The sequence below is a fragment of the Vanessa atalanta genome, chromosome 23, assembly GCF_905147765.1.
Source record: "Vanessa atalanta chromosome 23, ilVanAtal1.2, whole genome shotgun sequence".
Classification (NCBI taxonomy): Eukaryota; Metazoa; Arthropoda; class Insecta; order Lepidoptera; family Nymphalidae; genus Vanessa; species Vanessa atalanta.
This window is the reverse complement of record NC_061893.1, coordinates 8713418-8960698: the sequence shown is the minus strand read 5'-3', so window position 1 is coordinate 8960698 and position 247281 is coordinate 8713418. Positions and strand designations below refer to the sequence as shown.

Genomic DNA, 247281 nt, shown 5'->3' with positions numbered 1-247281 from the left:
ATGTTGTATATTCGTTAAGAACTCTTTGTAGTGTACAATATAGCTATTAGTAAATCTAACGGAAAATGTAACTATAAGGTTTGTTTATCTGTATTTCTTCAATTGGTTTTTAGTTTACTTTGCTAAAACGTGCCTCAGCGGGGCAAGGCCGCCTCTCCTGTTGAAAAGGTTTGGAAATTATTCCAATACATCAATCTTTAAACGCAATTAGAGTTATATTAATTGATACCATTTATTCGTAAAATGTAGGTTTTAAATTAAAAAAATAATAGTTATTTTGTTGGAAATTGGAATGTGGAAAATAGTAAAAAAAGTTTCTTTAAAAATGTTAATAAAAAAATAATAATAATAAAATAGAAGAAATATTGTATAATATCAAATGTGGATACACTATTATTTAATAAATAAAATTATTCATATAAGACAATTTATAAAAAGTATATTTTTTAAATTTCATTTTGAAAGATAAGAAAAGCATTTTTGATAAGGCGGAGTTATTTTTTTTCCTTGTCTAATTTTATATACAGGGGGATAATGTAGTAAGTCACATTTATAGTAGTAGCTACTACTTATGCTTACAGATCAAATGTCCTGTTCAAACGGGTCGTGCCATTAAGTTAAGTGCTATGTCATTTGCAAATTTATGGCATTAGCACTTTTCCACCGGATCATGAGAAAGGGTGAACAGTGCAGGTGCACTGTTGCGTTTGCGTACACACTGAAATATGACGTCTCCTGACCATTTAACAAAATTCCGCAGACGTTTTTAACTTATATTATGAAACTATATATTATGAAACGGCAAGTTTCATAGATTGAAGACATTTGTAATAAAAACATCCGTAAAGAAGGCATATTATTCGATACAAGATTATATAGATGATAAAAAAGCGTGGAGTTCTACTACTTCTAGGCAGGATGTATTATATATAACTGTATTTAACTAACATAACTGTATTTTTAGATGTTGAAAAAGAGTAACTTATAAACGTATTCTCGGTAGAATCTACATTCGGAACCGGTGGTATCTTTACTTTAAATAGTTAGTTAATAGTGTTAAAAGGTGATTCAAAAGTGCTTGTAAAAGCCTACTTGAATAAAATATATTATAATTTTGATTGACTTTGTCCTTTGAGAAAGATATACATCAATATGACAACAAGGTTGCCAACAGACAGGTATTATATGTACATTAAATAATATACATATACATATATATTGTTTGGTTTGCATTAATGAAGTATAAATAAAAGTATAAACGATCCTACGATTTCAATGATTTATTAACAAAAATTATCAATTCTATATTATTACAATAATATAATTTTCATTACACTAAATTACATTTTACTTACAAAAAAAAAGAAAAACCGAAAATTTATTTTTCCAATAAAAAAACGAATGGACGACAGTCGACAACATAATACTTACAATTCAAAAAAGGCAACATATGATTGAAATAGTACACAATAAACTTATTTTTAATCTGTTGAAGCATTCACACAAACATACAAGAGCACTTTTCATATTCGTTACAGCAATAAAAAAAAACTTAATTCCGAGACAGATTATAAATTCAAAAATCATATCATAGTGGTTAATTTACACACCTTTTAGTATTAAACGAATGTCACTCAGGATTTACATAAAAAAGCAAATGAAAAAAAAAAGGATATTTAACGGAATATAATCATAATTTATCTGTTGACCCTTTACAAATCGTCGTTGCGCCTGCAAAAGTCGCTATGTGTTTTTTTCTTATTTTTAGATTGCTATGCCGTTTTAATCGTTATTTCAGTGCGCACGTACTGTAAAAACAGTTTTGTGATAACTTCAATAGTTTAAAAGTTTTAAACTTTAGCTATGTGACGTTCATGCATCGAAAGATACATAAATTGAAATAACGATAAAACGTCATAGCGACTTTTGCAGGCGCACCGACGAAATGAAATCCTGTTATCCTACATAAATCATTTCTTAAAATGCTGTAGTACATCTTCAATAACATAAGCGACCCTTTAAACGGGAGATTTTCTTGTTTAGGGATCAACATAACTTTAAATTAATTTTGTAAGACTGAGTTATTCAAATAAAGATTTCTCATTCTTATTTATTAAAAAACGTATTCTGAACAATTGCTGACAATAACACAAGGATATCTATCATGGAGACATCATTGTGACGTCACACGCTCTAGTACTGTTAGATGAACAATTCAAATTTTTATTAAAAATTTATTTGACGAAACATTTTAAATATAACAAAAGAATATTTTATATGTAAACATTTTCAATATGATGATATTTCTATTATAAAATTATTTAGACCTACTTTCATTAGACTGACTAAATTACCTTGTTTCGTATGGATTTATTGATAACATTATTGACATTTTATTGCTTTTATAAAGGCGTGTCCAATTACACTGTGACGAAACTGATTGATTTGTATCAACATAATTTATTTTTATTACTCAATCTGAAGCGCTTGATAATTGAAAATAAATAAAATTTACAAGTGATTTATATTTGTATTAAATTATTAATGTGTAATATATACACAGATAAAATATGGTAATTATAATAAAAAAAATTATAATCATAGAATTTCTTTTTGCATCAATTGTTTGATGATAATTTTAAACTTATATAATACAAAGTATTTTGTTTAATGTATAAAATAAGAATTAAAGCAATGATCTATATATTTTTTTTAAATGTTGCCATTTGAAAAACCTATTCTATGGAAGCAGCAGGATTCTTAGGCAATTTTTTTTTTTTTGATACTTTTATAACTCATTACAATGTTGCCAGTAAACAAATAATCATCAAACGATGAATTATTAAGAAAATTTTATAATATGGCGCTTTCGGTGGTTTAAATCTATTGTCATGACAGTTTTAGTTTAAAAATCCTTTTAATTTAATAGATTTGTTACACAATAGTTTACTTAACGATAAAACTAGCGAAACTCCCTACGAATAAGTTTACAATTTGTGTCTACAATTATTTTCTATCGTTTAACAAGTCACCGACGTCTACATAACATTGTTACAATTTTTGTTGACAAATTACAGAAATTATTGTCACTAACGAGTATCGTTAACACAGGTGTTGCCAACATTTTAATTAAATCTTTTCAGTCGCTTTAAACGTAGGGGTCGCTTGTATATAAGAAGCTTAATTATTTTTGGTCGTTATATTGAGCTATTAAATAAAATATAAAATAAAAAACGCATTATACTTTTAGCTTTATATTTTGAAATGCAAGTTTATTTTACACTATTTCCGATTTATTGTAAACTATCTCGAATTCGTTTAAAATGCACAAGACCCGCATTTCATTACCAAAAATGTTATAAAATAAAACTTATAAACTAAACTATTTTATATATTTTAAAATCGAATCGAGACCTTGCAGTAACTTCGATTATCAATCGATTCGATTTTAAAATAATTACAATTAATGTGGGGACATGTTATTAATCGATTATTTTACGATTATTGTTTAATAGCCGTATAAGTTGTAACTTGATTGTTTAAAACAAAAAAAACCATGATATGAAATTCAAGATATTGTATTACCACACCAAAAAAAAAGAACCTTACCACGATTAAAGATTTAATACATTTAAACAATAAATTGGTCAATTAATAGCACGTCCAGAAATATATCTACAAGTCACATGATAAAACTTAGCTAAAACATTAGTCGGAGTCTAAAACGCCGTACCCATTCGCGGGTACATAACGAACTTACGTCGCTTATTTACCGATATATTAATATTCTGTGAACACATTTAAAACAAGCATTACTCGTTATATCGTATTCACACTAAACTTTTACTTCTTATACAAACGAATGAAAAATTTTATAGCAAATTTGTAGCAAATTCGAAACTAATGGAATTATAAAAAAAAAAATGCTATCTCCTTTTAATAAAACAGGTGTGAAAGAGATGGTAATATATATTTTTACTAAACAAATAAGTTCCGGGTAGAGATTGTGTTCAACAGAATAGTACCTACTATTATTGAAACTTTTTATTGTTCGTAGATAAGTTCTGAAAAGAATCTAACTCATTAAAAAAAAACATTGTTTTAAATTAATATCAAATTGAATTGAATAGTGTGGCTATAACGAGTAATACCGACATACATTTGAAATACTTCTGATCCGCTTTAAAAAACTTATGATAATTTATTGACCGCTTCGCATTTTAAATATACATAATATCGAATACATTTGAGACTGGGGAAAATGCGAGCACTTTATAATACAAATAACATTTTGCATATAACGTCTGAAACGATCCCCTCAAACGTTAGACACGTACGTTCGAACCAAATACCCACTATTCGCCAAGACTTTTTTTTCCAAGTTCAACATTAAATGGGAGGAAAATGGGAGGAATTTTACCCAAACAAAGTCGAGACGGGCAGTCACAGTAAACACCATATAAATATTTATTAGATACCATAATAATGTTATTTATATCAAAGTACGCGCATTTCAAAGGAATCTTCTCGAATAAATTTTGTCTTTTCTTTTTAATAATATCCACGATATAAAAATTCTTCTACGTAACAACTTTACTAAGATGTCGTTGTTCTATCGTGAAATTGAAACAATCTTCAAATGAAAATTAGTACATTATTATTTAAAGAGTTTTTCGAAGACAATTAATCCATATTTGTTGTATCGTATGTACAAAAAGAAGAACCAAAGTCACTTATCAATCACTTTGTACAAACAAGTAACATTACAGATATAGAGAAAAGTAAAATATTCTTTTCTTCGAATCATCCAATTTCACGTATCAACGACGTCACGTAACAAAAAACAAAAAAAAGTATTTCGAGACACGAATTTCTAAAGTACAATATTTGTACTACGAGAAGGCTTCACGATAATTCTAATGTTTAATAACAGTCCAACGACGATACTAATTGTACACAATGTAAACAAACTTATAAATTGATTTTGTAAATCCAAAATTATTTACACAAGAAACAGAAGAATATTTTTTTTTTAATTGCGTTCGAGAACAAAGAACTGTCACAGACCGACTATTCAAAAATCATGGGGACGAAGTATTCGATAAGATTTTCTTTAAAGATTTTAGTTGAATGAAGAAAATTAAATCGACTGAATTAAAAAAAAATAAAAACTCATCTTCGATAGAGTATAGAACTGTTCACTGGTGTAATATTTAGACCAGCAATTTCCAACTTTTTTTGGAAATTTTCTTGTAAACTATTTTTCTTTTTTAAATTACACTAGCCCTCGTAATTTTTTAAACATATTTTGATTTAAAAAAATGTCACTTTGGTTCGGAGAGCATCGAGTTCATTTGCTAAGCGCCGCCCAAAAGGGCCCGACTGGTTTGAGAGTTCAGCTCGAGGCGATAAAAAATAGTCCTCCTTAATCGTCTCTCTGTTTAAGTCAATTTACATTTGTCACAAACAGTATCGTATATACAATCACTTACATCACAATACATCTCTTCCCGTCCCTGTCGCTCGCGGGAGAGGGGAGGGGCGCGTCGGCGGGGAGGGGCGCGCCGGCGGGCTGCGGCTTGATGGCCTCCGGGTCGAAGGCGTCCGCCGACGCGACCGGCGCGCTCAGCGGGAGGTCCGTGTTGATGCCCACGATCTGGGGGCACAGCAGCATTAGCCAGATAAGTTCAGAACGCTTGCTCGCGGTTAGAGAAGCGGGTCGGGTGCGCACCTCGGCGGCGCGGCGCGCGGGCGGCGGCGCGGCGCGGAAGGGGCGCGCGAGGCGCTCCAGCAGGCGCGGGCGCTTGCCGCGGGCCGCCTCGGCCTCCGCCTCGGGCCGCCGCTTGCGCCCCACCACCGTGCCCGTGGGCCGGCTCGGCTGCTCCGCCGGGGGCGCGCCGCTACCGGCTGCGGATCGCATGAAAAGTACGAGTTATACTGTGTAATAAAGTAATCTCACAGTAGGTTGACGTTCCAACTGAAGTAATAATTTAATTTATGAAGTCGTCGGTCGACTCCGCGGCGCCGACCCCCGCATCGCCCGGGAGGAGCGCTCCGGGCACTGCGGGCGCACTCACCGAGCTCGTTGCGCGAGGGCCTGCAGGCGCTCCGCAGCGACACCTCCTGCAGCACGCGGTAGGAGCGCCGGGCGCGGATGGTCCGCAGGCCGCTCAGGTACGGGCTCTCGGGCGCGTCCAGCGACGACTCCGTGATGTCCATCTCCATCGTCGTGTTATTGCCTGGGGGCGGGAGTTACTTAGCCACACAGAAAGGTCCGACTTCCGTTTAGAAACGATGTAATATTGATGTCGCAGTCGAAATACAATTCTTCGAGCATCACATATTCTACCATGGACATCGTTGGTTCTTCCAGTTTAAAGGATTAGGTACTACCGGTGTGCGACTACGGGACGTAACATCTTAGCTCTCGACATCGGTAGTCTCACCGAGGACGTAGGGAATTAACTCAACAACTTCATAATCGTAATTTAATTCAGGAGTGTAACGGGACGATTCAAAAATGCCTTTATGGGGCTACTCGAATAAGGAATATTGTGCGTATGGTTCCGGCGACGGGCGCCGGTCGGTACAGGTGTGTGTGTGTGTGTAGGGGGGGGTGGGGTTACCGGTGTAGTTGGCCAGCAGCGACACGTCGGCGGGCTCGCGCGCGCGGCGGTAGGGCGACACCTTGACGCGCGACTTGGAGAAGTTGGTGTCGGCCTTCACGCGCCGCTCGTCTGCGCCGCCCTCCGCACGCTCGTCTGCGGGCGCACGTCACACTACACTTATCGTCACTCCGCTCTCGCGCACCCATTCGCAAACCCATTTTTTTTAATAAGTTACAGTGCTTTTTTATTATTGACTGAGTGTACAAGATGCAAAAATAAATGCGGGTTCGCCAAGCAGCATTACTCAGTATTGCCAAGTTCTGGTTATAAAAGGTCTGCAGGCCCAGGGAAGGTAACATCTCAGTTCCCAGGGTCGGTTAAGTATTGGTTATGTTATGTGTATGTAGAACTATTTCATAATAAAAATGTCATTCGGCACCAGTGTCTATGGGCAGCGGTGACCGCTTACCGTCGGGTGGCCCATTTGCCCTAGGTAAAGGGCAAGTTTATGGCAAAGGTAGGTAGGTTAGGTACCTTTGCCATAGACATATTTTTCTTCATCAATGAAACAACCCAGATATCTCATTAAGGTCATTATTCAGTTTACTAAGTCTGATGAGTGATGACCCTTGTGTATAATAATATTCACCTTCATTTTCAATTTCAACGACGACTTCGATTTCGACATCAGTTGCATTTTTATCCTTCTCATCTGGCTTGCTCGGCTCCTCCTGGACTGCTTTAAGAGAATCCTTCTTGGGAGATTCCGACTTCTTCCCTTCCTGAACCTTTTCAATTTTTTTATCCTGAGGTTTCGGCGAATCCGCTGAACGGAGCTTGCGGTCCGTTGATAGCGCGTCGTCCTTCAATTTCAGCAGCTTCGACTGGAATACATTGAAATTTAATAAACACCAAGTTTATTTTAATCCCACTTTCGCTATTTTTTATCTTACTTCTCTTTCCAACAATCAATATTCATCACTCTGTCACTCGCATATCGTTCATCCCATTTCATTACGTTACGTTCCTAATTAATATTTAATCCTTTGAAATACTTCATTGTTATTGGCTATTATCGTCAGACTATTAAGGTTAATCGAGACTTCAATTACCTCGAACTTTTCCACCTAGTACCCCCCCCCCTCCCTAAACAATAATTAATTTTCGTTCCTTCAAACGTCAAATCTCTAGCATTGATATTTTTCCAGCGGACAGAACTACAGAAAAATTCTTAAAATAGTATTTACAGGAAATAATGGATTAATACTAATATTAGTTGCCTTTTATCCCTACCCCGGAGACGGGAACTACAGAGAAATTACTAGGATTGTATAAATTTTTATTAGTTTTTTTAGCGGATTTAAGACCTTTAAAGGATCGTCGTGAAGTTCATATCGGATAGCACGACACAACACAGATATTATAAATATCTTCTAAAGTAAATACAAAAACTACACCCAAAAGTATTGTATTATCTTTCAAACAGACTATTAATTACAGATGGACAAATTGTAGAAGTCCGTTAATTTTTCACTCTGTTTTAAAACTATAAATCAATTTCATAGTCAATTTTAATGAGACATGTTGTATGAAAAAAAACTGACAACATTGCTTCCCCTCAAACTTCACATTACCTTAGGCCGTATTTAAAACTCAATGCAATTAGTATTTTTTTATAATATTTTGAGTTAATTAAACCTGTTAAGTTGTCCGTCATTATATTTTGTAAGATATTCGTGAAGTAATCCAGGTTATAACTTAATTTGATAGGCAAATATTTGTGTAAGCTATTAGAAATTTTTCACTTTGCCAACATACAGTAAGACATCCTTTTAGACTTTATAATATGATAAATGTATTAAGCTGACATAATCTTGTATTTCAAATGTTTGAAGAGAGTAACTACTGAGTTTCTTGCCGGTTTTTCTCAATAAAATCTACATTTCGAATCGGTGCATCGGTGATAGCTTTACGTTTAATACAGATGTGGAAAATGACGTTTCAAAAGAGCTTGTAAAAGCCTACTTGAATAGAGTATATTTTAATTTGATTTGACATGGATATGGTTTGCCTCGTTTAATATCCTCTGTCATCCTGTAGACAAGCCTGAAGTGGAGTTCAACTGCTATTTTATTAAGCAATCTATATCATTTTTGACGATTAAATATGAAGGCGTTGTATATTCTATAATAATAGATAGATAGATAGATACATAGATATCATTGAGTGATAGCGAAGATACACGAAGATCGTTTATTAATAATTATATCGAAAGTCTCGATTACCAAGGATCAAACTTTTTTTGTTTTCCCAAAATACTCTTTGTTTTGACAATTAAATTAATGTAGGGGCGACAAAGTAAAAGATAGAAAAGAAAGAAAAGATATTTATAATGCAACTACATACATGTGCAAACATGTATGTACACAAAACAGTTACACATTTATGTATTTTGAGATATTTTTTCCCTGTGTGTTTTTATCAATCTAAATTATCAATCAATTTTAAATTAATATGTTAGTATGTGTGAGTAAAACCAAACTTGACACTGAATTTAAAGCCAATTTCCATCCAATTAATCTGATATTTTGGTCACCCTTGTGATACTGATATAACTATGGTCTATTCCAATGGCAGTAACAGTAGAGATAAACAAATTTTCGATTTACATATTCCACGCAATTTGTTAATAGTGAAAATGCTACATACATTTTATAAACTTTAATTTTACATTCAAAACTCCGATAACAAATTCACCGATATTCGAAATGCCTTTATTTCAGGAATCTATAAGATATACTATATATTACTTTAGTGCTCGACCAATGATGTCAATTCAAGGTCAATTATGTTTATTTATATTTACTCGTCCTGCCATTGAAATAGACTTTAGTACACTAAGGTTTTATTTGTTAGTATAGAGATTAAATAGCAGCTACTCGAGTTTTGCCATAGGAACCTTTCGTCTCGAGCCGTAATCTAGTTAAGAGTTCTACGGCAACATAAGCAGTGAGCAGTGACAGAGAAGGCATGAGGGGGCGAGGGGGCGCGAGGGGGCGTGAGGGAGCGAGAGGGACTCACATCGTCGGGCACGTAGTCGCGGTCGCCGTTGCGGTCGGAGGCGGGGCGCGGCGTCTCCGGCGTGCGCGCCGCCTTCACCTGCCGCGCACGGACACCACACGGGTTAGTACACGCGCCGCCGCGTTAGGGGCCCCTAGCGGGGACTGCCGAACGTAGCGCTAACCGCGAATTGCTATTGTAGATATCGAATTCATTTCATTTTTAAACGACTTCAAAGAAACGACAGTTTTTTGTTTTCCGTATTTTTGTATGCGCGCATCAATCACAGAAACTACTACCACTAATTTTAGAAAGATTCTATTTTATAAAATGTGAAGGTTTAATTCCATGTACATATTAAAACGTATTATCGTACTAACAGTTACAATGATGAATTCATTCGCGATTGACGTTACGTTCGACAGTTAATGCAATATGCATTCGCTTCTGGGTAATGCAAACCAGGACATTCTTTCACCGGGGACAATTGATTTTATGATCACGACCATGTTTCCAAATACAATTTGCAAGTGTTAGTTTAATTCGGAATTTAAAATCCGAGTGCTTTAAAAGGGGATTAAGACGAACATTCATTATTTTTAAAAAACATAAGAAAAGAATACTCACAGAGGCATCGTTGAACCCATAAACCATCTCGTTACAAAAAAGGTCAGCACTAACAAAAAAAAAAAACAATACTAAAAACGGCTTACCTTAAAACAGCAACAGCGAAGACAAATCATATATTAAGTACTAACTAAACCATATCAACTCGTTTATATTTTAGTATCCATTTATTATTCAGAATGGTATACTCCATTCGTTTCCCTGTCCTATTTTTTTAATTTGCCATCACAACATTATTTTCAATGAGACAAAATGTTACACACATTTGTGAGCAATCGATTCGAGTGCCAGCGTTAGCCCCTCCCAGTTGGATAGCGGCTCGCGGCCTCGTGTCGGGCCGACTGACCTGCGAGCGGCGCGTGTAGCTGCGGCTGGGCAGCCCCTCGGGCGTGGGGGGCTCGAAGGTCTCCCCGTCCGAGTCCTCGTACGCCAGCTCCGGGAACATCTCGTCCCGCTCCACGTCCGACTCCTGGAGCTCGTCCTCCGAACTCACCGTGTCACCATTCTGTTCGCCGTTCGTTGCAGCGCCGTTTTCCTTCGCTTTCGTCTCCGGTTTCTTTGCCTTTTCCTCGGACAATTCCATCTGCAAATAGCATTTTACCTTGATTATTTTTTAATCGAATATTTTTATTGACCGTCTAAGCCAGTGACATTATGCTAAGCCAAGTGAGGGAGGATCCACATTTCTCCTTATCCTTGGTTGGCGACAGACACATTGCTAGGTAAGGAGTAGTTAATATTTCTTACGCGCCAATGCATATAGTCAGTAGTGACCACTAAACATCAGTAGGTCAATTTATCCGTCTACCGATTTTATAAAAAAAGTTCAATTCATAAATTTTAACATAATCAAAGATCAATTCGATCACGAAGGCGCGCCCCTAAACAAACTTACTTGTAAATTTCTACTCATATGTTAAACCGTCTCACACACACTAATGCGTATCGATGTTTAAGAGCGTCTTCGCGAGTGAACATCTATAATAGGAGTTCTACGTACCTTTCCATTCTTTTCTTTGCTATCGGTTGCCTTTTCTGTGGCGGCGTCCTTCTTATCTGATTGTTTTTCCTTTTTATCTGTAGTTTTATCTGATGATTTTTCCTTTTTTTCTGTTGTTTTATCTGATAGTTTTTCTTTTTTGTCTGTAGTTTTATCTATTGTAGTGTCTTTTTTATCAGAAGTACTTTCGTTTTTTTCAGCGCTCTTTTCTGCCTTATCTTTTTTATCTATACTCTTGTCTAAGCCTTTCTCAGATTTCTCCTTTCTCTCGCTAGGTTTCTCCGCTACCTTTTCCGTAGATTTCTCAGCCTTTTTGTCGCTTTGGACGGATTTCTCTGCATTCTTCTCCGCTGCCTGTTTCTCTTTTTCAGCGTTGGCTGCTATTTTCTTTTTCATTTCTTTAACTGGACTGTCTGTCTGTCTCTAAAGAAAATTTTACAATGTTTTAGTCGCATAGTTTTACTTTCGAATAGATGATAATATTTATAATTACTTAATTAAAATAATGTAATCATTTATACAGAGTTGGTCTGGATCATCGCGCCATTTTAATTGTTAATCTGCATAACGTAAGCCATAATTTAAAGGACTATTATATTTCTCTGCGTAAACGGTTAGTTTCACAAAAAACATGTATGACTGAATCTGTAATACAACAGAGCGAAGTGGAGACGTGAAGCTAGTATATCATATGTTATTGGTGCTGCTTCGACTCTAACTTAGTAACTGTTTGCGACTGACATGAACATTAAAATTTAATTTATTAGTATTGATTTGAAATTATTGTGACTAAAACCGCGGTTCATAACTTGTATGTAAATACCATATTATTACAGTATATAGGAGAATATATATCAAAAGGCGATTGCATTTAAGGATTGAACTTTGGCTCAGGAACAAAAAAGTAAAAATAACTTAATTGGCGTAATTCGAACCCACACACGGATACCACACGCCAGATGCTAAGCTCAGTAAACCAACTGCATCAAATTGCTTACTGAAGCAAAACCTTCCTTTTTTAATCTATTTTGTTGGACACCGTGACCGTGAGGCGACGTGACACATGGGACCGCAAAACAACCGGCACTGACATACCAGAAATGAGCTGTGTCTGAAATACAGACCGGACAGGCTATAATCACGTGTCCGACTAAATATTTTAAAAAAATATCAGTTGCAGATGCAGCACTTTTCACAATTGATAGGTATAACAAACTAGATTTTTTTCGCCTGCGTCTTCACACGCGTTTTAGGGCGGCTTTAGGTATAGGGAAGCCTGTCTTTCTATAGGGTTCAAGCCTGCTATAGACCTATAAATTTTATCTAATTTGGTTTCTTTCTTCGTGAAAGACTAACAGACAGAGACCGCCCAGAGAACCAGTTATCAGATATTCTTCCACCAAACAGCTATAGTTATTGTTACATAAGGGTCATAAGATCTTAGTTTGTATTAGCGATACAGATGCAGAACATAGGCAATTTAAGGAATGTTTATATTTTTTTACGACGTCAATGTCTATACGCGTTGGTGAACACTTACCATATGGCGGTCTATCAGTCAGTATGCTAAATAAGATATAAAAAAAAACAGGCAAAACACATTTTTACTACAATTCTTAAATATACCTTTTCTTTATCTTCCCCCTTCGGCCCCTTACGCGTTACTATCTGACTCATGATTTACCTGGAAACAAAAAAAAGCAAATTACAAAATTAATATAAAAATCATATAATTTTTAAAGGATCTTTATACAGTTAGCTCACACATAATAATTAATCATACAAAACATTCTTCAGGCGACGTGTATAATAAATACATAATACTACTCTATCCGTCCCGGCTTTACACAAATAAATATAAAGAACATAATATTGTTATTTTTTTTGACAAAGTTTAACAATGAATAGAAGATAAGCAGACAAATATATTTTGTTTATTATGGAAACCACATATCGTCGTTTGGCATTCAGAAGTGCGAATGTGAAAATATTGCATTTTTTTTGTTCTTGTATCGATAGTATTTATATAAATAATAAATAAGAAAAAAAAAAAACATTTTTTTCACATTCGCGCTTCTGAATGCCAAACGACGATATATAGTAATTTCAATTATGAAACGTCAATTAATAGGCAACGATTAATAAAACTTTAAATCAACGTCACAAACCCAACCGAACCAAGTCAGTATCGTTTTACAATTTGATAACAATTTTGAACGTGAGTGCGTTGGACAATTAAACGTGCATCGATCACTCGTCTTGCATGGATGCACAGACACGGCACAACGTACACAGATACGCTTTACGATGCTACGATGAACAAGCCTGAACATTATTATTTTTTACTTGGATTTATTTAACATTGATTTATCTATATCATAAAGTTTGTAAGTTTAAATAAACTTTTACCAATTTGGAATCAACCTTCGGGAATACTAATGAACTTGGGCTAAACATAAAACGGTTTTTCGTGGAGACCAATTTTGCAATGTTAGTTAGTTGCTTATTGAACGGTAAAAAATGTACGAGTGCTTTCTATAGAATATGTTGTAGAGCTTTAAAATACTTTTACTACTTTTTATACGTAAAACCTGACGTCCAACACCTACTTACATACATAACGGTTAATTTTACTATTTTTTTTATTTAATTTTACCCCTGTTTACAGGGTTTTACACCAATGACATAATTTGTACATTTAAGTCATTAGACATTAAGAAAACTGCTGATCTATGGGGTATTTCTGTAAAGGTGATTAATTCAATTATTGATCTAATTGCACCTTATCTTGCAATAATATTCAATGATTGTGTTCAACGTGGTGTATTTCCTGACCTGATGAAACATAGTAAAGTCATTCCAATATTTAAATCTGGTAGCTCTTCAGATCCTAACAACTATAGGCCAATCTCGATACTACCAACCCTCAGCAAAATATTTGAAAAAAATATTTTAAATCAATTATTAGCATATTTCAATAGATACAATCTGCTTCATAGAAAACAATTTGGATTTACGAGGGGTCGCTCGACTACCGAAGCAGGTATCGAACTAATAAGAAATATCTATGAAGCCTGGGAGAGGTCGCAGGATGCCTTAGGGATTTTCTGCGACTTATCCAAAGCCTTTGATTGTGTTCAACATGAAACTCTGTTCAGGAAACTATATCACTATGGAATTAGAGAATGTGCACTCGACCTTCTGACTTCTTATCTTAACAATAGAATTTAGAGGGTTGACGTTAAAGGGACAAGGTCTCCTGGGGTCTTAGTTGGTAAGGGGGTCCCACAAGGATCAATTCTTGGACCTTTTCTATTCCTCATATATATTAATGACTTGCCCTTTCTTGTTGGGAACAAACATTGATATAGTATTGTTTGCTGATGATACCTCTTTGGTTTTTAAAATTAATAGGAAACAGGTACAGTATGACGATGTAAAGAATGCTATGTCTGATATAGTACACTGGTTTAGCGTAAATAATCTTAGGCTGAATAATAAAAAAACTAAAATCGTAAAATTTAGCACACCAAACGTGCAAAATGTAAAACCCGATGTACTTATCAATGGGGAATCGATGGATCCAGTTGAAACAACTGAATTTCTTGGCCTTACTCTTGATACCAAATTACAGTGGCTCCCCCCTATAAACGGATTGGCGGGTAGACTAAGTTCTGCGGCATTTGCGGTCAAAAAAATTAGATTATTTACCGATGTTGATACGGCTCGCCTAGTTTATTTCAGTTACTTTCACAGTATAATGTCGTACGGTATTATGCTTTGGGGTAACGCAGCCGCTATCCATACTATATTTGTGCTGCAGAAGAGGGCTATTCGCGCAATCTACAACTTGGGAGCCAAGGAATCTTTGAGGTATAAATTTAAAGAAATTAAGATATTGACTGTTGCTTCTCAATATATATTCTGTAATGTTTTATATGTACGAAAAAATATTAATGTTTTTATGAGAAAATGTGATTCTCATAACGTTGGTACAAGGAACAAACACAATCTTGTTACTCCTGTTACTCGACTGCATAGAGTCAGTAACTCTTTTGTGGGGCAATGTATACGCTTCTACAACAGGATCCCAGAAAGCGTTCAAAATGCTTCTGTTGCGAAATTTAAAAAAATTGTTAAGGAACGCTTGTGTGCGAAAGGTTACTATACAATTAGTGAGTTTATGTTTGATAGCACACCTTGGGAATGAAACGATCGCCTCCTGGCTGTTTCTACTCATATATAATTATGTATATAATTAATTTGACGTAAAAAAAAAGTCCCGCTGAGTTTCTTTCGCCGGTTCTTCTCAGGTCAGGGTGTTTTCTTTTTTCCGAACCGGTGATAGTGTTTAACTTGACAATCAATAAGAAAGTGTAATACTTCTATATTGAATAAAGGAATTTGAGTTTGAGTTTGAATTCAGAACTGGAAAAGAGGGGGGGGGGGGGTAAGATATTACCCTATGTTCCTCACTGTACCCTGTCAACGAAAATAAATTTGTTCATGATAGGTTGAGTACCTAATGAAGACGTGTTATCGTCACAAGCAAGTAATTAAACTCCATTCGAATTTACAATATCAATCAAGAATCCCGACTATGTCTGCCGTATTTTGCTACATCAAAAATTCAAAAACAATACATTCAACTTTTGCATCACAACAACTAGTAAAAAACTGTGAACCAAATAAACAAACATGTTTATATTAACATAAAAAAATAAACTTTCGTTTGAACGAGTTACGGCATAGCGATAAAAATGAAATAAAAAATTATATTTACAATGAACATTGCACATTGTAGAACGTACACGGACAAAGTAAACGGAGACGTAGGCGTCGAATAGTTAATATTCATTAAACTAAGACCGGACTTCAGTAACTTAGGAAATAAAATACCTATTTTAATTCTGCAAAGTACTTATATCTTACTTTATAAGCAATCGTAAATGAGTCACTGTTAGACAGAGTCCTTTTAGGGTATGCTTCTACACTTCGGGTACGTGTTCATATTGGTAGAGCTTTGTGCAAACCCACCAGGTTAATTGCTACATTCTACCGCCGAACAGTAATACTACAGTATAGTTGTGTTCCGGTTTGAAGGGTGAGTGAACCAGTGTAACTAAAGGGACATAACTTCTTGGTTCCCAGGGTTGGTGGCGCAGCAGCAGCAGCAGCAGCTTACAGCGCCATTGTCTATGGGTGGCGGTGACCACTAACCATCAGGTCGCCCATATGCTCGTCCTCCAACACAAGCCTTAAAAAAACACTAAAGCTCATTAATAGATGAAAAAAAATAAACAAAAAAAATATTTGTGAAAAGAGTAGGAGAGGTACCAAACTGTTTTGCCTTCACGTACTTACAGACTAACTACTCGTCCCGGCATCAATCGTCTACAATAAAAGTATATTTACAACTTTTAGATTCTAGAACAAGCATAATTTTTTTTTCATCTAGCAAAGTTGGTATTGGTAAGAGTGGGTGGTATCTACCCAGAGGAACTTAAAAATATATTTTTAGTGTTGCCAATAAAAAAATATAATTAATGATTAAGGACTAATATAGACCGCTAGTTATTTCACCGTTTTTTTCGTGCTTATAAACGCATTCTATATAAAAACCGCTCACAGTCCTTCAAAACAATTAGCTTCGAAGACATTATTCCGTAATGGCCTTCGACGAAATAAAAAATAAATGTAATACATAAAATCCCTCACAACGATTAAACCCCACCAAGACACAAAGTTTGAAAAAACAATAACTTCCACAGACCTTATAAAATATAGACATCGCTACAAAAAAACTCAAAACACAAAAGTGTTTCGAGTTTTTTTTAACCAAACCAATGTTAAATTCATATTAATGTAAGATTAATTAATTTTATTGCATTTTTAATTATATAGAAAATAATAGAAGTAAAAAAATACTCAACTTTAACTGAAAACATTTCTTATCATTTGCATACTTGCAAATACAGAAAAATAAATTAAAAACAAGTGTCGAAAGAAAAGTTTCCCATTACAGAACGATTTAATTACCTATCTTAGCAAAAGCTGAAACTTAAAAAAATAATGAACCGTCTATTAATATCATAACTCTTTGTCATACACGAATAGACACGTAGGGTGAACAAACTCGCTTATACACACTAAAGGAAATTGCTTGTGGGCTAAGAAATATGATTACTTGTTTTATAAAATAACTTAATACTAGTATTTTTGGATACGTATTATATTACAATAGTAATAATTCAGTACAGAGTAATAGTTAAGATTTAAACGAATGCAAAAGGAGCTCTGTCTGTCACCTCTCGACCCTTGAACAGATGAACCGATCCCGAAATTTTGGACATAGGATACTTTTTTTAATTCAACCCTCGAGGTGATGATATTGGGGTTAACGGTTTGTGTGCTACAGGAAAAATTTTATGAATTTCGCGCGGGTAAAGTCGCAGATTCAGCTAGAAATTTATACGCCACAATGTCTAAACTATCCAAAATCAAGATTGTATACATATTTAATATTTTATTTCTTATTGTATTGTACCCATTCGTCGTATTAAAAAAATGTTTTAAAAAGTTGAAGTTAACGCAATTCAGGTATTAGCTAGGTTTTGACAAACAAATCTAATATAAACTCTTTAACTTATATCTTTAACCAAATATAACATTGCATAGACGATAAAAAAGGACATATAATGAATCTTTGAGGTATAAATTTCAAGAAATTAAGATATTGACTGTTGCTTCTCAATATATATTCTGTAATGTTTTGTATGTACGGAAAAATATTAATGTTTTTATGAGAAAATGTGATTCTCATAACGTTGGTACAAGGAACAAACACAATCTTGTTACTCCTGTTACTCGACTGCATAGAGTCAGTAACTCTTTTGTGGGGCAATGTATACGCTTCTACAACAGGATCCCAGAAAGCGTTCAAAATGCTTCTGTTGCGAAATTTAAAAAAATTGTTAAGGAACGCTTGTGTGCGAAAGGTTACTATACAATTAGTGAGTTTATGTTTGATAGCACACCTTGGGAATGAAACGATCGCCTCCTGGCTGTTTCTACTCATATACAATTATGTATATAATTAATTTGACGTAAAAAAAAAAAAGTCCCGCTGAGTTTCTTTCGCCGGTTCTTCTCAGGTCAGGGTGTTTTCTTTTTCCGAACCGGTGGTAGTGTTTAACTTGACAATCAATAAGAAAGTGTAATACTTCTATATTGAATAAAGGAATTTGAGTTTGAGTTTGATTAATAATGCAAAACGAAAAATAAATCATTTTTTTTTTGTAGAAAAGGTTGACTACGAACTGATTACTTCCGGTTCTTCTCGGTTGTATCAATATTCACAAACAGTTGTACTTAGTTTTAAATATAATCGTTTTATTTAAAGTACATGTAGGTAGTTGTAAGTACAATGAATATCAAAAATTACATCGTAATAATAAAAGGCATAATATTAGTAGCTTGCGAAATCAAAATACATATAAAGTTTGATTACGTATTGCAACATAATTTTTGCTTGATTTTAAAATATTTACAAAAGAATTTCGCTTACGATTTGATCGACGAGTAAATCGGACGTAGAGTTATGAGTTTTTAAAGTATTCGGTTTACAATTTACCTTCTTATTACTTACTCATTACTAATGTTCGCCCGCACCTTCGCCCCCATTTGGATTGGACTCAGGTTTTAAATCCTATTTTCAACTTTGTACTCCGTCAACGTTTATTAAAAATTTCACGATGATCGAAGGACGAAATATTGTGTATACATTGTTATAGGTTGTGTACCGTCAGGACCTAGACCTAGAACCCGCCATCTCGCACGAAAACCGTATTTATTTGATCGACATCGATTTGTTTTTTTTTTAATCGAATAAAAACTTGCTTAGTAATTAAATCATTCACCTATCACCGTCCCTTACACATTAGACCACACGACATACACTCACACACACAAACACGAGTACGAGTAGCAAGGGCCGTCATTAGCTTTATGAGCAGATGTGAGTGATCACTAACACAAGTGTAAATTTAGACACGATAGATTGAGTGGAGACTGTATAGTTTGAAGGCCAGAGTCATTGAAGTAGGTACCTCTAAGAATTTATAAGTTAATTGTAACATTTAATAAGCCAAAAAATATTAAAAAAAAAAATTGTTATTTTATTCTAAAGAATATATAACATACCCTTTCAAATGTACATCTCATGTATAGTAAATAATACGAAACGTTAAGTATGAATTTTTGTTACTTAAAGCTACCGACTGGTTAGATTCTTTACATTATTTTATTAGATGTTGAAAAAGAGTAACTAATAAGTTTCATGCCGGTTCTTCTCGGTAGAATCTATGTACATTCCAAACCGGGATAGCTTTACTTAATATAGTCTGTTAAATGACTTTTCAAAAGTGTTAACAACACAGTGCTTCTATTTTTTTTTAAATAAAAATCAAAGTTGTATAATTTAAGTAAGTAATATGTAGTACTTGGTATAAACTATTCCAATGTATCCGATTTTTTTATTATTATTTAGGGTTACCTATACTGGGGCCTCCATGTAAATAGATTAGCGACTAGTTTCAGCAGCCTTCGCGGTAAAAAATTTAGACGATTGACTGCTGATACGGCTCGCTTGATTTATATATAGTAAGTCTTTACGCAACAGTCTACCCCGAAAAAACCGTTATTTTTTTTTGTACATTTTAATCTAAGCAAACATTTAAGGCACATGTTTCAAACACTTGAAATGACAAACAACAGAACAATCATAACATTCTTAAACATGTGTATCTACCGGGGTATCCTTTGCACTTGTCTAACCAAACTTATTGTTAAGTGTTGAAATACATCTAGCAATGGTGTACCAGAACCGTCTAGACAGGTATCATCAGACGTAGAAAGTTTGCATAAAACTCTGATAATAATTTTGAAGACGGCGACAAATCTCATTTGAGTCTCCACTGAGACTAACCTTAGCATTAGCAGTCTGTAAATTTTTCCCACTGCTGGGCTAAAGGCCTCCTCTCCCTTTTGAGGAGAAGGTTTGGAGCATATTCCACCACGCTGCTCCAATGCCGGTTGGCGGAATACACATGTGGCAGAATTTCGTTGAAATTAGACACATGCAGGTTTCCTCACGATGTTTTCCTTCACCGCCGAGCACGAGATGAATTATAAACACAAATTAAGCACATGAAATTAACGTGGTGCCTGCCTGGGTTTGAACCCAAAATCATCGGTTAAGATGCACGCGTTCTAACCACTGGGCCACTAACCTTACATATACGTATTCCATGCGCTTTGCTAATAAGTCTGATAGATTACCTATAGACTACAAATAGTCTGTGACTATTCCACTTAACTACTTACGTCCACTTTTATTTTACTTCCAAAGTTCCGATACCAACTTAGTCGTCATTCAAAAAACCACAATGAAGCTCTCGACCAATGATACAGTGTCTATTCGATGTCAAATGTTATTTATTGGTTTTCACTCCTCTCGTGGAGTAGGCTAGGCTGCGCAGACATATTATAATTCACACAACGCATGTGCAGTTTAATCCGACACAACCGAAAACAATTCAAGCACAGGATTCGCGTCACGTGCTTTCCGAGACACGGGAGTGTCACAATACGAACCACAAAGAATTTCTCGAGCAGAAATTACTTTTGATGAGCCGTTTGGACCCAGGATTAATTTACTATATCGTGTCGTAAAGTTAAATTCCTTTACTACGGTCAATTGAATATGACATAATATGTATACACTCAAATGTGACACCTATTGCATTACCATAAAGAACAGATCCGTGTAACATTTATGATACTAGTAGCGTTATCTCTCCTTATCAGCGCCCCGTTCAACCTGAGGTGTGTACTTATCGTGTTTATCACTAACAAATAAACAAGTTAATATACACTACTTTTCGATTCTTGATTTTATAATTCATAACCTACAGCTGGGCTATGAACAAAAGGTTTTCCTAAATATGATATTTTGGAGATAATTCTATCACACTGCTCCAAAGTGGGTTGGTTACGCGCGTTATTCAATTCAATCTAAACACGTTCGTGTTTTCTCACGATTTTTTTCACGTGAAAACTCAGTGGTGACCAGTTCGAACCTGAAATATTAGATTAAGATTCAAGTGATTTACCATTAAGTATCCATTATGACTCCGTTTTTATATTATTACAACATAATAAACAGTTTTATTCTAAAGAGGTTTTTCACTAGTTAGGACGAGATGGATTATAAATGCAAACTAACCACATGAATTCAGTGGTGCTTGTCCAGGGTTCAATCTCGCAATCATTGGTTGAAATTCACATCTAACCACTGGGCCATCACGGCTCTTTATGAAATAATATTTTATTAAAAAATAGCATCCAAATACGGTTTCGGACGCGTATCCTCGTCTTTGGTATCATCTTTTCAGTAGCCATGAGAATGTTGATGTAAAACTTCATGATTATAGATTGAGTGTTAAGATTAAGATCACATATGTATATATTCGACGACAGTTCGACAGTTTTTGTCATGTCACGTTGGGTTCTTTGATTAAGAGCTTATGAGGGAAGTGTTTGACGTAACGCCGAGGACTGGGATGGAAGCCGTATTACAAAAAAACAAGGATATTAGACCGGTTCGACGTTATGTGCGTGGTTGTCACGTGTTCTGTCGAACGATATTAGTGTTTTTAACCTACTTCATTTGAATCTGTTGTTCTAAATTTGACCGTATTTAATATTTATTTATTGTTTTGTATGTTCGGGTATAACACCGTAATATGCGTATAGTATGATTCGCCTGTTTTTTGTTTGAAGGATGTTCATGGTATTATAATGCCTATTTAAATTTCGTAAAAATTTCGTTTCGAAGACAGACAGCAAAACTATTCTATAAATGACAACAAATCAACCGCAATTGCTGCTTTATGCTGTTAAAAAAATTTCATCGCGTTATAAAAAACTGATAATAATTCTTTATGCCTTGCGCAATACTTATTTCGAATGTGTGAGCATTGATTTCAACTTAAACACCTGTTGTTATTTAAATCGATAATTAATTTGCATTGCCCCCCCTCTTTAAATGATGCTATGATTTTCGCTAAATTATTCTCTGCGAACAGTTTACAGAGCGATCAGATGGCTTTATTGGAAATGGATCTCCGATGACTTTAGATAAAGTTCTTGTTACAAATTCGAAAATATATTTCAATTTAAATACAATCAATACATAACAGATCTGCCCAAGGGTGTTCAGCAAAAAAACAACTTCCCATATACATACTGACCGTGTGGGCACTACCCACACTAATACTCTACAATCATTTATACGACGGTCTTACTTATGAACATTTGTTGTTTATATCTTTCTTGGATAATTATTTTTCATTTCTTTGTGATAGGGCTTTGAGCAAACCCGTCTGGGTAGGTAGCAATTACTCATTACAAATTCTATCAACACAACATGTACAGCCTGTAAATTTTTCACTACTGAGCTAAGGCCTCCTCTCCCTTTCGAGGAGAAGGTTAGAGGCATATTCCACCACGCTGCTCGAATGCGGGTTGATGGATTCACATATGGCAGAATTTCGTTGAATAAGACACGTGCAGGGTCCTCACAATGTTTTCCTTCACCGCCGAGCACGAGATGAATTATAAACACAAATTAAGCACATTAAAATTCAACGCGGACCTCGGTTTGAATCCGCAATCATCGGTTAAGATGTACGCGTTTTAACCACTGGGCCAACTAAAGCTTTCGAATTTGGCCGTCCACCCGTGTATTATAAAATAATAATTAAAACAGCATTCTTAAACCAATCGCCTAAACAACACTTAAAGATAACGAAAGTCGATATCATTTATTTACTATTGCGACATACGAAAGCGTTTTGAAAATTTGAATTATCGAAACTAAAATCCAATACAAGACGCGTAATCTAAATTAAAGTCTAATAAAATCCAAAGAACGAATGTTACTAATGCCCCCGCCGGTTGTATCAACTAAGACCAGTCTGGTTCTGTAGCGACGACTTGTATTTAATTTGCATTTCGAAAGTGGAAAAGTTCTAAGGCACTTTTTATTTGAAGAAAACCTTTAAAAAATTTCACATAATGTTGAAGCCTGTGTTCTTAGCTCACTTAACTTTATTCTATCAACATACATGCCAGCTTATAATTAATTTTAATGGTGTAGTTCAGGGGTGTCCAGATATTTACCCTGGACAAGAAAAGGTACATTTGTTGATACGCTGCGGAAGTAACTATTTTTTCCCCCAAGAACATATGTATTGCACAGTCCTCGTGTAGTTTATGAGAAACTGTTGGTCTTTTGGTGTTACTCATAAAAAAATCTAAGCCCTTTCTGGGAGTTCAAGCTTGCTTCGTACTAAATTGCATCAAATTCAGTGGTTTGGCCGTGAAAGAGCGACAGATAGACAGACAGACAGAGTTACTTTCCCATAATATTAGTATAGACATATTAGATAGTCAACGTAATAAAGGAAAATGTTCGATTTCGTGCACTTTTTCGTTAATTATATCGCTGCTATAATGGTAAAATTTTGGACATTAAGGAGAATTCTCTGAGTTTGACTTTTAACTTATCTTTTAACAAACTTGGCCTTTTTCGTTCCAATCTATGGAATCCGGCTGACTGTAGTTGCAGTTGTGTTGTTGCGGTTGTTGCCGCTTTAGTAACCAATATGATGGGGTCATTTGTTTTATTGTATGTTATACATTATATGTGTGACAATATTACTTAACACATATAGGAATAAATATATGAATGATACTAACAATTTATTTTACCTTATTTTTTCATCTGTGATGATGATACACCACTTCGACCACAAGTTACTAAGCTAGATTTGCTTAGTAAATATTATATTTAAGAAAAAAAAAACACGCTTTAGTTAAGCATAATAATATAATTACTTTTTATTTTTATTTTAACAACAGTGTAAATATTAACATTATACAATTCATAGAACTCCACTAATACGTGTAACACGTCGAACAATAGATCATTATTGGATGTATGCCAGTCTCGGAAATGTGAGACAAAACGTTGAACTCGTTCTTGAATAAATATCTAAATTCTATATTTCTAGAATAAATTATAAATATAATTCAAATTAAGTTTCTAGCTTAAATAAATAAAAGTATTACTATAATGATTTAGTACAGTATAGCATTAGAACGATGAAATTACAAATGTAGGTATGTTAAGGAACTAATTTGACGGAGTTGGGATTTTGTGAGAAGTTGGACATTTCTATATGCAACGTTAAATATGAAACGTTTCTAGCTCAAAAAGAAATTTACACGTGTCATTTATTGAGTACATGTAAATTGTACAGTATGCAGTACAACGCGTCGTTTTTTTTATAATTATGTTTGATTTATTTAAGAGCCGAGATGACCCAGTGGTTAGAACGCGTGCATCTTAACCGATGATTTCGGGTTCAAACCCAGGCAGGCACCATTGAATTTTCATGTGCTTAATTTGTGTTTATAATTCATCTCGTGCTCGGCGGTGAAAGAAAACATCGTGAGGAAACCTGCATGTGTCTAATTTCAACGAAATTCTGCCACATGTGTATTCCGCCAACCCGCATTGGAGCAGCGTGGTGGAATATGCTCCAAGCCTTCTTCTCAAAGGGAGAGGAGGCCTTTAGCCCAGCAGTGGGAAAATTTAAAAACTGCTAATGCTAATGTTTGATTTAAACAATTGGATATTATAACAGGTTAGATATAAATAAGACAGTCTATTCGAATGACCTTTGCTTATAAAAGTTCAAGAATAAAGCTCTAATCGACAACCCAAATCATTTCAATTGTTACAACATTGCACCCAGCGTGTAAAACAATAGAGTCGAATTTAGAACAAAAGTATATTGGACTTAGAACAATTACAAAACTGCACAGGATATAACAAGACTAACTGCCAATGCACAACACATTTTGAATCACAATTAAACACGGACTAAAAAGACAAACTAATATCTGCTTTTATGATTTCCTCAGTTCTCATCGACAAGAAACTGTTTTTTCGGAACGAAGCCTTACGATCGTTTCAGACGACCTTTCCATCTCTTTGTATTTAATATAAAATTATGTAAACATTATATTTGTCTTGTAATTTAATTAGTCTTAAACGTTATTTATTAATTCCATGATGTCTGGTTTTTAGTACATAATATAACAGATTAAGCAAATTTGTTTTATATATGTATTAGGTATATAGAGATTGACTAAAGCCTACTTGATAAAAGACTTCTTGTTAAAAACATTTGATGCTTATTCCAACACGCCGGTCCAATGGTGGATACCCATGTAGCAGAAAGTACTTCTGACAGGTGTAGGTTTCCTCACGAAATGTATAAAATTAAAAAAAAAACATATCTGATTTCCTCTCAGTTTAAATATGTAAATATTTTATACCATGTTGCTATGTATTACCTTCTAAAGCTAATATTACTTGACCTGAATACCTACGATATGATTGATACGATATCAAATTAAAGGATAACACTGACACGTAACTTAAATCTCTTCAAGATATTCACAAAATTGCTTCTACTCAGTTCAACATAGTTTTATCTCTAAACATATAAACTTATATAGTTAACCAGCCCCGACTTCGTCCAGATTGAATAAATTATAGACTCGTTTAAATAAACTCAAAAAAGTCATAATTCATAACCGTTTAGGAGTTCAGATAGATACATACATACGGACAGAACATTGTTTTTGTTGTTCAAACGAATAATCGGAATGCCCTATTTCCAATATTCCTATTTAATATCGATCGGCGATAGCCCAAGGGATGACCTATTTATGCTTCATTTTAAGATTTAAATACATATATACAATTCTTAATTTTTAAAGTCGATATACGAAAATTTGTTCGTTCGTTCGCTAGTTAAACACCATCGAACTTATGAAAGGCTATAACAATAGGATACTGTTTTATTAGTATCTTATATTTAAAAACAAACAGCTCGTTTTTGCGCCACCCCGAATGGTTGGGGAGCATCTGTTTGGAGAAGAATTGAATGGAGAAGTTTATCATCCTATTTACGTAGTCTCTATTCGAGGACTTTCCCTCCCTAACGGGTCTAGTAAGTCCTACGAACGACCTGCCCTATACACTTCAGCATTCTACCTCGGCAAGTTGCGTCGACTATCATCTCTATCATCACGTTTAAAATAGTGAATCAGTCAACTACCGGATCCTATGTCAACATTAGCCAAACACAAGATTACTATTGAAACTTATTACAAAGGCAAACAACTTTGCTACGATAACATTTAAGTTAATCCAAAGGATAACATTATAACTGGATCATATCTATGAAAATATTGAAACTACTAGCAGAATAGGTCATTAATATTTAACAGAAACATAAGCATAATGATACGACAAACATACTATATTAAGTTTAAAACTCAGTTCACTTATGTTGTTAAGGAAAATAAGCTTGAATTACCTACTTCGACTTTTTTTATGATATAGGTACGCAGACGGGCAACGATCTGAAGGTGAGCCCATAGACATAAGTGCTGTAGGAAATATCAAACATACCTTACAACACCAATGCGCCACCAGCCTAAATAAATCATTAATATTAATAGCGAGAGCCGATTGTTGTCCCAGTGATTATGAGGGCGATAGCTGCATATAAAAATATCGGTTATAGACTAATTTTGAAGAGCTCTATTCGTAGATGTGCAGAAAATTGTTAAGAATCATCAAAGAATTTCTTTTGAAATAAGTTTCTGGCCGGTTAGAGAGCGGCGCTATGGATGTATAAAAAAAAAATTAAAAACGTAATCAAAATTAAAGTAGGTAAATTGTTTTCGACGAATTAACCTATTAACCTAGGCCTTATAAAAAAAGTTATATGTTTATATTAAATAGGCAGACGGACGGGCAAATGTGTCGCCTGATGGTGAGTGGTCACCATTCTTATATTGCCAATGCTCCAATCTTGTTCAACTAAGATGTTACATCGCTTGTAGATGTAGATACACGGGCTCACTCACCCCTAAAATCGGAACACAACACTAATTATTACTGTTTGGCGTAGAATATCTAATGAATGAGCGGTACTTACTTTAGCGGGCTTTAGTAAAACATTTGCATGTATGCGTGATACGTGAGTCACACACTCACACTAATGTCATAGAAATGGTTACTCGAATGAAAATCTAGACCAAATAGACTATTATGAAGTGAATCTTAAGGCACAAGGTATTGCTTTCATATGAAATTCGGCTAATACACACAAATTAAACACACGTGTTAAGGCAAGTCGTTCCAGATATGTATCGATTGTTTAGGGAGGTCAGATTGTACTACGAACTAGTGCGAAACTAATCCATACATGTATCACCTGTATCTATGTTAACAAGATAACATAAAGCATGTATTTAATCAAATTTCTTAAAAAGTTATCACTCAAAGCGAGATTTTAATACAATGCTTAAAATATTTAGCAAATTGTTTTGTAATCTTCTGCGGTCAAACTTGTTTAGTACTCACATGTTTAACAACGATTATAATGCAAATTTTAGTTACACCGACGTTAATTCCCGTGTACATAATATATACAGGGCCGTATTTTTTCTTTATTCGAGAAGGCTCATAAAAACACTTTTGAATCGTCACGTAACAGTATTAAATATAAAGTTTTTTTTTTTTAATAAAAACAGTATAGAAAATCTTAAAACAGCAGAAATATGAAACAAATACCACTATGATTTTTTTATCATGAGACAGCCATAAAGATAAATAATTACATAAACCTAACATTAATAGTAAATAGACGAGCTCAATAAAATAATTTTGTCTTAATGATGGAAGCTAAACAGCGAAGCGATTTATTTTAAAACCAGTTTTTAATGGCGGCTTCGACCGTATTTGAGGGATGGGTGTTCGCTGAGTGTTATAGACCCTGTATGTTTTTCAGTTTATATTATCTTCAAAAATATCTAGCACTTATATTAAAAGTACTACATACACTGTTTTGTTATACTTTGAAAAAAACCTAATTTTATACATACATAATTTGATTATCTGTTGAATACTTGTACTCATTAGATTCACTACATGTTTTAATGTAACAGTGGAAACTTTGTTTTCTTATGTAAGACTTATTTTGGTATCAAACGTTAGTAATATACAACGCTGTATCTTGAAAAAAAATAATTAAGCAATGTAGTACTTCTAAGTATTTAGTGGTAGATATTTTAACTCGAATGAACGTGCAGGAGTTGCACACGTTTTATTTATATTGATAACATTAAATTACATAAACTAATTACCTATTTATTATATAACACGTATTTGAATCAACGTGTGTGTCACGAGCATTATCTATTTCAAACTAGTGCTTACAAAACCTCATAATTCAACTAAACGGTTATTTTACAGTCAGACATCTCAATATTTGTCTTATAACACGTTTTACTTAACATACGAATGTTTCACAAGTATCGTATTTGCAAGGCAAATCTCGTTAAGATATCTCGCTTGACCCTTAGAAACCTAGGTTCAAGAAACACTGAATAGGACACATCGAACACCTAGTTACTATGCGAATATCTTTACAAATTGTTATTTGAAATTTGCAAGTTCTAATCTTTACTAATATTACAAATGCGAAAGTAACTCTGTCCGTTACCTCATCACGCTTAAAACGTTAAGCCGATTTAGTTGAAATTTGGTATGGAGGTAGTTTGAGTACCGGGACACAGGTTACTTTTTTTTATTTACACCTCGAGGGGTTAAGATGGAGGTTGACGGTTTGCGCGGTAAATCCGCAGGTTCGGCTAAACCTTACACGAAGTAGTAAAACGCGAAGTATTCGGGTTCAAGATCACGGAACACTTGTATATATGTCGGACCAGCGACCCGCCCCGGCTACGCATGGCAGCAATTAATTACATAAAAAAGTGATATCAATATAAATAATGCTCTATAGAATTTGATCATTAGTTCCGGGGAATACCCCCTACACATAAACAATCAAATTGATAATATTGTCTCCACTCATAGTAAGTCAATACTTACTATCCTTAGTCTTATTTTTATTTCTATTTCTATTTGTTTTAATTTTTAATTAATACGCATTTTCTCCTGTCCGTGTAAAATGTTTACGAATTTTGTAACTATTTCCCGAATAAATAAATTGAATCGCATACGACCAGTTTAGTGACATATAACCTCATATCAAGGATATTTAAAGAATGTGACTTGACTTGTTCTTTTTAGTAATTTAGTTGAATTTTTCAACGTCAAGAATAACAGAGGAGTTACGAAGCTACTACACAAATACTGTTGATTGTATTCCAATAAAACTAAAAAAGTACGTGTAACGCGCGTGAGAATTTCCGCTTCTTTATGATAAAATAATAATAATCCACTAATGGACTTGACACTTAATTGGCGATTTAGTCACCCCGTGCGCGCGTATCATAAAAATCATATATATTTTTTCATAGCGCGCCAAAAGAAGTATAACTGATAAAAAGGAAGATGTACAAGAATACTATGTCGCTAAGAGATTGTAGGGTTTCGTCCAGGTATGCTTAAGTCAGAGGAAAGAAAATATAATAATCAAGCACGTCAATAATTATACTGACCAAGATCAGTAACACTAACAGCGTGTTCCTTAATTCCAATCTACAATAAAAGGAAAATAATCAAGATTCAAACCACAAAGAAGGTAGACAGATTAAAGCACCACTTCCAAACATTTATAGATAAAATGTATTTAAATAATACATTTCATTCTAGCTAGCCACTGAGTTAACGACTTCAAAGAAATAAAAAAAAACAGGACCAACTAAATTATAAAACAAAAATTACGGAGCGTGAAGCCCTCGGTTGCCACAATGACTAGTCTATTGAGTGTACTCAAACTATGGACAAATCAAACTTAAGCTCATTTTAAATAAAAAAAAAAAAACACTGAATAAACATACAATAATAAATGAAGAAAATGACAGATAATTATTAAAATAGAAAATTAATAACCATATAGATTACTATTATTGACTATCAAAATAAAAAAAAAATAGTTTTACTCATATCGAAAAAAATAAATATATTATCCTCACAACACTCACATAAATAACATTTAATGAAAATCGTTTTCTAAACATAAAATTATTATGAAATTTTTTTAAGTTCATATTCATATATTTCGGTTATCAGTCGGACACACTTGAATGACTTCCACGCATCAGTTGTCATGTGTTAATAGCCGTGATTCCTTCAAAGCTATTGCTTCATTCGTATACTACTTGACAATTTATAATCTGTACTAATGTTATAAATGCGAAAACATCTCTGTCTGTCTATCTGATGCTCTTCCACAGAACCACTGAACCAAATTGAATGAAATTTGGTATGAAAAACACTTGCACTCGAAACCTACTTTTTATGCCTACATCAGTTGCAACCAACCCCTAAACTCCCTAAATCTGCTAGCAACTTGAGTGTAACTAGTTTCACATATATGCATAACAAAAAATGAAAATACCATATTAAAATTTTTGATATATAATTTTATAAAATAAAAAAAACCTCTTCAATATTATCTCTGCATTTACACTAACTAAAAAACTATAAGTATAAAATGTTGAACTAGGTAAATAATTGCTGATTCTGATATAAGTAACTCAATTAATTTCTTGATTTACTTTTTTACAAACTTTTTATTTACTTTATTTTCAGTATATTTTATACATTTTATACATTATAGAGATGAAGTTATAATTGCATGTAACTCGTACAAACGTCTCACTCCTGGAAAAATACTTGAATCCTATTTCATAAGGCATTATTGGATAAGGCTCCAATACTATTTATCAATTATACGAATATGAGATTAGGTCATTAACTAATTAATTATTTTAATTATAATAAAAACAACAAAAAACTTTTCTCCGAATATAATTTTCAATAAAAACTTTTAATAGTTTGATAATGTGTATAAATCTAATCATTAGAGTAATTTTTGGTATATTGACCTTTTGAAAATTAATTGTTTTATATATAAAATATTTATATTCATGCACAATTTAATTAAAGAACTTCTTTAGTCATATAGCTTTAGTTACTTGAGAAATAAATAAATATTTATCTCACTAATATATTTACTTGACTTACAATTTATTTAAATTGGAAAATAGAGTTTTGAATCAATGGAATACACAATCAATTGAAAGCTTAGTTTAGAAAATTTACTTTTTTATCATAAATTTTCATCAATTCCATTGAGTAATCATTTGATAAGTAATATTTTATCATTGTCGGAGAAGTGAAACTAATAAATAATAAATAATGTAGATTCTACAGAGAATAAACTCTATTCTCTGTAGAATCTACATTATGAACTAGGTCGCTTTAATTTTAATTTTATTATGTAAAATGACGAATCATATGTGCTCACAAAAGCCTATTCGAATAAAATTTATTTTGATTTAAATGGGTCACCAAGCTTAACTAATATATTAGGTCCCTTATAAGTACATTAGTTACATTGGCTCATTTATCATTTATACAGGAACATAACAGTCCTATTAATTGCTGTTTGGCAATAGCAAATGTGATGAGGTACCTACCTAGTAATATATACTTTCAAAATTTAAATAAAAGTGAGATTAATTAAAATATAATATTTCCGAGTGTAACAACTCTGTTATAACTTGCCAACTTAAGATAAATTAACCCTACCTATATTGATCATTTAGAATTAATTGGTTTAAGGTCTTTGAACTGCTTATGAATATTTAACTTCATTTTAATTGTTTTTTATTATTGATCAACTTAAATAAGGAAAATTAGATTAAAACGAATAGACTTCATTCGAACCACAATATACGGTGATTCTATTTCTGTCTTCCCTTAATTGCTATTATAGATCTTTAATTCATACTTAACTTTGGTTCATTTGTATGTAAAAATTTTCAGGGCATAATTGTTATTTAATAAAAACAAGTCATAAAATTTTTACCTTTGATTGTATTACAATTAAAATATTTTATAAATAAAACCTTATCAATAGTGTTCATAATTAAAACAATAACAGTGATGATAAAAATAGTAAAATACACAATAACGAATAACATTGATACTTGATAGATCTTATCTGGAGTGTTTGATCATATATTGTTTTGTAAATAAACTACGAAATTTAAAACTCAAAAATCTATTGCAAAATATAATTATATGGTAAAACTATCGCGTATGTGATAACGTTATACACGTATTTCGTATAATATTACTACTTGTCTAACTAAGGTCACGGTTATAAAACATAGTAGAACACTTCCTCGTTTTTTTTTTGTTGAAATTAGATTTCTCATAAACGAGTTTTAAGATTTTTAATACGAGAATAGCGTAATGTATATCACTTTTAATAGCTATTACTATAATAATAATTATAAATAAAATTAATTTTCATGTTAAAAAATATATTTCTTTTGATTCAAGCGCGTAATTATTTTTCTAACCTTAACTGTAATAACTGTTAAAATACTTATTTTGATTATGTTATTATAAACAATACAATTAGGATATGTTTAATACTAAATATAATATGTTATATTTGAACAAGAAAAGAGTTAATAAAGAAGGAATTAGACACAAAAAATAAATTGAAAGAATGGCGGGCGGCATAACATGGCGCGGTAGTAAAAATATTTTTAATATATTTAATAGGTATAACAATGTACTTACACGTAGCCCGTAAGCAATCCACACTAAATTATTTTTATCACTTAACTATCACTAAGTTATACGTGAAAATATCAAATAAAATAAATGATTAACTTGAAAGCGTCGTTACTATTCATCATATATCAGCGGCACAAACGAAATTGTGTTGTGTCAGTGTTGCCAGTTGCTACGTTAGTCGTTACTAGTGGTAAAGGTTATTGCAAAATATTTACTTACACTAAATTTATTTCAAATGCTTATGTAACATTAATTTATTTACATATTTCAAAATAATAAAATTATACTTTAGATAAATGTTAATGAGCTAATTAAAGTATTACAAAAAATACTTTAATATGACATGTATTGCTCATATTTAAATAAAATTAATACAAATTTTGTTTTTTATTTTTACTTTGCTATAAATAATGGCAATATGGACAAAATTGACGGAATTCAGATTAATAATCTCTGTTTTAAAAAAACGACTTGTCAATTTATGATCACATTGGTTTTAAGTCAAAAATACCATGTGGGTTTGTTATCAAGTTGACAAAAGGTATTTTCAAATATAGTTGAAATAATATGGATTACGTAGTAGGCAGTGTCGCTGCCTTGATTTCAGGTAATGTAACACCAAATCGCCCCAAGAAGTTAAAAAAAGCCGGTACACCTATGAAACATCAACCTTCGCCCAATGTGACACCAAAGAGTGAATTTGTGGAAGATAGGTCGATATTTCTATCACCGTCGATGCAAAAGAAAAAGGCTATAGTAAAAAAATCACCCAAAAGAATATTCCAGAATCCAGATTTGGATGTTACTAAAGAAGATGACGGTAACATAAGTTTGACAAGCCCTAAGGCTGATAAAGTGAAAAAACATCTTAAAGAAGAGTTAGAGGCTAATTGTACAGTAGATCAAGTTATGTTAAGCCCTAAATCACCGGATAGTGAGCAAGAAAATCTTCGATCACCTTCATTGAAGAAAAAAATGAAAGTGGATCAAACCGAAAGCAATGCCAATACAAATGAAATCACACCCAAAAAAAAGAAAAAACAGCGCAACTCAATGGTAGAATCTCAATGTTTGTTACCGATTGACGAAAACGTAATAAAAAATAATGATGAAGAAAATCTAACAAAAAATACAGAAGTCACTCAAAATGAGAGTCCTACTAAGAAAAAGAAAAAATCCAACTCTGTAGCAGAAGAAGAAATTGAGAAAGTACCTGATGCAAACACTCCCCAAGATGAAAAACAGAAAAGCAGAAAGAAGAAAAAGAATAAACTCCCTCTAGATCCAGCAGTAACTGAAGTGACAAATCCATTAGAATCAAAAAGCCCAAAAAAGAAAAATAGAAAAAATAAAAACAAAAAATCAAATGGCACCAATGTTGAATCTAAAAATATTAACTTAAATGCAGTTTCTGATAAAGATACTAATGCAGAAGCCATACAAGATAAACTAGAATCAAAAGATGTGACAAATGCATTAGAATCACAAAGCCCTAAGAAGAAAAATAAAAAAAATAAAAATAAGAAATCAGATGACACAAACATAGAATCTGAAAATGTAAATATTAACTCAAATGCAGTTACTAATAAAGATTCTGATTCAGAACACGAATCGGATAATGAAATAGAATCAGAGAATGAGGAAATCAATAAAAAAGCCCTTGAGACAGCTCCCGCGGAAGATAGTTCAGAGGATGAAGCAGAAAAGCCTGTAAAGCCTAAAAAGGTGGAAAATAAAAAAGAAGTAATCACAGAAGAAGAAATCAAGAGGACAATTTTTGTAGGCAATGTTCCCTTCAGTAGTAAATGTAAGAAGGAAATCAAGAAAATCTTCAGTCAGTATGGTCAGATAGAAACAGTCAGGTATATGTAATCATTATTCATATATAATTCTTATGTAATGAGAACTGGTAAATGGTTCACTTGATGTTAGCTAGTCTAAGCTCGAAAGACATGGATAAATATTTTATTCAAGATATAGTACATACAAACCTGCAATAATCCCGCCCCTGTCTAATCCAGGTAATTTTTATTATTATGAGGTACTCCTCAAAAGTTCCAGAATAAAAGGTGTCAGTAGCTGTATAGTAGTATAGCTCTATAGTTACCTTGGAATACATTTGTTGGATTGTCCCCTGTATAAAAATATCACACTAATACAAGTTGTCGAACCTTTCTACCTTTGGATGTGACATTTTTGATCTTTGATTTAAATGTTTAATTCTCTACCAATTCCCAGCAAATTGTATGCATTTCCAATTGCAACACTGCTTCTATAGTTGTATTTGTAAAGTGTGATGTTCCCACTTCTTTATTTACCTTTCTTATATATATAAATGAATTTCAGAATTCGCACGGTACCAGTTAAAGACGCAAGAGTGACACCCAAAATGGCTGTGATCAAAAACGAACTGCACCCTGACAGGAGTACAGTGAATGTATATGTGAAATATGCTGATACCGCTTCCGTTGACAAGGTAAGAATAGTTGTTTTCCAACATCTATACTTATAAAATTATATGTCTTTTATAATTATCAATGCACAGTCAAAACTATTGAGTCTAGAAATAAATCAACTAAGATTTGATTATCAGGGGTATGGGATAAAAACTTTGTATGAATTTTTCCCACATAAAGTCAGGATGGGCAGATATGTAGTTTTAAATACAAGCTTTGTTGTTAAAATTACTGTCTAAAAATGTTATTTTGGCTTTATAAATAAAATTAAATATAATTTGTAATGATTATATTATATCATTTAAAATTTGAAAGACCATAATTATCTCTGTTGTGTAATTAATGGTTTGTATTATAAGAAGCGAAGGAAGCTAAAGAAATGTATAGTCTATTCCAATAGAAGTAGGAAAAAAGATAAATGAACCTTAGATTTACATATTTTATTAATAATACAACACTATTACACTTAACTTACTTCGAGTTTAATTTGTCTTCCAAATTACTGTTGTTTTTTGTAGTGAATATCATAGATTAATTAAGCTCTATGACCAATAATGTCGCGTCAATTTGCTGTCAAATGTTATTATTAGCTTTTTTCCTGTTATGGTTGGGATAGAGTATATAATATAATCATGTAAAGTAATAATTAACTTAATTGATCAATAAAATACTAAATGTGTTTTTTTATAATTTTATACACAAATAATCAGATAAAATTATTATTTATTAATCCTCTTTAATTCTGAGACCTGATTACTAAATTTTTCTTCTATAATCATGACCCGGAAATATTGTTATATGCGAATTGTATCTGGATTTTATGTTTAAATTATTAATTTCAGGCACTAGCAGCTAATAATACCGTGCTCAATGAGCATCACCTTCGTGTGTCTCGTAGTGATACGACGGGGGCAGCTCATGATCCCAAATGTTCAGTGTTTGTTGGTAACATACCATTTGCATTGGAAGATGAAACACTTAGAGCAACATTTGAAAAGTGCGGTGAGATAGAATCAGTCAGGATCATTAGAGACAAGAAAACAAATGCTGGAAAAGGTAAACAAAATAATTATATCAGTACCACTAAGTGAGGCATAGAGCTAACTTAATGCTTTCAACTGCAAGTTAACTAAGAATCTTGCTAGATGTCATTGTAGCGAGCTTAGAGGTGTTTTTGATTATCAAAAAAATACTCTTCAATTAGATTATATTTTAAAGGAATACTTTAAAGACGCTGCCTGTAACAGGATGCTAGTAAAAGGTGTATAAATAAAAATGTTGTTCTTTTTTTATTACAGGTTTTGGTTACATAAATTTCTCATCGAAAGACGGCGTAGAATTAGCACTTGCGCTTACAGATGAGGATCTTACAATAAAAAATAGAATTATGAGAGTGAAGAGATGCACTCAAGCTGAACAGAGGAAGACAGGGAAACCTGACAGACGAATCCAAAGTCAACCTCCTGGAAATCAATTTGGGAGAGGCAGGTTCCCTGACAAACAAAGTGATGAAAAGAATGGCGGTGCATATAGACGAGTAATGAACAAAAGGAGACATCAGGTAAACAAAGTTTTAAGTCTTTTATTCAATGAGTTTTCTAGTATCTAATTAAGTAAAAAAAAAAGTATAAAAATATAATATTAAAACATTGTGACTTATTTAAGGCTTTTGATTGCTTGTTACAAAATTTTTGCATATAACACAGCGCAGTAAATTGAGTTTAATATTAAGAAAGTGCATAAATCTTTTAATTCATATAAGTAATCAGACATCAGTGTGGCAGTTGTATTTGAGCTTAAGTAAATTTAGGAGTCCCGCAAGGCTGCATTTGTAGACCGATGCTTTAATATACATGTAGTAGTGTGTACACCGGTTTTCATGGGTACGCTACTCTGAGGTCCAGGGTTCGATTCCCGGCCGAGTGGATGTAGAAAAAGTTCATTAATTTCTATGTTGTCTTGAGTCTGGGTGTTTGTGGTACCGTCGTTACTTCTGATTTTCCATAACATAAGTGCTTTAGCTACTTACATTGGGATCAGAGTAATGTATGTGATGTTGTCCATTATTTATTATTATAATTATAATTACACGATTACTTGTATGGTTGTTCATTATGTTACCTTATATATTACTGTTTGTGACACTAAAGATTTACATATATACAAAATAAAAAATATTTTTTTTTTTATTACTTACACAAATATTTTTTTAATTTTTAGGATGGTAACGATGGACCGCCGAATAAGCGCCAGAACATGAACCAGCCTTATAAAGAGAAGAAAACGAGGAAGGAGTTTGTTGGAATTACAGCAGAAAAGAAAAAGGTAAGAATTTCTGTAAAATTGTATGGTATTATACCACATTGCCAGGCAAAGGCTCCCTTAATATCACCTTATTCCACCATATAACTCCCCTCCAGAGCACATCGACCCACTTTGGTGAATATGTCCATCACATACATCCAAATTGTTCACTTCCCAACAAGTAAAAAGAAAATTCCGGTACTATTCCGATTTCAATTCACAATCTGTAAAATCTCTTATGTTATTTAATAATATTTGTTTAATTATTAAACGTCAATTCTTTCAGAAACAAAAATTCAACAAGGGATTGAAGAAGAAGAAAGCTTTGAGTGAAATATTAACAAAAAAGTAGTTTTATCTACATTTGTGTGATAATTGATACGTATTGTAAGTTATTTTTATGCTAATATTTTATCATAATAAACTTGTTAATTTGACTGTAATTCGTTTTTCTTTACATTATTTTATTTTATCTGATTTAGTTAATTTGCATATTTTAGAATTTAAATAAAGAGCTCTAACACTATTTTACCACATGACATATACCATTTATATGTGAAGTCTAATATATCAGCAAACGGCAGAGAAATATTGTATATTCGTGCAGTGGAGTGTACGTAAACAGTACTATCAAACCCCTCAGTCCCATACACGATGTAACGGTTGATATCAGGTCCAGGGCAGGTCCTAAAATACTACCTTGAGGTACACTTAATGTAGAACATTGCTATGATTTTATTTTTCATCTGTTAAAAGTTTGGCGCGTACTGTATTATCCTTTATTATCAGTTATATCGCTTCCACAATATAATTGTACGTCGAACTAAAAATTAAATCAGTTTTTATTGAACTGTGATCTAAACAGTCAAATGCTTTCGACATATCTAAAAAAATCGTATGTATATCCAGTAGTATGTTTTAAACAAAGTATGGATGTAAAAATAAAATACAATTAAAAAAAAAATATATAATAGATTTATTACCAAGAATATAATTAAATTAATTAATAATAAGATTTGATTTATAAACCGCATAATTGACAGCGATACAAAAAATTATCAGTTTGCAAATATCCCATTGCTGGCATAAATTCTACTGTTAAGGCGAAGCGGTTCGACTGCACCCGTGCACTCTTCCGACACCTGAATGTTTCATATATTCTGCCGCGAGTAATATGGAAGGATTGGACTTATTATAGACAATGCAGTTATTATACGTAGTGTGCAAAAGGGTCAAGGAAACAAATTAATAATTATTTGGTACAGTTTTATTGTATAATTGTCATTACAAAAATGTCAATGTTAGCAAAAATAATCACAGTCTGACACTTCTATTCTATACATAGTTCTATGTAGTGGAATTACAGTATTGCCCGCTTATACTACCTACGTACAAGAAATATTACAACTATAAAGAGAAAATAAATAGATGTTCTGTCAATTGTAAATTTTCATGCAAGCACCATTGTTAATAGAAAAAATAAATAAAAAATACAACAATAATCCAATCCAACGTCGGCCTGTCCTGTCGGGTTACAGAAAACGATAAACTTACACATACGACCTTACACGATACGAGACTTAAACTAGAGTACTCTAAGCTTACTGTACAAATGTATATCGTTCTAAATCAACCAATCGTAATAGAAAATTCCCACTAAAAATACGGATCCAGATCGAAGATGGCGCCCGAGAAGCGGTAACAGTAGATCTACACCGGTCCCGGGGGCTCACAGATCACCATCACGTGTATGGCACCGTCGTACGCTACGGCGACGCGGCGACCGGCCGGCGGCTAGCCGCGCTTGAAGCGCAGGATGGTGAGCGTGACGACGAGGAAGAGCGCGATCCAGGCCAGCGTGGCCACGAAGCCCAGGTACACGGCGGGCTCGGCCAGCGGCCAGCCGCGCGTCAGCACGGCGCGCAGCGCGGACGTGGCCAGCGTGAGCGGCAGGCACAGCGCCACGCCGCGCAGCAGCCACGGCATGCCCTCGATGGGCCAGATCACGCCGCTCAGCAGCAGCGTGGGGTAGAACGAGCCCAGCGCCAGCTGGATGGCGTTGCGCTCCAGCTCGCACGCCGCCGAGATCACGAACCCGAAGCACATGCCGCACAGCCCTGCGGACACACTGCGCTCAGCACACACCGCTCTCGACACACCGCTCTCATCTCGTATGTATCTCATCAGAGGGTTTGTCGGAAGAATAAACCAAGAGAGTGGTTTCGATTGTAAACGTCCACTCACCTTGAAGTAGCGTCAGCATGACGACGTAGGCGATGTTTCCGTTGCACTTCACCCCGAACACGAGAATCATGAATATGAGTACGAGAGCGGTCTGACCGCACATCACCACGAACTGGGTGATCACGTGGGAGAACAGGATCTCTCCGGGGGAGACTCCGGCGACCCAGGACCTGTCGAGCAGACCCTCCATCCTTTCGACGATCAACGCTGATGATGTCAGAGCGACGGCCAAGAAGAATACGATCCTGTAGAATTATCAAATGGTCATATGTATCCTTGTATTCACATTGTACGATAAAGAAAAACCACGCATCATTCGACGATTCAATAAAGAAGATTTCAAAGTTCTCACGTGAGAATGACGCCTGGCGCTACGAAGTCAGTGAAGGAAGGGTTGTTGTCTCCGTAAATGGGGTCCTTGAAGTCGATGGGGATATCGCCCACCTTGGGGTTATAGTGACAAGTTGATAGCAAGTCCTGAAAGAATGGTAACGAGATGATTAATTAATGGAGTTTTCGGTCTTTACAAAGAATTGTCATTTAAAATGCTAGAATAAGACCTCCGGAGGCATTCTTATTTTGCTAGAGAAAATTAGTAAATACGAAAACAGAATAAATAATACGTTGGAAAGCCAGTAAGAGCAATAAATATGAAAAGACCAATAATAGCTTACCTTAGCAAAGTCCCGGTATGAGAACTGTATGTCCCTGTTGAGCATCAGACCGATCTGCTGGTTGGACATGTCCAGCCACACTTGAACCTCGGATGACGATATCGTCTCGTTGTCTGCTGTGTCCGCTGCAGGTCAGGAATTGTTAGAAATTACGCTCTTATCACACTGTATTAACTGTAAATTGATATATCTATCGCGATGTCTTGTTAATTTCGAATTTGTCAAACATAAGTTCCCTCATTGTGCTTATTTTGGTCCCATTAACGAGTTTTTCAATTACGAGAGAGTAATTATCCTTAAATTTTCTTAACAGACAAATCTGATAACCTTAAGTAACTAGTAAGTACAGAATAGAATACAACTTACCCAAAGCTAATCTAGCAACCAAGGAATCAGTGTAATTCTCATTAAAGTATATCGCTCCCCAAGCATTGCCGACTTCCACAGCGTGGATCGCGGAGCTCAAGTCGGCGTAATACTCTTTGATGATGGACTGGTTCTTGAGGTTGGCGAGGTATCGACACGAGAGGTTCTTCATGGAGCAGGAAGCGTTGTAGGGACAGTTACCATCTATCACGTTCACATCATCGTTCACGACCGCCTGAATAAGCGAATTAGGACTTGATATAGAGGAATTATTAGAATACAAAAGAATTACCGTATAAAAAAAAATATAATAACAACAGAATTGTTCCTTATACGAAATTTATATAATATTATTTTGATATTGAAGCTGCGAGAACAATCTTAGAAGTATTTAAATGGATTATCGAATTGAATTAAAATCAGTAAAAGTAGTGTTAACAGATTGTGGGGAGATAATAAGTTAGAGGGTTGCTCCTTTTTGAACTAGTTAGAAGTTAAGTGGCAAAATGGTGGCAAAATAGATAGTGGTAAGATGATGAGTTAGATTGTTAGCACTCACCAGACGAAGACCACTTGGATCCCTTCCAATAGCGAGACAGAAGAGGATGACCTGCATAACAGGTAAAGCGAAGATGAACAACATAACTCCGATGTTACGCCACATACGTAAGAAGTTCTTCTGGATCAGCGCTTTGATCTTTCCTCTTGATGTAAACTGAAAATAAGAGAGACACTTATTTAAAACATAACCTTAACAAATTACATATAGCAATCAAGAAAGTTTTGTTTTCATAAAATTGTCTAGATGTCATTACTAAACTTTTAAATCGCCCTAACGCTTTGTACAAATGATTTACATATCAATACAAGTTCATGTCAATTGATGAGTTGTTCAGATGGAAGATTAATTAATACAGAGACTAGTGTGATCAGTATAATAATGCATTTGTAAGACAACATTTAAAACTAAAGTGTTTCAGATTCTATTTTAAAAAATATTAAATTTAGACACTACCAATTTAATCTTTAATTATATATCAGACGTATTATTATTTAGCAAGAACTTTGAATAATAATTACTCCTAATAAATTCAAATTAATTTGATTCAAAGTTCAATAACTTTATTATGAGAACATTTAATATACAACTTTGTAAATAAGAATAAGAGTCCCGCAAGGTAACATATTTGATCCGTTTTTATTCTATATATATACTAGTGACTTTATAAATTTAAACAATATTTTTTTCTATCTTATATATACATAAAACGATTATGTTTATATTACCTTAGCTTAATTAATTCATTAAGTTACTTAAGTTTTATTTTACTTTATTTAAAACTTACGTTGAAACAGTTACCGCAGTCTTCAATTTCAGATTTCACAGCTTCTGTCATTTTACCGGGCAGCTGAAAACAATTATAAGTATTATGTCATTAAATAAGTATTAACACACAATCATCCGACAAGAACAGAGATGGCCCAGTGGTTAACCGATGTTTGCGGATTCACACCCAGGCAAGCACCACTGAATTTTCACATGCTTAATTTTGGTTTATAATTCATCTCGTGCTGGAGATGGCTAAGGAAACCTGTATGTGTCTTATTTCAACGAAATTCTGCCACATGTGAATCCAGCAACCCAACATTGGAATAGTGTGGTGGAATATGCTCTTAATCTTCTCAAAGGGAGAGGAGACCTTAGCTCAGCAGTGGGAAATTTACAGGCTGTATATTTTGTATTTATTTGTATGTGTACTTACATCTCCGTTAGAGCCAGCAGCATGGTCCACGATCAACACCTCTTTACTCTGGTGGAAGTTCAATCCAACTACTTGGTTATCCTCCGCCGCGTAAGGTGCTTCTTCTCGTTTGGACATCTTGTTCAGTCCCAGGGCTCCTCCGGTTACGTTTAGTTCTACCACTTGGTTTGCTTGACCTGTTAGGAACAACGTAACAGATACAATTTTAAATAATATGTTGAGGTTTAATCACGTTGCTGACATCAAGTTATTTGAATTGCGCAAATAGTAAACTTCTTCAAAACTCTTTTAAAATCCAGTGCAACAATCGCGACTCATTTATTAATAATACAATATTTAACCACGATAAAAAAAAAACCTAAAATATATATGAAGAAATCAAAGAAAAGTGCCCGATGACTCCTGGGCAGGGAACTGATTAATTATTATCTATACTTTGATATAAATTCGAAAGTAACTCTGTCTGTCTATTCGTCTGCTGCTCTTTCACGGCAAAACTAGTGAACCGGATTTTTAAGAAATATTGTATAAATCAACCTTGAACTTCAAGGAAGTACATAAAATCTTTGGCTTATATGTCTAGCACCTACCGACTAACCCTTAAAATGCAGACGAAACCGTTAGTGACAACTAGTGTACAATATTTGAGAAGGGCCATAATACATTGTAAACTGTAAGTTAATATTTACTTATATTTACTTACTTAGTACAAATAGAATCACCATATCTTTACGTGTAATACCTAATGTTGAATATAAACACGCAACTACATAAATACGATTATTATAACTCTGATATGTTTATTCAAATCAGTAACGATTGAGCACTCAGCATAGACATCTTCAAAGATAAAACTTGAACGTTAGGAAAGTAAGGACGTAAAGGACTTTGAAAGATTTGGTGTTGTGTGATGTAAAAATTAGACTCATGAAACCATCAGAGCAGATGAGGCTTTGAGGTAGGAAGGACATAGCTGAGTATATAAGAGAATAAAGCAATTAAAAAAGAAATATACTACAAAGAGATGATATACTAGCATACTTCTGTGGAGGCGAGCTTACGAAAGCTTTACTAGAGCTTACGAAATTCGCACACACCACATTCCAAAAAGACAACTGTAAAAAAACTGCAACCATAAAAACCACAGAAGGCAATTAAAATTAGTCTGATGAAAAAAAACATCCTTTCCAAGCGAGATACTCCGCATTTAACTTAAGCAGTTATGGAATATTACAATACGAAATATGCCTTCCGTGACGTGACGTGTACGAGTTGTTTAAACTCTTAAACTATTACAGCGTGTAATGTAAATTCAACAGTAATAAAACAAGCAAATCGCACCAGTAACATCATTTGCGTGCAAACGTATTACGAAACAACGCAAGGTTGCTCCGAGCTCTGTAATGTATCACTCGTCCGAGCCTTGGGCTTGTTTCACTGACGAAATCAGATTCGAAAACTATTCGTTTAGATGGCATTTTTATAAGACAATATTTTTAATTATTGTCATTATTTATACGAACTACCTCCAGTTTTGAAACAGTGATCAAAAGCTATCAGTTTGGCTTTATCTGAATTGCCATTGGTCGGTGGCGGTTGATGACGCGACAGGCGACCAATGAGCGTTCAGATTCAAGCCAAAATAGTTAATCTGACTTTGACCATGGTTTTAAATATTGATTAATAATGCCTATAAGAGAAAAAGACGTACCTAAATAACCTATTAAAAATATAAATTCAACGAGTACCGCAAAAATTATATTGAGTTTTTTTTTTTTTAAAAAGGAATTTTAAATAAATATATATTTTTTACTCATTTTACCACAAATATATGGTTATGATTACAGTTAAGTTTATTGCTGTCGGCGGTAGGATACCTAATGAGTGTACACACACTTTCAAGAAGGATATATTATATTTAAATATAATTGTATTGAAATAATATAACTTCGTATTTTAAATGTTGAAAATGAGTTACTACTAAGTTTCTTGCTGGTTTTCTTTGGGTTTAGTCCACTTTCTGAACCGGTGGCTTTACTTAATATACTTCTGTAAAATAACGATTCAAAAATCCTTATAAAAGCCTACTTGAATAAAGTATATTCTGATTTTGATTTGTGATGACAAAGAGAACTTTACCACCGGTATATCTTAACCAAAGAGTAATATTATAAGTAGGCCTATTATTACGTCAAAATATTTACATAATTCATTACCTAACATTAAGAATCCATTCGCATATAATAAACTTATGTTAAATCGTAAGCAAAAATTATTTGAATAAGTTATTTGGTCTTAACGTACAATTTACAAGGTTGTTGATTGTCTTTTTATTAGCGTTTAATTTGTGATGGACATTATATTTAAAAAAACATGAGGAAGTTAAAATCTCATCTAGAAAGAACTGGTTTCAGGGCATCATAGTTCGTCGTGGTTCTATTTCGTAAAAGTGTATACAGTAAAGTAAACATATTATAAATATTATCAAAATATAAAGTCACGTATAAAATTGTCAACTTACCTTGTCTTCTTGAAAGTTTTAAGAAGACGTCTTCTAATGAGATGCAGCTGTACATGGTGAGAAGAGCCTGAGGTGATTCCTCCGCTAAGAGGCGGCCGCTGCGCATAAGGCCGATCTGAAATATTTTAATAAATACAATTACTTATCGACTTGATACTTTAAGTCAAAAAAACCACCCATGTTGTTAATATTCGATTTTTGTAAATATAATAACAATCGCATCATTATACTTTTATCGTTTTTAATTTGTAAATAAAGGATCACCAGCCAACTTTGCAGGACATTTGCGCAGACGCAAGTCCACTCGTATATTCTCGGCAACCATATTCGGAAATCAATAAGGTGCCAATAAAAATGCAAGGTTGCAGTTCTGAGCTTAGAAGACGAGAGAGAAAGCGGATACATGTTTACATTCACGTGTCTCGAAGAGTACCTAAAACAGCAGATACTGGTCTGAACTCTAATTCACCATCAAATTTCAAATTCAAGAGTGTAAATACCAAAACCGGAAGGATATCATGATCATATGAATATTATATAACTTACAATACCAAAGTATAAAAAAATATCTAGAACTGTTAAATTCAAAACGACCCCCAACGTATTAACTGAATATAGATAATATTCGTCTATCATTTTATTTTTCTTTAAGCGCAATCATTAGACGAAAACATAATCGTCTCGAAATTAATACAATAAATACATTTTCACATTTTTCGTAATTCACAACAGACCACACACTCAGAGCAGCATTTGTGACGTCATGACACAAAAATACCAGTATAATATTTCATACAAGACATAAGATTATGTAAACGATTTATATGAAAGAATAATACATAAATATTAAAAACAAGATTTTTATGACTTAAAGTCCGTGAAAACGCGTGTGTACGAACGTGACTTCTATGTGTTTTGGACTGTTTTCGTTGAATAGGATATGGAGTAGGGCTGTCAGAAATAATTCGCTAAAAATTGTATATAAAAAAAAACCGCAATATATTCGCAATGAGGCCGAATTTATTTTATATACCGCTACCCGTGTTATAAACGTTTACATCAGAAAGAATGATATAACCGACCACAGAGTATACTTGTAATTATTATTACATAGAATAAAATTAACAATTATACACGCAAAATTATTTCATAGCAAATTACATAATTAGCTACATAGCATAGGTATTCGCATAGGTAGGTATTCATATAACATACCGATAGCTATCCGTCCCGGCTTCGTAATGTATATGATAGATTTCCTTAATTCGGTGAAAACTGCATGAAAATCCGTTCGGTAGTTAATGAGTTAATCGCGTTCAAACATACGTGGATGTTGTTTTTTTTTACAAAATGAAACTACATTTACTATTTTTTTTAATATATACATTTGTTAATGAAATAATTAGACAGCCCTAAATATCAATTAAATATCTGTGTTGTTTAGAAATTAGAATTATAAACATCATAACTTGTATGTGTCCATGATTTCCATCGTATGAACTTTGAATAACCTTGAATCCCTTTTAAGTTTACTATGATTGTAAAGTTATCGCTAAAAATCAATCCAAAGCAAACAGTATATAAATAAAACTACAATTATGAGTCATACACACACAACTGCAGTTTTATACACACGCATAAACTCACGATATCAGGCGTGAGATTTTTAGTTAGTGGAGTATGGTAGTCTACTACTACTTAAGTATAGTCGGATTCACTTGGTATATAATTTTATACAATTAATAACTTGTATCAATTTATAGATAACGCTTTTAACTTACGCGACGATTCTGCCAGGTAAATCTATTATAAGCTGCGTAAAAGAATGTCTTTCCAATAAACGGTTAAGTTCCCATTTATCATATTACTAGTTATCACTTGCGGTTCCGCTCGCGTTTAATGTTTTTTTGTAAGATATTATTCACACAATATCTTTATAAATGATAACCTATGTTATTCTGATGTATAGGCTTAGTATATGTATGTAGAGTTTTATTTAATTCCATTATGTAGTTTAGCGTGAAAGAGTAACACACATACATACATACTTTCGCCTTTATTATAATAGTAATTTATTATATGTTCAACTATATCCACGGCCTCAAATCAAATCAAATCAAGTTTATTCGAGTAAACTTCACAACGAAGCGTTTTTGAATCGTCAATTTTAAAATACTACCATCGTTTCCGAAACCAGCCTCCAGCGAGAAGAAACGGCAAGCAACTCGCATAGTTGCTCTTTTCAAATAAACAGATTTGGTTTTTTTACTATAATTAGTGTCTTGTGATGGAAACCGAGCCTAAGTCCAGGCGTTTTTTTTCTAAAAAGTACTCTTTTAATGAATAATAAGACTTATTTATTAATTTAGTCTTAATAAACTTTTTAATTTTCGTAAATGGTAAATTAAGAGCCGAGATGGCCCAGTGGCTAGAACGCGTGCATCTTAACCGATGATTTCGGGTTCAAATCCAGGCAGGCACCACTGAAATTTCATGTGCTTAATTTGTGTTTATAATTCATCTCGTGCTCGGCGGTGAAGGAAAACATCGTGAGGAAACCTGCATGTGTCTAATTTCAACGAAATTCAGCCACATGTGTATTCCGCCAACCCGCATTGGAGCAGCGTGGTGGAATATGCTCCAAACCTTCTCCTCAAAGGGAGAGGAGGCCTTTATCCCAGCAGTGGGACATTTACGGGCTGCTTATGTTATGTTTTTATGTAAATGGTAAATTGGTTACATTTCCCGGTATCTTATTATATATGCGTATACCATTGCCCAAAAACGTTCTCTGTACCGTATGCAAACGGAAAGTAGGGGTTACAAGTTTATTCTTATTTCTTGTATTAATTGTATGTATATCGGCTTTTATGGAATACTTTTGTATAATCTTCTGTATAAACATTGTATTATCATAAATATATTGTGAAGCAGCCGTTAATACACCTATTTCTTTAAATTTTTCGCGTAATTATGTCCTAGAGATAATATTGTAAAGTTGTTTTTAGTTTCAGTTAAGTATGGCGGTTTACAAAATTTCTTATTTACTAAACATCAGTAGATCGTCGTTGGAGTTGGAGCTCGTCGTCCTTGTTAAAAGACGTGGCCCACGCTGACTGGTTTTTTTTATGTTATATCTTAATATAAATTATTATATTAACAGACATCGATTTTAATTTATTATATTAGATAGGATTACGAGTGAATCAAATAACTTACACAATGGGCCTGTCTGGCTTCTTCGATGTAATGTGTTGTGATGATGACAGTCTTGTCCCCGGAGCTTGTGATTCGAACGAGATGGGTCCAGATTGACTGTCTGAGGAGCGGGTCCACGCCCACGGTGGGTTCGTCAAGAATGAGCAGTTCCGGGTCGTGCATCAGCGCTACTGCGAATGACACTCGACGTTGTTGGCCGCCACTGTTCGAAATTTGAAAATGTTTAGACACGTTACAGAAATTCTATAATATAATACTAAAGTTTGCAACGAATTAAATACTAGCTTCCGCCCATATACATCGAGTTGTTTGTAGTGCATATTGATATCCTGACCGATTTCAGAAAGATTCCTGAAAATCTCAAGATACCAGCTAACGAGGGACATATGTGTGCGCAAACACTCACAGATACACTCTCTACTCGTACTCTCAGTATCCGATGGGAGAATCTCACATGACCGAAAAGAGTTCAATTTTTTTACGTGCGTTTTGCGGCACTGTTGTCTACAGATTTCTAGACTCCGGGCAATTTTTAGTGGCCCGATATGGGATTCGAAGCCAAGACCTCTTGATCTACGGCCTTATATCTAGCCACTAGACCAATGAGGCAGTCATGCCAGATAATGTATAATACCAGAGTCATAAGCTATAAGCTTATCACATGTTATATGTAAAGCGAAGGTTTTTATCCTTACTCCTTCGACTGGAATAGGCATTTTAATAGTGATAATTTTGATATTTGTTTAATATATACAGTCTTTTGGGGCACGGTAATTTCATATCATAGTTATTTTATTATTTTGGTTTCTATAATAAGATATCACTCTTATTATTAACTTTGTCAAAAATGAAGCATGTTCCTTAAAACAAGATTACATTAATGATAATCATTCATCAATCATTAGAGAATTGCAATCCGTAATCCAATAGTAGAAGTACTATTTGACGTTTATTTTTTTATTTATTAAAGCACCTGCCTCTTTTACATGCGCGTAATATACCGGAATGGCCTTACATCAGGTCGGCGAAATTCGATTGCAAAATTTATACGTCTCGTTAAAATTATACAATAAAATATCGACAGTTAACGCGTAACTAAGTACCTACTCTTTCGTATTTACCTACAGATTGAAATAGCGTTAAAAATCGTCTGTAAAATTTATTATATAAACTTTTATTAATATAAACTAGATTAATATAAATTATTCCGTCAAGTCCCAATCGTATCATCTACTGGCTAGTGTATAGGACTGCAGATCCCAAGGTCGAGGATTCAATTTAATTCTTATGCCTTATACGCAACCGAATCCGCAGGCGACAACTAATGTCAATTGTTAACGAAAGTTGACAATATTTCGCAGGAACTTAATACATGTGAATAAATTTAAATATCGAATATTAGATTAACTTTGTACGATTTCCGATCGTTTAGCCGCATTTAAGGCGGTGTGTTGATTTGTCAAAGGTTTAGTCACACTTGAGACGATTGTTAGCTGGTTACCAACAAAACGGTGACCACTGAAACCGTTACAATAGTCAAAGGAGTTAAAGTAAATAGTAGTTTCGTCACGGCTCGCACGGTAGAACATCGAATTTGTCACATCCATTGTGATCCAATAACAGTAATGAGCGTTCATTAGTATATTTGTACACGGTATAATTTCAGCTCGTTAGTTTTATTGTCCTCCTATTAGTTGACTATGAACAAAAGTTGCGTTTTGTTTTTTTAATAATCATTTATATGACTACACTACACGGGCCCGTTGGGTGCCTCTTCACGCCTCGTTCAAAGGAACCCAGTTTATAAGAGGAGAGAAACACGTGTGCTGGTAGAGAATGCCATTTTTTTGCGGTACGCCAAAGAAGACTTGAAATTTATTAATAATAAATAATCGTAAATCGACTATGGATTACTTAAACAAACATAAAATTATTTCTTCATATGTATAATTAAAAATTATTCAACAAGTCTAACTCTAGTTTCTTGTTTATTGCGGATAGAGAATGAATTTACTCGGTGCAAGCCCGTCTGGGTAGGTACTACCCACTCATCAGGTATTCTACCGCCAAAAAGCAGTATTGTGTGTTCAACAGTGTGTTCCGGTTTGAATGGTGAGTGAGCCAGTGTAACTACAGGCACAAGGAACGTAACATTTTAGTTCCCAAGGTTGATGGAGCATTGGTGATGTAAGGAATGGTTATTTATATTTCTAATGACGTCATTGTCTATGGGTGGTGGTGACCACTTACCATCAGGTGGCCCATTTGCTCGCCTGCCTACCGATATAATAAAAAAAAATTAAATTAATCTTCGATGGAATATATTTCATCTTATATACGAAAATTGATCTTGGAATTGTTCTCTACACGTCTAAGATAATAATCAAAGTATACTCAAGTAGGCTCATGTAATTATTTTATAACATTACAAATTAAATTTAAAGCGACTGGTCCGGAATGGAGGACCCACCTAATAGAAACGAGTCAATATATCACGTCGTAATTTGAATGTGTTCACGAAAACGAGTTTAATTAGAAAAAAATCTAAATTCCAAAGTAAATACATTCGTCTAACTTGATATAAGGGAAAAAATACCATAAATAATATTAAAACATTTAATTATTCGACTGGCATTGAACGAGCCGGTGTTAGTGAACCCGTTTATATACACGTAAAACCTCTCACTGTTTCAATCATTTCCTCATTTCAACTTTAAAACATGTAATTTTTACTTTATTTTGCGTTTAAGTTCTTCATGTATCAGTATAAACCGCCAAAATGGGAAGGGTTTCTTCTCACTGTATATGAATGCGCACTACGCAATAAATTTTTTTCATTTGTTAAATAAATTCGTCGTGAAAGGGAATTAATTACGTTTCTTATTCAAAACGATATCCGAAGCCGAAATAAAACATACAAACACTTTTTACTTTATATAATCATATAAATATGATATAACAATAGTGTTATTATTCGTATTGAGAATTCGAAGTTTCTTGCCGGTTCTTCTCGGTAGAATCTACATTCCGAACCGGTGGTAGCTTTACTTTAAATAGTTTGTTAAATAACGATTCAAAAGTGCTTGTAAAAGCCTGCTTGAATAAAGTATATTTTGATTTTGAATCTTAAGAAGAAATAACTCAATGTGTATATGAGATACGTTACTATTCGTAACTATATGCTTTCGTCGCCAACTTCGCCCGCGTGTTAAGTGATCGTAGGTGTAAGGTATGAGAAAACCTGTCATTCCTTAGGACTAAACTTTACTTTATAGGAAATTCATCAAATTCGGCTCAATGGTTTACCCGTAAAAGCATAATAGACAGACAGACAGAGTTATCTTCGCATTCGTAATATTAGTATGGATTGTGAATTATAATGTTTTAATAAATGTATTTAATAAGAAATACACACAGCTGTGTCTTGTGAATTTAATTCTCATCAACATTTTTGCTTAAAATTAAAATAAATTAAAGAAAAAATTTAAACAAGTTTAGGCCGTAAAACAAATATTTTTTGTCTAATCTAAATTAAATCTGTTTTAAATTAGATTCCAACGTTTCGATACGTAAGAATCATGTAACAGTCGTAAAAATAGACAACTCGGTGCCTTTACTTATAATCTAAGCTTTGAATGCTACCATAATCTTCTAAGCGATTCTAAAATGCTTATCAAAGCACTCTTTAATAAAGCATATTGTCATTCCTACAGTACCTACTTAGATCCCATCTAAGTAGGTACCACCGACTCATCAGATATTCTATCGCCAAACAGATTTACTCAGTACTATTGTGTTCCGGTTTGAAGGGTGAGTGAGCCAGTGTTACAGGCACAAGGGACATACCATCTTAGTTCCCAAGGTTGGTGGCGCATTGGGGATGTATGGAATTATTAATATTTATTTATTACCATTGTCATAAAAAAAATGAAATGTATTAAAAAAATAACTTTTCATATGCCAATATTAACTATTGAGTGATGAATTTAGGAATAAAAACAAATTTAGTTTATTGTTGTATCGATTAAAAATCGATAAACTCGACGTACTATCATTAGTTTTAAATTAAATGTTATAATATTCTAAGCATCTGGGGTATTTTAAAAATAAAATTTAATCACCTTAATACAAGATGATTTTAATTATATATATAAATATCCCATCTATAGTATATTACTGTTTAGAAAAATCGATTTTTGAATCAAGTAGCGAATAATAGCGAGTAATATTTATGTGTCTGTCAAAGCTCTGTACTTAATAAGCGTGAAGTTTAAATACTGCATTAAAAAATATTAAACGGCAATAAATATTATACAGCATTCATTCCATAAATCATTTTAAAAACAGGAAAATATCATCTTAAATGTTGTATGTCCATGAATACAAAGTTATGTATACTAGCTTAAGTAAATTGTCGACTATGTACTTCCTTACACGTTTATATATATTTATTTTTAAGTACAAATATTTTACGTAAAAATTAACAAGCGTTTTGTCAAATTTAAAGGAAGTGAGAGATTGGATTGAGGAAATGAAAATTTTAATATCCTTCGCATGAATGTTGTCTATACATTCTTAAATACGAAGCTATGTAGCTGAGAAATTCGTAGAATAAAACTCAGTTGTATTAAGTAACCAGCGACCCGCCGGGTTCACACTTGCAATTTGTTAAATTAACTCTAGTCTATCTTTTGCTCTAACCACTAAAGTGAGTTTCATTAAATTTGTTAAGAATCAAACTTCAACTCTAAGAGATGCTACCTTTTTTATGCCAACACCAACGACTAACCTCTAAAACGCGAGCTTAGCCGCAGTCGACAACTAGTATTTATTAGTATTAACAGCTTGTAAATATCTCCTCTTCCTTTGAGGAGAAAGCTTGGAGCATATTCCACCACGCTGCTCCAATGCGGTTTGGTCGAATGGACATGTGACAAAATTTCGTTGAAATTGGACAAATGCGAATTCCTCACGATGTTTTCGTCGTGAAGAATCTTAGTTAAAATTTTACTTACCTCAAATTTTTAACCATTCTGTTCTCGCTGGGTAAGTCCAAGAAGTCCAGTAGGAAGCGTAGTCTGTCCAAAATTTCCTTGGTCTCCATACCGAAGATCCATCCGAAGTACATCATGGTCTCCTTGATGGTAAACTCGCCGTACAGAGCAATCTCTTGAGGCATGTAGCCTACACGCTTACCGGGTACACCGGAACCTGTCAAGGAGTAATTAAAAACGTAACTTTAAATTGTAAATACTCCTTTGAATTCGTGCGTAAACGTCGTTGTTCTCCCTATTCTATATAGAAAGAGTTCAAATGAGTAGTCATGAATTTACGTGCCAAAATCTTAGACTTAGAGCTGCTACCTAAATGTTCGCAAGAAGAACACAATATCTTGTTATTGCGCCAACTCAGGAATTGAACCCAAGATCTCAGGACCTGTGGCCTCATAAGTATATTCAAATTGCGTGTCATAGTCCTATAATAAAACTTGTCGTATTATTATATAGCCCAAAAGATTTTTTAATGATGTCGTTCGACAGTCACAGATATAAAAAAAGATCATATTCCGACCACACGCACTAGTATTAATTTAATGAGTGAAACTGTTAGTTCGGGTTTGGTTTAGTGAGTCATAGACTTATAAATTCTTAGAGGCGATATGTTAAAATCTTCTCAAGGTTCCAACATCCGGCAGTAGGCCATCCGTTTGTAAATAACTTAGTTAACAATATAACAAGAATAACATTAAACAAACTCTTGGCTCTTAAACAATGTTGATACAAAGATTCATATAATGCACGGCATATTATTTAAATTATGACTATGATAAATCAATAATCTAATTGTCCCTTGATAATAAGACAAGTTGCTTTTACAAATCATTGAAACTTATAAAATATTAACTATTCCTTTCCTTATACTGTGAATATACCGCCAAACATTGAAGCATTTAGATTCAATAATAAATATAAATATTGGACAACATCTCATACATTACTCTGATCCCAATGTAAGTAGCTAAAGCACTTGTGTTATGGAAATCAGAACGACGGTACCACAAACACCCAGTCCCAAGAAAACATAGAAAACTAATGAACTTTTTCTACGTCGACTCGGCTGGGAATCGAATTCGGGACGGAGCGGCGTACCCATAAAAACCGGTACACACAGTACTCGACCACGGAGGTCGTCACACGTCAGATTATGTGGAACTTGTACTTAAACTTACTTACTCTTCTAACTGGTATCCTACAAGACATATTTATAAATTGATACATCTACCCAAACAAGCTTGGATATATACCACAAGTACAAGTGTCTCAGGTAACACAGAGCATATTAAACGTATTCAGACCGTAACAATTATATATATATGACATAATTAATTGAGCTCATATTTCTCCAGGAACATATAAAGGCTATGTGATATGTATACACGAGTATGTCACATAATATGGTTTACATTGAATTCAAGGAGTCAATTTGTGAAGCCGCTAATATAAAGATGTATATTTTTTAGGGTTTTTTACACTATATATAAGGTATCGGTTGTAAATTATAGTCATCACGTCATTGACAACTAACTTTATTCTTTTCTAACCAACCAAGTGTAACCTTAACTACAACATTATCTGAATGTAATTTTAGGTCCATAGTGGAAATATTAATCTCACTAGTGAACTTAAGGAGTTTATCTAGGCTAGGTGGAGAGACTTGCCTTAATGTTTCGTTTAGAAAATTGTAAATGACCGTTTAGTTTTACGGCTATCGAGGGTAGATATAAATCGAATACTTTTTGTAATTATATTTTCGTTTTTCTTTTATTTTTTTTAATGAATTGGTAAGCTGTTATTTGGGCGCCAACGTTCAGAAACATTGGTACTGTAAGAAAGATTAACCAACATTGGCTCTTAAAGCCTATATACTAATATTGGATACTAGCAACTTCGTGCGCGTTTGAATTTAACAGAAAAGTTATCGTTGTTGCCTAAGTTACTATTGATTAAATCAAGTATCTGCCTGGTAAGTAAGTAAATATTGATAAATGGTATAATTAGAGGTATCTTACCTTTGGTTCCAGGTTTGCCTCCCAGCACCCATATTTCACCTCCGTTGAGTTTCCGTCTCCCCACTATGCAAGATAATAGAGTAGTTTTACCACATCCTGATGCCCCGAGGAGACCATAACTGTAACAAAATAAATACATATTTTTTTACATTTGGGAGCACAATACACAATTTTTATTGGATTTTCCTTAAGCCCTTTCATGCTAACAAAATACTTTAATGTTTCTAAACATATGTGTGTAAGGTTATCAGATTTCTATAACTGAATAGCCGAACCTGTACGTTTATCCGAAAAACAGGACACACGTGGAGTAAAAAAACGACTCAGTGGCCACGAAGAAAGTAAGAACCGGTCAGAATCTACTGAGATTCTTGTCCGTACAACCTGAGATTATAATTCTTAAATCGCTTCTTACATCTCAATCAATCTAATACAATACCGACAAGAATCGGAATCTACTCTATAGAATTTACATTCCGAACCAATAGTAGACATTATGTACATATATACATACATTACATTTAATTTAAATTATCATTTGGCGTTGGGCAAGCGAATGATGACAAGACCAATAAAATGGAAAAGTAAATCTATCTTTTTATTACCTCATTGTAACTAGACTACTGAACTGATATTGAAATTTGACGTAAAATCAGCCTTGAAAACATTAATGCAATAAGTAAAAATATATGGTTAATGTTCCGGGAAATACCTAGTTGGTTATGACTATTTGCGTTATGATGACGTTACTGTAATATTTATTTCATTACAACCGTTTTGAATCATATTTGTAAGTGATACATACACGAGTCGTCAGAATATTACAAATGATGAATCACTTAACGTATTCAAGCTGTTTACATAACAGATCAAATAATGTTGTTTAATTAAGAAAATATTAATGAAAAATTACATAGAGAATCAGAATTAATTACCACCTCAATATTGATTTTGCTTTAAAGAATAAATTACCACGTATTAAACATACTGTGCATACTTGATATGTAAATTATAATCGTTTTAATTCCTAATCGCAGCACCACCTACTGGGTTCAATTTATCTCAAACACACACTTAAATTATTTTAAGACATAGACAGTTGCCAATATAAACGAGTAAAGACACATATTTACATTACATTAGCAGCCTGTAAATTTCCCACTGCTGTGCTAAGACCTCCTCTCGCTTTGAGAAGGTTTGGAGCATATTCCACCACGCTGCTCCAATGTGCGTTGGTGGAATACACATGTGGCAGAATTTCGTTGAAATTAGACACATGCAGGTTTCCTCACGATGTTTTCCTTCACCGCCGAGCACGAGATGAATTATAAAAATAAATTAAGCACATGAATATTCAGTGGTGCCTGCCTGGGTTTGAACTCGAAAGCATCGGTTAAGATGCACGCATTTAATAAATAAACTAAGAAAATACACGATTTATTTAACAGCAAAAGCTATTCAGCATTTATTGGGTAGAGTCACAATTACTTGGATTTTTTATCGACGTTTTTTGGTTAGTTGATATTATTCAAACGTCGTAGAGTCTCCATTGACAACTAACCTCGTTTGCTAGGAATTACTTCATGATTCTATCAATAAATTATTGTGCCTTATATTAATCACTCAAACTAAAAACAGCTTATTAAATACTTAGTACTTATAAATAAAGATATAACTATAAGTAACGGTTAATGGAAGGATTTGTTCTTGAAAGTAATTATATATTTTCTAAGTAATATTCTTGGAGTTACGACGTTTAAGATATTAGTCAAGTTCGATGACAAATCAAAACATTAAACGGGACGTTCCTACGAGCATTTTTCAATCGTCATTAAATAATAATTTAATTATTTAAATTTAAAGTTACCTACTTATTATAATATAGTATTGATTAATTATGTTATATATGTATTTTAATTTGTTAAAACTTTCGACTTCCGACCGATTGTTTCGACCTGGATTTGAACCCTTGAGTTCTGATGTAAGTCATTAAACTGTCGATGTTCATATTTCTAAACAATTGAACTCTAAAGAAAGTTTAAATTGAAGTAGAACAGCAGTATACAGCCGTCCAATAATCCTGTCTTACGTTGCCCCGCAACCAATAGTACGTAAGGGTACAAACTCGGGCAAACAACACGAAATTTTCATAATTTCGTGCTTAATTTGTTGTGCTCAGCAGCGAAGGGAAACGTCGTGAGGAAGCCTACACGTGTCAAATTAATGATATTCTGCCACATGTGTATTCCAAGCCGCATTGGAGCAGTAGTAGAATAACCTTCAAACCTCTAAAGGAGTAGCCTTACCCCAGTAGTGGGACTATTATCAACTGCTACTTTGCTTTTTAAATAAAACAAAACTTATTTTGCCATTCGTTTTTAATACACGAACAAAACTCCGGGACTTTGTATATGTGTTAATAAAGTATAAATGGTATAATTAAGTTATACACAGGTCAAAATAATTTAAATCATTTAATAAGTGAACGATATCTGTTATAAGTAAGTCATCGGGCGAGAAACGCCTCTTAATAATAAATACATGCAATTAAAAATGAGTGGTCCGTACAAGGCGATGCAACAGGAAAACTGATAGAGAAATTTTCGCAAGGCCGAACACCGTACACTTTATAAACAGTTGTAAATTATTACTAATCGCCTAAATACCTACTTTATAACATAGTAAAACTATATATAAAATATATATCATAACAATTTTATTGTAAACTTATTTCGGAGATATAAGCGTCGAGATTCTCGGAATCTATACTATACTTAATAATATTTGTTTCAACGTTTGTTTTTTTTACCGAAATGGTCCAGTGGTTACATCTTAACCGATAATTGCGGGTTCAAACCTTTGCAAGCTCCGCTGAATTTTCATGTGCTTTATTCATGTTTATAATTCTTCTCGTGCTCGGCGGTGAAGGAAAACATCGTGAGGAAACTTGCATGTATTTAATTTCAACGAAATTCTACCACATGTTAATCCCCCAACCAGTGTTGGAGCGCGTTGGTGGAATATGCTCCAAACATTCTTAAATGGGGGAAGGGGGGCCTTAGCAGCAGTGGGAAATTTACAGGCTGTACATGTACCGGGTGGAAGCTACGCCCTCACGCTACTTCCTTAATGTTAAAGGGTATTATATCAATATCATTTTCTTTAAAAATACATTGCACCTGTGTGAACCTGGAACGGGTGTTTAATATAAAGAGGTAGGATTTTGTCCGTTCGTATACCTGTCTCATTCTCATATTCTATATTTCTAAATAGAAATACTTATTTGTGTTCCGTTTTGATGAGTGAGTCAGTTTAACTACAGTCACAGAGGACTTATAATCTTAGTTCTTTTTTTTTTTTTCGCCAACAACCTCGAGAACTAAGATGTTATGTCCCTTGTGCCTGTGATTACACTGGCTCTCATCCTTCTAGCCGGAACACAACAATACAGAGTACTGTTATTTGGCGGTAGAGTATCTGGTGAGTGGGTGGTACCTACCCAGACGGGCTTGCGCAAAGCCCTACCAACAAGATGGAGGCGAATTGATAATAAAATGGATGGTTAATATTTCTTCCAGTATCCATATCTGGTCAGTGGTTACCACTTATTATCATAAGTATTTTATTTTAATTTTTTTTTTATCTTTAATGCCTCATTTATTAAATTGGCTTTTATTTGTCATACCAGGTCTTATTGTATTCTCTGGTAACAAGTGGGCTAGTTTTTTTCGCCCAGGTGATCAGAATTGCTATTTATTGTCATCATCGCGCATGGTCATTATTTGAGGTACATTCAAAATATGTAAGTAGTGTCAAATCAAATCAAAATATACTTTATTCAAGTAGACTTTTACAAGCGCTTTTGAATTGTCATTTAACAAACTATATTAAATAAAGCTACCACCGGTTGGGAATGTAGATTCTACCGAGAGGAACCGGAAAGAAACTCAGTAGTTACTCTTTTTCAAGCCATTTTTAGTTCTGATTTAGTGTATACACTAAAGTTATCAAGATAAAATAGTTATATAATACATTTTATAATTACATAACAATACGCCCATATAATCTTAAAATAACAAATTATGTAAATAGATCTCAAATATCAAAACGATTTGGACCGTGTACAATGTACTTCAACGTTGCATATCATTAAATCTTGAGACTTGACTTACAAGCAATGAAATTAAAACTATATACATATAAAGATAAGTTATATATACGGTCGCATATAGTATAGAATGTGAGTCGTTTCAACACCGGCCTCGTGCAACGAACAAACAGACCGTTGCGATCGCATTGCGCATTATAAGCATTTATAAATTTTAGTGTTTTTTTTTTATAAATATTTCCTTCTTTCAAAATTAATATTTTGATACTAAATGAACCGTACCGAAGTTTATTACATTATGGTTAAATTAAACTTATAATAATTGTGTGGCAAATTATATAAATATAATTATTTAAGTAGGTATATGAGTATTATTTATATTAAAGATTTCAATAACTAGTTTTATGAAATGTAGTACCGTTTTGCTCGTTTTATCGTAATTTATATTATCCGGGCGAAAATTAAACCTCATGTCACCATTGGTATATATACCTATATTATAATCCTATTAAGTACGTGTGTTTCAATAGCAATATTAAATCTATGACAATTATTTGTGTGTTAATAATAATTCCTCTCGCGCTCGGAAATGAACGAAATTATTACGATGAAACATGGGTCCAAATTCTACCAACAAATTCACAGTTTATCGCAATCAGATCGAATCGTTGCCGTAATCGTTTTCCTATTCTACTAACACAACGATCCAGTTGCGTTTCGATCGAAGTTGGATCGAAATATAATCGTGAGAACCTGCGGCTTTACCCTGAAATCACCTGCCAAATTTTAAGTTTGTAAGTGTTCAGTGAGTGATATATATATATATATATATATATATTTGAGGTATATCACAGTTACGATTAAGGTTTCATTTTAGAGGAATAGTCGAAGTTGGATCGTAATGGATTGGGAACTTATCATAAACATTATTATTAAAAAATATGCAAATGGACCAACAGATGGTAAGTGATCACCACCATCCATAGACAATAGCGCTGTTAGAAATATTAACTATTCCTTACATCGCCAATGCGCTACCAACCATGGGAACTAAGATGTTATATCCCTTGTGCCTGTAGTTACACTGGCTCACTCACCCTTTAAACCGGAACACAACAATACTCAATATTGCTGTTTAGCGATAGGATGTCTGACGAGAGGTGGTAGCTACCCAGACAGGCTTGCACAAAGCACTACCAAGAAAACGCATCAAAATTCTGCTTCATGTGAATCCAACGCAGCGTTAAATACAGCAGTGTGGTGTACACTTTTCCAGGAAATAAAGCCTATCTGCTATTTTATGACGTAGTAAGAATTGTAAGTTATTGCAAATGAGTGTTTTTCTTGTCTTAAATTAACTACAGATTATACGACGACCATCCTGTGAAGAAATAAAACTCATAATAAATGTCATTTATGATGTATTTTATGGTGATGTATGTATAAGTGATAATAGCACTGCAAACTTAATTATAATATTATTAACGTAAAACGTGAATAATATTAATTTATTTGACGTATTAAAAATTGGTAAACGATGAGAAAGCATTAAATTTCATCATATTCTGTGTGACATTACGTTCTTTTATTTTTAAACGTCCCAATCGTTGATATCTTCATTTTTTTCGCAAAAGTCAAAGTCGGAATCGCTGTTTACAGAAGCGTTTATACTTTCTTATCGAGTGTCAAAAACAATTTTGCATCGATTCGGAAATAAATACAGATAATCTCTGTTCCCATTAAGTGACTTCGAAAATGTGTAGTTTTCAAAATACTATGTTAAGTATACACAGATATTTACATCCTTCTTTAATTAATATTTAAATATATGTTATATTTTGTATCACATATGAATGTATTCATACTCGTATATATTACCTTGTTTGTGGCTTCATTAAAAACACTTTTACAAGATAACACACATGTTGCGGGAAAATTAAAGTCATTATTCTAATTGCACAATGTAATGATAGATTATAACGTGGAACTTAGTCTGTTTGTTTATTACGGAGTTTATTATTTATGGCAATCCATTATATTATATTCGAATCAGACTTCAGACTAATATTATGTGACTGTATGTATGATTGTTACCTCAAAACGACCAAACCTCTTAAAATATTGTTATTAATTTTCAAGAGATATATAGGTAGCCTGGGATCTGGATAAGGTAGATAAATTATATTTGATGTGTTTGGAGTCTCGTATCAAAGGTAATTTGTTAAAATTTTATATATATATATACTTATAAAATTGTTTGACTACGCATCAACCAACAGCTAAAACTATTCAGTCTAAAAAGCTGAAAATTGGTGCATAGGTTTATTTTATATATAAGTAAATACAATTACAGGGAGAAGTAGAAGGCGTAACTTAGTTTTTTTTATAAATAGTTAACTTGCCGTTTTAATAAATTTAAATCTCATGTCAAAAATATTATTAGATAAGGAATATTTTTCATTACAAGATTATAATAAGTATAAAATGTCGTTGATTTAGTATTTGTTGATTTCCAGGATTGACATAAACTCTATAATTAAAATGGTGGGAAAGAGTTACTACTGAGTTTTTCGTCGGTTCTTCCAGATAGAATATACTTTCCGAATCTATGGTAGTTTTACATTTACACACAGTTAGTTTTACAACACAAACATAACGACTGAAAAGTGCTTCTATGAACCCACTTAAATATTTTGATTTTGATACGAAGGATCTTATATAAACTTTAAATGAATTTTACAAGTATGGAGTCGGAACGAGTTGCTTGTTTATAAGCGTAGTCGGATCGTTTAAGGCTAGACTGTCCGCACTGGCCTCATATTCAAAGCGTGGCATAAGTTGCAACGTAATATTATATTTACGATGTTACGCAACACTGTATCGAGTGACTACTGACCGATGCTAATAAAGATGGAGTCGCATTATTAATGAGAATATGTAAATATATATCGGACAGTTATAGTTAGTAGTAACCGATATATCATTAAACACGAGCTTAGTTATTGAATTTATTTGACGTATTAAAAATTATTAAACGATGAGAAAGCATTCAATTTCAACAGATTCTGTGTGACATTACGTTCTTTTATTTTCAAACGTCTCAATCTATATCTTCATTTGTTTTGCAAAAGTCAAAGTCTAAATGGCTGTTTACAGAAGTGTTTATAATTGCTTATCGAGTGACAAAAACAATTTTGCATCGATTCTGAAATAAATACTAAAATGAATTTTTGTCGGAACGCGCTGCTTCTTATAGAATAAATTATGTTTTTTAGGTAGGTTATATAGATTAACTTTATATAGCTTAAACATTCTTACTATCGTACCTAGGAGATGAGGACCTAGTGGCCTGAATTATAAGATCAACCTATTTAGACACTAGTGGTCGCAGACCTATCACATAGAGTTTAATTAACGATACGGCTTTGTCCGAATCACTCAAAATGGGAAATAATTTTTCTACCGCCAAACATCAAAATCAAATTATTTGTTGTAGTAGGTAGACTCTTACCAGCACTTTTGAATCATAATTTTACAAGATTCAGTTAAAAGTTAGCACCATTTCTGTTGGATCTGTCGAGAAGAACATTTTAAAAAAAACAGTACTTAATAATTTCCGGCGAATAAACTACGTAAGCAGGTATGATGAACACATATACAATTTTATTATTATTAATCCTGCATTAAAATCAACGAATTATAACTCCTCCTTTTTTATATTAATAGCGTAAGCCGATTTTTATCCCAGTGATTATGGGACGGTAGCTGCACAAGAAATATCGGTTATCGTCTCATTTTGAAGAGCTCCAGCCGTAGATGTGTAGGATATTAAAGAGGATTCTTGATTGTAATTAAAAGTGACTGGCCGGTTAGAGAGCAGCAGTACGGCTGTATAAGAAAAAAAAAAGTAAAACGTAAACGAAATTAAAGTAAGTTGTTTTCGACAAATTCCAGTATTAACCGAATTCATGACATTAAAACTACTAGACTAGACAATTTGACATTAAAAAAATCATTTAAGTAAGGTTTCATAATTTTTAGTGACTTGCAGTTGGCGAGGAAATGAAATCAAAATAAAAGCTGTCATTGGTTTCGAAATTCCTAAAAATTTCTTTGAATAAAAGCGAAGTTTCGCGGAAGAGACGGTTCCAAAGGTGAGCGTAATAAAAGTTACAAGGAAGATAAAATATTAGTTACAAGGGTTAAGGTGGCGCATTATATTTCATGCACTGTTAAAGGTAAAAACTTCTTACCATCCGATGACAGTTACACTCGACCGATTGAACTTAAAAATGTTCACTAAAATTAAATTAATATAAATCTTTAAAAAAGCTTCTTTCATTAATCATTGTTTGGTACCACCTAGTCATCAAATATCTTACTGGCAAACAGCAGTACTTAGTATTAATATATTTCCGGTTTTAAAGGTGAGTAGGTTAATATAAGTACAGGCACAAGGGACTTAACATCTTAAATTACAAGGTCGGTGGTGCAGTGGCGATAGGAAGTGGTTAATATATACAGCGCTAATGTCTATGGTCAGTGGTGGTCATACGCCATCCGCCTACCCATTAAATATATATATATATCAATAGCTTGTATGTTGTAATAGAATCGCGTGTATATAAATGTTTCATTAAACGATACAAATATTTTTTTATCATATATAGTTTATATTTTCTGTTATCTTGAACCAGCCTTAATGATCTTTGCAATTATCAACGTATAATTAATAGGTACCACGTGACCTCTCCACACTTACGTTGATAGAGCACAAACCACAATGCTACTCTGCAACTCACTTCGTATTTCACTCGTGGAATATTGGAAACCATCTGTGATACGCTAATTTGATGATAATGTATTTTAAATTTACAATTATTAGTGTTTAAAAAAAAAGAAGAATATTAGCAATACCCCAAATATTGATTAAGGAATTACTAATTTTCTCTTTAAAGCTTTCCTTTTAAGCTTATCACTGGTGTTAGCAGTGGGGACGTCAATAGCCAAAGATGTCAGGATCGATTCTGCGATTTTTACATAATTTTTTTAACGATTGTGTAATGAGTTTCGAGTTTGATTTACGGAATAGCTCCACTAATCTCGAATCAAAGATGCATTACGACCGGGGATGTTATGAAGCTTCGCAACCTTTACTGAATACAATAAAAAAATGTTTTCTCTAATTTTGCTATACTCGTAGATAATTGTTTTTAAGGCTGTCTGTATTTTCCGTAATAATACCTAATACCAAATATAAGACTACAAATAAAACCAAATTGTTACTGTATAATTTTCTCCTTTACAAAGTCTATATATTCTACTATTCGTTAGTGAAACTAACCAAATCAATCGGATATTATGAAATAAATTCCTATCCGTAACCGTATTTGAAACCGGTAAAATATTACTATACACAGATATAAAATAAAATATCAACAACATCCCTGATTAATTAAGATACAGATTTAAAATGACATAAGAGCAAAAGAATTATGAGGTCAATACGACTATTATAAATTGAACTTGGGGTAAACAAAAACCGAGCACAAAGAACTGAAACCAAAATATATAATCCTTATATGCTAACATCCCTTTTTCGCTCGATGTTTGCACGTCACTATAATAGGGAACTAAATAATAGCCTCTATGTACATAGACATAAGGTCGTGCAGGTCACAATGGGTCTTAGAACAATGGTTGTCAAAGGTTAATGGTCTTTTGTTTAACGAGAAGGTCGAGTAGCTGGCGCTTTGCCACCCTTCCTAGTTGGCGATATTAGTCAGAACTCTAATGCTATGCATATAATAACTTATGTCGTTTCTAATTAATAAAGTTTTTAATTTTTGTGTATTTTTTTGTTTTGATGATCTGTATTTTCAAACCTAGTCTTAACCCAGGATGCAGAGAGCAAGTCTTGGACCAAGAGTATGGCGCCGCATAAAGGTTAGCAGCTGTTTAGTTAAAAACGGATTTCTCTCTTTCTGTCATTATTGATTTGACATTAGAAAGAATGAGACACAACTGTCATAGTTATCACTGCCGAAACAGCACTTAAAGATTTTAAGTACATTTATCTAATTATATTCTAAATGCCAAATTAACTCTGCCCTGTCTATCCGTTACGCTTTCACAGCTAAACAACATCAAATGTGATGAAATTTAATATAAATAAAGCTTCAGCCCCAAGGAAAGACAACCATATACGTGAAAAGTATTTTACAACCCACAACACGCCTGTGAATCCGCGGACGAGAACTGCTATTACATAACAATAGTAGGCAACTTACATGGTTCCCTTTGCGACGGACATGTTAAGGTTGCTAAGAACATGGTTGGGTCTCTTGTTCGACCCATAGTGTTTGAACGCGTGCCGCACGCACACCGCCTGCTGTCGCTTTTGCCACATCTGAAACAAATACATTAGGTATTAGTACATCTCGAAGCATCCGAGAAGCTATCTGAAAACCGGCTATCTTGGTATGGGCATGTTATGCGGAGGAATGAGGACCATGTTGTGAGAATGGATGTGGATGGATATAGAGGCAGGGGACGACCCAAGAAACGATGGATAGATTGTGTGAAAGACGATATGGTTAGAAAAAATGTTACTTGTGAGATGACGTCCTATAAAGAAGTATGGAAGAAGAAGACATGCTGCGCCGACCCCAAGTAAAATTGGGATAAGGGCAGGAGGATGATGATGAGTACATCTCGAAGCTTGTAGAAGTAAATACATTGGTAAGGCGTTATGCAAGCTCATCTGGGTATAACCACTCATCACATTTACGAACGATAAACAGCAATTCTATGTACTGTGGTGGTTCGATTTTAAGGATAAGTGAGTCAGTGCACCTACATCCACAAGGAATATATCAACTTATATACATTATAATTGTATTTAGCTGAAATAACTCTGTAACTCAAATGTTGGAAAAACTACTAAGTTTCTTGTCGGTTCTTCTCGGTAGTATTTGCATTCCGAACTGGCGGTATCTTTACATTTACTACAATTCTGTAAAATGCCTACTTGTACATTGTTTTTTGATCTGATTTGATTAACACCCAAGGTTGGCGAAGCATTGAAAGTTAAAGAGATGAATGATTATTTCTGAGTGCCTAAATAAGTCTATGGGCAAATGTGGCTACTGTACACGATATGGACCCTTTGCTAATCAACCCAAACTTTTATTGACACAAAAATAAAGACAAGGATTGACATCTTTAGAATATCTTTCCAGCTTAGAAAGTCGAAAGTGGAAACGCCGAAGGCAATTCCACGAAACGAGCTCCGAAAAGAAATTGTTTTTGTGCGTACATTAGACAATGAGCGTGACCTTCGTTAACCGAATAATTTCATAGGAACATATTACACGGCGGATTCGTCTTCGCTTATCTTTAGTCATGCGCGTCGACCAATCAGGTGCGACTATTTTGTTCCGTAGGTGTATCACTCGTGGAATGGACGTGTCACGTCGCCACCATTCCACGCGGTCAAGATTATAAAAGTCAAAATAGAGACTTACACCTGTGTTACGCAGTTGGCTTTGAGAAAGGTCGCCCTTACCGAAATCGGTCAGCAGGAAAAATCTTTAATAAACTATAAGCATCCAAAGAGCTATTGATTAAAACACCGTCTTCCTAGACGCCATTTAAGTTTTATCGACCATTGTAAGATACAGCTATAGAATAAGTATTAAATATTACATTCATATCCGTGTGTGATTACACTTTATGTGTTTACGTCTTATCCACGTCGAAGATGAACGCCGAATATTTTTTTTTATTTCCAGTACGGGCGATTTTTAATAGAGATTGGTAACCTTTTCATATAATTCTCCATTCATTCCTATCGGTAATTCTACTTGGTTTTATTATAGGTATTAATTTTACTTAGATAACACCTTAGTTACAAAAGAAAGAGATGGCCCAGTGGTTAGAACACGTGCATTATAACCGATGATTTCGGGTTCAAACCCAGGCAGGTAGGTACCACTGAATTTTCATGTGCTTAATTTGTGTTTATAATTCATCTCGTGCTCGGCGGTGAAGGAAAACATCGTGAGGAAACCTGCATGTGTCTAATTACAACGAAATTCTGCCACATGTGTATTCCACCAACCCGCATTGGAGTTGTGGTGGAATATGCTCCAAGCCTTCTCCTCAAAGGGAGAGGAGACATTAGGCTCCTAATGTAAAAAAATGTAAAATACAAAAGACACAAACCCTTAGTTAAATTGACATTGATACATCTTAAAATAATTTTGTCTAAGGATAGTGATGATAACTTACAACCAGTTACCCAATTTAAAATGCAATTAGACCGGAGACTGATCATGTTTTTAGTTCTTTTAGCTGAAATTTATGAAACTACAGATACTAATTAGTAGGTATATACCATTTAGTTATCAAAATATAAATGAGAAAATTGTTGTTATGCTTACACGTCTTAAATGAAACAGACCCCATAAATTTTCCATACAAAAAACCATATAGCGTACCTAACACTAAACTCTCCCACTTAACAAGCAGGCGAAGACTAAGGCGGAAAGTACAAGTTAAATTTTACTGTAATTTTTACTGTAATTTGTTGCTTTCGTTTTTAATTTAAATTCAACATTGTGTGCAAATTTTAACGGAAAACTTTGCGCCATCTTTGTAGCAAGTAACAGTCGATTCCGAGTAATTGTATTTTTGCAACTTTGTAAATTATTTAAGTAATAAAAACCAAAGTTTTCAAAATTAAAATGTCGTTATATAAATTTCTTATTTTGGAATATGTAATTTTAGACTAATTAACTCTAAGTGTGCAATATTAAATTAGTTTTCAACCGCGGCTTTACTTGCTGTGACTATCACTGCCCATGGACATCTGCAACACCAGGGGGCTAGCAGATGTCCATGGGCAGCTAAGTTAAAAATGAATGAATAAAGAATGGTCATACTTCTTGCAGCGGCAACAGTCAGCACGTGTCCACTTAACTATATAAAAAAAACTCACTGTGCTGTTTTGTTTCTCGAGGGGAGGCGAAAATTGTATCTGGTTCATCTTGGACTCCTTCTCGTCGCCGATGGGCGACGGAGGCGAGGTCTCTCTGTTAACAAAAGAAAACAACTATTATTTTAATGTCAAAAAGATGTATATGTACGTTATCCAGACATTCTGGAACTATATTAAACTATTTTAAATTATCTTTCCACATACGGAAGAAAATTCCGGAAATAAACCCAGTAGTTTCTCACTCATATCAATGATATAGCATTAGTATTATTATATAATAACATAACATTTATGTATCTTTGGTTTCTGTATAATAAAATACATATGTATAATTTTATATCCCTAATAATTATTATTTAATTGAGAATTTATAATTACACAATGCTCTATCTTTTTTCGCTTTTCAAATTTTTGATGCCAGACAGAGAAAAATCTAATTGTAATTTTATACTTATATTATATATATATATACCCTGATATAATATTCATCTATCAATGATAAATTCACAACGATAACTTGTGTAAAGTTATTAAAAATAAAAATATATTAATTTGAAGCGTGCGAGAAGAGGCGATTTTAATATATTTTTTTATCCCATCAGTTATCGCCATTGCAATGCAAAACTAGTTACATTTTCCTTTTTTTATGGCGTAGCCTGGCCGACGATCATTTTTTAGCATTAGCAGCCCGTAAATGTCCCACTGCTGGGATAAAGGCCTCCTCTCCCTTTGAGGAGAAGGTTTGGAGCATATTCCACCACGCTGCTCCAATGCGGGTTGGCGGAATACACATGTGGCAGAATTTCGTTGAAATTAGACAACAACACATGCAGGTTTCCTCACGATGTTTTCCTTCACCGCCGAGCACGAGATGAATTATAAACACAAATTAAGCATATGAAATTTCAGTGGTGCCTGCCTGGGTTTGAACCCGAAATCATCGGTTAAGATGCACGCGTTCTAACCACTGGGTCATCTCGGCTCTCAGCCGACGATCATATGGGCCAATTGATGGTAAGTGGTCACCACCGCCCATATAGAATGGCGCTGTGAGAAATATTAACCAATCCATACATCGCCAATGCGCCACCAACCTTGGGAACTAAGATGTTATGTCCCTTGTGCCTGTAGTTACACGGGCTCACTCACCCTTCAAACCGGAACACAACGATACTTAGTACTGTTGTTTGGCGGTAGAATATCTGATGACGACTAATTTAGACGGATTTTTGTCGAGAACAAAAAATAGGAATTACAAGGTACTTTTTGCTTCCCACCAAACATATTTAAACACTCATAATATCAGTCATGTGTATCATATTTTAGCGTTTTATACTTATTTTAAAAATATTATTTAATTTTAACAACTTTATTTTTGTGGCAGCCAATTTGAATTGACCTTTTACACGCGACGTAAACAATCGCCCCAGCATTCTTGTAACATTGTTGCTACTCAATCTATAAATAAGATTCAGATTGTAAATTAATATATCTTATGTTGTTTATGAATAATAAATAAACAAATCTATACTAATCTGTATGTCAGATACGGAACACTGAACCGATTGAATGAAATTTGAATTTACACTTGAAATAGGCTAATTTTTATACCAGACAATTAACCCCTAAATAGTAAGCGAAATCGCGGATGACAACTAGTATTTAATTAACACATACAATTAAATCAAATAGTCCGACTCATAAAAATAATTTTAAATCAATTTTCTAGAGTACTGAATTAAACGTTAAACAGTTCAAAGTGTAGATTCTATCGAGCATAACCGGCAAAAATATAGATTAAAAATACATACAAACGAATTGAGAATTCCCTCCTCTTTGAAGTCGGTTAAAGGCGAATGAAATTTAAAACGCGTAATTTAACTTATGGTAAACTCTACGTTTATATAATTGATGTTAGGTAAGTTTTAGTATTTAAATTGTACGCGTCCGGAGCGAGCTGGTTTTATAATAAACTAAATTAAGAAACATATTCTTCCAAATATAGCGTGTTTAACGTCACTATTTTCACAATCTAATAACCCGAACTTTATCTAAATCTTTCTATGTATAATTAATAATGTAAATGGGCTGTCTGTATGTCGAATACAAAGTATAACTTCACATATAAACCGTTGTTTGTGATTTTATTTTTATTTAAAATGAATAGTTTACAAAAACCATCCCGTATTGAAAAACAAATTGGAACAATAAATTGGAAAGACTTAGGACAGTGAGGACTTATCCCAGCAGTGGGAAATTTAATGCTGCAATTTTCTATTTAATATAAAAATATTACTTATATTATATTAACAGGCTTTTATATAACTGAAACTGTTAGTATGTGTAGGTCAAGTCGTGTATTTAAATTTTGTATAAGCTCTATCGACACATTGAGATGAAATATTGCACTCACTTTTAATTTTTTAACGACACAATTTATTATATTTAATTCGCTTTCGTAACTATTTAAATATATATATATATTGTATAATATAATTTAGAAATATATTAACTATTAATATTGCCCGACCTGAATAATGTATTAAAGAAATCTGGAACCTATTCCCGGGTCCCAATTCAACGCATCTAAAAAATTCAACACAATCGGTCAAGCTGTGTTTTAGTTCAATGACATACACGTACAGAAGAATTAAAATATATAAAGATCAACGAGGTCGAGAAACTCTTAGTTTAATAATATTCACTTATCACACGCAATCGGCTAAGGTCAAAAGGACTCATAGAATAATAAATCATTTGTTACGATTCTAATCTACGAATTGAGTTTAAACGCCATTGTTCTTACATTTTTTTTAATTCAAATGACATCGGCATCTTGTATGCAGCCAGCATAGACTCCTTGTTTTGACACATCACTCATGGTCACCGTGGCGAAACTGTTGCGATAAAATACGCGACGGACCGCTCAAAACTATACCCGACTCTCTTTAACCACGGCCTTGACAGGCTTAGTTACGTACTGTTGTTTCATTTCGTCAGAGCAATCAAATGTGACGTTATAAATTAGAGGTGATTATTGTTGATAAAATCTACGTCTTGTAAAGGCGTCATGTTCCATTGACGTACGTCAGAAATCTTACTTATATCGTACTAGAGATTAATCACTTAAGCTATTATTAAACGAACATGAGTTTATAGTAAAAGAGAGATGAGTGTTTGAATACCTATATATTATGTATTAAATAACAAAAATATTTGAATAAATAAATTTGTTATTAAAATCCCGTGCGAATTGAAACGATAAAAAAATATTTTATCGTTTGTTAGTTGTATTAAACCGTATATAATAGAAAGAGTAAGAAAGGGGAATATATTCCTTTCCCTCACTCTCTAAGGAAGGTAACGCTTTTTCTTTACATGAGGATTTCTGCCAGTTCACACTTCTGTTATACGCGCATATTTTTTTTTACTTTATGTCATAGTATTCATCCTACTCGTGAATATCAAATTACTTCAAATGTCAGTATGACACCAACAGTGGCTGCCTATAATTCTATGCTAATTAAATGATTAACAAAAAAATAAACCAAGCACATGAAAATCAGTTTTGCCTGAGTAAATATTTCTTGCATCGACAACTTCACATGTAAAATATCCAAACATGTTAACTAATTCTTTAATATTCATATGTTTGGAAAATGGACGTTACGTCACAAAGGTACAAAAATAAAATCGTCGAACATATACAACCTCAAACTTTTTTCAAATCAATTAAAAAGTAAAGTGCGTTAAGGGCTACAGCCGATGCGTCAGGCGACTTCCACATTTAAAAAAGCGATATAAATTACTCGAGTATATAGAGCATAATAACAAGGTAAAGTATTTGTGTATTTATAAAAAAAAAACTAGTATTTAACATTACACGTTTGTTCGGTATATTGGCTCATTTCTTCATGGCCTCAATGTCCGTTCAAGTTGTGACGTCAGCATATATTTTTTTAATCGCAACAAAGACTATCTTTACAATTTCGCGTGAGAATAATTCGAGGGCTATGATTAATACGTGATTTAAATTATTTTTAAATTTAGCTTCGTAACTTTCAATGACGATGTTGGTACGAGCACAATCTGCATTCAAAAGACATAATAAATATTTCAATTTTATTTTTAGTTGAATGATACTAGACTATAGTAATTAACCTCAAATCTCCTTTTAATTAATATTAAATAACATTTTATAAAAAAAGAAAAAAACATTCATAAATATAAATTATCTATACAAGGTAAATAAGTAGGATATATAACTACAGGCACAAGGGACATAACATCTTGGTTCCCAAGGTTGTTGGCGCATTGGTGATGTAAGGAACGGTTACTACGGTTAATAGCGTCGTGCTATTGTCTATGGGCTGTGTTTACCACTTACCATCAGGTGGCCCAATTGCTAGTCGGCCTACCGATACCAAAGAAAAAAAATACAATACACTCTTACGATATATTAATTATCCCTTAAATGTGCTGCCAAACCTTGAGAAATAAGATATAACGCTCCTCGTGCCAGGCGCTATACTTGGCCACCATTCAAATCAGAATAAAGCACAACACGAAATAATTGCTGTTTGGCGGTAGAATTTCACGAAACTTAAATCAACAATAGTTGTTAAATAGTAAATTAAAAAATGTTTAAAGCTGCATATAAGAAGGTTTATGTACGTAAGTTGTATTTATATAACGCACTCGGACGTCATGCACAAGGCCGACGACATTTGCTTCCTTTTCGTTGCTTGCGACAGTTTCCCGGCGCAGTAATATTGCTAGAACATAACATATAACTTAAACGAGACTAAAGGGCTTAAGTATATATTTATATACTAGGATGTTTGTTTGGTATCGTGACTTGTTTGATAAGCTGAGTTTTGATAAATAAGGAATTAAAGGGTTTTACTGACAAATCTACAAACTGAAGTTCATCAGTTGTCTTTGTAATGTCTCAAGTGGTCCAGCGTCTGAACTGGACTTATATCGGATTTATCCTCCCATTGAATTGTGAGAGTATTTATGCGCACTACTTTTATGAAATATGACTATGTAAGGATATCAATATACCTTCATTTGCCTTTATGATATTTATTTGACTGTCTTTATATACTGTTAAGCAGTTCATAGAGAAATATAAAGTAGGTTTCTTGTCCCTTGGGTACTATTATAGTTATGATTTATATATCGTCGATTTTCTTGAAGCACACAATTCTTAAAGTTTTAGTAGACGCATTTACCTAATATTAAATGTTCGTTTATTATTTAGTCGGTTTTTACGACAGCTGGTAAATAACTAAACGAATAAATAATTGTTGTTTAAGCAGGAAATCTCGGTGTTGTTGTTGAAACCCATTTCATAAAGTCATATTGACCTTTGCCATTAAGACGTTATGTATGTTGATGAAATCATAAAGTCTTCGCACGTCACGAGTTAAAAAAAATATACAAAGATCGTGCAAAAACTTGTGGAAAATCTCATAAGGTTTATTTGAAACAATAGCGTGTGACATTGACCCGCCACCTCGCGACACAGCTCCTTAAGATATTAGAATTTTCCTAGTATTCACGCATAGAAGTTTGTACATTACTTTGAACATTCAGATTTTTTTGAACATGAGTTTATTTATATGTTATATGTACTTATATACAAATACAAATAATATAGGCGATAGTAATTCTGTTACGCTATCACGGCCAAACCATTGAATCAAATTTGATGTAATTAGTATGAAGCAAGCTTGAACCCCAAGGACATAGGTTACTTTTATATATAAAACCTAATAACTACAAACCCCCACATCCCTCCTACTACGAAGGCGAAGCGACGTGTGCAAACTTGTGTAGGTTATGTAAAATTAAACCAAATATAAAACTATTATATCAGAAATTTTGATTGTAACAAGTACTGGGGAGTAACTGAGCTGTGTATCACTACACCGCGGTGGTATCGTTCATCCTACCATTTATAAATCGTCAATTTACTTTTAATTTACATGAAATATTTACCTCAAGATATATAAGAAGCAATATATACCATGAACGTTTCCTAACTTATAAAAGTTATGAAATTAATGATCCACTTCTGAACTGCATTAGTCATCTCTACATTGTATAAAACAAAGTCGTTTCGCCGTCTGTACGTTTAGATCTTTTAGACTATGCAACTGATTTGAATGCAGTTCTCATCAATAAACATGTTATTTCTAGTCGGGGAAGCAGAATTTTTTTTTTATGTTTGATCTTCAATTTAAAAAGTTTATATAGACCCGTGTGCAGCCAGTATAGGTAGCTAGTTACACCTTATTTATAAATCTATATAATAATCGGTCAAAAACGATTCGGGCTCGCGCTCTTACGGTTCCGTACATATAATAGAAACTTTTTTGTCTCCATTTTTAACGTTACTTCCATATTGCTTCTATATATTAATATTTGATCAGATAATTTTGTACTCCTTTTAAATATATTGCACGAATGGCTGTGTGACATTTGGTATACTTAAGGTTTAGAGAAGGAATACAGAAAGCTCAAATTATATAGTAATTGTAACAAATTCATTATAATAAATCAAATAAAACGTTCATAGTTTACGTTCACATCCTCAATGAAAACACGCGTCATGTCTAAGTTAAAAATCAATACAGCGTTTTTTGACAATAATTCAATTTACCGTAACAAGGACAATATTTTTTTCAATCTCTCTAAACAAAGTATCTTATATTTTTATTAGCAATAAATTACGATCGAGTTTCGACAAATTGAGTTAAATACTTTCTATAAACATTTCAACCACATATAAAGCTTCTATTCTACTTCAGACTTAGTAATAATGAATTCATTCATCGATTACAGACCCCTGAAACGTTAAATATTATTGCTATATTGAGTACTTAATGAGCGGATAACCACGTTTAATTATTATCATTAGAGCTCAAGACAGACTAGTTTTACTAAGTAACATCAGTTACTCAACTACTAAGGAACTATTTTTCTTTGTTGTAAATATGACAAGGTTTTATCTAATAAAGATTTTTTCTTGTGTTATTTTTATATTATATTTCAAATTGATAGGCGGACTCGCAAATGAAATAATAATGGTAAGTGGATCTCAATTATTCATCGGCATTAGCACCGTAATAAATGTTAAGAATTTTACATCGTCGACTCGCTGCCAAACTGGAGAGAGTCACGATGGCTCACTCAACATTTAAACCGGAATATAGCAGTATTGAGTGTTGATGTTTGGCGGTAGATTGTTAGATGAGCGGGTATCAATCCAGACTGGCTTGCATAATGTAAATATCAGCAAACTATGTCACAGTTCATTCAGTTTGTTTTAAGTATAATAATAAGATTTATCGTAAATGTAGTTTTGTTATTCGTAAAATATTAACGTCAGTATTGTAACCGAGATGAAATTGTGACTAAAACACGTGAATTTTAAACAAACATTGTACATTCAAAGCCGGACAAGCACTGCTAAATATGTATGTACATTATTCGTGTTTTTTATTCATTACTTGCATAGCAGCGACGGAAAATGTTAAATTTAATAGGGTATTTAAAAAATTGAGTCATAAATAAAAATAAGTATTTATTTATGATATAGAACCTTTTTAAACGTCTGTTGTAATCGTCTGAGTGTAGACGAACCCGCGTTAGATATACGTGACGAATATTGATTGAATGTGCATAATTTCTGCACATAATACTTGAGTCAGCGTACAGGCATGCCATGTCTTATTTTGTTCCATTGTCTGTTTGTAACGTCTGCGCTGTCATTAATATAACAATAAACGTATAGCGGAATACTTACGTTTTCTCTCTGTCTCTCATTGGTAAATTAACATTTGAAAGAGGAAGACGAATGTGTGAATATATACAACAAAGTTAATAAGTTGAATTTAAGTTTTTTTTTTATGATTTATAGTGTAATATGCTCCAAACCTTCTTCTCAAAGGGAGAGGAGGCCTTAGCCCAGCAGTGGGAAATTTACAGGCTGTTAATGTATACTGCAATAGTTGTAATAAGATGAGTTGTGTATCAATTACAAAATTGCACCCCGTAGGTAAGGTAAAACCTCGGATCGTTACCTAAACAACAGTGACGTTTGAGGTACTACCTGTGGTAGCCTAGGTGGTAGCTTTTATTTTCAAATGGTCAATTCATATCCGATATTTACCAATAACTGTTTTATATACACATCAACGAGCAATTACTCATAGCTTTACATAATATCATATAATTCACCGTCCATGTGTCAACTTTTACTCCGCTAATTTCTCACCTTTCATAATCACTTCGACGCATAACGATCGAAATTCCGTTCTTATCGTGTTTCAAAACGTGACAATTAATGAAACTGTGATCTTAATGAAGCGCTCGAGTCAGCAGTTGATTTAATAATGACTATGTTCCACGTTTAAAAACACGTTTATTTATATTAGAATATATAGTTCTGTTCTGTGTAGTTCTGAATATATAGTTCGTGCGTATGTCACTGAACTTTACCAAAAGGATTTGGATGATTTTTTTGTGTTGAATATCTTAAACACTTAATTTACTAATTTAATTAATTATTAGACGTCACGATATATGAGCAGGGATTACTCCAAAGACGCGTCTTATATAAAAATAAAAATCAAAATATATAATCATTAAAGTAGGCTTTTACAAGCACCTTTAATTGACATTTTATAAAATTGTATTAAACGTAATGTGTCTCACCGGTTTGGAAAATAGATACAAACGAGATGAACCGGCAATAAACTCAGTAGTTACTATTTACCACTATTTTAATTACAGAGTATGTTAGTAAAGAACAACTAAATTCCTCGCTTTTGTGTCCTATTTATTTATGTTTTTGACATGAGCTTTAAATTGTTTTAGACGCTGTGCTGTCACCCAAAGAGATGGATAACGCTGGTTTTATAGCAGGTATTCCGGTGCACTCAGCACCGTTGATTTTCAAATACACCCCACACCCACTTCATGTGGTGGGGGGAAAGCGGAACAGGTACAACTATACAATTACACATCTTGTTTCAATTTTTTTTGTATCGTTTTTGTATTTTATATAACGAAATAATATTATGGGATCGTATATCGTCCGAGCTTTTATTTAAACATACGAAATTGTAACCGGTATTTGGTAGTAGTGGCAAGACAGGCTTGTCTAGTGCGGGACCACTGGATGTTTTGTGATGTTAACTTTTCATGTCAATAAATTTATTTTTATTTATTTTATAAACGGATAGCACTCAAACTACAGTACAAAAAAAAAACAAAAAGTAACTATTCTTAGAAACACACAAAACTTCACATCCAAGAAATGTTGTGACATCTAAATTGCATAACCGAGTAACTAGCTAATTACGTAATTAAAAATTACCAACAAATTGTCAAATGCTCTACTCTTTAAAGTCGTAGTGAATAATTTATTAATTTATATATAAAATATCAAACATTAATTATATTTTCCGTTCAAATAGAAATTTATGATTAGCATTAGCAGCCCGTAAATGTCCCACTGCTGGGATAAAGGCCTCCTCTCCCTTTGAGGAGAAGGTTTGGAGCATATTCCACCACGCTGCTCCAATGCGGGTTGGCGGAATACACATGTGGCAGAATTTCGTTGAAATTAGACACGTGCAGGTTTCCTCACGATGTTTTCCTTCACCGCCGAGCACGAGATGAATTATAAACACAAATTAAGCACATAAAATTTCAGTGGTGCCTGCCTGGGTTTGAACCCGAAATCATCGGTTAAGATGCACGCGTTCTAGCCACTGGTTTATATATTAGTGGTCGTTCGATATCTCGTTAATAATGCAACTATTATATTTATATAATATAATTTTGTCGTCTCTAGAAGATTTGTCAAGATAAATCTTAAAGATAATTCATCGTTAAACAACTATATCCCAGTGTAAAGAATTTCAGACTATTTCGTGAAATTATTTTAACAGTTAAAATTTAGCTATATTTTATATGAAACGAAAAATCAATTGAGCAGATAAATATTTTAATAATGAAAAAATACGAAGTGTATTCAGTTTTAATAATATCGTTAATATTTAATGATTATTTAAATTATATTAAATTGAACTGTAGATAATTTCAATTGAATTGTTGCAATAAAAACATCTCTACGGAAGCAATTAATATAATAAAAGATTCATAGTACGTTCTAGTTACTTTGAATGGATTATTGATTAATTTCCAACGTATTATCGCAACAAAGATGTTTACATCTTCAATTATCTGTTTCGTTATTATCGTAACTTTTATAACATCCATTTAACTTGCTAACTGTTAGTTAGTATCTATAAGTGGGTTATAAACGAACCAATGGTTAGAGTAATTCTTAAACGAAGACTGCGCGTTCAAATTCAGTCTTTGAATTTGTGTTAAAGCTTGGTGGAGAAGGAAAACCTCTCAAGGTAATATTTTTTCCAGTTTCATGTGTCAGAATTTCATCCGACACATGAAGCTAGAAAGAAAACTTTTAGGAAATAAATTATTCAAGAATATATTATATATAAGTAGATAAAAACGTTAAATAATTAATCATTGATTTTCACGCAACTTACACAAAACGAAGTTGTAAATAATAAATTTATGAATTTAGAACCAGTGAGAATATGTACAGCTATATCGTAAGAACAAATTGTAAATTCATTGCTGACAAGAAACGTCAATTGTCAGCAGCCGATATGCGACTTTGATTAAAATATAAGTAATTTTAACATTACATGAATTTTGAGCGTTATAAGTTACATAATAGAAATGTAAGAACTTGGTCTTAAGTCAGAAATAAAATTATATTTATTAGGTTTAGTTACATAATTTTAAACAATGTTTTACTCGATGCGCAATGAAAAATATATCTTCTTGAGTCAATTTTCCCGCCATGACGAGTATCTGTCAATATTCATGTTGCCAGATTAAAAATAGAATATTTAAAATGATTAATAGACAAAGTGACAGATACTCGTTTGTAATATACAGATAATAATAATTAAAATAATATTGAATTGACAGATACTCGTTTGTAATATACAGATAATAATAATTAAAATAATATTGAATATTAAGAGTTACAATCCAATAGAGTCTTACAAAATGTAACTAAAGCCTTACAAACGAAGGAATAGATATAAATAAACTCTAGATTTGAGATTCGATTTTTAGTTATTATTAGTTAATATATCTTAATTTATAATACAACAACTAAATGACTTATATCCGCTTTAATTTTATATTTTTTTATTATAAAGTTCCTATTACAGTTTCGCTGACATTCAATACGCTATTTTCCACAAATCCATATAGAACATCTGTGTGACTCTGCCTGTCTGTTTGTTGCACTCTCAGGGCCAAAACTCTAAATTTAATTTAATGACATTTGGACATAGGCAATTTTTTTAACACTAACATTTGACGACCAACTCCAAAAACGCGAGCGAAACCACGTGCGATATGTAGTATATTATATACTTCCACAAACCCAGATCGGAGTAACCATCCTACTGCTCCAATAAGCTCCGAAAATTATTAGTGTTCTTAGTGTAGTGGACATACACAGGCAGGTTTATTTATTAAGATAAAATAAGAGCTAATTTTGACTTTTGCGTAACCGAAAAATAATCGATTCAAATATATACCGTATCGTTACATGACAAAGCATTTATTCCTTTGCATCTTCACTTTCCACTTATTACCTTTTAATTTATATCTTGTCATGTCTTTTGTTATTTCATTGCAATACATAACGTATGTAACAATACGATATTCTTCCTGCTTCCCATTGCACGACACACTTCTTACATGTCTATTTGTGTGTTACGAAATACATCGTAATCAATGCCCCTTTTCCTTAAGAGATAGTTGATGTTAACATACTGAGGTAGTATTAAAACTCGAATCATTATATTTTATGGATATTAATTTGTCACTACAAACAGAATATGATACTCGTAATGAATGGATTTCGTAAGTCAATTTTGTTGAGTCAAATGTATTATGTAATTTCATTTGAGATAAAGGAAAACCAGGTATTTAGTTCCTTCTTAATTATTCTCAGCAGAAACTTCGTTCGAAACCGGCGCTAGCTTTGCCCTTAATTAAACTTGAAATTATTATTAATTAACTTGTGTTAATATTTGGACGATACAAATAACTACCCGACAGCGATTAGCCGGTCGCCTTCCCGTTAGATGTTTGCAACGTCAGAAATGATTTCAAACCAAACATCGTCCAATTTATTAACCAAGCTATTGGGTCCAACATGTTATCTCTCACTCAAATTAAACTGGCTCACTTCTGCTGTCATCAAATCGGAATACTATGATATTTGGCGGTAAAATTACGATTGGATATTTTACATCCACAAACATGGATCAGATCAATAATAAAGGCAAATTATTGACAGGTAATTTTATAAGATTGTACAGATGTAATCACGTGACTACGCAAAGTCGAAAAGTCTAATAAACAAAAGAAACCGACATAAAATTAAACACTATTCGAAAACAAATTAATACGTACTAAAAAGTAAAAAATAATAATTGCGTAAGTATTCTTCTACAACTTTATAATCAACTTACTTTTTCTACTCAACAATATGAAATTAAAAATATTAGAATACTTAAAAATCGATTTACGATAATATAACGTAGTTACAATTATTGTTTATTTTGGAGTCGATTAAAAAATTGCGTAATCGATTCTAAGGTTTAGGTTACACGTGTGCGACAAAACAATTGTGAAATCTCTTTGTCTCGCTCGATGGCACAGATGAGATCGTTGCTTTAAAGATAAAACTCAATTATAAAGATTTAAATAAAGGCAACTAAGCGATGCGGAAGCGACTTCGACGCGGAAAGACACGCCTCTGGGTAACTTACGTGTGACCGAAACTCTACATATACAAACGAATACTTTTAATACTTCAATTAGTCCATTCGGAAAATGAAAAAAATAATTAATAATGTGAGTTTTATTGTTATGCTATACGTCATAACGTCTCAACCGATCATCATGATATTGACATGTTGTCAGGGAGGTTTTTAACTTAAAATTCTTCAATGAAATCTACTTATATTATATTTATTTTAAAATTAATTTAATTAATTAAAAATGAATAAATATAATTGGTATGGTTGGCCAAATGGGTTACTAGATGTTAACAGGAATGATTAATACATCGCCAATTCACCACCAACCTTGTGAACTGAGATGTTCCGTGTCCCTGTAGTTACACTGTCTTAAAGCGGCACACAAAAACGCTATTAATTTTTTTATTTGTGTCTGACCTGAGTCTGAAATATATCAATGTAATATTCATTCACTCTTAAGTTTTATTTTTGTCTAAATCTGATACGTTTGAGCAAACGTTATATCGTTTGACATATTATGACATCACGTGTAAAAAATTATATAAATAACAACGTAATCGCCATATTTTATGTAACGAATATTCATTGTATCAAGTAAAGCTTTTTAAAAAGCAACGGAAGCAAAATTATTAATGTCTATTTGCAACGTTTTTGTTCGTAACGTTGCGTAAAAAAATCGGTTGTATAACTTAGTTATATATACGTTTTGGGTTTGGATTATTCCTATATATGTATAATAAATTATCATATTCTTAAAAGGTAAAGTAAGGTGAGTTGTTGTATAGTCTCTTCCAACGACAAGAGGACAAAACACTAACTAATTGACACGATACATTTGGTCGAAACCTTCAACAATCTATGATTTTCAGTATGATATTTGCGAAAATATTACGTTTTGAACGTCATCAGAACTACGGAAAATTTAACAGGATTAAAGTAAATAAGGGGAATATTGTTGTATTATAAATAAAGATCTATTAATCAAGAACGGTTAGTACTACACAGTATAGCAGTTGTAAATGACGTGTTGTTTCAATATTCAAGGTAAGAAATCAAAATATTATCCTTATTGAATGTTACGATTACGTCACACGGTATTTATCGAGGAAGGCTCGGTTCCAGGAATAACTACTGGATAAATAATCGTCAGATCTTTTGTCTCGGTCGCACTTCACGAAATATATACTATAAAATCACCCGTTTCATTTATTTAATGTATCTACTTGACATTTGAAAAAATATTAATCGACACTAGTAACTGAAACAATATTACTGTAGAGATATTTTGTAAAAACAAAATCGAATCGAAACTCACTATAGAACACGATCGTAAAATGTCATAAGTGATAGTGACATAATAACAATTAAAACATTTAAAGTGTGCACCTAAATAGTGTTACAAAATTTCACAAGTGAGATACGAAGTGAGATTTACAGAATAGCGCTGTTGGTTTGAACTCTACATTAATGTCAAACGGTTACGATCTTCGCAAGCATCGCTTTCTTCACTGGATGTAACGTTACCTGAGACTATCAGAATAAACAGAGGATAAAAATATTTGTTCAATTATTTTTTTTGAGATAAATTTAGGCGGACTGGCAATTGGTCCATGTTAGATATTTTGACGACCTCCGTAGTCGAATAGTGGGTAATAATTCATGGGTACGCCATTCCGAGGTCCCTGGCACGATTCCCGACTGAGTCGATGTAAAAAAAATCATTAGTTGTCTATGTTGCCTTGGGTCTGGATGTTTGTGGTACCGTCGTTACTTCTGATGGCACAAGTGCTTTAGCTACTTACATTACTTACACTGCAAAGAATATTAACTATTCCTTATATCGCCGATGTGCCATTAAGCTTTAGAACTAAGATGTTAGGTCATATGCCTGTAGTACACTGGGTTACTCGCCCTTCCAATAACACTAACACTAGTATTGCTAGTATTCCTGTTTAATGGTAAAATATATGAATGGTTCATATGACCACAACGTAAAGTATAAAATACTAATTCACGCAAACGCCACAACTACCTTCATATAAATATATATATATATGTATTCAGATAATCTTAGAGTCATAAAAGAAATCAACACGCACCGTTTGTTACATCTGTTACAGCATCCGAGTAAACTGAACTGATTTTAATACTACTTTCTCTGTAATTGCGCTTAAATTACATTGTTAGAGTACATTAATAGCCTAAAATTATGATCGTATCAGGAAGTGTCAGATAAATTAACGTATTACGTTGACAAGTGAAACTTTGGACGCGACAGGAGATTTGAATTTAACTTGGGTGCAACGCTTTATGTGTAACGTGCCCGTGAAACGTTTCTGACGGAATTTACCGAATTTACGGAAATTGTATTTAAATACAGTAAGACTAATATATGTATATATGACTTAAGCAAATCCAATAAATATATTGACATACATTTTGACGTCACAATGTAAATTCAATACTTATAAAAGATGCACACGTACATATACATACACAGCAAACAGTCACGTAACTATTCGCATCAAGATCGAAAAAAAATCAATAATATGGAACGAAATGAATTAAAAACTCGCCCGAGTATTCACTTTCTAGTCAAACGGAAGACAAGTTAGAATACCAGTTGAGATCATGACCTACTATGGCTTGCGCAAGCGCCGAAATCAACGTAATATGGCATAATGATAGATGATTGCATCACACTCGATGGGCAATTAGCTACCTTATGTTTTTACTAAGAAGAAATACTTTCATTAAAAAGTATTTATTATGAAAATTAATTGGCGAAAAGCGACCTTCGAAATATTCTAATAGAGTTCCTTTTGGAATGTCAAGAGAGTCACGTAACTATGACTAAGGGTTATTACTTCATAAATGTATTAAATGAGTCACTTAAATTAATTGTAGCTTAAATAGCAAATTTGATAAGATGATAATATTTAATTGCTGCAGTTTGTTTTAGTTTACAATCACACACTTAGCACGTATTAGTCTCTATTTAAAGCATGTGAAACTGCGAAGCGCAACTCTTTATATAATCATATTAAATATTAAAAACTTATTTGAAACGCACTCCTTACTCTGGTATAAGTTGTATGGTATACATATTGGTTTAGTAGATTTTTAGAAAATACGTCTTCTTATATACATATTTGTCATATATTACCAGTCGGACAGTACAGTCAGACAGACAAGAATATAGAGTTCCTTTCGTATTTATAATAGTAGTAAAGATTGTATTGTATGAAACTCGTTGAATTGTTGTCAAATTTGTTCGTCTGTTCCGGTAAAGATCTGCATCATTTACTATCATTGGTCTATCATATAACTATATATGTACAGGATTAAAATAGACTTTCTATATTTGTTTCATACTAATTTCATGAGCTCTTTATTTAAATACTACTAAAACCGCGATATAATTAATATTTGTTATATGAAAATGTTTTGATAAAACGAATTCCTTCATTCTCGTTCGATTCATTTTCTTTGAATATCCTGTATTGCAATGGTTGTGATTTTTCCATCGCGTTCGCTTTTCAGTTATATGTAAAGTAAATCTTTTTGATAATAAAGAGGTTTAATGCTACTTGATGTAACAGCTATATGATGCAAATGTAAGTAGCATAGAGCTTAGATTAAAATTCGTATTTCGCGACGTAATCGCATGAAAAAACAAACGAAAGTAATGAACGGATACAAAAAGCCTCATTCATAATACATATAATTACATATTATGGACTAAATTAAAACCAGATATGCAATAAATACATTGGTGGCATGAGGAATGATTAATATTACTTACCAATGTGACCACTTACCATCATCATTACATGACATAACATTACAAAAAAAAATTTTTAATCACACCAAACTTGAACCGAGGCCGACGATGTATGTGGGTAAGTGTGTCCCTTACATAATGCAACGCTGGTCCAAACGTTTGTTAATAGCGCCAACTCAGCGGCCAGCACGTGCCAAAATTAACATCCGCTCTACATATAGCGTCCTTGATTATAATTTTATAATCGATTGTAGTTACTCATCATCTGAGAAATCACATATAATAAATAACAATATATTTGAAATATATGACAAATATTTCAAAATATAATAGCATTAGAAATATTGTCATTATTCTTGAGAAAGTGAAATTATAGCGTTTTAAATTGTCCAACAATGTTCGAAGAGATGAAATCTTATCCTCATAGGAAAACATTTTTAGCATACTTTACTTTAATTTATATCTTAAACATTTATTTAAGTATATTTTTATTGTAAATCGTGTGGCTCTTGTAAAGTAGAGCAGAACCATTTTCAAAAGATATGTGTTATAAGAGTCAAAATTTAGAGTTTTACTTCATGGTAGAGCAGTGTGCAAGCTCGTCTTGGTAGGTCCTACCCGCTCATCATATTTTCTACCACCAAACAGCAATGTAGTAGTAGTAAAATTAGTAGTCTTAGTATCGATGTGTTTTGAAATATGAGTGAGCCAGTGTAACTACAGGCACAGGAGCATAACATCTCCGTTCTGAAAGTTGGCCCGAGATTTCCAGTTCTATATCCAAGATCAACAATAACCATTCCACACAAATGTACTTTAAGCATATGTCTTAAGCTCCTCGCTGAATCAAAGCTCGTTGTTCGTAAAATTTCTACGAATGCTTGACGTAATTATGCCATTGCAAAATATATTTACACTCCATCTTCCGATACGAGCGGGTCGCGCGACGGATTTTCACTAGCCTTGAGGATTGCGATAGACAACATTCGTGTGCTTACTGTACGCAGCATTGCGTTATAGATGGCACGTGTAATTATTTTTTATTAAGTAACTACCCGGCCCAGCTTTGCACGTTTAGAATAAGGGTCTAGGTCTTCGCAGGCAGACGAAGAAAACAAAAGTATGTCACATAGTTTTAAGGATTTGTTATTTTAAATTTGTAATTTAATAGGCGTTTGGAAGTTCGTTACAATAACGTTATTAACTATTTATCCAAATGGGCTATTGTCATTAATAGCTAACACTTCTTAATAGTTATATTATTTTATGTGTTAGGCAAAGTACTAACGATATTTTGAGAAATTCAGCAAAAACTTGTTACTCCTATTATTGGACTATATTGAGATTTTGTATGAGGAAATGTAAAAACTTGTACAATTGTAAAATACCCAAAACTGCCTGTGTTGATAACTGTAACAAATCGTAAAAAAACGGTTGTGTGGAAATGTTTATTATAAAATTAGTAAGTTCATATTAAGAAAATTGGCACATATAAACAAATTGCAAAAGAGCTATTTATTTATTTGTAATATTAAAATTTACACAATTAAAAAAATTACAAAAGCGATCGCCGAATCCAAACCCAATAATCGTCGATTATATGGTCTGGATTTTCTTTATAAGCTAGTTGTATTTTTTTACAATAAATATTTAAAATGTTGAATAAAGAACATTGAATTAGAAATAAAAGCAAAAAATTCTCACTTTACAAAAGAAGTATTAGATACGACTGAATGAATAAAATGGAAAATATACTTTATTTGAGTAGGCTCTTAGAATAATTAAAAGTTTAATATAAAAGTGTGTAATATAGATTCAACCTACATGAATCGTAAATAAACCCAGTTCTTCATGAATAATATATTTAGAATAATTATTTAAATTTAATTTTTTCATCCTCCATTAACATCAACGAACACATAATCATATACAGAAAAATAGCCTTATTTATGAATACTTTTTATCATGAATTAGGAACTTAAATAATTATTCCAAGATGGAAAAGTTATGTGACTTAAGAACAACGTCAAGATAAGATAAAATTAATAATGTATACATTAATATTCGATGTGTGTACACGGACGGAGACTCTTATGCAAATATTAGCACACGTTGGACCTTGCGGGATTTGGCCTCTTACGTTTACGGCACAAGGCCCGTGTCGATTTTGGTAAAACTAAAATTCTATTTACACTGTCATTTCGAACCTTCGACTCAAGGAATCAATAAAAAATGTTTTATTCGTGAAACATGGTAACGCCAATAATGACTGATATTAGCGTTTATAATTCTTAAAGCAGTTAAGACACGTCGCGAGGAAACCTGTTTTAAGACAGAAGATATTGGCATATATCCTTTATTATAAAAAGAGATAAAGGATAAAAGATAAGGATCGGCTTAACACTATGCCTTGGTCCAACAGTAGGACAGCAAATGGCTGTTATATAAATTGTAAACGTGTACAAATATCATACCAAAACAACCTAAAGTTCATTTGATGCTGGACTCTGTTATTTCCTTATAATATAATATTTATAAGTTCAAAATTCTTGGATTCATTTGCCTCTACAAACGTGTGTGTCTATGTCGTAGCGCGTTATATGACCTTTGATCTGACACGTATCTCGTCACTAAGACAGATAAAATACATGAATTAATTAAATATCTTGTGTTAAAGATATAAATCAAACATTTGCAATTTCGTTGAGTCATAATTAATACCAATATTATAAATTCGAAAGTTACTTCATCACGTTTAAGCCACTGAACCGATTTAGATGAAATGTGGTATGGTAATAATTTGAGCCCCAAGGAGGGCTTGGCTAGTATTCATAGACTACATTTTTTTTAATTAAGCCCTAGAGGGGTAAAAGGTAGAGATACGTAAAGTTTTAATGATTTCGCGCAGGTAAAGCCGTAGTTTTGAACTAGTAGATATTTACAAAAAACAGGAATTTGCTCGTTATTATGTCGGATATCGAGGGAGGCCCCCTTTTCGTTTCTTTAATCCTATATTTCACCACCCTGCAACATTGCCGGTTGGTAGATATGTAGCATATAAAATTTCAGTGATTCTTGCCCGTATGCAACCTGTAATATGTGGATTTGCGTAATATTTTATTTTATTCGACGACGACCTCCGTGGTCGAGTAGTGTGTACATCGGTTTTCATGGGTACGCCAGTCCGAGGTCGCGGGTTCGATTCCCGGCCGAGTCGATGTAGAAAAAGTTTATTAATTTTCTATGTTGCCTTGGGTCCGGGTGTTTGTGGTACCGTCGTTACTTCTGATTTTCCATACCACAAGTGGTTTAGCTACTACATTGGGATCAGAGTAATGTATGTGATGTTGTCCAATATTTATTTATTTATTATTGTTATTAAAAAGGATCGATTGATTTATTTCCCGTTTTCACATTTTCATATTTTATCTACTGGGTCACAAAAACATACATATAGATAAATTTATATGTCCTAAGCGTTTCGAATGCCACGTGGTCAAAAGATTAACCACAGATAATAATTAACTTGCTCATTATTACATAAATAATAATTGAACTTTCACTAGGTATTTCCCCGTGGCGAATATACTCATTGGATCAGGATACATTACGGTGAATGTATTTTATCTAAAAAATATTTACTGATATTTGAAAATAGAACTTATAGTCTGGGTAATAAAGAATTTTATCGAACGCCCGTCGTCAAAAATAACCAATAACCTATCAAAAGATTATATGACGTATTTACATGTGTTAAAGTTCTTTTTGCTCTGGTATGTGGATTGGTTCAGCGATTGTGGATTGTATGTCAGACTTTTTGCAAGTATAAGATTATTTCTCAAAGGGGATTTACTTTTGAAGAAATTTTTGACGTAGCGAATCTCGGGTCATTGTTCGTTTGTACTTTGGAGACTTCGACTAATCTCAAAGCATTTAGAAATATCTCTACTAATGCTAAAATGCGAAAGTATGTTAGTTGCTTTATAGGCTACAGAGTGACATATGCTCCTTTTGATCCCGGACGTTTGCACGAACCGCTTGTAAGAGTTATTAACCTACATTAATGTTTATATTGTATTTATATATCCGAGTTGAATACATATATATACATATATCTCTATAACAGTTAATATTTTAAACATTTTACACATATTTTTAATATGTGAAAGAAGAACTGAAATTTACTTTTTAATCGTAAAAAAGTTGTTGGGGCAAATAAAACGCGTTGATGTCTTTAATATGAGCGTATCAAAAGGAGTGACGATATTTTAATGGTACGAAAAATTTCTTCTCAATTCTGTATATTTGTAAATACTTCCTAGAAATCATTAATAATACCACTTTTAATTTACCCTTCGACTATTGAAGTGATGATTTTGACCATCTCGTTACCGTTACTTAATTTATTTTCAGTTTATTCGTTTCTGAATTCAGAACTCATTTAGACGGGAACAGTATGTTTGTAAGGGATTGTGTCCTTTGAATCAAATTCTTTAGTAAGTATATCAAACATTAGCAAGATTGAGTAATAGTATATAGCACCTTCTTAACAAATTCGTATACATTTTTTGTGCGACGTGCGTCGCCTCTAGCTCCAACTGTAAAACGTCACAACTCATATAATACTTTTTATCTGCGAAATTAAATTTCACATCCGTATAAGGTCACGTTCGCAACGGTATTTTTTAGCGTCATATTATTTTAAGGTATGTACACAATGTACTTAAAAATAACAACACTTGATATTCCAATTAAGTATTTAGAAAATAAAAAGTCGTTAATAATGAAAATTATAAAATTGGAGCTATATAATTTAAATTTCAATTTTATCAGCAAAAGATTTACTAATCAGAGCGCGGAGGTTTCGTTGCGAGAGCGCATTCACTCTTATATAACGCGGCTGTATCAGCGAGTGAGATTCGAGGTTTATATTTGCCCCATTTAATGTATTGTTTAACAAATATCAATAACAGACACCAAAACGATACCACATTTGAATTAAAATCTACAATGTTTATATTTATAAACGTGAACAGTAAATGCTTATACATACAAATATATGAAACTTTTAGCAAAAATATAGTATTGTTTCGCTTTGTAGATTTAATAATAGTTCCAAAGATGTGATGTTCATATTTGTTATTTCCACTAAATAGATGACCAGTGGCTTAAAATGATGATTAAAAGAAAACCTATTGTCTATCTGTCCGTCCTTTCATTGTACCACACGTTTAACAATAACAATATCAGTTATTGAAAATCTGCTTGATCATTTATTATACGAGGCGTTATTGGAGATCTCGTCAAAATCAAAGTCCTCGTCACGATATAAAAGTTAACTTTCATAGAATAACAGTTGTTACGAGTTTCACTTCGAGTGCCGCAGGCTTTGGACAAATTAAGGCCTCATAAGCCTTACATATTTTCACCATAAGTTTTTCTATATCTGTGTTTGAGTTATTCGATTTTTGCATCCCAAAATATCGTTGAGTATAATATTTATTTTTTCAAACGCTATTAAATTAATTAATATATGATACTCCTTGTAAATTATAATAATAGCATATGGACCACCAGATGGTAAGTGATCACTACCGCCCATAGACAATGAATAATGGCTATTCCTTACATCGCCAATGTGCCACCAAACTTGGGAACTAATATATTATGTGTCTTTTGCCTGTAGTTACACTGGCTCACTCACCCTTCAAACCGGAACAAATTAATATTGGGTACTGCTATTTGGCGGTAGTAAATCTAATGAGTGGGTGGTACCTACCCAGATGGGCGGACACAAAGCCCTACCGCCAACTATACCTTCTCCATGTCAAAATGTGTTTTTTTTTATATTTTTATAATGAAATTAAGTCGGAAAATACTATTTATTTCAATTTAAACGAAGCCTTGATGTTTTCTTCCGAGTTTTTTCCACGTATAAGGCGTTTCTGGTGGGCAAACCTATTACGTTTTATGTAAATAGTTCTACTCGAATAAGGTTACATATTTACTTCGTCAATTATATACATTTATAAGAAATCTGTAATGAGGAAAGGAAATTAAAATTGAGATCGACGGAAATGACGGTAAGGAATAACGGAATGGCGAATTCTTGTGTCAAAATTTATTGATTTTTCACTTATTTTTTTTTTTTCATTTATTGTTTCCACATCTTTCCTTTTCTAATAATATATTGAAACATATTTTTTTATTATTTTCACATTCAAAATAAAGATTTTAAAAATGGAATTGATACAAACATCATCACAAATTTCCTTCATAGACGGATACAGCTCAGTACTATTTTTGGATGTAATTAATTAGCAAAAGTATTTAATCCTTGAACCTACGTTTTGAGTAAAGCCAAGGTGATACTATATGTCGACCTCGTAATTCAGGTTTTAAGTTAAAGGACAAGACATTAACTGACATTATGTTAAAAGAGTTTTTACGCGGTCGCAATTTTTAAGAACATTAAACTTCATTGAGTATTTTATCTGTGATGCAACATTTAATATGATTTATTTAATACCTGTCAGTGTGTGCAATCTTGCATTTGAGTTAAAAACTAGTTTCAACCAACGATGTGATTTGCACAAACTAGTGTAGCGACAATACAAACGGGTCTACTTACTTCTATTCGTAAAACGAACATTGTTCGAAATCTAAGTAGTCTACTGTATTTGCAATACGTTTTTTTATTGTATATTATTGAAAATTATATCCGTTTAATGAAATTCAAAGTTAAACCTTTATAATTACAAAAGTTCCAATTTGGTGACTATGCCTTTCTACTTTACGACGATATTTGTGTATTTTTAATTGACAAAATAAATACATAGGTAGCGGTGTCAAATCAAATCAAAATATACTTTATTCAAGTAGGCTTTTACAAGCACTTTTGAATCGTCATTTTAAATAAAGCTACCACCGGTTCGAAATGTAGATTATACCGAGGAGAACCGGCAAGAAACTCAGTAGTTACTCTTTTTCAACATCTAAAAATACAGTCATGTTAGTTAAATACAATTACATATGTATGTTATGTCTCCTGCCTGGAAGTCAACCATCATTAACTACACGCTTTTTTATCATCAATATAATCTTGTATCGAATAATATGCCTTCTTTACCAATGTATTTTTTACAAATGACTTGAATCTATGAAACGGCAAAGTTAAAAATGTCTGCGGAATTTTATTATAGAAGCGGATACCTTGCCCCAAGAATGATTTATTGACTTTGCGGAGTCGGAAACTTGGCGTTCTAAGCTTATCCTTATCAAATTATATGTTACTGGTGGCTTTTATAATATTTATATAAACAAATATTAGTTCGTCATAGTCGTCGACGCAATCTCGTTTCTTAGATACAAGTTTACATAAACAACTTTTTATATGAATTGTTTTGTATCGATTAAATTAAGATTTCAAATATATCTTACAGAATGATGACCTAGTAAATATATGTGTTTTATTTTTCTACCTTATTAATCTTTTAAAAATGTTAAGATACTCTGAAAGATTTAATATGATGTTCAATTTGATTAGTAAACAAGATAGAGTCGACACGTTCCTGTAGCCAATCTGGGCAACCTATATCGTTTGAATTAAGGGGTAGTATTACCTTTTTTTTTTAATCTAAGTATTTACATACCTTTCATTAAATTGATACGTTCACAGTTTTTAAAACTACGAGATATTTGGTACTTGTTTTTTTTTCATAATTCGCGATTGTACCAACGTTTAATTCCTAGAAGATGATGTACGATATATCCTACTATAGTCTGATTGTAGATTAATAAATATAATTCAAATAAAAATAACCAATCTGAATAGATGTGAACTTTGATTAAAAAACCTGTCGAGTCCAATGTCGTTAACTTTTAATTTCCAACGTATTTACATAAACGCGCTTATTAAAAATGACTACGATATCCATACATTTGAATTTAAACCTTAATCCATACGTCGTAACGGAAAAAATCAATTAATCTTTTGGAATTTATAAGATTTATTATATATCAATATAAAAACGAAGCCACGTTTAACTTGAAACAGTATTTACATGTATAATAATCAAAGTTTAAAATACTTAGGTATTTCTAAAAATAATACTGTATATTGTAAGTGAGTTTGAATATTTGTTATCTTATTTCGCTAAATCTGTAATCTGTTCATATTTGTCGTAAATCGATTATATTTTAATCGATTAATATTATATGTATTTTTCAATGTTGTTCAAAGAGCTGGTTTAGAGGTTATTGGTGCCTTCGTGATACAAGTGGTATAATCATCAAATAAACGTCAGATGCGTCACCACACACACACACCATTCTCACTTTCTTTACCGCCAATCGGCATCCAATACATGTAAGCTAAGATATAACTATATAAGAGTACAGATATAAATTATAATTACAAGTTAAACATACGAAAACTTGGTCTAACTTTCCCGATATATGCGTCTAGTATTACGATGTATATCCCCTGGGTTATTTGAATTTTAAAATGAAAAATACGGGAAAATGAGCCACCTGAGGACAAGTGATCGCCACTGCGCTTGAAATTTAAACTATTGCTTACATTGCCAATGAACGATGAACTTTGGAAACTGAGATATAAAGTCCCTTGTACTAAGCATTACTGTTTGAAGGTAGATTTTACATGAGGGGTGGTACCTAACCAGACTCCCTTGTACAAAGCCCTACCACAAAGTAAAACAAAGAAGCTATTATTTTTTTAATAATTCATAAATCAGACCTTTAAATAATAAACTTTAATTGTCACCAAGCGAGGTTGTAGAACATAGTTATTAATAGCAATTTGTTTAATATACATACACACTTAAGGAAAATAAGTTGTGAACTTAAGCTATGAAACAATTTAATTGGTTATAGTTAGAGCAATTGAAGTGTAATTAAGGGATAGATGATAATTACATATTTACAAACGAATACCAGAAATGTCTGTTTGAAAATTACTATTTTTCCTATCCATTACGAAAAGCTTTTTGTATCGAAACGAAGTCAAGATTTTCATTATAAAGCTACACTGATTAGATGGTTATATTATTTTATTATTAATATTAGTCGCAAAACTACAGCTGCAGTTGGTAGGGTATACGTAATTCATAGTTTTAAAGTTCCCATTTGAAAATCATTGTCAATTTTATAATACTAGAGCAATGTCCGAGCCTGTGAACCCCTTTCAATAAGGACTCTACCAAATATTAATTCTGCACATAGCGAGACCGGTTGCCTACAAGTTCACGTAGTAATTATTGGTTAATATTACTTGGATTTTCGATAGTTTTAGGCGAAATTTATCAGTAAGAACGAATCTACATTTTGAAGTATACATAATTACTTAAATTCAACTTGACTTCGAATTAATAAGTTACCAACTGGTATTCCAAAATGCTTTCTTGTGTTTACATTTTTCTACACATGCTTTTCTAAAATATATATATTTAGCGCGAGTTGTGTTAGATATTATTTACAAATAAATTCAACATACTTTACAACGAATGTAAGATGTGAACCAGTACGACGTATATCTAAATCAACATCATTGATTTTATGAATGGAAAAATCTAGATATTTTTTATTAAATCTCATTTAAAAAAATAAGACTAAAATAAGACTAATAAGAGTATAATATAGATGATAAAAAGCGTGTAGTTAATATTATTTGAGTTATATGTAGGATTAATAATTGTTTAATTGATTTTAATTATCATACTTATGTAATTTGCTTTGTGGAACGAAGTAACAACTCAGTTTCTAAGCGGTTCGTCTCGGTATTTCGGTGACTATAGAATAGATGTTAACTTTAAATATAATTCAATCTCGAAATGATTTTATATTGCTTCTTAGAGATCATGAATAAAAATTACTTTGATTAATACATTGATACATTTACAGAGACAACAAATACAAGAAATAATAAACGAAACATGTTTTAACAACTGGTTTTCATCGTAAAATGGAATATTCCTATTTGCGGAATATTCACACACGTTTAAACTGTGTAGTAATAGTTAATCTATCAATATATCGATAGAGAGTCGAGGTGATCCAGGAGTTAGATCAAGTGATTGCTAATTGATTGCGGGTTCAAACCCAGGAACTTATATCTGAATTTTCATGTCTTAATTTGGGATTATTATTCATCTCGTGCTCGGAAACATTGTGAGGAAACCTGCCTGTATCGTTTGTAATTCTCCACCCGCATTGGAACAGCGTGCCGAAACGCTACAAACCTTTTCCTCAAAATGAGAAGTTTAGCCCTTTAGGACTGGCTGGTACTTCACTCTACTATGCAAATAATAGAGCTATTCAGAATCGAGCGCTGAATTATGTATACTATTTAAGCTAAATAAAATATACGTATTCATGTTATGCAATAAATTTATCGTTAATATAATGTAAAATTAAATTGTATATTAATATTCCAGCGTGGTGGAATATGCTCCAAACCCTATCTTCAAAGGGATAGGAGGCCTTTAGCCCAGCAGTAGGAAAATTTACAGGCTGCTAATGCTAATGCTAAAATTAATTACACAAATTAGTAAATTAGTAACGAGTACCGTTCTCGCTTTCGTCACCTTAAATTTTGACATAAAGCTCGATTACTACACTAATTCAAATTTATGAGAATAATTTGATAATTCTTGATGAAGATTAAGGATACCTTATGCTCCTCGTGCCTGTAGTGAGACTAGCTCGCTCACTCTTTAAGCCGGAACACAATACAATACATACAACAATGTTGGTATGTAGCGAAACAATATGTATTTATATATAAAATTTATATAAAATTGAAAATTAATTGCTCAACACCCAAGTATAAATAGGTATTGTATTAAAACGAGACGACGCGACGAGGCATTAAGTTCCAGTGATTTCTTCGATATCACAGCGACTCACTATTGGCGAACGTCATTATGCAATTCTTTAGCCAACTCAAAGTCAAAGTCTACACCTTTTTAATTACAATTCTAATCACGGTTTAATTAACTTACGTTATAAGCATCTTAGCGGCCTTCCCCGTGTCATACACTCACTTAAACACTCACAAAAATCACTCGTTTCGAATATATTTTTCGAACACACGCGCACTGCAAATAATATAATTTATATTATCTTTTGTAACTTTCTAATCGTTGGCGCGTATTTTTATTATTTTTGACAGCAGCCGCGACCACTCGGCGTGTAGATCGGTGCGCGGTCGACTTCGTACTGGCTGCGTTCCGTTTTCGCTGAGCCTAGTTTATTTTTACTGGTCAGTGCGTTCAGCCAGCGACTGTCTTGGGCGGCTCGTAATGTAATGACGCAAGTTGTTTCGGCAACTCAAAACTCGGACTCGTTGGGGTTTTTTTGTTGCCACAGACGCTCGGTACACTCTTTCATTCTAATTGTAAATGTAAAGAAGTCTTACAAGGAATCGTGATAGCATAGAACAGCGAGCAGCACGAAAATTGCACGTGTGACATGAGAGTAAAACATCCCCCATATGTCTTCTAATTTTAGCTTAAACTTGAGTGATCATACAAAAATATTACGTTAAAACGTCCCAAACTCGTTTGGGAAATAAGTTTGGTGCTTAAAAAACATTCTTTCGTGTGACGAATTTCCAGCAATCACGTCCTGAATGATGTTTCGCCACGTATTTCATAATTCACAAGATGAATTCATAAACTGATACAAGGAATTTGAACTCGGAATCTTCTTTAAAGAAGTATAACCAAATCGTAACTCGTTTACTGCTTCAGTTCAACGTCCATCTCACTCCACTCTAGAATCCTAGAATCATCACCATGGGTACTTCGGCATACGTGACCAGTCTACTTCCCTTCAGTCTTTTAATTTTGCAAGCTATGACGGTCTCTCTCCGTTTAGATTAAATTTTACCCTTCATGGGTACTCAGAGCATAGCTAAATCCATAGTACCGCAGTAAGTACACATCTTTCAGATAGGAATTTACATATTACTAAAAATGTATATTACACTCAACATGGTGTGTTTACGAGTTACATGGTCTAGATACACGGTAACCGACTTGACTTCCTTACAGCGTAAGGGCGTCCTTTTTCCACTTATTGAACTAAAAAATTGCTAGAATGAAACGTAAAACATAGTTGTTCAAATACGCTTTAAAAAAACGAAATTCTGACAATTTTCAAGGAAGTAAAATATTCTAAAATAATACTTCTAATAAGAATATAAGAGAAAGGTTTAAATGAAGTATTACTGACCAATGTGTTTGATGGCACTTCTGTTACATAATTTGTTCTAGGGCTATGACAAAAGTGATGCGATTAATAGGACGTCTTTTTTTATTTATCATATGTTTAATGGAGTTTCCACTATATGTGACATGAAGCGAATTACGCGTAAAAATTCCACGACAAACATAACAGATCTATAACGAATTTATTTTTAATTTATAAATATTAAACAAAAAAAATATTTATTTATTTGTTAAAGTAAAGAAAATTTTATAATTCGTATTTATACCGAATGTAAGCATCGAAATCTTATTTAAGCTAAAATTTTAACGTAGTAAATTCTTGGAAAAGCCTGTTTAAATAAAATGATATTGATTTTATTAATCGTTTAGATTTAAAGAAATTTAGTTAGACACAGATGTGTCTGTGTGTGTGTGTCTGTGATTTCGTTGGCGTGAAATTTTGAGAATGTATTTTCACATTAAGCATAAAAAATAACGAATTTACTCTTTAAAAACTCAGCCTCTTACAAATATATTGAATTCAATTCGAATTACTTATTCTGATATCAAACTCAAAATATTCTTTATCAAAGTAGACTCATAAAAGTACTTTTGAATTTTCGTCTTACAGCGTTGAATTAAATAATAAGCTACCGGTTCGAAAAGTAGATTCTACCGAGAAGACCCGGCAAGAAACATAGTTATACCATTCCACCATTTTATACGAGCTTACAAGAGGACTTACAATTAAAAATTGCGTTCTGTTTTATTATACATATTTGCTCTTTTTAATAATAGAATTTATTACAAATCCTGATCATAAAATAATCTTCTTTTAAACAATGATACATCAGTTTATGTACCTATATAAATAGTCAACCTGCTCTACTACTGTAGCTACTAACTACAGCGTATGATTCGCGTCAAAAACATTGTAGAGCATTCCTAGACAGTCTAAGCAAGTTTTCTAAATGTATATATCATAGATAGATTTAATCAAATTTGAATTATATTTGTGATTTGTTAAACGAAACAAACAAAACATTGATATATTAGTTTACAAACAAGATAAATAAACACTGAAATTAAATTAAGATTATCCTATAACGCTATCTATGTAACATTGTCTAAAGGGAAGGAAAATACAAGGTGTTGTGCATGGTTTGACGTGCAATCAACTAACGCGGCTTATAATGACTTATAATAAAGGAGGTCAAATGACAACATCAAAACTATAACACGGCTGTATCTCTACGTATAACGCAACGACGGAGTCAAGTCTGTGCAGGAAGTAATAAGAAGCCGTTAATAGATGCAACATTTTTTTTTACAAAATTATATATGATTAAAAGCGTGGGTTGAGTAATTATTTTAAACAAGGCATACATTTTTTTTGAACATTATATACCAAGGACGTATGAAAAGGAAAATATGAACATTATACTTATAAGATACTAGTTGTGGCTCGCCGCTTCGCTCGCGTTTTAGGGGTTGTTTGTCAGGAATAAAAATGTAGCCTGACTTTTCGGTTCAGTAGTTGAATAGACAGACAAACTTTCGCATTTAAAATATTAGTATGCACGCACCTGGTACAAACAAAAGTAGACAAATATCTTTAAGATTTCTTTCGTGTGTACGTGACTGAATGAATCATCTGCTCGCTGTCACGTAGCCAACAACCTTACCCCTCTAAACGTAAACAACGGGACCTTGGAAACAAATTTAATGAAATGAATAATATTTACCACAAGTTGAAATCTTAACATCGTCGGTAAGGTCAATGCATTTAAAAGTTTTGATACACTGGGATCATTGCCCTCCTCTCACTTAAGTTTAACAATCGCTAAAAACATAACATTACTAAGGTTTTGACAACTTTTAATACCTTAATTATTATACGTCATATTAAATTAACCATAGTAACAGACTCTTTTTTATTCTTAAAAATTGTGTATTGTGTTTCGGTTTAAGGGTGAGTGATCCAGTGTAACTACAGGCACGAGGGATATAACTTATTTCCCAAGGTAGCGCATTGAAGATATAAGGTTAAAATTTCTTGCGGCCCCAATGTATATAGGCGATGACCACTTACCATCAGTTAACCATCATTTGCTCGTCCAATATGAACCATAAACTATTTAAAACGTTATTTTATGACTAAAACATTGCACTCGGAAAATCTTCGGCTCCGTTTTTAAGCTTGGTAGAAACATGAATCAAGGTTTTTGGATCGCTTCATAGAAGTATTTTAAAATGTTATTTTTGTATATCGAATTTTGACAGCTCTATTCTCGAAACACAAATCTAAATTCGAATTCGTTTGATGAACGAATACATTTTTAACATAGTTAGACATCATTAATTAACAATAGTTTTCCTATCCCATCCATGATTTGATGACCTCCGTGGTCGAGTACTGTGTACGCTGGTTTTCATGGATACGCCACTACGAGGTCCCGGGTTCAATAGCCGGCCAAGTTGATGTATAAAAATTTCATTAGTTTTCTAAGGTGCCTTGGGTTGGGGTGTGTGTGATATGTCGTTACTTCTGATTTTCTATAACACAAGTGCTTTAGCAGCTACTTACATTGGGATCAGAGTAATGTATGTGATGTTGTCCAATATTTATTATATTTAATATTTATTTATTATGGTACTGTGAGCCGCTGCAAGGGAGACACTGAATATCAGTTATGAGGTCTTCTGACTTTGATATCAAGTTCAGTGCTTATACCTATTAGGGATTGCACTGCTGTGTTTCCAAATTGTTATTTTTTTGCCGCTGATAATTTATTTTCGTCTTTTTCAATTTGTAAGCAACTAGTGCGTATGTTATTTTAATACAATATGAGAACAGAAGTACTGAGTCTCATATTCTAAAATAATTAGGCAAATTACCCAAAGCATATCATATTAAAGATTAGCGCGTGGAGTTAGTGTATTATATAATAATATAGTTATATTTTTTTACATACCGATATAAATAAATGGAATAAAATAACTACAAAGTACGTAGGCTGTTCTTTGGAATTTCTATTTAACGATTCGATGGATAATTCTAAAATGAAAAACGAAAACGAAGCTAAATCAGTTTTAAATCATCAAAATATTTAATTATAATTTTACTGTCGAACGATATGCATAAAAACCAGCTACATAAAAAAATATTTCCAACGATTTACCTTGAAGTATTATAACACGAAGGTTGGTAGCATTTCTCTTTGGATAGCGATACGAAATATTAAAAAAAAGAAGTGCTAATCCAACTCCACGGCGCACTTTAAGATTGCTCTTAAAATTATCCGCTTACATTGAGATCTCTGACAGTTATTTTCCATAAATACAAAAATAAATAAGCTCTGTTTACGTATCCGCCATATTTTAAAAATGGCTGCCGTTCTGAATTGTTCATTATTTGTGAGTGGATTTATTTTTCTCCCTTCTAAATTGAATACAGTAAAGTGAATATATATTTGATAAGTCAAAATGATCCGTTACTAAATATGAAAGCACATCATAATTGTAAATCAGGACACAATACATATAAAAATATATCAAAATCATGCGGACAGTTACAGCTAGCTAGTAAAGTATTTTTGGGTTAAAGTCCAAACGTTGACTGGTCGAGACAAGGACGGTAAACCAGTTTTATGCCGACCACGTTATTTAAAGCCTCACTCAAACTCACTAAGAAATTACGAAACAAAATATTTATAACTATATATAAAATCATGCATTTATTTACAGTATTTATCAATGTCTTATATTATAAGCCAAAGATCAGTCCGGTCAGAATCTTGATCATAGGTACTGGCACTGTAAGAAACATATCTAGTTCTTACACCGTCAATACCCGAGATCAGGATACAATTCTTTATGGCTGTCACTGGCTCAGTCGAAACCAATATTGCTGTTTGAAGGATAACATTACAGATACAAAATATCATAGCAAAAATAAACCCTGGTCTTCGATGTTACTATACATTAAATTATATTTTGTCTTTCACAACAGCAAGGCCTATGTGTCCTTAGCTATTAAGAAGAACATTCAAGTCTGGTAGCGAATTTCCTCGTAATGTTTCCTGTTGCAAACATGAGATGAATATTATATGGAATCATTTGACGATAAATTTACTTGTTATAATTAATTTGTATCAATATATTTTACATTTGTAAACTTCTATCAATAAAATATTATATCAAAGGGTTAATGTAGAAATAATAATCATCTTATAGGATCATATAAGCACTTTTAAAACGATAAAGGATATCTACCAATTTTGTGAACGGAAGATATAACAGAACTAGAGCTAATGGAACGGTGATGCTTTAAAAAAGGCTAGGCTTTTAATTGAATGGCTTATTCTAGCTTATTAAGCCATTCAATTGCCTGCAATATATATGTGTAATGCGCCATGGCTATATACATATATAGCCGTGGCGAGTCACAATAAAGTGGATCATATAAAACATCCTCCATAAAAACGTATATATGTGTATATTCGAGTCTGGTAAATATATATAAAATTTTCCATAAATACAATGTTATAATGAGTGAAGTAAATCCTAAGGTCGGATCTAGAGTCGGGTGAGAATCTATGATGAGCACTAGCCGAAAGTTTGCCAAATCGGTTGACGTTTAACGTGATTCGCGGAGATGTAAGTAATTGTATATATGATTATTTTTTAAATTGGCAAAATGACAAATGGATTATATGAGGTTAAGTGGTTAACATCGCCCATAACATTGGTACTGGTAAGAAATTTTAACCATGCTCCATATCGCCAATGCATCACTAAACTTGAGAACCAAGATGTTGTGTCCTGTGCTTAGTTCACTCCTATTCAAACCGGAACACAACAAAGCGTGACGTTTGACTCTATATGATACATGCTCGTATCATCAAGTACAGGAATATAATTAGAGTTTATATAGACGAATAAATTGCTTATAAATTCAAATCATGAGTACATTTGGTTAAATATAATCATAATAGTTTAAATAATTTAGAAGTTCTGCAACGAATATAAAACTTAAATAGATACTTCAAATGATTAAACTTGCCGTCCGTAACGTCTATTTATTTTAATGATGACAAAATAACACAACGCATGTGTCAAGATTATTTTTCCTTCATTTGACCACTTTGTCAACACACGTTCAATTAGTTACGGCATTTTACGTTGGCAATAACACGTCTCCAGTATGCAATTCTTTGTTTTAATCTATTGGAACTATGAATAAGTTACAATTATTTTCTTGTTTTTATTTATTATTTGTTTCCTTGTTAAAATAGTTTACAGGTTAAATGTCCTCATACTGGGTAAAAGCCTTCGCTCCTTTTTTAAAGAGTTGCGGATTTGCGATTGATTTTTGTTTTATTGTTTTGAAGATAATTTTTATAAACAAGACTTTTCTTTTATATCTTTTGATTATAGTTAATGTTCATGAGCCGAGATGGCCCAGTGGTTAGAACGCGTGTGTGTGTGTGTGGAAAAGAGTAACTACTGAGTTTCTTGCCGGTTCTTCTCGGTAGAATCTACATTCCGAACCGGTGGTAGCTTTACTTAAAATAGTTTGATAATTACGATTACTACAGCTATTATAATGGCTAAATAAATATTTGTGTTTCATATATAATCTTTTATTGTCTTATAATCTTAAAATATATTAAATTAAGAAAGAAATAGAAATTATTCTTAAAATATCCTGACATAATGTATTAAGTCTCTCTCTATATAAAAAAAAAATCTAACACGTGCATCTTAACCGATGATTTCGGTTTCAAACCCAGGCAGGCACCACGGAATTTTCATGTGCTTAATTTGTGTTTATAATACATCTCGTGCTTGGCGGTGAAGGAAAACATCGTGAGGAAACCTGCATGTGTCTAATTTCAACGAAATTCTGCCACATGTGTATTCCACCAACCCGCATTGGAGTAGCGTGGTGGAATATGCTCCAAACCTTCTCCTCAAAGGGAGAGGAGGCCTTTAGCCCAGCGGTGGGAAAATTTATAAGCTGCTAATGCAAATATTCAAGGTGAAGTTTAAATGCAACGTTTTTGTGCGTAACTTTTCTAATGTAACCGATTTTCTCATTTTGAATTTGAACTTTATTGAGTATATATTTATTATTTCAAAGAAGACAAGAACTTTTTTTTTTAACACACGACTAAGGCTAATTCTATTGTCATATCAATACTATATTAGCGTCGTAGTTGAGTGATTTGCGCAATTTATATCCCGGGCCCTGTATACTCATTAAGAAATATATTTAAATAAATTAAAATATTTCCTTTGCTCTAAACATTAATTGGAAAATGTGACATTTTTTAACAAAAGTTTAAATTCTAAGAATAATGACATTATCTGCTATTTATACCGGGAACAAGCAAAAGCTAGTTCATGTCACCAGTCTTTGAGTCGTAGGTATTTACTTCCCAGTCGGCGGTAGATTTTTTACAATCAACAAAAAAATGTAACACTAATGTAATGAATAAAGATTTAGTCTTTGATTTTGACCGAAAAAAATTCCATACGATAAAATGTCAATAAAACCATTACTTAAAAATAACTTAAAAAATGGTATCGAAACCGATGTGATGTTAATATTGACTACAACGATACGCAGACGATTAAAAAAAAATGCGTGTAAAAAGGTTCTAGTGACGCAAATACCACTGTATAGGTTGACGATGAAAAAAAAAAAACAAGATAAACCTCTTTGACTAAAACGTTTTATACGAAACTTTTTTTTTTACTCCATTTTTCTATTGAACGAGTATTCCTTTGTATATTCCTAGCTATAAAGTAGCTTATCGATGTTAATTATCTTTAGGAATGTCTAATTAGTTCAAAAAAAGTAAGTAATTCCATGCGATCTTCTTAATATTTTTTTATAATTCCAGTATACGCCAGAAGTACATATAGTATACTAGCGATGCCCTGGCTTTGCACATGTGTACTAATTATTATAGATTAAGACATATACGGCTAATTCTGATAATAACACGTATCTCTATTGTATTAATTATAAAAATAACGTCAATATATCCATCATAAAATTATTGGAGAACTATTATTTTTTTTTTAATCTATTCTTTTTTGGGACTTTTTAGTGACAAAGCTAAATGTCAGTCCCATCCTTCCCTTAGTAACAATTCCACCACTAACAACAATAAGAATAAACAGAACTATTCTTATAAAACTAAATATTATGAAAATTTTCCGTTCTTGAGTCTAAATTAATTCCTAATAACGGAGATAAGATGTTTTCTCTTAAGAATCGTCAGGTATTTTGACCCGAGTTTGACGCAAACCATTTGACGTCACACATATGACTCAACGATTTTGCAAATCAAGTCGATAGGACCGCTTCGGTATTATTGCATTTAAATCTCAGAACAAGTTTAAGGTTCATACATTTATGAGTTTGAAATTAATTTATATTCTAATCGTTAATTCTTTTCTTAAGAGATTAATTTTCAAAAACACTTTATTAATATTTTTACTAATAAGCCTAAGAATAATGAATAATTTCCGTATTTAATATATTGAGAAACTAAAATAAACTTCAGCCCTCATTTAAAACACTCAACAAAAAAATCCTGTACAAAACTTCTATACTATTAGACCTGCGTAGCGGTTTAGATAGTTTATAATTTCGATCATTTATATTAAACAGACGTGTATAATTCTTATTAAACGCGGTTGAAATTGTTGTATCAAGTGTTATACAATAATGAATATCCTGAGATATATTTTTTATCTTTTGTAATTAGTTAAATCCGTATTTTTCTTTATGTTGAGGAATAAAAGGAAATAAAGGAAATTTCTTGTATTTTTAGTTAAATAATTATTCAAAATTCACTATGTAATGTTAAAGGCACTTAGGTGAAACATATAATGAAAATAAAAAAAACTCTATAATATTGACAGCATAAACAAGAAAGTTACAATAATAGTAGGGTATGGGTAAATAGGGTAAGATTTATGCATAGCGTACCACATTTTACCAATTAAACTTAACTAAAACTTAGTATTGTTGTGTTCTGGTTTGAAGGATGAGTAAGTCAATTATGGAAACAAGGGATAGAATTTCTTAGTACCCAATTTTGTGGCGCTTTTCGGAAAACACTGTTAATATTTCTTACAGTGCCAATGTTTATAGACGGTGTTGGCTTATATAAGGTACTCCATATCCCACCCATTTTTGTTCATATTTAAAATAGGTATTTACCTATTTTAAATATGAACAAAAATAACCAAAAAAAAATTTCATCTTATACCTGTTATTATGTTAGTGACAGACATGATTACATTTAGCTGATGATAATTATGTTAGTATTGGTGTGTTAATATTGCAATTGAATATTAAGCCAATTCCACACAATCTCTTTAACTGATATTTTGCATATATTCGTCGTTGTCGAATACGTTTTAATACAAGGAACAAATAAAAGCTAGTTCAAATCATTTACTCGTCTATTTCTAGTTGAGAATAAACGAATAACATAAATGATATTTATTAATATTCATATGTAAATATTTCATGAAATGTGTTTTGACATTACAACCTTCTAGTCTCACCCTCTTCAAAGGATACATTGATTACCACAACGTGAATATTTTAAGAAAAAGTAATACCTTGAGTATTTTGTAATTTCCAAGGCTTGCTATAAAAACTTAATAAGCTTCCTACTGGTTGTTATTCAAACAATTATATGTAAAATATTTAAATATTTTTTTATTTAAATACACACTCATTTAGTAATACTCTGGCTATAGTACGTGGAAAACATAGGATCTTTTTAAGGCATCAGTAGGCGGACAAGGGGCCACTTATAGACATTAGCACCGTATGAAAATTTAATCATTTCTTATATTTCCAATACGCCACTAACCTTGGTAGCTAAGGTCCTTTGTAGTTACAATGGCTCACAGACCCTTCAAACAAGCTCCAATCTGTCACCTATATCCACCCTGTCCAGTCCATTATTTTTGACAGTTGCCTTAGAACGTAAAAGCTTCGGATTTTAAAATTTAACTTATATGTGAAAAAAACATTGTAGTGCTTTATCTTATTTATGACTATCGCGGTGAATAACTGTTTGGATAGGGTATAAAAGGAGATAATGCTTTAGTCCAGACGCATGAATTGAGCATCACTTTTATTTAACTTTTTCGATGTATTAATATAATAGAAGACACAATTTAAACTTCCGTAGAATAATCTATCTGAGGCAATCTGTTAAAAAATGAGGTAACACTTTTTGTTTCCGCTTTCTAATTACATTCTAAAATTCCTAAATGTAAATGGTAATTTATTTTATATCATGAACATATGTTAGTGTTATGTAAATATATGATTAATTTTCTTGTTTTCTAGGCTTTCGGGCTGTGAAGGCGATTAGGCTATAAGGCTATTATGTGGATCATAACAATATAAAATAAACCGTTTTATTCGTTGTATAAAAAATATTTTGCTATTATAAAATCAAAAGATAGATAACTAAATTAGTTAGAATCTTTGCCAATGCACCAGAAGGCTATTTGAAAAAGGACTATCCTGATCAACTCTGTCATATTAAAGAATAAAAAAGACTTATAACTTGATAGTGACAACAATGCAATTATTTACATATACTATAATTGTAAAGATGATTATTTACATATATATATAATAATAAGGATGAATATATAATAGATAAGTTATTGGATTTAAGAAAACCCAACGTAGCCCGTCCAGCCAGGTTAACTGTTGACTAAGAGGATAAATCTGAATGCGGAAGACGGAAAGTCGGGAGCTTTGGTGTACTTCTGAAGACGTATGTCCAGCAGTTAACTACGATTTGCTGATGAAGATGATGACGATGATAGATGAATCATTAATGTGACGCTATTTTTATATGGATTTCGATTTAAACTTTTCACTTATTAATTTATAATGGTTTTATTTTTTGTGTTATAATGATTTAGATTGCGCCTTCTTTACGTTAAGGCATTTATTTATTTCAAATGCCGTAGGAAATGTATACGATACTGTTATTGGCTGTTTCTATTCATATACAATTATGTATATAATTAATTTTGACGAAAAAAAAAAGACCCGCTGAGTTTCTTTCGGTTCTTCTCAGGTCAGGGCGTTCCTTTTTCCGAACCGGTGGTAGTGTTTAATTTTACCATCAATAAGAAAGTGTAATGCTTCTATATTGAATTAAGGAAATTGAGTTTGAGTTTGAATTGTCATTAAGTTTGTAACGAAATTTTATTTATATAAAAAATATTTATAAAGCTTTGACAAAGTTACACTACTGGTTAAACTAAAAATGTAAATTTATACAAATATAATATATAAGATTACTGAAATACTATATATATTACCGACATACAAAAATAATCCACTAAGTCAGCCTATCGACGCCATCTAGCAATCGATCATGACAACAGAATATGATTGTCACCGCTTTACGATCGTTCTTTTTATATACAACAGATGGCGTTGCCATATCATGCCAATAGATGGCATTACTATAAAATACATTTATTTGACAGTCAGCAAAATAATTACTTATTCCAGACATTACTATCGTGATTGAATGTAATACTTACTTACATGAATACTCTCTGTAGTCTCGCTTTGGAATAGCAGTTCTGGTTTCCAACTCTGGAATGCTCAGGAATGCTGAGGTGTGCCAGTTGTCAAACTGATTTACACAAAACGTTTATATCGACGTAGCATTAAGACAATCCTTCTTGGCGAACTGTTTTATTGTAAACTAGTATTTATGGGTGACGTTTATTTTAGGCATAATGTTGAATAAGAGGTCTACGTCCTTGAGGTTCAAGATTGCTTCATACAAAATTTCATCAAATTTGATTTAATGGATTACTCTTGAAAACGTAACAGACAGACAGAGTTACTTTAGTATTTATAATGGTATTAACACAGGGCCTGACCGTAAGTTTAGGGGGCCCTGGGCTAACAGACTTGAATTAATTTAATTAAATGGGTTTGATTAATAGCATTAATAGCATAGATTATCGTCTATTTTTTACTTTAACAAAACTTCGCTGGGGCCGCCTTGAATCCACGGGGCCCTGGGCTGAAGTCCAACAAGCCATATTGTAGATTCGGCCCTATATTTACACATACAACAAAGTTACGATACATTTTATACATTAAAATTAAAACATGCAAATCATAATTTCTTTCTTGCCATAATTCTAAATTAAAACGTGTTAATGTGTTAAATTTTAGTTAAACATTGCTGTCTTTTTCTTTAGAATGTTAAATCAATTGCAAAAGAAAGAGATAGCACTTATCAAAACATCTTTAATACACAACGTAAAGATACGATGTTTATGTGTATATAAATCGTTTTCTCAAACATACTTTGATTATATAACTGCTAGTCTGTTCCAGTGACTGCGACGACTAATGAAAGTTTTATAGGTTTTCCTTGCAGTAGGTACCAAGCAGCTCGGAGATAGGAAGTTAAAATTAGTAGACTTCCGTTTCTCGGATAGTACTTAAAAGTCCGTCTATTCTACAGTAGTGTTTCTTATGCTGTCCATTAAAACACTAAAGGTGAGTAAAGGAATCCAAAACGTACTTAACTGCGACTACTGTTACTAGAAGTTTTTGACTTTTAGTCACCGTTCAAAATGGTCGTCGTGACCAAAAACGAAAAAAGACGATAGAATTATTATTTAGGAAAATAAAACTTAAGAACAGACAAAAATTATACAATATTTATAACATTCTCAAAAGAGCCGTAAAAATTTCTACATAGTATAAAACAAAGTCACTTCCCGCTGTCTGTATACTTGGATCTTTTAAATTGCTCAACGGATTTTAATGCGGCTTTCAACAATAAATAGAGTGATTCAAGAGAAAGGTTTATAAGTAAAAACATGCATATTATATTAGAAAAAGGCCGAGAAATTCAACTTTCATAGCCAGACATAGATTTTATGTTTGATCTTCAATCTAAAATTTTAAAGTAATCCTCATTGTACCCTTATAAAACCGAAACGGGTAGTTAGTTTAAATATAATATAAGGTTGATAATCCCCTGGCAAAATGCATCATCTAGGTTAACGGGACCCGTTCGTCAACATCTCAGCCGCACGCGAAAGCAGCCCTTACGTCATCAGCTTCTCGTAACGTTTGCATCATAATGTCTGTTTATCAATGACCATCTATTTGCAGTGTATGTTCTCAGTTTGATTACCTCAATTATGTATGCTTCAAGAGAATACGTCTTCCGCATAGGATTATTGAGATAAATACTCTTGTGTTCTACAATTTAATAGATGATATTTATAAAGATTTTTTCATAAATTATGGACATTGTTTTCCAATATGTAAGAATTAATTCTAACTAGTTAAAGAGTACTCATTTATGGGTTTATTTTTGTGCAGTCTTATCTGCAAAGTAATTAGGTACACATTTAAGGAGCCGAGACGGCCCAGTGTTTAGAACGCGTGCATCTTAACCGATGATTTCGGATTCAAACCCAAACAAGCACCGCTGAATTTTCATGTGCTTAATTTGTTTTTATAATTCATCTCGTGCTCGGCGGTGAAGGAAAACATCGATATGGAAAGCTACATATGTCTAAAGTCAACGGTAAAAAATTCTGCTACATGTGTATTCCAACAACCAGCATTGAAGCAACGTGGTGGAATATGCTCCAAACCTTCTCCTCAAAGGGAGAGTAGGCCAGCAGCTTAGCTCAGTAGTGGGAAATTTACAGGCTGTTAATGTAAGTAACATATTTAAGTAGACGTAACTCATGTGTTAGATATAGTATGTTATCTTATGTACAATTATTTTTGATGCAAATAAATAAATGAACATAGGAGTATATATAGTCTATTCCAAAATAATAAAAAATAAAGATATGAAGGATAAAAATTCATAGTGTATATCATAGATTACTCAATTCAAGTTTCTACCAATGATATAATGTCAATTCGGTATGATAAGAATAAATTAATAAATAACTAGGTTTCTGTAAACAATTAATAGTAGGGTATTTATCTGTCTATATTAATTCAATAAAAACAAATGCTTAATGTAAAACAAGGCAATACAATTTAGATTTAATCTGAATCTAATGAAATACACTCACGCTGTTGTCCAACTGAACATTTGCTTGACCCTCTCCGTCCTGAAGTCCTTCGTCGCCATTTTAACTGTAAACAAAACAAGGACATTAGTAACTAATATATACGAATAAAAAAATACAACTGCCATATTTCCGCCATATTGAATTCATACCATAAATCGAATGAAATCAAAATATACTTTATTCAATAAGACTTTTATATTGTACCTTTGAATCGTCATATTACATGACTGTATTAAACGTAAAGCTACTACCGGTTCGGAATGTAGATTCTACCAAGAAGAACCGACAAGAGACACAGTACAGTAGTAACTCTTATAAACATTAACATTATTACACAATAAACATTAATACAATTAACATTATTACATTCTGCCTGAAAATCAAAAATCATCATAAAAAAATATATAGTTAGTTCCACTCATCTAAATATGTTAAAGCATTTGGAAGTCATGGTGGAATAAAGAAACACATATACATAATTATATATGAACTCTGAAATAATTACACTTATTTTTTTAGCAGTCGTTTATATATATAATTTTAACTCACGATGTCAATGTTTGATTTTTGGGACAAGGTCGGCCTTCGTTCTTACGTTAAGAAACATATGCACTATGTCATAAGATCTATAAAAATTCCATTGATGATGATGTTGTCGAAAGACTTATACAGTGAAGTTTTTTAATCTGGTTGGTTTAGTTGATTGTTAGTTTAAATGAGTTTATAATTTATAATGGGAATCATATCGAAGACAAGCAATTCAAGCCTACCTTTACCCACCTATATTCAACGTCTGACTCATAGGATATTTTATTACATGTATTGATATTTAAGAAAGTATTATTCAAATCATTTTGCAGTCGAACCTTAAGGTTGTTAGATGATAAAAGTTAAATATTGACGGTATGCTTACATTCCGTTTATGATAGATTAATCAGAGATGTTTTTGTAACAATATTAATAAAGATATATTATAAATGTATCAGTGAATATATTATGTAAAAATTGAATAAAATAGCTTAAAAATTTTTCTGCCTTTTATTTTATTTTTTGCTCTACAAAATATTGTTTTTTTTTTAATACTAATTACGATTAATTTGTAAGAGTCACAATTTAAAATAAAACCTTTTTGAAAATATATTTTAAACTTCGCAAACAAATAGGCCATCTGGAGGTTAGGGAGTCAACTTATAGATAAGAGACACTGACACTGTTAATGCCTGTTGGGACATTAATCACACTGAATCTCCTACCTACTACTGAACCTACCTGCCTACCTACATTCCTACCTACCTACCTATTGCTATCACTTTTTTATTAATTAATTAAATAAGTCGCTGTTACCAAACCCAGATGCATCAGCCATACCATTGCTAAATGCACACGATAAACATAGATATCTCAAGACATTAATATTTATGTCGAGACGTAATGCAGTATCTAAGTATTATAAACAAAAATTTTCACAACACGCTGTATATAAAAAAAGATCGTTCGCATGCAATACAAATAATACGATAATTTGTATTGTGTGAGCGTCGTCTTTACTACAACAATCCCATCAGATATCTGAAGGTTAAGTATGTATGTTGTTGTTTTCATTACAAATACATATGCATACTGATTTGAATGAAACCAAATATTTTAAAATAATTACATAATATATCCGTCCTGTTTACACCTATCAGTCTATCGAAGTTTAAAGCGTAACGGCGACTTTGCGGGATAAATGATTCTCCTAAATAACATTACTCCAACATGTACACTGAATCGAGCGATTATCATATCGTCGTTTAATTGATAATTCAATTGATATATTCATCTTAATAAATGCTCAACGCTTCTTCTAAAGTTTGAACTTTTTCAAATAGACTATATTATAACTTGTAGTTTCGCTACTCGTTCAAATTTATGAATTGAGAAACTAACCTAACTAAAACAAACGCTTAAAATGACATATCCTCTTATTTCAACATTTTTTTTTGTTGTTTCCTGTTGTCTGTTTTATCGTTGGTCTAGTGAATAGATCACAGATACCAAGGTTCCGATTTCAAACTCCAGGTCGGGGCGATAATAAGCTATTGGATTTTTTTGTCGAAAAAACTGAGTCTGGATGTTGGACATTATCTCGTAACTCGGAAAGCATGTCTTAGCGGCCGCGTCGGATTTCCCGTTGAGAGTAATGGAATATAGAGTGTATCTGTATTTATGCAAACACTAGAGTACCACAATGTGTCCTGCGTAATTGGTTGGCCTCTCTTGAGAGTATTTCCTGTATACCTTTAAAATCAGTTACTATGACTTATATGAATATGTTACAGTAGATAAATCTGTCTAGTCAAAACTAATTAGGACTAAAAACATAGACTATGTTAGTTTAATGCTTAGAAGCCTTCATGCTGACTATATTATGTATTGTATCTCAGTAATAGTACCAAACAGACACACACCATATATGCATACAGTAATAAAACTAAACTCATGTACGATGTTTGTCAAAAATAATTTTAACTACGTAAAAATCTAACTACATATCATCATCATCATTGCAGCCGTAGGGCTTCCACTGCTGGATATAGACCTCCCCCAAAGATCGGCACAACGACCGATCTTGTGCAGCCCGCAACTAGCGGCTTCCCGCGACCTTCACCAGGACGTCGGACCTTGTGGGGGCCTACCTACGCTACGTCTTCTGGTCCGTGGCCTACATATACTAATATACAATAACGTAAGAGGCTGTAAATGTCCCATTACTGGTTTGAGGCCTCCTCTCCCCTTCAGGAGATGGTTTCGAGCTACTGCTTCCATGCTGCTCTAATACGGGTTGGGGGAATATATAAACAAATTTTTTGTTACATATAAGGTCCTTTTTTCATTTATATGTTGGTCATAATATTTAAATATTTTGAAGTAAAATATATATGTAGACAAAAATCCTTCTAAATTAGCAGATAATTAAATATCTCTTTTCAAATGAAGTAGCCAAAGCTGGGTGTAGAAATTAGTTAATTAATAATAAATCCTAACTTCATAAAAAATTACACAAACGATCCACTCATTGTTAAGTCGATCGATTTTATCGTAACATGCAATTAACGTAATTATGAGGAAAATAACGAGCTGCGCCTGCGCAAGACGAGTAATAAAATAAAGGCTAGGTACATGGAAAATAGTTAAGTTACAGATAGACATATTTGTGTAATACAAAACAATTGAATCTGAATAATTAGTAAACAGGCATAATGACAGGCGACTCAATATAAACAGTAAATAGTTGATTTATGTACTTGTCAGACAAACGGTGGGAACACAGTTATGACACAAAGTTATGTGTACGATTGTCTTGTACGTATTCAACTTGGGTTTAACTACGTCTCAACTTAGTACATAATATCTTTCAATGTATTCAAAGTCCAAGACGTTTTTTTATCGAAAGAGATTATAAAATATCGGTAATAGAGAAATGCAATGAATGGTAGACCAGTGTTAGGTATTATTATGTGTTTATGTATTATATCTATTTATATAGTTATGTGTTCTATAAGGTTATTAAAACACATAAAGGTTTGTATTTATAACGCACGGCGTGGTTACTTTATCGAAGTTTCTTAATGTAATAATTTATTTACAAACTATAAACATGCTTTTACATAACTTAAGCAAAACATGAATAAAAATTTGTTTGCTTGGAACTTTGCTTGTAATAAAATCAAGTATGATGTATGAAATTCATAAAATGTTTACAATAAAAAAATTACGAACCATAATAGCCGCATTTTGGACGAAAAAAAATGTAACTCACAATAAATCCGATCAATATACGTTTATAACATTACATTTTCCGCTTTACTTCGTATCTAAATATTCTACATTTAAATACGAGGATATAACCGAAATAATACAAAATTTTATTTCAGCAAGTAATCTCGAGAAATTAAAATTATATTGTCAATCCATCTGACAGTCGCTATCAGATGACACAACCATGAACATGACGAATAACCATTAAACTTAAAATTGAACAAGGCAAATAATTCGTTCGCTAAAATTTTATTTCAAAAACACTATCATCTATAATTAATCAATTGCGAGACATCTTTGAGATGAATAAACAGCTATGATCTTGAATCGTTATGACTTTGGTCGAGATATGAATACCCCGTGGTATTCAACGTGGATTCGTGGAAAAAGGCGTTTCGAATGTCAGCGAATATGTTTCCAGAGCTTTGGAAGTGGAATAATTTCTTATGAATAAAGTTGTATTCATTTAGGTATGTTTATAATACATGAGAATCGAGGTGGCACAGTGGTTAGTACGCGTACATCTTTACCGATGATTGCGAGTTCAAACCCAGATAATTTTCATATGCTTAATTTGTGTTTATAATTCATTTCGTGCTCGGCGGTGAAGGAAAACATCGTGAGGAAACCTGCATGTGTCTAATTTCAACGAAAGTCTGCCACATGTGAATGCTCCTAACCTTCTCCTCAAAGTGGGTAATTTATAGGCTGTACATGTTGTTGTTGTTTATAGCAGAGCTATTAGAAAATCTCATAGAATATATAATTGATGAAATAATTCGTTCTCTACAAATTTATTTAAAGAATGCTCTCGTTTATAAAAAATATAATAAACGGTTCCAATTCCAATCTTATTTGATAGGAGTACATATCGGTACGCGCCTTAAACCGGTTTCTAACGGAACAAATAAATTTATCCTTCGAGGCATGCATTTGACCCCCTTTAAACTTGAGTCGGATTAGAAACGCATGTTAAAATAAAAATGAACAACTGTTTGAAATATAAAATTACGCTTCGTATGTAAGCATTGTTTTGCGTAATTGCTAGTTCGATAAATAAGGTATTGTTAGACTTATACGTACAAAGTAGCGTCACATAATTTCATTTGAAATAGAATCTAAATTATAGAGCATTTTACAGACCTTTTACAGATTTACAATTAAGGGGGTTTTAAAGTAACATTTTTGCTGTGCCGCATAATCGCATTGATGTGGCCGTAGCTTTACAGGTGATTCTGCGTCAAGGACGTTTCCGCTTCGCTTCGTCGTCAGAAACATGTTTGTGGTTTGATCCCACCAAATTTTAAGTGCTTAAATAGTTAGCAGCCTTGAGCGCGTTGATGTCTATAAATACTGACATTATACATACATATTTGACATATTTGGATGAGTTTTATTATTTTCAAAATTAAATTTTGTTATATATAGCTATATATTTATATTTATATATTTTGTTATAGATAGCTTTAAAACAAATGTTTAATTAAACTCTACATTATTAGAGTTTATTAATTAATGTGAGTTTATAATATAATTGGTTAAAAGACATTTTTAACTTTGCCGTTTAATAAATTCAAATTATTTAAAAAAATACATTGGTAAAGAAGGCATATTATTCGATACAAGATTATATAGATGATAAAAAAGCGTGGAGTTAATGCTTGTTGACTTCCAGGCAGGAGACATAACATACATATATAACTGTATTTAACTAACATGACTGTATTTTTAGATGTTGAAAAAGAGTAACTATTGAGTTTCTTGCTGGTTCTTCTCGGTAGAATCTACATTTACACTTAAGATAGTTTGTTAAATGACGATTCAAAAGTGCTTGTAAAGGCCTACTTGAATAAAGTATATTTTGATTTTGGTATTATTTGGGTAGTTAGTATTATCTGGAGAAAGATCGTATTAAATTCTACGGAACTTAAATGCGTTCGCTTAATCCATTATGCAGTTGAATATTAGCCGAATCATTCCAGACTTATTGTATGAGTCTCTCGATAATACCTAACATATTTTATTAAAGTATAAATAAATATCTTACATCACATACATTACTCTGATCCCAATGTAAGTAGCTGCTAAAGCACTTGTGTTATGGAAAATCGGAAGTAACGATGGTACCACTACATCCCAGACCCAAGACAACATAGAAAACTAATGAACTTTTTCTGCATCGACTCTGCCGGGAATCGAACCCGGGACCTCGGAGTGGCGTACCCATGAAAACCGGTGTACACACTACTCGACCACGGACGTCGTCAAAATATTATAATATAATAAAAGTATGTATTTGTAATTTTAATACGTTTGTAAAATCTATAAATATTGTCATTTTATTTATAAATAACTCATCAACATACGTAAGTGTTACGAGCAAATGACTTTTACTTTCGATAAGTATCCGATGTTTCACGGGATATCGCGTTAACAAAGCAACATCCTATTAGAAACGTACGGACGGACAAATTGCGTTATACGCTGGTTGCTGTATCATTAAACAAATGTGCAATTTGTACATATTTGAAATGTTACCAGTTAATGTTTCATTCGAACATTATCGATAATAATAATCGATCAAAATGAACATTGACACAAAATGAGTAACTAGTGAGTTTCTTAAACATAAAATTGTATCCGTCAACAGAAGGCGAAGTTTTGAAGTTTATATATGTATATATATATATATATATATATATATATATACATTTTTTTTTTAAATTTTTGTTTCAGCCCGCTTCCCAGTACGAATGAATTTACAGCTGCAAGAATACATGCAATTCATCCGATTATTTTCGTTACGATGTTTCCCTTTACATGAGTACGAGATGAATCATGAACACAAATGAAGAGTTTTTATTAATCATTTTATTATCTCGACCAATTAAGCAAATAACTTCTAGACTAAACTTTTCTTAAATAATTATGTGCCCGAGACCTTCTTTAATCTAAACCCAAGTCTTCGCGCCAAGAAAGAGTCTAGCTGATGAAGAAACTGTACGCGGGCTATTATGTATATGGCACTGGCATATAATAAAATAGTTTAAACTGTATTGGCAGATGTATAGAAAGTATCAGTTTTTAAAAGTTATGAAAATCATTCCAATTTTAAATCGTAAAAATGATTGTGAAAAATTTAATAAAAAAAAATACGTTATGGATGCTATTGTATCACATCTCAATTACCCAAATATATGTCCGCATAATAACGATATGTACACACATATACATATATATGCAAAACAATACTTTCAATGGAAAGTACTCGCGTACAACCAAACAAAACATACATCGATAAATAATAGAGTTATGGAACGCCTTTGTCTCTCGGTTATCTAACACTGAAAGCGGTGTTTCTCATATTTTTTATGAATATTGCGTAATCGTGAACATCAGTGTGTTAGAAATTTATTTAATTGAATATAGTCTCTCGCCAATGAATCGAACCAATATATTCTTCGAGCAGGCTTTTATACATTTAATCGTCACTTTAAAAGATCAAAATAAGTGTAACATTCGACTAATGTATATTATACAACCTCTTTTCTCAAATAACTTTAAATTGTGTTAAATTGAGGTGCAGGTACAACTCTATCTTTTTTTTATTATATATTTACGGTTTATATGATTAGTATTAATTAAGAATATTAATATTTTAAATTAAATTTATGTGTCAAAAATGTCTGATACTTAAGTAGCATTCGCATTGGAAATTAAAAATTTATTAGTCCAAATATTTTTTGTATAAATTCAATCCTATGTAACTCATTTACTTACCTTTATATACCATTAATGAAACAAAATAAATAAGAAACGATGATACGATATATATTGCAACACCAGATTTAGGGGAGGGCAAATGCCCTGGGGCCTCCGCAAGAGAGGGGCCTCTTCAACAGAGATGCCGATGAGTTAACAATTTTAATGTAATATATGTTTAGATATCTGGATATAGTAAAATTATACTATTATTATTAAGTACTGTTTTGAAAGAGTGGCCATATTATTGACAATTCAGATGGAACGTAATGAAAATTATCAAATCAATTTATCAAATAACAATTAAGACCTCCTTAGGGCCTCGACTCCTTTGTCCCCAGACCTTTCAATTTGGCTCTGTTTTAGTAAGTATCTAGTTAATCTATTCATTAGTTATTTTTTTGCATATGTTTTGAATACATTTCGTTTCATTTTATTTAAATAAGTAGACCTACATGATATATGAAACCTATAAAGTAATAATACAAGATGTACGAGAAGAGGTCAAAATAATTAAAGTAATTGGTGTTCTTACGAAATAAAGGAAAACTTGTAATGAACGACCATAACGGGTACAAAGGTGCGGCACTCGGTTACTTAATGATGACTTACGACGTATAAGAACTGTACCAAAAGGAGGCTTACTCGAACAGGGAGGCGGGAAATCGAATATCGAAGCACCCGAGTAACGGTGCAACAACCATAAAGAAAAATATAGTTATTACTTGCAATGAGATACGTTTAATGTTACTTGTTTTACATGAACAAGTTGCTTGCAAACTGTGGGATATAATTATAAATAAAAATTAGTGAAATTATCTAGGTCTAAATCTCATACGCCAGAAGGCTTTGTTAGAGTGGTGTCTATGCAGATATAAAGTGGACGCATGAAGAAGGCAGCCACGACGGTTTTGTGCTGCCGTACGCTCTAGCAAGGAGTGCGGGGCCGGGGATCGCCTTTACTTTAAATGCCCCTCGATGTCATGTGCAAATAAAATATTACAATAATTATTAAATAAAGTTAAAATATAATAATTCTTATATGGTATTCCTTGAACCGTAATTACTTTTATTATAGACTTCCATATTTGTCTTTCGATATAAATGCACGCTTAAATTACAGTTCAAAATGTCATGTAAATAATTACCGAATCACCTTCTTTCAATGATTTCCGGCTATGAAGATATTTTAAGAAATTCGGACAGGCAATCTGATGAATAATGGCTCTCTATGTATATAAATATCTATATTAATATTATAAATGCGAATGTAACTCTGTCTGTCTGTCTTTCTGTATGTTGTTCATTTACAGCCAAAACTAAATTTTAAGAAATTTGCTATGAAGCAAGCGTGAACTCCAGGGAAGCTAAGCTCAACATTTAACCCCTAAAACACGGCGTAGCCACGGGCGACAACAAGTATTAACTATATTATTTAAAATTAATAGATTCATTAAATAAGTAACAAAGGTATTGATGTTTACTACATTTTATAGTCATAATGACCAAGGCCTTGTTTATAAGTATTAAATAGACGAAGAGGTCGATCGTAAAAACTCAGAAAATCATATGCGACTGACTATAATGACTATAATATTAAAGGCATTAAAATTCGGTCAAAAGGTTGAGGACAATTTTATTCTTCTAGAATATTCGTTGATTCACTGAGTTATTAAGCTTACTATTTTAAACTTAACTAAGATTATAATGAGTCTGAAGAATTATTAACATTAAGTCCCTAACTTTATATACTTAACAAGCTCGTCTCCACTGATGACAGGAGGCTAGTTCGATTTTTTGGCCCGAAGATCGGAATTGCGATTTAACGGGGAAATGCTAGCATTCTTGCCACCATTCCACGCGGGCATGAATTATATTGTAACTTTTTTAATTCATAATTATTGAATTATAACTTACTATTGTTATCATTCCATGTGTAAGAATTTTTATGAATTGTTTTATTTAATAAAAAAAGGTAAAAAATTTACATTCAACACGTATCGGTTCATCACATCTGCATCATATTTTTATAAACCGCAGAGGTCAATTATGTAATAGATACAGGTTTGATACATTTAAAATCAGTGTCACTTATTCCTGAAATAATAATTCTCATCTTAAGGTTAAGATTTACATGTACTACTACTGGCCTTCAGCTATCTCGACATATATTCTTAACAACAATAAAATCAATATTATAAATACTTTTTAGTGTAACCTCATTACCTGATGAGAACTTCCTGAGACATGAATTTAATTTAAAAAAAAAAGCTGTCAAACAGCGAGTTATGAACAGAAAAGGATCCGCAGTGAAAGGAGCGGTTAATGTGTTACATAACAAAACCAGTCTCTGACCGGACTCGAACTGGGACAAGTGGAATTCCGCTGGTTTATTTACCAAAAAATTGAGAAATACGCGTCTAATGTGTTAGTTGTTGAGTGTTGCCATTTTGTTTTGTTAAGTAATGGAAAATATTAGTAATACTTATTTATTTTTAAAATTACTAAATCACTTTTGTAATATTATATTTTATTGTTAAATGTAATGAGACCATGTATAAAAAATATTTTTTCCTAACAAATCGGTTAGGAATATTTCACCAGACAAACATGAACAACGATAAAAAGTACATATATGATGACATAATATCAGATGAACGAGTTTAAACACCCAAACATGCACATAGATATATATCTTAAGAAAAAACAAGTATAAAAAAAAGTGTTATTAAAAATTATATTTTTTTTTCTTATTACTTACTTTAACCTTCTTACTATAAGTTACGAAATATACAGATAAATAAAAAAATACATTTAAATAAATAATATAAAAAAATCACGAATATATATTTTTTCCTTTTTTAACATTTATACGTAAGTATAATAACGTGTCTGATTATATCGCGTCTACCTCATAAAATAAGCTCATAGAAGTACTTTTGATGGTTATGTTAGTGTTGAATTAAATGTAAAGCTACTACCGTTTTGGAAAGTAGATTCTACCGAAAGGAACCGGCAAGAAATTCAGTTGTTACATATATAAACAATGGCTATGATAGTTACAAGTATGGCTATTGAAACAGTACCCTTATTAGAAGGCACACCTAAACTTTCTATCGCAACATTCGGTTAATGTAAGAAGCCTTTTAAGGCATTCGATGTAACTTTATTAAAGTAACTTCTATGTGTAACGAAATAAGATTCGTTATTACTTTAAAAAAAGAAACGAATAAATCATTACGATCCGTTTACACGCAATTAATTTGAATATACATAACAAAGTCGCACTTTCTCTCTCAAACAAAACGAAAATTTCTAAATGTTAAGATGATATGGTTTCTTTGGAAATTTCGTTTTTATTTATTGTCGTTTATTTTTAATTAAAACGTTAACAGACTACATTTTAATTGACAGACAACGCAGATTATTTTATGGACGTCTCGAGTATGTACCAATTAAAGTAATTTCTTTGTTGATAATAGTTTTTACTATAATATATAACGTGATAAAAAGTCCATTAAACACTAACTGGACTGAAGCGCAGGTGATGTAAATAATATCGTTCAGGATTTATTGTATCATTTGACATTTCAACAAACTATAATGTATTTTTTTAATGAACAGATTTTTTTTATTCAGATTCATGCTTTATTTAATTTGTTATTTTATTCATCTTGGTGAAGGAACACATCGCGACTAATTTCAATGAAATTCTGCCACGTGAGTACCACCTACCCGCATCGAGTGCAGAAATAAGCTCCAAAACTTCTAGTAAAAGGAAGAGCAAGCCGCTACCTTTTTAAGTACATTATAATTTTCTATTTTCTATAAATAAATATCCAGGTGGCTCAGTAATAAAATTCACGTGTTCTTAACTAAAAAACGGGTTCAAAAAGTGAATTTTGTGTTTATATCTATACTAATTCAGTGAGATGGAACCAACTTCAAACCTTTACCGCAAAAGGAGAGAAGTGTGACATTATTTGCAGGATATCTACGTATTGTTAATATTTAACCGAGGAGGTTCTCAGTTCAGTTATATTTTTTTAATGTTTATTATATCAGAACTCCAGCAGCTTTAAACTGATTTAGAAAAAGCAATGATTTTTGTTTGGGAGTGTAAACTTGCCATTTTAATTTAAGAAAAAATATTACCATATAAGGGAGAAAAAATACAAATATCAAATTTTTTTTTTGGGCTGTTTACCATACCGTGTTTTCATCAGCGTATCTACAAATGTTCGATGTTACGCGTGTTTATTCGTTACGAGAGTGTAACGGTGTTATTGCAATGCTCACGATCCGTTCACACTTGTCACGAAACGGATGTGTTAATCGGATGTCGCTATTACGGATGATAACAGTATTCTCTAGTATAACATACCGTAAGAACAACGTCCTAATTCGCCGCGAGTGATAAGTGATTAACTTAGACCTTACTGCCTCTACCTATTAAACCTTAATGGCTAAAAATTAAGTCATAATTAAAAATCGATTAAATATTAATGAATCAATTAAATTGTCTGGAATAATGTCCAAGCGATCGATTTTGTTAGTTTAGTGTGTATACAGCATTATTTATCTAATATTATAAATGCGAAAGTAACTCTGTCTGTTACCTCTTCAGGCTTAAGCCGCTTAAACTGATTTGAAGAAGAAGAAAATGATATTTGCTATGGAAATAGTTTATGTCCTAGGAAATACATAGGCTGTTTTAAATGTACACCTCGAAATTTATAAAATTTTAAAGTGCTCTTTAAAATTTTATAAATTTCACGTAGAAAAAGAAGCAGTAGCAGATTTAAAGACGATAAAAGTGTAGTGGATGTTGATGATTGAAACTCGTGCAGACGACGTTAGATCGTGACGTCATGTACTCAAAACTCATAAGCGGTATAATCGCGTTAATAAAACCCAATATTTTTTTGTAATTTAAATCTAAATTACGTACAATGTAAATTATTTGTACAATTTTTTCACGAGCTTTTGAAGGTTGAATTAATATTCTTACTTCAAGATTGCTGTCGTTTAACATCGAGTGAACTTTGTATGCAAACATTTTACGAAGCGATTTGACGGATAAAATGTTAAACGAAACAATGATCTCAGAAAGTAATTAAAAAAAGTCAAGGATTTAATCGTGAGAAGAAAAAAGTCTACTTTTACATTCACAATACTAAACCCCAAGGTAATGTAAACAATAAGATAACATTTCATCAATATAGTTATACAATTACATCCATTAACATTATTACGAAATCTATTCTGAAGATGAAATTTTTTTTTTTTAAGAAAATTAAATAACAAGGCAAAGAAAAATTCATTCGTTACATTTTAAAAAATAAGTAAACAAACGGAATAATGAATTATTTATCAGCATTTTTTTAATATAATAAAATATATTTTTAATATATTAAAGTCTTGTGTTAAATAATTAAATAAATACACTATTAAAATTGTTTTTATTAAACATTTTTTTCTGTACTTGTATATATTTTACTTTACATGGTGGTAGAACTTAATGCCAACCCGTCTCGGAAGAAACCACTCATTCATCAGATATTCTACTTTGAGCAGTAATACTGTTGTATTCCAGTTTGGACCTTCTACCGGCAGAAGGGATAGCTTCTTAGTTCTCAAGGTTGACGGCGCATTGGTGACATTAGGAATGATTAATATTTATCGAATTACCAAAATTTATGGGCAGTTACCATCAGGTGGCCCTTTGCCAGACAGCCTACCTACATGAAATAAAATAAAAAAATAGTATATACAAAAACTTGCTACAATTATATCCTACATATTTTTTAATCTACATTTCGCGCTAATTCATAAAAAGAATATATAAAATTTCCGCTTATTACAATAGGCAGAACGATTTCATCATAATTATTGATGACTCAGGATTAAATTCCATCAGTTAAGTCAGTAGTCATCGCGGCGTCTCTTTCTCGCAAATGGTCAATGGCATATTCATAATGAAGTTTTCTGCATTGTTTTATATTGCACGCCAATTTATACTTTAAATATATATATATATATATATAATGTATATTAATAATAAATATTGGACAACATCGCATACATTACTCTGATCCCAATGTAAGAAGCTAAGGCACTTGTGTTATGGAAATCAAAAGTAACGACAGTACTACAATCATCCAGACTCAAGACAACATAGAAAACCAATGAACTTTTTCCACATCGACTCTGCCGGGAATCGAACCCGGGACCTCGGAGTGGCGTACCCATGAAAACCGGTGTACACACACCTCGACCACGGTGGTCGTCAAAATGTTAATACTATAATGTTATTGTGTATTCTTAAGTCATAAGTAAACTTCTTCGAGATATGTTCCTTAATCCCAGCTCCCAACACAGGGGTCGCCTTACCGCCGATAATCTATAGGTATTCCACATTCCGTTATGACTATAGTTTAAAGTTTCGAAGCAAAAAGTCGCAGGATCGATCCTGACCCACTGCTAACACAAATGATAAGCCTAAAATGAGTGTTAAATAGGAATATTAGTAATTCCTTATTAATTTGGAGCATCGCCACTAATTTAAAATAGTGTTGCCCGTTGTTGGACAAAAATAAAATATAAACACTTTTAAAAAAAAAAATAAAGTCCCGTTTGTTCTATCCTACAAATAGTGATATATTTTGAGGCAATAATATAATGACACTTATGTACATAATAATACATATATCAGGTAAATTTCCATTAATAGTAATTACACAATCATTCAAATTTAACATAAACTCAACATATGTATATAAAATAGATAAAAACATTATATAATCATATGTGATCAATATAGGTAAAGTAAAAGTTATATAATACAATTAATAATAAAGTTAATATTTATGTTTATAAAGAAAAAGTAGGCAACATTGACAAATTTAGTTATTCCGTAGGTTCAATCAAAACTCACCGCCGAAAACAATCGTATTCAAACGTCAGAATGTGATATAGAACAATGGCTATAATCATTATAGTATTTAAATGATATACAGATCAAAATAGCGTATCACTTTAAGTTGGTTTTTGAAATTGTCACGGGCGTGATGTGAAGTTTCTTACAAATTAGCACTACTGTCGTTCGAGAGTTGACATACTATTATTAGACAGAGATAAGTTTTGTTTGATTTTATCGCATTTACGAAAGTACTAACCTGATTGTTATGAAAGTTATTGAAGTTTTTTTTTTTAATTACAGCCAAGATTAATATATAAATCCAACTCATTTTAGAACGATAACATGACATGAGACATATTTTATATAACTTTGGCGGTCGGATTGTAAATTAGAGAACACTTCTTGTAAAAATATTTCAATTTAATCATGTAAATAGCTCATTGGTCGATAATCACAGAAAAAAAAATATCGTTCATTTTATTTTTGTAATAAATTCTCTTTGTTACAAAAAATATAGAAATTAAGCGCTGTACAGTGCATTAAAAACACTCGATATCGTACATACACTGTTAAACTCATAGCCCTCCTTTATGTGTCCGCGTTATCGGTTAAAAAGGAAATATCTTCAAAATGGTTTGCTTAGACATTTTTAAACGTCGTTTGAGTAGTGTTCTATACGAGTGTCAATTCTAACACTTTCTCTTTTTTATAATTTCCACGACTTCATTCACGTGAATACAATAGGCTATCTTCGTTTTGGGCATCGAACGTGACAACCACGTGACGCCAGAACACGCCATCTCTTTTTTAAATACAAATATTGGTAGGCGGACAAATGGGCTACTTGACGGTAAGTCACCACCACTCATAGACATTGACGCGTAAGAAAAATAAACCATTCCTTACACTGTCTGTGCCATCAACCATATCTTGCCTTTATTTGGGTGTTACGTCCTTTGTAGCAATAGTTACACTCACCCTTCAAACTGGAACACAAGAACACCTAAGTCCTAAATAAAATACGGGCTTGCAAAAAGTACCGGCAAGTAAACTCGTTCCCAATATATAATTCAAATTGACAATGAAATAACGTACATTGGTTTTCATATAAATAGTTTAGTCGATGATTAGTTCAACTATGTTTCGTTTTCTTCTTATTAATATAAAATCTTTGAAGACAGAAAGAGAGAAAACATTTCAAATTAAAAGATTTCAAGAAAGACTTGACTATTAGTCATTGGATGTATTACATGAGGGAAGATGTATTTAATTAACCTAATTTAGCATTTCAAGTGTTGTAAAATTGTAATAACTGAGTTCATAACTATACGATGGTTGATTCCTTGGTTCCAAATATTGGACTATTCCATCCCCCAGTGTATAAGAAATTGTTTGTCTAAGAGAATTTATATTACTTTACAAATATAAAAATGCTTTGTCAACTAATACAGAAAGTAAAATGGATAACTAACAGACTACTCGCAATAATATTAAGAATTGTTTTTGCTGTTTATATACAGTGTGTGCGTGAAACGAAATTAGTAGGATAGCGTACCAAATTCGTTTGTTTTTAAATAACCTTTCACGCATACACTGTATATACATTGCTTCCTACATAGGAAGCAGCCCAGCCGAGCTGCCTGCACGTCCGTGTGTTTAATCACGTTCTCGTCTATTTCAACGCACGTAAGTTTTTTGCAATGATTAAAGGTAACGCTTGTTAGGTTCGAGAATTGATACAAATCTATAAGCTTTACACGAGGGTGTAAAGAATGTTAAAGGGGTGAAAGATAGCAATTGTGTAGTCAGTAATGTATTCAAGGAGGAAGCGACTCCATGATGAGTAAGCTTATTAAGTACGAGTAGCACGTAATTTGGATTTTGCCAATAATTTGAGTGCTATTGCTCGGTAACATTGTATTATTTCAGTAAAAAAAATACACTTTTTTTCTATCTTAACTACCTGACAAGTGACGTTTTCGGGTTCACTTTTTGTTTTATATCATAAACTTTGGACCAAGGTTTCAAATATATATTTTTAACACGTATTAGCGATACACCATTACTTTTATTATTTTGTAAATTGACCAATTAAAAAAAAATTAAAGGTAAAATTGGATTTCATCAAAATGACTGTTCATGGTCACATTTGCAATGGTTCAAGAGTTTCCGAATAAATTGTATCACAAAAACCATACAATTTAGTCCGCGTCCTTGGTACAGATAAGTTTTGGTTTTGTGGTTTTGTTAATAACATTCATAAATTTTTATATTGCTTAGGTAGGAGAACTGACAAATGCCACCTGGTTACTTGCTATCTGGTTGCTCACCATTACCCTTAGATATTGGTAATGCTTCTTTGACCATTAACGTGTAATTATCACCAAAGCTAACCTCGGGAAATGTTATCCCCATTGAGTCAAGTTATACTGGTCAGTCATACTTAAACTAAGCATTGCAACTTGGTGGTAGAATATATGAAGTTAATCAACTAACTACTCCAACAGGCTTGCACAAAGCCCTACCACCATTTAATTTATAGCAAATATTCCCGTTGTTACTATTAAAAAAACACCGTAGAAAGTACGGCTGTATGATAAATTACGCCTTAATTAAAATGTACGCCGATCACGGCTGATGGGACGGAATTTTGATAACTAAACAACACGCGAGTGCTGGGAATGAGCACATCTATAACTAAAGGTCAGGATCATACTTCCGACTTTCACATTATACAGATGAGGCGTCAATTTATTCATCCATTTAAAAATTGAGTTGGTCTAAACGTAGCTTTAGCTCCTACCCCGATGAAAAAATTAAGTAATCAGTTTAAGTGAAACTTTTGTCTGAAACATTTTTGGATATGAACAATAATTTGAGTGCTATTGTTTTGTAACACTTTATAAGCCTCATACAGTGTATTATTTTATAATAATTCAACGCTTTGCAATTATTTTTATTTTTTACAAAATAAGTAGGCAGAATGGTAGTGCTCTCCACCATAGACAAAAGCGCGGTAAAATCTTAACTATTCCTTATAGGTATCTTTATGATGTTTTCTTTTTTCACCAAGCACATAAAAACTTGCCAGAATTTGAAACCTTAATCATCAGTTAAATTTTTCGTGTCTGGAAATACACTTTTTTCTATTTTAACAACCTGACAAGTGACGTTTTCTTGTTCACTTTTTATTTTATTTTATACCATAAACTTTGGATCAAGGTTTCAAATATATTTTTTTCATTATAAACTTGTTAAATAATTGTTGTCTGTACAAGAATATATTGACCATAAACGTATATACGTACCGTTATTGCTCCCGCATGACATTAAAATTCAATGACATTTAAAAGCTTAAAATAGATACAAAAGTTATTACAGATACTCGGAATAATCTACATTCCGGACCAGTAGAGTCTTACATGACAGGTTTGTAACGTGACGTCTCAAAAATACTTACTTTTTTTAAAATCGATATTATTTTAAATGGCGCTAAACTATATAACTTATAGCCTATCATTATCAGAAAGTTCATTTTAATTTGACAGTTTCATGGAACTGAGTCAAAACTGTTGAATTTCAGAAATTATCTTTCGCCCAAAATAACCAAATAAGTACGTAGTGGCCAACGATATCGGACCAGGCCTCGGTGGAGATGGCAAGATGATTTAAGTTACTTCCAAAAGAATTAGTTTTATGTCGCAGCAAAAGACAAACGTGGAAAGAGAGTTAAGAAGCCTTTTCCAGTAGTGGGATGCTTCAGGTGATAACAATGATAAGTTTACTTCTGTGTGAGTCTCGTTTATTCTGTGTGATGCTTACATCGTGCCCTCGGTTAGACCAACTCGTATGCTTCGACGACAAACGGCATAATGCTCTCTAATGGCGTGAATAATATATGATATATTTTCATTGCTACATTAATAATTAGAACAGTATGTTTATGATTTTAACGAAACTATTTTGTTTCTCATACATTTACATCCATGCCTATATCTTTAAACGTATTTCAAATCATTAAAAGTAGTAGAATTGTCTATAACTAAATCACATTGTCTTTGATTAATTACTTTAGAAATTAGACAAACAAACATAAGGTCTGTATTCGTGAAAAGTGGCTGACTCAGCGTGGAAAATTACAGCGCAGGCAGCAGAGCCCTAATAGAGTGTACGACATATTAAATAGTAATTTGTAATGTAATAATAAACTAAGGAGACTATTTATTACATATGTTTGTATTATACTTTAGTATGTTTTGTGTACTATATCGTAATATTAACGAATAACACTTATTTCACAACTTCCAAAGAGATATATAGAGTTATAAACTAGTATATCTTCGAGATTAAAACGCCGTTTCTTGTCCCGGTCATTTACGAAACCCTATATTTACATTCCAGCAGTGGTATTCTGTAAGAACTCACTTCGAAATTCACACGAGAAATGTAAAAAAAACTGATTTAAAATGATATGCTATTCTTTAATATTCAATGTCGCATATCATATAGTCAATTTCACGATCGTGTTTCGTGAGTTACGAGTTCGTCTTATAGAATACTTCTTAACACCGATATCGTGGACGCATTAAGTATTGTTATTGCAGATGTAATAAAAAAAAATGTATTCTTTTTTTTTTCTTTATACTGCAAAAGATATATGTTTTTGGGTTAAGTCTAAATGTACATTATTTATAAAGTTAATTATTCATATATATAATTTGCGTAACTCTTTTAAAAGCTTAAACTTAAAATTATACATATCGATTGCATCATAAACCTATTTCGTTTCGAAATTTATGAAAAAACAAAATTTTATTTACATAATCTCTTAATTATATATGCTATTACAAAACGCGACATAGTCAACGTTTGATAATAATATTACATAAACATTATCATTAAAATATGTATACCTTATTTTTCTATTTGAATAATTATAGCTAAGACAGAAAGAAAAACAGATTATATCAGATATATAAATATCATCATCTCATTGTTTTGGCTTTACGAAAAAACTATAAATACATAAATACCTACGTAAACATTAATTACTGGTTTAACATAGACAATAAAATAATTTTAAAGCAGTACTTGTAACTATGACGTAAGTATGATATTTTTCGTTTGAAATTGGAATGCTAAGTAAGATTATTTATCAATAACAGTTAGACCTACTAACGTATTCCTCTTTCTCATTACAATAAATATTGTAATACAGTACACCGTTACGTTTAAAATATACTTTTGAAAAATAGACTTAAATATTTTTTTGTATAAGAATGATGGCAGTATACTTATAGACAACGAAAGACGAATGTTTAAAGTAGTATTTAATTAAAGTAGTGTAGCACGTCATCTCCGAGGCACGCGTTCCCTCATTCATGCACCTGGGCCACTTTCTCCTACCAACCTTGATTTCTTACGGCTGCGCCTGCGCACCAAACGCGACATTACCTCAAAACGATGGCATTTTCGTCACAACACAACGAAAACTTTTACTTTTCCCGTCAGTACGGCGAAACTTTCAAAACCGAACGTTCCCATATTTCACGATGACAGATTATATAAAATTTATTATACGAACACGGAAACTTGCGTAATAAAATCAGTGCCCATTTAATTCGCATTTACCGTAAGCGCTTCCTTATTCGGATATCCGTTTTGATAATTAGAAAAGTACTCACCGCAAATTTTAATATGATCCGATTTAAAGAAAAGTCACAAATATAACTGTTATCACACACACTCAAAAAACGTCACTGCCACTTAAAATGGCGCGAATTTTCGCGCGTAAACACCGAAACTTTTTTAAATTAACGTCAATAAGCAATAAAAAAATGAAATAAAATTTCAAATAAGGAATGCGGTTCGCCACGTACGGATCGGACTGTGGCTGTGCCGGCTGTGAGGCGTTGCGTCTCAGTCGATTTCTTGTTTACAAGCATTTGCTAGTCAGGCCAAGCCGATCGGAGGAAAACACGACGAGCCGGGTTGCATTTCCGCAGTAAGACGTTCGTTTCAAAACGGCGGCGTAATAGCCGTATTAACAAACATCACTCAGAATGGACATGTCGTAATATTTCTGGATGCTGATTTTCGCAACGTAAGTAAATAAACTTGTTGGTACTTAATGCATACGTATCACTTAATGACTCGGTAATTTTAACATCATTATTGTAGCTCGGATTACGTAAAATATTATCTAACTACATAAATAACTTTAAACTAGACGATTTATTTATTTAAAAGTCCAACTACAACAATAGGTAACAATTTTTATACAAGCTTAAATGCTGGTTCAATACAGAAAAAGCCGCAAAACAAATTAAAAAAAATTAAAATTAAGCAAGATTAATATTAAAACGCTAGCATAAGCGTATTTAAATATAACATGAACTACATTTTAATAATCGTAAAAGTGTACAAATAGATATTTTTTTAAGCATTTACATCAATTTGACAACTAATTGTAGGATATTACAATTCTCTTGAGACATACATTGTCAGCTTGATTGATCTTGGATATTTTTAAATATCGTGTTTTTTATTTAAATATTTTTTATTGAATACTTATATAACACAAGAGAGTAAGCCACCGGGTAGTAGGTATACGCTCCTAAAAATTAACGTAGGTATATATAATTTCTGTTCCGACTTAAAGGATGATTGAACAAAAGTAAGTTTAGGCAAAAAGGACTTAAAATTTTGTTGCCTATGTAGATCATCAGTGTTTGATAGATAGATTACATAATATATATTAATTTTATGTTAATGTGACCCTAAAATGTAGGGATCATAATGTTTATAATGTTCTTAATAAAAACTAATAAAAGAAAAGGTAAATATAAAATTACCTGGCCTCAAATTGGAGTACTAATTCGTATAACACATATCATAAAGGAAGACTACAAGCAACGCACTGAAGATATTAAAACTACAAGTATTACGATTGATTGAAATATAAATAGGTACTTAACAATAATAGCTACATGGTTATAATTTCATTAATAAAATACGAAATTATATATTCCTACCTAAAAATTGGTTTGTTTTTATAAATTGTATATTTTCGTTTGCAAATTAAATTTAAGATTATTTATAAATATATAATTCAGTTTCTCCAGGCAGTTCTAATTATAGTCCTAGTCACAATTAGTTTAAAAAACAGAAGTGAAAATAATCTAGTTTCAAATATTTAATTATAAATAAAATGTATTGTGTAAAAATTATAGGATAAGTTAAATATGGTTTCTTAGTTTTTTTTTAAATGTAATTTCATTTAATTTGCTGTTCTTCATATTTAATGCTTTTTCTCCTATTATAAAATATATACTAAATTCAACCAAAGGATGATTGCTATTTTTTATTGTTAATAATAAAACATACATGAACAAAATGTAGAGGTAAAATATGTTTTTGTGAAAAAAAATATATTAGACTTTCAAATACTCACAGTAAAATCTTAGAAGCATTTTAATTGAACTAATCATAGGACAGACTTTCTCTTGCTCTACCCATAATGTAATTTTGTGCCTAGGCAATTTATTTTTGCTATGATCTCATATGACTTCACCCTGAAAAGTAAAGGCTCCATATATGTATATATTTTTATGGCATATGTGACAAACGAGCAGGAGGCTCGTCTAATGGGAAGTGACTAACGCCGCTCATGCACATCTGTAACACCAGGGGCTAACAGTTACGTTGCCAATCTTTCAGAAATAAGTAGCCTTTTTTATTGATGGTTCCCAAGTCGTATCGGTTCGGAAAAACAGCGACATTTGGTGCCACAGAGTATTTGTACGAGGCAGAAAATACCATAGAAATCGTACAACGGATTAATGAATATTGAGATGAAAAATTACCAAAATAGTGCTACACTAGCTTAAGGTAGAAACGACAATGAATGCCTTAATTTGTTAGAATTTTTAATTTGATTAACAGAATAAATCTTTCAGTTTGTCTTCCAGTACCTATTACTTTAAATTTCATATTTTAACACCAGCACCACCATATATGTTGAGGAATACAGAGTAAAATAAAAATAATAAAGTACAAACGAGTAAGTTTGACGTTACTTGTCAATTTTCAAGATTCAAAAATGACATTTAGTTTTGATTAGTGATTACTAGGTTTTAGGTTATGTTGATCTTCTCTCATTATTGAATAAAAGTAATTTAAAAAATACAAAATAATGGCACTTCTTAAAAGTTTCATATTACGTAATGTCTGTAAGTTCAAATTCCTTTTCCCTATTGTCCCAAACACATTCTAAAACGACGTGGATATAAAATTATATTTTTGTTTTAGTCTTAACAACTCATCGAGCAATAGTATCAACGATACGACCATCGTCGAATGCACCACTGGTTGAAGATGACGATGCACCAGTCGACATCGAAAATCCGTTTAAAAAAGAACAAGTTCAATGCATTCTTTGCAAATTGAATATAGTTCCAGATTATAAAAATTATCGCCTTTTATCTCAATTTCAAAGTCCCTACACAGGAAGAATTTACGGTAGACACATAACTGGCTTATGCAAAACAAAACAGACATTAGTTGAAGCGGAAATCAGGAAAGCACAGAATTGTGGTTACATGCCCTATTATTATAAAGATAAAACTTTCCTCAAAGATCCAAAGTTATTCGACCCAGAAAATCCAATTCGCTCACACAGATTCTAAATTAATCATAGATTTAAGTAGTTTAGGTTACTTTCATGTATAACATTGTAAAATATAAAATGAAAACATGAAGATGTATTTTTTATTGTATTATAATTTCCTTTAATAATACATTTTTTTTATTTAACTCAGATTATATTGCATAGGATTGCCTTCATAATGCCAAAGTACATCCTCTTTCCTCCTCCATTTGGAATATTTAGTTCAAAATTTATTAAAACACAATAAAAATATATCTTTTAATATTGTTAAAGCACAAAATATAGAAAAACAGGAATTGTGTATCCTTATGTTGAAATAGAAACTAATTAGATTATTAAATAAAGATAAATTATTTAAGACTAAATCCAGATAGAACAATGTTGGCATCATCAGGAGTGTTAAAGATATCGTTTTCAGAATCATAACCAACTAAGTCTGGTGGAATTTTTAATAACTGTAAAATCTCCGAGGTGTCCATATTTTGACGATCAGGCATCTTCGTTTTCATTAATTCCAGAAGCTCTGTTAAAGCATTCTGACATCCCTTTTGCCATTTTTTAATTAAACTTCTTAATTCATCCGTTTCATTAGTCATTGCTTTTGCTAAGAGTAAATTTTTCTTCATTTCTATTCTCCCTTTTAATTCATCAATATCTTTTTGTGTGATTGATCCTGTAGACTTTGATTTAGAAGGTTTTGTGATCTTATCATATGATTTTTTAATCAGTATCGTTCTCTTATCACTTACAAAATCATCGTCATCAAAATCATTTGACTGTTGTGATGACTGTACAAGATATTCTACCTCCTTCGGCTTATTTTTATTTTTAGTTGTTTTAGATTTTGATTTGACTTTACTATTAGTTTTTAATTCAGTTGTTGATGTTGTTTTGTGTTGCAATTTTTTAACTGTTTTTTTATTTTCTTGAAATTCATCGTCATCATCATTTGTCAGTATTGATGTTTGATTTTGTTCCTTATTTAAATTAATCAAAGGTGTGTCGTCCGAATCAGAATCAAATAAAACTTGTGTTCTAGAGTTATTTTCAACTGGTTTCAATTTATCACAAGTATCTATCTTGTCAATAGACGATTTAAATAGTTTCTTTTGAATAACAACAATACACTCTTTAGCTAAATTATCTGGACTTTTCTGCTTATATTCCACTTTGGTATTTTGACTATTATTTATTTCTACTGCAGCCTCTGTGTTATTAGATTTACAATTAAGTACCTTTAATTTATTTTTAGAAATTGTCCTAGATAGTTTTGATACCTTTATATTTTTGGGAGAATCTGGCTCAACTTCGAGTTTTACAGAATCAACTCTTTCATCGTTTGTTATATCTGATATTTGAGGAACATTTTCATTTTCCTCTTCACATTCCTTTGCTAGTAATAAAGTTTTAGATTTTTTTCTTGGTAAAAAATTACGACTTCTATTAATAACATTGTTGCGTGGTGTATTACAGGACGTATGAGCGTCTATACATTCCACATTAGGATCCTCTTGCAACGATTCCTCCTCTGCGGGAAACTTTCTCTTTTTTGTGCTTTGTTCTTGTTTTGGTTCAACATTACTTTCACTACCTGATAAAGGAGAAATAAAAGGCGAAGGACCACTTTTTCTCCAATTACGAGAAAGTCCGACCCTTCGACAAGGGGTTAATAAAGATTTACTAATACCACCAGGAGTCTTAGGTGATTCGCTTTTGTTATTTTTTTGTATTGATGATACATTTATCATTTCTAACCAGTACTTTAAAATACTATTCAATTTCAATATTATTTTGTAAACAATAGTTTTTTGACGCAGCTGTCAAGCTAAAATATAAATATTCCCGCCAATTTTCGTTCGAAAAAAAATTCCAAATAACTTTTCAAATCATAGTTACACTCATAAGTCGTTCAAATAAAAAAAAAAAAGTGTTTTATTAATTATTTTTCAATTTCACTGTAAAATGTAAAGATCAAAAATGTAATAATTAAAAAATAAGAACTATACAAACAATAATCAAGCAATATGTATTTCTAATTCCTATAGACCTGTATAGATTATTATCATAAATTATCTGATTTCAGTTTAATAATTTTTGCTCATGTCAATAATTGTTTTATATATGAAATTTAAAAACCCTAGATGTCATTACCATTGTCTATGTCACATGGACATTGATAATCGAACCAATCAAAAAACAAATTATTTCGAGAAAAAAAAACGCGCTTTCGATTTCGACACGCTCCACGACTAGATCTAAAACTTAATTTAGACTCTAAGTGTAATTAATCTATCGCACTAACTACTCGTTAACAAAGAATAGAAGATTTTTATTGTGATAATATAAATAAAAACATTACATAATGCCACTATTGCGATTAACTGCTGGTACTTTTGGGCAGTTGCGTACCTTCGCAACGTCATCGGCCCTAGGAAAAAGAGTGAAGACCTTTGCAATATATCGTTGGAATCCAGACGAGCCTGACAAGAAGCCGCACACCCAAAACTTTGAAGTCGATCTAGACGATTGCGCGCCCATGGTGCTTGATGCTCTATTGAAAATAAAAAATGAAATGGACCCAACCCTTACTTTCAGACGATCTTGTCGCGAAGGTGTCTGCGGCTCGTGCGCGATGAACATCGACGGTATCAATACACTCGCTTGCATCAGCCATATCGATCAGAACCTCTCAAAGCCTTCAAAGATATACCCTTTGCCACACATGTACGTAGTAAAAGATCTCGTGCCTGATCTTACTAACTTTTATCGCCAATATCAATCCATAGAGCCTTGGCTGCAGCGTGACAAGGAAGCAGTTAAAGGTGCGGAGACACAGTTACTTCAGGATGTAGAAGATAGAGCTAAACTTGACGGTTTGTATGAATGTGTACTTTGTGCGTGCTGCTCGACGAGTTGCCCGTCTTACTGGTGGAACGGTGACAAGTATTTGGGTCCTGCAGTACTGATGCAGGCTTATAGATGGATCATTGATTCTCGTGACGAGGCTACAGCTAAACGGTTATCGAAATTGAAAGATACCTATTCAGTTTACCGTTGCCATACCATCATGAACTGCACTAGAACATGTCCAAAAGGTCTTAACCCTGGCCGAGCCATAGCCCAAATTAAAACATTACTGTCAGGAATTGTCAAGAAGCAAGACCCCATCATGGACCCGGCAGGTTTAGAGAAGCAAACGGCACAAAACTAATAATTATGGCTGTAGTTAAAATTCTATTAAGTTTTTGCCAATATGTTAATTTATTAGTTGACAATAATTTGACTTTAAGAAAAGTACAATTTGATAGTTAAAGAATACAATAATTAAGAAGCTACTTTGATATGAAATTAATTTAATAAAATCATTTAAAGAAAGAAACAAATGAAATCATAATCTCTTTGAAACTAAAGTTAAAATATTTCACAATATTTGACTCGGTACTTAAGTACATAGAACTTTACAATGATACTATCCCTTTATTGTAGAAGAAAAATGATTGGAAATCTTTAAACAAAACTGACCTGTTACTTGACCTTAATTTATATAAATAAACATTATAACAAGTTTTAGATAATTGTGTATATTAGTGAAATTATCGAAAGTATTATATCAATCTGTAAAGTAATCATGTAACATACATTTTATACACATTTTAATTTGAAAATGAGGTTGATTAATGTATGAAGTTATCGAACGTCCTTGTGAGGTCATTTATTTAACATCTTTCAAGCGTAAATTATTGTCATTATTTATTGTTCATCTCATTAGGTGTATAAATGTAAGAAGTTACATTGTATTATTTTGAATTTTGTTAAATAAACATTTATTTTTTCTGCAGGAGTTTTTTTTTTTTTTAAATAACCTATCGCGTCAAAATTAGGTCCTAAATTTAGGGTTTATTAGAAAAATAATGAGTATTTTTTTAATAATTGTACTGAGCACTGTATAGTCTGTGCTTACACTGGGTATATATCAGTAATTGTATAATGACCTTCACTTCAAGTCTCTTACGAAACTCGTTTTCAAGAAATGGCCTGCTAATGTAATAAATAAAAATATCTAAATGAATGCAAATTAGGAAACCAACAATTAAGTCAGACTAATTTAGAGACAAAATACAAGGAGTTTTTGTTTTAGTCTAATATTAATTTACTCTGTAATCAAATTGTAGGTGGAATTAAATTGTTTTTTAAAATGTATATCGGATAAAATTACCTATAATAGCCATTTTAATGACATAATAAACACATACATAAGTGGGACGGAAAGTTTTTAATTAACACATATTACATAAAATTGTGAAATAACAACTGCTAGAAGAAACGTTTTATCTTATTTCAAATCAAACAAAAAAAAAATTCGTCGATTAGATTTCCTACATTATTATACTTTTTTTTTTATTTTCCACATCACAGAAACATGTTATTTTGACGACGATTATATCTTTCACTTACAAGTATGGATGATAATACTTAATCTTGTGCTTGTGACTAAGGTCATAAAAATATAGCCTAAATTAGGACAAACGTATCTACTTTAATTTAATTAAATAATCGATAACTATTCAATAAGTTTGAAATTTTTGCCTTTTTTCATTAAGATATAGGTGTCGATACCCTATAAAAAACCGTAAATTATTTACCTGTGGCATACCTATGGCAAAAAAAAATTAAGTATCCAAATACGACACGAAAATATAATTCCTACGCGTATTCGAATTTGTAACTTAGGGCGAGCAAATGGCAATCCGAAACGACCCGAGATTTATGGTTACTTAACTTACATGAACAAGTTTTAAACCCAACTCCGGTTCAAATCCAGGTCGTCATAATGCGCAGTCAGTCTAGCCATTACATCGACGCTGTATATTTTTCCATTATTTTTGTTTATTATTAAACTACTTATTATTCATATCGGCACTTATATAAATTAATTGTAAATAAAATTACGAAGCAAAACTAAATCTTTAAACACTGCGGGCGTAAATGCTAGAATAACATGATATAATTTATAAAAAAATTAAAAACAATCTTAAAAACTGTTTACTTAGACAATTAAATCCAGCTGTTATGAGTTAATTAAATAAATCATTGTCTGCTTTGAGCAAATAAGTGTACGTACATTTTGGTCATTTTTAGATATCCAATGTTGTTATAAATTTAATTATTTACAATATTAAGGGAAATACGAAATATTTTTTGTGCATATGACGAAACTAACATTGCACTTGCGTAGGAGCGTTTTTCAAGCGCGAAAAAAACACAAAGGCTAGGAATTTAGTTCCCAAGATTGTTTTTAATTTTTAATGGCATAGGCGGAAAACTGGGGCAAAGTTACTACCACTGACCATTGCCAGTGTTTAGTGATGAACGCAAAATTGCCTTCCGCAGAATTCGGAAGGCAGCCTGAGTATGGATGCTCAAAGTGGGGTTTTCCATCGCAATTGCTGCTATTTCTTACATTGCTAATATATGTGATGACCCACCACCCAGTGATTAGAACACGTACATCTTAACCGATGTTTGCGGGTTTGAACCCAGGCATAGCACCAATAAATTTTCGTGTGCTTAATTAGTGTTTATAATTAATCTCGTGCTCAACGATGAAGGAAAACATCTTGAGGAAGTAACGCGTGTATACAAGTGGCATTGCAGCAGCGTGGAATAAGCTGCAAACCTTATCCTCAAAAAAGAAGACGCTTTAGCCCAGCAGTGGGATATTTATAGGCTGTAACGTTTATATATATGTTTTGTCTGTTACATTTTCAACCACTTAACTAATCTTCATGAAATTTTGTTCACGCTAACGCGTTTAACACAAAAGGATACCCTCCCCCTTTACAGAAACTGGTAAATAAGAACAACGTTTCAAGAATTTCAATAATATTTATTTAAATCGATAAACATTTAACAGGTGCTATATATTTTATTTTATAATTCCTTGACGATAATACAAAGCGGTAAATCATGTTATTACGACAATTTTTATTCAATTCACTTAATATGTATATATTATTATTTTAACTTATACTTATAATAGAGATGTTATGTAGAATTAAGTAAATTAAAAAAATATATTACCAAAGGACGGAATTCGTCGAATTTCTCGTACAAGAGTTAAATCTTGAGGTTATTCCGTTAATATTTGAAAAATATAAATAAAATTGTTTACTTAACCAGAATCCATACAAACAAATCTTCAAGCACTTTTAAGAAATCGTTAATTCATTCAAGGTTCAATTTTTTATTATTTAATTAGGATAAGCACAAATAAACAGGTTACGATGTCGTGTCGTGACGTGGCACGTTGCGAAGTCGTGAGGTAAAAAACAATGTTGCCCATTGTAAAAAGCACGTCACGACATCGTAACGTGCCACGTTGCACGGCACGACGTTGTGACGTAAAAACTGACGATTAAGAATTAAACTTAGGATAATATTTAGTTATTTATTTATGACTCGGTATGAATGATGTTCATACCTTTCCATAAAACGAATTTATTGCTGACAGTCCTTACGCTTGACCACAATTAATTATGAAATGTACTGATTGAGTTTATCAATTTGTTAATGCCGTGAAGATATCCAAAATTTTGTCTGTGCTCGTATAAGTTAAGCAAAACGTTAATTGAAAGGAACAAATCATTCAGCCATCTTGATTTAAAACCTATACAAATGAAATGGTGACAAATGAATATTATTTTATTTAAAATACAACGTAAAAGTAATGTTTCAATATTTGAACTATTTAAATAATAATGTTTTAATGAAGTGAATATAAATGTATTTATGTCATGGCAGTGTATTTATTAGTAATCTATATTTCAGCTATAATAAAGGGCTTCAGATAATAATATATTAATTTATATTATATTTTATATAAGATACAAAAAATTACTTCTCGGTGCTATTAAATAAATTACAAAATAATATATTACTTAAACATTTACAACGAATAACAAAATAAATGATTAATTAAATATGTGTCATAAATATATATTAATAATTTTATTCCGATTTTAAGGAAACAAACATCGCTTTATTTACATATTAACTATCATAAAGATAACTATGCTAGTTTTAAAATTTATTTATATTATAACATACCGTCATAAACATACTTTCAATTCAAGGTATTTTTTCACCGCATCTGATAGTCAATGCGAATTAAAAAAAAAAACAAACTATATATTTATTTTTCTACGTGGCGACATTGAAAGTGACGTCACATTATGCCGCGTATTTCATAGTTGTAAAACCGTTAATTTTAAAATCTTAACGACTCTTCTAATTTCAAAAACATTTACTTCACGTCTATTTAGAGTGTGATGGGCCAAATCACAAGCAAATTTTGTACATAAAGTTTAAGTAATATGGTTTCTTCGTGAAAGAAAATGGAGTTTCGGTTTATAAAGGTCCGAAGTATCGTATCTTTGAACTTTGTTACGTTTTATTTTTCCATTCGGCGTCTGTGGTGTAGTTTGCGAGTTCTGTTCATAGTTTTCAACAGATTTGTCGCTTGAAGGACTATTTGGCAAAGCTGAAAACAAATTGATATTTATTTAATTGAGTTTAGATGTAATAAAAGACAATAATTTTGCGGAACATATATTTTAAAATTTAAAATGATTAATTGTATAAATCTGCACAGATATATCTTAATAATTAATTTGGTCTTCCGTTTATAAGGGGAGGTCGTCCAGCTCGTGAAATAGACCGTAAGAGTACATGGGGGTGGGGTCCAGGATCCACTTTCTGAACCCCAAAAGGGCGATACATAATTACTGTAACTTTATTGGTGATTTTACTGGCTGCGTGGCGCTACAGAGACCACCCACCGCAGAGATAAATGGACTCACAAAAGAGAACCATTTCTATACTGTACTGAGTTAGTTGGTCATTTCAGATAAAAACTGTAATAATGAGAAAATTTAACAACATGCTGTGATAAAGTCTTGACCGGGTTAGAAAAATCCGCCAAAACCATACTAAATAAGATGTAGCTGTTCATAGAACTAACTATTCTGGATAAAACAAGATTTACAAGTTATTTGATCACTCTGGACGGCCGACTGAGTCCACAACGTTAGACATCGAAGAAAAATTTCTAAGCACTCGTATTAGAAGGTAGACGTTTGAATAAGAAATAACTACTTGCATTATTTGGATACTACCATTTTGAAGATGATATATGATAATCATGACAAAAGTCAGTGCAAGAGTGCTTGCGTTGCATAACATCAAGCTGCTTCAAAAAGCAACAGAAAATTGACGTGTAGTAAAGTTGTATGTCGTGAACAGATTTTGTTGGTCTTAAGTTTTTAGGAGAGCCGAGATGGCCCAGTGGTTAGAACGCGTGCATCTTAACCGATGATTTCGGGTTCAAACCCAAGCAGGCACCACTGAAATTTCATGTGCTTAATTTGTGTTTATATTTCATCTCGTGCTCGGCGGTGAAGGAAAACATCGTGAGGAAACCTGCATGTGACTAATTTCAACGAAATTCTGCCACATGTGTATTCCGCCAACCCGCATTGGAGCAGCGTGGTGGAATATGCTCCAAACCTTCTCCTCAAAGGGAGAGGAGGCCTTTAGCCCAGCAGTAAGAAAATTTACAGGCTGCTAATGCTAAAAGTTTTTAGGGCGACAGTGACGTTGAGGATACAATTTCGACGCACTTTGATTTTGATACCTGAGTCCATCTCGCGAATTTTCAGTCCTCCCCCTCGTAACATACATAATATTTAACTATCAAATTACTCCCTTGTTATAAAAGGTGTTGCTTTTATTTACATTGGCAATAATCTTTAAATTGAGTTTTAAAATGATGTTACCGATTTTACCCGAAAATTGTTCACATATTAATAGCGATTTCACTAAAATGTCAGGGCTTTGATCAAGCCCGTTTGGTACAACTCAGTTTTCATATATTCTACAGCCAAGCAGCGATACTTGTATTGTTGAGATCTGGTTTGAAGGATGATTGAGTCAGTGTTTCTACAGGCACAAGATAAAAATTGATAATCAATAGTTTCAAAGGTTGGAGGCGCATTGGTTATCTAAGGAATGGTAAAAATTTCTTACGGCGACAATGTTTATGGGCAGTGGTGACCACTTACCATGTGGCACATTTTTCCTTTTCGGTCAACTATATCTTAAAAAAAAAGAGAATATTTTCCATGCAGTTTACTATATTTGTATCTTAAACCATTATCAAGAAATTTAACAAAAAAACAACATTTTTTTTAAACTGACTTTATCTCAAAAGTATTATTAACTTAAATAAATATCTTTTATATTTAATGAACGTATTTAATGTTAATAAGATTTTCGCAAAATCGCTTTTTTCAAAATGGCGACTAACGCTTGAACCAAGGACGAAAACTTGATTCAAAACCCAATAACAATTCCAATTTCCAATAACTTTCGATTACATTTTTACTGGGTTACGCTAAAATTAAAATATTTCTATAGGTGTGATATTTGCTTAGAAGTCACATCAAAATAAGTACACATTTATATAAACGAACATCTTGTAAGATTGACATTGAAAAAAAAATCCGTAAAATGAAAGTTAACTTACTAGGTCTTTTAAGTCGAGGAAGGCCAACCCTTCTCGCTTTGCCCAAATATTTAGAACGAGTATTAGTTACGATTTTGTTAGAAATTTCTTCGTTCTCTGTAAAAATAAATATCACATCATTTATATCGTTTGATTTTTATTATTTAATTACAAGTTCTTCTCTTTTTTTTTCATTTTAAACAGAAAAGAAATAGAAAGAAGGCTATATTTATGAAAGTTATAAACTTGAAAATTAAGGCTGAAATTTTGAAAACAGTGTTGAATTTGAAGATCTGGTAAATTTTGTATTAATTGCATTTATATCAGGCTAACAGACAAAACGAAATTGAACTTCTTTTTAAATGATAATGATGTACTCCTAACCGACTTCGGCCTATTTTATTAACGGAGACTAGCCATCTGTGCAGAAGATCTTATAAAGGACAAGAGTGTGTGCAAATATACGCCCAGTCTCATATTCCGAAAAGGCGACAACGACCAGTTATGCGCAAACTAAGGCTTCACGTGCTCTCGAAGGCGCGAGAATATAACTTAACCAAGCCCGGGCTTCCAGAAATTGTTTTACTCATACTTTTATTGGGATTTGAACTTGGGATTTGAACCCAAGAGTACGTATTATGAGTCCTTAACTCTCAACACCTGGCTTGAGTCTGGGCCTCAGTACTCGGCATCAGACTTGGTAACGCTGTTTAAGCAAATAATAAAAAGCAAAAACATTTCGAAAGATGAAAAGTCACTCACCCTGTGTAGTCGATGATATTTGATCCGTACTCATTTTTCTTATTTTATTAGGCGTAAGAACCTGTCTATTATTGTTAACTGTTGTTTCAACATCACTCATTTTACGTTTCAAATTATTTTCGCATTCACTATCAATGTTCGAATCTGTTAAATAATCTATTCTTGGCATTTTACTCGGCGAAGCGTCGACAACATTGCCAAGTATGATTTCCATTATTTCTTGCCGAGACGTTTTGTTCACCATCTCTTCTAATTTAGCATCATAATCGCTAGACAATTCAAACGAACATTCCGATTTGTCTGGACTAAACACATGGGACTTGAAACTCTCATAATCATTAGCTGCTTCGTAGTCAGCATCTATCGGTAGAGATATTTCGCTGGATATATTCACGTTTTTAATAACATTCCTAGTTTTCGATAATTTCAAATGGCCATTCCTGTGATAGTTCACTATTTCGTATTCGCCAAAGTTTGCCGACATTTCGCGAAGTATGTTTTCCTCATAGCTATCGCAATTGATCAAGTATATTTTATTACTGATCGACGATTTAACATTGTAAGCCTTCAAAAACTTTTCAAATCTCGCTCTTTCTATTTCGGCGTTGTATTTTTCGTGTTCAGCAAAATAATGAAACTTATTTTCGTCACCAATATTTGGCTCTGCTTGTTTTTCATTATTTTTATTTCCTAGTATAACTTTTTCGTATTCGATATTTTCAACTGCGTCTTTAGTATTTGTTTCCTCGACATCCTCTTGTTCTGAAAGTTCTTCAGCTATAACTGTAATTTCGAAACGTTCTGCTCGGTTGTTGTCAACGGGCAGCTTACTTTCTTTATTTGATGTTAAATCTTTTGTTTTTGTTAAACCTTTAGGTTCAGGTTTAGCGGCCTCGTTTGACCTGTTATGTCCTAAATCGGTGTTCATTGCGTTACTTATTTCATCAATGTTATCTGATGACACCAGTGTACCATTATCTACATCTACGTTCGCACTTTTCACTTTATTAATAGAATTTTTTTCAACCTCAACACTGGCGTCGTTTAATACATTCAACAGTTGCTTGCTTGTGTAGTGTGATTCAGAAACATTTTCATGCATCGAAACATTATTAATGTTTTCATTACTCTGAACAAGCAATTCTTGCTTATGCGCCGTTGCCGTGACACAAGCAAATTCTAATTCCGGACCAGGAATACTCGAGTAAACCTGGCTCAAACTCGGCCGCACATTCGCTTGGAATTCTAAAAGCAGCGCAGCTTCTTGATTCATACGCTTTTGTTCCTCGTCTAAAAACTTGCGCATTTTCATTAAACGTTTCGCTTCCTCTAAGTTAGCTGCAAATTTAGGTTTTTTTATAGTTACATCAGGTACAAATGGTAGCCTCGGTGGCGATACAACGGGCTGCTCTAAATGACTATCTATCCTAACGACCGGTTTTTGTTGAAGAGATTCTTTAATTTTAGTTCCGTGCTCGTAACCAACATTCTCTTTGTCACTTGGGCTTGTCGATTCACCGCTTGCAGTAGAAGTACTCTCAGATTTCGAACTACTTTTGCTTTCCTTTTTAGTTTCTGTTGTTTTAGAACCCGAAGGATGGCTCGAACCTTTCGAGGAAGAGCTACCGTCATTGGAATCCCTGTCTGTTGAACGCCGGTTCGGGTTACCTCTGCCAGATAGACTGTAATGATCATCTGTATCCTTTTTGCTCTTTTTATTTTTGTCTTTATCGTCATTTTTATTTTTGCTACTACTTTTCTCGCTCTTGCTGCTACCGCTACTACTTTTTCTGTCTTTGTCAGATCGATGTGAGCTCGATTTTGATTCTCTAGGTTTATCCATAGAATTTTTATCAGAACTTTTATCTTTATCTTTTTGATTTGACGATGACGAGGAGGATGTCTTTTTTTCATCAGAATGCTTGCTAGAATGTCTATGACTTGAACTGGAACTTCGATGAGATTTTGAATCTCTATGGCTTGATTTATGGGAGCTTCTATGCCTCGAAGATTCTCTACTATCTTTTTTATCACTTCTATCACGAGATCTCTCTTTATCACTGGATTTAGACTTACTTTCTTCTTTCGAAGATTTACTTTTGTCATGTTTGCTACTATCTCTAGAACTTGATTGTTTAGAGTCCGACTTTTTATCTCTACTACTTGAATGTTTGTAATAATCCCTCGAACGATGAGAACTTTTGTGGCTACTCTTCTTTTCGTCTGATTTTCGATCCTTTCTGGAATCCTCTGAATTCTGATCATTTTCTAATGCTTTATTTTCTTGATTAATTTTACTGTTAGCGTCGCTTTCATAATCGATATGTAAGATGTTACTATTTGAACTATCTTCATATAGAGGTGTATTGAAATGGTTTATGTTAACTTGATTATTAAACTGGTAGGCCAAATTTGTTTCAGTATCTTTCTTTTCAGGTTTGACAGCATCGCAACTGTTTTCAGGAGACTTGGCGTCTATTGTAAATTTGAATGAATTTGGTTCTTTATTATCGTCATCTTTATTTTCAACTAAATCATTTTCGAATGCTTGTTGAGCATCACACGAATTTTCATTATTAAAGTTCCTGATAGGTGTTAACGGTGACATGTTTCTACGGAGTGAAGAATCAGAACTCGAATCGTCATCATCACTGTTTATAGGTTTGAAGAATTGTTCTTTTTCTTCCTTAGTTATATCATCTGGTAACGGAATGTCCGTCGATAATATGGGCTCTTTAGGCAGTTCTATTTTCTCCAATTCAACTTTAGGTGGGCTGTTTTCAGGCGGCGGTATATTTTCGGGCTTAATTTCCTCAGAAGGTAAGGGTATATTACTCTTATCTTCATCTGTATTCGGCTCGTTGCTTGGTAACTGAATGTCCTCTGCTTTTTCTTCTTGAATTGAATCAGGAGCAATATTATTTTCTTTGATGTCAGTAGGTGGCTTTTCTTCATCGACATCCATTTTAGTTTCGTTAGGTATATCATCCAATTCCATTGAATCATTTTTGTCATCATTACTTTTAACGGAACCTGGGCTAACTGCTTCTAGGTCAGTGGGCAGGAGGTCATCAATCTTGCCATTAGAAGTTTCAGCAGTAACGGATTTCTTTCTAGCAATCCCTAAATAATTGTAAACCAAGTCTTCAACCTTTGGAATGAAGACTGATGCTACTTTGGGATTGACTACTTGATCCACTATCCTTTCCACTCCTTGTTCTAAGTAGTTGCCACTGAAAATTAATGAAATAAAAATATTTTAAAATCAAAAACAATAGTTATAATGATTTATTTAGGTAAAAGAAATGAGATTTTTATTTAATTATAAATTTGATCGGGGCGCATTGGCACGAAATGTGATTTTATCAAAGAACTACAGCATTTGGAACTAAATAGGTTTTAAAAAATCAAATTAATATCTCTAACGACTAGTACATGTGAACATTTGTTACATCCTCCAAATAGGAATTTTAAAAAGTAAAAAGTAAGTAAAAAAGTAGTACTAAGTAAGTAAAAATCTTATACAAAATTATCTTGAATAAAGAAAACTCACTCCAATATATGCTTCCTGAGTTTTTCTCTCAACTGATTCTTATTTAGATCTGGCTGCCAGGTCTGTCTAGACAGGAATGTCGACACAGAGTTCTCAACCCTTTGCCGCAAGTTCTGGTATGCAGGTCTTGTGTCTACGTCTGCGATGCAGTCCTTGCGAAACTGTAGACATTGTTTTTATTAAAGTAAACTAATGGTGCCAACTTAACGAAAAGTTTTGGAATTTATTTCACCACACTGGTTCAATGTGGGTTGGGAGAATATCATTTTATACATCAAGTTTGCAACAATTTCTTTATATTACCGCAGAGAAAACCAAAATCATAAAAAAAAGAATGAATATATATATATAGGAGTGCTTTCCCGAGTTTAAAACTATAGTCTTTGATTATCATATGTCATCTCTCATTTTATAAATTTTTGATTTAAAACAATGTTGGTCTGATTTGGTATTTGAACCTAATAGGTAAGCTCAGCCACTAGGCTCAAGCCAGTCACGTCTCTTAAATGTCATGCTATGCTAAATTCCTCGAGTACTTTTATTACAATGATATTTTATCACAATTGATAATAAATAAATATATTTAATAACAAAGTTACATATTTGTTTTTATAAGTAGTGTCTGTCATAGTCAATATCATCACAGCAGGTTATGGACACTCACAAATTATAATTCAAAGTATTCATACAAAGTCTCATCTGCAACCTTCAATACAACATGTATATATCGACAATGTATTTTTTAATTAATATTTTTTTTAGGTTAGTTTAGTTAGTTATTTAAGTTTGGCCTTCAGATGCAATTGTAAAATTCCTTATAAACCATGATATTATTATGATTTATCAAATAAAAAATCTATCAAAAATATAAATAAATATAATTAACTAAGATTTCATTAAAATAACAATTAGCCTCGTGTTTTCAAAAATGTATTTATTTCCCGCATCAAGTGATTATAAAATGAATTAGCATAAAGCAAGACATTATTTTCTTGTTTAGCTACTATCAACAAGAAAAATACATTAAAAATTTAACCAACTTTTTAAATTTATTAATTTATATTGTTAAATTATTTGAAATGTAAGTTTAAATCAAATGATTTATTATTGATCAATGTTTTTCTAATAAATACAGTTTAACACTTTCTTATAGATAGTCAAACTTACTTGAGAAGAACTGGCAAAGAAACTCACTGGGTTATACTTGCATTTTTCAACGTAACAGAGAATTATTCAAAATAAATGAATAATCATCATAATATTAACGGAAGATTATTTATTAAATATGTCTTCGTATACAGACTTTTGAGTTTGGTTAATTTACTAATGTTTTGTTGGAATTTGAGTGATCGAAGTATTCTCTTGTTAAATACATACAAAGCAGAACCATAACATGAAAACAACATTTATATTATTTATTATTCTTTTGAAAATAATTTTAATGTTTAAATGTATCAATGTACATTTAAAATCACAAAAATAATTTGGAATTATTATTGATTATGTAAAGATTCTTTAAAAATATATTTTAATATACAATAAAGGAGATTTAGGATAAAACAATAATTAGATGTGTGTCAGTGTTCATATAGATATATAAGCTATTAGATTTATATTAGTATTTGAAAAGCAAAATGGCCATCTTGGATAAAAAAACTATTGGAATTATAAATAAATGATATTTAATTTGTTTATGACAAAATAGTTTAAAAGACAACTATCATATATAAAATCACCATAAAAAATAATGAATTTTAGGCTGAATTTGTATTAAAAAATAATATCATGTTTAAAGATTGATATAGAACGAAAAATTAACATTCAATTTCGTTACTAGATCTCAATACTCAAGTCTAGTAGAGTAAATGTATACATTCGATAGGCATCAATATATAACATATGTCGAAATTTTAAATACGTTGCATGTCTTTAAATATTATTCTAATAGTTTAACCATGTTTTGTGTATTAATATTTCTTACCTGATCAAAAATTCCTTTAGATTTTAATTCATACACTAATTGATCGACTAATCGAGGGTCACCGGGCATATATTGCAAATGAGCCATTTTTATTTTACTAAACAAAACATAAGGTGCCCTTCTTTTATATTGTTAAATATAGTGTCTGTCAATATTAATTCCGAACCTTTTAATCCGATTAAAATACTTCTCTACACGAAAAAATCAAAATACTTTTTGACAATCAATTCCACACTTTGTACCATTATCTTCTTCGTTGTTGTAGCTCTGACTTTGAGTATGCATCCTAATATTTGTTTGTTTTTAAATTATATCAAATAATTTATCTTTATACGCTCATTCAATCAAAATCAGCAAATTAAGGTTTAATTTATATGTTTTTAACGATTTTTTATGTTATTAAAATCACAGTTTTTAATAACATTTTTGAACGTTTTTTTAATGTATTGCCATATTGTAAATTGAAATGACGAAACTTTCTTTAAATGTAATTTTTAGATTGTGAATTATAATTATTAACTCGTAAATCATATAAAGAGTTAAATATAATTCTAAGTTTGTATAGTATTATTTGAATTAAATGTTTAATTTCATGGTTAATCATAATATTATTTACTGAGTTGGTGTATGGCAATCCAATGTATAACACTATATGTCAACATTAGATAATTTAAATTTTAAACTTCGTTAACGAAATTAATTGTTTTATATTCATTTCGTCTTGTAAAGTGTAATCATGAAAGTTAATTGTAGTGAAAACGAAACTCATTATAAATTATATGAAGCTTTAACTAAGAGAGAAAATCTAGAACAAAAAGCTTTAGGTAAGTAACGTATTTATCGTATAAACCGTACAATTTTAGGAGGTTTAACTAATTTGACATTTGCGTGTTGTTGTTGCTGTACATAATATAGTTGGGTAACCAATAGCCAACATAAATAAAAAATATAACATAACCTGAAGAAACAATTATTTTAAGGCAATAAACATTTTTATTATAAAATGAATAAATTAACATCCTATAGTATAAAAGAAATTCATAAGTCGTTTCGTGAAAAACTTTTAACACCAACAAGTTTTATTGATTTGTGTATTCAACGTGCGAAACAAACGAAAGAATTAAATGCTTTTATTATTTTAACGGACGAAATAGCTGAAAACCATGCAATTGAAAGTGAAAAACGGATATATATTGAAAAGAAAAGCCTACCATTGGACGGCATTACAATCGCTATAAAAGATAACTTTTGTACTAAAAATGTAAACACAACCTGCGCTTCGAATATGTTAAAAAATTTCGTACCCACATATAACGCAACTGTTTATTCTCGACTTCTAAGTTCTGGCGCCTGTCTTATTGGAAAATCGAATTTAGATGAATTTGCTATGGGTTCGGGCACTGTAGATTCAATTTTCGGTCCGACTCGCAATCCATGGTGTAGCAGTGAAGATTGGAGAATATCAGGAGGTAGTTCAGGAGGAAGCGCGGTAGCTGTGGCGACTGGCGCTTGTGTAGCTGGCATAGGCTCCGACACGGGCGGATCAACAAGAAATCCTGCAGCTTTATGTGGTGTTGTCGGTCTTAAACCTACCTATGGCTTAGTTTCTAGATATGGATTAATACCTTTAGTCAATTCTATGGACGTGCCGGGCATTTTAGCTCGAAATATCGACGATTTAACTATGATATTAAATTGTGTAGCTGGACCTGATATTTTGGACTCGACAACCTTAAAGCAAAAATTTAAACCTGTTAAAATTGAAGATAATATTGATTTGTCTGAAATTAAAATTGGTATACCGAGTGAGTATTATTCTGAAGGTATGAGTGAAGAGGTGTTAGATGTATGGAGATGTGTTACAGATTTGTTAGAGAAAGAAAATTGTCAAGTCAGAAGTGTTTCATTACCCCATACATCTGTGTCCATCGCTGTATATTCAATATTAAACCAATGTGAGGTGGCAAGTAATATGGCAAGATATGATGGATTAGAATATGGATTAAGGGCGGCAGAAGATTATTCAACAGAAGAATTGTACGCTTCAACACGATCAGAAGGCTTTAATAATGTTGTACGATCTAGGATATTTGCTGGAAATTACTTTTTACTGGCTAGAAATTATGAGAAATACTTTCTAAAAGCCTTAAAGTTGCGCAGATTAATAGCAAATGATTTTAATCAAGTTTTTAATGGTGAAAATTCAGTGGACTTGCTATTGACGCCAACAACATTATCGGAGGCTCCGTTATATAAAGACTTTACCTCGACACATAATAGAGATCAATGTGCGTTACAAGATTATTGCACACAACCTGCCAATATGGCAGGGATACCAGCCATTTCAATACCTATCAGATTGTCAAAGAATAATATGCCTTTATCTATACAGCTGATGGGGCCGTTTTTATCTGAACAACTTTTGTTGAACATAGCCAAGAAAATTGAAAGTTTAGTTGACTTTCCAAGTCTGAAAATGTAATTAATGATTGTAATGAGTATTAGTATTATTATATATTGTGTTATGTGTTATAAGTAAATTGTTTTGAAAAAAAAGTGGCTTTTTATTTGAATACATAATCTAAATGGTGTAATAACACAATTTAAGAATATGGATCAGAATAATACTAAATTTCCTTAATTATAATTAAACTTACAACCTTTACTTTTTTTTAAATGTGTTTTTTTTTATTAAAAAAAAAATATATATGTTTAATGCATACACAAATTAATAAAAAAAATACTCAAGACTGAATATAAAATAAAATACAAGGGGGTTATTATTGCGGTCGTGATCTTTAGACATCCTACTTAATTTTTATTTATTATTCATCTTATGCTCGGCAGTGAACATATATGTGTCTAATTTCAATGTAATTCTACCATACATATATGTATCCCCACCCCACAAATGCAACAAGGTCAAATAAGCTCTAACCCTTCTCAATTGGAGAGGAGACCGTAGCTCAGCAGTGTGTTTTGATTCACTCTTTTTTTTTTTGCATGTACCAACACTCAAAGAAATCTAATTGATTATTTGATATCATACCTATAATTATAATCTACAAAATAAAAAACCATTTATTATATACCAAAAATGTACATACTTATGTCTAACTAATGACCTATATCGTTGCAACTTTTAACAATTATTTCATATTTGTAAACAAGTGAATTCTTTGATTTACTAGAATTTTGTCAAGCTTTACGACTTTTCTAAACTGGAAATAAAAACTATCTAGTATAATCTAATAATTATACCTACCTATTTTTATCTTTTGAGCATACAATTTGAAAAATCAACAATTTTAATTCAATGTCTCGTTTAAATTATAAATACTATATTTCATAGTAAACAATTTAGATTTATTAGGACTCACTAGACAGCTACATCTCTCACTAAGGCACTTATTGTGACTACTGAATTTCTTGTCGGTTCTTCTCAGTATAATCTACTTCTCGAATATTTCATTTAATCCTGACACATGATTATTGGTGCTCATACGAACGTGCTGCATTAAAAACATATTTAATTATGAAATTGTAATATTATATTTATTTTTTAGCCTCACTGACTTCAGATATATTGAAAAATCTAAACATATCCATCGAAAAATTACCTCAGAAATGTCAAAATATACTCCGTCAAGTGGCTGAAAGCCAATCGCTCTTGGATATAGAAAATTTAGATTCGGTGACAATTTCCTTGCATCGTTCAAGAGAGATATCAGAGAAATTAGCGGATGAATATGAAATACTGAAGCTTAAACAGAAAAATGCTGAACTTCAAGCAAAAATCAATCGTAACAATAGTTCAATAGAAGAACTACGCAAAGAATTGGAGTCTTCTAAAATCTCCTTGTCCAGTCAGAATCCGAATCCTGAGAATATTCATGATCATATTAAACAAATGAAACAAAAATTGGTGTCATACGAAGAGAACTATGAAAAGGCGAAGGTAAAATAATCGTTTATATGTGTCAAATGCTTTGTGGAAGTCCAAAACTTATTGCAATTCTAAATATTTATCTAATGTTAGGAGTATTGCAGGATTGTAAGACTAATAGTTATTGGGTATTTGATTATATCCATGTTAAATTATTGTCGGCGTGATTGATAATATTGTTTTAAATTTTTATGTAATGCAGTATTTTAAATTCCAGAGTAAATACGCGGTTCTATCTGTACCAGAAGCAATTTTGCCAAAATCTCTTACGTCCCAAGTGACGTCACTACTCGCCCTTCAAGAAGAAGCCTCGGCTTTAAAGCAGAGAGCTGATGACTTCTTACTAATGAAAGAGGCAAGAGAAACTTTCAGTAGATTGCGGCGATGAGAGAAAAAACAAGCTGCAGTTTATTTACTAAATACAAGACAATACTATTAAGTTAACTGGATAATGCAATTACGTCTTTAGTAAATTTAACATTTTTTGTTTAATAAAACAGTCACTTATTTTTTTATAAATGAGTATTATTTTTGAATTTGTTATTTTGGCGCCCAGAGAGGGACCACTTCCTTCGATGTACAGAATCCGGTTTGATTACGTTTAATTATTGTATTCGCCAAAGTTACATGTTTGGGTTTGATAGTGGGTGAGCTAGTGTAACGATCCATTTGTCAGCCTGCTTTCATTAAATTAATATTAATAACAATACAAATAGAAATTACTTCATAAACAAAGGTTTTATTACTTTAAATTATTTTGAAAAAGAAAACAACAATGTATTAAATAAACATTATTTGAGCAAATTATTGTACATAAATCTTAAAATTAAATAAATTCACAATGTATAAAAGTTTTTTATTCTTCTGAAGTCACGCACGGCCAACTGCATATTTCTACAACTCGAGCTGTTGATACATTACACATTATGTTTTAAAAAGCTTGAATAAGAATATCTAATAAAAGTTTAAAACATCGATATAACACTTAGTGGTAGGGCATTTTACAAGTTTCTTTGGGCATGGATCTGATATTTATGAACACATCAGATATTCTACAGTCAAACAGCAGTATTGTTGTGTTTCGGTTTAAGGTGCGTTAGTGTAACTACAAGCACAAGGGACATAACATCTTAGTTCCCAAGGCGCATTGGTGAAGTAAGGAATGGTTAATATTTACTGCGCCAATGTCTATAAATGGTGGCTACCCATTTGCCCGCCTGCCTAACTAAATATAATAAGAAATCTAACCTTAATCTTACATTTAAATTATGGACAGAACTTGAACAGAAATAGAAGTTAGTAAATTATTTTAATTAGTAATGTATAAAACCTTTTTCCTTTTCCGAACTAGTAATTTTATTCAACTTCATAGGGTGTTGCCCGTAACCAATTTGTCCTCTGAGACCCCATATGAACACGTCACGGGGATTCGTATTAACACCAGAATCTTTCTTAGTCTGCAGACATTTATCGCGTGGTTCAACCGTTTGACAATGTATTTCTGATCTGAGATGGCTGTAGTCCGTTTGGGTTGAATGCGTTCGATAGTTGACTATTGTGGCCTAAAATTAGAAATAGTTAAAAAAAAAAAACAATTATCAGATTAAAATGTTTTTAAATCATATGAAAAAATATAGCAATTAGTAGTACTACCTACTCACTTATTGCTTGCAGATTTTAATTATTTAGACCAATAGTTCCCAAACTTTTGAGAGAAACACAAAAATATGAACTAAATTTAAATTTGTTTAATATTGGCGCTTAAAATTCTATTATTAGTAACCCTACGAGTATTTCAGCAATTAAAATCTACGAATTTGTTAGTGATTCTCTCAATCTGATGAAAAAAAAACAAAAGTGATCAAGTTCATGTCTGAACAAGCATTAAGCACTGTCAGGCGGATAGCGTTTTGCAAGTCTGTACACGAAATTGTACGTAATATCAAATTCGCAAGTTTGGACAAGTAACAGTCGCTTGCCTTATTAAAATATTATTAGGTACTTAAAACAATGTAGGTAGGTCCTTATAAAAACGATGCTTACTTTTTTGCTCTTTACTATGAAAAGCAGATAAATTTACGTGGACCCCCATTAACATCTTATGGACCCCCATTTTTTATTCACGCCTACGTAGACTCCGAGCAAGTCTCTCGTGGACCCCTGGGGGTCCACCTGGACCACTTTGGGAATTTAGACGGCTTTATTAGTTCTAAGGCGGCAAACCATGGGTTCAAAACGTGAGCTTAATAAAAGTAATAGGCTCATTCTGTCAATATTTTCTTTTAGTTACGAACTTTGTATTGCTTTTCTGTGCCTCGAAAAGCACGTAAATTATTGTTATTATGTCTTTAATGTTGTATCCTATTACAACATAAAATAGATCAGACAGTCTATGAGTGTTGGGGAATAGTAAAGTCTGCACCTGTGATTGCCACGACAACTCCGTCTGTTTAGAACGGCCTTTCATAAATCCATCTAAACGGACATAATAAATAGATATGTTTGAGCACACTAATCTTTTGGTGTCAGGTTCTTTTGACAGATTAATATTTAAAATTTATTTTGGGCTATCCTCAGGCTATAAACATCAAAATTGTATTCTCCCCCCCAGATTTGTCTGGAAAGGTCTCCCGCAAGGTTCAGTCCTCAGCCCTCTGCTTTACAGCATTTATACCCATGATCTCGAATTGTCTGTTAACAACTTTTGTAATATGCCGATGACATTGTTTTATATCTTAAATCTTCTTCTATTCAAAATTTAACTTTGCGATTAAACTCTGCTTTGCATTATCTTGACCTATGGCTCTCTGACCATGGCTTATCTTTATCAATAGATAAGACCCAGGCAGTTGTTTTTACTCGGAAAAGACTAATTCCTGTCTTTGACTTGGTCTGTGGGGATCAACGAATCAACTTTGTCAACAAGACGAAATTTCTAGGCATAATACTCGACAACAAACTGAACGGAATTTATCACTCTGAGCATATTATTAAAAAATGTGAAAAGGGCATTAACGTCCTTAGAGCAGTCTCAGGAGTCTGGTGGGGAGCTCACCCCTATTCTCTTAAACTACTGTACAATGCAATAGTTCGTAGTCATTTAGACTATGGACTGTTTGTCTTAGAACCCCTAAATAAAGCCGTTTCTGATAAGATTAATAAAATTCAATACAAATGCCTTAGGATAATTATAGGAGCTATGAAAACTTCTCCCACTAACGCTCTGCAAGTTGAATGTGTTGATCCTCCACTCCAACTGAGAAGACAATTTTTATACGACCGTTTTGTAGTAAAATCATTACAGTTATCCTCTCATCCTCTCTGGTCCCGTTTAAGCGAATTGTCCCAACTCTGCGTTGGGGCGAACCCCAAAAGTCCATCCTTACTATTAGACAGTTTTTTAAAATTTACGAAACTCCCACATCCTATCTTAAGGTTCCAGTCAAATCCTCTTTTTTCCACTTCATTTAGAGCTCTAGTCTATAATCCATCTATTATCACAGATCTTGGTCTTATTAAAGGGGCCCCTGATTCAAATTCTAAATTTCAAAGATTTTTTAATCAAAATTGGTCAAATCATTTACTTATATTTACTGATGCCTCAAAACTATCCCCTGATAGCTGCGTCGGCTCAGCCTGTTGGATCCCTAAATTCAAAATTGTCCTTCAATTTAAATCCCCTCCTGAAACATCCATCTTTTCTGGTGAAGCGATTGCGATTTTGGAAGCCATCCTTTTTGCCCACTCCCATGACCTCAGAAATACGGTAATTCTGACAGATTCTTTGAGTTGTCTGTTGGCAATTAAGGAAAATCCGTTTCGTAGTAGGCGAAAATTTTTTATCATCTTTAAGATCAGGGAGGCATTGTTTTCCTGTCATCAAAAGGGGCTGGAAATATCGCTTGCCTGGATACCAAGCCACTCTGGTATATCCGATAATGATGCAGCAGACTCGTTCGCTAGAGCTGCTATAACAACTGGCTCTCTTCAACATTTTAAAAATTCATCTCAGGACTTGTGTGCTCTAGCGAAAACTTATCTGGATAAATCCTGGAACTCTATTTGGAAAGTTTCATCAAAATCTAAAGGTAGATTTTACGCATCTCTACAACCAGATATTCCAAGGCGACCTTGGTTTTCTCTTCACAGGCAAGCTAATCGTTGGGTCACCACAACTATCTGCCGACTACGCCTTGGACATGCATGTACCCCCATACATCTTTGTAAAATTAGAGTCAGAGATCACTCTTTGTGTGAATGTGGCCTAGACGAAGGTTCCTTATCCCATATACTGTTTTCTTGCCCCAAACTCCTCCATCCCTTATATAACGTTCTCCCTCCTAAAGCTCCTCGCCCTATTAATGTTCAATGTTTGTTAATGTTTGTGTTCAGTCCATTTTGTAATTTTTTATGTAAATATATTGAGCGTAATAACATTAAGTTGTAAATATTTTTGTGTTTGTTCATATATGTTATCTTAATAATAATTTATGTTTATCTAATTATTTATTATTGTGTTGTTTTAGGTTATGGGCTAACAGAGAGTCAACTTCTATTATGCCTTCAAATTAAATTAAGCCTGTAATCTCGACCGCACCGATCAATCTCCATCGTGTCTTCTCCATCGCACGTGACATTGGCGAAATAATCTGTGCCCTCTTGGCATAAATAAAAGCCAAAATTAAAAAAAAAAAAAAAAATCCTCAGGCTAAGGCCCACTGTTATACCGTGCTGAGCAGTTATACTAGTATGATACTACATTGACTACAAAAACCCCGAATATTTGGGTTTCTTAATGCAAGCTGTAATTGTCATAATGTGAACACAAACCAGTGTGTGTGTTTGAATACAAACCCATTGACAGGCACGTCGTTTCCACTCCCACATGTCCCACGAATAGTTCTTCTCAATATGCCCATCAATCGGATGAATATCCGTTTGTACGTCCTTATCTGATATCTTAGCTGTTGGTAAGGAAAAATATAATTATTAAGGTAATATGGGAAAATTAACTCAAGTATATAAATTAATAATATACTCGTGATTGCTATCTTTAACAGTTTTTCGTTTTTATTAACATTAACTTGGAAGTCTTATAATATAAGTTTTGCTCCAAAGTTGGGTAACGTGAGTTCCAATTTCGGGCAGGAAAATATTATTTGGTTTTTCTGACAATTTACATTAATAAATGTTCAATGTTACACTCTCATGTATCTATGTGTATGTATGTATGTATGTATGTAGGCTCGTAGTTTTTGTTACTGAACCATTTCTTCGCATGTGTCCCATTGGATTATGAGAGTAAGATTGCCTTTGCACAATAACACCGCAATTATATTTTCGCAGCTAGATAGTTTTTGAATGAATATAATATAATGTATATTGATCGTGAGACATTGAAAAAATTATACATACTCTTTGGTAAGACGCGAGTGACGAGATTGTCTATAGTCTTCACATTCTTGACATCTTCCAATATATACAATAAATTGATAACATGGGGATTGTTTCGGGCGAACTCTAAAACCTCGTTGACGTACCTTCAAAACAGTGAAATAAAATTATTGGATAGTGGACCGTAAGTCTTCTTTGCACTAAAAAGAGCTGTTTGCCACTTTATATGACCAATCTACATCGCAAACTTCCGCATTGTCACCAGCAAAGTGAGTTTCATGATGAGTATTTCTGTAATAAAGCTCATATTCACACTTGATTATTTACGATTGGATTAACTTCACATTTTTAAATTAAATTAACAATACCTTTCAGAATCTTTACTAAAACGAGTCGCCATCTTCACGCTGCAGAACCCGTAGCGGTACCCTTTGGATTGGATCAATCCAACCTTCATATTACTAGGTATAAGGGCTCCCACGCTGAGACATAACGCACAAAAGCCTAGAAACTAAAATATATTCAAACATTAGGTAGATATTTTTGTATTTTTAATCGTTCTTTTTGGTCTAGTGTTTTGCTTATAAATCTACAGATTCCGTGGTTCTGGGTCTGGTCTGACTTTACAGGTCTTGGGTTCTGGCCCCTTTCGGGCTAATAGAAAGTAATACACTACCATTTACAAGTTAAGAAGGTTGGCATAATTCTCAGAAAGTACGTCAAGTGTTGGTCATCGCATTTTGATGTCGGATTAGAGCGTGTCTCTCTGTGCACCAACGTGTGTACTATAACCTCCTGCGCAGTTAGTTGACTTGTCTTGAGAATAACTCCGAGGTCGAGTAAAATAGACAAAGATCCGTGCCAGGCAAGTGGTTAAAACATGTAAACTGTGTTTACATGTTATCTCTCGTGGGGAAACCTTTATGATATAAATCTGATACATGTAACCAACAGTGTATCATCGTGATGGAATAAGCTATCAGCTTCTTCTTTTTAAACATTAAGAGAGGCAGTCGTTATTGCTTTTAGAGGTGCAAATTAATTTATGAATACTCTGAGTACTAACCTGTATGTTTTTGTCATTGATAACAGTAAAACTGCCGTTGTAAGCTACATAGTTCTTCAGCGAACCCAAAGTTATCCTGTCAGTTATACTAACTCGGTCACTCATTCGATCCTGATCAGTTACCACGCTCTTACCTTCCAGCATTTTGTCTATAAGATGGTAGGGTATTTTCATTTGATCTGAGATGTTACCAAGAACCGACATAAGTCGGTTGACAGTTGACATTAAGTACATTATATTTTGCATTGAACGCCATACTCTCCAGAGTTTTGTGAATAGAGGCTAAAAGTATATAATTTCAAATTGAAATGATACTTAAAAGTATCATTTAAAGTAGTTCGCCAAGAGCGTGTAATGAGAATGACTACAACAAATTTACTCGGTGGTTTGGTGTTATATAAGTCATCAGCCACAGACTTATCGTGTATTCTACCGGTTGTGTTCTGGTTTGAAGGATGATTGAGCCAGTGTAACATCTTAGTTTTCAAAGTTGGTAACGGCGCATTGGCAATGTAAAGGATGTGTAATATTTTTTTAGTGCCAATGTCTGCCTGTCTGTCTATAAGCAGTGGTAACCACTATGCATCATTGGTTTTTTATTGAAATATTCATTGGTTAGCATAATTCACATAATCAGGATAAATTGGCATTTACCAGCACTTTTAAATCACCACTTTTAAATCTCACTGCTTGCACAATGATTAAATTATTTTCAAATAAACTGTCCTTATTTCAAACATATATTTAAAGCCCCGCTCTATTTCTGTACTTGTAGAGCAGATCCCGATGCAGAGAGCCGAGATGGCCCAGTGGTTAGAACCCGTGCATCTTAACCGATGATTTCGGGTTTCAATCCAGGCAAGCACCACTGAATTTTCATGTTCTTAATTTGTGTTTAAAATTTTATCTAGTGCTCGGCGGTGAAGGAAAACATCGTGAGGAAACCTGCATGTGTCTAATTTCAACGAAATTCTGCCACATGTGAATTCCACCAACCCGCATTGGAGCAGCGTGGTGGAATATGCTCCAAACCTTCTCCTCAAAGGGAGAGGAGGCCTTAGCCCAGCAGTGGGAAATTTACAGGCTGTTAATGTAAAATGTAAATGAGCAATGATCCCAATAACTTAAACATATAGATATATATGATATTCACTATAACTTACGAAAACTGTAACAACCGGCACAGCAGCCTTATATTTTACAGTTGCGTGTAGTTCTTCCAGAACAAGTTTTACTTTTTCAACGTAGTGGGTGCCATTTTTTACCATCGTTTCAACGTCAGATAACAATTTCCGGATATACAATTCGTATTGACGATTGAAGGCGAGTAATTCGAATATCTGTCTGTAGTCATTCCTGTAAAGTTTTTGAAATAAGTGTACATATTTATCAAAAATAAAAAAAACTGTATTCTTTTGAATTTTTGTAATCTACTCTAGGATAGACAAAAACAATTGCCTAATTTTGACTCGACTTGAAAGGCTTGACTTTACATACTCTATTTATTAGTAGGGCTGTGTTCTAGCGCTTGTGGGTAATTACCACATAGATAATATGTATATTCCGCTAAATACTTAGTGCAAGATACCAAAAAGTTTCTTATCATCTGATAAAGAAGAGAATATTCATTACCATCTCACTAATAAAGGAATAAATAATAGTTGACAATAGTATATTTTATTATGGTTTTAAACATGAGGTGAAGCCATTATCCAAGCTTTAAGGATTTACTTAAGATTTTCCCCAAAGCGAAACATGAAATAGGTTTTGCAGCTTAATGTAATTGGACAATCTTACTCGAGTTAATACTAACTCAGTCAATTCCGAGTTTGCTGGTATATCAATCATAACATTTCCTGTTTCATCTTGAATGGTTATTGTGTCTGCTATTGCTGTTGTCAAGGAATTAACTCTTTGCATTACTGTTATCAAGGAATTTGATAATGAAGCCAAACACGCCTTCCCTGCGTCCACCAGATTAAATGGTACTGAGGAAAAAGAATACTCTGAACCCAGTGAGCACAAGACCAACGAAGCAGTTTTATGCATATTACAAACAACGAACAATAGTTTTAAATAAGTTCAACTGCCAAAATTGTACTTACAATCGGGTATCCCTTCGCCCCCTTTTTTACAGTCTCTATTAAACAACCTGACACCAGATGCAATTTGCACTAAATCTATCAACTGAGCCATTTTCTCTGATCTCGGCAAAGCTATGAATATTTTGAGATCTTCTAGTGAAAAAACGCTTTCTAAAGCTGCCACGCCTTCTTTCAGGGTCTAAGAGTACAAAAGACATTTTCTGATAATGTTAAATCTAATTTGTACAAAGTTCTTCCAAACTTATCAACGCTTAATTTCGAAAGCCAAGCGAATAATCTACATTTTGATATCATCGATATGCTGACATCAATAGTTGATAGTAAATTCTATTTCAACTATTTCGAATCTAATACTTTTGAATTAAATAATATAGGTATTCGATAATATAAGAAAAGCGTCAAGCTACATAAATTATCTTAAAAAATACTATTCTATTAATATATTGAAATAAACATACTATAATAGATCCCGGATTACCAAGTCCACTAGACAGAATAATGTATATCGATATCTTTCTAAATAATTTCTTTAAAGCCGCATCATCTTCAACAACAGGGTCCTCTTCGAGTATTTCATTAATAAGTGGTCGAAGGCATTGGTCTATAGAGTCCAAATGTTTGTCGATAAGATTTTGTAATTTGTCGTAATTCATTTGCATTATGAATTGCATTTTTAACGTGTTTATTGAAGTTTCGCTGCCTATAAATTGGTATAAACAGTTTATGTTAGTGAGTTAATATACTAACACCGACAAACTGACGACCAACTTCTAAAACGCCAGCGACGAGTAGCTTAAAATAAATATCAAGCTACGAAATAAGATCGGACCAGCCCAATGTGGCCAAATCAAATTCGGGCATTATTTATTGTTATGAAAAACTGGTAGGTAACTATTTGCAGAACTTTTTAACGAACTTCGCAAACTTAAAATTGATTTTACCCCCGGACATAATAATCGATACATTTAGTATTGTGTGGGGTTTAAAAGCACAATATCTTAGATTCGATGGATGATGTTGGCGGTGCATCAATGGTGCAAATAATAATCACATTTGGGTGTCTTACTAAATTAAATTAAAAAAGGTGTCTTACTTGTAAGCATATTAACGCAGTCATCCACGAAAGCTTCTAAATTATTTCTACTTATTGTTTTAGAGAACATCCGTCCGTACTTTGGATTGAGTAAAAGTAAATCTATTAAGTAAATGACAAAGTCCGTATCGATTACGACGTTTTGTGATTGGCAGTTTCGTGTTATTTCGTTTGCCATGTTTTTTATAACATTCTCATCGCAAGCCATTTTAGTGAATTTTATGCAAAATATATTTTTTTATAAAATGTTACAGAAACTGTAATATACTTAGCCAGAAAAATGAAAATTAGATTTATCAATGTTGTTATGGTAACGATTGATAAGATATGTCAGTCATTAAGTGAAAAATAGTTTGTATAAGTACCAATTTTTTTTTAAATCTGTGGTTATTTTTTTAAATATTTGGTGTTTTAAAAAGCAAAGCTACGATAATATTCGACATGCATTCTAAGTTGATTTGTCAGATATTAGTCATATGTTACTGCGCAGATACATTAAAGGAAAAAAAGAAACCGTTATAAAATAACTTAGTTGTCCATCAAAACCCTTTTTTTCAGGATCATGTTAAAGTATAAAGTTTAAATTAATATAAAATATTCTGTCTGCAATCATTTAGAGCTCTATCCTCAAATCTCTTAGTCTACGCAAAACAAGGACATCGCTGTTCGCGTTTACCATACATTCGCAAATTGAATAAAACCAATCAAGGAATAATATCTAGTAGTACAAGTGTAGGAAAAAAGTAATAGGAAACCGTAAATTTTTTGTTCCATCAGTGTCTGTTTGTCTATCTGTTTGATGGTACGGAACCCTCAGTGCGCGAGTTCGACTTACACTTGGCTGGTTTTGTTTTTAGATTAATAGAGTAAAGAGTAATTTTACCAGAAGGATTATTGTCACTATAGGACCTTGCTAGTAAACTGTCCATTAGGAATATTCTTGCTACTAGGGCTAATAGGTCCACTAGCCGCTGAACGAGGCATTATAATAATAATAATAGAGCCTTTTATTTCCGAAACTTACACTTTACAAAAGTTTACAAAGGAATTACGTTAAAAGTAAATATTTCTACTAAATAATGTCTCTTAATTCGGTATGCCTTACGGCAAAGGCCAATTCTTTCCACTGCTGCCTGTCTGCTGCTGCTCTGGTCCAAAAGGTTCTTATGGTCAATTTTAGTTCATCTTCCCATCTTCTAACTTTGCGACCTCTACTTCTAACTCCATCTCTTGGGTACCACACTGTCACTCGTTTGCTCCATTTTTCTATTTTACAGCGAAGCATATGTCCAGTCCATCTCCATTTAAGTTGATCAATTCGTAAGAGTATGTCCGTTAGTTTCGTTTTACGCCTTATATTTGCACTTGCTTCTTTATCTTTCAATTTTATACCTAGCATGCTCCTTTCCATGCTTTTTTGACATTTCTCCAGTTTGTCTCTATGTTGTTTCGTCAGGGTCCAGGTTTCACAGCCATATGTGATGCAAGGCAGAATACAGACATCGAAAGCTTTTTTCTTGATCTTTAAGCTCAGTTCCTTGCTTTTCATAATTTCTTTCAAAGCCCAATATTTTTTCCACCCAATCGCAATTCTTTTGTCTAATTCCTTTGACATTTGATCACTTGGAGATATTATCTGTCCAAGATAGACGTATTCTTCTACATATTAAATTTTTTGTCCATTGATGGTTATATCTGTAGGTACTGAGTTTGTCATCATTTTGGTTTTACTTGTGTTAATATCAAGACCTACCATCTTACTTAAGCCTACTAGGGTTTGTACCATGGTCTCCAGTACCTTAGGGTCATCTTCCAATATAACAAGGTCATCTGCAAATCTTAGATGACTCAATCGTACTCCGTTTATGTTCAGACCTAGATGTTCCCACTCCAGTTGTCTGAACATTTGTTCAAGTACTGCTGTAAACAGCTTTGGTGACAGCGGGTCACCCTGTCTGACTCCCTTTTCAATTCTAAAGACATTTCCTATAGATTCTAGTCGGATACGAGCTTTACTTTGTCTATAAATGTTTTTAATTATGTTTACATAGGCTTCATGTATCCCCTGTTCTTGTAGACTTTTCCAAACGTATTCGTGCTTGAGGCTGTCGAAAGCTTTGGAATAATCAATAAAAGCTAAGTATATAGGTTTCTTATATTCATTGTATTTTTGTATAAGTTGTTTGAACGAGGCATTACGACGGTATTATTAAAAACTGAATCTAAGATTATTAATACTAACCAAGAATTTTTTGTACCAAAAGAACGTAAATGCATGATAAAAAATAGTCAATTTTATTTGTAATGTTTATTTTGTTACAACAACATTCATTGAATACCTATAAAAATTTAATGTTTTTTCGAACTTTCGCCTAAAGCGAAAACTTGTGTATGGCATATTATACAGGCTGATTGGTACCTAATTTGTTTTGCAGTTGTTCACGCATGGCACGTTGTTCTATGATAATCAGCTTTTCTTTCGATATATTGACTTTGAGGCTTTATAAAAACTATTGTTTTTTTAAATAATTTCACGCCATTCAAAAAATGCCTTACTGCCTATGTTAAATTAAACATCGAAACTATAAAAAAATAATATATGTTGCATATTTTTTACAACAGATTCTACCTGATTAACTAGATGGTAGAGTTATGTAAAAACCCGTCCGATAGAATAGAATAGATACCTAGGTACCCACTCATCAGATATTCTACCGCTAAACAGCTGTATTCAGTATTGTTGTATTCCGGTTTGAAGGTTAAGTGACTCAGTGTAACTGCAGGCACAAGGGACGTTATGTCTTAGTTCCCAAGGTTAGTGGCGCATTGGTGATGTAAGAAATTGTTAATATTTCTTAAAGCACCATTGTCTATGGGCGGTGGTGACATACCTTCAGGTAGCCCATTTGTTCGTCCGCCAAAATCTTATATATTAATAGTGTGAGCCGTTTTTTGTCCTAGTGATTGTGGGTTGATATCTGCACATAAATATAACGAGGATTCTTCATAGCAATTTTGTTAGAATTAATTTTAGAAAAATATACTGGCCGGTTAGAGCGATACTACGACTATATAAGGAAAAAAACTACAAACGTAAACAAAATTAAAGTAAATTGTTATCGACAAATTCCAATTATAATTAAACTAATGTATAACATTGAAAATTACATTTAAATATTGGTTTCATCATTTCGGCGCCGAATGTAGATGAGAACTTGCAGTTTACCTTGATAAGACATCAGAACAAAACTTGCCATGTCACGAAATTCCGAAAAATCTTCTAAATAAACGCTAAATTTCACGGGCTAGTGTATCATAGAAAAGAAAAAATTATCAGAACATATGCGATTTTCCTTCATAAGCAGGCACCTAATAAGGGTCACGGTAGTATGCGAAAGCGATCCCGTGGCGCCTACCGATGAGACGGAGAGGGTACCGCTGGTTTTTTAGTGGGTATTCCGGTGTGCCGCTAACATCTTGGGCACCGGCGAGTCCCACATACCCCCCCACTTCCACGTGGGGGAAACGCGTAACGCGTTTTTCCAGTGAAAAAAAAAAGGCACCTAATAAGGGGTAGCAAAATAAATGAAACAAAGTTAATTGCAAGTCTTTTATTTCCTAGAAATCCCTCTGGGATATATGCATACAACCTACCAATCTAGCGAACTAGATTTCCACAAATCCTTATGTTCATGTTAGGTAAACATTCTATACATTATTTATTTAATAATTAACACCTTTTTCTTTATGACTCAACAAATGCCCAATTAAAGTTCAACTTGGAATGTGTTCAATGTATTTAAAATAATACATCATTCATAATATTCAATCAATTATTTCAGATAACATTTTCCCACTTTTTTTGTAAATTAATAATGGCCGCGACTTTACGCTACCTATCAGTGTTTTCCTTCGAAGGAAAGTGAATTAAATTCTTAATTTTTATTAATTTGTTAATAGCAGAAATGTTTTTAAAGAAAAAAGTGTTAAATAGAAGGTATCTCAAAAGAAAGTTACATTTTCGATCGGTTGATTCAATGTGTTCAGTCAGCTAAACAATTGCATACTTTCTTTTGAGACACCCTGTATATTAGTATCGAGTCTACGAAACATTCATCCATACATCGCTGCTAAGTTTCACAAACACCTAACAAAATATAACCACTCATTTATAAGCAACCTTAATTAAATCTTCTCATATCATCTTAGTAGACGACTGAAAAACCGTTTGTTTATTTATCTTTATAATCTTATGTCAAATTATAATTAGGATAATTTTAATTTATTACGAGAAATGCATTATAGAATGCACGAATATGTAATTTAGATTAAATCTAAAAAAATATAAATTGTACACATGTAAATGTACAAACTTTGACGATACATATTAATATATTACTCGAGTTTTATTTATACTATAACCAAGCTAGGTTTATGTCGTAGAGCTTGTATAAGCAAATAAGGTTCGATGAGTTTATTTGAAAAGTTCCACATACATTCTCAATCTATCATCATTGATATGTTATACTATTTTGACGACCTCCGTGGTCGAGTAGCGTGTACACCGGTTTTTCATGGGTACGCCACTCCGAGGTCCCGGGTTCGATTCCCGGCCGAGTCGATGTAGAAAAAAGTTCATTAGTTTTCTATGTTGTCTTGGGTCTGGGTGTTTGTGTCTGATTTCCATAACACAAGTGCTTTAGCTACTTACATTGGGATCAGAGTAATGTATGTGATGTTGTCCAATAATTTTAATTAATTAATTTAATTTTTAATATGACAACTGCAAGTACGATAAAATTGACTTACTGTATTTGTTACGCACTGATTTTGATAGTTAAATACATGTAAAGTCAATATTATATGTTTAAAAAGGAAATATAAAACTAGAGTAATATATGATTATGTGTAATGTATAGAAGTTATAGGAGGACACTTCCGCACTCTGATTAATTGATGCCAAAGCTGCCACTTTCGTCCCTTAAAATATCACAATAAAGTATATTATGAATTTAAAATTATAAATCATCATTCATCATGATATATCAGAGATCTATAGAAATATAATTCAATTGTAGTCATTAAGAATACTTACGTCTAAATTTGCATTAAACATTCATCGGCAAAAACTATTCAGACAATATTGATAATAGTGCAATCGTTCAAACAATATAAAAAATACATACTCAAATGTATGTCTATATTGATAGAATATATAATGTAATGATAGTTTCGGCGCGGTTTTGCAAAACGCTACAAACGTCAATGTTTGTTAAGAATTTTTTATACATTTTATCATCTCTTTTCCATTCCATTGCAATAGATTCTATTTGTATATTTTACTAACAGTCAGCATAATTTTAAAACATTCCACGTTTTCGTAGGTTCAGGTAGGCTTTATAAGACAAATTTTTTATCAATGTCTCAAAGGTCGTAAGTGAGATGAAGGGTTTTACAAAACTGCGTCACAAATATAACTTACAATAAATACTAGTTTATTCATCAAGGAAATGCGTCTTTAGGTATTTCATCATACCGAAAGTGCGAAATCTCTTCGTTCCGATAACTTTGTACAGGGCGTCATCGCAGATGGCGAACTGTTTGTTGTTGGGGTCATAGAGATTCTTCTCTTTGATGATTGTCCAGACCCTCTTGACGACTTCGTGTCGTGGCATCTCGTCTTGACCCATGAGTTCAGCCAGTGCTGGGGAAAGTTTGTAGGCGCGCGTGTAACCGCCTCCTTTGCCGCGGCTGCCAGCCTATAAAAATATTTCGTATTTATTAGCAAACTATAGTTCTATTATTTAGAAAGATGAGCAAATCACCTAATAGGCCATGATGATAGATGACCACCTAATAGGACATAGTCAAAGTCATTTTAGCTCTGACTACACTGCAAGTAGTATACAGCCTGCCAGTAGAATGACTGATACAGGAGTAAAACCGACTCAGACATTTCTATTCTAGAATTTACTTATTTTTTATTATCACTTGTTTTTCATGAACACTAGATTGAATGTACTAAATAATATATGTAATAACGTAAATTTGAGATGCTGGTCTTGACACAATTGTTTTATTCCGATAGGTACTATACCAGAATTCTGGCACAGGAGCGTTCCTTAAATAAAAGTTATTTCTTTTGTAGTAGTTACAATATCTACCTTTTTAGGTTTAGCAGCTTTCTCCTTCTTCTTTCCCCAATCGCTATCGGAATCTTCTGAGCCCTTCTTCTTCTTGCCCTTCTTCGGTGCTGGCTTCTTTTTCTCCTCCTATGATTTACATATCTCCATTTATTTCAATTTTAGATATTTTAATATCAGTAAGTCTAAATTAAAAAGAGAAATCCTGAGTATAAAATATTCACAATTATAATATATATACCTCAGATTCACTGTCATTTGTGCCATCTTCTTCCTCCTCCTCAGAACTTTCCTTTCTAGCTTTTTTTGAAGATGCCTTAGCAGCTGGTGCCGCACGTTTTGCTGGCTTTTTCTCTTCCTCCTAAAAGTTAGTAAAAAAAGAAATTCAATTACAGTTTCCACATTTCGAACAACTGTATGCAGGTATTAGGTATGCTAATATTTCTTTGTGTATGTATCCCTTACATTGTGGATGTGATGTTTCATAATTAGTTTAATAGTTAAGATATGAGCATTTTATAGCAGTATTGTGTATTTATAGAACTTGATTAGATAATTAGTGCATATAAGTTATAAGCATCTAAATATAAGATATTAAAATCAGTTAGATTTGTAGAATTTTCATTAGAATTATTTACCTCCTCTTCTTCATCTTCCTCTTCCTCTTCTTCGTCAGAACCCTTACTGTTCACAAAGTCCATGACAAGTTGATCAATCACCTTCTTCTTTTCGCTTAGATCAGTATCAAATACCTTCTCTAATTTCTGGATAACCTTCTTAGTTGAGGTCTTTGCTAGGTTCGCATTCTTAAGGATCTCTGTAGGCAACAAAATTGAATTTGAATCACTAAGATTGATATAATTTGTCATATAGTCTTATATTAAAATTCTTTATTTCTTTCAAAAAATTTTGTCGAGATTATGATGAGTGCCAGACTCAACAACTAGAAGTCTGTAAATTTGTGTATGAACAGTTTCTTATATTTCAATTTATCAATAAGCAAACCATTGAGTATTTATATGTATGTACACATAATATTATTAAATATCAAGATATACTGATATAAAGTATATCTTGACATACATATACAGTAAGATATAGAACTTATAGTGTATAAATTATTATTTATATAGTTATTAATAATAAAATGTAAATGAAACAACTGATTTGAAATTTTATTATAAATTTATTAAAATAAAATCACGTGTAAAAATTACACTATACATATGTAAATACTTTTAAATATAATTATTATTTAGATAGAAATAAAAAAATTTGCTTCAAATATGATATTTTACACAATAAAAAAAATCATGTTTTTAACAAGAAATTTTTTATTGTCATTGCAATCTGCAAACCCAATTTTTGTTTTATTTTTAATTATATATAACATATAATACATAATATAACGAAATAATATTAAAGTAGTTTACATTCACAATAGTTATTTTATAATATATTGTAATAACATTGTTGAGAAAAGTTGAAGAAAATAAGTATAATTAATATCTCGGCTGTTTGAGGACTGCCTTTCCCGCCATTTGCTATTTAATCGATAACAAAGCATCAGGATGAAAAAATGCGCAAGTATAACTACAATTGACATAAATTATTAATAAAGTTACGAATTAAACGTTTATTTGAGCCAATAAATTAATATCAAAGTCATTTAATGTGCAATTAAGTTGGACGGAGTAAGTTCTGCGTCTAATGTTCGTATTTTTGTATGGAGTTTCTGAACGAGGCCGCGCAACATGGCGTCCTATAATAAATTGATAAAACAACCAGAAAATATCAAAAATGTTTGTTACTAAGGAATTATAAGCAAAATGCTTCGAATAAAAACTGTTCTGATAGTAGATGCGCGTCTTAATTGATATAAATCCATTTATAAAAGCCAGCCATTTTAGCGTTCCATACGTGGAGCATCGATGTTGGAAGTTACGCGTTGCATAAAAATAAACCACCAGTGGGCAGACCTAAATAGGAGGTTTAAAATAATGGCGTATATACCAGTAGATCCGCACTATGTACTGAAACAACTTTCACTTGAAACATTTTCGTATGGATGCCCTACTATCAGAGATATTTCAATTAAAGGACACAAAAAATCAAAGTTCCTTTGAACATTTATAGGAAGCCATTACGTGAAACCCGGGCAGATATGCTTCATAGAGATATTATAATTATTTTGCGTCTAAAAATCAATTGGACAACTAAATAGTTGAAAAAAATGTTATGAGTGTAATAATTAACTTACTCGCGATTTCCTTTTCAAGATCTTCTTTACTAACATCTGCCATTTTCTTGGAACAAGTAGATTCCGCCAGCAACACAAGGAGGCACAGCCACACAATAATATACCTACGCGCTAGATGCTACACGGCGTCCCAACGAAAATAGCCGAACAATGTTTCGGATGTTGTCGGTTTATTTTCTTGCGCCAATAGAATCTAAGGAACAAATTCATAAAATATGCGTTCATCGTTAAAATAGAAGTTTTGAATTTCTTTTTTATTTAATTTGTTATTAGATAATTATAATATGTAATAAAATTATTCGGATTGTACGGTATTACGTTTTGTATAAAAACAAAATATCGTAGACTAAAATTATTATAAATACATTGTTTTTCAATGTTACAATTTATATATTATTTTTTTAAGTACTGAGCATAAAATAACAATATTAACTGTTGTAACATACTGATATGAAATATTAATAAAGAATATTATTACTTGAAAAAAAAAAGGTAATTGCGAATTTTTTAATAAAATTTATTGATAGTCAATGAACGCAACTTAGCGAACGATATTGATCTTATAAAGAATTACTGTCATTGTCAAGCTTGATTCTTGTCAAAGCCATGTGTATTTTATTTGTTGACGAATGTTTAACCTAAAAAAATATAAATTTTATTCTTTTTTATACGAAATTTAAAAGAAAATGGCTAAAGTAAAGAATAAGAGAAATGCAGGATTAGCAGATAGAGTTCATAACAAGAAAAAAGCCGAAGCAAATAAGAAAAAATTGAATCCATTCGAAGTTCATATAAATAAGGAGAAACTAAAAGTTTTAGGAAAGAAATCTAAACATGATAGGGGATTACCCGGTGTTGCGCGGGCAAAGGCCATACAAAAGGTAATAACTGTTCTTTTTCTTTACATTTATAAGTCGAAAGAAAAAATAAACTATATCGTATATAAACTTACAACAAATACACAAAATGTCACTCTTAACTATTAAAAAACAACATACATAATCCTTTGTTTTAGAGGAAAGAAACTTTGGGTACAGAAATGAAATTAATAAACAAAACGAACACATTTATCGATCGACGTATTGGAGAAAAGAATAACCAGATATCTGCAGAGGACCGAATGATAGCAAGGTTTGCAGCTGAGCGGGTTAAGCAGCATAGTAAGAAGAGTATTTACAATCTCGCTGATGATGAGATATTGACACACAGGTATTAAGAAAATGCTTTTATATAAGATAGTGGGATATATCTTGGTGGTAGGACTTGTTGCAAGCCCATCTGTTTAGTACCACCCACTTATCTTACTGCCAAAGAGCAATATTTAATATTGTAGTGTTCCAATTTGAAGGATGAGTGACCCTGGTTAACTATAGGCACAAGTGACATAACATCTTAGCTCCCAAGGTCGATGGCACATGAATGTTACAAGAATTTATTAATATTTGTTACAGTGTTAATGTCCACTGAGGTGACCACTAAGTATACAATCAGGTGGCCTATTGTGGCACAAAAAAAAGAAAAACAAAGCTATACAGCTGTTTTAAATAAAATTTTGTGGTACGTTGGTGTCCACAGGATTAAGAAAATAGTCTAAATAATCGCCTTCAGCTATAGCCAATTATTTAAATTATTTTCTTCAATTCAGATGAAAAGCATTATTATATTTCCATGAACATTGTTTATTAAAAGATTATTATCATAAATATTTTACAGTTCTGTCTGAATTTCAACTTTATTCTTTTCTTTGTCTACTTAGAGGTCAGACGTTAGAGCAAATAGAAAAGTTTGATGATCCAAGATCATCAGATGATGAAGATGAAGATAAGCAGTTTGGAGGCTTAGATAGTGAGTTTGAGTATTTTATTAATATTAGCAAATATTAAAATTATATATAGGTACACTTAAAGGCTACATTACAGACACATGTCTGGAATAGGTAAATCTTTAGATTATATCATGTTATAAACACATATATGGCTTCAAGATTCAAACCATCTCATTAGGCAAGAGGAGACTTGGGTCCTCTGGGTTGGAACGTGGGTCACACACACACAAGCAAACATTTAATATGACTTCCACCTATTTAATGTTTATTAATACATTGGCCACTTATAGATTTAATAATAAACATTAAGAATATATCTTGTGTTTTCCGGACATTAAGGATATTGTACATATAAATCTTACTCTTGCAGAGATTAGTCTAATAATATATTAATAATGAACAAATATTTTTAGATGATTTCGTATCAGAAGGCCATTTCGGTGGAGGAGTCTTATCAAAAGCAGAGTCAAAAGATGGGGCCAAATCACATAAAGACTTAATTGAACAGCTCATTGCGGAATCAAAGAAGAGAAAAGCGGAGAAGCAGAAGGAGAAAGAGCAAACTCTTGATCTAACAGAGAAGTTAGATAGTGAATGGAAAGATTTACAGCCAGTTGTTTTTAAGAAGCAAAAGGTCCAAGAGGAATCGTTGATTGATAAATTGTTAAGTAAAGCAGAAAAAGGGCAGGATTATGATAAGATGATGAGAGAGTTGAGGTTTGAGAAGCGAGGCACAGTAAGTTTGTTTATTTATTTTTTTACTTTTTCTGTTTAATGTTATTTTTTTAACATTCAATAACTCATCAGTTAAAATAGTTTAGAGATTTATTCTCTCGATTACTCAACTGTTGCCCTTTACCGGGAGTCGTAAATTGGTTATCTAATGGTAAGTATTCTCTACAGCCCATAGACATTGTTGCTTTAAGTTAACGGATTCTGATATTGCCATTGCGCCACTACCCATGAGAGCTGAGACGTTATGTCTCTTGTGACTGGACTGCACTTTTTCATGTAAATTTGATGGTTTAGTCTGCTTAACTTTAAATTTACTAAAGCAAATAATTATCTAATTTTGCTTATCCTATGATACAATTCTTTACTAGCTTTCTCTGAAATAAGAGGGTTTAATGCTTGAAAAAATCCGTGTTCTATTTCCAAGGGAACTCCAGAAAAGTATTTTCAAAATTAGTGGTATCATTAAGATAGTAATATATTTTAAAACATTGTTGTTAAGAAAGTCGAGATGAACCAGTGGTTCTAACCACTGTGCATCTTAACCGTTGATTGTAGGTTCAAATAATTGCAGTAGGCACCACTGTATGTTCATGTAGCTAATTTATGTCTATAATTCAGTATGTGTCTTATGTTTGAAAATTATCCATTAGAGCAGCATTAGTGGAATAAACTCCTAACCTCAAAGGGACATAGTTAATTTACCTTTATAATATTGTTTTTTAGCCTTCTGACGGTCTCAAGAGTAAAGAGAAGCAAGATGAAGAAGAAAGAAAGAAAATAGAGGAATTAGAGCGACAAAGAGAATTGAGAATGATTTCCGAGGAAGACGTGACCGCACCCAAGAATGTTAAAACCCCAAAACACAGGTGAATATATCCATTGTTTGAAAATGAAGCTAAACTTTGATTAAGTTAATTATTTACTTGTTTTGGAACGAAGTTCTTTTACGCGATTTGCAGTAGAGTGAACTGGCCGAAATTGTCGCGTGGGGAATAACCGTTATGTCCCGTCCAGGTGACGTTTCCGTCTCATTCTCTTTCGCCCTGTCTCTTTCTATTATAAACGGAATAATATAACATTATTTTTAACTTATAACAATTTTATTTCTTGTCATTTTATTGTTCACGAATTTTGTTTATTTATTTTATTGTGTTATTGAATATAAAGCAATTTCCTTCCAATTTTTTTACAATTAATTAGTTAATTTATTTTAACGCTTAGGTATAAACTCTAGGTACGTTTTTAATTACTCCATCGCTGATCGAGTGCCTAAATGTAAGGTCACAGATCCCGAGTATCTAAAAGTTTGATAGGTTTTTCTATAGTAATATCAGTCAATCGCACCCAGGAGTGTAGAAGTGTGTACACTCCTGTGCGCTAAGAAAGTAAAGCCGATGGAAAACTCTTCAGTCGTAACGTATTTCCCGTCTCATTCTTAGAGTGAGTGAGGAATAGTCCACGTGTGTTTGTGCATATATGTATGTGTGCTTTATAATATATATCGCGTAGTTGGCTAGCCTCCCTTGAGATTCATGTCACCGAAATCAGTTAGGTCATAATAATCATCAGCATGGTATATCCATGCGATCTAAATTAGATGCAACGTTTTGTTACTGAGACACACGGTCCGGCCGCTCAAGGTTACTGCAAGGATAAGTTGTAACTTGTTTATTGTATTATTTAAGAGATTCATGATTATTAATCTTGATTAAATTAATATTGAGTTGGAAAGAAAGAATAAAATGTTAAATCAATCACTTGATATTATTTTTGCAATATAATACATATATATACAAAACACCCTGGAATACAATTTTTTTTTAATACATAAGCTGTAATTCTTTGTCATCTCGCAATTTACGTTAATTAGAAATTAAATTAACTTTTACTTGGTGATAGGCATTTACAAGCCCGTCTGGGTAGATACCACCCACTCATCATGTGTTCTACCGCCAAGCAGCAATACTTTTATCGTTGTTATCTGTTTTATAGGGTGAGTCAATGTGATTACAAGCACAAGATTGGTGGTTCTTTGTATATGTATGAATGTTTAAATTTCTTATTCAATATGTATGAGTGATGGTGACTCCTTACCATCAGTTGGCTCATTTGACCAAACCCCTTTAGTCTTTAATGTGTTTTATATATTATAATCATCGTTTCTGTTGAATATTCAAAACAAATTTGGTTTTGTCATAGTCGGATATTTATCATTTGAATTTTTTTTGTTAACGCTACTTGGTTCTAGAAATTTGGATTGACTTTGACTTTGTCAAAGTCAATCCAAATTCATCCCGTTTTGATAGCGATCGGATTATACTTAGATGTAGTTATTGTGTGTCAATTATAACTATGTAAATAATCAACGGCTTAAGTAATGAATGGAAGGTTCATTTTTGGTAAATTTTTTAGATCTGCCGACGATTTAGATGATAATTTCGAACTAGAGGATGAAAAGGAATTTATGTTAGCATATGATAAAGATGGGAAACCGCTGGTACCAGAACACGTTCTGAAGGACTATTCAGGTATATATAATCCTATCTATCATATAATATATAGATTTAAGAATAAAAAATCGCCTAAAGAATTAGTCCATATTTACTTTTTCACAGTCAGAGTTTTCACGTCTGCTTCTAATTTAATTCATGGGGTACGGGAACTGCGTTGAATAGAAACAAAAGGTAGCTCTAACATGAGAAGGATCTCTCCAGTAATGAGCAAATGTGTAAATTCTGATTGTATATTGTGTTTGTACATATTTTCAAAAATCATTCAACACCACAAACCAATAATCAAAAATGTATTTATAGTTCCCAACTCGAAAAAAATATTTGAGGATGGTGTATCTGATACGTCTGAAGAAGAAGGTAGTGATGAAGAAAGCGACGAAGACGATAATGAAGCAGAGAAGGATGAAAATACTGATGAAAAAAATGAAGTTACTAAAAGTGAGGACTCCGATGAAGAGACGTCTGATGAAAGTGAATCAGAACAAGAAACAGAGAAGCGAAATGAAAAAGATACAACTAAGAAAAGTATTAAAAATCTCAATGAAAGTACAGGCTTAAAGAGAAAGCATAGTTCTAATTCTGATGAAGATGTTGCATCTCATATAGATAGTAATAAAATAAATACAGTGAAATCGAATATAGAAAAAGAATCATTACAAACTTCTGAAAGTAAAATTATTAAATCAAATAGTTCAAATGATGATAAAAATATGTCGGACGATGATGATGATGAAGATGAAGAATCATCAAATGATTCTGAAGACGGTTCTGATGATGATAATAATTTAAATAACCTAAACGATTTAAAAGGAACCGACGAATCGGACGAAGACGATGATATTGAAGATAGTGATGAAAAAATTGGTTCTTTCTTCGAATTAAAATCTGTTGAAGGAGATAATTTAAAGGTATGTCCAAATCTAATTTAGTTTGTTGTAAATGTTCGATTCAAAAATCAAAATATTCTTCAATGGTAGGCTCCCAAAAGCACTTTTTAATCGATAAGTTAGTGTTTTTATCTTCTATACATAAAATAAATTTGGAGTGTCTGTTTGTAGTAGTAAAATAACCCATTTTTACTAAATGCATATGTATGTATACGCGGTACATATACCAAAATAACATTTTTTACAATTTTTGTCTGTCTGTCTGTTTGTTCCGGCTAATCTCTGGAACGGCTGAACCGATTTCGACGGAACTTTCACTGGCAGATAGCGGGTGTAATAAGGAGTAACTGCCTAAGTTTATTTTAGAATTATATATAGAATAAAAATAAAATCACGCTACAATATCCAAATAATCATGACATTATCTTTAAATTTTTAAATAAGTTAAAAATAACCGTAGAATCTTATTGTGAATATGAGTTTTGACCCGTCTGTAAGTATCCTCTATACTCTATTCATACCATAACAGGAAAAAAGTCAAATAAACTATATTTGACAGAAATTGACGCGATATCATTGGTAGCTTGATTAATCTATGATATTCACTATGGATTTGCGAAAAACAAGCGTTTTGAACGTCGAAGAAACTGTTATCGGAATTTTGGAAGTAAAATTAAAGTCGATATAAGTAGTGTATTATAAATTAAGGTATATTAATCATAAACTCTTAGTAGTGCACAATATAGCGGAGTTATTAGAAAATCGCATGAAATACGTAAATCTAAGGTTTGTTTATCTTATTTCCTACTTCCAATTGGAATAGATTATAGGTAGTTTAGCGTATATAATAAAATTCACGCACTTCACATATAATCTTTGCGCTATTATTTTGCTGTCTTAAAATATTAATTTTCAAAAACGTTAATAAAACTATGGATAAGACTTTTATTTAAAAGTTGAATCAAATTTTAAACCGTGTCTAGATTTATGTAGGTATATGAAAACTGAGTATTAATATGCATTTATTATTATTTAAATGATTATTAAAAGTATTTTAAATTTTCAGGAGTTATTAACAGGGAAAACGCCATCCCAACACACGATCGCTTTACAGAAACTAATAAAAAGTTACGATCCAGGTTTATCAGTGAATAACAAAGAATTGTTGAGCAGACTATTTGCACACTTATTGCAATATACGCACGACGTATTTTCGAATATCTCAGAAGAAGGGGAAATAATAAAATCGTTTCTTATCTTCGATAGATTAGTGCCGTTTTTCTACGACCTTATTCACATCAACAAAGTCTCGACGAAAAAGTTTTTAGTCGAATTATTAAAGGAAAAATATGATGCTTACAAGCGCAATCCTAAAAAAGTTCCGGATTTAAATACGCTTATATTTTTTAAATTAGTGTCTTCGTTATATCCCACGTCAGACTTCCGGCATCCTGTCGTGACGCCATCTTTGATTTTCATGTCGGATATATTGACATTGGCTAGGTTTACTGACGCTTACTCAGTTTCTAGAGGGTTTTTTATAGTGTCCCTTATATTAGAATATACAGTTCTGTCAAAAAGGTATGTTCCAGCTGCAGTAAATTTTCTGAGGGGTGTTATATTTTTGTGTGCGAATACTTGTGTTTTGAACCCAGTACAAGTCGTCCCGCCATTCCGTTTGCACAAGAGCGCGAAAATTTTGATTTTGGAACGCGATTGTTCACAAATGACAGCCGAACGCAAAATGGCGGCTAAGGATTTGGTAGCGACTGAAATTAATGACAGCTTAAAAATACGCTGCTTATTAACAGCCATGTTAATGTTAAAGGAATTTTTCGATAATTACATAGAAATTGAAGCATTAGAAGCGATTTTTGAACCACATATACAGTTATTAGGGCGTGTAGATTTGGATTTGTATCCGAAAAAAGTATCGAAGAAGATTTCAGAAGTACTAACGTATATGAAACAGACGTTGGAAGTTAAGACATACACGCAGATGTCTAGAGAAAAAGTAAAACCGAAGGCGTTAAGGCTTTACGAACCTGATATTCAAGATGTGTAAGTATTCATACATTTTTTACACACTGAAAGTCTAAGTTAATAAGTCTTTGAGTGCGAATGAGAGCAACAGAGAGAGAGAGACAGACAGACAAATACTCCATTATGGGATTCGCTCGTCTACATTCCGAACTGACGCTAGTTTTAAGTTTAAGTTATGGTGTAAAATCATAATTCAAATGTTCAATTTTTTTTATTTGATCTGTTTGCTCTTTTTTCGGTTTGGTGGTAATCGGCCAAGACCTAAAACTCAAAAAAAAATTTCTTTTATTCTGTGGTAAATTAACGCATCATATAGTTTTTATAGGATTTTAAGAGATGTTTTTTGAGCCGAGATGGCCCAGTGGTTAGAACGCGTGCATCTCAACCGATGATTTCGGGTTCAAACCCAGGCAGGCACCACTGAAATTTCATGTGCTTAATTTGTGTTTATAATTCATCTCGTGCTCGGCGGTGAAGGAAAACATCGTGAGGAAACCTGCATGTGTCTAATTTCAACGAAATTCTGCCACATGTGTATTCCGCCAACCCGCATTGGAGCAGCGTGGTGGAATATGCTCCAAACCTTCTCGTCAAAGGAGAGGAGGCCTTTATCCCAGCAGTGGGACATTTACGGGCTGCTAATGCTAATGCTAATGCTTTTTCCGAAATGGGTAAACTTAACTTTCCTTTACAGATTTACTGGCAGTAAGAGTTCTAAACTTTCCAAAGAGAACGCCGATAGGGCGAGATTACAGGGCAAGTACAAGAAAGAAATGAAGGGAGCTCTCAGAGAGATACGACGAGATAAGGCGTACATCGCATCTGTCAAGATACGACAGAAGATTCAGAGGTCAGTGACGTTACCTTTATTTCCTAAATGTTATAAATGCGAAATCGAGTTTGTTTGTTACGTTTTGACATCACATAATCATCATAAAATTTTACTACCAAATTGTCAAAGGTACAAATAAATAGGGCATCTAACATCTGCCCAAACTAAAAAATATTTTAAAAAAAAAACTTTCGTTACCAATGTTGCAAAATTTGAGGTCTAAGGCTAATTTATTTAAAAAAAAAAAATGTTTTCGTCAGTACAATTCAAACGGATTGAAATTCCAACTTTAAATTTTACTTTCATCTATCACTATTTTAAAAATAAATAAATATATTCATTTAATATAATAGAAAAGATGTTCATTTTTTTTTTAATTTCAGTGACAACGTACGTAAGGACAAGGTCAAACAGATATACAAAGACGCGTCCATTCAGCAAGGGGAGCTGAACAAACTGAAACGAATGAAATGAAACTGTTACTTTATGTGTAAATAATAAATTTACAGAAAAAAAACCACATTTTATTTATACCAATGATTTCAAAAAATGTTCGAATAAAAAAAAATCAGAACACAATGGATGTGCTAATTATGAAGGAAAAAAACTTGAGACAATTTTTATGTACATACCTATCGTGTAACAATACTTTTATAGTTATTACAAGAGAGAAAATCTTTGTTTCGTATTTTAAATGCGAACCAAGAAAGAGGTAAAAAGAGGTCATGAAATTTTAATTTTAGGATGCTCTGCATGCATTCAATCTTCATCTTTAGTAAATAAACCAAAATCAAAATATACTTTATTCAAGAAGATTTTTACAAGAACTTTTGAATCGTCATTTAACAAACTATATTAAGGGAAGCTACCACCGGTTCGGAATGCAGATTCTACCGAGAAGAACCGACAAGAAACTCAGTAGTTACTTTTTATAGTTCATTTAACACACCACAAACAAATAAGATAATGTTGTCGGGCTGAATACGAAGAATATTTATTTTAACTTCCTGCGGACGTTTATAATTGTATTCAATTTTTATAACAACGTATTTAAGTGGGTCGGAAATCCTATGAAAATTATTAATCGATAAGCTTTAATTATTTATAATTGCACAATATTTCATGCCACTGCTTGTATTTTTTTGTAATCTGTATTTTGTTACGTCGATAAATCTGCACTCCATAGTAAATTTAAAATAGCAAAGATTAAAAAAAATAGGGCTTTTATAAATTACATTGAAACATGTTTTTTAAATTATTTATTTATATAAATCAATACAAAAACGTAGCAACATCGATATACTCGTAAACAGTGAATGGTAGACTCTTATAAAAATAACAAACCTACACATTTTGTGATAACAATACTATAAGAAATATTTTTATACTTAATCTATTGAACCCCTTTCAAGTTCAAAGTTCATATCAATATTTTATTAACAATCACCATAATATTATTTAACTTTGTACGGAAACTATTGAAGTTTATTTATAATTGTATAGAAAGTCCCGATTTTCCAAATTCCACCCATTAGTTATCATGTAAAGAATATATTCAACATCTATTTGTTTCTGCTGTCGTCTTTGTTAAGTTGCCAGATGGAATAATTAAGGCAGGTGGCAAATGTAAGCCAACACAAATAGGGGGCCATGAAAAATAGTGTTTTCTTGTTAATCCTGAAGAAGCTCAGTGTACAAGCAGTTGCAGCGGCATCCAATACGAACATGTGAATTAAAGCCTGAAACAAAAAAGTTAGAGACATGCTTATAAAATTCAATTGAGATAATATATAGGTTCATAAACTTGTATATATTTCTTTAAAGTTAAGATCGACCACGATTTTGTTGTTTACCAAAAGCTTACATAAAAAAATAAAATAAAATAACGAGTTTAAAATGTATGTAAACATTTTTTATGACAATTTTTCATAGGTTAAAACTTAGTTAGCCTATTTAGTAAAATGCCACTGTGGCTAACAAAAGTAGTTTTATTAAACCTATATAGATAATAAAAGTCATACTTACCAAACCAATCTGATGAAACTTGAAGAAGACTGGTGTCCATGTCCAATTTATTAACAAATGACCACCATACAATGCCAAGGGTATTAATGCATCATCTGTTATTAAAAAAAGTAGATTCAAATAATTCAAACAAATAAAAAAAGTTTGTCTATTTTTGCAAGAGTCATCATGCTACAATCAGGAACAGTAATGTATATTGCTGGTTTTTTTTTTAGCATTAACAGCCCGTAAATGTCCCACTGCTGGGATAAAGGCCTCCTCTCCCTTTTGAGGAGAAGGTTTGGAGCATATTCCACCACACTGTGCCAATGCGGGTTGGCGGATTACACCTGTGGCAGAATTTCGTTGAAATTAGACACATGCAGGTTTCCTCACGATGTTTTCCTTCACCGCCGAGCACGAGATGAATTATAAACACAAATTAAGCACATGAAGTTTCATTGGTGCCTGCCTGGATTTGAACCCGAAATCATCGGTTAAGATGCACGCGTTCGAACCACTGAGCCATCTCGGCTCATTGCTGGTTTATCCAGTCATAAATGAGGAGAATCAAACTGTGAGGGATATACCACAATTACAGTTTATAATTTTGAATAAATATAGAGTTAATTTTTAATTATAAATTAAATTTATTATTATAAAGAAAAGCAAACCTGTAAATCCTCCACAGTCCTCGTAAACCATATAGGAGGCATATCCCATTCCAGTATACAGAGCTGTCCAGGCAGGGCCAAACACCCAGTTTGGTGGATTCCAGCTGGGCTTGTTAATTGATTCGTACCAGGCTGTTCCATTGGCTGAACGAACTTCACCGGTCATGGTTATAGCTCCAGCCCACCCACCAATATTAGGCAGGATCATGGCACCAATTGCATTCCAGTTTATCATCTTGATTTAACTGAAAAGAGAAACTTTGAATTTGTAAAAAAAAAACAGTCTAAGAAAACCTCATTTTGAGCAATTTTCATAAATAATTTGAATACATCATCATCAACTTTAATATACAGCAAAAATCCAAAGCATTAAATAAATTATTTTTCTAAAATTTATGATCTTGTTATTTTGGTATATTCATTTTTACTGAAATGCAAATTTCCTCATAAGTAAGTTTTTGTGGCTGAATCCATTATTTATAACTATGTTCATTTGTTCTTAATATAAAGACTACTACTTTCATCACCATTATAACGTCAGAATAAATCAATTAGAATAAAAATTTATATATGTATATAAAAGCAAACCATCCTGCCACTGACTCATAGTCTGATTGATTTTAAATTTGGCAGCATAGTTTGGCGAAGTAGATTTTAGTCAGTTAGTACTTTTGGAAAATTCCACTCCAAGGGGGAAGTGGGAGGGGTCGCTTTGGACGAATTTTACCCTTACCCCAGGGGCCTATTACTATTATTGCATGTCACCTCATAATTTTGGTATCAAAAAAGTATATTTTTATTTATGTAATTGTAAAGCTATGAAGCCATCTAAAACGAATAAACTACTAATTAGCAATAATTTGTGTTTCTTTAGTCAATACACACAGATTTTATTTATTTGAATGGTCAGCTACTGTAACTAGAAAACTACCTTCAACTTCAACTATCTTTAACAAGCACTAACTTGATGCCAGTTAACAAAAATTACTATTAATTACATTTAAAGTTAAAAAAGATTTGAATTAACCCCAATTGGGATATTAGATTACAGAAGAAGACCCGCCATTTAATGTTTACAGGTTTTACTAGACGTTAAACCGATATCAGTTTAACGTCTAGTAAAACCTCTAAAATAATAATTCCTAAAGAATTTGGTGTAAAGTAACATTGAAAAAAGAGTAACTGTACTTATGTACTCGTTAGATAAAAATAAATAAAAACTTACCTTATCGAAATATAATAAAAGTTTAGGTTAAGTTACGACGTGGTTCTTAAAGATTAGATCAAACAATACTAATGACCAAATATCAAATAATGATATCACTTTTGTAAATAAAAGCAGGTTATCAACTGCCGATAGCCGATACAAAAATTCATGTTTGTTTTGTTTGTTAGTAAATATTAAATAGCAAGTTGACTTTGAACAATAAAATGACAGTTCTACGTGTTGCTGTTATACAAAATGTTTCGAATATTCCCAGCTATTCACTTTAGTCTAAAATGATCAAATATTATTTTTTATTCATTGATTTCAAGACATTTTACGCAGTTTCGTCTAACAAAAATATATTATAAGAATTATGGTTTATAAAAATAAAATCAAACATTAAAAGAAAAAGAATAATATGTATACATATACATACATATACATATACACATACACATACACAGACACACACACACACAGACACACACACACACACACACACACACACACATACATATACATAAGTTCGCAATATAATTGAAGACGTTACTCGAAGGGACGATAGAAATAAAATATTTATTTATAAATATTACAAACCTTTTAAGCAATCATTCAAATATCTAAACTTGATGTAGGTAGTTTATTTTATTTTTTTCTTTTATTCTCATGAAATCAATTCAAATTGGATTATGGAACATTAATATTTAAATAACATTGAAAACATAAAAAATCCTTCAATATTGTGTAATTTTAATCGTGTTCACAAGGTTCTGATGTATTTTAAAGAAACTGTTTAAGGAATTGATAAGATCACGTAATTTAAAATTTATTTCTGCGTTATTCGGAATGTTTAAGTCACGATGTCCCAAATATAATACAGATAAGTAGAGGAGTCAATGTTAAAGACGATATTGTCTAGAACTCCCTACTTTTTAATTTAATACAGTTATATTCACACCGGTGATTTCACCGTAAGTTTTCCTATTTTCACAAGATTTTTTTACAGTCATAGTCTTCATTCTGTTTTCTGTTCGTGGGATATTTAGTAAAAAGTTACATGTAAGTACATAAAAGATTTCTCGTTTATTCTCAAGCAACTTAGCTTCATTGCTGGGTTAATACTAGGTAATAATATATTTTACAATTCAACGAATAGGTGATTATTATTCTACTCGACAAATACTGTTTTGTATTATAATTTTATAAGTGTAGATAGAATTACATCATCAATGTTAATTTGTTAAGTGTCCTTTACGTTATAATTTTTGGTAAGTAGTTATCTAAAATTGTTTAAAACACATTTGCTCATTATTACCATCGGAAATAAGGAATTTGAATTTAATTATCTACTGACTATTTAGATAAGATTAATTGGGCGAATAAGAAATTAGTATGTGTCGAGTTTTATTCACCTTAAGACAAAATGGAAAGTGTGCAGGAATACTTTAAATTCACAAGGTAGTATTTTCGAAATATTCAAATAGTTATAAAATTAAGCGAAGCAATTGCTTTTGAAGTATTTTTTATAGATTTCTTATATTTATTTGTAAACTTTTAAAATGATTATCTTTTATGTTGTTTTTCTCACCTTGATGAGCAAAACTACAAAAAAGAGGTTGATATATATTAATGTATATAAGAGCCGGATTAGATGTATAAATAGCTAATTTAAAATTATATTTTCCAACCCATGAAATTTATAAAAACAAATATCAGCACAATTCAAATGATAAATAAAAAAAAAAAATTTTCACCAGTAACACAACTATTTCTGTAATATGTTTAAAAAAAAAAACATTTTTGAAAGTTAAAATTTATACATAAATTAATAATTCCAAATTCAATTTTATTCTAGAGATATCAACAGCTATCGGACATGTAATTGATCATATTATTATGATAACCTGTGATAAGCCATTTTATTATTATGTAACATGGAAATTTAAGATTGATAAATATAGCCAATACTTTATAGTTATGTCTAGAATATCATCTAGCATTTTATATGGAACTGGTATGAATAGGATATGTTGATAAGTTACTTGGGTAGTCTGGAAAATAGTATAAAATTCTCCTATAAACTGTCATTTAAATCTTATATTCAATAAACATCAATAAATTAGGTATATTTCTCGGTACAAGATTATATAGATGTTAGTATCTTTGGATTTTCAAGCACTGTATATAAACTTACTTGTATTAATTTACATACCTTTGTATATTAATTTGTGAAAAAGAGCTGAAAACTACTGAGTTTCTGGTTGGTCCTTTTTGGTGTAATCAGGTAAATCAGAATGTCTGATTGGTGGCTGTTACATTTAAAATAATCTTGTAAACACCTCTAAGATAAAATACAAATTTTACATAAATTTTTCTACAAATTTTGTTTGATTTAATATTTATAAAAGTAAAGTAAAGTAATAATTTCTAAATGTCCCACTGCTAGGCTGAGACTTCATGTCCCTTTGGGGAGTAGGACACTTCATCTCCCTTAAATGCAACCTGCAGGTGGCTACATGTGGCAGAATTTCACTTAAATTAGACATGCAGTTTTCCTCACAAAATTTTTCCAGTAATTAATTTTTTATTATAAACAGTAATTAAGCATATGAAAATTCAGTGGTGTATGCTGAGCTCGAAATTTTATTCATTGGTTATGATATAGTATTTACTTATAACATAGTGAGTAATTGCAATGTTTTAAACTTCAATATGTATTACCAAGTGTAATTAACTCAACTGCATAGATAACACTTGATAAATGTAATTGTATTTAGTTGATTACGATTTAATTGGAGATAAACAGAAATTATAGAGTTACTTGCCGATTCTTTCTCGGTAGAACATATGTTCTTGAATGCTATTAGCTTTACAATTAATTTAATTCTACGATATCACTGTTCAGACCATCTGATATTAAAATGCTTTTAAGAGTTTATATTAATTTTTTTTTTTTAAATTATTATAGATTTTTGACAAACTGCAACTATGTGTATGAGAGTTTGTTGGGAATGGAACCATGGGAATGAAACAATTGCTTTAGGTTTTAATCTCCAAATAATTGTATACTAACATTAAATTTGACAAAAACAAAATTCTTTTCATTGGATCTGGTTGTACTTATGGAAATTTAGAATTATTTTCTACAAATATTTATACTTCATGTTATTTTCGTGTACTATTTTATTCAATTATGTTTACTAAAAATTGTCTTTAAAGCGTCAATATGTTTATGGATTGTATATGAGTATAGATTGAATGAGTTTGTGAGAAATGTTTGTGTGATGGCAGTGGCCTAATCACAATATATAGAAAAGGACAATAACGATATACATATCAGTTTATTTATAAAAGGATTTGATTTAATATTATATACATATAATATTTTATTTTACAGTGACATCACAATGGCTAATTGGGCGGCTCTCGGTTCCATCATCCTCCCCAATGCAGGTGGCTGGGCCAATGGTATTTACTTTGCGGGTCAGATTCGTAAGGAAAGCGAAAAGGCTTGGTATGACACATTGAAAAAACCATCATGGAACCCACCAAAATGGGTATTTGGACCAGCTTGGACGGTGCTTTACAGTGGAATGGGTTATGCTTCATACTTGGTTTATGAGGAATGTGGAGGATTTAAAGGTAGGATTTTTTTAAGTAAAATAAGCTGTTTATCCTTGAGGCAGTTGAAAAAGAAGTCTTAAAACCATACAAGTAGTCTGGAATTTTGTTACTCTAAATGCCAGATTTTTAAATGCTGATCAAACTCAAAGAAATTCTTCAATTAGAATTGGTCAGTGGCACCTGATGATGTTATCCATAACCAATGATTTAGTCGGATTAGTTATAACTTTGTTCATAAACTGGTGGTAGGTCCAGTTTTTTTTCTGTTGTAGTGGTTATGTCTTTTTCTTTAAATCGGCTGTTGTTATTGTTGATTTATTTATAACAATAAATTATTTTCTTTATTAATTTACATTTTTTCACAGATGACGCAGTTTTACCCTTGTCCTTGTATGGAGGACAACTTCTCCTTAATTGGGGATGGACCCCTATCTTCTTTGGTCTTAAAGATTTTAAATTGGTAAGATTTTTCACTATTATAATGTTTGGTCTTTAAGTGCATTATAATTTATGTGTAAGAGATTAATTGAACCATTTTATGCAGAAATGTTCCAACTTACAGAAACACTTAAGACATAAATAATATGCATAACAATTTAGGGCCCTCATCACATTTGCAAACACCAAACACCAGATGTCTTCTGGTTTGAAGGGTGAGACAGTCATTGTTACTACAGGCACAAGGGACATAACATCTTAGTTCCCAAGATTGGGGTCACATTAGTGTTTTAAGGGACGATTAATCGTTTTTACAGTGTTGACACTGTAAAAATTCTATGGGTGATGTTGACCAATAACCATCATGTGGTTTATTTATCAGTCTGCCTACCTATAAAAAAAAGGATAAAAATGGAAAAACATAGTTATTAACTTATAAGCGTGTCTGTAGATTCATTTGTCCATAAACAAAATACAGTTAGTTTTCTGTTGCTAGGTTAGTAGTTTGTTTTTTTATATTGCAGAATTTGATTGGACGAGTAGATCTGTAAACAAAAATTCAGCACATGGAAACTAAGCGGTCTTGTTAAGTTTATCTTTTTTTTTTACATCACCAATGCGCCATCAACCTTTGCGAACTAAGATGTTACGTCTCTTGTGCCTGTAGTTACACTGGCTCACTCACCCTTCAAACCGGAACACAACAATACTGAGTACTGCTGTGTGTTTTTTGTATCTTGTTCTATTATTTTGTATTTGTTGTTATAACAGGCGTTCATCGAGATATCCGTGTTGAGTGGTGCGGCCGTCGCTACAGCAGCAAGCTTCGCTCGCGTCAACAAAACCGCTGGATTGCTCATGCTACCTTACCTCGCGTGGCTTGCATATGCAAGCTCCATCACTTACTACATCTGGAAGAACAATCCCAAGGAGATCAAAGACGAGAAGAAGGAATAGATGTGAGTTGAGTTCATTAATGTTTGAATGAATTCTAGTCTAAGATTTGAGAGTGATCACGTGGTTTGTGAGAGGGGGGGGTGTCTTCTAAGGTGATAGTTACTATTGAAGAGAACAATTCTGACATAATATTGTTTTAATTTCAGATGCTGCATAAAACAGCGCACAAGTAATAATCTTGCATATTAATAATCTTAATGACACAAAATCAAATCAAACGTTAATGTAGGTCTATTATAAGATTTAATGATTGTATAAAAACTTAATAAGTATTAACTTATGAGGACTTGTTTAAAATTTATATTTTTGTTTTATTTTTAAAACACTTTATTATTAATCGAAGTGCAATGCTATTTAACTTTTCGCAATATTATCTGTGACCAAAATGTATCATTTAGGCGGGAAAAATATTCATAGAATATGACTTAGTTGATTAAGTATTACTTAGAATAGAGAGTTAATAAGAAATGGTATCTAGCATTATCGCTTTGTAATTTAATACATAGAATATCCTCGGCTTTTACCATCTTTAATTTTAAATAAATACTTATTATTGACAATAATAAATATATTGGTATGGAATGTTTTAAAAAACTTAAAATGGATACGTTATGTGGATGGTGATGATGGTGGTATTGAAGTTGATGATGGTGTTGGTGGTTATGGTGATGATGATGAAGAGGAAGAAGAAGAAGAAGAAGATCATAAGTTTTTTAATGTGGAAAATGAAATATGCGAGGAAAGTAACTATCTTTTATATATTGTATCATTGTATACCATTTTCACAGGATTCTCTGTTCTGAGCGAAAGTGTCCTTCGGTTGCATCAAATGGACATTCCTTGACTGTTGCATTTATAATAGTATTTTTGTATGTATCTTAATCTGAACGCTTTCCGAATGTTATTTCATCTTTTTGAATACATTTATTGTTTATGTTAGATATTAAATTATCAAAAACAAAAATGGGTTTTATTTATACTTGATTAAAAATGGCTTGGACCTAGGTCGGACTAAAGTCATGTAATGAGGTAAAATGTTAAAATATATTATAATTAATGTTTTGTAGCTTGCGGGAGTCGAAATATGCTTTAGGATTATTTGGTGTCTTATCTAAAGCCTTCGATTATGTGTTACAGTAAACACCGATCACAAAATTACTCTATTACAGCATCAAAAAAGTATTTCTTTCAATATACTGATATATCTGTGAAAACAAATTGAGAGGATTGATGTAAATGGCAATAGATCGCTTGAGGTTCAATTAAATGTAGGGCTACCTCAGGGATCTATTCTAGGTCCACTTACTTTGTTAATGACTTGCATCATTTATGGTTATTCACAAGAGATTGTAGTCTTTGTTGATGACTTATTTAATTAATAAATACGACATATGACAGTGTGAACAGTTTTCTCTCTCTCTGACAAAGTACATGTGCTTAGTACCAATGGCTTACTTTTGAAAACGGAGTAATATATCCAATACACTACTTTAAATGGAAGACGTGTAAAAACAATTTTATTATTTAGACATTGACACGACAAAGAACCTTAGTATAACTTTAGATTATAAATACTTTGGAGGGCTCGTATTGTTAAATACGTGAGTGATCGGCTTTCAATTACGGTAAGAAAAAGATGAGGACACGGCTCACCTGGTGTAAAATAGCTAGTTATTGCCCTAATATAATGTCTTACGGCATTTTTAATTGGTGTAATGCAGCCGTTATAGATAAGTTAATATTATTTATAACATTTCAATTTTTCTACCAATGATGGCCCATCACGAACCGTCTTGCACGAAGATTCGACGAATTCCAACCCCCGGAACAGGCCGGATTTCGGAGCGGATACGGCACCATAGACCACATCCATACAGTGCGGCAGATTATACAGAAGTCCCATGAGTATAATCGGCCCCTGTGTCTTGCATTCGTGGACTATGAGAAGGCCTTTGACTCGGTTGAAATCTGGGCTGTTCTGGAGTCCCTGCAGCGTTGCCAAGTTGATTGGCGATACATCCAAGTGATGAGATGTCTCTACAAGGCCGCCACCATGTCCGTCCAAGTACAGAGTCGGCAAACGAATCCTATACCATTGCATCGAGGAGTGAGACAAGGGGACGTTATTTCCCCCAAATTGTTCACTAATGCAATGGAGGACATGTTCAAGACGCTGAACTGGAAAGGGCGTGGCATCAACATCAATGGCGAGTACATCTCTCACTTGAGATTCGCAGACGACATCGTAATCATGGCAGAAACGCTGCAGGACCTACAACAGATGCTGAATGAGCTGGCTGATTCTTCTATGCGCATCGGCCTACGGATGAACTTGGATAAAACCAAGGTCATGTTCAATGAACATGTTCTACCGGAACCGATTGCGATACACGGTACCGTCCTCGAAGTTGTTCAAAAATATGTCTACCTCGGGCAGACATTGCGATTAGGTAGAAACAACTTTGAGGATGAGTTGAATAGAAGAATTCAGCTAGGTTGGGCAGCGTTTGGGAAGTTACGACGAATCTTCACATCGTCGATCCCACAGTGCCTTAAGACGAAAGTCTTCAACCAGTGCGTCCTACCCGTCATGACATACGGAGCCGAAACGTGGACACTCACGACAAAGCTGGTCCACCGGGTTAAAGTCGCTCAGCGTGCTATGGAAAGGGCTATGCTTGGAGTATCTCTGAGGGATCGCATCAGAAATGAGGTGATCCGTCAGAGAACCAAGGTCATCGACATAGCCCACCGGATTAGTAAGCTGAAGTGGCAGTGGGCTGGCCATATTTGTCGTAGAACCGATAACCGTTGGGGAAAACGTGTTCTAGAGTGGAGACCGCGTCTCGGCAAACGTAGTGTAGGACGTCCTCAGGCACGGTGGAGTGACGATTTGCGCAAGACGGCTGGCAGGAGCTGGATGCGAGTTGCCGAAGAAAGACCACAGTGGCGTGCATTTGGGGAGGCCTATGTCCAGCAGTGGACGAATGCGGGCTGATGTGTGTGTGTGTGTATGTGTGATGGCCCATCATTGGTAGAAAAATTATATAAATATATTTACAATATTTTGTAACGTGATGTACGTCAGACCATCCTAGAGCACAGCCTCAAGATATCTATACATAAACGCGACATCAGAGTCGCCGAGGCTGTACTCTCTCTGATCGGGCACGGAGCAGGGCTCGCTGGATTGCAGTAATTAGCATTAAAAAAAAAAAAAACTACCATATAAAGTATTTTTATATACTGTATATTTATTATGGATTATTTATATATTAATTTTAAATTGAAAAAAAAAAAAACATGTCAGTGTGGGCCACGTCTTCCAAGAAGACGACAAGCTCGAAGTCCAGCGAAGATCTGCTGATGTTCAGCAAAAATATAAAATAACGCCATAATTAATAAAAAAAAAATGTGAAAAAAGGCACGGGCAACTGTGAGAAAAAAAACGTGATGTACCTACGTAAAAAATATAAATGATTTTTTATTTTTGATGTTATACTATTAGCAAAAAAGATTTAGTTTACTGTTTATTTCCGTTATTTAAATACAGGTTTAGTATTTCTTTGGTAGGAAATGTATACGTTGTAACAACAGGGTTCCAGAAAACGTTCATCAAATTTTCATTCAGTGTATGTTCAACTGTTCAATAACATTTCTGTGCAGTGGCGTAGCTAGGTGGACAAGGGCCCCGGTGCATAGAAAAAGAAATGGGCCCTCACCCTCTCTTTAACTTATATTGCACTTCAAAATTATAGATAGGAATAAAAATAGGATACAGGATACATTGAGATGAACATTAGTAGGCTAAATCCATATGTCATCTCTATTCAAAGCTTAGGTAAGAGGGCCCCCTGAGCTCCGGGGCCCTCTAACTGCACTGCACCACCTGGCCCTACGATACCTACGCCACTGTTTCTGTACTAAAGTTTATATAAAATATCTCAATATCAACTTCATAGATGATAGCATCTCTTGGGACTAATCGCTATATATTAGTTATTATGTCTGATGTTGCTGGCTCTGAGGGAAGGGATGGTAACAGTGATGTAGCTAGGAAGGAGCATATGGCGCCGGTGCGGTTAAGAAAATCGGGCACCCAACTGCTATTTGTTAACATACTATTTATATAAATATCCGTTTCTATTATAAAATTTCGCAGACATTTTTAACTTTGCCGTTTCATAGATTCAAGTCATTTGTAAAAAATGCATAAAGGTAAAGAAGGCATATTATTCGATACAAGATTATATATATGATAAAAAAGCGTGAAGTTAATGCTTGTTGACTTCCAGGCAGGAGGCAACATACGGTGGTAGATTTTTGACTATCAATAAGCAAGTGTAAACATTTCTATATTTAATAAAGATTTTTGAATTTGAATTTGGTGATAGCTTTACTTTAAATAGTTTGTTAAATGACGATTCAAAGGTGCTTCTTAAAACCTACTGGAATAGAGTTTATTTTGGTTTGATTTGATTTGATATTATATATAAATGTAAGTTTTAGAACAGTAGCTCATTAAAAATATCGCATACTAATAACTAGGTCGTCATCATACGTCATCGTCATCATTTAAACTTGTCCCCGGAGCTCAGGAGGCCCTCAAACCTAAGCTTTGAAAAGAGTGGGTCAGCCAACTCGTCACTCACAAGTTTTTTTTTTCAATATAATGCGATATATGTTAAAGAGGGATAGAAAGAAGGGAAGAGGGCCCGATTCTTTTTCTATGGACCCTCCTAGCTACGCCACTACTAATACTATTAAGATTAAAGAGCTTGAAGCTGATTTCACCAGACTGCTCCCGTTATTTGTTTCAAAAGTGATACAAAATCAGTTTCGTCTCGGTTTTTTTCTTTATTTATCAATAATTAATACCACAACTGAATAAAAACCCACTTAAACTCACTAATTTAATTTCGGACCAGCGATCCTCGGTAAAATTACGTTTAAAACCTAAATTGGTAATAAATAAGGTTATTTTTATTTCTACGCCAACTGATGGAAATAATAAGCATTGAAGTTTACAAAAGGAAGATCCCTTAATTCTTAAACTTTGTAAATGTTGTATTCTAAAAGATGAAGGAATATTCGTTTCATTGAATACGTCCCTAAAGAGGTAAAAAGGGTTCTCGAAGTTTGAGGATATTATTTACGATTTCATTGATTTTATAAGAAACGAAAGGGCGTAAAACGTACTTTAACAAAGATTTTTTCTATAAAATTACAAATATTTAAAAAAATAAGTAGGTACGTTTTTCTTCTATCGGGTTTACGAACAACTTATAACATCTATGACAGTTTCAAGCTTATAAACTACTGAACGATAAGCTAATTATAGGTAAACGCCGTATACAATAATGATTTAAATAACTTAGGTATAATGCTATAAGAAATACAAAACGTAAAAAAAGATAGATTTTAATTTCATGGGAGTATGGGCCAGCTTGGGAACTTTCAATGAAAGTGCACCACAAGGGACGTAATTTCTTTTTTTCCCAGGTTGTCGGCCCAGTAGCAATGTATGCATGGTTAATATTCCTTACAGTATCATGAGCGGTGACGATCACTTACAATTAGGCATATTTTATCAAATTAATAAAATGAGCCGAGATGGCCTAGAGGTTAGAACGCGTGCATCTTAACCGATGATTTCGGGTTCAAATCCAGGCAAGCACCACTGAATTTCATGTGCTTAATTTGTGTTTATAATTCGTCTCGTGCTCGGCGGTGAAGTAAAACATCGTGAGGAAAGCTGCATGTGTATTTCGACGAAATTCTACCATATGTGTATTTCACCAAACCGCCTTAGAACAGCGTGTTGCAATGTGCTCCAAACCTTCTCCTCAAAGGGAGAGGAGGCCTTAACCCAGCAGTGGGAAATTTACAGGCTGCTAATGTAATAAAACAATAAAAGTTAAGGTTACATAATACAGTTTTGTGACCGAACCACCCCTAGTAATATTCGATTATGAAACATAAACGAAAACATCAAAACATAATTCGGTTAAAATAAAACCGCGTACCAGTAATTAGGAGCCCGAACGAACCGTCGGTTAGCGTCAGAGAACCAAGGTCATCGACATAGCCCACCGGATTAGTAAGCTGAAGTGGCAGTGGGCTGGCCATATTTGTCGTAGAACCGATAACCGTTGGGGAAAACGTGTTCTAGAGTGGAGACCGCGTCTCGGCAAACGTAGTGTAGGACGTCCTCAGGCACGGTGGAGTGACGATTTGCGCAAGACGGCTGGCAGGAGCTGGATGCGAGTTGCCGAAGAAAGACCACAGTGGCGTGCATTTGGGGAGGCCTATGTCCAGCAGTGGACGAATGCGGGCTGATGTGTGTGTGTGTGTATGTGTGATGGCCCATCATTGGTAGAAAAATTATATAAATATATTTACAATATTTTGTAACGTGATGTACGTCAGACCATCCTAGAGCACAGCCTCAAGATATCTATACATAAACGCGACATCAGAGTCGCCGAGGCTGTACTCTCTCTGATCGGGCACGGAGCAGGGCTCGCTGGATTGCAGTAATTAGCATTAAAAAAAAAAAAAACTACCATATACAGTATTTTTATATACTGTATATTTATTATGGATTATTTATATATTAATTTTAAATTGAAAAAAAAAAAAACATGTCAGTGTGGGCCACGTCTTCCAAGAAGACGACAAGCTCGAAGTCCAGCGAAGATCTGCTGATGTTCAGCAAAAATATAAAATAACGCCATAATTAATAAAAAAAAAATGTGAAAAAAGGCACGGGCAACTGTGAGAAAAAAAACGTGATGTACCTACGTAAAAAATATAAATGATTTTTTATTTTTGATGTTATACTATTAGCAAAAAAGATTTAGTTTACTGTTTATTTCCGTTATTTAAATACAGGTTTAGTATTTCTTTGGTAGGAAATGTATACGTTGTAACAACAGGGTTCCAGAAAACGTTCATCAAATTTTCATTCAGTGTATGTTCAACTGTTCAATAACATTTCTGTGCAGTGGCGTAGCTAGGTGGACAAGGGCCCCGGTGCATAGAAAAAGAAATGGGCCCTCACCCTCTCTTTAACTTATATTGCACTTCAAAATTATAGATAGGAATAAAAATAGGATACAGGATACATTGAGATGAACATTAGTAGGCTAAATCCATATGTCATCTCTATTCAAAGCTTAGGTAAGAGGGCCCCCTGAGCTCCGGGGCCCTCTAACTGCACTGCACCACCTGGCCCTACGATACCTACGCCACTGTTTCTGTACTAAAGTTTATATAAAATATCTCAATATCAACTTCATAGATGATAGCATCTCTTGGGACTAATCGCTATATATTAGTTATTATGTCTGATGTTGCTGGCTCTGAGGGAAGGGATGGTAACAGTGATGTAGCTAGGAAGGAGCATATGGCGCCGGTGCGGTTAAGAAAATCGGGCACCCAACTGCTATTTGTTAACATACTATTTATATAAATATCCGTTTCTATTATAAAATTTCGCAGACATTTTTAACTTTGCCGTTTCATAGATTCAAGTCATTTGTAAAAAATGCATAAAGGTAAAGAAGGCATATTATTCGATACAAGATTATATATATGATAAAAAAGCGTGAAGTTAATGCTTGTTGACTTCCAGGCAGGAGGCAACATACGGTGGTAGATTTTTGACTATCAATAAGCAAGTGTAAACATTTCTATATTTAATAAAGATTTTTGAATTTGAATTTGGTGATAGCTTTACTTTAAATAGTTTGTTAAATGACGATTCAAAGGTGCTTCTTAAAACCTACTGGAATAGAGTTTATTTTGGTTTGATTTGATTTGATATTATATATAAATGTAAGTTTTAGAACAGTAGCTCATTAAAAATATCGCATACTAATAACTAGGTCGTCATCATACGTCATCGTCATCATTTAAACTTGTCCCCGGAGCTCAGGAGGCCCTCAAACCTAAGCTTTGAAAAGAGTGGGTCAGCCAACTCGTCACTCACAAGTTTTTTTTTTCAATATAATGCGATATATGTTAAAGAGGGATAGAAAGAAGGGAAGAGGGCCCGATTCTTTTTCTATGGACCCTCCTAGCTACGCCACTACTAATACTATTAAGATTAAAGAGCTTGAAGCTGATTTCACCAGACTGCTCCCGTTATTTGTTTCAAAAGTGATACAAAATCAGTTTCGTCTCGGTTTTTTTCTTTATTTATCAATAATTAATACCACAACTGAATAAAAACCCACTTAAACTCACTAATTTAATTTCGGACCAGCGATCCTCGGTAAAATTACGTTTAAAACCTAAATTGGTAATAAATAAGGTTATTTTTATTTCTACGCCAACTGATGGAAATAATAGGCATTGAAGTTTACAAAAGGAAGATCCCTTAATTCTTAAACTTTGTAAATGTTGTATTCTAAAAGATGAAGGAATATTCGTTTCATTGAATACGTCCCTAAAGAGGTAAAAAGGGTTCTCGAAGTTTGAGGATATTATTTACGATTTCATTGATTTTATAAGAAACGAAAGGGCGTAAAACGTACTTTAACAAAGATTTTTTCTATAAAATTACAAATATTTAAAAAAATAAGTAGGTACGTTTTTCTTCTATCGGGCTTACGAACAACTTATAACATCTATGACAGTTTCAAGCTTATAAACTACTGAACGATAAGCTAATTATAGGTAAACGCCGTATACAATAATGATTTAAATAACTTAGGTATAATGCTATAAGAAATACAAAACGTAAAAAAAAGATAGATTTTAATTTCATGGGAGTATGGGCCAGCTTGGGAACTTTCAATGAAAGTGCACCACAAGGGACGTAATTTCTTTTTTTCCCAGGTTGTCGGCCCAGTAGCAATGTATGCATGGTTAATATTCCTTACAGTATCATGAGCGGTGACGATCACTTATAATTAGGCATATTTTATAAAATTAATAAAACAATGAGCCGAGATGGCCCAGAGGTTAGAACGCGTGTGATAGATAGTTGTATAAAATTATCGATATAATTAATTATTGTGACTTAATATTATTAAAATTATATTATTTTTCAGTATAGTATTTATTTAAGATAAAAAGTTTTTAATAACATAATTAAAAAACGTAATATGACAACTTTGACACTTAATTTTTGTATAAATAACCCTTGTAAGTATTTTACCGGTCTCTTTTGGTGGCGATCTGAAGTGTCAACATCTACGAGATACGTAATGTATTTTTATTTTTGCTAGTGTTAGTAAATTATTATTTTAAAATATTTGTGTATAAAAATGATACTAATATTTCCCTATAGTTGTTATTGCTTGTTAAATTATGGATGAATATATGAATTGTGTCTTTTGCAATTATCAATATACAAAGTTAGTATTATATATACAAAGTTGGTATAATTGTATTTAACTAACATGATTGTATTTTTGGACATTGAAAAAGAGTAACTACTGAGTTTCTTGCCGGTTCTTCTCGGTAGAATCTACATTCCGAACCGGTGGTAGTTTTACTTTAAAATAGTTGGTTAAATGACGATAAAAGCCTACTTGAATAAATATATTTTAATTAAGGTAATTGTTTGGTTTTATTGTAATTATTAATTATAAATTGAATAAAAAAATCTAACATCAGAAGTGGGATATGCAATTCACATAAGTACCTACTAATTTTTATTTTTTGTGTTTCAATGGTCTCGTCAACGCGATTCGAGGAGCTGTATCTGGCCGTCACCGTAATGATGACGACGCAGCACTCCGTCTACGATCGAGCAACCAGTGACAACAGTGCGGAAGGCTGGTGTCAGAAGGTTAAGAAACCGTCAAAAGAATTTCGATGGAGCAGCATGGCTGTTCCTAAGGCTGGTAAGACCCTAAGGGGTTCCGTTTAAAATGTTTCGAGTCTGGCGCCTTCTGGAGGTCGAACTTTGGAAAACATAGTTGTCGAAAATAGCCTTAGATGATAATAATTACATATAACTAATTGTTAACAGATATGATATATTTGCCTATTTATATTTCTATATATGATTAGGAAGGAAATTTTGAAGTATACAAAAGTTGTGATTGTTAATAAATAAAAAAAAAGATATAAAATCGCTGGGCGATCGTTTACTTGGTGCTTGTCCGACGCACTGGCAGCGAGTGATTGGGTCAAGCATGTCGAGGTAATCGATATAAAAAAAAAATCTGTTTCCGCTGGTCGGTCTTTTGCTTGATGCGAGTCTATCCCACTAGCAGCGGGTGGAGGGACTTGACATGTCTAGGCAATAGGCAAAACAGAAAAATAAAAAGATTTTGTACTATTTGTCGAAAACCCGGACATACAGATAATATTTGTCGGTACGGTAATAAAAAAGATGATAATAAGGAAGTCAATTTTTTAGGAGAACCCAGCCTCAGTCAAAATTAACAGTAGTATCTATTAATAATGTTTGAGATTATAACAGATTCATTAGGTTCTCGTTTAGTACGGAAGTATCCACCTAAAATTAATTCATTAGAAAAATTAGAATTTTCAGACGACTTTAATAAGAAATTGTAACACCTAGATAATAGTATACAGATAAGGATTAAGGATATTTTTCAAAAATATCCATCTGTTTTGAAACCCATTGGAAATGTTAAAGACTGGTAAACTAGAAAACAAATTTAAAAAAAAATGAAGTTGTGTATTATAGGCCGTATAGATTAGCTCCAATTGAGAGAGAGAAGGTTAAAGAAATAGTTAATGACTTATTAGATAAACAGATAATTAAAGAAAGTAATTCAGCTTTCGCTAGTCCTATGATTTTGGTTAAAAAAAAGTGACGGAACTGACAGAATGTGTATCGATTACAGAGCTTTAAATAGAATAATAGAAAAAGATAGATACCCCCTCCCTCTCATTGATGACCAAATTGATAGATTAGGTCAGAGCGAGTTATTCATATCTTTGGATATGAAAAATGGGTTTTACCAAATACCCATAAGTGACGATTCGACTAAGTACACGGCTTTCGTAACATCGGATGGCCATTGCGAATTTCTCAAAATGCCATTTGGAATTTGTGGTGGACCTTCGGTGTTCCAGAGAGCTATTTCTAAAGCTTTACGACATTTAAAATTTGTATTAGTATATATAGATGACATTTTAATACCATTTAACAATATTGAAGAGAGGGACTTGATTATTTAGAACAAACAATTTTGGCTTTGGATTCTAATGGTTTTACAGTAAATATTAAAAAATGTAAATCCTTTGTTGACAATATTGAATACCTAGGTAGGCACATATCGTGAAGGTGTTAGGCCAAGTGAATCTAAAGGTAGTGCTTTAGTAAATTCTTGTATACCCAATAATGTCAAGCAAGTATATTTTTAATTTACCAATTTATGGGCTTGGCCAGTTATTTTCGAAAATTTATCCCCGATTTTGCTTCACGGACGGCTTGTATTAATAAATTAACAAAAACAAATCAAAAATGGGAATGGGGACCCGAACAGGATGCGGCTAGAAATTATATAATAGATCATCTTGTTTCTCTGTCCCTCTTAGTTATTTTTGATCCGATGTATCCTACTGAACTGCATACCGATGCCAGTTCCATAGGATACGGAGCAATACTCTTACAGAAAATTAATAATCAAAATAAAGTTCTAGCTTATTACAGTAAACGAACAACTCCTCCAGAATCTAAATATTGCTCCTATGATTTAGAGACGTTAGCAATCTATAATGCCCTAAAGCACTTTAGAGTCTATTTGTTAGGTATTGAATTTACAATTGTTACAGACTGTAATGCGATAAAATCCACCATGACAAAAAAAGATTTGTCACCGAGGGTCGCCCGTTGGTGGACCCTAATGCAAGATTTTAAATTTGAAATTAAATATAAAAAGGGAAAATTTATAAGTCATGTCGATTTCCTTAGCCGCAACCCGATCGGGCTCCCAGACCCAAAGCTAGCTCGTGAGGTTAGTCTTATTGAAATTTCTAATGAAAGAGATATTTCACAATCATGGCTAAAATTGCTCAGCAAAATGACTCTGAAACTCAAACTCTTATCTCAAAACTACAATCGGGTGATTTGGATGCTAATCAATATTTAATTAAAAATGATCTACTTCATTATAAAGTTAGTTCAGATGCAAAACCGAAATTGTTTGTACCGAAGGGTTATAGACTGAATATATTAAAATTATTTCACGACGAAAATTGCCACGTAGGTTTTGATAAAGTTTTGCATAAAATTAAAGATTATTTCTGGTTTCCTAAAATGTTATCTTTTATTAAAAAATACATTTCCCATTGTTTGATTTGTGTCGAAAGAAAAGGACCTTCAGGTCCAAAACAAGGGTTTCTCCATCCCATTGAAAAAACTGCTATTCCATTCCATACAATACATTTAGATTGCAGAGGACCCTTCACAGCAACGAGAGAGGGATACAAATATATTTTATTAATAGTTGACGGTTTTACTAAGTTTTGTTTGTTAAGGCCACTTAAAACTTTAAATACCCAAGAGTTAATACCTATCATAAGAGAAACGATTACAATATTTGGTACGCCACCCATAATTATCACTGATCGCGGAACAAATTTTAGTTCTAATCAAATTAAAAACTTTTTTAGAGAATTATCTATAGAACATCACATGATAGCTACTGGTACACCTAGAAGTAATGGACAGGTTGAACGTTATGTAGCCACAGTAGTTAACATGTTAAGCACTATATGTAACGATTTGTCAGACTGGCCGAATGGGTTATGGAAAGTACAACAATCTATAAATACCACAGTCCAAAAATCTACCGGATTTCTCCTTTGCGCTTACTGATCGGTGTAGAAGCAAATATACCCGTTGTTCAAGCTCGTCTAAACGACATTCTCGACAGTAATAGCTTAAATCCTTACATTGACGTACAAGCTGATCGTGAACTTGCTAGACAACGTTTACAGCAGATTTCAAAAAAAAAATTCAAAGATCGTTTTGATTCTGTCAGGCGAAACAATATAATCTATAATTTAGGTGATTTAGTTTACATTAGTCAGGATCACAGACGCAATGATAAATTAAGACTGAAATTTAAGGGCCCCTATGAAATTACTTCAATTCTTTCTAATGATCGTTACGCTTTAAAAGGACTCGGTAATTTAAGAGATACTGTAATTGCAAAAGAAAAATTGCGTTATTGGCCAGGCGAATGGGTTGACGAAAACATTGCTGTTGAAAATGCCATGTAACTAAGTCGCATAAAACATTAAATTTTAAATTATTGTTAAATATATAATATAAATAAATACAATTTCGATTAGCCCTTTCTGAAGTTATTACTTGGAATAAAAAGAAAATGTTATAAAATGATTGTTTAATTTTTATAATTAAATATAAAACATTAATGTTAGAATAGTATTAAGACAATTGTTATCAATAATACATAAAACATCTGTTAATAGATCATTTAATTTGATATTAGTATATTATTTTTTATAAAAAAAATTAAAGTTATATTTTTAAAATACAATTCTTACAAAATTTTATTATTGAATCTTTAATTTGATATTTGCACATTTTTTGCTATATTATTTTTTTTCGAGTTATAAATTTAAATTGGGTAGGTTGCTGGTAGGCCATGATTTGGTGCTGATTAGTTACTCATCCTCCAGCGGGTGAATGGAATCAGTATGTCTATGTTATTGGCTGAAACCTCGCTGGTAGGCCGTGATTTGGTACTGGTTAGTTACTCACCCCCAGCAGGTGAATGGAATCAGTATGTCTATGTCACTGGCTCAACTGTTTCGCTGTTAGGCCTTATACTTGGTGCCAATTATCTCACAAGCAGCGAGTGAATGTGATTGGCATGTCTATGTATCTGGCTCAAATACAAATCTTATATAATATTTCAAAATCTAATTCTCGCAATTGTATGAGAAAGAAAAACAAATTGTGCAAATAACAAGTTAATGTTTCAATCAAATGAAACGTAAAAAAATCTTTAAATTGTTACAACTTTTTTACAGTTATTCCTTTTGGTTATTAATACTTCTTTATCATTTTTGTTCCACTATTAATTTCAATTATTCAAGATTGTCAACTATTACGATATTTTTATTCGAGTTGTCCTTCGTGGACGAAGTACTGTCAGTATGGCCGTGATAGATAGTTGTATAAAATTATCGATATAATTAATTATTGTGACTTAATATTATTAAAATTATATTATTTTTCAGTATAGTATTTATTTAAGATAAAAAGTTTTTAATAACATAATTAAAAAACGTAATATGACAACTTTGACACTTAATTTTTGTATAAATAACCCTTGTAAGTATTTTACCGGTCTCTTTTGGTGGCGATCTGAAGTGTCAACATCTACGAGATACGTAATGTATTTTTATTTTTGCTAGTGTTAGTAAATTATTATTTTAAAATAATTGTGTATAAAAATGATACTAATATTTCCCTATAGTTGTTATTGCTTGTTAAATTATGGATGAATATATGAATTGTGTCTTTTGCAATTATCAATATACAAAGTTAGTATTATATATACAAAGTTAGTATAATTGTATTTAACTAACATGATTGTATTTTTGGACATTGAAAAAGAGTAACTACTGAGTTTCTTGCCGGTTCTTCTCGGTAGAATCTACATTCCGAACCGGTGGTAGTTTTACTTTAAAATAGTTGGTTAAATGACGATAAAAGCCTACTTGAATAAATATATTTTAATTAAGGTAATTGTTTGGTTTTATTGTAATTATTAATTATAAATTGAATAAAAAAATCTAACACGTGCATCTTAACCGATGATTTCGGGTTCAAACCCAGGCAAGCACCACTGATTTTCATGTGCTTAATTTGTGTTTATAATTCATCTCGTGCTCGGCGGTGAAGGAAAACATTGTGAGGAAAGCTGCATGTGTATTTCAACGAAATTCTGCCACTTGTGTATTCCACCAAACCGCATCGGAGCAGCATATTAGAATGTGCTCCAAACCTTCTCCTCAAAGGGAGAGGAGGTCTTAGCCCAGCAGTGGGATATTTACAGGCTGCTAATGTAATAAAACAATAAAATTTAAATAATACAATTTTGTGACCGAACTACCCCTAGTAATATTCGATTATGAAACATAAACGAAAACATCAAAACATAATTCGGTTTAAATAAAACCGCGTACCAGTAATTAGGAGCCCGAACGAACCGTCGGTTAGCGTAATGGTCGCAGTTGCAAACACTACTAAGTTAAATGTGGCAACCGTCGTCCAACGATCATTATCCGGAGGTTCTATTTCAAAAAGGTTTTTGTTTTTATATTGGTTTCTTTCGGCCGATTTCGGTCACAGCGGCGAATCCTATGGGAGACCAGCAAACATAACGCCTACGCAACACATAAACAAACAAACACAGGTGTACTTACTCTTTATTGAGTCACTTTCATAATCCGAAACGACAAGAGTTCAGGCGAAGGACCATCGGCTTTATGTGCTTACCTAGGAACGGGAGTGTACACACTTTCAACTTCGGGCTACTTAAAATTTTTGGACGGAAAAATCCAATATTTTTTTTTAGCTCGACCTGGCGCTTGAACTCAGAACTTCGAGATCTGTGGTCTATTTGTGACCTATTCTCTAGTAACCATAATACCGTATATCCGGTGGGACATTCTATTGGAAACTATAAAGGGAAACCCATCGATTGTTATTAAGTATTATAAAGTATTTTGGTAACCTGCGTTGTCTATAGAATTAACGTTGACGTAATTCACTTTCCATGTTTATAATTTTAAAAATGATTTCAATCAATATATTTTAATTATAAATAGAAGCATTAGGACAAATTTCCATACTTCTAAGTTTAAAAATTAAGAATTTCCATTTAAATTTTCATCCCTAATTTTACTCTCTATTAGGTATACCTAATTTTCTAAATTTTCAAAAACGCTGAAACAAAGTAATGTTAGTCATAAAAGTAACTAATTCTATTCAAACTTTCACGCATATTCATAGATGATTTTTTTTTAAAAAAAGCTATCTCAACTTTTTTAACTTCTTATTCTACCGGTAATGCCTAAATACTGATTTCCATATTCTAACATCGAAAATGTAGAACTTCCATTCAAACCTTAAAACTGGAACAACAACACTAACTATATCTATTTGGCGATAGAAAATGTGATGAGAGGGTAGTGCCTACCCCACACGAGCTTGCACAAAGTCCGAATAAGTAGAAACAGAATATTAATATAGAAGGGTATTAAATATACAAAGAATTAAAGTATTAAGTTCTTTATAGTCGCTTTATAAGTTATGAGTAATTTCTTTTGCAGTGTATGAATTACAAATATGCATTTAATTTAAATCGAGGACGGGACAAGGAATACGTTTAAACTTTTCTTTTAAGGCCGTTCCTGTATACTACTAAGCGAGACGATAGCTAAAATTAACATAGACTTTTTTATATATTACATAAATGGAAATTTTGTAAATGCTTTGTTGTGGTACGAATTTGTCGTAAAAAAAGTATAATTAACTAACTCAAATAATGTTTTAAGAATGTGTTAAAACGGGACTGTAATTGATGTACGTCAAACGCCATTTTGAAAATAATGGCATTTTTGTCTGACTTACGAATGTCTCTATCAACATACATTTATCTTAAACCATATACCATTGAACCTTAAAACTTAAAAAATGTCCCTCTTGGGCTAAGCCCTCCTCTTTCCCTTTGTGAAGATTTGAGGTTATTCTAACAACCCTAATGCGTGTCGGTTGGTTAACATGTGGCAGAATTTCTTTGAATTTAGACACATGCCGATTTCCTCACGATGTTTTTCTTCACCACCGTGCACGAGATGAATTTTAAACACAAATTAAGCAAATGAAATTCAGTGGTGATACCTCTGTTTGAACTCGCAATCATCGCCATCTCGGCTCTGCTAAATTTACAATAATATTTTTATATTATAGCATTACGCTGTCTCGTAAGACGGAGGCCGTATTATACATGCGACAGATTCCGCGTCAGCTAAACTTTAATCTTAATAGTAATTTAAATAATATGCTCAAGTTTCTCCAAAATTAGCAGAATTTAAAATAGGTATAACTTGTTTTAACTTGTTGTAAGAAAGCTCTCGCTGAAGTCGTTAATGTTTTCTTGTAACTACGAATCGAGGAATAATCGCCAGCGCATATTAAATGTGTTCGATAATAAGTATTGAGGACATAATTATATGACCATGTAATTTAAACACATTAAAGCTGATATGTTATTCGCCAGTACTGTTTTTGGGGGAACAAGACCCCCAAAAACAGTCTTGGGAGCCCCGAAAGGCCGGTATATTATTTATTAAATTAGATTACATTTTACTACTGGCAAGAACAAAATAATGTCTAGAAGAACCAACACCTTCATAATCGATATTAAAAGTAAAGGGACTCTAACAATCATTCCTATCCAATAGGGCCCCGTAATAGATTAAGATAGCCCTATCCTCTGATATATTAGTTTCCCTATATTTTATCAATGTTATATAAAAACGTATTTTGTGTAAATTCACAAGATTGGATAAATGTCACCCATTTATAAGTTCTTCTGTTTCCAAGCGGGTACGCTTCGTAATTCTGTGTTTCAAGGGTTAAACGTTACTACATAAATTCTACTGTAAATAGCCCATTGCTAAAGTAAAACGGCTTATGCCTCATACGGTTTCAATGTCTTTGAACAAATTTCATATTAACGTTAAGTATTTAAAAGCTATATCTGCTTGTATATGTTGTATATATATATAAAGTATAACTTATGTATGCAATTTATGCTTTATTGAAATTCTGTTCACTTTTTAAACTTACATTTTAATGAGTCAAAGTTGCTTCTGAGAGAGAGAATCTTTATCCAAGTGATTAAAGTATTTTTTTTGCTTTTGATAATAAAACTTAATAGAATTTGACACAGAATAATAATAATAATGTCATCTTTCCCGATTTCGAGGCCAATGTCAAGGTAGACTAGCCAAATCCGCAGGACATATTTTAGTGCACAAGCGTCTGCGCCAACATATATCCGACGGGCTGTTACAGAGAATTCTTCGACAGAAAAGTCTAATAACTTTTTATGGACGAGACCTGGGGATCTGGAGATCTTTATGACTTGGACCTCGGGATCTGCGGAGTATTCAACCATCAGACCGACGAAGTAGTTAACAAACAATCCGATCCAATCCAATCAGAAAAATTAATCCGTCCTCCCGTCACTAGTGAAAGCAATAGAACTTCATAAGAAATTCAGTAACGCTTTTCAAGTATTTTTTTTAGAATCAGAAGCATTATGCTTACTTATTGATAGACACAGTAAAAAACAAGAATCGGACACAGTGAAAACATCTGCGGTATTTAAGTATTTTTATCAGCTAACGACCTTATTAACCATGAAGTCACTAGTAGTGATTAGTAGTGGTATAGTGGTGTTCACAACCTTTGCACACAAACGTTAATTTCAGAATTCCAACATAATTTTATTAAAAATAATAGGCTTGTAATCAAGACTATAAGCGTCTTCTTTTTAATTTAACAATGCAACGTACCAAGCAATTCCAGGAAGATGTCTATTAAGAATGGTAATGTCTTGAGACTTGAGTCTAGTTTCTCGTCTAATTCAATTACATGCTAAAACGTTCGCAGGCTGCTGTAACGGCTTGCTTTGGATGAGTTAATTTTTGTACTCGTTTTGTTCGGGCATAGAATGAAATTCATTTCTTTAATAAAGTCATTACCGAATGCGAATTAGATATGGTTAATTTTGATAGTATATTTAGCTAGACTAGTATTTGAAATTCGAACATAAAATTATTAGTTATTGAAAGTTTGTAGAAAAAAAAAATATATTTTTTTTAAATACTAAGTTCGTTAATAGCCACCGAGCAAAGAAAATACGAAAATCAGTCGACAAATAGTGGAGAAGGGAAGGGTACTGAAGATATACATATCTCCTGACGCTCCAACTTAATCTCTTTCAACTTTAATTGTATTCTTAATAATTCATTATTAATTATAATAATAAATAATTACAATCATTCAATCATTCATGTCACCCGAAGGACGTCCACGTCTGGACATAGGCCTCCCCCAAAGATCGCCATAACGACCGGGCTTGTGCAGCCCGCAACCAGTGACCTTCACCAGGTCGTCGGACCACCTTGTGGGGAGCCTACACAGGCCACCCTCTTCCGGCCCGTGGTCGCCTTTCGAGAACTCGTCGGCCCCATCGGCCATCGGTTCTTGGAGCAATGTGCCCCGCCCACTGCCACTTAAGTGTGGCAATTCTTCGGGCTATGTCGGTGCCCTTAGTTCTTCTGCGGATCTCCTCATTTCTGATTCGACAAATTACAATACCTTAAAGATTTTTAAAAACCCTAATTACAGACAAAATCTGAATTTTTATTCCTATCTTCATAAAAAAAATATTAATTTTCGAAGCCGTCACAATGGTGTTGTCCGTTAACAAAAAATAAAAAAAATCTTCACAAGGCATACTCTTCAGCTCATATTCATCAGCACTTATTCAGCCCGTCAAATGGTTTATTAAATAACTTAAATCGAATATTTGTACGTAAACTCTTAGTAAAAATCTTTGGATGCAAAAAGAGTTTGTGGGTAGCCTGGTATAGGCTACAAATATTTGAGAAAAATCGAATGGTTTGATCATGAATCATCCACGCCACCTCGACGCCCGGAAATCCACAAATGCGCGATTTTAATGCATTTTCTGCCTATATTTTAGTTGCTTTCATAGTATCAGTAATGTCTTACGGTATTATGCTTTGGGGTAACGCAGACGCTATCCATAAGATATTTGTGCTGCATAAAAGGGCTATTCGCGGAATCTATAACCTAGTAGGTAAAGAATAATTGAGGCATAAATTTAAACAAAACAATATATTTACTGTTACTTTTCAAAAAATAATTTATTATTCTGTAATGTATGTACGGAAAAGTATTAATGATTCTGTTAGTAAAATGTGATACTCATAATTGGTACAAGGAACAAACACAAACTTATTTACTTCTGTTAGTCGACGGCATACAGTCAGTAATTCTTTTGTGGGGCAATGTACATGGTTTTACAATAGGAGCCCAGAAATCGTTCAAAATGCCTCTGTTGCCAAATATAAAATAAATTTTGAAAGAACGCTTGTGTGCAAAAGGTTAACAATTAGTGAGTTCATGGTTGATAGCACACCTCGGGAATGCAACGATCGCCTCCTGGCTTCTTTGTGATATTGAAATTATCATGTAAACAGACACATATTGACCAACAAAATATTTTAGTTTCTTTCGCGTGTTCTTCTACCGGTCTTTTTCTTACCGGTGATAGTGTTCAATTTGATAATCGATAAGTATGCTTTAATATTGTATAAAGAATTTGATTTGATTTGATTGTGGAACCAGCTTTCGCCGGCACTTTTGTCGAACTGATAAGACATGGGAACCTTTAAGAAAAGTTATTTCTTAAAGGCCGGCAACGTAACTGCAAGCTGTTGTTGCTGGTGGTGGTATGTCCATGGTATGTTGTTGGTAGCCGCTCTCCATCAGGTAATTTTTACTACGAGTTTTCAAGCCATGTCATAAAAAAAGAGAAAATATATTTATCACACGACATCGGAACATGGCGTTTTAATAAATCACTAAGTTAAAAAACAAGAAACGTAAGAGCATACTTAAATAACGAACCTTTGATTTAATGTATACTTTCTTCGACTTTCAGATAGAGAATGTCACTTTGACGTTTCATGATAAAAGTTTTTTAATCTGTCTTCCTGAAGGACACCTTTGATAAATGACAAGAACGATGTTCAGATTTCCTAAGCACTTCAAGTCTAGGAAGTACTATTACATCGAAGACTGAAATGCTCATGAAATTAATCTTGTTATATTTTATTTATTTGTGATTATTATAAATTGTACAAAAACGGTGCTTAATGATGAAAACATTCTCAGGCAGTAAACGAAAGATCGTAGTTAGGTGCTCATAAAAATTAAGGAAAAAGGCAATTACATACCTATTTACCTACGAATATCTGTGCAATTTACTAAAAATCCCGTGATATCATGGGAAATAAAAGATAAAAATACGTACCTACTGCTACATTACTTGGTGGTAGGGTTTTGTACATGATCGTCTACCTGCCTAATCATTATATATTCTACTGCCAAACAGCAATACTTTTAATTTTTATGTTCCGGTTTGGATGGTGAGCGAGCCAGTATAACTACAGGCACAAGGTTCATTACATCTTAGGTCCAATTGGTTGGTGGTGCATTGGCCAAGTGAAGAATGGTTGAAATTTCTTACGGCGCCAATTTCTACGGGCAGGTTTGGTCCATTTGCCAGTCTGCCTACTAGTGTTATAAAAATAAAATAACATAAAAAGAGCTTTTCTTTATTCAGTTCTTTGCATAATGTCGAGTGCAACGTTTTTCTGTAACGTTTGATTAAAACTTTACTGTAGCTATTTAAAAATTTGAGATTAATAATTCAACTTTATGGGTATCTGTCTGTTGAATTATATCACGGTCATCGTATCGTCATCGGGATGTTACTAAAACTTTAATTGTAGTAGAAGTTACCTTGTATTTAAATAAGTAACGAAATATTTATCATAGTATTATTGTCAAACATTAACATTCGAAAAAAAGAGTTTCTTTATTTCCCGTATATGTACATACGGGTCGAATGGAGAACTACTGATACAGCTTGGATGTGGATTTCGTTAGTAAAGGCATTCTTTGTCAGGGAAGTATTTGGTGATGAACTTCTGAGGTAGGCATTGAAACTCTTCAATAACAAAGAGCAAATGACCTGGGATCGCTGTGGTCGTAAGTTTTTTTACCATATTCGCCATTCCATAACAGAACATTACGCCTGTACAGTTAAAGGGGGTAAACAGAGGAAAGGTAAACTAATAACGCCTAGTTTCCGACGTCGCAAAGTTAATACATCCTTCCTGTGGCACGCTATTCGTTTCTATAATAAGATTCCACAGTTATTTTTAACTTGGCCTATTAAAAGATATAAGCTCACGTCAAAAAAAAGCTATAGATTTTGATGTTCTGTGCTCTAATTTATTTTTGAGTCAATATTAAATTAATAGCTGAATATGTGTTTAGAAATAAATCTCATGTGATCTTTCATAGCAAATTTTTGTTTATTTTTATAAATATTCGCGAATTTATTTTCCATAGAAGTGAGCTTAACTTTATCGTAATTATACAAAATGCAAACGTATACAATTCTAAAAAGCAAATTAATGTACATATTAGTTCTATTAACCGCCCCAGCAAATTAAATAGCGTGCCCACTGAATAGATACTCTCGTACGAGCCAGGTAATTAGTGCAAAGCTTAGAAGTTTTTAATTAGGAACGACGCAGCATGTTGAAATTCCAGAAAATGTGGATAGAAGAAGGTCTTACTTTTAAACTTAAAAAGACTTAATCTAACCGCGTTTAGATACGTATGTGCTTGTGCTTGGTTTACTGACATACCTGTTCAGTTTTTGTAATGATAATTTTAATATGTTCATGCCCTTTTATGAAACTATGAATCGTGAATCTATATTTGAAGAACACATTTTGTTTCATGTGCTTAATTTTTTTATAGTTTATCTCGTTTTGTTAGATTTTTATTGTGAAGAAATCTGCTTGTGTTGCATGAAAGTATGACTCAGGTGTATTCATAAATCCGCATTGGAGCAGCGTTGTGTAGCCTTTACTAAGAGTGGGCCAATTATAAGCTGTTACCTTTTATAGAGATAAACAATTAAATTATTGCTACTATATTACCGATTAAGATCGTTTGTTAGCCCTGGTTATATTACATGTCATAGGAAATACTTGATTTATAATTAAAAAATAAATCCGTAATTAAACGATTTGTTAATGGTTTTTTCATATGTTACAGTTTCACTAAGGTTTTCAATTTATATTAGATAAATTCGTCGACCTCCGTGGTCGAGTAGTGTGTACACCGGTTTTCATGGGTACGCCTACTCCGAGGTCCCGGGTTCGATTCCCGGCCGAGTCGATGTAGATAAATTTCATTAGCTTTCTATGTTGTCTTGGGTCTGGATGTTTGTGGTACCGTCGTTACTTCTGATATCCATAACACAAGTGCTTTAGCTACTTACATTGGGATCAGAGTAATGTATGTGATGTTTTCCAATATTTATTTATTTATTTATTTATTTATTAAAAAAATACATTGCAAAGTAACCTACGACAATTTACGTTAATAATAACACCTTATTCAAAAAAAATCACTATTAATAGAGAGAACAAACTGTTACCACTGTTATCCGCCTGCTCAAAGTTTACTCCTATACAAACTACAAATTGATAAAATTCAATAGTAAAGTTATTTTATTTGGACATCTGCAACACCCCCCGGTTTTGTCCATGGGCCGTGGTAGTCACTTTTCCTCAGGTGAGCTTTCTGCACGTTTGCTATCTATAACATAAAAAAATGTATTTTTTTTTTATTGGTGAAAAGTTTACATAAGAGAAAATAAATAATATGTCACCGTATGATTATAAATACCGTTACATTATAATCTATCTCAAACTGTAAACTTTCGAAAGATTTTAAACCGAAACTTAAACTTACTGCTTACAATTTAACGTATTACTTTTCGGTAGATTATATACCGAAGCTAATTAAAGCTAAATTATTAAAACTCTAACTTAACCTAACCAAAATATTATAAATTATCGAAATTGTATACGTTTTATTTTAAGTTGAATAACCGTTCACAATCTTTCGACAGTTTATAATTGGGTGAGATAGATTATAATCTAACGGTATTTAGAATTGTACAGTGATAGATACATAAATACTTCAGATCAAAACATCTTAGCGGCGCTATATCTGTAAGGAGAGGCTGTATACGTAGAAAACAGCTATGTGTGTGTGTGAGTGTGGCACGTTACGACGTCCTGCCTTTATGAGCGGTCGGCGCGGAATAGCAATTTGTGCGTTGCATTTAAATACTGATAAGTAATTTTGAACAAAATAAATAATAAGAATTAAAAAAAAATACTTTTTTACGTAAATAAAGATTTAAACTTTGTATTTGCACAAGTAGTTATTCGGTTAACGATGTAGTTTTGCAGAAATAACATGAAGTTTGACACTTAATATTGCCCATATAGCTTGGTTTTTGGAAACATGCATTGTTAACAAATTAAGTGTCAAATAAGAGAAATTTTAGGATATTTTCAATATATTCTATTAATAAGCGACTAAACTTTCGTATAATATTTTTGTTTAAGTAACTGATATATGTTGGGCTCACAAAACCTTTAAGAAGACTCGCGAAAACGGCAAAAAAACTTTTACGACAATAAAACTACATTTTTTTTAAACTATGTATATACGTATTTTTAACTTAACCTGTATGCGTATTCGTATCTACTGTGACATCCGACGTTTTAAATATGATATAAATTTATACATATACCCATTGAGGAGCTGTTATAGTTCAATAATTGCCCTAAAAGCATGGTTTTCTGTTTTATTTAAAACCTACTATTATTATGATAGATAACTTATCATAACGAACAGTTGTTATTCTAATATATATTTAATTCGCACCGAATTTATTCGTTCGTATTAATTTGTTCGTTTTAAATAATACCCATAACACGTAACTCAAAACTTTCCCGAACTTCAAGTGGAATTTCACCTAATTAAAACGCATCGAAACTTTTACAATGTTTTATTAGATCCGAAGTCTAAGTTTAATTTTAAATTGAATCAAAGTTCACATTGTCTCTTTCGGAGTTTTTTAACTATTTGAAATTTCGCTTCGTTCGCTTTAAAAAAAAACAAATTTAATGATTATGAAGAATTTTAATGTAGAACTTGTAATAAAGATTTATTTGGTGATATATTTGTGTTAGGTCAGATCCTTAGCGGTTAGACGACGTCAATCTTAACCGAAGATATAATTCAAGTGGTTTTGAATAGAATCCCCCTAATTTTCATTCCTTTACATCTCGTGAAAGAAAACATTTGGGTATATATCGGATGAAAATCTACCATACGTGCAATGTGCATCCACAAAAGTGTGAAAAATGAAGTTAATACTTTTTGGCTTTCAGGCAAGATATATAATATATTTTAATTATATTTAACTAATATAATGTTGGAGGAGAGTAACTACTGAGTTTTTGCCGGTAGAATCTACATTTTGAACCGGTGGTAGCTTTACTTGATACAGTTCTGTAAAATGACGACTCCAAAGTGCTTGTAAAAGCCCATTTATTAATATAATATTTTTGAACGAAAACTGACATAGTTAATGAAGTGACGTCACCGGTCAGATTAAGTGGCGTGAAGGGGCATCCATCTTGGGTTGTCACGGTGGTAAAAATTGAACTGTCAGTTGCGTTTTTGATGAACTATGTAATATTTTCCTGTATATAACAAAAAGTAGTTAAGAATTGTCCGTCAATATATATATTTTCAATTTTATAGCAACGTTTGTTCGATTTTAATAAATATTATCTAGTTAATTCTTAGTTCTTAAGTTACTTCTTTTAAAACACAACGATCAACTGAATCTAGATATATCAGAACACAACACTATTGTTGTTCAACGGTAAAATGTTAAGCACATTATGGTGTGTTTTAGGCACGCCCAGAAACTTTGTCTAATAGCAAAATCGATTCGAATATTAAGCAAATAAGTCAAGAGAACTTCAGCAATTTGTATTAAAGATAATTTATGAAAAAATGCCCAAGGACTTCTCGGTTTTCTCGGGTTCCGTAATTATATAGATTATATCAAACAAAGTTATAAAGGCGGTCACCATTAATATAATTATAAATTGATTTTACGGGCGCAGCTGTATAAGAACTTGTTACTCTAGTTCTCAAAGTTATTTATTAAGTTTTAATGTTTGTTAAGAAATATTAATAAATAAGACACATTTTACTAAACATCATGTAGAAGGTATCAAGAGAGCTTGGAGTTAGTATGTGTCATGTCATGATTTTCATGCATATGAGTCGAGATTTAGTAGTTAGAACGCATGCATCTTAACCGACGATTGCGGGTTCAAACCGAGGCAAGCTCCACTGAATTTTCATGTCCTTAATTTGTGTTTATAATTTATCTCGAAAGAATAATAAGAAAGCCCGCATGTGTCTAATATCAACGAAATTCTGCCACATGTGAATCCACCAACGCGCAATGGAGCAGCGTGGTGGAATATACTCCTAACATTCTCCAGGGAGATGAGGCGTTAGCCCAGCAGTGGGAAATTTACAGGCTGTACATGTGTATGTGTGTGTAATTTTCAAGCAAAATACATTAATTAAACCATACTTATATAATTATTATTAAATGTTTATAATTCACAAAAAAGGTACTGAGTTTTTTTGTCGGTTATTCTCGATATAATCTACATTCATCAGTGACAATTTCACGTTAATATTAGTCTCATAAAATACAATTTAAGAAGTGCATGTACGGGCCCATTTGAATAAAGTATATTTTTATTTTTATTTAATAAAATAAGCCCATAAGATGAAGATGCTTTATATTAAACAATTACAATAATTGGGAGTTTTTGTATGATGTTTGTGGATGATTATGATTTATTATTGAATGTTTAAGAGTATTATTTCATACAAAAAAGTGTTCGCGTAAACGACTAGGGAACCCTAAAAACGTCGTAACTTTACTAACAGAGCAAGCTATTTTTTTCAACTAGATATACTGCGCTTGTTAACAATAGACCTTGAACTTGAAGTATAGCCTTGCGTAACCTTCATTCCATCGCAATAAATAACATTCTCAATATACGAAGCGAGAATCGATCCTTGGACGCGTCACTGTGCACGTAATATTGTCTGGGAATCTCTACAGCACTTATGTCAGCCTGGTATTTTATTACGTTTTCTATGGGATAGGGAATAAATATCGCCTTTTCCGATTACATGGAAAACGGGGTTTTGTTTCGACAAAATAATTTTAGATTAGATCTTTCCGAGATTCAGAGTTTTTTCATGTAGAGTTGTAGAGTTCACTTGGTGGTAGAGCATAGAGCTAGCCCATCTGGGTAACAAGCAACATCAGCATCAGCATCACAACAACATCAGCAACCACTCATTAAAATCATCAGATATTCTACTGCCAAACAACAGCACTCAGTATTGTTGTGTTCTGGATTGAAGGGTGATTGAGCCAATGTAACAGGCACAAGAGACATCTTAGTTGCCAAGGTTGGTGGCGCATTGACGATGTAATAAAAGGTTAATTTATTATTTCTTACAGCGGCATTGTCTATGGGCAGTGGTGACCACTTACCATCAGGTGGCTCATTTGCTCGTCCGCTTAGGTATATCATGAAAAAGAGTGATGTTTAAAATACGTTACATTAAGACTGTTTACAGTTGGTTTAATTCGATTTAAAAAATGTATCGATACTGTCCCATACATGTGATAGCTATTACCAAATTTTAGTTGCGACGTTGAGTGGTTATCAACCACATACAATATACATTAACATTTATAGCTTTTCAAGAAAAGCTTACATGAAAACATCAAATGAATTGTTATCAGAAAATTTTAATCAAAAATGTAGTTTCGTAGAAGAAAATTATAACCAAGAAAAAGAAAAGATTAAAAAAAATTCCCCTGGAAGAACAAGAAATGGCTGGCAAAACAAAAAGGAACCGCACCACCGGATGTGACGTCACTACCGCTGCCGCCGGAATTCCTCGCGACACTTACGCTTGACATCGACGCCATATTTAAATCTCTTCTTGGAATAATGACATTTTAATGTGACACGTGAAATATACCTAGAATATAAAATACTTTCTTATGCATAAGTTGAAATGAAATTTTAACGTTTACCTTTATAATATATCAAGTACGAGTGTCGTATATGATATTATATCTTGTTATATTTATGTTAATAATGTACATTTGTCGGTTAAAAAAAGATAATATATTTTGAAGCTTTCATTTTGTATTGCTAATTCAAGCAACTACTTAACTTTTGTACCCTGTTCAAGTTAGCTTGATCTTTTTGACAGAGGGGCCTAGTGATGAGAAACAGAAAATATAACATATATATAATGGAACGATGGAATGCATTTTTTTTTAACTTATTTTTCTAAAAAGAGTTATAGCAGCTAAATAGACCCTAACCACTAGGCAAAGAGACCCCAACCAAAAGGACCCCCGTTCGTAACAATAACTTAACAATGATCTTTAATAAGGATGTTTGTAATCGATATTTGTAGCAGTTACTGCCTGTAATCGCGTCTCTACCGTCCGACCGATGTTACGTTGTAAAAGCGTCTATTATTTTCAGTGTTTCTATTTAAATTTTACCTTGAAGCAATAATATATAATAGAATAAGTCTTAACATTTTCGGATAACGCTTGAATCTTTAGGAACTTTTGTATTATATGTATTTTATTAAGAAAAGAAAAAAAGAAAATAATATGTTCGTCATTGCAAAGTTATATCGATTAGAAAAATTTACATTTGTCAAACAGATCATGCAATCTAAAAAAAATTACGGATTAATCCTAGTCCACAAACACTAAAAATCCTCTGTTAATTGGTAGTTTTGCACTATGTCAAAACGAATATTGGCGCGTTAGGTTGCGTGGAGGCATAGTTAAGTCTTTTATATTTTTTTTTATTACAAGATTTAGCCGGATGGACAAATAGGCCATCTAATGGTACCGGGCCCCAAAAATGTAAACATTACTCATGTCACCAATTTGCTAGGTTGGTAAACCTTATGTCCCTTTATATCCCTTGTGCCTGTCGTTACGCTGATTTCCTTTCGAACTGGAACACAACAATACTTAATATTGCTGCTTGGGGATAGAATATATAATGTAAAACCACCCAACCCAGACAGCCTCTTTTATGGTATAGTTGGCCTACCTGACGGAAAGTGACTACCACCGCCCATTGACATCTGCAACTCCGGGGGGTTTGCAGGTGCCGGCCTTTAAGAGATGTGTATGTGTATGGTTCGGAAAAACCGCCGGCGAAAGTTCCACGGAGTGTTTGCACAAAACCATTCCGCTAAGCTACTTTAATGTTTAATGTATAACTTACTCCAAGTCACCAACAGCCAATACCCATACAAAAGCCAGTTTCTATTCTGGTCCTTTAAGTTATTCATTGTCCCCATTCCAACTTAAGATTTTTAATAATTTTGAAAATAGTTTGTGCGTTGGAGCATGGTGGAATAACCTCCCAATTTAAAGATTAAATTTTAATTGAACAATGATCACAAATTTGGGTGTCTTCTCAAAAAAATTACCCTACTCTACAAATTTCATGGCCCTAGCTTAAATAGTTTATGCTCGGCGTTGATGAATCAGTCAGACAGTCAGGGGTCTTATTTATAAGTATAGATATACATATATACTCGTACATGTAAACGATAGTTTATGGGTGTAATTTATATTGTCGTAATAGTACTTCTTTCATAAATAATATCTAATTTGTCGAAACATTTACAGGTAGAGATATTCTACAGGCATTGGGACGCCATATTGTTCCAACTGAATATTTGAGGTCGGTTAAGTTTTTTAAATAAATAATTCAATTTAACAGCGACAAATAATTAACGAAAGTTTTAGAAACAAAACTATATTGTAAAATAAATTTAAAGTAGCAAATGTTGTGTCTAATATTGCATATATCGCCTTGCAAGTATAAGTCTGCTCCTTGGAACTCTGCATTCATTGAGGGGGTGTATTCGATCACTTCTCTCGAAGGCTGGGTCATCGGATAAATCCGTTAAAGCTGAGATTACTTGAAGTTTATCAAAAGGTATCTCTGGCGTGTCGCTAACTCGAGAGAGCCAGCGAGCTTCTACACAACTGAAAGATATAAGTATATCTAAATTCACTTCGTGGATTGATTTAACACTGACATTTTGACATCAACACACATATAACTCTTAATACAGAGTAATTAGCAAGTGCGATTTGGACTCGCGCACTCAGGTTTCCGTACAACCAGACAAATAGACAAACAGAAACTGATGTTAAAACCAATTTACGGTTTTCGGACTATTTGCTATACTTATGCTACAAGATGTTCCTTCTTGCCAAATTTAATTATTGTATGTCGAATATGTATGTCGAATGGTTACGGGAAGTACTCTATAGGTTTTGAGTACTCTATACTCTTTAAGGGATAGACGTCACCATTCGGTATTAATTTCAACTTTATATCTATTCGTGTTCTTGACGAACAGGATTTTGAAGAACAGACAGCGAAATGATCTTATAAGGGTGTCTTTTTTTCTTTTAGAGTTACGGAACCCTTGAAATGAATGTAGGTATAATGATCACAATCAAATAAGAGAAGGTAGGACAACATCTGTCGGGTTTAGCTTGTAGACAAAGTGTGAGTGGAAAGAACATATGAATATAAGCAAATGAACGCGAGCTATAATCCGAGGAAGCATGATTTGATTTTGACGTAATTAGTTCGTGTTTCTGCCATATATAATATCAACCTATAAATTAAGCATCGTGCTGAAAAAAACTCTTAATTTTTCCCAGCAGTAGAACATTGACGGATAGTTGTCATATGATCAAGGGACTTGAAGTAATATACGCCAAAATTAAAAGCTATTATATAACTTACGATGGACAAGGATCAGCAGGGACCAGAAAACTGATAGGGGTGGCGGTCCAGTAATCTAAAGGTTCAGGGTGAACAGTGTACTTCTTAAGTCGTGAACTAGTCTTATCGCCTTTTTTCTGAACGAAGCGTTCCTGTATTTTGAATGTTAGGATAAGTTGAATTAGTAACTAAAAGTAGAAAGATGATAGAAGGCAATTCATGAGCTGATATAGGTTATATAATTTCTTCAAGAGAATAGCAATCGTGGAGTCTATTCCAACCACCATGACTGTTAATAAAAAGGACTGACATTGCGTTGGTGTGATATCTTTGGTCAAGCTGCTAAATTATCAATGATATTCGCTATGGATTTATAATAATATGCAATTTTAAAATACACCAAAATTTTACCGGAATTTTGGACCTAAAATTAAAGTCCAAATAAGTAGTTTAGTAAGAGTGTAGATAATTATGAAATAACTGTTTGAAGCATATTAAGCTATTAACAAAGAGCATGCAATATGTTAATCCAATGTTTGTTTATGCCTACTTCTCGGATTGGAATAATATATAAATTAAATCATGTATTAATATAATAATAACTAACGTAATAATATGCGATTTGAACCATCTCCTTAATTTTGTCGGTTATTAGTCTGAAGGTTAGGTCGAGGTGATGAAGCGATGGTATCTTTTCTCCGAGGAGATTCTTGTACGGTTCCATTGAACAGTCTAACACCCTGAAAGATTAATTAATATTGAGTTTAATACAAAGTTTTATGCTTAAGGGATTGACTCTACAAAAAGTTACATTACATTGAATGTAATTTTATTAATTTAATGAACGGTTTTGTTATAATTATTTCTTCAATGTTATTTGAAATATTTTTTATTGACTATACGTAGAACAGAAGTACGTAATCACAAATGATACATCCGAAGAGATCAGGACAAAACCAAAAAGCCTTATGTACTTCTACTTTCTGACTTTGGTTCTTCTAATAACAATTTCTTGATAGAAAAAGGTCGATAAATATCATTTACTAACTTATAAACTCGTATTCACTCAATACTTTAGTATGAGTAGCTTCAGCAGGCGATTCATTTAGACATTTTTGATTAACAACGTTTTTCATTCAAAACAGAAGCGTAATGCTTCTTACTTTTTGATTGTCAAACCAAACACAACCACCGGTTCAGAAAAGAAAATACTCTAAGAACCGGCTAAAGAAACGCTGCGGGCCTTTTTTTTACAAATATTTATTACAAAAAAAGCAGGCAAACAAGAGGCGTTTGTTTCATTCCCAAGGTGTACTATGAACCATGAGCTTACTAATTTTATGAATTACCTATCGCACTCAAGCGTTCCTTAACAACTTTTTTTTAATATGGCAATATAGGTATTTTGAACGCATCCTGGGATCCTATTGTAGAACCGTATACATTGCTCCACAAAAGCCAGCTATGATTCAGGACTTGGAAACCAACAATGGCTTATTTGGCAGAAACCGGTCGCCAGTATTATTATGATATTATTTAAACAATGAAATGTACAAATTTTTTCTTTGAGGTTTAAATAAGGAATATACTATTAAATTATATTTTATTTGTATTATCTAGAAAAAAAGTTGATTTGATTTATCCTTTTTAAGCGACCTTCAATCGACCTTATATAGATCTAAAGACCAACTAGTAGTTAATTCTTATTAATTGCGTGGACAGTGATAGAATAATAAATACGAAATATACTTAATTCAAGTAGGCTTTTACAAGACATTTTGATTCGTAAGTTTACAAGATGTATCTATACTAATATCATAAAGATGTTAAATTTGTTTATATGTATGTATATTTATATCATATAATTTTCTTTATTAATAAGTGGAACCCGTGCGATACAAGCAGGTCACTTGTTAAATATAAACCGGCTCCTAATGCAGGTTTTACCGCGAATAACCGCCAAAAGACTAAATACTCTATTTCACCTTTTAAATTGTATAGGTAGTGTTAGTGACACTAACTTTACCTGGTGGTAGGGTTTGGTGCATGCCCGGGCATCAGATACTCTACCGCCAAACAACAGTACTCAGTATTGTTGTGTTCCGGTTTGAAGGGTGAGTGAGACAGGGACATAACATCTTAGTTCCCAAGGTTGGTGGCGCATTGGCAATGTAAGGAACGGTTAATATTTCTTATGGCGCCATTGTCTATGGGCGGTGGTGACAACTCAAAATCAGGTGGCCTATTTGCTCGTCCGCCAACCTTTGGCCTCAAAAAAAAAAACAAAATAAAATAAAATAACTTAATCCTGTATGATAATAAACCAAAAGCTGCGCACTTTTTCATCGTCTATATAATTTTTAATCGCGCAATAAGCCTTATTTATCAAAACTCAACTTTGTATACATATATTAAACTATATATATAAATCGTTTGCTCGTGTTAATATCTCTTATTACCGTCATAGCTCGGTCTGAAGTTTGTATAGTAATAAATGCTATATATACAGTTTAAAATATATGCTTAAGTGTACAGGTGTGTAATTACTAGAAAGCGAAATTGATGGTACAGCTAAATTAATTGCAACGGAATTCGAATGTAGTTTGAATGCTAACATCACAAACATCAAGTCACATTAAGTCAGAAACACACTGGTACGTATATCTGAGTCCTGTCCGATTTCGGTCACGATATTTCGGACTAATATCGGTAGGCAACAGCCCAATAAATATTAAAGTGTTCAAGGAGATAATATTTTTTTAGATAATAATTTTTGACGCCCTCCGTGGTCGAGTGTTGTGTACACCGGTTTTCATGGAAACGCCACTCCGAGGTCCCGGGTTAGATTTCCGGCCGAGTCGATGTAGAAAAAGTTCATTAGTTTTCTATGTTGACTTGGGTCTGGGTGTTTGTGGTACCGTCGTTACTTCTGATTTTCCATGGCATAAGTGCTTTAGCTACTTACATTGGGATCAGAGTAATGAATGTGATGTTGTCCAATATTTATAATTTATTTTATTATAATACGACATCGCAAACCTAGGTCCATTCTCTGATCAGTTGATTACTTTTTTAAAATGGAAATTCGGTATTTAATTGGAGGTCTGTGTACTGCAGAAGAAGGCTATTCGTGCAATTTATAACCTGGGCCCAAAAGATTCGTTAAGAGGTAAATTTAAAGAAATTAAAATAATGACTGTCGCTTCTCAATTTGTTTTTGATAATGTTATGTATTTACGCAAAAACATAAATGATTTTCCCAGAAATTGTGACGTACATTCTATTAACACTAGGAACAAGAATAAACTTGTTACTCTATGTACCCGATTACACAGGGTTAGTAACTCTTTTTTGGGGCAATGTATACGTTTTTACAACAGGATCCCAGAAAACGTTCAAAATTATTCAATTATAAAATTCGAAAGAGTCGTTAAAGAGCGTTTGTGTGCTAAAGGATATTACAACACTAATGACTTTTTAGTTGACTGCACACCTTGGGAATGAAATGATCGCCTCCAGGCTGTTTCAAATAACTAAAATTGTACATGGAAAAAGGTTAAAAAAATATATATATATATATCCCGCTGAGTTTCTTTCGCCGGTTCTTCTCAGGTTTGAGGTGCTAAATTCCGAATCGGTGGTAGATTTTTGACAATCAATAAGCAAGTATAAACACTTCTATATTGAATAAAGATTTTTGACTTTGACTTGACTTTGAGTCATCCATTCATACAGTCTCCAAACAGCAATACATAGTATGAATCTACAGGCACATGGAACGTAACGCCTTAGTTTCTAAGGTTGCTGGCAAATTGGCGATGTAAGGAATGATTAAATTTCAATGGGCGTTGGTGACTGCACAGCGTCAGGTGGCATATTTGGACGTTCGTCTACTTTATTAAAAAACGATAAAATCGGAACGATGGTTACATTAGTGCTGGAATAACGGCAACTTTTTAACGTGTAAAAGATTAATAATGAGGCATAGTTTTATTAACTTACAATAGAAAGGGTCTAACCAAAAAAAGTTTACCAGAAAATAGTTATTGTCACATCGAAACATGGGTGAGATTAGGTAGGATCTGATACAACATGGGTACAGCAGGTGTTGAATGCCTGACGGACCGACCGTCGGGGCATCATGGTAACTAAGTACAAGCGATTCTAGGACGACTCCTGAAGACACAGAGTTGATATCACCAGTTTTTTAGTGGGAATTCCTGTGCACTTAGCATAGGCGAGTTACACATATGGTTGATATGTGGAATACTGTTCTGAGAGAATAAAACTACGCAACCTTATCTGGAAACACGTTAATGCGTTGAGCCAGCGGGGAACAAGGAAATGGTACAGAAGTAAACTTAAGCCTTTTTATGACGACCTCCGTGGTCGAGTAGTGTGTACACCAGTTTTCATGGGTACGCCACTCCGAGGTCCCGGGTTCGATTCCCGGCCGAGTCGATGTAGAAAAAATTCATTAGTTTTCTATGTTGTCTTGGGTCTGGGTGTTTGTGGTACCGTCGTTACTTCTGATTTCCATAACACAAGTGCTTTAGCTACTTACATTGGGATCAGAGTAATGTATGTGATGTTGTCCAATATTTATTATTATTATTATTATTTAGTAAGAGTTGGCTTCTTCACATGATCAAATTCAGATAAGAAGATGAAAATAAGTGGCGAAATTGTTATGACAAGTCTCATATTGTACATACAATTTGTAATTTCAACAATCTGTCTAACATAGTTAATTAAATCTGTATCTATTTTTAAAGTAAACATAATTATACTTGGTGGTAGGGCTTTGTGCAAGCCCGTCTGGGTAGATACCACCCACTCATCAGATATTCTACCGCCAAATAACAGCACTCTGTATAGTTGTGTTCCGGTTAGAAGGGTGAGCGAGCCAGTGTAATCACAGGTACAAGGGACATAACATCTTAGTTCCCAAGGTTGGCGGCGCATAGGTGATGTAAGGAATGGTTAATATTTCTTACAGCGCCTTTGTCTATGGACGATGGTGACTTACCATCAGATGGCCCATTTGCTCGTCAATATTTTACATACATTTATTTTTTATTTCCGTTTAATTGTAAATTTAAATGTTAATTCTTTAAGAACCAGCGATAACGACGTAACAACCATTAATTTTAGCATACTTTATATTATAAAGGGATTACCACACTGGTGAGATGAGAGACAGACAATATCTATGTCGAAGTCCACGCGCACAGTTTGATGTGCATATTGCGTTAATCATATACCTTTAGGCGATGTTACTGATTCATTACCAAGACACGGTCTGTACTAATCCAATTTGATCGAAATTGCATCGATTGTCCTCAATACGCATACAAGTATAATTATATTCGTGTTTCCGATATCACCCGCGTTGATGCGCTATTAAGATTAGCTCTTTGTTAAACATATCATTGTTGGTTTATTGTTAATTATCCTTTATTATAAACGGAAATTAGGTTCTGAGATCTGAGATCTAGTTATAATTAGTGTTGGCTGAATTTTGTTATACCTTGATAAAAAAAAAAATTATCGGTGACAGATGTCAAAACTATAAATTCTTATTGATTAAAAAATTTTGTTGTATATCTTGTTACATTATTATCGAAGATATCTTAATAGCGTAAGCCGATGGGACGATAGCTGCACATTGTGCACAAGAAATAAGGATAAGCTTATAACGCCATGTTTCCGACTCCGCAAAGTTAATAAATCCTTCTTGGGGCAAGGTATCCGTTTCTATAATAAAATTCCGCAGACATTTTTAACTTTGCCGTCTCATCAATTCGAATCATTTTTTAAAAATACATCGGTAAAGAAGGCATATTTTTCGATACAGGATTATACAGATGATAAAAAAGCATGGAGTAATACTCGTTGACTTCCAGGCAGGATATATTACATACATATATAATTGTATCTAACTAACATGACTGTATTTTTAGATGTTGAAAAAGAGTAACTACTGAGTTTCTTACCGGTTCCTCTCGGTCTACATTCCGAACCGGTGCTTCACTTAATATATGTAGTTTGTTAAATGACGAATCAAAAGTGCTTGTAAAAGCCTACTTGAATAAAGTATATTTTGATTTGATTTGACATAAAAAAATCGTTTATGGTATTATTTTGATGGCTGGAGCCTTAGATGTGCAAATTAAAGAGGATTCTTGATTTCAATTTAGTACATTGTTATGATTTAACAAAGAATTAATTAAGAGAGCGGCGCCTATGGCTGTATAAAAAAAAAACGAATGTACAACGTGCGAACAGACGTCGTCAGTTTAGAATGAAATTAAATCAAAACAAAACCGGTCATAGATTCGAAATTTGTTAAAATCTGTTGAATAAACGCGAAGTTTCGCGTGCGGCCCACTATCTTTCCCTTTACGTAATAAATAAAGGAAAAGAGTTGTATTGGCCCAGTGGCTAGAACACGTGCATCTTAACGAAAATTTCGGGTTCAAACCCAGGCAAGCCACTGAACTTTCATGTGCATAATTGGTGTTTATAATTCATCTCGTGCTCGGCGGTGAAGAAAAACATCGTGAGGAAACCTGCATGTGTCTAATTTCAACGAAATTCTACCCCATGCGTATTCCACCAACCCGTATTGGAGCAGCGTGGTGGAATATGCTCCATACCTTCTCCTCGAAGGGAGAGGAGGCCTTAGCCCAGCAATGGGAAATTTACAGGCTGTTAATGCTATACTGTAATTTATTATGAATGTCAATGTCGCATGTCACACTTTGACAATTTTCATGTTACTTATTTACAAATATTATGGTCGATGTCAATAATATTTGCGTATCAATCGCTCACAACATTTTAATTTTAGGAATTTAATTCTATGTAATCTACACGCGAGTGGAACCACGGACGGAAGCCTAGTAATGACCAAATTTTTTTTTTATGATTCGGTCCTCAGAGGTGCAAATAGGTCACTTGATGGTACGTGGTCAGCTACCTCCCATTGTTAATGGCGTTGTAAGAAATATTAACCATTCCTTACATCAACAATGCTCCACCAACCTCGGGAACTAAGATGTTATGTCCCTTGTGCTTGTAACCCACAACAAGTGTCTTAATGTAACGTATTTTAAACATCACTCTTTTTTATGATATTTGTAAGCGGACGAGCAAATGAGCCACCTGATAGTAAGTGGTCACTACTGCCCATAGACAATGGCGCTGTAAGAAATAATAAATTAACCTTTTATTTCATCGTCAATGGGCCACCAACCTTGGCAACTAAGATGTTACGTCCCTTGTTCCTGATACATTGGCTCACTCACCCTTCAAACCGGAACACAACAATACTGAGTAATGCTGTTTGGCGGTAGAATATCTGATGAGTGGGTGGTACCTACACAGACGGGCTTGCACAAAGCCCTACCACCAAGTAAAATTAATTAAAATGTGACGATGCAAATAAGTTGACGTCAAAAGAAGTAATGAAATCTTCGTTAACCTCTAACGCATAACGATAGAAAAATAATTACACAATGCCTTCTAAATCTCTACTAATATTTTAAATGCGGAAGTAACTCTGTCTGTTATCTCTTCACGATTAAACCGCAAAATAGATTTAGATGGAATTTCGTATGGAGATAGTTTGAGTTCCGGGGAAGGATATAGGCTAATAATTTTAATTCAACCCTCAGGGTACAATGGGGGGTTGACGGTTTGTGTGCTATATGTAAAGTTTTATAAACTGCTCAACCGATCAACATGAAATTTTGTATGCACGTTATAGAAAAGGACAGTAACACCTGTCTCTCTCGCACACGCGGGTGTAAATAGTAGTTTACATTTCCTAAAATATTTCCATATTAATGTACAGTTTAATTATTTCACTCAAAGAAGCTGAGTTGGCGGTTCAACGAGGATATGCTGCTGGCATTCCTGCCACCTTTCCAAGCGTTCATGATTTGTAATGCAATTATACCGTAGTTTTGTTTAATTAAAGAAACAAAAATGTATCTGAGTAGTCCCAGTGGTTAGTGCATCTTAGCCTATTATTGCGGGTTCAAATTCAGGCAAGCACCACTGATTTTAATGTGCTTAATTTGTGTTTATAATTCATCTCGTGCTCAGCGGTGAAGGAAGCATCATGAGTAAACCTGTGTCGCTTTCCCAAAAATAAACCCTTCTCAGCCTTATCACCAGAATATATTTATGTCTCAGGACAAACAGACGAAGAAAAAAAAATTGATTCTTTTATCTGATTGGGTGTAGAAAAACAACTCACTAAGGTCTCAATCCAAACAGAACAGTAAAGGAACATATAGAGTATCAATCTATATATAAAAATGATTAATCCTTTTTTTTTTTAATATGCAGGCAGACTGGCAAGTCGGTCACCTGATGATAGTCACCTCTACATAAAAGACTTGGCATCGTAACCTTTTTTCACCATTCCTTTCATCGCAAATGTGGATGTAATGTCCCTTGTACCTGTAGTTACGCTTATTAACTCTTCAAATCGGAACACAAAAGAACTCAGTATTGCCGTTTGGTGACGTACGTGACGAGTACGAGGTACTGAGACGGGCTCACACAAAGCCCTACCACCAAGTATAATGTATGAAAACTTAAAATAAGATTTTACTCAACAAAAATCCGTAATTAATTTTCCCGGCCACAACATTATCCGTGAGTGGCTGAAACTAGTTTTAAAATTGATCGGGCGCGTGCCCCGCAATACGAGTCCCTACTTACGGAACCAATCAATTATATATAAACTTCGCCTCGGCTAGGATTAAAGGTAAGAAATACTTTCAGTTTTAGTTAGCATTATTTTCCTTGCAAAATACATATTTTTTATAATTTTTACACCTGCCCTTGTGGTTAATGGCTCTTATGAGACGGTATGAGCGTTTAGAACACCTGATTCTTAATCGAGAATCTCGAGGTTCAACTTCGAGTAAGTACTACTGAATATTATATATAACAAATTTGGCTTGAAGCTTATCGACAATGAACCATGTCGATATAGTTTCGCCTTTTCATAATTTGAAATCAAATGGAAAAAAAATATACGCTACTACTCGATGAAAGGCTATAGATTATGAGCCTTGAGTTTCATTCAATCAGAAATTTAATTGTATTTATTTTTTAAATTACGAACCGGTGATTGCTTTACAATTAGACCCATAACATGACGATTTGAAATCACTTAAAGAGCCAACTTGAACACTATTTGGATTTGTATTTGTCTGTTAAGTTAACCGTTTACATGTGTGCGTGAGGCTGCGACCCGCCGGTGCAACGTTTCTGTTAAACCACTGTATAACTAGTCTCGTGGTTTAATTGATAGTCCTACTCCTTAACACATATAACAGGATTAATGAAGTCTAATATGGCATAAAATAAGTTTATTGAAAAATAAATTAAACCTAATCGAGGAATGTAACACAACTTCGAAACTAGTTTTAAAATTAATGGGGCAGTATGTCTCACAATACGATACACTCAGACCAATCAATTACGTACACTATACGTTCGGGGAGAAATGTTTTAAAATATATTGTTGAGAAATTGTTTTCAAAGAATTTACAGGAAGTTTCTCAGCTGACGTCTCAACGTTGAGCGGTATTTATTACAATTTTAACATTTATAGCCGATATGCTTGACTGGATTAAACACGTGGATCTTTAAAGGTCATGGGAACAGATCTGAGTGAGTGCATAATTGTTTTGTTGTATTTTATCTCGTGATCGGTTTCAGCGTATTATGAATATTCAGGTGCACCTACTGACTACTACGCAACGACGCTTTAAGCAGTAGACTGGCGATAAAACAAAGAAGCTGCGACTTTGTAATCATGTATAGAATTCTAAATGATATATCTTGTTTATTAATAATTCTTTTTTTAAACACTCTGTATCTCGGTAAAGGTAATAATCTATGCGGTTTTTAATTATCGAATACTTAATATCTTATTACATAAAATATAATTTTTTGGAATGTCCGACCATTGTGGCTGTAATAATGTAGCATATGATCACATCAACACGTCGGCATTAATTAATACTCTCTACCCACAAGTGTCGGTCGTCACCGGTGAGTGACGTCATTGACGCCGCACGATCGTCGGTAATGATTGATTATACGTTTAATGAGATTGTGTAATTTTGACAGATTCGTATGTTAATTAATATATTCAAAGATATACATGTTATTTGCATTACATTATGGATAAAAAGGTATTATATGGTAAAGTTAATATGAAGTGTTTGATGAAATGCTGTACCAGTGTAAGCTCCCGTCAAGTTATAAAGAGTTCTTTACCTCAGACGTCATCATCAGCATAATCAGCCTTTATTAGTCTACTGTTGAACATAAGCCTATACCCCAAGGCGCACCACTGAGCCCGATCTTCGGCCCTTCTCATCCACTATACACATATAGCGTGTATATACCTCAGACGTATATGTCGGAGAAGTAGTCGGGTTTACAGCTTCCATCGCAGTGAAACGCAATCAATATAAATAATCTTTATTAGTTCTGTTAACAATTTATTGTCTTTTTTTAAAAAATGTCAATGCAATATGGCGTTGCTATAACAATGCCCGTTTCTAACGCGTCCTTTTCGAATGAATCAAACGGATATTCACAACTACAACTTTTTATTATAAATTAATGCAATTACTGTAAATTCATTCTTAAAATATAGTTTAATATTAAAGATGAATATCTATTTGGTTCTTATTATTAAATATAGCTCTTAATTAATTACAATTGAATTACTTAAAAAATAATATAATATTTTTAATACATAGTCCGTTATGACACATTACAGGTGGCGCTACAAGACGGATCCAAATTAAGTTTTACTTATTAAATAATAGTGTTTTACAAATTTACATAATAAAATATAAACATTAAAATGATAATTGACAATATACTTATAATTATTATTTTATGTTATTAATATTTTAAACCATTGCCGATAAATGGCGACTTGCGCCCATACGGCCATACTGACTCCAGCGCGTCCCCTGCGCTGTTACATGTTATAATTTCATACAAGGCATCGACCATGCTGGGATCTAGCCAACACACAAGGCATCACCCATGCTGGGATCTAGCCAACACACAAGGCATCACCCATGCTGGGATCTAGCCAACACACAAGGCATCACCCATGCTGGGATCTAGCCAACATACAAGGCATCACCCATGCTGGGATCTAGCCAACATACAAGGCATCACCCATGCTGGGATCTAGCCAACACATAAGGCATCACCCATCCTGGGATCTAGCCAACACATAAGGCATCACCCATCCTGGGATCTAGCCAAAACATAAGGCATCACCCATCCTGGGATCTAGCCAACACATAAGGCATCACCCATCCAGGGATCTAGCCAACAAGACCAGGTTTAAGGATACGCATGGTGGCCAACCAGCGTTTTAGGAAGGGATATAGGATAGGATAGGTTAGGAAAAATAAATTTACACATACACGCACATATTAATTATATCATTAAATAAATCATATCAACAAAAAATGATGTTAATTACGCCATAAAATAAAACATATCAACAAAAAAAATATATATGTTAATTACAACATAAAATAAATCATATCAACAGAATGTATCATACAGTATCAACATTGACCGGAGCGGAAATAGAAGCACCGTCACGTTAATCAGTCTCATTTGATTCCTCCGCCCATACGGTAAATTCGTCCGAGTTGACAGAATCATTAAAAGGGTCTGATTGAGCTGTAGGGGCAGGCCGTAAGGCATTATGACTTACAATTTTTTCTGAACACCCACGAAGTTAACATGTTTAAGTCTGTATCGATCATTTGCCAATATATCTAAAATTTTCATCGGGCCTTCAAATTTAGGGCCTAATTTAGTGGTGTGTCGTTCATGGCGCTGCATCAAGACGAAATCACCGACTTTACCTCTACCAAAGCGCATTTTATCATTAAGGGACCGCTCGTCCATCCGTTTTTAAGCATTTGATCTAATGTCCTCTAAGTTGTCTGTCAGTATGTCATCGTCAATTTGTAGCATTTTGATGGCAGGTGGGAAACATCTTTTACCTAATAATTATTCCATTGGATTTATTCCTGTACTTTTTATACTGTACAGTTAATAGCTAGTTGTAATTTTTGTAAAGCGGTGTGCCATGGCCTATTAGTCTCTAACGGACATATTATCTTTTAAGACTTTCATTAATCGTTCAACTCGCCCGTTGGCCCTACTAGCTCCCTTACCTATTACATAGTATTGAATCTCATATTGTTAGCAAAAATTTTTAAGCTCTGTAGATGTCATGCTTTTATCCTGATCGGCAATTAATAATAAATAAAAATTAAGTAATAAATTTTGAAAACATTTGATAGCAGTTTCGCTTGTACGATCATTGGTATAAAGCATATGGACATACTTAGTGAAACCATCAATAAATACAAAAGCATATTCAGGTTCGTTGCATTTCCCGTTCATTCATCCGGTTATATCAGCATGAACTGTATGGAAGGGCACAGCTATTTTATCAATTGGATGAAAAGTAACCTGTCTAGCGCCCGATATCTCCTTTCTTACTCTACACATAATACAGTTTTCTACAAACTTTCTAACTAATCTAGTCATATTAGGGAACTAATATTCCTCTCGCAATTTTTCAAGGATATTTTCTCAACTAAAGTGTTGAAGATTATCATGATAATAGGATATAAGATTTTCACCAGTAATTACGTGGAACTATAATTCATTTATGTGTTTTATTATTTATCTGTACTTTACGTCTCAGTAATTTATCCTGAAGTATAACGTGAGTATCTGCTCTATTTTTGGGAATCGAATCACTATTCAATTGTTCTACAATATTAGCTAGGGTTGAATCGCGTTTTTGTTCGAGGAGTTACGTTCGTCACTTTGACGCCGGAAACAATTTTTCTCTGAATGTCCTGTACGATGACAATAACTACACTCAATAATCTTAACATTACTATAACTACCACTGGTACCGGGATTGTTATTTGATTGCAATAAAAGAGAGTTATGCTTAGAGAGATTTTTATCTCTACAATCTCCTGACAAATGACCAGGCTTATTGCAATTGAAACATATAATTTGATCCTTTGAAGGTCCTGTAACACGTACTTTTTTTAGAATCGTTATATTTACTCTCTCTATTTTCGATTTTACGTTTCCGGAATGTTTTTAAAATCGATACTAATTTGGGGAGCGATTCGGGTGTATTTCTCAACAACTCCGACCGAATAAACTCAGGATAAATACCTGTGATCAGTGCATCTACCACCTCGGCAGCGGAAGCTTCTGGTCTAACTCTCTTGAAAAGCGTCCAGGCCGTCGTAGCATATTCAGCGTAGCTGCTCGCCTGGTCCGAAGTGTAGATGCGCCATTTTTGCACATCATCCGCGTACCGGAACTCTTCACCAAACGTATGGATCAGCTCCTGCTTCACTTGCTCCCACGTCGTTGAGTGCAACGACCAGGTGTCGGCCCATATCTTGGCTCGTCCTCTCAATTGCAGAATGGCCTTCATTCGAGCTTCGTGTGGCGAAATATTCAATTTTATAATGGTTTGATCAACATTAGCGCACCAGTCCCTGATGTCATGTGATCTCTCATCAGGGTTGAACGGCGAAAGATAAAAGTCATGGTGTCGCCGCATAGTTACGATCTCCTCAGTTAATGTTGCTCTTGCAGCGCTTGTCGCAGCTGTCCTCGTAATAGATGTTAGAAGACCCATAACTTGTTCCATAGTGAATATTGACTCATCCGGAGGTCTTGAAGAGTCTCAGGGCTGTGATCCCACCGCTGCTGTCGGAGAAGTAGTCGGGTTTACAGCTTCCATCGCAGTGAAACGCAATCAATATAAATAATCTTTATTAGTTCTGTTAACAATTTATTGTCTTTTTTTAAAAAATGTCAATGCAATATGGCGTTGCTATAACAATGCCCGTTTCTAACGCGTCCTTTTCGAATGAATCAAACGGATATTCACAACTACAACTTTTTATTATAAATTAATGCAATTACTGTAAATTCATTCTTAAAATATAGTTTAATATTAAAGATGAATATCTATTTGGTTCTTATTATTAAATATAGCTCTTAATTAATTACAATTGAATTACTTAAAAAATAATATAATATTTTTAATACATAGTCCGTTATGACACATTACAGGTGGCGCTACAAGACGGATCCAAATTAAGTTTTACTTATTAAATAATAGTGTTTTACAAATTTACATAATAAAATATAAACATTAAAATGATAATTGACAATATACTTATAATTATTATTTTATGTTATTAATATTTTAAACCATTGCCGATAAATGGCGACTTGCGCCCATATATACCATCAGTTTTTACTCTGTGTCATATCCTACAGCTTGAAATAAAACTAGTTTTTAACGTTAGTGTTCGTGGTCACGGGCAGACTGCAAAGTGCTCGAAACGTCGGGATGTTAAAATAATTAATATACGCGATTAAATCCATGGAAAATGGAAAATGGTTAAAAAAAAATAAAAAAAATATATCCCGCTGAGTTTCTTTCGCCGGTTCTTCTCAGGTCCGAGGTGCTAAATTCCGAACCGGTGGTAGATTTTTGACAATCAATAAGCAAGCGCAAACACTTCTATATTGAATAAAGATTTTTGACTTTGACTTTGACTTTGAGGTATATATACGCTATATGTGTATAGTGGATGAGAAGGGCCGAAGATCGGGCTCAGTGGTGCGCCTTGGGGTATGGGCTTATGTTCAACAGTAGACTAATAAAGGCTGATTATGCTGATGATGACGTCTGAGGTAAAGAACTCTTTATAACTTGACGGGAGCTTACACTGGTATTTTTGTTCAGCCGATTTTAATTTAGACTATTGTCGTGACAAACGTGTCACTCTACAATATATTATTAAATAAACATATCATGCCTGATAAAATATAAAAAAATAATAATATGCAGTATATGGTGATTGAAATTTGATGTCTTTGAAGCTGACATTTAGCATATAAAGTGCAGATATTTGGTGGTAGAGCTCCGTGCAAGTCCGTCTGGCTAGGTACCACCCACTCATCAGATATTCTACCGCCAAACATGTTCATGAAAGATATAAATTGAGAGGCTGTTGTATTTGCGCAGAAATTTAGTTTTGGAGTTTACTCCACCACGCAATGCGGGTTGGTGCAAACACGTGGCGGATTTTTTCGACTACGTGCATTTTTTCTCATAATTTTTTTTTCTTAGCAGATACGAATCATAAATAAAATTGGTGTCTGGTTTGGGTTTGAACTCAGAATCATCGGTTAAGTTTACGGCTCGCATCGACACACACATCTTTACTTCATACACACACAACATAACACATCAATGGAGTCTTTAAGATTTGCCAACCGTACCAAACATTTGGTCAAAAGGAATTCTACCAATGTGGCGTGAGGTGAAAACATATTTTAAAACGTAAACAAAAACTCATTATGCGATTATGATTGATGTAATTATGAAGCATTACTTTCTTTAAGTCTATTTTAAGTTAATACAATATTTTTTACTTACTTGAATATTTCATTGACTTTATCCATTGTGTCATTTATAAGTTCTACCTTTGACATCAACTGGTTCCTTTTATCTTCTGTGATAATCTTTTGTTCTTCTAATTTCTCTTTAAGATCTTCTAACTTCCTTTGTCTTTTTTCTTCCATCATCTCATTCCAATCTTTCCTGTCCACTGTATTTTATTTAAATTCATTTAATTTTTTTTAGAGGATAGTAGCACTGCCTCTTTATAAAATTACTAATATCCCTATTTAACTAAAAACAACTTAAAGCTTGTGGTAAAAATGGGGACGAAAATAGCCAAGGGGATCGAATCTGCGAATTTTCATATAGCTTGGCGGCCCTTCAACCATAGCGAGGATTTAAATTGCAGAGTAACGGAAAACCAGAAATTCCTCTAAAATGCCAATTAATATGGGATATGCCCTTAATTGATTCCTTAACTATTAATCTATGCTGTTACTATTTAATACTAATTTAAATAATAATAAACGCTTATTAGGATGTTATACTAAGTAATGTCCACTCTTTATTTTGGATGATGACATTTTTGAAAGAACATAAATTACCTATCACAGGCACCAGCCATTCATAAACAGATTGTATAACTTAGCATATAATTTGATATTTTTAAATGGATATTTTTTATATTTATTGCAAATTATAGTGTTTTTAATTTTCTAACTTGCTTTTAATTTCTTCAGTATAGTATTTTATATTTGTTATATCTTCGTTTAAATTATTAAAATATGATTTTAAATTTTATACAGGTCAATTTATTGGTAATTGTTGCTTACGCTTTTAAAGACGTATCGCTTCGAATGTTACATCAGTTTATGATATATCAATTTTAAATGTTTAGTGATACGTGTATTGTGTAACTACTTCAATAAATAAAATTGTTATTATAATAACATAAAGGTGATAAGGAAACTTAAAGAGAGGAAGTAAAAGAGATCTAATAGCTATTACGCGCAAAGATCGATATCGCTCATCCAGCTCATAAGGCGTTATGGTCTCTGTGAAATGTTCACATCGTGAAATTTATGTTACGTCTCTTATAAAAATACCACATATTGAAAATTCTATCGTGACTATCGAGCGATTCGACCACCACGTGGCAATGAAGGAAACCGATATCGCGTCCAGAGTCTACGTATATTTTTATAGAATAGCGATCCGCCCAGGCAATACTCAGGTTTACTTTAATAATAAATAAATAAATATTGGCAACATCACATACATTATTCTGATCCCAATGTAAGTAGCTAAAGCACTTGTGTTATGGAAAATCAGAAGTAACGACGGTACCACAAACACCCAGACCCAAGACAATATAGAAAACTAACGAACTTTTTCTACATCGACTCGGCCGGGAATCGAACCCGAGACTTCGGAGTGGCGTACCCATGAAAACCGGTGAACACTACAAGACTACGGAGGTCGTCGAAAGAAATAAAATGACGTAAATATAGTGATGTATACATACAAACAAACAAAATTTATCTCTTTAGAATATATGTATATATAGATACTAAATTAACGAATAATTAAATCATTATGTTTTACATGTAAATGGAATACATTACCAATATTTCGTTGTATCTCTTTAAGGTTCCGTCTTAGTACTTCGTTTTCGGCGCAAAATTCATTTAGAAGTTTGTAAATGGAAAAATTTTCGTCATCAATTCGTTGGAATGTTTCAATTATTCGTTCAGCGTTGTATTCGTTTGTATAGTCCTTGAATATTGAGCATTTATTAATCACATTTATAGTTTAGCTGAAGTTAGTAGTGATCTTCGAGACTGAAGGTAATATATACATAACATAATATGATAGTCCTGAAATACATTTTCTTCACAAAAATAAAAAAAGATCCGTGTACTTTATGTACGTGCGTGAGAAGTTCTACTTCTTCGACGTAATTAAAAATAGTTTTTGGTGTAGTTATTAATATTAAAATAATTTTATTGTTATTATGATAAATGTAATTATTTCTTTTTCACGACTATTATAACACTGACAAATTTAAACATTCACAATTGAAATTTGTAATAAAATAAACATTGTAAAATAAGATAAAGTACGATGTTGTTTATTTCGAGTGACATGACACTAAATTGGTAGTTTAGCGAACAACTCCATCATATACCTGTGTGAGTGCATCATAAAATTCAATTACACTTACAAATAAAAAAGTGTACAAATATAATTGCCTGAGTTTAATAATAGATGGCGTTAGTAGTTTATTAAATTGCGCTTACATTTTGATTTATCAAATACCTTAAGTTTAACAACAAATTTGAATAATTATACATCTCAAGAATGTGTCTAGTACTTGCCCCACGCCCGGTGACGCTGTAAAGGTCAGTAGCTAACAGCAAAACGACACAGACACAAAATAAATAAATAAATACATCCCATCACAAAGTAATAGCTTAACCAGTGAATGTTATAGTTCTACAAAAGTGTATCTAAATGAGCATTTTACATCAAACGACTTTCGATGAGTTTAATAAAAGAATGAAAATAGCGATTCAGTTAATACATTCGATATTATTCATTTTTATTCATTTCATTCATTTTTATTCCAGCCATCAGTGGCATTCTGAAAGAACTCTTTCGTGAAATTGTTGAAAATTGACTTATGGTGTTACGCTTTGATGTGTCCTTTAAATGCTATAATTAATCATTATAATCAATGTCGCATATAACTTTCTAACACCACAAGATCGTATTAGTATTCGTAGAATGTTTCAAGTTTATTATCACAGACTAGACTTAATATTGACATCGATTTTTGATTAAATATCGTGTAATGATTCGTTTCATAGTCCGCAGTAAAGGCGGAACCTTGTAGACGTCGGAAGATTTAACAAATATATTGTCATCAACAAAGTGAAATAGTGGAATACGCTTCATACCTTACTAAGCTATCAAAATATATACCTAACTAACTAGATATATAAGTGTAGGTGGCATATTTAAAGCTATAACTAATGGCCTAAGAATATAAGTAACATATACATTTAAAATAAACATTACATTTAGTCATTTGGTCTATCTAGTCATTAGAGTCATTAGTCCTATTGTTGGGCTAAAGTCTCCTCTAATTTTGAGGGTAAGGTTTGGAACTTATTCCACCACGCTGTCTCAATGCGGGTTGGTTGATACACATGTGGAAGATTTTCATAGAGATTAGACACATGGATTCCGCATGATATTTTCATTTAACGCTGAGCACGAGATGAATTACAGTTCTAATAAAAAAAATATTATTATTCTATAAAGGAACTGTGAATCGATTGTGAGTTTAAATACGTGAATCTTATCATCAACTACACCATAACAACCATTGTAGTCAAACCTTATCATGCACTAAAAACGTCGTGAGGAAACCTGCATATATCGGAGTAGCGTTGAATAAGCTCAAAACCTTCTCAAAGGGACATATCGAAATTTTTTCATGGATATACTAGTTAGTTGTACTACCCAGATGACCTACTATGATCGTTATACAGTTCTTGAGTCCCACGTAGCATATTCGAAAAAGCATAAATTATATACACAATAAGCGAATTAACCGGAGCGTTAAAGTTATATTTTTTCTGCGGAAATTTTAACAAAATCCATATCACGAGTGTTTTATTTAAATCACGCTTTGTTCACGACCGTCCGTGGAATATTTATAAACCAAATATTTGTGATGGTTAGTGTCGACGCTACAAATTTGCATATTTTAATTGATATTCTAATAATTATTTTCTAATGTTTTTCATAGAATGGTCAAAATTGCCTCAATATGGACAATTCTCTATATTTGAAGAATATTATAAGATCACACTCACACGGATATCATCCAAAATTTTCGTATGATAATCAATTTCTTTCCGTATATCTTCTTCTTCTTTCTTCTTATTTGCCTCTTCTCTCTCTTCTTCCTTCTTATTTATTCTTATCACTCCCTTTTTTGCCAGAAAGTTGTAGAGTTTCATCTCATGGTCGAATGCTTTCTGTAGATCTCTCATTTCCTGGAATCATAGATTTAAGATTTTAATTTGCGCAAGTACCACAATTTGCGCCAAACAGCAATACTAATTGTTGTGTTCCTGTTTGAAGGGTTAATCCAATGTAACCACAGGTACAAAGGACATAACATCTTAGTTCCTAAGGTTGGTGCTGCATTGGCGACGCAAACTTTGTAAGCTTACCATCTGGTATACATTTTGATACATGTGCAACAAGTTGTGTATTTGTGTGTTTTTTAACAGATGAGAAGTCTCCCATATTATTGTACGTGTTTACACATTTATCTACTTATATCTTTTCAAGGCCTTTACATTTATGTACTTACCTTTTATACGATGTGTTTTTTTTTCTAATACCCATAATACGATTATAATATATAATCAATATACACAAAAATATCGGTAACTGTATATACATAGGTTCATATATGCTATAGGCCTCTATTAGTAAAGATAAACATCTTCAGGCCATAAGTATACTTCCAAAACCGTTTCAACACGATAAGGGTTTGCCGACCGTGGGGCATTAATTATATAACTTGTACTGTATATTTAGATATGTCTAATTCAATAGATCTTGTGACCCAGTTTAAAATACATTACTATGCATAAACAAATGGATGTGTCGAGGTACAAATTAATGGGGTTACGTTATCAGCGAAGTGTCATTAAAAGTAGGGCGATAAGGTGTGATCGATTCAGGAATTGGAGTGGAAGCTGTCATCGTGTAATAAAACTAACTCTTCCGTGTGGTTTCACATGCGTTTCAAATCAAATCAAATCGAAATATTCTTTATTCGAGTAGGCTTTTACAAGCACTTTTGAATCTTCATTAACCAACTATATTCAGTAAAGCTACCACCGGTTCGGAATGTAGATTTTACCGAGATGAACCGACAAGAAACTCAGTAGTTACTCTTTTTCAACATCCAAAAATAACATTCATGTTAGTTAAATATAATTATATACATATGTATGTAATATATTCTGCCTGGAAGTCAACAAGTATTAACTCCACGATTTTATTTATTTATTCAGAAAATTCAACATCGTTAAAAAACTAGGAAAATCCAATTAATTACATTTCTAATTATAGGGTACTAGTTGTATCTCGCGAATTTAATCATTTTAGGAGTTTGTTAGGTTTTACTTATAAAAGTGGTTAGATGTTTAGCCGTGGAAGAGTAACAGACATGCAGACAGTAATAGTTACTTTCGTATTTATAATATTAGTAAACAATAACAGTTTATTCAAAATTTAATTATAAAAATAGAACTTAGTTAAAAAAAACGAAGATAAACGCAATTTTAATTAATTAATTTGTAATATATAAGCTAATTTCAATAAATAATAATATCAATCGTCAAGACTGTAAGTGTGTAAAATCTTTTGAGTTTATATGTAAGTGGCTGGTGTACTAATTTTCCCCATAAAATACCAGCCTACCACCAAGTACCAACTTTCATGGTGATCATTATATATTTGCCGAACATATTTGTTTTTTGTACGCACAAGAAAAAGTCTCAGGTTACGAACAATATCACATATTAATAACATAAAGTAATTCCACTGGGCCTGTACGCGATAAACTCAAAAAATATCATTGATTATTAGAATGAATGATGAGGAAGGTATAAAGGTGTATAATTCAGTAAGAATCTGAAGATTTATAATTACATATAAATATGTGTTAATTAGTTTAGTCGATATTTGTATATATGTAAAAATTCACCTGAATTTGGACCATTTGATCAATTTTCCCCTTATCCTGAACGGACTTCAGCTTCGTGCACCATTCATCACGCTGGTCGTAAGCCAGGGTCGATGATTCGAAAAGATCCGTGAGAAACTTCTTGCCTTTGTTCAAAGAGTTCAGCATTTTTGTCCACGATTGATTGAAAATTGCTCTAAAAGTATTGAACTATGAATATAAGTTTATGGAATTTTTTTATATATATATATATATAAAAAATTGAAAACTGTAAGCCGCGTAAAAAAACCTTCGTTCCAAAATTATTATTAGTTACGTAAAAATATTTATACTGAGGTCCTAAATAAGTATATATAAATCAAAATTAATAATTGCTACTGGACAAATAACTGCGTGGAGTGGTGGCAAAAATGGTAGAAGTATATCCCCTATTTGCTACAGTCCCGATCATTTGGGCAAAACAATCAAGCCTTCCTGTCATCAGTGATGGCAACAAAACGTTGAAACATTATCTTAATTATACAAAGTAAGAGGTAGATTAAACGAAACTGGAATTACCCAATATTTCAAATGCGATAAATATTATACAAGTAACTCTGTCCGTTTGTCTGTCTGTTACGCTTTAACAGCCAAACCAATAAACCGATTTCGATGAAAGTTGGTATGAACCACAAGGACATAGGCTTTTTTATACTTAACACCTGCCGACCAACCCCTAAGAGGAAACCACGATGAAAGCCGCGGACGACAGCTAGTATGCCATATATATAATACAATTCGCAGTCAAGTAAGGCGCAGAATATTTGCCTGGAAGTGGACTCAAAAGTTATCAACTAACTTTACCTATATTGAGCATATATACCTATCATTGAGCATATGTTCAATTTCATCTCGTATTTTCTTATTCTCACATTGAACAACATTGAATCTCCGCGTCGCAGCTTCCAACTTGTTTTCTGCGGAAGTCAATCTGTTTTCGCTTAAGTTACGACGTTCTTCAATCTGTTAAAATTTGTAAGGAACCAAATCGATAATAGAAGACCAACTTCAAATGTTTTGATGATGAGTAAGGTTTTAATTATACCTGACCGTTATTGGAGCTGACAACGCCCTTCAGTTTGATCAATTGTTTGTTTTTACGTTGTAATAATCCGTCTATTTGATCCATAAGTGTTATACCCTCTGAAAACACATATATTTAAAAAATATGACACTAAATGGTGGATTCAGTGATAGCCTAATGGTTAGCTGAAATAAAAGGATTTCGATGAACCTTTACCTAGTTAGATAACTTATACTAAATACGTTTTATATAAAAACAATTCTTAAAAATTAACAAAACATTTGTATAAACAAAATATATCCAAAATATTTCAGAAGATATGGAAAGACTATTTAGTTGTGTGATGTCTGACCACTAACCACTTAGTTAAAGGACTTCGCAAATCCAAATCATTGGTCAAAATTTTTACAATATTAATAATATTCCTAATTTAAACATGAGAGAATCTAGTTATGTTGGGCAAAGTTACTGTCAACTAAGGAATCTCTGGGGACCAGATCTCCCTTGAGTTTTCAGTAAACTTGCTAATTCCTTCAAAATTAATATTCTATAATATTTAGGTTTAATCATTCATTACATGATTGGGATCCAATTCTGCTACATGTTTTCGTTTTAGAATATTTTTTTTATTTTTGTTTAATTGAATTTAATATTCAAATAAATTTTATTATTTTCAAAAAGTCTATTCCATTACTATTAAGTAAATAAATAAACATTTTTAATAGATTTATCTGTTCGAGATGTAACCTATAATTTAATCTTGTACAACGTCAATTCAAGTGTGTTATTGGAAGTTATTATTATTACTATTTAAAGATTGCTTAAAGTAATATCACTGTATGTATAATATTTAAAAAAAAAAATGCAGGTAGGCTAGCTATCACAGGGTCACTTGATAGAACGTGGTGACCATAATATTAACCATTCATTAGGAATTAAAATATTATATATACAGACTCACCTTATCCTTTAAACCAGAACGCAACAACACTAAGTAGTGCTATAATAAGCGATGAATACATATCACCTACCAGATGGGTTTGTACAAAGCCTAATCACTGATAACTTTCTTTTACAACTAATTCTCTATTAAATACATTAAAAAATAGTTCTTCATTTAAGCTTAACGTGAAATTAACAATCAAAACGACGATAACAAACTTAACAATAATCCGTTCATAATGGATCTGTTTGATAAATACCTAACGTGGATATGAGCATTGTTGACTTTAATTTATCATGATAGCCGTGACGCGTGGTTTCACCCCCGTTAAATTACAATTATACACGCCTGTTCGATACACAAGACCAATTGTCTCCAGTTAATTCAAAACAAATATATTGATTAAACTAGACCTCAGTCAGGTCAACCACGTCACACGATCACTAATAGACACACCTATTGTTATAGAATATAAATCATTCGGCAGCAGTTCTTGAGACTGGTCGACTAGAGGAACACCAGCTTTACGTGGTTTCCTAAGCACGGAAGTGAAGCAGATGAATCGATTGGTGCTTCGGAATGCTACTGAGATTTGAGATTCGGGGATTTGAAGCCGGATCTGCTTCTCTAAATCCTATACTCGATATAACAAACGACCAATTAAAATCGAAGAATAAAGTAACTACTCTTATGAAAATGACGGATAGGGATAAGGTAAGGTAAGTTGATAACACCATGGACATATGGACATATTATTGACAATGGCAGTGTAAGAAATATACCATCTCGATGAGCCAATGAGCCACCGATCCTGGAAATTAAGATGATGTCCCTTGCATAGCTGCAGGTAGATACACATACGTATCAAACCGGATCACAACGATACTAAGTATTGCTGTTTAGCGGTAGAATATATGATCAGTGAAAGGTAACCTACCCAGACAAGCTTGCAAAAACCCCTACTAGCAAGTTTAGTTCATAATTTACAAGTTAATTAATTAATAATTCTAGAAACCTATACACTCTTGCTTGGTCTGTGTCCGCAAAAAAAGGGCTCGTTCGAGATCGATTTTCATCTTCCTATCGTTCTTCTTATGTGCCCCAGATCGAGCAATCTGTAGATAAAAGTATATATTGTAAGGCTGTATTGAATACATAATGGGAGGCAGTTTGTTTAGGATTATTAAGTGAATGATATTAAGATTACCGAGCCTTTATAAACACACGCAATGTTTTTGTAGATTTTATTGTTATTTATATTTTCTTATAATCACCGATGTATTTCGTAACATTATCATACCGTTGGTTAGTTTGGATAAAATAAATGGTAAAATGTCTAAACCTGCTGTTGTCGCGTTTGTTAACTTTATTTGACGTTCCAACTACGAAGTAAAAAAATATATAACGTGTGATATTTTAAAACGTCCGCAATGGATCACATAATACGACAATATAAGGAGTATACAATACTATTCAGAAGAATCTTTCTCATATGAATACTAGAGCTGTTTTCAAAATCATCTCATGTTTTAACTTGAAGTTATTGCTTGTTGACTTCCAGGCACGAGACATAACATACATACATTGTATTTAACTTACATGGCCGTATTTTTTGGATGTTGAAAAAGAGTAACTATTGAGTTTCTTACCGGTTCTTCTCGGTAGAATCTACATTTTGAACCGGTGGTAGCTTTACTTGAAATAGTTTGATAAATGACGATTTAAAAGTGCTTGTAAAAGCCTATTTTAATAAAGTATATTTTGATTTGAATTGATTTGTCCTGCCTGACCTGCATGTCTTGAATGAAATTTTGCCGTTTGTGCAATTCACAATGGAGCAGCGAGTTGGAAGTTTCGGACTGACTCAAGAAGAGAGTGCCAACAGTAGGGTATTTTACTTTAAAATACTATATTGTATTGATAATTAAATGACCAATATTACCTTTAAATCCTTATGAAGATTCAGAAATTCCTTTTTGAGTGTCCTCAATAAATTGTCTTGTCTGCGGAACTTCGGATGCACACCCATAGTTCGATGGAGTCTATCCGTTTGTATCATACGAACCTGTGTAAATATATTATTACATCTTTTGTACAAATGGTAATGATGCAGTTTTTTGTGTGAAACTTAAATTGAAAGAGACGGAATTTCGATCTTAATGGGTTTTTGAAGGGAAAGTAACTAACTATGCAGGAGGATACATAGCCTGTGCAGTCCTAAGACCGGATATCGATCGCCTACGAAGAACGCGATATTCGTGCAAGAAAAAAAAAGTCATGAGGATAATAGCTATTAAGATCTGAAATGTTTTCGTTACATTTTTCTATCCATATTGAAGTCATACATACGCTGTATTTATTGTGTTCGATCCGATTGAAGTGTGCCCACGAAAGCGATAATCTTTCCGATAAAATCCTTTTAGCGAAGTGACTTCGGCTTAACCCGAAATAGCGAAATATTTGCGAAGATTTAGCTTCATACCGCGACTATTCGCAATATCGCGATGTATGCAGCGTATGCATTAAGATTTGTAGGCAATTGTCGATTGCCGCATCGACTAAAGGCTTCCGGGCCAAAAATTAAAGAATAATGTACTAAAATTCATAGTTAACGAAATTATTGATCGTACATATATCTCCTACTTGAATCAGGTTACGCCATATCTTTAAAATAAAAGCTTTTATATTTATAAATTTGAATGGTGGGCCCAGTACTATTTTCTCAAAGCCATCAATTGATAAATTTAAGCACGCAAACATAATTACTAAACTATACATGGTGTTCGAGAATGTGGGCGAGGGCGTAAGTATATTCTAAAAATTGTGTTCCTTAAGATGAATTTTAAAAGAGGTTTTATCAAAAAGGATATATGTATGTATATATCCCCCCCCCAAAGGTTCTTATTAGTTTTCACGTAAAAACTGTGGATAAATAATATGCTTGTATATAGATTCACTGCCTGACTCGCCTTTCAAACCGGAATATGTTGATACCAAGTATTTTTGTTTAGCGGTGCAATGTCTATTGAGTGGGAGATACTTAACCAGGTGGGTTAAGATAAAGCTCTAATTCTAAGTATTAAGCTTCCGTGCCTCGAAAGCGCATAAAACTGAAGCCTGGAATATTTTAGATCAGATTTGCCGTCTCTTCGGATTATGAAAGTGAGGGAATAAAGAAAAGAGGATACACTGTATTATATTCTGCACAGTTGTTCCTTTCTTGAGAATAAATTGTCTTCAATTCTTGGCCTTGTCTAAAATCGGTTAAGGGGACATCATCATCGTCATTATTATTATTGTACGTACAATAATAAATACCTGTCTCTGTAATCTAAAACGTTCGTCTTCCATTTTCTTGGCTACGTCCAAATCGTTTGATTGCTGTTCCGTGTTCAGAGATTCCATTGTAGATGTGATGTGTAAAATTGGTCGAAAATGTTCTTGTGTCAATAACGGAGCCGTCTTGATTTTAAGTTTGTCTAATCTTACATATGTCGTAGGATTATTTGATTATTCGAATTTTTCATTCGGAAAATTTCGAAAACATTTTTCAATCCCTGAAAATATCTTCGACACTCCAAAATGGTAATTAAAATAATCTTGAATAAAGTATAATTTGTTTTTTATTTTTTGTTGTCATTTACCTATAGTCTCGCATGGTTTGTCCATCTTGAATATCGTCACGGCTAACGGCATGAA

The 247281-nt window shown here is 32.9% G+C and overlaps 15 protein-coding genes across 24 annotated transcripts; 7 read left to right on the top strand and 8 right to left on the bottom strand.

Annotated features, from left to right (window-relative positions):
* Positions 1 to 3962: 3962 nt before the first annotated feature.
* LOC125073018 (methyl-CpG-binding domain-containing protein 10-like) lies at positions 3963 to 33236 on the bottom strand. Of its 4 annotated transcripts, none has more exons than XM_047683681.1 (10): positions 33074 to 33236; positions 12922 to 12979; positions 11296 to 11718; positions 10642 to 10878; positions 9690 to 9767; positions 7258 to 7492; positions 6627 to 6761; positions 6078 to 6239; positions 5732 to 5907; positions 3963 to 5656 (listed from the first exon to the last, which is right to left on the bottom strand). In XM_047683681.1, exons 2-10 carry the CDS (start codon positions 12970 to 12972, stop codon positions 5489 to 5491), a joined length of 1665 nt encoding a protein of 554 aa, XP_047539637.1. In that variant the 5' UTR covers positions 12973 to 12979; positions 33074 to 33236; the 3' UTR covers positions 3963 to 5488. The 4 variants fall into 4 exon arrangements, with proteins under 4 accessions (XP_047539637.1, XP_047539639.1, XP_047539638.1 ...); XM_047683683.1 differs by having other exon boundaries at positions 10789 to 10878; XM_047683682.1 differs by lacking the exon at positions 9690 to 9767.
* Positions 33237 to 33553: 317 nt separating this feature from the next.
* On the top strand, positions 33554 to 38268 carry LOC125073194 (nucleolar protein 12). The gene is made up of 6 exons (XM_047683918.1): positions 33554 to 34932; positions 35417 to 35546; positions 36369 to 36582; positions 36825 to 37087; positions 37747 to 37851; positions 38117 to 38268. Exons 1-6 carry the CDS (start codon positions 33638 to 33640, stop codon positions 38180 to 38182), a joined length of 2073 nt encoding a protein of 690 aa, XP_047539874.1. The 5' UTR covers positions 33554 to 33637; the 3' UTR covers positions 38183 to 38268.
* Positions 38269 to 39079: 811 nt separating this feature from the next.
* On the bottom strand, positions 39080 to 131258 carry LOC125073020 (ABC transporter G family member 23). Of its 3 annotated transcripts, XM_047683686.1 has the most exons (17): positions 131021 to 131258; positions 110852 to 110915; positions 68796 to 68889; positions 66085 to 66203; positions 55687 to 55805; positions 53633 to 53828; positions 48618 to 48819; positions 45399 to 45513; positions 42878 to 43053; positions 42461 to 42523; positions 41674 to 41829; positions 41115 to 41349; positions 40749 to 40873; positions 40427 to 40551; positions 40075 to 40319; positions 39692 to 39947; positions 39080 to 39552 (listed from the first exon to the last, which is right to left on the bottom strand). In XM_047683686.1, exons 2-17 carry the CDS (start codon positions 110908 to 110910, stop codon positions 39432 to 39434), a joined length of 2406 nt encoding a protein of 801 aa, XP_047539642.1. In that variant the 5' UTR covers positions 110911 to 110915; positions 131021 to 131258; the 3' UTR covers positions 39080 to 39431. The 3 variants fall into 3 exon arrangements, with proteins under 3 accessions (XP_047539642.1, XP_047539643.1, XP_047539644.1); XM_047683687.1 differs by lacking the exons at positions 110852 to 110915; positions 131021 to 131258 and adding an exon at positions 96500 to 96724; XM_047683688.1 differs by lacking the exon at positions 39080 to 39552 and having other exon boundaries at positions 39559 to 39947.
* Positions 131259 to 133432: 2174 nt separating this feature from the next.
* Positions 133433 to 134095, top strand: LOC125073059 (28S ribosomal protein S18c, mitochondrial). Its single transcript, XM_047683743.1, has 2 exons — positions 133433 to 133567; positions 133647 to 134095. The coding sequence occupies exons 1-2, from the start codon at positions 133531 to 133533 to the stop codon at positions 134021 to 134023; spliced, it is 414 nt and encodes a 137-aa protein (XP_047539699.1). The 5' UTR covers positions 133433 to 133530; the 3' UTR covers positions 134024 to 134095.
* Positions 134096 to 134156: 61 nt separating this feature from the next.
* On the bottom strand, positions 134157 to 136158 carry LOC125072989 (myb-like protein X). Its single transcript, XM_047683626.1, has 2 exons — positions 136141 to 136158; positions 134157 to 135821 (listed from the first exon to the last, which is right to left on the bottom strand). The coding sequence occupies exons 1-2, from the start codon at positions 136156 to 136158 to the stop codon at positions 134355 to 134357; spliced, it is 1485 nt and encodes a 494-aa protein (XP_047539582.1). The 3' UTR covers positions 134157 to 134354.
* Positions 136159 to 136163: 5 nt separating this feature from the next.
* LOC125073128 (succinate dehydrogenase [ubiquinone] iron-sulfur subunit, mitochondrial-like) lies at positions 136164 to 137842 on the top strand. The gene has a single exon (XM_047683832.1). The coding sequence runs from the start codon at positions 136367 to 136369 to the stop codon at positions 137213 to 137215; it is 849 nt and encodes a 282-aa protein (XP_047539788.1). The 5' UTR covers positions 136164 to 136366; the 3' UTR covers positions 137216 to 137842.
* A 3450-nt stretch (positions 137843 to 141292) lies between these two features.
* On the bottom strand, positions 141293 to 150090 carry LOC125073162 (biorientation of chromosomes in cell division protein 1-like 1). Of its 2 annotated transcripts, XM_047683879.1 has the most exons (5): positions 149863 to 150090; positions 147882 to 148042; positions 144329 to 147561; positions 143588 to 143683; positions 141293 to 141544 (listed from the first exon to the last, which is right to left on the bottom strand). In XM_047683879.1, the coding sequence occupies exons 1-5, from the start codon at positions 149947 to 149949 to the stop codon at positions 141369 to 141371; spliced, it is 3753 nt and encodes a 1250-aa protein (XP_047539835.1). In that variant the 5' UTR covers positions 149950 to 150090; the 3' UTR covers positions 141293 to 141368. The 2 variants fall into 2 exon arrangements, with proteins under 2 accessions (XP_047539835.1, XP_047539836.1); XM_047683880.1 differs by lacking the exon at positions 143588 to 143683.
* Positions 150091 to 150515: 425 nt separating this feature from the next.
* On the top strand, positions 150516 to 154555 carry LOC125073048. Its single transcript, XM_047683731.1, has 3 exons — positions 150516 to 150686; positions 153429 to 153820; positions 154026 to 154555. Exons 1-3 carry the CDS (start codon positions 150599 to 150601, stop codon positions 154194 to 154196), a joined length of 651 nt encoding a protein of 216 aa, XP_047539687.1. The 5' UTR covers positions 150516 to 150598; the 3' UTR covers positions 154197 to 154555.
* LOC125073047 (glutamyl-tRNA(Gln) amidotransferase subunit A, mitochondrial) lies at positions 150786 to 152398 on the top strand. Its single transcript, XM_047683730.1, has one exon. The coding sequence runs from the start codon at positions 150866 to 150868 to the stop codon at positions 152342 to 152344; it is 1479 nt and encodes a 492-aa protein (XP_047539686.1). The 5' UTR covers positions 150786 to 150865; the 3' UTR covers positions 152345 to 152398.
* A 109-nt stretch (positions 154556 to 154664) lies between the features above and the next one.
* On the bottom strand, positions 154665 to 163674 carry LOC125072988 (cilia- and flagella-associated protein 206-like). Its single transcript, XM_047683625.1, has 11 exons — positions 163467 to 163674; positions 162832 to 163073; positions 162374 to 162551; positions 162082 to 162256; positions 161432 to 161624; positions 160269 to 160550; positions 159571 to 159713; positions 159224 to 159348; positions 158663 to 158772; positions 155139 to 155370; positions 154665 to 154714 (listed from the first exon to the last, which is right to left on the bottom strand). The coding sequence occupies exons 1-11, from the start codon at positions 163672 to 163674 to the stop codon at positions 154665 to 154667; spliced, it is 1938 nt and encodes a 645-aa protein (XP_047539581.1).
* Positions 163675 to 168121: 4447 nt separating this feature from the next.
* Positions 168122 to 172007, bottom strand: LOC125073189 (upstream activation factor subunit spp27). Its single transcript, XM_047683914.1, has 5 exons — positions 171870 to 172007; positions 170248 to 170426; positions 169851 to 169970; positions 169631 to 169738; positions 168122 to 169225 (listed from the first exon to the last, which is right to left on the bottom strand). The coding sequence occupies exons 1-5, from the start codon at positions 171910 to 171912 to the stop codon at positions 168962 to 168964; spliced, it is 714 nt and encodes a 237-aa protein (XP_047539870.1). The 5' UTR covers positions 171913 to 172007; the 3' UTR covers positions 168122 to 168961.
* Positions 172008 to 172472: 465 nt separating this feature from the next.
* LOC125073195 (nucleolar protein 14 homolog) lies at positions 172473 to 181214 on the top strand. Its single transcript, XM_047683920.1, has 10 exons — positions 172473 to 172750; positions 172885 to 173078; positions 173626 to 173714; positions 174108 to 174430; positions 175153 to 175295; positions 176842 to 176957; positions 177243 to 177850; positions 178896 to 179890; positions 180567 to 180722; positions 181088 to 181214. The coding sequence occupies exons 1-10, from the start codon at positions 172556 to 172558 to the stop codon at positions 181176 to 181178; spliced, it is 2910 nt and encodes a 969-aa protein (XP_047539876.1). The 5' UTR covers positions 172473 to 172555; the 3' UTR covers positions 181179 to 181214.
* A 763-nt stretch (positions 181215 to 181977) lies between these two features.
* On the bottom strand, positions 181978 to 184808 carry LOC125073088 (translocator protein-like). Its single transcript, XM_047683781.1, has 4 exons — positions 184608 to 184808; positions 183383 to 183627; positions 182730 to 182824; positions 181978 to 182443 (listed from the first exon to the last, which is right to left on the bottom strand). Exons 2-4 carry the CDS (start codon positions 183615 to 183617, stop codon positions 182267 to 182269), a joined length of 507 nt encoding a protein of 168 aa, XP_047539737.1. The 5' UTR covers positions 183618 to 183627; positions 184608 to 184808; the 3' UTR covers positions 181978 to 182266.
* A 693-nt stretch (positions 184809 to 185501) lies between these two features.
* LOC125073035 (translocator protein) lies at positions 185502 to 190551 on the top strand. 2 transcript variants are annotated; one of them, XM_047683714.1, is made up of 5 exons: positions 185502 to 185648; positions 187987 to 188231; positions 188579 to 188673; positions 189423 to 189610; positions 189755 to 190551. In XM_047683714.1, exons 2-4 carry the CDS (start codon positions 187997 to 187999, stop codon positions 189606 to 189608), a joined length of 516 nt encoding a protein of 171 aa, XP_047539670.1. In that variant the 5' UTR covers positions 185502 to 185648; positions 187987 to 187996; the 3' UTR covers positions 189609 to 189610; positions 189755 to 190551. The 2 variants fall into 2 exon arrangements, with proteins under 2 accessions (XP_047539670.1, XP_047539669.1); XM_047683713.1 differs by lacking the exon at positions 185502 to 185648 and adding an exon at positions 185998 to 186047.
* A 28717-nt stretch (positions 190552 to 219268) lies between these two features.
* On the bottom strand, positions 219269 to 247011 carry LOC125073074 (golgin subfamily A member 1-like). Of its 3 annotated transcripts, XM_047683761.1 has the most exons (12): positions 246901 to 247011; positions 245525 to 245647; positions 244598 to 244697; positions 242661 to 242758; positions 242439 to 242578; positions 241598 to 241772; positions 239685 to 239867; positions 237426 to 237576; positions 235837 to 236008; positions 220867 to 220999; positions 220281 to 220411; positions 219269 to 219505 (listed from the first exon to the last, which is right to left on the bottom strand). In XM_047683761.1, exons 1-12 carry the CDS (start codon positions 246985 to 246987, stop codon positions 219310 to 219312), a joined length of 1689 nt encoding a protein of 562 aa, XP_047539717.1. In that variant the 5' UTR covers positions 246988 to 247011; the 3' UTR covers positions 219269 to 219309. The 3 variants fall into 3 exon arrangements, with proteins under 3 accessions (XP_047539717.1, XP_047539719.1, XP_047539718.1); XM_047683762.1 differs by lacking the exon at positions 220281 to 220411 and having other exon boundaries at positions 219412 to 219505; XM_047683763.1 differs by lacking the exons at positions 244598 to 244697; positions 245525 to 245647; positions 246901 to 247011 and adding an exon at positions 243601 to 243800.
* Between the last annotated feature and the right edge of the window lie 270 nt (positions 247012 to 247281).

What these genes read in the sequence shown, in the direction of transcription:
- LOC125073047 (XM_047683730.1), top strand. Translation starts at nt 150,866, where the DNA reads ATGAATAAATTAACATCCTATAGTATAAAAGAAATTCATAAGTCGTTT.
- LOC125073088 (XM_047683781.1), bottom strand. Translation starts at nt 183,617, where the DNA reads ATGATAAACTGGAATGCAATTGGTGCCATGATCCTGCCTAATATTGGT. An exon ending in GGACTGTGGAGGATTTACAG is followed by an intron (nt 182,825 to 183,382) that starts GTTTGCTTTTCT and finishes TTTTAATAACAG; the next exon opens with ATGATGCATTAATACCCTTG. An exon ending in AGTTTCATCAGATTGGTTTG is followed by an intron (nt 182,444 to 182,729) that starts GTAAGTATGACT and finishes TTTTTGTTTCAG; the next exon opens with GCTTTAATTCACATGTTCGT.
- LOC125073059 (XM_047683743.1), top strand. Translation starts at nt 133,531, where the DNA reads ATGGCACTTCTTAAAAGTTTCATATTACGTAATGTCT. An exon ending in TTTCATATTACGTAATGTCT is followed by an intron (nt 133,568 to 133,646) that starts GTAAGTTCAAAT and finishes TTTTTGTTTTAG; the next exon opens with TCTTAACAACTCATCGAGCA.
- LOC125073194 (XM_047683918.1), top strand. Translation starts at nt 33,638, where the DNA reads ATGGATTACGTAGTAGGCAGTGTCGCTGCCTTGATTTCAGGTAATGTA. An exon ending in ATACCGCTTCCGTTGACAAG is followed by an intron (nt 35,547 to 36,368) that starts GTAAGAATAGTT and finishes TATTAATTTCAG; the next exon opens with GCACTAGCAGCTAATAATAC. An exon ending in TTACAGCAGAAAAGAAAAAG is followed by an intron (nt 37,852 to 38,116) that starts GTAAGAATTTCT and finishes CAATTCTTTCAG; the next exon opens with AAACAAAAATTCAACAAGGG.
- LOC125073048 (XM_047683731.1), top strand. Translation starts at nt 150,599, where the DNA reads ATGAAAGTTAATTGTAGTGAAAACGAAACTCATTATAAATTATATGAA. An exon ending in TCTAGAACAAAAAGCTTTAG is followed by an intron (nt 150,687 to 153,428) that starts GTAAGTAACGTA and finishes TTTATTTTTTAG; the next exon opens with CCTCACTGACTTCAGATATA. An exon ending in AGAACTATGAAAAGGCGAAG is followed by an intron (nt 153,821 to 154,025) that starts GTAAAATAATCG and finishes TTTAAATTCCAG; the next exon opens with AGTAAATACGCGGTTCTATC.
- LOC125073018 (XM_047683681.1), bottom strand. Translation starts at nt 12,972, where the DNA reads ATGAGTCAGATAGTAACGCGTAAGGGGCCGAAGGGGGAAGATAAAGAA. An exon ending in GCAAAGAAAAGAATGGAAAG is followed by an intron (nt 10,879 to 11,295) that starts GTACGTAGAACT and finishes TGCTATTTGCAG; the next exon opens with ATGGAATTGTCCGAGGAAAA. An exon ending in GCTGCTGGCCAACTACACCG is followed by an intron (nt 6,240 to 6,626) that starts GTAACCCCACCC and finishes TCCCGCCCCCAG; the next exon opens with GCAATAACACGACGATGGAG.
- LOC125073162 (XM_047683879.1), bottom strand. Translation starts at nt 149,949, where the DNA reads ATGGCTCATTTGCAATATATGCCCGGTGACCCTCGATTAGTCGATCAA. An exon ending in CTAAAGGAATTTTTGATCAG is followed by an intron (nt 148,043 to 149,862) that starts GTAAGAAATATT and finishes CAATGTCTACAG; the next exon opens with TTTCGCAAGGACTGCATCGC. An exon ending in AATATCATCGACTACACAGG is followed by an intron (nt 143,684 to 144,328) that starts GTGAGTGACTTT and finishes TTATTTTTACAG; the next exon opens with AGAACGAAGAAATTTCTAAC.
- LOC125073035 (XM_047683713.1), top strand. Translation starts at nt 186,013, where the DNA reads ATGGAAAGTGTGCAGGAATACTTTAAATTCACAAG. An exon ending in GAATACTTTAAATTCACAAG is followed by an intron (nt 186,048 to 187,986) that starts GTAGTATTTTCG and finishes TTTATTTTACAG; the next exon opens with TGACATCACAATGGCTAATT. An exon ending in GGAATGTGGAGGATTTAAAG is followed by an intron (nt 188,232 to 188,578) that starts GTAGGATTTTTT and finishes ATTTTTTCACAG; the next exon opens with ATGACGCAGTTTTACCCTTG.
- LOC125073195 (XM_047683920.1), top strand. Translation starts at nt 172,556, where the DNA reads ATGGCTAAAGTAAAGAATAAGAGAAATGCAGGATTAGCAGATAGAGTT. An exon ending in GCAGTTTGGAGGCTTAGATA is followed by an intron (nt 173,715 to 174,107) that starts GTGAGTTTGAGT and finishes AAATATTTTTAG; the next exon opens with ATGATTTCGTATCAGAAGGC. An exon ending in TTGAAGGAGATAATTTAAAG is followed by an intron (nt 177,851 to 178,895) that starts GTATGTCCAAAT and finishes TTAAATTTTCAG; the next exon opens with GAGTTATTAACAGGGAAAAC.
- LOC125072988 (XM_047683625.1), bottom strand. Translation starts at nt 163,674, where the DNA reads ATGGCTTGCGATGAGAATGTTATAAAAAACATGGCAAACGAAATAACA. An exon ending in TGCCGGTTGTTACAGTTTTC is followed by an intron (nt 160,551 to 161,431) that starts GTAAGTTATAGT and finishes ATATACTTTTAG; the next exon opens with CCTCTATTCACAAAACTCTG. An exon ending in TTTAGTAAAGATTCTGAAAG is followed by an intron (nt 159,349 to 159,570) that starts GTATTGTTAATT and finishes ACTGTTTTGAAG; the next exon opens with GTACGTCAACGAGGTTTTAG.
- LOC125073074 (XM_047683761.1), bottom strand. Translation starts at nt 246,987, where the DNA reads ATGGAATCTCTGAACACGGAACAGCAATCAAACGATTTGGACGTAGCC. An exon ending in TCAGCTCCAATAACGGTCAG is followed by an intron (nt 242,579 to 242,660) that starts GTATAATTAAAA and finishes AAATTTTAACAG; the next exon opens with ATTGAAGAACGTCGTAACTT. An exon ending in AGAGATACAACGAAATATTG is followed by an intron (nt 236,009 to 237,425) that starts GTAATGTATTCC and finishes AATAAAATACAG; the next exon opens with TGGACAGGAAAGATTGGAAT.
- LOC125073128 (XM_047683832.1), top strand. Translation starts at nt 136,367, where the DNA reads ATGCCACTATTGCGATTAACTGCTGGTACTTTTGGGCAGTTGCGTACC.
- LOC125073189 (XM_047683914.1), bottom strand. Translation starts at nt 171,912, where the DNA reads ATGGCAGATGTTAGTAAAGAAGATCTTGAAAAGGAAATCGCGA. An exon ending in TCTTGAAAAGGAAATCGCGA is followed by an intron (nt 170,427 to 171,869) that starts GTAAGTTAATTA and finishes TGTTGCCTACAG; the next exon opens with AGATCCTTAAGAATGCGAAC. An exon ending in AGGAAGATGAAGAAGAGGAG is followed by an intron (nt 169,971 to 170,247) that starts GTAAATAATTCT and finishes ACTAACTTTTAG; the next exon opens with GAGGAAGAGAAAAAGCCAGC.
- LOC125073020 (XM_047683686.1), bottom strand. Translation starts at nt 110,910, where the DNA reads ATGGCGACGAAGGACTTCAGGACGGAGAGGGTCAAGCAAATGTTCAGT. An exon ending in AGGCAAACCTGGAACCAAAG is followed by an intron (nt 53,829 to 55,686) that starts GTAAGATACCTC and finishes ACTCCTTGACAG; the next exon opens with GTTCCGGTGTACCCGGTAAG. An exon ending in AAGCCAGACAGGCCCATTGT is followed by an intron (nt 45,514 to 48,617) that starts GTAAGTTATTTG and finishes AAAATATTTCAG; the next exon opens with ATCGGCCTTATGCGCAGCGG.